The sequence below is a fragment of the Chiroxiphia lanceolata genome, chromosome 14 (assembly GCF_009829145.1).
Source record: "Chiroxiphia lanceolata isolate bChiLan1 chromosome 14, bChiLan1.pri, whole genome shotgun sequence".
Classification (NCBI taxonomy): domain Eukaryota; kingdom Metazoa; phylum Chordata; class Aves; order Passeriformes; family Pipridae; genus Chiroxiphia; species Chiroxiphia lanceolata.
In genome coordinates, this window is record NC_045650.1 from 17756763 (window position 1) to 18000555 (window position 243793).

The following is a 243793-nucleotide window of genomic DNA, read 5'->3' on the forward strand; positions in this document are numbered from 1 at the left end:
TCCGTTTCTACCTACTGTTCTGTTCACAAACTCTGCAATTGTGGTGCATCATTTTTATTCCTTGTTATCCCACTAACAGTTTCAACCAGATACGCACAAAGTTATTTTGCACAACAGCTAGATAATTACCCTGTTAGACTCCCACTGCTGCTTATTAATTATTTTCTGCTGTTCTCATTGAGAAAGCTGGAGTTGTTGGAATGTACCAAAATATACTGTAGATTTCAAACTGTGATTTTTTTCTTCAGCACAAAATTTGGTACAAACGCGCTTCTATTAGAAAAATGTTAGCCACCTTTGAAAACAAAAATTAGATTAAAAAAATGAAAGTTCAAATCCTTGGCAGTGTATAGAAATCCTGGCAAAACATTTTTAAGTGTTCTTAGCACAGGTTGTGTACCTGCCAAGAGAGGAGTGGGTAAGCCCAAATACCTTCAGGAGTGAAACAACATTCCTTTAACATGAACCATCTTTGCTGACACTGCCACAGCAAGAGAAGCAAAAGCCACAAACAGCAAATATGTACATTTTTATCCAGTGAAATAGTAAATACCTCATTCCTGTGCAGCTGGCCAGACCCTGGGAGCCTGGGGCCCTTTGGAAGTATCTGAAAACAAACAAACAAAAAATCTATTGTGAGGAAAGCAAAACACCTTCAGGTAGAACCAGCATGTTGTTATATAAGATGTCTGACCCTCCAGATGCCACTCCTGGGGTCACATTTCTACCACCCCAGACTGTCACCGATTTCATTTATCAGTGTTATCCCTATTCCCTCTGTTTGACTGAATAGGTTTCATGATGGTGGTCTGGCTGTGAAAGGGATGAGGCGCAAGAATATACATATGTCGATTATTTTTTTTTTTTTAAACAGTAGCAGCTTCTAGTCTTGAAGACAGATCATTGCAATCAGAGAACCTGCATGTTTGCAGACAGCAAAACCAGCTCACTAATAAAGTAGTATCTGCAGCTCTTAAATATTTTAAAAGCAGTTTTAAGAGCAATTAAAAGCCGAGATGCAATTGAGACATAAAACCCAGGTACTTCACGGCACACATGCCCTTGAAGGACAGGTACAACTTCATGTCATTACTAATTATGTGGAATTAAGTCACTGAATCAAAAATAAGGATATAAGTAGATTAAAGACATGACGAAGTTTGTCAATAACAAATAAATAATTCATATCCTAAAATCAGCATGGCCAAAAGCAGCTGGAAGATGTTCTCTAAGACCATGCAGCACATTCAGCGTAGCCACATTCTTGGTATCCACTCTGTGCAGAAGTCACTGCTTGGACCATAGGAATGCTTTTTAGCTTTTTTAATCAATTATATTTCTTCCCACCATAAAACCCCCACTTTTTAATTAGGCACCTAACCTAGCCAAAGTCTTTGTATTTGTTTTTTTGTCACAGAGCAAGGAAGAAGTGCATTAAGCACCAACACCTCCTAGATATCCTCTGCTGAATAATCATAGTCCTGTGCTGCACACCACAGCAACCTTCCAGTACTGCTGCCTTCCTGCCAGCACACCTACAGACTAAACTGAACTCAAGCACAGCAAGTCGCTTCAGGAGGAAGCTGCAGCAAACACACTTGGCCAATTCCCCACATTCCCCTTCATCCACGCAGCCCCCGCGGTGCCGCTGTCAGACGCTCAGAGAGCACGTGTGAGCCTGGGGAGCATCTCACAACCCATTTGCCTTCTGCCAAAACTTTGCAAAGGGACATCACACAACAAGACTTACTGTTTCCAAAGCAACTCTTCAGCTGGTTTCAGCTGTGCTTAAAGGGAGAGGAATTATGCAGTCTCAAGCTGTATTATTCTGCACTGGTATTTCAAGAAATTGCTGGGAATGGGACAGATATCAGCATCTCCCACAGTTGCTGTTGCCAGATGTGGCTGACAATCTTTTACTGCCTATATTAATAGTAACCAAATCATTTGCAAGACACTTAAATTTTGACATTTTTCTCCCAGGTCCCACTGAAGAGTTTAGTTCAGTTCTGATTCCAAGATCAAGAGGGAGCATTTTAGCTCTCAGATCTCCAACAGATACTGGCTGTCACAGTAAAGAGCTGCAGAATTTCCCAGACCCTGAGAATCAGCCCCCACTAGTTCAGGCATCATATCATACCCTCCTTTTCATGAACTATTCAAATACCATCTCAAAGGCAGTTAACATTTTTGTCCCCACTGCTTTTAGTAGAAGTCTTCTTGGGATAATCTATTTTTAGGCTGATTATTAACAGGTCTAATTACACGCTATTTACTTGTACCCACCTGTGCTTATGGAAATACTGTCTTCCAATGAACTGGGTTTTTTTTTTTTCCTCTCTGGAACTTAACTCCAAGGAAAGCAATTATACTACTCTTTTTTTTGGCAAGTTTTACAGGCCAAGCTTTTCCAGTTATTTATGAAATAGGCAATCCATTCCCTTGATCATCTTTCTCTGTACCTGTTAGAGCTCATTACCCTTGTGTACAGCACAGAGGAAATACCTCACTTGAAGGACTGCAGCTGCTTCCTCACACAGCCACTTAGCATGAAGTAAAGAAACCTTGTTCTTGATAAATTCACCCAGACCTCACTATCCTGCTCAGGACATCACTTGGAGAATTCCCACAGGTGTAAGGAGCAGTTAAGCAGCCTGTGCTCTCTGCTTTTGAAATGTCTCCATCATATGGAGCATATCATCATTTAGCACGCATCATGCTAAATAAAAATGGAGTTATGCACATGTTCAAATGCTTTGAGGAATAATCAATTCCCCTAATTTTACAACAGGTTTCAAGGAAGCAAAAGATCTGCCCATGAGCATCTCACTGAGAGGTCCCAGCCAATATGGTTGCTACTATTAACTTAAACACCAAGTAAGTATGTTTTAATTAAAAATGGACACCAGCTCTGCCCTTGACTGCAACCTGATATGTTTGATGAATGTTTAACCAGCAAGTTTTCCAGCTGCAATGTTGCTCTGCTGTATTTGCTGTTGCAGTGAGTCTCAGGGGTTTTACCAATTTTACAAGTATCCAGGTAGAATGCAGGGTTTGTTCACTGTGCTGGGCAGGGGGGCATGCTTTAAATAGGAAAGGTATAAAAGAAGATCAAAGGGACACTAACTGAGTACTAAAGTGCTACAATGAAGAAGGAACTGCAAGGTAACACTGAGAAACTTCCTGCCTATGCAGAGCCAGCCCCCTCCTACCATTCTCACAAATACAGATGGATGTTGATTACTGGCACCTTAACATCCTTCAAGTTGCATTCAACCTCAGAGCACACAAACTCAGCTGAGACACTCATTAGCAGCTGGCCCACTGGATCATTTTCCCTAGAGATTGATGTTGGTCATTTGTACTTTTCATTTCTTGATAGAGCTCTGCATTGTTTTTCTCTTGCTTGTATGATTTACAAGCTTCGCACGAAAAACTGTAAAATAATTCATTTTTCAGGTGATATGCAGTACAAAAATTTTCAGAGAGAACTTGGTCCCCAAAGAAAAGTGTGTTCCAAGCTGGAAAAACTGCTTATTGTACAAGATAGATATAGTACTTTTTGTGAGAGATGTCTCGTGCTGAAACACACATTAGCCTTATCCACAGAAAGAGATCATTTTTCTCCACTGAAACTACCTGGAATGATACCCAAATCATAAGTTGTCCCTTAACCTCCCACTGGCACCACAGATTAGCTCACTGCTTTCCTTCCTGGCCTTAGCCTTTTTTTCAGACCCCTGTTAGTGTGGGCTAGAAATAACTTGTGAACAGATTAATCAACAAAAAGCTGTCATCACCATGTAGACAAAAGACTCAACTTTTCTCACTTTTCCCCCAGGTGTTACATAACAGGGCACCTAAACAGGCTCATGGACATGGCACTGCTTCTTTCACTCCAGCAACATAAATGCCTCCCAGGATAACCCATTACAGCCATTACAAGGACCACACTCCAGCCTGATTAATATGATGTTCCTCAGCTCCTCACTCCACTCAGGGTTCCCAGGTGTGGAGAGAGGCTCAGGGACACACAGAGGTGCTGGTAGAGAACCTGCCCTTCTCTGTAAGGCAGCAATGCAGAGGTGCAAGGCACCAGCCAGGTCCCACCCTACTCCAGCAGCCAAGAGGATAAAACAGAACAGTAAAGAAATGTCACAAGGGCTGGCTACAGACCAATTTCTGTTGAGCAATGACAACTGCTCCACTGTGACATGAGGGCACTTACCCCTCAAAGGACAGAGGATTTTTGTTGCTCATTGGTGTTTAGTTATTTTTTCCCCCTTTTGTTTTTGGAAGGAGAATTTCTATAGCCTGGGTACAGAACTTGCTGCCTTAGGTTAGGAGGGGAGAAAGATACTGTGCACCAAATAAAGCAACTGAAAGAGGATCTCAGTCTCAAAAAGTTTTCAGGACTAAGGCTTTGCTCAAAGCTTGAAAGTCACCTTTTTCAACGCTCTGAAGACTCTGAAAATTATTTGTTTACAGACACTTCTTAGAGAAATAGGTGTCTGCTTCGTTTCTCTGGGTAGGGATACAGCAAGAAGCCACTACTTCTCACAAGACAAGATCCTCCAAGACACAAAATTTCTGATGAGTTCACATCCAGATGGAGCTGTAAGCCAGAGGCAGGATATTGCCTAACAGTTAATTGCTGGTATTATACCTTGTAAGAAGCAGAGCTTGTTCAGAAGTGCCTCCAAGGTTTTCAGGAGGAGCAACTCTAGCCTATAGTATGAATATCTACACAGTATGACTACCCAACATAACATGGCACACAGATCTCAGGTGTCCTGGTGCAGCCCAGGAATCTGAAGTTCTGCTCACAGGTTAGAGCAAAGCAGCTGAAAGCAGCAGAGCAGAGGCTGATTGCTTACAGAAGTTGCTATACAGGCCACAACTGTCCTTGCTTTGACCTCCTTCTACAGCTACTCTTCTCTCCAGTTTTGTCATTAAGTATAATTTATACAATTTAAAAAGCCAGAATAAACAAGGGTAAGAACGTCCATCTCCCCTGCATTCTCCAGGAAGTGTCATGTGAGCAGCTACTCACTCAGCCATTCCCTCCAGAATCCATGTGCCTGTGGCACAAGAACATGCTATATCATACTCCACTGTCACCATTCTAGACACTCACTGAAGAACCTCCATCTTTTTCATGTGACAGTGAGCTTGGAAAAAGTTTTCATTAACAAGAATTTACTTAGAGGGGAAAAAAAAAAAAAAAGGAAAATATTAATATGACAAAATTTGTTTATCCTGAGGAGTATCCTGAACTTCCAGAAGATGCCTCCTGGTAACAAACTCTGAAAAGCAACACTTCAAATACAAATGAGTCACACTTGAAATCCCTCCTTATCCAGTGTAATGACATATAATAGTATCTCTTTCAGGGTATGTACATCCTCTATCATCTGCTCTCAGGGTAGCTACTCCAAGTTATATATTTCCCTGGGACTAAAACAAAAACCTACACAACTTTCCAAGGTTACTTGGCAAGAAACTGTTAATTTTACATGCTATTCACTTTTGGAAGAGTTTGAAATAAAAACAACAGCTGGCCTGATACTCAAAACTGTCATACAGCTCAATACCATGGGGGACCACCCAGTCAGCGATAAAATGTTTTATTATATCAGCTAGAGCTGAGAAATGTAAAAGCCATTCTGTAAATTTAATCACTGGTTGCTGGAAGAGCTGAAGAAAACGTCTCCATTTGTTTTCAAGAGGAAAAAAGAAGTCTGGCTTATAAATGACAGGTTACAAACACTGTGCAACTAGTTCAGTAAATTCAGCATCTTTCATCAAATTTGCATTTTAATTTCATGACTCAGAGCCACTCACCATCTCAGGTGGGATTAGTTCAGTACCTAATGCAATGACTCTTCTAGCAAAAAATAGTACATTATTTTTTACTTACTTTGGGACTTTGAATTAGCGCAGCACGGTGCAGTACAAACATACAATAAAGTACAAACAAGTAAATGCTCCCAAATCTCTTGCTAAGGCTAATAAAAATATCAAAGTAGCACACAGTTGTATTGTTTTATTCAGTAGTCCAGCAGCACAGTGTAAGAACGCAATTTATTGAACAACTTACTCAAGGGACTCCTGTAAAAACAATATATTCAGAAACTCCCAAGACAGTCTCACCACTGGTGTTTGAAGATTGTCTATGTACGATATTTTACAATGTCTTCATAGAACAAAGGTTAAAATGCCTGGGTGTATCTTCCCTGCCTTGCAAAGAGGGAAAAACATACCAATACTGCCCCGAATCTGGTTCCCCACTGCAAGCCAGAGAGCAACCTGCTGTGCTGAAAAGCAAAGAAACAACACAGGGGTTTAAATGAAAGATTTCAACATAACAAAACGTCTTGCATTAGGGGTAAATTGAACAGCAGCTTAGCAACTGTGCATAATAGCAGGTGTAATGTGCAAGGTTAGGAGGTCAATCAACTAAAAGACAACAGAATGGGAAAAAAAAAAACAAAACAGTGGGGGATCTCAGATGAGCCTGATGTTTTCTGGCAAAACAGTAAGTTCCAGCTCTGGTGCTTCATCACAAACCTGACAGCAAATTCAAGGAGAGGAACAAGTAGGGCCTGCTCCTCTTACTGTTTACTACCTTTCCTCTGCTGCCTCTTTATGTGCTCTGGTACATTGCAGATACTTTCAGTACTATCATCACATTAATAGTGTATTTCACCACTATGTCCTGACCCTGGTGTAACACAGTACCTGTTGCCCTGGCATCATGGCTCAGCTAGTTTCAAAGTAACTTATATCTTTAATAATTTGCTTATGCCATTCTATGAACAACAGGGAGACCACTTGCTCCAGGAATGGGGGCTTGTGTGCAGGAAAACATGTATAGGTAGTGTGTCTAATAGGTACACTGAAGGAGTAGGGATATACAGAGAACTTAAAGAGATGAGAGGTGTTCTTACCCTCAACACTGCCATACTTATACAGAAAACAATGCTAGTTGGTGTATAATATATACATGTATAAGAAAGGTGTACTTTTAGTATGAAAGCCACTACATAGTGCTGGCAGTTATTTCTACTCCAGTGGAAGATAATCCTTATCTTAAGGATCTTTACTTATCCAGAGGGAAAAAACACAGGTACAGAGGCTGTTCCAAGGGATGTGCTTCTAGGACTATGCTACCTACAGGAACCAGGAAAATGGAGTAGACAGCTAAGGAGAAAAACAGGGCAAAACAGGAAAAAAACAAACAAACTAACTAACTACTGCTGCAATGCTGGTTAGACCGGCACTAGTGCAACATTCAGCTGACACCTCATTCTGGATTTCCATGCTCGTGGTGGGGGAAAAAAAAAAAAGAATGACAGCCCCTGACAAGGAGAACAGTATCAAGAAGCACCACTTTGTCTCAAAGTGTGATCATAGGAAATGAATGCAGTACTGTGTGACAAGCACAGCCCCCTGGCTAGACAGAGACACCAAAAGGTACTGGTCTCATTGGTTTCAGTGACTAAGAAATTCATACTGTTCTTAAGCACATTTTCTCTGATCTTTAGGCATTTAAACAGATTTAAAGATCAGATGCTTGGTCATTTGCTGGCTCATAAATCCCAGATAATGCCTGCATCCCCAATGGTTACCATGAGTGTTGAAGTGAATCACCACCATCTGCCCACAGCAGCAGGACACTTGGCTGCACCTGCTAGTAGCATTCTTCCCAAAAAGCCACCCTCTGACACTGCAGTTCCCATATGGACATACTACCAGCAGTAGCTTGTACTCCCAGGCAGGTCTCTACAGTCCCTTGAGATTGCCTGCACACTTGTTTGATTAAATGTGCCTGAGGTTTAGCTCACTTGAAGTCTTTATCATAGAACGGCTTGGGTTGGAAGAGACCTTGATTATCTTGCTCCAACTGTAACAACCACACACTGAATTGGTGTTAAGACATCAGACTCCAGAACAGACAAATTGCCCAGTAAAGGTCTTCAACACAGTAGCTTCCCACCATGAAATATATTACCAGTTCAGGAATCCTTCCATTAAAATTATTCAGAGTCGTGAGGTGCCGTGACTATTTTCATAAATTATGAGAGTTAGGTCCCCAATGTGATGATGTTCCACAAATCAGAGATTTTATCCCACAAAGTTGCTAACAGGTGCTCAGACTACACAGGAGTACATGATCAGCTAGAGGTGGACTGCACAAGAATCCATCTGAGCCTGCAGCAAGTGCTCTCCTGTGTTCTGAGTTTGGCTCAGAGATCCTGCCTCTCCAGCCCCGGGGTGTCAGCCAAACTCTCTCATTCTCACACTTTTCCCCAGGAGCCCACTCTCTCTTGCATGGAGGCCACTCCAGTGTTTTGGAGAACAGTGTCAATCTTGCTCAGCTTTCCAGCAGCATCAGCTGGGATACACATGTAACTCTGTACAGCACTGCTTTCCACCAGGCCCAGCCCGCTAATTCCAATGGCACAACACATCCATGCACGGGGATGGGGCAGGAAGGTGAGGAAAGATTTTAACTTGCATGAGAAAACTACCAAATACCTCTGCAATTACTCATACATATTCCTTTCCAAAAAAGCTACACCAGCCTATCACATACTGGGTGGGGGAAAAAAAATTAACTTTACCTAGGATTATTTTTAATATAAAATACTTTATTCCTTAACAGATTAATAACTGATCTGAGCAAGTATCCTCCATAATATATATAATTTTAAGTGGTTTCAAGCTGGTTATTTCCAGGCAAGTGCAATCAAGTGATAATGCAAGAATAATGCACGCTGCTCTTTGAAGTACAGAACCTTTGGATAACAAAAAAATTTCATTTCATCATTAAAAGCAAATGCTTTCTCAAAGTCAGAAGAACCAATATAATCTGCCTTTTGATGTAGACATCTAGGGAATAAGTATCTCAGTCTGTTAGATCTTTAATTTAAGAACTTGGAAGCTCTCCAAGATTACTTATACTTCTTTCTAGTTATGTATGTCCAAAATTTTCTATCCATGCTTGTTTAGAGGGCTTCTATTCAGGTAGAGTGGACTAAGGTTACAACTTCTGTCAAATGAGGGCTTGAGTTATTGATTTTATCATCTAATGATGAATTGAAAAATTAAATAACCAAGAACAGAAGTTTTTTCAGTACTTGAGATGTTGGCACCTCCCTCTGGTAGTGATAGATTAGCCTGGAATCCATTATTTGTTTATGAATATTCTATTACTGTAAAGGAATGCATTGTAAGTATTTCTGCTTGTTGTTGACTTCAACTGCAAAAAGTGTTATTTATTTTGCTAGAATCTATGAGAGTTTGTCTTGTGCCATCTGGCAACCTCATTTGCATGTATCAGATTGTATACAGAAGCACCATTAACTATCTAAGTTTCCTCAACACAGCACTTTATTTTTAATATCAGAAACTGTTTTCATTCTGATCACTGGCCATAAATCCGTTTATTTCCCAGCTAAACATTATTTCATGTTCCATTTAATCTCAGGTGAGTTTCTTCCTATAATACGATCAAACAGAATACAACTGATTTTTAGGGCCCTGGCCTTTAAGCACACACACAGCTTCAGAGGTGAAAAACTATCTAAGATATTTGAGGTGCCTGGTGAACAAGCAGGATCTATACTTCAAGAGGTAGCAGGGGAATTTTAATGCATTCATTGCCAACAGGTTGCCAAAACACACCCCTTGACTTGAAACACCAGGAATGGCCTGTGTTCTTGTACAAAAAAAACCCACCTCTTTTCTCAACAATCCCATTTGCACTCCTCACAGGATTCCCAATGGTCTGTAAAAGGGATAAGCAGGCACTTAACTAAAGGGAACAGGAAAGGAGAACTCTGGTACTTCATTAACACAAGACACTGGGGTAGGAAATGAACCAAGAGCCAGAAACAACCATCTGGGTTTCCAGTCCCCTGCCATTTAGGAGGCTACTCCAAATGCTTCATCCCTCTGTGACTGAATGCAACCATGTTCTTGAAATGACAAAAATCACCTGAAGCAGCATTTGCAGTCAGGCTGTTACCTGCCACCTCTGCATATGTCACAACAGACTCTGAGCAAGTTTTGGTTTTCTGTGTGTGTGTTTTGGCATTTGGTGGGGGTGTTTGTTTGATCGTGTTTACATATGTTTCATAGAAAAACACAACACTTATCTAGGCTTCACACAAAGGAAAACACCTTCAAAAAAAGGTAATTTGAATATTTCACAGAATTAAAGGTCACTTTAACTCGCTCTGTTAACCAAGTGACTAACACCCAGGAAGGCTCATTCAGAATTTAACACAATATAAAGCACATACTACCTAATGCACACAAAGTAGCTAAACATACACTATTACTTAAGTAACTCCCTCCAAACTGCTAGATACATGTTAATTAGCCAAGAGCCTTGACCTGAGAAGGTAAAGCATTCTTGGCAAACACCCTCAAAATGCCAGTGTCACACCCAACTCCACCTGGACACAAGGCCCCAGCAACATCCATCTACATTTTGCAGTTTTATTCCTAACATCTGATCACACAACTAGGACTCTCAGCTAACCTCCAGTCACTGCTGCATCCCTATTTTAGGCTTGTTCCATTCACATTTATCCTGAATACATTCTCCTGTATTCTCACCACTTTTGTTTTGCCAACAAGCATGTTTTATTTTCTCCCATGCCAGACTTCACATGTGGGGACTGTCTCAAATCCGTGCAGTACTTGTTCTGCTTCTGTACAATTCTGCAGAACCCAGAAATAAAGACTGACAGTGACAAAACAGCCCAAGTGCCAAGACAAGTGCCCTTCATGCTGAGCTAGGCATATTTTCAGCTCCTCATAGCCATCTGTCAGTAACTGTATCTGACAAGGCAAGCAAGTGCAAGTACCTGAGGCAACAATCACCTTCCTCCTATAGCTGTATGTATCCTATAGCTCTAATGAAGTCAGGGACAAGTTGTGATGGCAGCTACAACGACAGCTGCAAACTTATGAGTGCCATTTTTCATCTCAATATCCATTTCAACCATTGAAGGTCCTCTCAGGATTTGCTCTTTGAAACTTTTTTCCAGGTGTGCTTCTTTCTCTCCCAGCTCTGGAACTAAGGACTTCATGCAACAAACCCTCCCCTACCAGCATCACCCTGCAGTGATCAAGAAGGCAGATTACCCTCTTCATCAACATCAGAAATTCTAAACTCACCATGCACTTGTAAGTCACGGACCAGCCCAGTTCTGCCAAACAAGAACAGAACCTCTGCTGAGCACTCAAGCACCTTCTTCAGATAAAGGTAAGTTCTAGAAATAGACATTAAGTCTCTGTGTAATTGTCTTATCTAGTAAACACTCCACAGAGATGCCTACAAATTCTTAGTGAGTGTTAGTGCATGTCTGCTGCAACACAGGAGACTAGAACCACAAATCTGTTTTTATTTCCAGATACAAAATATGTTCTGTTCTAGACACAGGATCAAATATTTAATTTATCAGCAAAACCCAAGACTAACTTAGAAAAAGGCATAAAAGGGAATTTTATCATAAGCTACATTGTGAGGGGGAAGCAATTGGCACATCCTTTAAGTGGACAAGCTGTAACTGCACGAGCTTTGCATTTGAGCAAAATATAAGCAAGCTGGGGGGGAAAAGGACCAAAGTAACAACTGTCATTCAGGAGGTACAAGTGCAGAACAATGAGAACAATGACTTTGGACAGCACCCAGTTCTTCAAATCCATGCCTAGATGCAAACTGATCCATGATAAGCCATCAATTAGCACTAACAAAAGAAAGCAAACCCAAATAGGCAAATGACCACCTAATAAGCAGACAGCTAGCCAATGCACAACTCAAAGCTGGTAACACTTCAGAAAGCTCAAAGAGCACCTTGAAGAGACATTCAAATAGTACATTCATTGCTTATAATACTCCAATCTGTTGAAATAGATAAGCAAAAAAATTAAGCATAAAGTTCATTACAAGTAGGCATTAGTGTCATATTCCTGCCTGTATGTCCCACCCACCTGAATCCACTGAGCCACAAAGATATACACCTGGTTTAAGTGTCACTACCTCTAAAGTTACTATTTATCTAGTCTTGGTAACACCTGAATCTGTAGAGCTTTTGCTGGCTCAAAAGCAGAACCACCTAGAAGTAGGATTTGTTTGTTCTCCCATTATTTCCAATCATCAATTAAGACTTAGTAGGAACAAGCTAGTGGGCTTCAAGATAAGCTAATAAACTTAAAAGAAAAAGTATCACATACATGTTTACTTCAAAATCATTTCCCAAGCAGACAAGAATGCACCTCCAACAGAAACAGGACACACACAGATTCAAGACACCACAGTACAAGTTATTTAAGCTGCTAATACACTCCCACAGCAGAGTCACTTTGCTCATTGGAAGGGGTATTTAGTTATTCTAAAGGTTCAAGCAGGTGTAGCCACTTCAAGCTGACAGCAGAGAAACACCAAGTCTGAGTAATACTTACTTGCACAAGCTCCATGATCAACCCCTACTTTTCCAGAACCAGTCCTTTGCAGCCAGTCCTCAGGTGGGAAGGGGCTTTAGGAGCCCAAGGGTTTTACATTGTGAAGTTCTGCCTTACAGCTGAGCCTCTCCACCACCACAGGACACTCAGTCTTCCATCACTGGAAAATTTAAAAAAAAACCCACAATTTTCTACTGTGCTTTCTAGAGGTAACTCTTCATCACAGCAGCTCAGGTACAACATCAAGCCATGCTCTCAACCACTCTACCTGAAAAAGTAGTGAGTGTCTCTTACAGGCCAGGTTCCAGAGAAGCTCTCACAGGATACAAGCCAAAAGAGAGACAACTTGCACTTTCCCCAGTTCAATGCAAGAAAAAAAAAGTACCCTTCCCCCCCCCCCAGCCAACATGTGATATCAAGAAAATGTTATTCTCACAACTGCATGAACACCTCTGAGTGTCTGAGGCAGGCACCTTTGCCCTCAAACATAAGTATTTTGTCCATAAATACTGAATATTGGAAACCACAAGCAGCTAGAAACTAAAGCCCCGGAGATACTGATTACACAGTAGCTCTGAGAAAATACAGAAGAAAGTAATGAGTGCAGACCACTAGCTAGAACTCCCACACAGCCATTTGTACTAGTTAAAGGGTCAGAAGCAAACTCCCATAGTAGTAACTAAAACAGAGCCCTTATAAATACTCACAGTTAGCTATCTGTAGCAGTTAAGTAAGAAAATAGATGCTAGACACTACTAAAGCCTTTTTTCTTTAACCTCTGTAATATTTTTCCTATATTAAATAATTCAGAAGAGCCTGCAGCCAAAGATATTTACAGCTAAAAAAGGCCATAAGTAGGTACAAGAAAATAAGTCATAAATGAAAAGAGCTAGGAAATTACACTTCCACTGGACAAATAAAGTTAAACTAACTATTCTAGACCCAAAGCATTATCTTTATAAATAAAAGCTACTTAACAACACTACATACTGGCTTCATTGTAATGCAGCTACACCACCAGCCACTGAAGGGCATACCAACATCACAACCCCACCACATTACTGAGCACTCCCTAGCAAGGGCCCTTTATATAAACCCACCCTTAGCACAGCCCTGGAGGCTGGTCCTATAAATTTGGCAATGGCAAACAGCTGCTGCTTATATAAACTAGGGTGTTTGAAACAAGAAGTTGTTTGTGCCTGGTAAGAGTGCTAATTTGGGGCTTTTTCTTGGTTTGGGGGTGCATGGTTTTTTTGGTGGTTGTTGGTTGGTTTGCTTTTGGTTTTGTAGGGGTTTTTTCAGGTTTAATGTTCAATCTACTAGTTAATAATAACTATAAAATGTGGAATGTAGCTACACATGCGGGAAAGTTGCTTTCGTAGGAGTATCTAATGTAATTATCTCTCTTAAGGCTGTAGGATAGGCCATAATAGTTTTGTAAAGCTGTCTTATAACTAATTTTAGGTATTAAGAGGCAAAATATAGCAGAACTACAAGTACAGTAGGAATACTATTGGCTGCAGCACATTGCGACACAGAACTGTAACTTGTCCTCCAATAAGCTCTCGGGGAATAAGAAAGTGATAGTAAAAGAGGCATGCAAGAGGACTGTGTTCTCTCTGCCTAGGTTTAGAGAGAGGATAGAATCCTATGAATGGTGAGACATGTAGGGGACCAGAAGGGGCACTCCTTGAGCAAGGACTGACCTGCACCACTGGCTGTGTCCATACCTGAATACAAAGCAGGCACTTACAGGTAAGGTGCTTTGGAGCTTGGGCTGTGTCCTAATGGGTCCTTGTTACAGTTTGAGAGTTGAGCTTCTCTTTGTCAAGTGCTTAAGCTCATTTTTGACATGAATGCTGATGCAGGGTTTTATCCTATCCAGGCAGCTGTTAGCTCCTCAGTAATGCTGTAACAGAGTGTGGGGCTTAACAGTAATATCAGTGAGTGGTAATGACTTCGTGGGAGGCTTCTCAAACAATGAGGAAAATTCAGCTTAAGCAACAAATAAATCTCGTGTTCCACAGCACACCTTAACACAGCGATCTTGCACCTGCTTTTATATCCTGAAAGGGGAGGGGGGGAATGCTGTTTTACAGTAACTACCTCTGAATAGAAGTTAGAGATGTGGCAGGAGCAAACACTCCACAGTAAAGGCTTATCCCAGTGCAAAAATAATTGTCTGTCTTAAAGGTTAGTAAATTACAATAAAAAAGGCTAAATACAAAAGTTTCTGTAGTAGAACAATGGAAGTAAGTAGCAGGTAAGATGTTTTATTGCCAAGGCAAATGTTATATTTTTTTTCTGGGGAAAAAAAAAATATTGGTCTGAAAATAGCACAGACCACTGGTCAAGAGCTTTTCAATGCAGAGCAAGTGGAACCAGATCTACACAACATCAGTGTTGCCAGATTCAGTAAGTTATGCCTACAACTTAACTTCCAGTAAAGTTAACTATCCCTATAAAAGAAATGAACTAATTAGAAAAACAGTTGTGCCATAATTAAATTAGTTGACTTCCTTTGTACAGATGACACAAAACACAAAAATATGTAGTTTAAGATGCAAAATTGCCTGTGAGTATACTCTGTGAGTATCCCTTTTGCTGCTTCTTAAATGTAATACTTAAGATTTGCCTTCAGTTTGTTATTGTGTGATTTCAGAAGATTTGTCTTCAGTTTGTTATTGTGTGACTTCAGTTAAGTATGCAACAAGGCTATTAGGAAATGACAAATGATAAACATTTTCAAATTCTAAACTAGTTCAAGTTCCAAACAGAAAAGAGCTACATCTGAACAAACCCAAATATTTCAGTCCTTGAAAACATGAATGAAGTATAGCATGGTAAGTCTTACAGGCCAGGTCTCAGACATAAATATCAGAATCTGATTTACTAATTTATTTAATTTTTTTTTAATGAAAGGAAGACTTGCCTGCTTGAATTTTTTTTTTCTCAACTTTGGATATGACATGACACTGTGCCTAAAAAATAATTTCCTAACTGAATGTATGTAGTATAAAACCTACTGAACATATTATTTTTTGCTTATCCTGCCATGAAGGACATGAGGTTGCTGGTGGATGAGAGGCTGGACATGAGCTGGTAATGTGCAGTCACAGCCCAGAGAGCCAACTGTACCCTGAGCTGTATCACAAGCAGTGTGGGTAGCAGGTGAGGGAGGGGATTCTACCCCTCTGCTCAGCTCTGGTGAGGCCCCACCTGCAGAGCTGCCTCCAGCTCTGGGGTCCCCAGCACAGGGAGGACGTGAATCTGTTGGAGTGAGTCCAGAGGAGGGCCATGAAGATGATCAGAGGATGGAGCACCTCTGCTATGAGGAAAGGCTGAGACAGTTGGGATTGATCAGCCTGGAGAAGAGAAGGCTTTGGGGTGATTTTACTGTGATCTTTCAGTACCTAAAAGAAAGGATGTGTCCTACAAGAGAGTTGGAGAGAGACTTTTTACAAGAGCATGGAGTGACAGGACAAGGGGGAATGGCTTCAGACTGAGAGTAGGTTTAGATTAGAAGTTAAGGTGAAATCCTTAACTTCTAATGGGGTGGTGAGGCCCTGGCACAGGTTGCCCAGAAAAGCTGTGGTTGCCCCATCCCTGGAAGTGTCCAAAGCCAGGTTGGACAGGGCTTGGAGCAACCTGGTCTAGTGGAAGGTGTCTCTGCCCATGGGAGGGGATTGGAATAAGGTTTAAGGTCCCTTCCAACCCAGGCCATCCTATGATCTGCCATGCTCTTGTAAAAGTCTGTGTTCTCTGCACCTTAATAAATGTATCTCCATAAACCCTTGAGGGGTGTTGAATTCCTATGAAAACAGTGGGGCTAAACACTGCACTGCTAAGGTGCCCAACCTGAGATCTGTTGTTACTGTGCAGCTTGAACTCAACATTCTTTAGCATTTGATCCTCAGGGCTCCTATCACTGATCTCAATTACAACAGTTAATGATTAGCACTTCTGAAAATCCACCCCATGCTGTTTTCAAGTGCTCAGGAAATGAAAACTATAAGGACCACCCATGAAAAGTTTAGGTCAAGTGATTTGCCTTGTATCATACAAACTCAGTGATGAGAGCTGAAATAAATAGTCATCCACAGAGGTTTCTCTCATTATGAATAAAACTCTCACAATCTTCATTCATGATCTCCTTAACTAGTCCACTTCTGGAAGAGGAAGAATCTGATTCAAAGCTTGTTCTCACACACTTTAATTCCCTATATGCTTTTGGCCTTTAGGAAAAACTAAACCTAATTATTGAGTGCCATGGCTGTACACCCTCCCTTAAGTAAGCAGTTTACCTTCTGATTAGTTCTTTCAGACAACTTAATTTGTTAATATGCCTATGCAAGACAGCTTCAAAATGCAGCAAATTCTATATTACTGTAGATTAACAGCAAGTAGGGATTTTTAGATTCATGATGGAGAGAGCTTTGCCTTGGTCTATCAGTTTATGCAGGTCAGCTGTTAGTTGGGGTGGAAGGACAGTCTGTGCCACTGGCTTTTAAAGTGTTGACAGCAGAGAAATGGTGAGATTCTGAATTTTTGCTGTCTATTACAAACTGAAAGAGTGTGAAATAATGTTTACAGAAACCTGTATTGCCTTCTTTTTTTCCTGGTCTTGAGTCCTATGGGAGAGGATATGAAGGGAAAACATTCCCTAAAACAGCCAAACTTAAAAGCAGTATTTCTTGTAGATTACATGCAGTATAGTGAAAAACAGAAGTAACTGAAACAGTGGCTTACATTTTTTTTCTGAAGAGACTAGTTTGTGATGTCAGTTCAGCTGACCAACAAAAACCTAACACAAAGCCATTAAGTCACTTCCACGTGTTCAAAATACCTCCTCGATTCCCCAGGTTACAAGTCTAGGGAGGTAACTTCAGCTGAACTGTAATACACCAACATAACACTGCCTGCTCACTCAGACCATTCCTCTCCGTGTTTGTTTTTATAGCTCTACTATAATTTAAAAGAACACTCACAGATGAGACTTCACAAGTGAAGGCAGGGCACAAACCACACTTAGAGCAACGCAACACTTGATGATGGGCATGAGCTCATTCAACTGCATGAGCTCACTCAACTGTGCCGACAGGAACTCTATTTTGTCTTCTTCCCCACTAACTCTGGCACTCCTGACTCTGTGGTAGAGCCAAGCCAGCTTGATGATGTGCTCTGGTTGCCAGCTTTAACTGCTCACCTGTGACTTGGCTCCCGGAGATCAGACAAGCGTCTGAGTGGGCAGGGCAGTGCATGCCTGGGATGTCCCTGTTTATGGCAGGATGAGGGGCTGGGTGTCACCTCCCTAAGCTCGACTCCATCCTTCAGTCTCACCCCTAAACTCCACTCCATCCTTCAGTCTCACCCCTAAGCTCGACTCCATCCTTCAGTCTCACCCCTAAGCTCGACTCCATCCTTCAGTCTCTCCCCTAAACTCGACTCCATCCTTCAGTCTCACCCCTAAACTCGACTCCATCCTTCAGTCTCTCCCCTAAGCTCGGTTCTGACCGAGGAGCGCGGGCCGAGGGCGCCCCCTGGCGGCCCCACCCCGGCACTGCCGCGCCCTCTCCCGCCGTGCCCGTTCCCGTTCCCAGACAGCGCTGCCTCCTGCCCTCACGGGCCGGGGGTAAAACACGGAATAGCGGCCCTGCCGCCGCTCCCCTTCTCTGTTCAACCCCTGCCGGACCGCACCGCCCGGCCCTGAGCCCGCAGCCGCAGCGCTGTCCCACCCTGGTGGGCAGAGGTGGGCGCTGCAGCCCCCGGCGATGGGGCTCCCCCCGCAGCGCCCGGCTGGAACAGAGAGGGAAGGGGGCTCCTGCCCGGCTCGGTCAGACGGTGACCAGTACCCGGGGAGATCCCCGCCAGTCCCGCTGCTCCATGCGTGACTGAGCGGTGCCTCCCCCGTCAGCTTTGCCTCGCACCCCTAAAATCCACAGCTTTTTGGAGCTCTGTTGCAACCTCCCCTTCTCCGGTATCCCCGTGGTCTCTTTATTCATGCCTGGGTTTCCCTTCTCCACCGCCTAAGCTGTTTCTTGGCTTAAGGGGTCCTTCATCCCCCCTCAGTGCTCACTTCTTCATCTCCTTTTTAACCTGCAACCCAATCCCTGACAGTGGATCTTCAATCCCATGAAATGGCCTCTCTGCATCCCGGAGCACAGGTCCACTGGGAACATTCATGCCCACAGGTTTGCTCTGCTGTGTAGCTGGTCCTCGTCAGAGCTGGCACAGCACGTGGATGCAGGACGTGAACCTCAGTGCTACCTGCTCACAGCTCACAAACTCTGGGGTCAGGGCTGCTTGCTTGTCTGAGGGGTGTTCCTGGCAATTGCAATGCTTTCAGCTTACTCCTTTGGGTGCAGAGCAATGGGTGTTACAGCACAACTCCTCCTGCAGTTCTCCAGACCTCCACTGGTAAGACCTTAATCAGCACATTTCCTAGAGCTGTTCAATCAGCTGTGCCAAAGCTGTTAATAGTAGTGTGGAACAGGATCAGCTGGGGGCTGAGCACTGAGGGTTCTGCCCAAATTGGCAGTTTCTATGTCACTGCAGGATGCCATCACCTCCCTGTAAATCAGCTTTCTCAGCTCCTTTGCAAGTGGCAAATCATAGGGGTCCCCTGAGATCCCAGGCAAGGATAGATCAAGTCACTGATACAGAAAGGTCTGAGTGCCTGTCGTCGACTCTGGCTCACCAGGGGCTCTGCTTCTGCCGCGACCTGGAGAGGAGGGCGAGGGGCACACAGCTGTGCTGTGCCACAGGGAGGGAGTGGGGAGATGGAAGGCATCAGCCCATCCGTCTGCAGGTGGCATCAGGTTCGATTTGGAGCCTCCTGTCAGTCCGCCGCTTTAGCAAAGTTTGGATGCGTTGGTTCTGAAGCGTTTCTCTTGGCTTAAGGCAAGAAACCACTTTTACTTCTGTCTTCAAAGCATGCCCTGTTGAATGTCAACTGTGGTGGCCCGGGATGCGTCTGTCCCCGGCTTCCTCTGCAAGGAAGGGAAAAGCCCCCCTTTGACAGAGGAGCTCCCACAGCCCCTCGCTCGAAAGCGCGGCGATGCACGAAGCTCTGCCTCCATCTGCATCTCCCGGGAGCTCTCCCCGGAGCCTCCGTCTGCCTGGACGTGGGCTGCCTGCAAACTCCTCTGCGCCGCGACGCGTGACGCCCCCCGGGCCCCTTCCCCCTCTCTCCTCTGGGCCGGCGGGGCCCGCCCTGACCCCAGCCCGGCCCCCCGCTCGGCTCCGCTCGCAGTCTGCCCGCCTCTGCCGGCCTGTGCGGACCTGCCGCGGCCGCCCCGCCGGGCCACGGGCACACCCAGGAGGGTGTGAGCTCAGCGGGAGCGGGGCGCTGCCACGCATGGGCCCCGGTAGAGCCCGGCCCCGGCAGAGCCCAGCCCCGCGCTCACCTGGCCCGCCGGAGGCCCAGCGGTGGGAGCCCGACGTCGGCGGGGAGCAGGTATTTCGCCCCGGGGTGGCAGCCCCGGCCGTGGGGATGATGCTGTCCCGCACTGCTGCGGGAGAGCTGGCAGAGCGCCACGTGGGGTGATCGTCCTGCCCCTGCGTGAATCTGAGCGGGGGAAGGAAAGGGGCTGCCCGTGCTGTTCCCACACCGGAGAGCAGGAACGGGGAGCCCAGGGCTGACTGCCCGGGCATGAGTGGGGAGTGGGGTCTCTGGGCCAGGCTGTGCTGCTCTTGCTGTTTTGGGGTCATCCTGTTCCTCATGCTGAGCCCATGCTCTGCCTTCCCTCCTGTGAGGAAAGGGAGCAGCGAGGCTAGGCATCAGCTCCTGCTGACTTGCCTGGTGGCACACAGCCTGGGCTGGCTCGGCTGCACCAGGGCAAGGGGATCTTGCCCTGCACATGGCCAGCTGGTTGTCGTGTGTCAGCATCCCTGGGGCACTGAGGTCCTTGCAGGGCTGCAGGCACATGCTGCCGTGTCGATGACTGTAGCAATGAGTTTGTCACCCCTTCAAATCCCCTGTGCTTCTCACAGGCTGTGGGTGTGCTGTGGGTGTTGTTTGGTGGGAGCTAAAGGAGGGGTCCTTCCAGCACTGGACCCTAGCTCCCAATCTGCTGTTCTCCCATAGGAGCTGGAGCAGAAGCTGAACAGGGTCTGCTGAGTGCCTAGCCCAGCTCTGTCTGGGACCTGTGCTCTGTACGGAGGTATCACACCATAACTACTGATGCCACTGCTGCAATCCCACTTTGAGCTGTGGAACAGGGTGGCATTTTCCCTCCAAACAGCACCGCTGGGGTGGATTTGTGGCCAGTCCTGTGCCACTGCTCTGCCAGGCTCCAGTCCTGGCAGTGACAGTCCCTTGGAGCAGCTGAGCACTGAAATACAGCTGGTGCTCACAACCACTCCTACTGTACTTTGTACCCTGCGTGGGAGCCAGGCAGCAGCTGCTGGCACTGGTACTTTGCCTGTGTGACCCGTGACAGGGGACAGGGTGAGTCCCAGCAGAGGCTGGCTGAGCCCACTGCTCCCTGATGGAAGTGGGGGCTCTGCTTCTGGTGACAGCAGGGGTACGAGCCTTCAGCCAGAGCCCCTGGGTATCAAGAAGGGAAATATCTGGTCTCAAGGCTTCCTGCAGTTGTGTTAAGGTTGGCTCCTTCAGTGCCATCACTGAGCAGGTCACAGCTGCTGATCTGGTCCTTAGAAGGTAGAGGGGCAGCAGATGTGGGGCACTGCTGTGCTGCTGTGCATCCTCTGTGCTTTGGCTGGCTGGACCTGCTAATGGCAGCCCCCCGACCTCCCCCTGCCTGCAGAAGCTGACTGGGCAGGTTGGGGATCCTGCTCTCGGGTTGGTACCTGCCTGTGTGTGCCCCAGCAGCCACTGGTCTGGGTGGTCCTGAGGAAGACTCTGCACCCCAGCCCTGGAGATGCACGTAGTGGTGGTATTTGGGAGCAATGTGACAGCCTGGGGTGCTGCCCTGTTAGAGGGAGAGACCAGGGCATGGCAGAGCCACTCTGGTCTGGCTGGCTGGGCCTGGGAGGACCTGGGCTAGCTATGCTCTCTCTCTCCACAGTCCAGACTGGAATGGGACATGGCTGTACTAGGCACACCATTGCCCCCACCGTTGGAGAGGATGTGGCTTGGGAGGATGTGGTCAGCTGGCTGTCATGCCTGGCTCAGTAGTCACAGTGAAATGAGAGTCTGGTTTAATCCACAGGGTGATAGTGTTGTGTAGGGTGCCTGGCCTGCTGGGGAGGTTGAGATGAGGAGGAGGAGCAGCTCCACAGCAGGGCAAGCAATAGTAGACATGGGGTTTCTCAGAGTGGATACAGGGAGACCTCGTTTGGGGCTAGGCACCAGGAATCTGGGGATCACAGCAAAGCATCCTGGCCCTCTCCCCTTCCCAGTGCTTTGAGGACTCAGTAGTGGCGCCACACTCATTCTGGGTCTCTGTGACTGTAGAAATGGGTTCCCCCCATAACTGATGCTCACCCACATCATCCCCCATAGTGCTTGGACCAACAACCAACTGGTGCCTGCTCAGCTGCAGCTCCTCCAGCCCCACTGGGGTCTTCTTGCTGTGCAAGCTGAGCTAGAGGGCTGCCAGGATGGTGCTGCATCAGCAAGGACCTGGGCTTAAGGAGCAGAACAGGAACTTCCAGGCTGTTGCACGTCCCCCCAGCTGCACGGCAGAAGCCCCAGGCTGTGTGGGGTCCAGCCTTGCAGTCCTTGCAGCTGGGGGGCCTGGGTGCAAAGTTCTGTCCAGCTGGCAAGGCTGCCTGCCCCTGGAGCCTGCACAGTGATCCTGGCTCCCAGGAGGAGTTCTGAACCCTGGGCTAGGGAGCAGGCTCTGCTCCCTGCCAGCTCCATGCTTGCTTCAACTTGTTGAGTGAAGGGTCCCAGAGCAGCCTGCTGAACTGGTTGGGCTGCACCCTGTGCTTCTTCTTTCCGTGGCACCATGCCTTGCTGGGAACACAGCCAGCAGCCCCACTATGTCCCAGGACTCTGGACCACTTGCCAGGGTACCTGGACCCAGAATGCTTCAGTGCCCCATCCCCATGGGGGTGTGTGTTTGGAGGTCAGCACCAACACCCTGTGTGTATCCCCCCACAGGACACCTGACCTCTGCTGTGGGACAGTCTGATGCTATGGCAGACCCCCCTGCCTGCTGTGCTGCCTGTGCCACCTGCCTGCTCTGCCCCTACAGCTGCCAGTGCATCACTGCCAAGAAGGAGAAGAGGAAGGGCCTGAGAACCACCAAGGTGATGCTGAGCTGGGATTAGTCAGCCCATGTGTGGGAGGCTCAGAGCAGTGGCTGGGGTGTGGAAGTGCTCTGGCTGGGATGCTCAGCCCAGACACTGACCTGCTGACCTCTTGCCACTGTTCCTGCTTCCCAGGGCTGAGCCTGAGAGAGCTGGGGTGCTGACTAGCACCCTCTCTGTCCAGGGACTGCCCTAGCCTGGAGCAGTGAGAAGGCAAGAGGGTGAGCTGTCTGTTCCCACTGGGTGACAAGAAGGGCGGAGCAGCACAGGTGTGCACCTGTGGCAGGGCTCACACATGCCTGGAGCAGAGCAGAGCCCTAGGGCTGAGCATGGCAGCAGGTCCTGGGGCACCTGGCCAGGCACGTGGGAGACACAGTTCCTGGGCTAGGTGTGGCCCTCACCAGGAGGGTGTCCTCACCAATTTGTAACCTGGGAGTGGTGAGGCCCTGGGATTCTCTGAGGTCTCCGACTCCCATGGGAGTGGCTGTGCTGCTGCTTGTCCTGTCTTGCCTGGAATGTACAAACAAGTCTGGGCTGTTAGGTGTCCCTCTCAGCACCTGTGGCTCCCCTCACTTCCCTGCACACGTGGGGCTAGGGGCTGGGCACCACGTAGCTGGATCTGGCTTCAGCTGGGCTGGCAGGAGCAGTCTGCAAGTTCCCCACTGCAACGGCAGCTCTAAGGCACTGCACCCCTCCCTGCCCAGCCCACAGATCACCCAGCTAGAAGGGAATCCCTGTCCCTTCCCATATCCAGAGTCCCAGCCTGCTCTCAGGGAATGCTGCATGGGAAAGGAGGCAGTCTTGCTGCAGGAGCCATCCTCCTCAGCATGGCATAGGCAGCTTTTTAGCTTGTTGTAGGAGATGCTGGTCCATATTCCTTTAGCATGGGTCCAGCCAAAAGAGCTCTCCTGGGTAACTGTGGTCCCTGTCCATGAGGCAGCTCAGTGCCTGGCTCCCTGGGCCAGTACCTGCTGTGACCCCCTGTGCTCCCTGCTGCTGGCTGGGTGCTCCCCAGGGGTCTCAGCAGCCTGACCAGGGCCAGGTGCCCTGCAGGTGTGTGTATAGCTGTCATCTCCGGCTTTCAGTGCGACTGCAGCTGGTTCCTTTTCCTCTTCTGCGTCTTCCTCTTCACACTGGTGTGGCTCTACTTCGCTATCATCATCCTCAATGATTTCCACAACTTCAACGAGTGAGTAGGACCCCACATCCAGCCTTGTTCCCCGTGTCACCCCTGCCGCTCTGATTGTCCCCTTTCCTGGCAGGTTCATCTTCAAGCAGAGGAAGTTGTGGCTCGACTGGTCCCTGGTCCTACTCATAGCTACGGCTGTGCTGATCACCTACTCGTCTGTGCTGCTGGTGAGCCCTGCTGGTCTCACCTGCACTGGTGGGGGTGTGGATGTGTGCTGAGCACAGGCTGGATGCCGTGCCCTGTGTGGGGCCAGGAGGAGCCCACAGCATCTGGAGCTGGGTCAGCCTGAGCACAGCCAGGCTGAGTCCTGTGCCCTTAGAGGGCTGAGGTGTGGGGTACAGCCCAGCTCTGACAGCTCTTGTTCTCGCAGGTCCTTGCTTTGTGCTTGCAGCTCTGTGGCCAGCCCTTGAAGCTACACTGGCTGCACAAGGTGAGAGACTGGAGGAGCAGGGAGATGTGCCTACCCTGACTGCCCTTGCACCTTCAGAAGCTGTGACGAGCCTGCTGAGGCTGTGGTATGGCTGCTGTGACCCCACTGAGTGGCTGTATGTCCCCACTGAGCTGGGCTGCAGCTGTTAGTTCCTCAGCCACGTCTCTGGGATGGGAATATTCCCACTGCTCAAAGCATGGAGTACAGAGCTCAGTTGCAAACCCAGATGGGGGAAGTGGGGTCTCAGGACTTGGGGCTCATGAAGAAGGGATGAGGAGGGCTCTGCCTGCCCTGCAGGATGCTTGTGCTCTCCTAACTGCCCTGTGCACTGCCCCACAGATCCTGCTGATCCTAACTGCCCTGGTGGTGGCCGCAGCCTTCACAGGGCTGGGAATAAAGTGGGCAGAGGAGTGGAGAAGTGCACGTATCTCCCTGCAGGTGAGTCACCTCGATACCAGAGACTCCCCCACTGTACCAAGTGCGTGGCCTTAGGGGACGAGCTGAAGGGTGGCTACTGAACACCCCAGCGTGGCTCTGTGCCATGGGGGTTAACTTTCTGCCCTTGAGTTCTACTGCCTGGCCAGGCAAGGTGCTCCTCCTGCTCTTGCAGTCCTGTCTGGAGCAGCTGCCACCAGGATGATGAATGGTGGCTGGACCAGAGCAGGGAGTCTATGCAGTCCATCCAGGAGCCTGTCCTTCCATCCCTGGCACTTCCAGCAGTATTGGCCACAGTGGCAGATCCCTGGCCTTGGAGCATGTGTATTTTGGGGACAGGGGCTGGTCTGGTCCTGGCTGACGCTCTGCCTTTGTCTCCCCAGGCAACAGGTCCCTTCCTGCACATTGGAGTCGTAGGGGGAATGACGCTCCTTGCCTGGCCCCTGGCCAGCTTTGTGTACCGCACCCGCAACACAGGTAACCCCTTCCAGGTTCTGCACATTCCCCCTCCGCTGGTGCCCTGCTTCCTAACACCCAACTGAGCAGCACTGTTGGCAGAGTGATGCTCACAGAGCTTCGGTGCAGTGGGATCAGGCCTCCAGTTCTCAGTCTGGTAGTAATAGCTGCTGTTGGTTGCTTCTTCTCATGCCCAGCCCTTGGTGCAGCTTCAGCCCTCACTGCTTGACAGCTGGAGGAGGGCTGCGGGTGGCAGACCCAGAAGTGCTGGGCTGGGATACAAGGACATGTAGTGGGCCAAGAATAAACCTACAGTGGTCCTGAGGCTGGGGATACGGTGCTGGACCTAGGGCAACCACAGGTTAATGCCAGGTGAAGCAGCCTTGGATTATTCCTAACGGCCTGCAAAAGACTTCCTCTGTACCTCACCCCTCTCTCTATCTTCTGCCTCTGCCTGCAGGTCTCAAGGTGTTTCTGCTGCTTGTGTACTGCGCAGTGATGATTGCACTGTATCTGGCTCCTCTGGGAATTACTTCCCCTTGCCTCATGGAAGAGAACCAGCTGCCCCCCAAGCCAGCCCTGGTTGGCCATCGAGGAGCACCCATGGTGAGTGACCAGCACCACCAGCACCCTGGCAGTGGTCAGGGTGGATGGGACAGGATGGATGGGACAGTGAAAGCCTGGCCGTGGGGCACCAGATCCTTGCTGTCACAGGCCTGGATGAGCTCAGCCCAGCAGAGCAGGGTCCCCACAGCAGCCAGGGCAGCTCAGGCTTGGAGGATGGGTGAGCTCAGGGTGAGGGGGGGGGTTTTGCTTCCTGAGCACTACTGGACCAGGAGATACAACTCTCAGCAGAAAGCCTGACTGCGTAGTGTGGGCTGGGAAGCAGAGACAAGGCAGGCTCTGGCTGTCTGTCCCCACTCCTTTTACATCCCCCATTGTGCCAGGATCACCCCAGTCTCATTGTGGTTGCCCTAGAGCCCAGCCAAGTTGCTGGATGCAGCCAGGCAGGGTGAGTGCCTGCCTTCTGCCCCGTCCTGCCCATGCCCTCTGCATTAACACTGTTCCTTTTTCCAGCTGGCCCCTGAAAACACCCTCATGTCACTGCACAAGGCAGTGGACTGTGATGTGCAAGTCTTTGAGACAGACGTCATGGTGAGGTAAAGGGGCTCAGAGGGAGGAAGGGATCTGTGTATCCTGGGATGGATATGCCCACATGGGCATTCTGGAACACACCTGGAGGACTGATACAGCCTGCATTTGGAGGGAGTCCTGTTCAAAGGGTTCTGCCACTCCCACTCCCCCAGTATGGGACTGGCTCCAACTTGGTGTCCCAATGATCTGGGAGAGGTACTGGGTTTCTGTCCTGATGCAGACAGATTGCCTTCCAGGGAGGGAGGCTCCATCACAGGAGGGGTACTGCTTGGAAAACAGAGCCTGGTTCTAGTTCATCTCATGTAATCCTGCTGTCATGGAGACAGCTGTTGCAGAGAGCAGGGAACTACTTGGTTCCTGGCTTGGTCTCTAGGTGCACTGTACCTTCTGGACACTCACATTTTTGTGTAAAGGACAAGAAGAATAATGCTGGGGGCTACCCTAGCAGGTGGCTGGGAGGGGGCAGAAATGCCAGGGCAGGGATAGGAGACAAACAGCTTACAACAAAAAAACAGCTTCCCTCTCTGCTCCTTTGCCAGTGCTGATGGGGTCCCATTCCTCATGCATGACGAGGAACTCACCAGGACCACCAATGTGCAGGTTGTGTTCCCTGAGAGGGCTGCCCTGAACAGCACTGCCTTCAACTGGACGGACCTCCAGCAGTTGGATGCTGGCAGCTGGTTTCTGGAGGTCAGGATGCCCTAAGGGTGGCTGGTCAGGGATGGGTGCATTTGTGGGCAAAGCATTAGCCCTGCCCTGGGGCTCCAGAACCTTCCTTCTGGAGCGCTGGTCCTGGCAGACACCTGGACAGGGTGCAGAAGCCTGCACAAATCCCTTGGGTGCGGTTATGCCCCAAGCTGGGGTTTGTTCTGGCTCCTCAGCTGAGTCACAGAGGAGGCTGGTTTGAGGGGAGATGTCTTGTGTTTGCTCTGAGCTGCACAGCCTGCCTGGGCTTGAAGGTAGCTGTGGCAAGGCTCTTCCCAAAAGGTGACTAACTTAACTGCTGCTGAGCTGCTTTGAATGCCCACAGGTGCTGGGGCTGCTTGAACTGTGCTATTAGAGGGGAGAAGGGTAGAGGTACCACATGGGTGTGTATAGGAAGGATCCCTGTGCCTGTCTGCACTGTGGAGAGGCCATTGTAGGAGACTGAGCGCCATAGATGGGCACCAGTCTGGGAGGTGGAAGCTTACAGAGACCCTGCCTATGCTGACTAACCCTCTCTCACCCTTGCAGCGGAGGCCGTTTCCCACCGTGCAGAGTCTTTCTGCTGGTGATCGCCACGAGGCAACTCAGCAGAGGATCCCCTCCCTGGGACAGGCCCTCGAGGCAGCCAAGCAGAGCAATATCTCCATCATGTTCGACCTCCGGCCTGAGAACCACAGTGACTACCAGAGCTTTGTCAATGCCACCCTGGCAGCGATCTTACAGTCGGGCATCCCGCTACAGCAGGTGAGCTGGTCACCGCCCCACCACTGCCAGGCCCTGCTGTCACACCCCTGCCGTGGTGGGAGGTGCCCTGCCAGCCTCGCTGAGCATCCCTGACACCCCATACACCACATCCCCATAGGTGATCCCTGCTGGGCAACCCTGTCCAGGTGTGGGGTTCTCTAGCTGGGAGAAGTTGCCAGTAATTAGGGTTTAATGCCTACAGCTTCAGACCCCTCCAAATACTTTTGTTTCTCAGCACTGGCCACCTTGGTGTGTAAACAATGACTCAGTCTAGGGAGGGGACCAACACTGCCAGCATGAGCAGGAGTACAATGCTGAGGCTTCCACCTCCCCCCAGTGCACCACACCTCTCCCTGCAGCTCTTGGACTTCTGCTGCAACCTTCTGTGTTCCCTTTATGTTTCGTCCAACCTCTGCAGCACAGAATATATGCTGCCCTTAGGGGATGAATTAGCACTCAAATTGCCTCCCTTCCTTGGCTTTTTGGGTATGTAGGGCAGGAGGGGACATAGCAAAGACTTCTGCTATAGTGCTGATTCAAGGTGCATTCTTGATGCAGTGTTGGGGCTAAAAGGGATGCACTGTTTGATCCATTCAGGGACCCAGAAAGGACATAACTGCTGCAGCTTTCTTAGGCTGGAACTGCTTTCTCACCTCAGTGGGGTCTGTTGTGCTTACTTCTTGGCTGGGGCAAGCTCATAGGAGGCTGTCCTGGCTGAGATCCTCAGGGAGGAGCTGAGCATGGAGTTGGGGTCAGGGAGCAGCTGTCTAAGCAGGCCATGTGTGCCTGACGCTGGAAGGAAATACTGGAAGAGAGCAAACTCCTTGGAGCACCTCTCCTCTGCATGTGCCCTCTGGCTCTTGCCTAGGTCCTCTGGCTTCCAGATGGGTTCAGGGAACAGGTCAAACAGCAAGCCCCGGGTGTTCAGCAAGTCTATGGCCGGAAGAGACTCCAAAATGAGAAGGAGCCACTACTGCATGTCAACCTGCCCTACCAGGACATGAGCTCTGAGGAGATCAGGTGAGACCCCTTTGCCCAAGTGCCTGGGAGCTGTGGGGGTCTGGGCACTGTCCCAGCTCTGTCACAGCAGAGGTGAGGGCCAGCTGAGGCTGAGTGCTGGTGTGCTGCTGGGAAGGGCTGGGTGAGTGCTTTGTGGACAAGCGTGCCTTGTCAAGGCTGGGCTGGTGCAGGGGATGGAGCTGGCTGCAGTCCTCTGCCTTGCCAGCAAATCTGCACTGGGTCTGGATCTCCAGACAGTCACTCCACATGGCTGAAAATGCTGGATCATATCCCAGATGTGCACTCCTCTCTGGCTGTACATGGAGTGTGATGGCACCCTGCTGTCTGCTCCTCTGACCACGGCTGTCCCCATGCAGGCAGTACCGCCAGGACAACATCTCTGTCAACTTGTATGTGGTGAACCAGCCCTGGCTCTTCTCAGTGCTCTGGTGCTCTGGGGTGAGCTCTGTCACCACCAATGCCTGCCAGGTGCTGAAGGAAATGAAACACCCCATCTGGCTGCTTGTAAGTAACCCCCCCATCCTTCACTCTGCCCCACAGCCTTGTGTCCTGGGCACTTGTGGGTCCCTTTCTGCAGCAGCCCTGTGCAGCCAGCTTCCTGGAGGGTGTCTTCTGCTCAGTGCTGTACTGGCATGGGAGCAGGTGACACTGTAGAAGGGACTGGTGGCACAGCAGGCTGGCTGTGCCACCAGTACACCGCCTCTAGCTGGTGGTCAGTGGGTTGTCTCATTGCCTTGCAGCCCAGCAGCACCTATCTCATGATCTGGATCGTTGTAGACTGCGTTTCCTTCCTTACCATCCTCTGGGCCTTCCTCTTGCTGAAGTAGGTTTGATCTCTTTCCCCCTCCCAAGGCAGGTGTGTTGGGGGACGTCACAGTGTGCCCTGGGTGGTTGGTACATATCCAAACCTGGTCGTATCTGCTGCCACCCCTCTCTGGACTCAGATTCTGGGGTGGTCCCCTCCAGTCTGGCTAAAACAGCACAGTGTGTGGAGGCAGCTTTTATCCCCAGGCTGCAGCTAAAAATCTGCCCTGACCCTGCGTCAAGCTGCTGAATGCCTTAGTTCACACTTCCTAACTCACTCTGTACCCCAGGGTTTGGTGGGCTGGGGCTGGGGGACTCTGGTCCTTTTTACCAGTGCTGCATACACTGAGAGCAGATCCCTTGAGGAACTGTGGGGCCCCACAGCCTTCAGCTGGCAGCTTAGGGGAGGGAAGCGGGAGGCCAGACTTGCATGCTAACATCAGTCCTATTCCATCTCCTAGGAAATGCTCCCACAGAAGGCGGCCAGCGGGTGAGTGCGCACGGGATGAGAGCTCCCCTCCCTCGGAGCCAGGCTGCTTTCTCCAGCCAAACGTGACAGAGCGGTTTGGGATGGCTGGGGGAGGGAAGGGAATCCCAGCCCAGGGAGTTCCTGCCTTGCCCTTAACAAACAGCCCTGTGGGACAACACCGGGGAATCCCACATTCCCCAAGTCTCCTCAAACCTGCTTTTCAGGCCACTCCGCCTGTTGCTAGGGGATGCTGGCTGCCCACGATGACTATTTTTTCTCTCTCTCCTCAGAGTCTGAGACGGATGTGCTGCTCACAAAGATCAACAGCTTGATGCAAGAGTGACCCCTCTTGCCTGCGTCAGCCGTGGGGAGGGGCAGCCACAGCCCTGCACAGCTCAAGCGGGGAGTGCTCCTCAGGCCAGCTTCAAGGCTCCTTTCCTTCGCAGGCTCCTTCCTGAGCCTTCCTTCTCCCGTAGCCTTCCTGGCTCTTTTCATGGTGCACAGCTGCCCTCAGCTGAAAAGACTTGGAACTGGGTTCCCATTTCCCACTGGCAGCGAGGAACTAAAGCTTTGCAGGGATTGCCTAGGGTGGAATACTTATCTAGCAGAGTTGGAGCTGAGACCTCTGCCTTGCGGTTTGGACACTAGTGGGTTTTGGGTCACTGTTTGGTGCAGGGGAAGGGCAGTCTCTACCTGTCGTCACTGCAGTGGCTCTGCAGCCACTGAAGGACACCTGGTTTATGTGTTGTTCGTCTGGCTTGAGGAGCAGAAAGTGGGGTATGGGGTGGCTTTTCACAAGATGAAGGGGGAGCTGAGCTCTTCGCACCCCCGTGCTGGACACAAATCCTGCCCCTGCTGCTGCTGGCTTCATGCTTCAGGGACAGGGTCCTGGCACTCCATGCAGCAGTTAATGCCTGTTGTTCTAGGGGGAAAAGGAGCAGGGCTAGGGGTGGGGGGTGTCTGGGGCTGGCGGGATTACAGTCACTCTGCTGCTGCCGCTCCAAGGCTGCGGAGGGAGCGATGGGACTCGGCATCAGACACGTTGCAGCAGGGCCTTGAACATGGAAAGGGGACGGAGGGGGGGATGGGGTATCATGTCAATTTTTCATGTCAGTTTTACTTGTTGCTACCTATTTATGTCAATAAAGCAGAGGAGCGGCAGACAGACCCCGCAGGGCTGCGGTGGGCACGGCTGCATCCTCCCTTTCCCCGCGGGTCGCGGCTGCGGGAGGCGCTGCCGGCGCGGGGCAGGGGCAGGCGCAGCCCGGACGGTGCCGGCCCGGGGCGGGCGCGTTCCGCGGCGCCTCCGTGCCACCTAGTGACCGCACCGGGAACCGGGGCCGGCGGGCCGGGCCCTCCGCAGCGGGCAGGGACGGGAGGCCGAGCCGGGCGGGGCTCCGGCCGAGCCGCCCCGCAGCCCGGCGGGCTCCGAGGCGGGGCAGAGCGGCGGGCGCGGGGCGCTCCCGCAGCGGGGGCGCTCCCGGAGGCGGTGCCGGCGGGCGGGGGGCGGCTCCCGGCCGGTCCCTGCGGGGCGGGGCGGGGCGGGCGGCGGCTCGGCCGCTCTCGGGCTGGCACCGAGCGGAGCGGCTGTCGGCCACGGCGGAGCGATGATCCGCCGGGAAGGTAAGGAGGGCACTGACCGGCCCTGCCCTGCCCTGCCCTGCCCTGCCCGCCGCGCCGGGCACCGCGCCCCCCGCGCTCAACAAGTGTCCGCCCCGCCGGTGCCGGCGCTGGGACCGCGCCCGGTGCTCCGCGCCCCTGCCGGGCACCTCCCGCCCTCGCTCCCCGCTGCGGGCGGCCGTGCAAGCCAGGGGTTAAGAGCCGAGGACGGGGCGCCCTCGCTTCACGCCCTCCTCGGGCTGTGGACGTGTCCTCGTGGCTCGGAGCGGGTGGCCGTGGGATGCTGTGCTCGCACAGCCCTTGGGTGCTGTGGGGAGGAGGGCGGGCGTGGGGGTGTGGGTCCTGCGAGGAGGGATCTTCTGTAAGTTGGATGCACCTTGAGGCATGGTGAGATGGGCCCTGGACAACACGTGCTCTTTCTTGGGTGCTGTAAGAAGGGTCCTTCGGTCTCACCCCATGCCAGGTGCACAAGCACTTCCCCAGATCCAGTGCTCCCCTGCTCCAGCCGGCTGTCACCCAGTGCTGGTGGCCAGCAGCACAGAAGTCAGCGCAGGGTGCATGCTGCTCCTTCTGCACAGCCTGGACTGGGGTGGGAAGTTCACACCAGGTTCGCAGTCTTTGTGTCCTGGTGTGGTGGCCCCAGTTCTTCATCTGTTTCTTTAGCTTTTGCAAATAAGGTCAGGAATGACCAGGCAAAGATGTCTCAATCCTGCTCATGGGATGCTGGGCAGTGTCTGAAGCCACTGTCTTGCAGAAAAGGAAGCTCTTAGTGATAGCACAGGGCTAGGGTCCCCATAAAGCTTAGGGAAGTCCCTGCTTTTCATAGAGCCCAGCTCTGAGTCGGAGCTATTCACACTTCCCCAGACTCCTTTCCTTGTTCTGCTCCCACGATGAGTCACTGTGGGCTGGGGACACAGGCAGGAGGACCCCCTTTCCCTTTCAGCCGAGGAGGAGCTGGGAGTCTGGGCGAGCTGGGATACCAGGTGGCACACACCCTAGCAGACACAGGCCCCCTTGTCTGATGACCTGAATTCTCTGCCAAGAGCCCTGTGATGAGCAGGGTCATCCTTTCTGCATGAGTTCCTGGCTTAAAAGATGAGTCTCCAGCAGTGGCGGGACAGCTTCTCTGCCTCCTCACACAGACGCTCTTTGTCTGCAGGCTGCCTGGGTGACAAAGGGAAATATCCACTGATAGGGCTGGGACGGTCTCAAGGTCCACAGGAGCTCCCCACCTGCCTGAGATGTGGGTCACATCTGACGTTTGGGCTGCACTGGCAGCTCTGGCTGTCTGCCCAGAGAAGCATGGAGGTGTCCAGGCACAGAGATCACAGCTCCACTATTTCAGGTCCAGGGTTTTCACGTAGCTATGTGAGCCCAGTCTTTAACCAAAGCGTTGCTTCATGGCAGCCTCCAACTCCCCTCCTGGCCAGCATCTCCTTTGACCCCAAGGCATCGTGTTCCTTTCCCACTTGTCTCCTGCTGACCCACAGCTGCTTGCCTCATTGAGGAATTCTTACACTTCACCCTGTAAAAACCCAAGTTTCGTCACTCATGGAGCTGAGCTGTTTGCCCTGTGGGAATGGGCCTACACTCAGTGTTGCTGCAGCCATCTGGCCCCATGTGGGAGACTGCAGGTCCTGCAGTAGTATTCACATTCACCTGTGCAACCGGGATGTGTCCAGCTCCTGAATGGCTTCTCTGCCTGGGAGGTGGCAGAGGTGTTCAGGCTGCCCAGTGCCACAGGGTTCAGAGGTGAACTGACCTGATTTTAGCCCCTGATTTTCAGGGTTTTTGGCAGAACCACCTCCCCTCCAGCCCCTGCCCAGTTCTCCACTATGGGCCCTCTGCACTTCTCAGCAGGGTTAGCTCATCCAGGTGTGAGTGAGGAGACTGCTTTTGTGGCTGTCTGATTCTTAAAAATCCAAGCTGGAAGGCATCTGGAGGCATTATTCAAGCCTGCACTTGAGCCTTCCCTTAACATTCTTCAGTGTTAATGCCTTGTTATTCCTGTGTCATCTCTGCAGACACTGAACGGGCAGTGGAAATTCTGACCAGATACCAAAGCACCCTGCGGTCCCCGGAGGAGCAGGAGCTAAAAGCCTCCATTGGAAAAGTCTCTCACATCTTCCAAAGTGAACTCTTCCAGGCTCTGCTGGGTAAGCTCCTGCCTCGCAGTCCCTGTGGCTTTGTGGTTAGTGGGGCCTCCCAGGGGCCTGATCCTGCACAGGTGCCTCGCACTGACCAGACAGGGCACATCCTGTGCAAACACATGGCACGTAATTCCAGGGAGCTGGGCTGTCTTTTCCCTCCAGGACTTGGGCAGGAGATACCAGGGGTCAGGGCTGCGATCGCTGGGTGTTTGTGATGAGATTCCTCAGTCGGGTGATTAAAGACAAAGGGTAAAGCCTTCTTCATCTGGTCATGCCAGATCTATCCAACACCTGCTAAAGGATCCTGCCATGCTGTGAGCACCCTCTGTGCAGTGCAGCCACCGCTGGATTTACAGTTCTGCTGCCACACAAGGACACCCCACCCCAGCCTCATCACAACCTGCTGCTTTCCACTCCTGCTGCCAAATTGAAGGGAAATTAAATTTTTCTATCTTTAAGAGAGAATCCACATGTATCCAAGCTCCTTTGGGGTATTCTGGCCTTTTTTGCACTTAGACCTACGAGCACTTGTGAGTAACACACTGTTCCAGCAGCTCCATTTCACACAAGAAATAGATTTAACAGCAAGGCTCATCTTGGGGCTGGACACCAGAAAATGTCATTTTTAGCACTGTATAAAGTTGTCCATGTGGATTTAGACAAATACAGCTAGAGTCTTGCTGGACTTTGCAGCTTCTCTGTGCAAGACACAGGGCTATCTTGCTGATAAGGGCATTTGAAAATGTCCTTTCTTTGCAAAGTGTTTTTTTAGGAAAAACAAAATTCAATGGGTTTGGACTCTGAAGCTGCTTGACTCCATTCCACGCTAAATCAGACCAAATCCTGGCTGTGACGGTTGACTTAGAGCACTAATTTCAGAGTTAATCCCAGAGAACCATTTGCAGAAGCTGCAGTGTGTGGAGAGGGACAGGAACTCCCACTCAGATCCTCTCCTTAAGTTCTATTCGCTGTGGGCCTTGGGAAACACATGCAGCCCTGGTGGTTTCCTTTCCTGGGTCTACTGGAAGAGAAGCTTGGTTTTCCTGGTGGGAAGGAAGGGAAAGCACCCCAAAGGCTCTGCACTCTTAGAGGGAGTCCCGGGCCCCAGGGTGCAGAGGTGCACATGTGGTGTGTGGCTCATTCTCAGTGCATTTTGACCCAAGGCTGTCACAACCCTGGTGCTCCCCCTCACCGCCTGTCTTGTCTCTTGGCAGCTCTCACCTTTTCTTCACACCTCTGCAGCCAGAGACCCACTTCTGTGCCTGCAGAGATGTGAGTTGCCAGCAGCTCCTCTGTGCTTCAGGTTTTCCATTGAAGATGAAATTGAGTGGTGTGTCTTGAGCTATTTTATTCTCTCCTTTCTTCTTTCTTGCTGTTGGAGCATCACCTCGAGGCTTTCAGTCCCAGCGTGTCCTTTTGAAGGTCTTGTGCTGGAATGTCTGTGCCAGCAAGGACACGTGGCTAGGGAGGCCTTCCCGGGGCAGGTGGGCCCCCACGCTGAAGGGACCCGTGTGCATCTCCTTTCTTGTCTCTTAATCTATACAACCTGTTCTCTAAATGGTCCCCAGCCCACGGTTTGCCCCACCCTGGAGGCTGTGATCGCCTCGGCAAACCTGACACGAACCCAACACCCCTGGCTGCTTTTGTGCGCTCTGCCAGTCCTCCCTGGGGCTGTGTGAAGGCACTGAAGCAGCTTTCCCAAGGCCCAGGGCTGTTGATATTAGTGCAGAAGTGTTGTGGAGAGAGTGTAGCTGCAGAGAACACGTCTGCACACGCGCCGAGCCGGCTGCAGCTGCACGCTGGCAGGCGGATGCTGCACAGAGCTCCCAGCTCCCTGCTCTCAGCCCTCTGTCTTGGTGCCCTGTCAGCGCTGGCACGGGGGAGTGTCGGGAGTGTCGCTTGATTGCTGGTGACCTTTTCAACTGGTTTAACAGGATATTAATTCCCCCGTGCCAGAGCGAGCTTTCTCTGGATGTGTTTACCTAAACTAGGAATTTGCATTAATTACTTCCGCCCCCTCCCCCCTGCTTCCCTTGGAGTAGGTTTGTGAATTCCTCTGTCCCAGCATGGACATTGTGTCTGGCTGCCTGCTTGCTGTGACCACACACAGCTGGCACGCACTGGGTTGCCTCGTGTCCACGGTCCAGACCCACTGGAGCACAGTGACAGCTCTGGAAGGGTGATGGGACATTTCTATTTTATTTGCTTTTCACCCCTCCTTTTCTCAGTGGGCTGCTGTGTCTCTGACTGAAGTTTCTCCGAGTCACAGCGCTGGTTCAGTGTTTATCTGAGGGAGGAGGATTTGCAGAAGAGCCACAGATACACCTCTCAGTGCAGAGGCTCTCATCTCACTGCCCCACACCATGCCAGATGCTTCTGGCTCTGGAGAGGCCTTAGCCTCCTCTTGCAGCCTTTCAGCAACAAGGCCCTGCTTTTTTTCAACCCCAGGGGATGATGAATATGTGAGCATGGTCTGTCCCTGTCCTCAGGTCATCTGCTCCTGCAGGTAATGCTTTCCTAAGGCATGCATTGGCTGGCTGGAGTTTGAGCATCAAAATGCATTAGAGCTACCAGAAGTGAAAAATATCACGGAGTTTGCCAAGTTGGTCCATAGGAAAAATGCCAGGGATATGACTTTCCATATAATTTTTTTTCAAGAATAATCTGTTCTGGGGACTCCAGAAATCCCAGTTTGTCCATCTCCAGGGGAGGATCTGCTGGGATGTTCAGATAAAGTCTGTGTTGTGTCCAGGATGCATCTGTGTAGTGCTGGATGTGTCTGTTACTGTGATCGTGCCCAGTGTTGCTCTGCACATGCACCGTGTTCTGCCAGAGCACAGGACAGCCCCTTAAATCCTTGTGACCACCTCCCTGTCCCTGGAGCTGCCCATGCCTGGGGCACGCTGACTCTGCCAGGACTGCTCCTGTCCCGGCGGGTGCCGCGGCTGGCTCGGCACGGCACAGCGATGCGGGAGCTGCTCTGCGCTGGAATGTGCCAAACCCTGCTCCGCACAAAAGAAATTCCTTGGCTGCTCGGAGGGAAAACAGGCTGTGCTGGCTCCCTTCTCCTGGCCCCTCTCTCCCCGTGTCTGAGGCTGTGGAGCCAAGTGCGTGACTTGCAGGGAAACAGCCCAGCAAAAGGGCGATCGAGGAGCCTGGACTGGGGTGACGGTGGCCCTGCTTTCCCTTTGCTACTGGGAGCCCCTCAGGGACATGCTCGGTCTTCCCTCCTGGAGAGGAGGATGGGTCTCGCACACAAGAGCAGCTCCCTGACCTTTCCTTCCCAGAGCCGGGGCTGAAAGGGGCCGTTGTGCCCTTTGCAGCGGGAGAAGCTGGTGGACAGGCAGGGTTTGTCTACATCTGGCCACCCCAGCTGCCAGCAGCCCAAGGGGCCGTGCTCCTCCCAAAAGCCCTCTGGGATTCAGCTCGTCTCCTGTGCCTGAGCAGTGGCTGGTGCAGACCTCAGTGTGGCTCTGTGGGCTGCTTGGACCCCCAGTCCTCCCCTGCAGCTCCTTTTACCCCAGAAAAGGTTCATCTCAGAGCTGTGGTGAAGGCAGGAGGGGCAGTGCTTCCCTGGGTGCAAAACTCCAGCTGGGAGTTCAGCTTGCCAGCAGTGCTCCTGGGGATGGTGGTTGTGGCTTCCCTGGGTGGCTGCAGGAGCCAGGGTGGAAAACTGGAGGAATCTGGAGGATTCCCATCGCTGAGGACTCCTCATCTTTTAAGTTTGCCCATAGCAAGAATAGAAACTTGTAGCTTTCTTGAAAGATCTGCTGTGGCAGCCATGCGTGTGAATCCTCCCTGTGGCAGTGGGGACATGGCTGAGGGTCTGGTGTGAGGCTGAGGTTTCAAGTCTGTGGTGATGCAGCTGGTGCCAGAGCACATACTGGGGAAGAAATGTCATTTTTTGGAAGTGCATGTGCTGGCACAAGGACATTGCATTAGCCCTCAGATGCTGGTGCTATAGAAATATTTAATGACATTTATTTGACGAGCTAACCCCAGGAGGAAATTGTTGGAAAAATTCTAATGTCTGTAAATCTTGAGTTACTTCTCCTTGTTAGATCCAGAACGGATTTACACTGTCATCACACAGAAACTGGGCTGTAAGGCAGAACATGCAGCACCATCTTTTGCTTATGGAGCATCCTCTTATGGAGGCTTTTCAGGTAGTGCTGCTCTTAAAGAGCACAGGTGAGGCAGATTTGTGTGCAACTTGTGGTGCTCATAAGAAATGAGGGAAACTGGCATATATTTAAATTATCTTTAATGCCACATGCATGTCTTCTAAAATGCACTTCTGTCATGGCCACGTCCTTTGCTGCCTGAACCCTGCCCACCAATCCTGAAACTCCTCTAAAACCTGGTGCCAGCAGCAATTCCCTCTTCTGGCAAGCACCTAAACTGGGCTGAGGGGTTTGGAGGTGGAGAGTGGCTGCTTCAGGGGACAAGTTTTCTGCTCTGCAGGCACCTTGCCAGCTCGGCTGCCCCAGGCTGTGTTCCTGCAGCAGATGGGTGACAAACAGGGATGCCAGCAGCACTGCACCCCCACAGTGGGGCTGTTCAAATCCTGTTTTCATTCTTGCAGGGGTTTGTGTGTTCCAAATGCAATCCATGCAGCCAGGAGCCGCTGCTATCCTGTTATGCAATTATTATTTTTATAACCAGAGGGAAAGATGTTTTAGCACAAAAACAAAGTCCAGTTTGTCTGGCTGTGCAGTGACCGCTTGCTGTGACCTCATGTCTGATTTGGGAAGGCTTCAGGGGCTGCCAGCAGCGTGTTCTGCAGCTGGGGGGTTGTGGAGGGGTACCCCAGGTGCAGTGGGTAGATCTGGGGACTCCCACTGCTCCCATCATTGCCAGCTGCCCCATGTCTCCCAGGGCACAGGACAGCAGAGCCTGGCTGGGCTCCCCGTGGGCACCCAGCTGGTCTGCCAGCAGCCGAGATTTATAGCTGCTTCTTCCCTGCAGCTGGGAGGTCACCAGACCAGGCAGCCCCAGGGAGCTGGAAGATGGGGGTTGATGCTGCTCTCATCCCATCTGCAACATGGATGTGCTGCTGTGGTGATTGGGCATGTGGTTAAGCACAGGGAGAGAGGATGGGCACTTGGGTCTGGGAGTACAGTCCTGCTTTGTGAAAGCATCCCTGGTGTTGTGGGCAGAGTGGGAGCTTCAGACAAAGTTTACTGGAGAAGCCCTACTTTTGAGTCATGAGGAGCTGAAAGGACCCCCTTGCTTTCTAAACTTCTCAGAGAGGAGCCTGGGTGCAGCTGGATCCAGTCTTAGCCCCAGACTTTGTCACTGATTTATGTCTAAAAGATTATACAGGTGTAATTGAACCTTTATACAACTTTGTCCCACAGGATTAAGGATGGCCTAATACATTTATATAAATATATTAAATTATTTATTTATGTTGATTAGTGATGATTAGAAAAAGAAGGGCTTAATCAGAATTTATTTACTACACAGTATGAATAGCTATAACTACTGGTGTAGTGCACTGCTTTTGAAGCAATATTAGAGCAATTCTATTAAAGCTAGGTAAACATTATTAAGTAGAGATTGATGTTACTCACCCATACCAATGACTGTGGGTAAATCTCTTTCACTCGGCCGTGAGGAATAACCTTGAGGGATGTCCCCACTCAAGGGAAGGATCTTCACAGACTTAGGTATGATAGAAGTCCTCACTGTGCAAAAGTAGGACTGGCCTTTTATAGTATAAAGTGATTGACTGTCAGTCATTTGCATTTTTCAGATTATGTGTTATGAGGTTTAATCAGCAAAACATGCTTTGTGCTGGAAAAGGTGTGAGCAGCTCTTTTAGTTTCTTCTTCTCACCACTCCTGACTCTCACTTCCATATCAGAGCTTGCACATTTTTGCTGCTCCCAGATTCAGTCAGGGAGCACTTGTCTTGCATATCCTTCTCATGGGGTTTGAGAGTTTGACCAAGCTGGTCTCAGCATTCCTCAGCACTCAGAACAGCAGACCCTCCTCACTTGATCTTATCATTGGTCAGCAGACCCTCCTTGCTTAGGCCTTCACTGATAAATTGTAAGACAAATTTTGAGCTGCCATATCCACGCTTAGGCAGAGCATCCTGCTACACCTGGGAAAGAGCCTCAGGCAGTGGTCAGCATGTCCCTGCTCACGCTGCCAAATGCTCACCAGACTTCCTTTGGAAATCTGTATAACATGGGCATTTAAAAACCCGTGGTGCCTTGGTGTGGCACAGCTGCAGGTGAGAAATCACAGACTGAAGGGCTGGTGCAGCCCCTTCACCCATGGGCTCCCAGGGAGTGCCATGGGAATGGCCACGTCCCCCTCAAGCTGGGCCCCACTGCTTGCCCTTCGGGTCACTCGCAGGAGAGGAGCTCTCCAGCTTCCTCCACAGCAGACGCAGGTACAGAAAATGAACTCAGGTTCCTGCTGTGGCTTTTCCTGCTCCGAGTGCTTATTTATGCTGCCGTGACTTTTTGGCCCTGCTGACTCTGCCAGGCTTCCTGTTTCCCAGGTGCTTGAAGGGATTTATTACTTTTTTATGGCTTTTGCAAGGTGTTTACCAAACTCTTTTGGCCGACCTTTTGGAGCTTTACCTCTAACCTGGCAGCATTTACCATCCTTTCTGGTTTTCTCATTTAAATGCAGCTTCAACCGTTTAGATGAATGTCTTCTCACTTTCAATAGCATCCCTTCCCCTGAGGTCAAGCCTTGCTTTCCTTCCTTTTGCCTTTACAGTATCCTTCAGCCAGGCACTGCACGTCTGCTCTGATGTCCCAGTGAGTCTCTCTGAATAGGCTCAGAGCCTCCCACAAATTTTTGTTACCCCTTTCAGTTTCTTCATATAAAAGTTTCTCACTTTTGATATAGTTCCCCTTCTGAAATTAAACACTTCTGCAATGGACATATTGATTTTTGTTGCTCCCATGGAGGTGCTGGCCCTGGAGATGAACTGGGGGCTGCCTGAGTGTGCAGCAGTGGGGGCTTCCTTAGGGAGGAGCAAAGCCCACTGCATCCCTGCTGCTCCCTGGAATCCTCTGTGTGTGACCAGGAGAGGGTAAAATCCTCCTGGAGGGGGTCTGGGCTCCCACAGCCCCTCTGGAGCCACTATGGTTTACAGCAGCAGACTCAGGTCCTTGGAGCCCAGAATGAGGATACCTGACATCTGCTTGTGGCAGTGCACAGGTAAATCATGCCAAGAGGGAAGACAGAATTTATCAGGAAAGGAGCTGGAGATAACACAGCTGTAGTCATCAGCTCTTTAGAGCTGGTACACTGTGAGCCTGCCCTCCTGGTGCCCTGTGCCCTCTGCCTGTACTCCTGGGAGAGGAGCCCTTCCAAAAGCCAGGGCTGCTGGGGAGCAGTGATGGGGAGGGAAATGCCCATCCATGTCAGGGCAGAGAGGCAGGCAGAGGCTGCCTGGTGCAGGAGGGTTTTTGGAGCAAAAAGGTCCTGGCACCACACCTGAGGCTGGCACAGCCTGGCGAGCAGGATGGGGTGAGTTTCAGATTGATGTTGCTGAGCATGGTTTGCTCTTAGACCCTGTGGACTGCACAGTCATTGCTCCTTGGATATGCCTGTGCCTTCCAGAGCCATGGGGCACTGCCCACTGAGCCAGGCACCCCTCTACACCTTCTGCCTTCAGAAGGGGTGTAGTGGGCAATGCAGCAAGTGTGGGGAGCCAGCAGAGCCCTCTTCCAGGGTGCCAGCCTCTCACAGAGGGCTCAGACCTATGATGTTCTGGAGGCAGAGTGGGAGGGCACGGTTGCTGCACCACACACAGGAGCTGGCCTCAGCCTGCCTCCCAGGTCCTGTGGATGTTTCTCGTGCTGTTTTGCAGATATCCACGAATTCTATGATTTCACACTGCGCTCTGCACCCCTGCAGTCTCCGAGCCTGGATGCACATCATGGCACAGCCAGGCAGCAGCATGGGGCCAGCGAGCCCAGCTCTGCAGTGACCCCCAGAGAGCCCCAAAACCTGCCTGAGGTAAGAGCCAAACTCATAATGTTGCAGGGTCAGACTCTGCACACTCCTGCACTGAGAGGAGGCAAGGAGCACAGGAGGCTGCTGGCCACCACAGCCTGCCCAGCTCTCATCCAGACTGTTTCCACACCTTTTCTGTCATAGCTTGTCTCATTAATGAGGCAACTTCTCTGGTTCACAAGTGTTAATTGAATTACTCCTAATGTGAACAGCTGCAGTTCCAGCTCTGGTTCCTGCTCTGCTGTTGCAGCTGGATTAGTTGCTCCTGTCTGACACTGTCTCCTATGGAGGCATTTCAGCTCTCTGATCCAGCCACCTCGCAGGCTGCTTTTGATAAGTGAAGTAGGTTGAGTCCTTTAAGATTCCCTTTTCAGGATTTTTTCCCAGCTCTCAGATAACTTCTGTCTCTCTTATTTGCATTCTCTTTAATTTTCAACAGCCTTTTAAAGGCTGTTCTGGTTAGAGGCTTTTGAAAGATAGAGCACCAGGTGGGGAGGCAGGAATTGAGCAGTAGGGTCTCACTTATCTCAGACACCAAGGTAAATAAAATTGCCTCATGCCTTTGCAGGCCATCTTCCCATCCCCCTCTCACTGCCTCATGCCCTGCCAAGGGATGCTGTGGGATCCCCCTGATCTGGGGATACAGGAACATTTCTGCAGAAATGCAAAAATTCAGGGAAATAATCCTATCAGATAAACACCATTTTCTGCCTCACAGACTGAACTGTGACTTTCCATCATATATCTGGGGGGACACCAAATTTGAGCGTCACACAAGGAAGATGGAACTGAATGATATTATCTAAGAAATAATGCTTTAAAGGAGTTTGGGGATCAAGAATAAGGGCAACAAAAGTGCCCACAATCAGTGCAAGAGATATGTCTCTCTGACTCAGGAACCATTTTAGTCCCATTTTTTCTTGACCCCCCTAACACTGCCAGTCCCTCTAGTTAAAGGCAAACCTGCAAATCTAGTATGTGTTTATGGATGAATTTTTAGTGATATTATACCATAGGCAGTGGGATCCTGCTTTGGTTTTTCGGGTGTCCTGTAGCCTAGATCCATCCACCTGTGGTGGCAACAGCCACCAGTGCCTGCAGCCAGGCCAGTCTATGAGTCCCCAAGGAAATGTGACAATAAAGAATTTTGAAAATCCATAAAGAATTTTAAAAATCAATGATGTGGAAACAAGCAGGGAAGCAGCCATGGGCCCGGTACAGCTGGTGTGAAGGGTGTCCCTGCTCCCCTCACCATGCCCTGTCTGCAGTGGGGAGGAGCAAAGCAGCCAGTCTTGGGGCTTCCTTGCACTGAACACAGCCCAAGCCATTGACACCATCAAATCCCTCCTCCTTTCTCCAAAAAATGTGTTTGAGGCATCTTGTGTTGCTGAAACGTGAAGTGGGACAGCCAGAAAGAAAGCCTGCAGTGACCTCGCTGCCCCTGGGGCCAGGGCCAGGCAGGCTGACACCAGCAGTGGGATACTCACTGTGAGCCCCTCGCATGGGGGAAAGCTCCTTTTGGCCCTTCCAGAAGCAGTGGGGGTCTTAAGGCAGCTGGCCTGCCCTACCCGCACGTACCCCCTGTCTCGTTTCAGGATTCCTCCTGGGACCGTGAGCGGAGGCTTCCCACGGGGACCGGGGACAGCGCGCCGGGGACGCCGCCACGGCTGGTGAGGGTGACAGCACGGAGGACAGAGGCACCAGCCAGTGTCTGCAGCCTGGTGCTCAGCTCTCACAGCACCCTGCCCCAGGTGAGCCTCCGTGGGCCCCACGCCACATCCCACCCTGCCAGCGGCTGGCACTGAGGGACAGCCCAGGGGCCACGTGCTGGGAGCGCTGCAGGGATGGTGCTGTGGAGGCACTTCCCTCCCCTGGGGCTGGCAGTGTTTCCTCACGGCCGTTCTGGTGATGCTCACACTAAAAAAAAATCGAGCAGTCACCTGTGCCAGGGGCTGGACGACCCCGACATCATCCCCTTGCCTTGTTGTTTACCACGGCCCAGTGTCAGCCCTCAGGGCTCGGAGGGCAGGTGGGTATGGCGCAGGAATAAAGAGGCTGCGTGGAGCTGGAAATCCTCCCAGCCCTGTCCCTCTCCCCCCCTGGCGCTGGCACGCTCCCACGTTGCAGATTTCCGTATTTTTTTTTTTTCTCTGAGCTCTTAAATGGCAGGTCCGTTCCTCAGCTTACCGGGAGCTTTTCTCTGCTGTCTTGTTTACTTGGAAACACCATTTATTTGGATGTGCATCGTAAATCTCAGCTCCCTCCTGGTGCGAGTGCATCGTTTGGGCTACGCATTTGAGGGGAGTTTTAGGGATGAGTAAAGGGCAAAATGCGCTTCTGGGAGGGATGAAGTGGCCAGGATGAATGGAGCTCACCACAGATTTAAAATTATATGAAAATGTTGTTTCCCTTGGCATAGTCTGAAATAATGTTTGTTTGCTAAGTCTAAGTCTTCTTCCAAAGTATTTTAAATACAAAAATTGCACTGCCTCTTTTCTGTCCTTTTTTTAAATGTTTTCCTTCTTATTCTGGACTGCAATAAAATGGGTAACACCCCATTTTTTTTCCCTTACTGTTTAATTTCTCCTTTTCCTCTTGCTTCTCTCTACATTTTCCAACATTCACCACATCTTTACCAGTTTTGGAAGGGTGGGACAGTGGTTTTCTGAACATGACAGGCGGATGAGCTTGGCTGCTTGTTTCCATTCGCCAGTGGGTGGGAACCACCACCACAGGGGAGTCACAGGGCAAAACCCATGAGGAGTGAGAGCCTAAGCAGTTGAAAACAGTCAGATTTTAAGGGATTTTCTTCCTTATTGTCCCAGGCCGTGGAGTGCTCTTGCATCTAGCCCCAAATGTTTGGCTGAGTTGCAATGTCTCCTTTAGCAGCAGACACCTCTAGGTTTAATTTTAAGGCTTTGTGCAATGGGGAATCTGCTCTGTCCCTGGCCTGGCTGGCCTGATGGTTATTTATCCTTCACATTAAAAATCTGTGCTTTACTGTTAGCCTGGATTTCTCTTGCCTTAGCTCCCAGCATCAGGAAATTTTGCTGCCTTTGTTTGCTAGGATAAAGGACCTTGGCAATCAGAAATGTTCCCAACATGTAGGTATTTATAGATGCGTCTAAGTTCCCTCTTAACTTTCCCTTAGATAAACTAAACAGATTGGCTTCTTCACTCGCTCACTGTGAGGCAGGTTGTTCCAGACCTGAAATAATTCCTGTCATTCTTTTCTGGAGGTTTTTTTTATTTTCGGCCTCCTTCTTTCCCAGCCTGTGTTGATACGGGGCCGGTCCTCGGTGCCAGGCGCTGGCACTTTTGGGGTCACCCATTTGCAGAACTGCAGCTGCCAGCCCCGAGCAGGGGGTTACTGCCCTGAGAGGGAGGAAGCAGAGGGGACCTGGGTGGGCTCCATGGGGCTCTGGGAGGACTGTGCTCTGGCAGGGCTCTCATCTGCAGCCTTTTTCATCCCAGAGGATGGTCACTTCACAGGGTGGCTGCAGGCAGAGTAGGGCCCTGGAGGTGAAAAGCTGTCAGGATGGTAGTGTTCAGTGCCAGGCTTAGCCATGCCTGTAGTCCTACCTGAAACTCAGCTTTCTGTGAAGACTCAGAAGCTTTCCTGAAAACTGGAACTAAGCAGTGCTGGAGAGCTGCTGGTGCGAGCATTGCTCCTCTGCAGCAACCCCTGGGCTGGAATATGGGGTCCTTTAACATCCTGGTGAGTCTTTCCTCAAGATGTCATCTTCATTGCTGAATCAGGCCTTGCCCTGGTTGAAGGGCATTTCCAGCAGTGCCAGCAGGTTGGACCATGCCACAGGAGTGGCCATGCCTGGAGTCAGGCTGTGCTGATCCACTGCAGCACAGGCCCTGTTTCTCACCCCTCACTCCTACACGAAGGCACTGAGGACACCTCAGCCCCTGCCAGCATCACCTCCCATGTCGGTTCTCAACAGCCCCAGCATGCAGGACAGCGTCAGGGCTGGATAACACCTACACACCTAGTGTCTGTCAAGCTCCATGGGGACTTGTTGCTTTCCAGCCTTCGATGCTTGCTTTTTGCCACTGGCATTTCCAAAGTGGGTTTCAGAGAAACACCTGAGATAAGGCAAATGGCACTTGGAAGAACCAGAGAAGCTTTGATAATAGGCAATATTTAATGCTAGAGCAGGGGAGCACCAGCTGCAGGGCAGAGCAGCTGCCTCCCTGGTGCTATCAGCCCAGGAACAAGAGCTCCAGTGGACACCCTGCCACTGATAAAAGGCAAGATGATGAACTGGCTTGTCCTGCCTGAAGTAAGTGCAATGCTCTTATTGCATCCGTTGATGTAAATAAGTTTTATGCTGTCCTGGCTTTTTCCTCTCCCCTGCCCTCAGGTCTCCCCTGCAGTGTTAGCAGAGTAAAAGCCACCTTAACGTGCTTTAGCCAGGAAGATGCACGACAAATAAATTGCCTCTCTGCACAAATGCTTCCAGGAACAGGAAATTTCTGCCTGCTGGCGAGGATATGGGTGTGCTCTGAGTAGCCCTGCAGTGTGCAAATGGCTGCTACAGAGGAAGTGGTGCCGGTAAATACAGCAACAACATGTGCTTCCTGTCGAGGCTTAGTGGGCTGAAACCATCCCTCCAAGGGCAAGTGGATGTTCAGCCCTCAACAGGGCAGGAGCAAAGGGACTTTGCCAGCTAAAATGCCCTGTTAAGGCACACACAGGCACAATCCTACCTGAGCTCTGGGGCTTGTGGGGTTTTATTTGCTGAATCCTTCATTTCAACCTTTCCCCGAGCCCTGTGGTTGCCTTAGCAGGGCTGCTCGAGGCTTATGTGTGTCTGCAGCGGGAAGACTCAGGAGGATGCTCCTGGGGCCGATGCCACTCGCCTGTGCTCGCAGGCTGGCAAGGCTGCAGCTCTCCGAGAGAGCAGAGCAGCCAGCAGAGAGCAGCCAGCTCTCTGTGCAGAGAGCAGCCAGCTGGAAAGATAAATGAAAAGGGAACAATGCCGCTGATGAGTAGAGCTGTGCGCCTGCGAGGAAGCGCCGCTCTTCTTCCCTGCCACCCTCTCCTGCTTCCCAGCACGGCTCTGCAGCCACTCTGACTTCATCCCTGTCATCGCGCCAGAGCGGTGCCGCCCCTCCCGCCTTCTCCTGCCCGTGCATCCCCTCCCACCTGCCGAAGGATTTGTCGCTTTGCTGGCCGACACCAACGCCAGAGCTCTGTCCTTGCTCAGCCCTGCAGCTGACACTGAGCAACAGCAGGTCAACGTGATGGAGAGTACGAGCGAGACTCCTTCAGAGGACAGACACTGCGTGTGTGCTCTGAGATCACTGGTGAACAGGAAACCTTGCTGGCAGGGGCCACTGCTGCTCCCACAGGCTGTGGGTGTGTGGGGATGCTGTGAGCATGAGAGGTGCACTCTGTGCTTTAGCCCTGCTGGGCCGAGGCCAAAAATGTCCCTGTGTCCCAAGGAGGACACAGCCCTGGAAGAAATGCCCTGGGCAGTGTGTTAGGAGCCCTCCCTGCTGCACGTGCTGCTGAAGAAGAGGCATCAGTCTACCCTATAACCCACAGTTCAAGAGCCGAACAGGTCCGTGGAGCTCCCTGGGGAATGTGCAGAGAAAGGCAAGCTGTGCCGCCGGCGTGGCGACCGGCTGTCTGCTTCCGCCGTCCTTCTCTCGAGTGCTTTTTCCTCTTTCCCGGTATGCCTTTGGCCGAAGAGAAGGGCGTTCCCATGCTCTGCACCTTTGCCTGGCAGGAGCAGCGGGTCAGGATGAGCCCAGCGTGCGGCAGATGCTGCAGCTGCAGAGATGCCTGAGCTCTGAGCTCCCCGCTCCCCTGCCCCGGCTGCAACCCCACCACTCTCCGTTTTCTCTGCGAGGTGTGTGAGAGGGGGAGCACCAAGGAGCTGTTTGTTATTGCATGGAGCATCAGGGAAATTAAGCAGATCCCTGTTGTGGTGAATGTCTGACACTGAATGCAGCCCCACTAAGAAGCCCCCCATTAGGTTGCTTGGTTGCACGTGCCCTGCTGTCCTCACCACCCCGTGTCCTCTCTGTGGGCTGACTGGGCAGGCAGCTGAAGCCATTGCTGCAGGCCAGACTGACCACTGCTTTGTCTCAGTCTGAACCCAGCAGCATCAGCCCTCCAGCCCCACAGTCTTGGGAAGTGGCTAATGCTCAAGCAATGGGAACACAGAAGTAACCAGCTCCCAGGGAAACTCCCCCCTCCCCGTTGCATCCCCATGCAAGTCTGAGAGCATGTTTATTTTAGGAGAAGCAGAGAAGAAAAGCAGCAACCCACAGCCCAGAGGCCCCGGCTGCTGTCCCAGAGTCACTTGAGCCACTTTGTGCCTGGAGGTCGCCCCAGGGCATTCAGATGCTCTCCAGCAATTTTGTGTTTTGACATTGTAGACATAGGCTCCAAAGTGCTGAACCCAAGAGGGTGTCTGTCTGCAGTAACACACACAGATTGAACACACATCAGCCCTGCACAGCACGGGCACCCAGCTGGGCAGCTGGCTGCCTGTGTCCCACTGATGCTGCTGCTCAAAGGGGGGGTCAGCAAGGGCTGTGTCAGTAAGAGCTGTCACTTTGGTGGACATTTTGGGGTTGAACGGCCTCAGCTTTACTAGAGGCTCTTGCTATTCCTGCTGCAGAGATGAACATGCTTAGACTTCAGTTCTCCCACTTCAGTATACAGCTTCAGCAAAGTATGAAGAAGTCAGTAGAGCCACCAGGCTGTCAAACCAAAATCTCATGCATGGCCACCTATTGCTACTCTACTTGAGTGCTTTTTGTCTAAAACCAGCAGCAAAAGGAAGATCCTTGGCAGACACAAAGGTGTTTCTGGCTGCATAGGAAAGCCTTGCTGGACATGGGACTGTTGGTCTCTCCGTTCATCAAAGTCATTGTCCCTGTTTTGAAGTTATTTTGATGGCGTGAGTGAATGCAGCACTCCCCATGCAGTGGCAGAAAGGGAACAGTGAGGAAGAGGCTCTGGGAAGCCACAGACAGCCATGCTCCAGAGAAAATGGAGTCCATTCATCCTCTCTCCAGATTAATGCTTCAGCTCTGTTTGCCTTCATCTCCTACCTGTGCCTGCCTATCTGCACGGGAGCACAGCTGCAGGAGCAACTTCCATGCCGAGATTCACACTGATGGGTTTCATGCATAACTCTAAAAACAAGAACCAAGACCATTCACAGGCATCTCCAGCAAGATGGGCTCTGACCAGGGCCCAGCTCCATCAGTGCCTTGGCCAGGAGCTCCATGAGCCACTGCACTGTCCCTGCTGGCTCTCTGTCTGCTTTGTTTACCGAGTTTCCAAGATGAGCCGGTGCAGGGTCTGCACAGCACCTCCCATGTTCCTCCTTTCCTGCTTTGCCTTGTCAGGTGACTGACCATATTCCTGCAGCAACCGAAGTGAAGCCCTGGAGACCGTCTCCCGTAGCACAAACCCACCAAGGGCTCCCAGGTGCAGAACCTCCACACACCCACAGCCTGGGATGTGCCACCCTGTCCTCTACCCATCCACACTCCACTCCCCCTCTTAACCACCCCAGCACTTCAGAAGGGTGGGGACAATTCGCTCAGGGTGCATTTCTGCAAAGCAAACAGGCTCTCCTCGCCATTTTTTAAAGAAACAAACCAAGCTTGAAGGCAGAGCCTGGCAGGCCAGCTGCTTTCTATCTGGAGTGCTGGAGCTGGGGGAATGTCACTGCATCTTAATGGCATGAGGCTGGACAGAGATCAGGATTCTGGTGGCAGAGGCAGTGCTAGCACTGTTATAAATAGAGCAGCCATGATAACTGCTCATGAAGGTTTATAGTCTTTAGGATTTGGAGGATCAGTATCAAGCTACGCTGAGAGATGCATTATCCTCGGCATTGGTAGGAGCTGGGGGAGGACAGTAACTGAGTGTGGGTTTGGAAATCATCCCTCTTGTGAATCCAAGGGTGAGTCCTTGGGAAGGTGCTCTCTGCTGTGTGCTGGCTCCTCTGGCTTTGCCCTGCCTGCTCTGGGGCTTCAGGCTGTGCATGGCTGCATCAGTGCCAGCATTTGGAGCCAATCTCATGCCCTGTTGCAGGAAGAGAGGGTTTGCCCCAGGGCAGCACCTGCCTGAGCCCTGCAGCCTGCAGGTACAAAGCACCTTGCAGGAGTCTCGCTGGCATTGTACCTAAAAATTATTCCAAGTGTTCAGCCTCAGGCAAAGGCCTCCTGCAGTCTGTGGCCTGGATAGCTCTTGGGGCTGGCACTGCTCAGGTACACCAGGGCCTGTGCCCAAAGCCCTGGCACAGAGACCATCCTGCCTGGCTGACATTACTTGCCCAGCCTCACAACCAGCTTCCCACCTGCACGTGTCCAGGAAACATGGCAATGTCCTGCCAGGCTCTTCCCCCCCTTTCAAAGGGTATTTTTAGATCCGATCATTTCACAGCCTGGGCTACAGCAGACTGCAGGAGGAGCTGAGGCAGAGCAAGGAGGGGGGACTGCACTGCAGTGCAAGGGGAGACCAGGCTGGACCTGGAGCTGGGTTTATTGCTGAAGCCAGGGGCAAGCTCTGCACGCAGCTTCACGTGTGTATTGCAGTCCCGTTGCTGCGCTGTTCGTCCCCTCTCCCTTGGCAGGTACCACATAGCTATTCCCCTCTATGCAGGGGTAGATTTTGCACAGCTGAATCTCACAGGGTGTTTTTGCAGGGAGGTTTCGTAAGCTTTGGGGTTCTGGGGCTGTGGGAGCTCTCCCACATTCTTCATCTGTTCCAAAACAAGAGCAGGGTGATGAAACCACTCTCCCAGCTGCCTGCTCTCCCTGCACCATGGCTTGGCAGCTCTTGGCCTTTGGGGAAAACTCAGCCCAGCTGTGTGCTTTGGCCAGCGTGGATGTCCAGTCCCTGGGACCTGACCATCCCATGTCCAAGCCAAGCCCTGAAGCCAGGGTGAGGGAAACGGCACCTCATCCGTCATCATCCATCCGCCGGGGCTTGTGTTGCTAGTGTGTCACTCTTAAGGAACGGATGGGTGTGGCTGTGCCTCAGGAACTCCTCACCCGGCGGCTGGGAGCCGCTTTGAAGGTCACCTCGGGGCTTCCGAAGCGGTGCTGTCTCGTGTCGTGGCGGGGGCGGGCGGGTGGGGACGGTGCGCCTTTAAGAGAGACCCGTGCTCCGGCTGCGGCCCCGCGGCGCGCGCGCTGATTGGTCGAGCGGGGCGGGGGCGGGGCCACCCATTCACAAATTTCCGAGCAGCGCTTTCTCCCTTAAAGGGGCTGGGCCGCGCCGGCCAGACCCACCTCCCCTTCACCGCGGGTGCCCCAAAGACACCAGCGTTCGTTGTGCTCCCCGCGACTGGGGGCTTTCCGTGCCAGAAAGCGTGTTCTGGGGCAGCACTGCGCGGATGAGGCACCGGTATCCCCACGGCTGCGGGTGGTGGGAGCTGCTGAATGGGCTTTGCTCTGTCAGGAAGGGGCAGATTGGAGCAGGGCTGGCCAGGCAAGAGCTGCCCTTCTCGTCCCCCATGCAGGTGGGAATAATTGAGGAAAGCTAACCCTTCCTGAGCCCTGGATGTGGGGAAAGGTCCCTCTGGGCAGGTCTGTGTTGCCCAGGGCATCCCCAGTTCTGGGCAGGGTGGTGCTGACCCCTTGCCTTTCAGAGCCACATGTTGACCCACTCTGAGGATGGTACTGGTTCCTTCGGGGATGGCTCCTGATGAAGAGCCCCAAAGAGTCAACTTGTGGGACTTTGTGGCCCCAAGGTCACATTGGCTTATGCAGAGCCAGCCAGGAGATCTGTGACAGCCTTGTAGAGCCCAAGTGGGGTGTGTTTGGCTCCCACTAGGTGTAAGCGTGTGTAAGCACACCCAGGGACAGCTTGGGACTAGTGAAAGATGCAGGGGAAAAGGATGTCTGGTGGGGTCACACTGGGCACAACCAGCTGGAGATCAAGGTACAGGACAGAAAAAACAGCAACTGATTCTCTTAAAGACATGAGATGCAAATGCTCTGACTCTGGCTTGGAGTGGTGAAATTGTGCCATGGTCACATTGTCAAACCTTTCCTGTGCTCCATCAGGCTGGAGATGTGCTTCAGTCTAAAGGAAGTGAGGCACACACAAGGAGTGGGCACCCACAGACCACAAGACACGTCAGTGCTGTAATTGCTGTGCCCAAGCAGCAGCAAGGCTCTCCCCTTGCACAGAGAGAGGGGCACAAAGGCAGCCCACAGACAGCCCTTGCTTCCAGAACAAGGCAGGAGCATCTCTGCCAGGTGATGGGGAGAGCAACTGTGGGCATTGTGAGGTTGTCAGGAATTCTGCTGCAGTTGATTGCTATTAAATAGAGCCTCCAGGCTCTCCTTTGCAGGGAGGGAGCCTGGGCTCTGCTGAAGGGACCTGCTTCAGGTCTCCCTCACCCCTCTACCCCACCAGCACAGCCATGGAAGACATTTAGTTGGCCATGATATCCGTTGCAGAAACTGGCCGATGGTGTTTATTGAAGATCCTTGTACCATCCTGCTACAAGTGAGGATACAGGAACTGGGCAATGTATCAGGGATCATTAATAGAATGAAAATAGGTTTGCCCTGGAGGAGAATAATTTGTTGGGCATGTGCCCTGAAAGTGCTGAGAGCTATTGGTCCCTTGGTATGCCTGGTTATTATTATCCCAGCTGCGCATTTCTCAGCGTGAATCGCTGCTGGTGGCAGGAAGGAACAGCCACAGAGTGAGATGTTTGTTAACCTGCCCCTTCCCAGTCACCTGTGACTGTGCAAAGCCTCCAATGCTCACTGGATCCTCCAGCCCTGTTTGCTCAGGAGCTGTGCAGCCTCTACAGAGCGACTCTTCCAAGTTCTGTTTGACAAGCCCCAGACACAGCAAATTGCAAATCCCTGCAGGATGAGGTCTGTGGTAGTGCTGAGGAACTGACTGACAGACTGAGCCAAGTTCAGCTGGTTCCTCTCTTTGCTGCTCACCTCCCCACTGCCTGCCCTCCCAGATACATTTCCCTGCCGCTGCTCCCTGCTCCCTGTTCTCAGCTGGGTGGCTGCAGATCCTGGTGCCTCCCTGTGCTGTATGTCTTGGGCAGCTTTTTGCAGGTGCTTATGGTTGGAAAACATACCTTCCCCATGCAAAACTGTCCTACACTTCCTTCCTCCAGCATTATAAAGATTCCCTATCTGCACCCAGGCTCAGAGCTAACGCATGGCTTTGGTTCCCCTGGCAGGACCCAACCTCTCTTGGGCGAAAGTCAGGGAGCAGAGTGACAGCGCTCGCGTGACTGTTGTTTCTGCAAGGAGCTGGCTGCCTTCAGCCTGCCCTATCTTCTGCTCCTAGAGAGGCTGTGGGTGCAACAAACCCCCAGCTCCTGGTCCCTCACACTTGCCTTCCTCTTCCCGCAGGACTTCATGCGAGAGGAAGGAAGCGACAACAGGGGCTGAAATGCCGGCGACACCGGATAAAACCTAGCTCTGTGCCGCCCTCGTGCCTTGTAAATAGCATCATCTCCGGGGATTTCTTGACACTTTGCCGAAATTAGCTCCTGTAAAAAGAGCATCTGCCAAAGCTGAATTTAAATAAGACGGGGAGAGTTCTGGTAGGAAGAGGGTAGAGGATGGGAGAGCTCTTGGTTTCTTCAAATGACTTCCCTCCGTGAAGGCACCTGCCTGGAAATAAGCTCCCAGCTCCTTTAGCTCTACTCAGTGCCCATATCACTGCAGTGAGATGCCTACAGATACTTGACCGTGCTGGGCAATGTGCTTGCCCAGCCAGACCCAGGTCTGGGCACCCCAGTGTAGGTGCCCACACCTCTTGGTCTCTGGAAGAACCACTCCCTGTAGCCAAAATGCCACTACTCGCTAAATCAAGCTGGAGAAGTACAGGATACAGATGCCCCTGCCCAGCCAGCCCTGGCCTCCTCTTGAGTTTGATAAGGTGTTCCCAACCCTGTGCAGCATTAGGGAATGTTGCAAGCAGGTGGCAGCAACCAGGAATTGTTTTTTTCCTTTAAACTGAGGCTAGCAGTCAGCACATGCAGTTCATTACAAAGGAATAGGAATTAATTCCTGTGGCAGCTAAAATGGGACATGTGGGGTTTTGGGAGGGGACATGCAAGAGGTAGGGAAGGGCTCTGTCAGAGCTGCAGCAGCTGGGGCTCAAGGCCCCTCTGTTTGCAGGTAGAGATGAGGCACTAAAAGATAGGAGAGCAGGGGAAAGCAGCAGAATGTTTTAGATCATGGAGCTGTCCCTGAGTTTCCAAGCTGGCAAGTGGAGTGGGGTGGAGGCAGTGATACTGGCAACCCAGGGCTGGTAGGGAGGGTGTTTCCCATGTGGGGCTGCCCATGGCAGTCCCTCAGAGGGGCTGCTGGAGACCGAGCATGGAGGAGACCAGATATTTTCCTTTTGGAGGATGCACACAAAAAAAATTGAGAGGGAAAAAAATCAAATGCTTCTCTTTATTGTTCACTCGGCTCCTTATTAAAGCATTTTTCCCTAACTGCTCTTGTCCTTTGCTTTTGCACTTCCCCCTGAGTGAATGGCCATGTCCTTGCCTGCCTCCACCACAGGACAGAGTGAAAAGAGATGTATCTGGAGCAGGGCAGGTGAGAGCAGTTGGGGTTACACACTCTGCATGTGCCCTTCCCTGGTGCTTTCCTCCCACCCAAGTCAGCCTCATCCAGATATGGGTCTCCTGACTGGCCTTGGCCCAAAGATGGCTTTGGAGAAGGCTCATGGTAGTGGAGGGGGCCTCACTGGGTGGCCACTGCATGATTCCTGCAAGCTAGCCATACCATCCCAGGATGGGAACCATGAAGGGAAGGAGGTTTGCAGCTGGGATGGAGCAGTAATTAATTATGGCTATACTACTGGTACCTCTTATTGATGAAGTGACTCAGATCTCAGAGTGGGAGATGGTGGGTAGCCAAGATGGAATTCCTGTCCTTTTGCTCTCATGCAGGAGACAGTGACCACCTACCTATTTCTAAAAGGCTTTTTGCTCTGCTTTGGTGCAGCAAACCCCTATCTCAGCCCCAGTCCCTCCTATCATTCCCACCTCTGCCCTCCCTGCTGCAGGATGCCCTCTCCACATGGGTAACATGCCCTACCCCCCTGGTCCACACGGGCTGTCAAGGAAGTGCAGCATCTCCCAGAGCACAGGGCTTGCCAGCCCAGCATCCTCCTGCAAGGCCAGCACCATGTGCTCTGGGAGATGGCACAAGTAGAAGATGTGGAGATGACTCTAATTCCTTAAAACCTGAAGCGTAAAGCTCTCTGATAGTTCCAACACTGTGTGTTTTCCTGCCGTGCACACACGGACAGGTTTTCATGGATTTACCTCTGAACAAGCTTGCAGGCATCCCATCCTTCCTCGCCCTAGTGAGCTCCTGGGGTCTGCAGTGTCCTGTAGCACTGAGCTCTGCCAGGTAGAAACACTTTCTTGCATGCTTGGGAGCAAACACTGCAGGAGCACCTCTGTCTGCAGAGGTGAAGTGCAGAAGTAATTTTGTATTGCAGTTTAAGGAGCTAAAGAAATAAGGAGTGGGCAGGGGCATTTGTCTGGCCATCCATCGTGTGCTTCCTCCTCCCGCAGCCCTGCTCGTGCCCAGGACCATATTGCACCAGCTGCAGGAGGCCAGTAGGAGCCTTGCAGACCTTGCAACCTGAACTGGGGTGTTGCACTACCATGTCTTGTGGCTGAATTTGTGGCTCCCTCCTGCTTCTGTCTTTTACCCATACCCTGCAGGAGCCCTCTTGTGCACATTTCGTTGCTCTTCTACGTATTTATGTACCTTGCTTTGAATAGTTTTTCACCCACCTCGTGTTTATTACAACTGTTAAGCATTAGGAAGCTGGGTTCAGGTGGTCAGGTGTTGCTTTTTGTAGTGGATTTTTTTCCTCCCCTTCAATTTTTCTGTGTGACTCTCTTCTGAACTTCTTCCAGTCCTGCACTTCTGTGTAAGAGGTGAAGGACTGCCTGAGCTGCACTGGGAGCAGCATCCTTGCCCTGCTGCACCAGCAGGCATTTCTGCTCTGCTTTTACCATCCCCTGATGACAGTATGTGGAAGGTCCAGCAAAGGCCCTCAGTGTTTCTACATCCCCAATACACCTGTGGCTCCAGGGGCAATACCAGCATCCCCAGGGTGCTGGTAACATTCCCAGCAAAGCAGGGTGAGAACTCACATGGAGACACAACGAGAGATGCTGCTACCAGCCTAGCGACCAGTTCAGGACTGGAAAAATGATTTCATACTCCAGTGCAGACCACATCTGAGGCGAACTGAACCCCTTTTGGGTGTCAACCACCAAGCTGGCAGGGCTGCCAGGCTGCAGGAAGAACGGCGAGGGCTGCCCGGTGCGGCGGGGACGGGCTGCGGGGCAGGCGCAAGGTGATGCCCGAGGCAGCGCAGCGGAGCATCTCTGTCCGTCCTGGATGGCGCGGGGGCGGCGCGGGGACTGCCCGGTGCGCGGGGCGAGCGCGGGGAGCGGCTCCCCCGCCGGGGCGGGGCGCGGAGGTTCCGCCCGCGCGGATTGGCCGTTGCGGGGGCGGGGGGGCGAGGGATGCTCCGCGCCGCCGCAGGTGCCGCGCTCCCGCACCGAGCCGAGCCGGGCCGGGCCGGGCCGAGCCGGACCGCGCTGAGCCGCCCGATGCAGCGCAGCGGGTCGGAGCTGCTGCCCCGCGGCTGAGCGGCGTTGCGGACGATGCCGCGGCGCGACCCCGCGGAGATCGCCGCGCTGTAACACCATCCCCCTCCCTTCCTCCTCCTCCTCCTCCTCCTCCTCCTCCTCCTCCTCCTTCTCCTCCCGCGGGGCCGGGGGCGCCGAGCGGGCGAAGAGGCGGCAGGCGCGCCTTGCGCGGGGCGGGGGCCGCTGCCGCCCCCTGAGCATCCCTCCCTCCCTCCCTACCTCCCTCCGCCCCTCCGCGCCGCCTCCCTCCCTCCCTCCCTCCCAGCCGGCTCTATGGTGTGAGGGCAGCGATGCACAAGCACCACCACTGCTGCAAGTGCCCCGAGTGCTACGAGGTAACGCGGATGGCGGCCCTGCGGCGCATGGAGCCCCCCTCGTACGGCGAGTGGCAGCACGAGCAATACGGCTACGGCGGGTACGGCTCGCAGACCCTGCCCGCGCCCGGGGGGGCCGCGCCCGCCGCCCGCGGCAAGGCCAAGCTGGGGCCCCCCGCCCGCGACCCCTCCGCGCTGAAGCCGCCGCCGCCGCCGCCGGGGAAGAGCGCGACCAAGGTGAACGGGAGCGGCCCGGGCTGGTGGCCCGAGTGCACGTGTTCGAGCCGCGACTGGTACGAGCAGGTACGGGCCAGCCCCGGGCAGCGGCTCCCCGGTGAGGGACGGGACGGGGCGAGCGGCTGTCGGGGTAACCCGGGGTCCGTGGCGGGTTCGCGGCAGGGCGCAGCATCATCGCCGGGGCGTCGCGGGCGGATGCTGGCACTGCCGGGGCTGGATGCTGGCACTGCCGGGGCTGGATGCTGGCACTGCCGAGGCTGGGTGCCGGCGTTGTTGCGGTTGACCGTCGTTTCTCGGGCTGGCGTCGGAGTCGGTTGGGTTGGTGTTGCCGCTGCTCGGGCTGGCTGCCGCGGTCCTGCCCGGCATAGGAGCTCAGCGCTGGAGCAGCCTCCCCAGGGTCGAGCTGGGCCAGATGGATCTTGCTTGGCGAAAGGTGGGCGTCGGGCATGATGTATTTTGGACGCCCCACCTGAGGTCCGTGCTGCTTGCGGTGCCGTTGCCTGAAGCCCTGGCAGCATGAAGGGCATCCCGTCATACTGTGTTTAGCAGGCATGGTGCGTGCTGCCCGCTGGGCAGCCTCGTGGGTTCGCAGCGTTGCTTGCCAGCGCTCCCAAACTGTCACCCACTCTCCACTGAGTTGTGGTTTCCTCACTCTGCTGCTACGTCCCTGCTCCCCGAGATTATTACGTAACCCTGCTCTGGTCGCTGGCGTGCTGTGTGCATTCTACCCCATTTCACTGCCTCCATTTCTTCCCACACACATTCGTTTTATTAGTGTTCTCCAGGACCCATTCTCAGGCTATGTCTCTCTTTCTCCCCTAAATGGAGAGACCAGTCTTGTTCTGAACCCACAAGCCAGCTTAGAAAATGGTTGGATCTGTTTGATAAGCATTAAAATGGAGGCTAGACCCTGCCTGAAAAACAATTTACCCTGCTTGAGAGAAAGGCATTTCAGTTTGCTTCTTCTGCCTCTTTCATTCATTATCTTCAAACCTCACATGATTTCTTATTGATCCTTCTAATTATTATTTCAAGATGCTGTAGCAGGCAGACACACGGGAATCAATGGGAATTCTCTCCTCCTCTCTCCTCGGCAAACACAACCCTCTTCTTCCCTTCCTCTGCTTTTTCTTCATTACTGTCTCAGTCTGTAGCTCTGGTTGAAATAATTAGATTAAAAGCTGATAGCTCAGATGATATTTACAGAAGGCACCCAAAAACCCAGCCACCTTCCTATCAGCCTGGTCCTACTTTCTGTCCCTTTCTCTGCCACTCTTTGCATCAAAATCAGCCTCAGCTCTCTCTCGCCTGCTGATTCCTGGCAAGCATTCTTCCATCTTTCCTTCGCTGTCTCTTTCCTTCCCTCCATCCAGAGCAGCAAGCTCGGGGAGCTGGGTAGGAGGAGAGAATTGAAGCAGGTTTGCTCTCTCCTTTCTACTCCTGCTTGCATGAAAGGTCCGGCCCAGGATTCCTGGTAAGGTGATTGCAAGCAGTGTGAGAAGGAAGTGATGCCAGCTGCATTGCTGCCGTGGCAGCCTGGGCAGGGGAGCCTTTCATGTTTTAGCAATGGTGGAAGAGAAATCATTGTCTCTTTGTGGTGCTGCCGTGGAGCTTGGGCTGCTCGGGAAGTCCGCGTTGGGATTCTCTGCTCTGCCTTAGCCTTTCTGAACACGAAAAAAAAAAAAATTAAAAAAAAATCAAAAGCTCCTCACAGTATCACAAGCAACAGAGGATGCCAGTGTTTGAGGCTATGTGAGCATAGCAGGGTCTGCATGTAGAATATGACGTGTGAGGTATGTGCAGTGCCTGTATCAGAGCAGGCAGCGTTGCTCCCTGGTGTGGAGCAAATGTATGCAGTGAGTAAAGCTTTGCAGCAAATACCTCAGCAACACTGTGCTTCTGATCCAAGGGTGCAAAGTGCCTGAGCCATGAGGAATCCATGTTCTTCCCAGTCCAGTGGTGGGCAGAGGGACAAAAGGTGGTGACACAGAAACATCTAGGCATGTCTTGTGCCCAGGCAAGTGGGTTTGTCTCTGGGAGGCCGGGAGATGTTGATCTCTGGGTTGATTTGGCTGGATGTTGCGGATGCAAAGCGATCTCTCCACAGGCAGCCTCTGTGTCCAGGAGAACCTCAGCTAGAGGCAGGGCTGCCATTTTTCAGGGCTGCCCCTTTAAATGAGCTCCCTGTCCCTGGAAGCACTTCCAGCAGCCAAGGTGGGAAGGGGTGCACGGGCCAGGAGGCTTTCCCGGGAAAGAGGGATCTGTTCACCTCCTGAGGAGCTTCCCCACCAGTCATTTAAGCCTTTTTTTCTCCCCTTTCTTCACACGATCAGAGGAGAGGCGCATGCTGGTGCTCCAACATAGAAGCGTGCTCTCAGTTGCATATGGTGGTGTATGTTCTCTGGCATCATGGCACACTCACAAACCCTCTGTCAGCTCCACGGCACATAAGATGAGCCCACACGTGCTGCCCAACACACGGCGTGGTCACAACGTCAACCTGCACCTCCTCCCACTTCCAGTGCCCCTTCTGTTCTCTCCTCCTGCCTCTCCCCTTCTCTAGGACACAAATTAGCTTGCTTAGGCAATGCCAGTAACTGAGAACACCTAATCCCCACCAGAGGGAGGGGGCAAATCTCTGAGCTCTATGTTTCTCATTTTTTTTGCTTTGCTTTTCTTCTCCCCTCTGAGATCTCTTCCATTTCTTCTCCCTTATCTATCCATGTTCCTTGTTCATTAGTTCCCAGTCCCTGCACTTGATGTCATTGCTGTCCTCCATTGCTTCCATCACCATCCCTCTCGTTGGCCCTGTGCCCTCCTTGTCCCCCCTTGCTTGCTGGTGGGGGACTCAATTCCTCCCCTGCCAGACTAGGGTGACAGGAGGACTCCTGGCTTTGGGGGAGGAATGGCAGCATGATCCAGGGAAGCATCCCTGATGCACAGCACTAGAGGAGCAGACTGCTCAAACCACTCCTCTCACACAGCAAACACCCACAGCCTCTCAGGAGAGGGGTGCTCAGCTGCCTGGCCATGCCCAAGCCCCTTCTCTGGCACTGCTCTGTCTGCTGAGGGCCTGGAAGTGACCAATGCTTTTCCCTTCCTCGGGGAATGTCCAGCTCTATGTCTTAGTTCACTCCAAGGTCCCTGGTGCCGGACATAGTGACCAGAATGAGGCCCCCCATGAGAATCCCAAGGGTCTCACCAATGTATTCACATGCATTTGGGGTGTCTGGGGAAGGGGCCAAGGGCAGTGCAGTTCCCTGGCATGTGGCTGGGAAGTGCCCTCTGCCCCCAGGGCTGCCCCAGGTTTGCTGGCTCTTCTTGGTCAGAAATGTAAAGTCCTGCTGCCCCCTCTCTCTGTGGTTCCTTTCTCTCTCTTGGGGGGTCAGGAGGATGCAGAGGGGAGTTAGAGCAGCATTACAATAACTCCCTTACCACCTCCAAGTGCCCAGAGCATGCCAGGCTTGTGTGGCCCACACCCCTGGCAGAGGCACTCCAGGGCCAGGCAGGTGGAGGAGTGGGACAGGTCTTCCCTGTCTGTCTTTGGCAGCGAGTATTTCACTGATGTTCACTGGTGGGTTTCGATGCACAAATATTGCTTGTTACGTTCCTCCCATGCCCTGGGAGATTACCTGCACTAGGTGGGCACAGGGCAGCACATCTTGGCAGGAGTGCCAGCCCTCCCTGAGCCCTTGGGTGCTGTTGGATTTGGGTGCCGTCTCTTGGGACCTGGGTGGCAGAGGGGAAAGAGCCTTGGAGAAGCCATGGGGGTTCAGACTGGGATTCTGAGTGACGAACAGGTATGGCTGGAAGGAAGGAGGGAGAGCACCAAGAGGGCAGGTGGGAAGCCAAATGCAGGTTGTTTTGTGGGAAATGGCTGAAGCCCCAGATGTTCCCTGGGGAGGTGCGAGGGAGGGTGAGAGGAACAGGGTGCTGGGGACACGGAGGCAGTGGAGGTGGTGAGGTTGGCAGGGTGATGTTGCTATGGCTACTCCCGTGCTATTCATAGAAGAAATTAGCTAAATCTTTGCACTGAAACGTGGAGGAGGAGAGAGGAGGAAGGCGTTCTCCGTGTTTGGAGGGAAGGAGAGAAGCCAAAACAGGAAGGGGGTGAAGTTTTCCTTCTTTGCTCTGTGCCTGCACCGTGGAGGGGCATTTCAGGGGAGCACCGCTGCCTGAGCTGCCCTGCACTGGCAGGACACGGGAGGATGCAGGAGAAGAAGAGCTGTCCCACGGGAAAGCCACCCCGCAGAGCTTCCACACAGAGCCCCGCATGGCAGGAGGAGTTCTGTATCGTGCCAGGAGCACAGGAGACATCCTTTTAATTAAAGACAGCCAATCTGTGAAAGGTATTTTTGGCAACCTAAATGTAGATGCAACTGTAGTGAAACTTGCCCTTCGTCTGGCTCCGTTGCTGAACACAGTGCTCGTCTGATCCCAACCCCATCCACCTCCTCAGCCTCTGCTCTGTGGTCACTGGTGGTCCCCCTGTCCTCCTTCCACCTCCAGAATCTCTTCTAGCACATCCTCCCGCCAGCCGGAGTCCCAGAGAGTCTTCCCTCTCCGACACTCCTCATCACACTCCACTCCCTCGTGACAGTTTGATTCCCCTTCTGAAGACCTGTTTGTCACCTCCTCACTGACGATGTGTAAATCTGCGTGTCTGTTCCTAATATATCCCCCTCCATCTGATTTCACCTCTCAGCTTGTTTCTTGGGCATCTCCATCTGGTGATCCTGCCGTCATCACCCAGTTGAGTTGCTATAACCAGGTACTGAGCTGCTCTCCTTCCCCCAAACCCAGCCTTGCGCCCACCCTCGGCCCCTTGCCCCACGGACCTGGGAAGCAGCTGATGTTTGTGATGGACTCGATGTTTCTGTCCTGCCCCTCAGCTGGAATCAAGGCCTGGATAATTCTTTATAAGGTCATTCCCCCTTCCCTGTGCCTTTCCTGGGGAAACTTATGCTTTAACACACAGATGATGAGTGAGCCAGTTCCCCTCACCCATCCTGGAGCATCCCATGTCCTGCTGCCGCCCTGGACTGAGCTGAGGAAGGTCAGATGTTCTCAGTGCTCCTTCACAAAACATATCGAGTTCATTTAGGAGTGGACAGCTGAGGACATTTGTCTCCTTAGTTTATTTATTCACCTGTAAGATTTTTCCACCTTTCTTTGAGCATGTGAATCCCTTGGACAGGGGCTGTGCACTTGTTCTTGTTGACTATCCCGTTAATACAGCGAGGGATAACACTGGAATTAGAGAAGTGAGTTGAAGGACTGCGCTTTGCTCCTCTCCAGCTGGGTTACCAACTGCTGCCCGCCAGCCAGCCCAGATGCACAGACCACAGCCCTAGGGCTGCACCCTGCTGCTGGTTTTGGGGTGTTGAGCTGCTGGAGGGACCCCCAGAACATCAAAGGGAGAGGTGTTGGGGCTGGTGTTTGAACTGGCTGTAGTAGAGATGTAGCTGCTGCTGCTGCAAAGGCAGCATCTGAAGTCACATAGGTGGGAGATACCCCATCAATGCAACATGTGGAAGAAGAGGAAGGTACTTGCCAAAAATGGGAGGATGTGGCCCTGCCACACTGCTGGAGAAGGAGGAGGAGGAAAAGGTGGGGAGTAGATTGGTGAGGCATCCAGGGCCGAGCACGGGCGGGTTTCAGCAGGGATGTGTGCGACGTGGAGGAAGTTCTCCTCATGAAGAACCTGGGGGTGTCTGGAAGGCCTTCAGCTTCCACCATAGTAGCATCTGCTGTCATCGCTGCTGGAGGGATGTCCTGTGCCCCCATGGCTACACTTTCTACCTGGCTCTTCCACTATGATTTTGGGCATTACACGACTGGGACCTGCCTGAGTCCAGTCCTGGCCAGTGGCAGGGATTGAACTGGGATCTGCTGGCCATCCTCAGGGTGTACTCCAGGGTGGAGGGTCCTATGGGGGGCTGTATGAGAGGGAAACCCAGGAGATGGCCATAACAGAGGTCCAGTCCGAGTACCCTGGGTATGGAGGAGGGTGAGAGGTGGAAGTGAAGCAAAAGCTGCCACTGTCCCTGGAGGGTTGCCGTTTTCGGGTAAGCCCCTCAGCACATCGTGTGCTATTATGGGAGGAGAGAAGCTTCCGCTCCTTCCATAGCTGTGAATGCTCATTTAGAGGGAGGAAGTCATTAAGACTAATCAGGCCGTAATCAGGGCTGTGGCTGTGTGCCGGGCACCCGCTGCGCACAGCTCCGTGCAGGATGCTCTCCAAGGGGACCCTGGTCTCTGGATCCCAGGGGACAACAGGTCCTGCACTGGTCTGTGCTGGGGCACGAGGAACCTCCATGTGGTTGGGGTGTGGGGGGCTCTGCCTGCCGCCCCAAACCCCGGGTGATGGCAGGAGGGACAGCACGCCTGTGGCCCAGCACTGCAGTTGTGATTCAGGAATGGGTGTAGCCCTTGCTGTGAGGTTGTGCCAGCGCTGTGGGTGCAGTGGGCTGTGTTAATGCTCACAGCTGGTTTTAGCACATGCAAAGATGGGATGATGTAGGGAGCCCTCAAGGGCCCTCGTTGCAAATCCAGCAATATGCTATGAGCGTGTATCAGGGACTTGGAGATGAAAACTTTTAATACAGCGTTTAACAAGTTTAGAATACCTGAATCTGAAATGAACTTCACAGTTTAGTCTGCAGAGCTCACTTGGATGGGGCTTGCTGAAGAACTGCTCAGAGGGTGTAATTATTTTTGGGAATATGTGGTGCTTCAGAGCACACCAGACCAGGCCCTAGATACCTTCTTGTCACCTTTGTATTAACTGGAATTTAGATTGAAGCTCTGCTAGTGGATCTTGGTTTGTTTTTTCCCACAGAAGCATGTTTCTTAATACTTGTTAACTAGGTGTGTGCTGGAACTTACTGAAGAGAACAGGATATTTGAATTCCAGGAACCAAAGAAATCTTTATATAATCACTGTCCCTTATTCACTCTTTTTTCCCCCTATACATATATATTTTGCTGAGAGGAAGATAAAAGCATTTGGCTCTTTCAGAGAATAACAACTCTTCCTGTGAAAAAAGGAATCAAGTCAATTTTACTTGGTACCGCCAGGTCAGAGGGAAGCTACTGAAGCCCAGCACCTCTGCAAATTGGGTCACTTATTTTAGAGGGCTGAGCCTGGAACAGGATGTCTAACTTTCAAGTATGAACACACTGGCCTTAATGGTTTCTAAATGGAAACTGAGACTCCACAGAGCTTCTGTTTGGGAAGCTTTCTTCCTTCCCTGCTGAGTGAAGGCTTTTTCCAGTCCCTATTTAAGCTTACTCTTTTTTTTAAAAAAAAAAAAAAAGGCACTAAAACAAAGATTAAACCCTCAGTAGCTGCTTGTGTTCACATTACACTTTGGGCATTTCAGTGGCTTTGCCAAAGATCCTTGTGACCAGGGACCTTTCAAGTCCCCCATTCCCGGTTTCCGGATGGCTGGGATGCTTTGAGCCCATGCCAAGGTGCAGCCATGGGGCAGGGGTTCTGCTGCCACAGCCCCAGAGCTTGCTCGTGCCACCAAAAATGTCCCAGCTCAGATGTCTCCCAGAGGCAGCCTGGAGAGGAGGGCTGATCTTGCTTGCAGGCCCATGCTGGCTGGGAGCCGAGCACAGGGGCATGGGCAGCAGCCGGTGCCTCGGTAGACGGGAGTGACACAGAGGGTTCTGGGCACCCACAAGCTCCACAGTCAGCCCCATCATCATTTCTTACATGGCTGATGCCACATTTTGAGCTGTGCAGAAGGAGGGCAGGGCCAGGCTCAGCTTGTTGCTCCCCTTTGTGCAGGCACACTGTCAGGTCATGTGTGCTTGCCCCTGCCCAAGCCATGTCAGCCAGCAAATTGCTCTTGCTGGGGGTGAGAAAAAGTGCAGAGAGACTTACTTTATCCAGCCCAGTTAAAGCGAAGGGAGACTCATCTCTGGCCAAGAAATTCTTCAGCCTCCAGAAGTTTCTAGTTTTCTTTTGCTCCCTTTCCCTGTCCCAGCTTCCGGGAACCCTGAGGGGTCAGCTCTCCTTCAGGGCTCTGCAGCCCCCTGAATCTCCTAAGCACCCTCAGCTCTGGCCACCATGTAAAGCCCAGGAAAGCAAAGAGAGATGAGCACAGGGATGTGTGAGAATGGGACCAGCCCTGGCAGCAGTGTGGTACCTCTCCTCTTGAGAAGGGAAGGGATAGAAAGGTCAAAGCACAGATTTGGTATCAATATGTAGGAAAAGCCCTACATCTCAGGGGCCAACTGGAAGCCAGGCTTCAGTCTGGGAAGGGATGTGCCATGCATCAGTTTTTGACAGAAGGTCTGCGAGGTGACTTCCCTGGGCACAGCCAGGTGAAAGCCAAGGGGGTCTTTGAGGGTCCAAGAGCAGCCTGGAGAGATGGTGCCAGCACCTCTCTACTCCATGCACCTGCCCTCTGGCAGGAGCAGAGCTGGGACTCATCCCCTCCCTTGCCTCAGGCACAGGGAGCCTCAGGGTGGGTTTCTGTCCAGCATTGACCTCAGACATACCCACAGGCTGCTCAGGTGCATTGGGAGCTCTGTGTGGGGCTCTGGGTTGGTGCAGGAGGTGACCCCAGCATTGGGAAAACCAGCGTGTGTGCGAAGGGCAGGGAAGGCTGGCACGAAGCAGATGAGCGTGTCAATGCTCATCAGGGTGAGCGGCACCGAGCAGGAGCTCCCTGTGTGTGCTGTGCTGGCAGGACCTGAGCTTGTTCCTGTGAAATTAATTCATTATCTTGGTGCAAACCTGCTCTCCACAGCAGCAGGAGCCTGTTGGTGCCCAGGCATCCTGCAGCCGACCCTGCTGCTGCAGCAGCATCACACCACTCCTTGGCATCCCAGAGCTGGTACCTGCACGTTCACAGCTAGCACCCAGCACGGTGGGGTCCTGAGACACAGCAGCTGCTTCCAGAGCTGTAAATACACAGCTTTCTCTGTGGTTTAACACTCTTAAAAAAGAAATCGAAGCAGATGGAGCTGTAGTACAAGCAGCTCAGTGTCCACCCTGATTAGATACTTCTGTTGGGCATCTCCCCACTTGTGGCCTTTGCCCCTGAGAGCTTTTAAAAGGATGTAAAGACTGAATTTCACTTATCTCCAGAGCCATTTCCTTCTGAGTGCTACTGTTATACCTCAGACAGTATGAAACAAAGCGCATTAAAAGACAGATTGACTTTTCAGTTTGATCCAATCTGGGGAATTTGCAGAAATAAAGGAGTTAAGTTAGTACTTTGCTTCTCATGCACTAGCCCAGTGTAACAGTCACTCTGTCCTGCACATTCCTTCCTACATAACACCTTGGGCACACCAGCCTCCAGCAGAGACCAGCTCTGTGTGTTAGGCATGGTATTTGTCAGCTGTGGTGGCTCCTGTTTGAGTCCTGTTGCTGGTTAAGGTGGAAATGGGTTTATATGTGGGCACAATCCAGTTGTTGTTGGCCTGGGACATCTGTAGCACATGTATTTTGCCTGGAGGAGACACGTAATTCCTGACCTCTGTGGGCTGGCCCCCCATACTGGCTCTGTGGAGGATGTGAAGCTGTGGCAAAGCTTTGGAATTTCAGTTCTGGAGAGATTATCTTGAAATTTCGGTTCAGAGTCTCGCTGCTCAGCTCCTGTGTGCCAGCTCTGAGAGCAGTCCCTGGGGAAATGCCACAGGGCAGGACTCAGTCCTCAGCAGCAGCCCAATGGACCTCCTCCATTTGCATGTAATTGCAGCTTTCCTTTGGCTTGAAAGTTTTCGAAAATCGTCATGTTTTGCAATTCCTACCTTTGTCCCAGCAGACAGCAGCAACAGAAACAGAGGTGAAGGGTGATACCTGTTGACATTTGGGGCTTGGCTGACCCCAGGTGACTGTGCTAGTGTCCCTAAGCTGCCAAGACCAGTCACCCATTGGAAATACAGCCCACAGGGCAGCAGCCCCTCTCAGATGACTACCCAGAGGGGATAACTAAAGGTGTTTCTGAAAGGCTGCAGTGGTATTGCTCAAGCCTGTGGGGCGGGAGACATCCCTTCTGCCCTGCATGCAGACCCACAGCCTCCTCCTGGCTTTAACCATGGAGGCAGCTGCCCCAAACAGGCTCAAGGCTCTCCCAGGGCCTCTGCAGGGAGCCAGCCCCTTGCTGGGGACTGCATGGAGCAGGTTGCTGCTCCCTCCATCAGCACCTGGGCTCTGACTGCCACCAGGACTGTTGTGTAGAGCTCGGTGAATGCAAGGCTCTGCTTCTGTCAGCGCCTGTGAGACCAGAAAGCTCTTGAATCCTGACCTTCAAACTTCATCCCCCTTCACCCCTGTTCCCCTTGACTCCTGTTGCTGCCCAGATTTTCCCAACAGCTGTCCTCTGCCTCGCTGGCTTTGTGCCTAGATCAATCTCTCTGCCCTGCATGTGCATCTGTGCAGTGACCCCACTCATTCCCCAAGGTCCTCGAGTTCCCGCAGCCTCCATCCCCTGAGACCCAGGATCTGTGCAGCCCCTTGTGCCTCTGTCTGATGGAGGGAGTTCTGGGCACCTCCAGCTCCGCTGGTTTTGGTGATCCTGCTGCCATGGAGTGAGCACTGCAGGGTTTGGACCTCTTCTCTTTCCATTTGTAAACCCCCCAGGCACAAAGAGGGCTTGGTAAATAACAGTGTGATGAAGGGGTTTAGATGGAAGAGATCTGACAGCCCCCACTGAACGTGATCTGAACGCACAGCCCTGTTCCCTCTCCTCGCTGCATGCAGCAGCCCCCTGCTCCTTAGGGCATAAATTACTTACCATTCCCTATAGAACTGAGGGCATGGTTAATTCACCAGCACGTTCCTGCTGCCCAGCAAAAAATTATGAGGCTCTCTCTCCTCCCCTGGCTAGCAGAGCTGCTCGGTACATCTGCCTGCCTGGTGGAGGGAGGCAGAAGCTTTCTATTGTCAGGTCCTCTGCTTATTTCTTAGCCTTAGGTCTTGTCTGACTCTTCAGTGGAACTGACAAGGTGCAAATGTTGGAATGTTTGCAAGTGGAAGTCAGAACTAATGTCCGAACACCTTTCTTGTAGTAGCTGGAATAGCCGACCACAGGAGGCAAATGGAGATTTCCTGGTCTGAGCTCTTCCTGACCACGTGTGACTTTGTTTTAGAGCAGCCACTCACATTCGGTATCTCCTGGGTCCCATCTGGAGCCTGAGTGGGAAATTATGCTCCTAGCAGTATTTTGAGATGTAAAAAATCACTAGTGTGGAATGGCTGCGAAGGATGCTCAGTGCGCAGGGAGCAGGCTAAACAAAATATGTCCTCAGGGCTCACCACTGTGTGAGCGAGGCAATGTGATGTGTGATTTTTGGGCTATTATTAATTCAACAAAGAGAGCAGTGGGGCTCAGTGGAGGACTTGGGCTGGACCTGCAAAAGCCTCTGTAACAATATGATACACAGCACTTCTCCCTGGGAGGCATCCAAAGCCTCATTTGTGGAGCTGAATTCTTGTTATAAATCATGGGGCACGTGACAGGCTACATTCATTTAGGCTACCTCTTCTGCATCCTTCCTGGAAGCTCATCTAATAAGAGCTGGCCTCTGGATGCTCGAACCCTGATGTGCCACCGTTTGTTAATTGCTGGCAGTAGAAGAGCTGCTTTTTGCCTTAAAATGTGGAATCCCTTCCTAGAATTGCACTTGGGACTAATAAAAGCCTGTGCCAGGTTTAATATATTCCATCTCACAAATTATCTGGATTAAATACAAGGGCTGTATACTGCCAGAGAGGGGATATTCCCAGTTTAACATTGCTTCTGGGCCTTGGAGATCCCAAGACACTGAACCTGAAAATTGTGATTCTCTTATGTGTGGAGGAGAGGTTTGGCAGTAGTGCTTGGAAGTGGTCATGTTTGGCTGAGTTAGAGATTTAATTGCCATAAAAACTATGATTTTGTAACCAATAGTTACAGCTGCAGGAAAGATCAGAAAGCATCTGAATAAATCAAATTAACTACCTCCTGCTCCATCTGTATAAGAGCAGAACCTTTCAGGGCAGGATTTAAAACACAGTCTGGTTGACCCTTAACTCTCCCACCTACGGATTGAGGAGAGTGAATAGTCTAGAAATATGATCAACTAAAACAGGAGATAGAAGGGACTGCTGTGCTGGGTAATGTGAGGAGGCTGGTCTCAGTCAGGGATGGGGATGGGTAAATGCAGAGGAGGGCAATAAGGAGGTAGCCAGCTCCTGTGAAAATATCCCGGACTCACAGAGGCCTTTGGGCTGTGCAGTCCAACACCCCCGTTAATGGGCAGACAGTGGGTCCTGTTAATTGCTGCACTAGCCCACACCTTGACTCGCTGGCTTCTGACTCTGATGTTCCTGATGCCCTAAGGCAGACGGTTCACTTCACCTCCCCTTGTAGCTCGTATCTCTTTGCGTGTCTCACTCTGGCTGTTGTTCTCCTCACGAGCCTTGGGATGATGTGGCGAGTCCCGACTCACGCCTGAGCTTCCAGATTTCCCACCACTCTCCGTTGCGTGCCGGCGAGGAACGTCAGCTTTGGGAGATTTTGAGTTTCTCGCTTTTGGCTGCTCCTCCCTCACGCTCCCTGTCAAGAGACAAACGCCTCCCCAGCTGCCTCGCCTCTCGCTCCTGGGCAGGGGCTGCGGCTCCGCGGAGCCCCGCGCCTTCAGCAGCCGGCGGCGCTGGACAGCTCCGGCGGGCGGGACCCCGCGGGCGGCGAGCGGGACCCGGCCGCCCCCTCCAGCCGCCCCCCTCCCTCCGGCCCACCAGCCTGGCCCTACAATCGCCCCCCCGTCCCGTCCCTCTGGTCACTCCTGTCCCTCCTCCGGCTGCCCTCGTCCCTGATCTCCGGCCGTTCTGTCTCTCCTTCAGCCCTCCATCCGAACCCTCCAGTCACCTCCCTCCTCCAGCCACCGGGGCTCTCCAGCCGCGCCCTCCTCCGTGCCGTCCCGTCTCGTCCCTCCGGCCACCCTTGGTCCTCCTCCGGCCGCCCCCGTCCCGGATCTCGGCCGTCCCGTCCTGTCCCTCCGGCCACTTTGGCCATCTCGTCCCGTCCCTCCTCCGGCCACCATGTCCCCGATCTCCGGCCGTCCTCTCCAGTCCCTCCTCTGGCCGCCCCCGTCCCTGATCTCCGGCCATCCCATCCCCTCCCGTCCCGTCCCTCCTCCGGCCACCACGTCCCCGATCTCCGGCCGTCCTCTCCTGTCCCTCCTCTGACTGCCCCCATCCCTCCGGCCGCCGGCGCTGCAGCTTCCCCAGTCCCCTTTCTCCCGGGAGACCCTCCCTGCCGCCCTGCCCTCTCCTACCCGAGCTGCCCTCTGTGAGCGTTTGTTCTGCGATGTGCAGTGAGCCGAGGGGCAGAGGGCAGCCCAGGAGGAGGGGTCTGGAGAGAAGTTCATAGGGAGCCCTACAAGAGAGGGGGATGTGTGTGGTGCTGTGGGGGATGAGCTGAGGCTGCCAAGCAGAGGTTTTCCCCAGGACTGAGGAGGATGAAGGACCAAATGCTGTCACCTCTCCCAGGACAATGGTGTCCCTGTGCTTTGAAGTGGGCAGCAGCTGTTGGAAGGTGCTTGAAGGTCTGACCTGCTGGCAATATATCCCTCTCTCAGAAGGACTATTTTCCCTACTCCTCCTGCTTCCTATGCCCTTGGTAGTGTGAATTTCAAGTAAATTTTGGTTCTGGTGGGATTCTGGCACAAGGCTGGGAGAGTTTCCAGTCTCCACTGTCTCCCTCCCAGCAGCCAAGGCCATGGGGTCTTTGGGACACACCAGGCCTGAGGAGGGGACCAATGCCCAGAGCCGTGCTATGACCCTGCTCCTGCCCCAGGGCTCCCAGGCACCTAAGGAGGGCTGAGGAGAGCCCTTCCTCTCTGCTACCTGGCCTGGATTGCCTGTGCTGGCATGGCCAGGGGAGAGGCAGAGCACCACGAAGGGCTGGGTTCATCGCTCAGCTTGGTGACATCCCACTTTTGTCTCCTCACAGGCCAACCCCGCTCCCATTATCGTGAACACAGACTCGCTGGAACAAGGGCTCTCTGTAAGTCTCCCGGTTTCGTTTTGCTTCCTTTGATCAAGTGGTTCATTTTCCCTGCTCAGCAATGCAGGAAAGACTTTTCCAGCCCAAGGAGGCCTTGGTGAGGCGGCAGAGGAGCCTGATACCTGCACCACATCCTCACAGCAGATCCCACCCCCAAACCTCGCTGGGTGACACTGTGCAGAACCAGGGCTGGCAGCAAGCGATGCTGGAGGCTCCAAGAACACTGGGGGTACAAGGCAGAAGGCCTTGGCAGAGGAACTGCTGGGCTGGGTGCATTCAGGGTTAATCATACAGTCATTTCCTCCACCTTCCATGCAGGTTGGCTGGGAGGCTCTGCTGGGGCATCCCTTACCTTCCTGCACTGCCTCAGCCTCCTTCGGCAGCTCCAGCCCCTCAGGAGGGGCACAGGGCTCTCTGGGTGCTTTCTGGCATCGCACTCACCAGTCCTCAGGGCAGCAACACCCATCAGATGCTGCTCCTCTCCCAGTGAAGGCTGCCAGCAGCTAGGCAGTGCTTGGTGCCTGTGTTTGCAGCCACAGTGCATTTGGCACTCTTGGCATAGTGTAAAGATAATCTTTCTCAGTTTGTTGCAGGGTTTGCACACTGTTGCATCCCTTCCCAGAACATTTGGAAATCATTCATGCTGGGGGGATGGAGGAAGGAGGGTGGCCAGGAGGGTGGCCAGCAGGGGTTTCTGGCCAGCAGCACTGGCTCCACACTTGTGGGGTGCTCCCCTTTTCATTTGCCCAAAGGGAGCCCAGTTAACAGCTTTCACAGGGCTGGGTGCTTTGCATCTGGTTTTCTTCTGGTACCTGAAACTTCAGCTGCCTTCCACGTTAGTGAAGAGGCACCAGGACTCAGAGCTGGGGTGGGTTTGTCTTTGGAGTCATGGTAGAGAGCTGCAGGTGACTTCTGGGGATTGAATCTTCCTTGTAGAGAACTGCAGATCTCAGCCCACAGCCTGTGATGGGGTCAGCACACATTAGAACTGTGCTGGGCTGGTTGGGCAGGGCTACAGAAAGGAAGGGAGGCCTGGCTGAGACCTCTACAACCCTGGCTGTGTGGTTTAATTATGCCTGAATTGAAGCCACCAGGCACTGGGAAGGAAGGCAATGGTGCATCTCTCAGCATGGAGGCCCTGGGTCCCACAGCCTTGTATGAATATGGCAGAAGAGATTTGTTGTCCCCAAGTACCAGTCCCTCCTCCTCCTTGCCTGTGTGCCCAAGGGCAGTGACAGGTGAGCCCAAGGGCCGAGGACAGGCTCTGTCACCCCAGGCAGGTTCCCAAGCCCTGCAGAAGCCAGCAGCAGGGTGCCCACCTGTGGGGCAGCAGACACCTCCTTCCACAGTAGTGGACTCCGCTTTCCTGCCCTCCTGGCTTCCTCCCTCTACTCCAGCTCATTAACTTCATATCCTTCCCTCTCCCTCCACCTCCATATCCCTGTCCATGCCTTCTTCCTGCTGCAGCTCTTTCTTGCTGTGCTGGATGGGAGCTCCCTTCCTGCAGCCCCTGGGGTGGGTTTGGCCGTGTTTCAGGGGGTGCTCTGCAGCCCTGACAGGCACCAGCATCACCCTGGGGATGGCAGTCACTGATCCCATCCATCCAGCCTCAGCAGCACATGCCAGGAGGGACTGTCCTGCAGGGGCCAAAAGGCCAGCAGATTGTGGCTGTCATTTTCTGGGCAGAGTGGGGACCACCAGCTCCATACCCAGCTGTGTGTCTGGGGTGCCTGGAGGAGCCTGTGCCCAGGGCAGGGGAGACACCTCACTTTGATTCCTTTCAGTCTCCAGCCTGGAAACCCTCTTGCCTCCTACTTCATGTTATACCAGGAGAGAAACAAGCCCTGCTCCATCTTTTCCTTCTCTGGAGTGCTGGATTCCTCAGGCTCCAGAGAAAACACCCCCTCAAAACCTCAGCAGTTTACAAGGTCAGCAAAGGTGCCACACCAGGAGCTTGCTGCAAAATCCAAAATGCCAAATCAGTGAGCGTGTTTTTTCACAAACCCAAAAGCTGAAGCCTGTTGGTACAGGGTGTATTTGGAAGGGTTAAAGTCACATCTTCCAGTCTTTAATTACTTAACTATTCAATGCTTTCTGTAATGATAAACAGATGGATGTAGTCTAGTTCCTTCCTGTTCTAGCTCCATTGATTACATTGGACTAGCTGCTGGGCTGGATTTGGCCTCGACTGTTTATCAAGAAGTCTGTTCTGCATTTCAATGTCCCTGTCCACCCACTTCCATCCCCAAGAGCACCAGCAGCACCGTAGCACTGGAGTGGCTGGGGCTCAGCTCTGTTGCCTGTGGCTTGTACAAAACCCAGCACCCCCACAGTGTAAAAACACAAATAAACCATTATAAAATGCCTGCAGTATTAAAAGCATCCTTTGAAGGATAAGGATGGGTGCCTGGGGAGATCACCCACGCCAGCCCCAAGGTCACTGCTCACAGTTTCCACCCTGTATTTTGGCCAGCAGGTCCATAGCAGGGAGATGGAGAATCGGAAACAGAGTTCCTATGGCAAATGGGGTCTCTGCATTTCAGAGCAGCCTGTCTAAAGCTGAAACAACTTCTTGCTTCCAGGCAGTCCCAAAGTGAGCAGAGAAGGTCACTCCAAAGCCCTTGAGGAGTTGATGGTTTCAGAGTCTGGGTCCTTGGAGCCAAGCAATGAGGTGCCATCACCTCCTCAGTTTCTAAAAAACAGGTGTGAGGAAGCAAAGTGCTTCCCAGGCCTGATCCCAGCCCATGAGCACCACAGGAGCCCAAGGCTCTGCCACCAATTAACACAGAGGCAGCCTTCTTGCGCGGGGAGTCAGCAGTGCTGACTCTGCTGTTGGGGTCCCCAGTCATGGTCTCTGCAGAGTGGGAGACAGCAGAGATGGCCATTAAGCAGGGCAAACTTGCTTGTAAGCCTGAAAAAAAACAGAAAAAAATCAAAACTAAACTGCCACCCTCATGCTTTGGTCCCAAGTGCTGGCAGTGGCACATCCCACTGCCAGTTCCTGCAGACAGTGTGGCTGCACAGTCCTCCCAGCTGTTGATGGGGCTGCCACACTGCAAACCCCTTCCCTCTGCCCAGGCTCAGCAGGTTGGTCCTCATGGCCTTCTGGCAAAAGACTGACCAGAAGTAGGGCATTTATATACTTTGTGCACAAGGCCAACACCGTGGGCAGTGCACACCAGGGGTTGAAGCCAGGGGTTAGCTGGAAGCAAGTCAGTAGGTCTCGGTGCTGCGGCAGGACATGTGGATGCAGGGAGGTGAAGGGAGGGAGCTCTTGACCTATTTTCCCTGGGCCCCCTGCCATGTGCAGGCAGGGAGAGCTCTCCCTCGCCAGCAGTGTCAGTGCCCGCACCAGCAGGGACATGCCCATTGCTCCTGCTGCTCCCCTTTCCTCTTTCTGGAGCGGGCGTGGGGCACTGCCTGGTGCCCTCCACCCCCAGGTCTGCCTGGCACCACCAAGGGCTGGCTCTCCAGCCTTTGGACCCTCTTCATTATGTTGATACACATCTACTCCAGCAGCAGGTCCCACTGCCCATCCCCATTGCATCCTAATCACAGGATATGGGTTAGATCCTGCTCTGAAAGGGGCTGTGGGCAGTGTCACCCTTCCTGCAGGTTATTTTCTCCTGCAGCCTGGTGGGCTGTTCGGGTTGCATTTGAGGAACCCCATCTTAGTCTTCTGAATTTGGCCTTCTTTTTTATTCAAAAAACAAGTGAACACCACCACTCCACCCCCCCCAAAAAAAAAAAAAAGCCAAGAGAAAAGAACCAGAAAACCCACCCCCAAATCCTGACTCTCTAGCAAATTGCAGAGCGTGTTCCACGTGCGCTGTTGCGGTGTTGGCCGGCGGAGCCTGCAGACAGCTTGCAGTAGCTCTGGAAGGTGTGTGCTCTTCTGTTTATCAAATGAGTGTTAACTCTGCAGCCTTCTGTTGATGATCTAAATGCCGTCATCGGTAACTATTTCCCTGCTGCTCAAAACATGACGGGGAAGTGAAGGTCAGCAAAGGCGCCTCTTCCTGAGCCCTCAGGTGGGCTTGTTGCATGGGAAGGGCTTGGAAAAAAATACCATTACTCTTTTCCATGAGGAATCAGGTGATTCTTAGGATCAGAATAGACAGGGAACAGCTGGTTACCTGTTCAGCCCCTGACACCCCTGTCAGCTCTGCAGGTGCTACATGAGGAGAGGAGAGCAGGGTGGAGTGTGCTGTCCCTGCCTGTGGGTGATGGAGCCAGGCATCTTCCCACCAAACGCTTAGTCGGCCCCAAACAGGAGCTGGGGAGGAGCACAGGGCACTGGCAAAAGACAGGAGGAACAGCCTGTGGCAGAGCCAGGCCATGGCAGCTCCAGTGGGTGTCGTGGGGAGGTTTTTGCCGTCAGCAAGTGACTGGTATTTGATTTTCCGACACTGGAACGTTTGCTTTGTTGGCTCGTTCCCTTGGTTACGTGGTATATATTAAGTTCTTCATTTGGCTTCCTTATACAATTAACTGACATTGCGTTGCGTGGATTTTGGAAACACAATCAGAGCTGAAACTTCGTGGTCAGGCCTGGCTGACCCCAGCGTGCCTGGCCAGAGCAGGCTGCTCCCAGCAGACACCACTTCGAGCGAGCGCCAACACTGCTGGCTGTCAGGGAGCAGTGCAAAACACTGCTCAGCATTGGCAGCCCTGAGGTTTGGGGACTGGGGATGCCCCCGGCCCCCCTGCCTGGCAGCGGGGTGCCTGACAGGGTTGAGTGCTGGGGTGTCTGTGCACCCCGGGCGCCTGCCAGCTCGCGCGCTGCTGGCTCTCGCCACGACTCACAGATTGTCAGAGTTTTCTGCAGATCCCCATCCTGTAGGGATGTGTACACTGTTCCTCCGAGGCCGTGGGTGTGCATATGGCTGGCTGTGTGGCAACTGTGTTGAATGCCAAAGCAGAGAGGACAATGTGTGTAGTAGCAAAGGGTGCCAGGAATCTGAGTCGCTGGAAAGCTGGAGAGAGGCGACGGCGCGCCCCACGCACCGGGATACCAACTGCAGGGATGAGCTGAGCCCGAGGGCTGCGCTGAGAGAGGCTGTGAGGGCGGCACGGGCCAGTGAGCCGGCTGCACTTAGGATTAGTCAGTATGGCAGGATGAGAGGAGGGAAAGGCAACTCATGCAGGAGGGAGAACCTGTGGCGAGGGAGGCGATGCCCCTCTACCCTCAGGAGCACAGCCCAGGGCAGCACTGTGGCAGAAGGTGGCACTGGCCATGTGTCCCTGTCCCTCTGAGGCTGTCAGGGATCCTGCTCTGGTTTAATCCCACCACTTCCAATGCTTTTCTGCCTCGGGATCCTTCTTTAAGAGGACCAAAGCCTTTCCCAATGTGCTGGGAGGATCTGAGCATTCTGTTGTTGGGGCATCTGAATGTCCCAGCTCTGAACTCTGCCCTGAAATCTTCCCATGGCTGAGAGGCACCAGGCACAGAGCACATTCAAGAAGGGACAATGCTCTCAGCCTGTGTTCCCTGGACCCTCCATCCCATCTCTCTGCTCTGGGCTCTCCCCAGCCTCATCCTTGAAGTGCAGTACCCACAACAGGGTGTGGGATTTCTTTGCCCTCCCAGGATAGGGGATGAGGGTGAGCGTGTCACAGGTGGCACAGCCTCATCCCAGATCCTGGCCTGCAGAACTGCTCCTCCACCTGGACCCCTGACTATTGCCAGCTAGAAAAACTCCTGCCTGCTGAGTCTGGGGTACCATCGCCTCTGCCTGGTCAATCAGAACTGACTGTGCCCTGTCACCTGTTCCCCAGAGTGACTCAAATTATCAGAGTGAGTTCAGTCCCCTCCAAAAAAGCTGAGTCAGCAGCGTGCCCTGGCAGCCAAAAAGCACCATGTCCTGGGGTGCTTCAGGCCCAGCATCACCGGCCTGGTGAGGGAGGGGATTGTCCTGCTCTGCTCTGCACTGGGACAGCCTCACCTCGAGTGCTGGGGGCAGTTTTGGGCACCACAATGTAAGAAGGATATAAAGCTATTAGAGGGCATCCAGAGGAGTGCTACAAAGATGGTGAAGGGTCTAGAGGGGAAGCCATATGAGGAAAGGATGAGGTCACCTGGCTTGTTCAGCCAGAGGAGGAGACTAAGGACAGACCTCATCGGGACCTGTGGGTTCCTCACGAGGGGAAGCCGAGGGGCAGCACTGATCTCTGCTCTCTGCTGACCAGTGACAGGACCCAAGCCTGAGGCTGCGTCAGAGGAGGTTTAGGTTGGATCTCAGGAAAAGGTTCTTCCCCTAGAGGGTGGTCAGGCACTGAACAGGCTCCCCAGGGCAGTGGTCACAGTCCCAACATGACCAGAGCTCAAGAAGCATTTGGACAACACTCTCAGGCCCATGGTGGGATTCTTGGGGTTGTTCTGTGCAGGGCCAGGAGTTGGATTCGATGACCCTTGTGGTTCCCTTCCAACTCAGGATATTCTATGAAAACTGTTGCTGTTGAGTGTAACAGCTCTGGATGCTCCAATAGCCAATTGCTTTGCAAATCGTGTTAAATTTTGGACGTTAGCAGCTGTTTATGGTCTGATCCTGATGACGTGGAGTGAACCTGCTGCCTCGTTTTCCTGTGTATGGCTGGTTATGAGAAAAATGGATTTTTTTTTTGACTGTACATTTACCATTTTAGAGCCTACAGTTGCATCCCTTTTGTTTGTATCCGTTATGTTTCCGAGAGCTCTGCTTTAACACTCTGAGTATGGGAGATCAGTATGGGGATCAGTATGGTGTACAGCACTGAGACAGGCTACACCATTTTTGTATATAAGGGCAGCACGATGTTTTCACCTCTCGCTGTGCCCCACTCTCACACCTTGTTTCCTTTGCACCCAACTAATTTCATAGAATGAATTATTCCGAATTTTCCGTTAATACAATCACGCTACTAAAAGATTTTAAAAATATAAGCTGCTAAAGGTGTTTATTATGTTATTATGTACAGACATTTTTTTTCTTTTAAATGGACCGACCCCCTCTCTTCCTTTCCTCCAGCAGTGAATTCCTGAGGTTAATTATATGCTGCGTAACAAAGGTGTTATTTCCTTTTGTGCCTTCAGTTGAGTTCCTTTTCACAGCTGAAGAAATGAGCTGGGAGAATAAAGGCTTTGCACTGAAGTGCATTAAAGTCAGTGGGCTTTGGCTCATACCCAGGAAGAAAAGTAGCACATGGTTTAATTCCAGGGCAGGCTCAAGCAGTTGCATTTAAGGTTTTTTCAGCGGTGATGGTGCAGCTTTTTGGTTGGATTCTTCATATTCAGCTGTCAGAGGGGAAAAAATGAATTCCCCAAGGACCAGCACATAGTCGTAACACGCTGTCTCCCTCTCTCCAGATGAATGGCAGTGATGGGATGTTCAAATATGAGGAGATCGTCTTGGAAAGGGTAAGTACTCTTTACTCACCCGCCAGCAGTCTTTGCTGCCTCTTCCCACTCACCCACCCACCAGCACAGCCAGCCCCCCAGGCATCCCTGCACCAGCTGATGGGGAGGGGTTGGTCGCTGCTCCCTGCTCTCTCTGGAGGTTTTTGCAGGTGTCGCACTTGCTTTGCCTACCTGGCCCTGCAGCAGGGGAGAGGTGGGCTTGCTGCTCCCCTCTCCCCCTGCAGACCCCTCCAGAAGGCAGGGAGGAGGGCTTCTCCCTTGCCTCCCTCTCTCACACCCCCACCCACACAAACAATCAGTGCAGTGGGGGAGGCTCTTTGTCATTGCCTTTGCCACAAAACGGAGGTGCAGGGAGCTCTGCTTGTGCTGGCACTCAGGTAGGTGCACCCCACAGCTGGGCAGAGGGGACAGATGCCACCCCGCCACCAGACTGCCCAATGCTCTGGGGTACACAGCCTAAGCTGCAAGAACGGGTTTTTTAGTAAAACAAGCCACAATGGGAGAAGTTTCTGCTGAAGCCTTTTCTTTGTTGGCAACACAGAGGTGATGGCATCCGCTGCTGAACTCAGCTCCCCCCACATATGGGGTTTATCCAGGGGCAAGCCAACACCACAGAGGGCAGGGAGGGCTTTCCCTTGGTGCCCAGGAAGTGAGTGGGATGGAGGGATGGAGAGGGAGTGGGAAAAGCAGGCCCAAGGTTTACTCCAAGAGACGGGCACAGCCCTGCTGACGGGATGGCTGGGGTGGGAGGCTGCCCACGGAGCTCCACGGCACACCTTGCCTCCTCCTCAGAGCCGTGCCAGCCTCGCCGCGTGGCCAGCATTGCAGGGGGAGACGCATCGCTCATTATTCTGTTCCTCTCTGCCTTTAGTCATCTCCCTCCTTCCCTTGGCTCTGCATCACGGAGGTGGGTGGACGGAAGGTTATCTGGGGCTGCCGCCTCACCCACCGCTTCCCCGGCATGCCTGACGAAACCAGCCCAGGGGATCCTTCCTTTTTGGGCTAAGCAATTCTTGCTTCAGGACCAAGGTAGAGGCAAAAGCCTCATTTTCAGGGATTCTTCAGAGCATCCTCTGTCCCCAGGGCTGAGGGAACATGGGGAGAGCTGGCAGGACCACACAGAGAGGCCCCCATTGATGCCCCACACTCATTGATGCCCTCGTTTTAAAGCCCCGGGCAGCAATTCCCTCTCCAACAGCATGAGAAAATTTCAGTGATTAGCAGCCAGGGTCAGCATGGACCATACTCAGGTCCTTTCCCTTCAGCTTGTCCCCAGTGGGATCTAACAACCCTTTATTAATGCAAGAGAAGCACCCTGGTGCCTGCAGGTGATGCTGTCCCCTTGCTGGGAAGTTTGGCTTCCAGAGTTGACCTCAGTGTACCCCAAAATTGCTGGTCTGTGACTGTTATTAATCCTTATCTTTGTTGTAAATACAAGGGTAAATGCAGCAGCATTTTGGGGGCAATAATTGAGGAAACACCATCTGCACAGGGACATGGCTTTGGGTTTACCCACCATACATGTGTCCTCAGCAGGAACTACCCCTGTGTCTGCATCAACCCTGATGCCAGCTAAGAAATCCCTTGAACTGCATTTTGAGGTTTATCAAAATAAAAATGAACACCTCCCAGATGATTTCCAGGTGTTGTAGCTAACAAAGGACAGGCACAACAAATGAGATCATTTTGCAGTCTCACCTGCCTTGCTGTGTCCAGGCTGGGTCTCCGTGACAATAGGGAGCTTTTTTGAGTTGCACACAGGGTAACCAGAATCCATTTTAGAGAAAAGAGAGCAGCCCCAGACCCTTTACTGTTGAGTGCCTCCTTGTCACATGCCAGCCAAATTCCAGCTGGCGGGAAAGTATCCAGGAGCGTTGCACAGTGAGAGGCATTGGTGGCTCCTGGTGCCATGTCATGAGTGTCATATTGTGAGAGCAGAGACTTCTGCATCACTGCAGGAGCTGATGCTGGGACCAGATTGCTGGGGAGAAGTGCAAGCCCCAGCTGGCTGTTGGTGCTAAGTGATCCCAGGGAGCCTGAGCTCCTGTGTGGCCCTCCTGGCCACAGCTCCCCTGGAAGGGCAGAGCACCCCATCGTCTAACACCAAGCACTGAGGCTGTGGGCAGCCAGGGGCGTGCTTGACCTGAGCCCACTTGTGTATGAGAAGCAGGCATGATAGTATGTGACTAAGTGTCAGCTCTTACGCATGAGAAAACAAGACTAGGAGCCATCTGATTTTCAAGGCAGAGGAAAAAAAGCAGGAATTGTCCACTTGCATCAAGCATGGATCTGGAAGCAACGCCTGTGAGTGTGTCACTAATGAGGATCCTGCAAGTGGGAGAGGCGGCAAAGGGCCACAGCCACTCAGTCCTGAGATGTTGCGGGAATGGGTTGGAGATGAGCTGTGGCCTCTGCATTCCCTCCAGGCATACTTCAGCAGGAGAAGCTCAAGTGATGCTCCAAGCATGTGTGTGAGGAAGAGGAGGCGTAGCTGGAGACCCCACTCCATCCTGATAGCCACCTCCACCCAATCCTGCAAATTTTGGCACCAGCATCAGTGGTCCCCCAGCTTGGCTCTGTGCCAGGGCTACATCCCAGGGGTGTAGGGAGGCAGGGGTGGGATGCTGGTGACTGGCACAATCCCCGCTGGTCTGTACGGCTGCGGCGTCGGTGTCTCCTCCTGGGGAGCAGCCAGCGAGGGGAGGTTTTCTCCGCCAAGGACCACCTCCTCTTCCCCCAGCTCCCCGCCTGCCTCAGAGTCTCTCCGTGGAGACGCGGTGGTGAGGGAGGTCCTCGGCGGCTCCCACTCTCCCACTCCATCTGTTCAGCGCTCCACGCTGCGCCGAGCGCTCGGCTGATGAACGCTGGCCTCTCCTCCAGCCGCGCATCCCTCTGCCCCCTGGGCCAGCCACCCTGGGGTGGGACAGATGCTCTCGGGGCTCCCACGCCCCAGACAGTCCCGCAGCTGAGGGGAACCATTCCGGGAGGGCCGGCAGCGAGTGGTTGCCCATGGGGGCAAGACACGGCGTTTGATTTCCCACAGGGTAACTCCGGGCTCGGCTTCAGCATAGCGGGAGGAATCGACAACCCCCATGTTCCGGATGACCCGGGTATCTTCATCACCAAGATCATCCCCGGGGGAGCGGCAGCCATGGATGGCCGTCTAGGGTGAGTACATGGCTGGGGGAGCAGCTCCATCTGGGTGTCACCCAGGATCTCAGCCCAGACCCTCTAGTCCCCTTCCTTGCCATGGGCCCTGGCCCCCCCATCTCTTCCCCACAGCTAGATCCTCCCAGTACAGGGATGCTCCTCGGTCCTGGCCACCAGCCTCCTGTCTGTAGCCACCCCTCCTCCCCTCCCTGTGTGAGGTTCCTGCTCCCATCCTTCCAGCCACAGCCCAGGGCAGGATCCAGTCTTTCTTCTCATATCCCACCTCCACCAGGGTTGCACCATGAGGACCAGCCCCACTGGCTCCTGCTTTGGGAGGGACCATGCTCTCACCCCAGCAGGGCAGGATCTGGCCAGCTTGAGCAGCTTTCCTTTGTGTATCTGGAGGAGGGTGGCAGATGTAACCAGAGGAGGGTGGTACAGCCTGGTGGTTCCCCAGGAGAGCTCAGGGCCACGCTGTGCCCACAGGGTGAACGACTGCGTGCTGCGGGTGAATGACGTGGACGTCTCCGAGGTTGTGCACAGCAAAGCTGTGGAGGCCCTGAAGGAAGCGGGCCCCGTGGTGCGGCTCGTGGTGCGGCGCCGGCAGCCCCCGCCAGAGACCATCATGGAGGTTAACCTGATGAAGGGCCCCAAAGGTGAGCCCCTCACTCTGCTCGCTTGACTGGGGTGCCTCCCAGGAGGGTATGGGGTGACCCCTCGGTGTGAGATGCCAGGAGATGCGGGGCAGCATCGTGGGGCATGTGGGATGCAAGGTGGCACTGCCGCAGTGCAGGATGCTGTGGGGTGGCCCAGCAAGGTGGGATGCTGTGGGGCACAGGGTATGGGAAAGACCCACAGTGCAGTGAGTGGTGGCTGGGCTGGCTCCAGGCAGCTGCAGGGTGGCCCATTGCCTGCTGGGTTTGGGACAGGGTGAGAATTCCAGTGAGGCAGAGGGGCCGTGTGCCAGCCTGGGATTCTGTCCATCTGTGTGTCCCTCACCTACCTTCTAACTCCTCCTCAGGCCTGGGGTTCAGCATTGCAGGGGGCATTGGGAACCAGCACATCCCTGGCGACAACAGCATCTACATCACCAAGATCATCGAGGGAGGTGCTGCCCAAAAGGATGGGCGCCTGCAGATCGGGGACCGGCTGCTTGCGGTAAGCCCTGTGGCCACAGCCAGCCGTGAGGTGAAGCTGGGCAGGCTCCACCATGCTGCAGTGCTGATCCTGAGCTCCAACACCCCTCCTGTCAGCAGCCTCATGTCCCTTCCTTGGGGTCCCCGCTGGGATGGTGCAGTGGGAGAGGCAGGAGCAATACTGGCTGCAGGCAGGAGGGCCAAACCCAAGGAGATGGGACCCTGCCTTTGGAGATACTGCAGCACCTACCCTACGGAAAACTGCTCCCCTCCCGCAGGACTGCATTGGTCCCTGCCCTCCCACTCATCCATCTCACCCAGCCCTTTCCCTCTGGCAGGTGAATAACACAAACCTGCAGGACGTGCGGCACGAGGAGGCAGTGGCTGCCCTGAAGAACACCTCTGACATGGTGTACCTGAAAGTGGCCAAGCCCGGCAACATCCACCTCAACGACATGTACGCGCCCCCCGACTACGCCAGCAGTACGTACGCACTGGGCTGGGCACAGGGGCTGGGGGGCACGGAGTGTGCCGGGGGGCAAGAAATGCTGGGCTGGTCTGCATGTCCTCGTTGTATGTGGATTTCTGCTCCTGATGACCTTCTCCTCCCCTGCAGCCTTCTCAGCCTTGGCTGACAACCACATAAGCCATAACTCCAGTCTGGGCTACCTGGGCAGCGTTGAGAGCAAGCCTGCCTATCCCATCCCCACCCAGGTGACTCCGTCCCGATACTCACCTATTCCTCGGCACATGATTGGAGACGATGACTTCACTAGGTGAGTACTAGGCATGAGCATCCCCTAATCCCTGATGCTTCTCCTTTTCTCTCTTTCCCTCTGTGGTAGCTTGACCTCATCCCCACTGCCAGTGCAGAGCCTCAGCCAGAAGCCTGTAGGTGCATGGTGCAAAGCTTTAGGCCACCATAATGTGCTCTGTGCTCACCCGCCTGCTGTGTCAATCCCTGGCTCACTGCATCCGCTCCCTCTCCGTTTCCCCTCCTGCTCTTTCACAAACTTTACCCATCTGCATTTCTGTTTGGTTCTTCTGCTTGTTTTACAATACCTGGAATACAAGGTGTCCCCTGCCCTTACAGTGCCAGCAGTGTCACAGGCTCCCAGGATGTCCCTAAGTGGAGCTGTGCTGGGGATGAAGGGCTGGGGGGAGCATAGCCTTGCAAACAAGTGGGGCTCCTCCTCCCACACTCCTTGAGACTGACATCCCAAGCCACCTGCACCCAGGTACCATTTCAACAGCTGCCAGCCCCAGGCTTGCCAGCCCTGCCACAGCCCCTTTGCCCCACTAGAATCATTTATGCAGGTTTGTTTCCAGAAACCAGGAAATAAAGAGGAGCACAAAGAAGACATTGCTCTGAGCCTAAATGTGGTATAAAATTTCTTCAAAGCCTCAAGCTGAGAATGAGAGAGCTAGATCTGGCAGGTCCTGCTCTGCTTGCCCAGGCTTACAGCTTTTGCTCTGCTTGCCACAGCCTCGGGGCCAGTGTTGAGCCTGCTCTGGATTTGGTATCCCCAGGGCCACGACTGTAGGCTTAGGCTGTATTCTAAGGACCAACACTCAAGTTAGGCTTAGGGTTGGCTCTGCATCTGGAACAAGGTCTCAGGCTGGTTTTGGGGTTGTGTTCACAGTGGAAGATAGCTTCGTCTGGGATTCTCCCATTCTGTACGTCAGTGGTGGATGCTGGAGTGGGAGACCATGACTTTCTGTTTGCTGTCAGGTCTGCTGTCCTCCTGGAGGGTGGCTGCACTCATCTTTGTCACAGGAATTTCTCTTTTCTTGGTGCTCAGCCACGGCTGGGTGCCTTTGCACATCATGACCTGTGCAGCACTGGCTTCCACACCCCATCCACACACCATCTCTCCCACATGGTCTTGGCACCAATGATACCAGTTCTACAGCCTGTTTCTGGTGCTGCATCCTCACCAGGTGTAACAACTCCTGTGCTGTCAGGGCACTAGGGGATGATGCCACAGGCAGGAGCAGTGCTTTCTGCCATTACATTGCACTACAGAAGCACTGAGTCCCAGCACTCAGAAAACACACCAGGGACACTGATCCCATCAGGATGTCCCTTCTTACATGTGCCAGCATTCTTATTTGTAGGTTAGAGAGTGGAGAGAACAGCCCAGCTTGGGCTGGACACAGCCAGTGGCAATGGCACAGTGATGTCTATGCAGTGGCTCAGCAGTGGCTTGGCAGTGACAATGGCACAGTGATGGTTTGGCAGTGGCACAGTGGTGGCTCCCTGTGGCTTGGCAGTGGCAATGGCACAGTGATGGCTCGGCAGTGGCCCCGGTGCAGCACGTGCCGGTGGCCACTAGAGGATGGTGCTGCCTTGTGGAGAGCCACACTGCAGATGGGCTGGCACCACTGGGCCACCGTGCCCAGCCACAGCCCCCTGCTCCCCAGTAGATTCACAACCTGTGGTGGGCTCAGCACCTTCCTCATCCACCCCTGGACAGTGCTGAAAGCCTCTTGTGCATCACCGACCCCGCAGGACACCTTCATCACTGAGGGTTTGTTGGCTGTGAGGTACCTGTCTGAGGCTTCATTTCCTCTGTTCATTCCTGTAATATCTCTCTACCTTCCATCAAAGTGTCTAGTCCTCATGGGTGTTGGACATGCTTCCCCTCAGACTGAATTTGGGTGGTGGTTCCTGCACATTGCTTGGGCAGCAGCAAAACCCAATGGGCAGAGCAGGTTCATCTCCTGGTTGGAAGCAGGGTTTGCAGACCCAGAAATCTGACCTAGTTCTTCCCCTGGAAGAACTCTATCCCTAGGGACAGCTTTGCTGCAGAGGGACAGATAGCTGCAGCCCTCCCTGACCCCTTGCAACTGACCCTGAGCCAAGCATTGTTAGCTTTTTGAGGATGTGGTGTTGAGCATCTTTTGACCCCAATGGCATCTCCATGGTGTTTCCCTGGTCTCCTCCTGGTCCTGGTGCATCCCAGGCCCTTACTATGGTCCAGCTGAGTCCTGAGCCCTGCTTGGCTCAGACCTCAAATGCATCCAAAGGCCATAAAGATAAAGCGAGTATTTTCTGAAAGTCGCAAGGCAGATTCAGCCTCTGTCCCATCCAAAATGCACGGCTGGAGTTAGGACTCTGCCGTGCCTCTGCATTTGAAGGCAAGGGGCTGCAGTGATGCTGTACACGTGGAGCTGCAGGCATGGGGAGCCTGGTCCTCCCCCGAGTGACTGCGCTGCCAACGCCTGCAGGGGCAGGAAGGAGTTAAACCTGCAGGGACTAGTAGAGCAAAGGCTTTGTCCTTTCAACACTTCCAGAAAAAACCCTGTGTATGGGTGGGGAAGCCACTGGCCCAGCAGCTGTTGGGAGGCAGAGACAGGCATTGTGGGGCAGTCACTCCACAGAGCATTCTGAACGTTCCTGCCCCTCATGCTTCCCGGCAGTGCTGCCAGCAGAGCCTGCCACACCTCAGGGTTCATTATCAATGCCTCATCATCCGTGTCCTACAGGGGACAGCCAGCTCTGTCCCCCTCCAGGCAGCAGCGAGGCCACAGGAGCAAGTGTGACCAGAGACAGGGGACTGGGATGCTGTGCCTGGTGGGAGGCACAGGGACAGAGAGGAGCAGCTTGGGGAGTTGGGAGAGTTGGGCTATGCTCACTCTAGGGTCTGGGCAGGGCAGGAGCTCACCAATACCTCACAAGGCATCCTGCATTTCTGTCTATCCATTTCCTGCTCCTCTTGCTCCTTATGAGATGATTGCCTGGAGCTAAGTGATAATTCAGCCCATCAGGACTCCCCCACAGGGAAGGATGGTGGGAGACTTTTCCTGGGGTGCTGGCACATGTTCCTGGAGGTAAATCCTGACACCTGCATCCATTAAAGCACCAAAACCTTCCTCCATCTGCCCAAGTGATGGCAGTGATGCTTCAGCCTGGCCCGAGGGGCTGAAGAAGACTCCAGCCCCACCCATGTGCTGGGAAGCCCGGACATAGACAAGCCTGTCACCAGCTTTGCTGCTCCTCACCCTGATGTCTCCCTGTCCCTTATCTGTCCTTTCAGGGAGCCCCGGAAAATCATCCTGCACAAAGGCTCCACTGGCCTGGGCTTCAACATTGTTGGAGGGGAAGACGGTGAGGGGATCTTTGTGTCCTTCATCCTGGCTGGAGGCCCTGCTGACCTCAGCGGGGAGCTGCGGAGGGGAGACCGCATCCTCTCGGTGAGTAGGTGGGGCACCCACTGCCCCTCCATGGCCTCCCCCAGCCCCGGGAGGACACCTGTCCCCTGCCGCCCCAGCCAGACACAGCTCGGTGGGATGCACCCCCAGTGCGGGTGTGGACATGGCTGCGGTGGGAGGCAGCCCCGATGGGCGGGAGGGCCGGGGGCAGGTACCGGGGATGTCGGTACTAGAGATGCCGGTACTGGAAGTGCCAGTAGTGGGGCACGGTGGCAGGGTGATGAGGCACTGAGAGTGTGGGTACCATGGCTATCGGTACAGGAGCGGGGCAGCGAGACACAGGGCACACCCCGTCGGTCCGGTCCCGTCCAGCGGAGCCGCTCTGTTCCCCGCAGGTGAACGGCGTGAACCTCCGCAACGCCACCCACGAGCAGGCGGCGGCGGCGCTGAAGCGGGCGGGGCAGACGGTGACCATCATCGCGCAGTACCGGCCCGAAGGTACCGCCACGGGGAAACCGAGAACCGGGAACCGGGAACCGAGACGGGAGCGGGGCGGGGCGGGCGGAGTGTCCCGGTGAAGGGGCGGGGCATGCAGATCAGGGGGCGTGGCGGTCGCCGGCGCGCGGGCCGGGGGGCCGGGGCGGGGGGCGAGGGGCGAGGCGCCGATTGTCGCGGGGCGGGGCCCGAGGGCGGGGCGGGCGCCCATTGGCCGGCGCGGCGGGAGGGGGCGTGGCCACGGCGTCCCGCCGGCCGTGCCTGCGCGGCTTTGTGTGAGGGCCGGGCGGGAGCGGGGCCGCGGCCGCCGCCCCCCGCCGGCAGGTGAGCGACCCCGCGGCACCCGGGCCGGGCCGCCCCCCGGCACCGCCGCCGCCACCGGGCTCGGCGGGACGGGCTTCTCTGCGGGGGAGGAGGGAGAGCTCTGCGTGCCCGAGGGCGTCGCCGCGAGGCCCGGCGCAGTGGGGTCCCGCGGGCCTGGCTGGGGCACACCGCGGTCGGGGGGGTGCCCCGGGGGTCCCCCGTGCTGGGGGCGACCCGCCGTGCGGGCGGGGCTGGGTCGGGGTTCGCCCCCACCTCCGAGCATCGCACCTGCGAGCCTGCGGTGAGCGCCGGGCTCTGGTTCCAGCGGCGGCGGCGCGGGGCGGGTGGTCCCGCGGGGGGCAGCGGGAAGGGAGGAGCTGGCAGCTGCCTGCCCGAACCCTCCCTGGACGGCAACGCTGGAGGGTGGCCCACGGGCTGGGAGGGGGAGCGCTGGGAGGATCCTCCCCCAGCCAGCGAGGGGCCAGGGGATGCTCCTGGGGCTGTGCCGTGTCCCGACCGGCACCGTGCACGTGCCGGGATGCAGCCATTCCCGTCCCTTGGAAACGGTGTCTCTCCTGAGCCTCACCGGCTTCCTCCGCCAGCGGTTCTGGTCCTCTCCAAGGAGGCCAGTGTGCCACCCCTTTGTCTTGTGCCTCCTCAGAGGCATCGCTGGGCAATGTCCTGCTGATCCCTGTCCCTGCTGTTCCTCCTCTGTCCTGTGGCCGAGGCCACTGGGGCGTGGAGTCATTAGTGCTGCTCAGGGCTGTGCTGTGGGTGTGGGGTTTGTTTGTTTTGGCTCTTTTTTTTCTTTCCTTCTTTCTTTCTTTCTTTCCAGGAAGCACTTAATGTTCTTGTATTTCTGGCTCCCTTTGCCACTTGAGATTTGGCAAAGACACCAACCAAGAGTGGTTTTTAAATGTCAAACAGGACAAAATGTTTTCAAACCCCTTTAGACCGAGGAGGAAATGTCAGTGCTGTGTAGATGGTGGCTTTCTGGGTCCAGGATGGCTCCTGGCATGTGTGGGCAGCAGCACCCAGCACACAGGCTGCAGCCATCCCAGAAGGCAGCGTTGGTGCTGTAGAATACAGGCTGTTGTATTTTGGAAGTTGCTCTCGGTGCTCCAGAGGCTTGAAGGCTTGGGAGCCATGGAGAAAGGTCTCCTGGGTGTGCGTGAGGCTGAGCCTCCTCAAGGGGACGTGTGGTCCCAAATGTTTGCCTTTTCCGTGTTCGTCACAGCTGTGGGAAGAGCAGGAGGGCTGGATTGTGGGATGTCCAAAGGAGAAGATGCTGGTGGAAAGGAGATTTGAGAAGTTTCTCCCTGTTAGCAGGGGCAGAGGATGTCACCAGTCTCCTATACCTGAGCATGGGTAGAGCTTCCCTTGGGCTGCTGGATGAGAGCACGTGTGCTTTGTGTCTGACCTTGTGCAGGTCTCAGGGGGCAAGGGGCCCTCCCTGTGGTGTCCTGCCAGGCACTAGTAGGGAAAAGAAGCAAAGACCAAACCAAGGAAGGCTAGAAGGAGGAGCTGCTGTCCTGCCTTTCTCCTGTGCACCTGGTGCAGTGCCTTTGACCCCTGCTGCATGCCATCGAGGAGGAGGAGTGATGGTTCTTCTGAGTTTTTGTGAGGTCCCTTCCCTCTGAGCACTTCTGCTGACCTTTGCCTGCTGCTATTGCCAGCACTTGGGTTTGGCAATTCCTCTTCCTGCAACAAAGCCTTGATATTCCTCACCTGGAAATACTAAAACTCACGTGATGGCGTTTCTCTGAGCTGGCTGCTCAAAGGGAAGTGCCAGGGCTGTGCAATGACTTCTGAAAGCTTCCAGGCTTTTCCCAGAAGGGCTGTGCTCCCTTCTGCTCGCCTGGGCCTGCGGAGGGAGGTGTCTGTACTTTAACCCAGCACTAAAATGCCAGACTGAAGCTGTGGGTAATTTTTGCAGGTGGCTGGGCTGAAGCCTGTGGCTGAGCATCTCTGGGCTCTGCTGATTGCCCAGCAGAGCCTGCCCAGGCCTGGGTAAGAGGGTTTGGATACTAGAGAGAGCAGGGCACATGTGTATGCAGGGCTCTGTGCACGCTCAGGCGTTTCTTTCCAACGCAGCTCCCCTCTCTACCAGCACCTTCTCCTTTGTGCTGTCTCCTGGTGCCCAGAAATCAGCTGCAGCCCCACTGCTTTGTTGACTGTGCTGGGCACGTTTGCAGGTGTGTCACACACCTGTGCTGGTTCTGGGGGTCCTTGGGGCAGGCGGGTGATCCCTGATAAAGGTCTGCAGTCTGCACTCGGGGGTGCAGGGTTGTATTCTGCTCCCAGCACCAAGCTCACCCCATGGGACAGAATCAGTCCCAGCTCCAGGGGCACCCACACCCTGGGAAGAGTAGAGCAGTGGGAGGGTAGAGCAGTGTTTTTATCGAGCTGCTGAGTGAGGAGAGCAAACATCCCGGCGCAGCGTGGACATGGCACTCACTGCGGCAGGAGGTGCCGGGTCCCCTGTTACATACTTTTGAGTCTTGATAAGCGTGTCCTGAACCTGTTGAACACCCAATCCCATGGGGATCAGCCATGGCTTGCCTCCCTGCTGAGCCATGGGCAAGCTTCCTGGGAGGGTTTCAGCTGCACAGAAGATCTTCCAGCATGCAGAGGTGAAGTGGCTCAAAGCTGGGGAGCAAAGGCAGGAGCAGTGCTGGCTGGGGGTGATCTGCTGGCAGTTGTCTCAGAGACTGTTCTAGCATGCCATGAAGAGGGTGCTGGTGGTCGCTGGGAGCATCCTATGTCCTATCCTGGGGTAACCTTGCCTCCTGTGCTCTGGGAGGGAGGTGGTGGGTTTGCTTTGGGGCTGCTGCTCCTCCATTCTGTGCCCTCCCACAGTCGGGGTAAGTGTGGGTTGGTGTCTCCTTGGGAGACCCTTCCTAGGGCAGGACTGTATTCACTTACCAGAGGATAAAGCCAGAGCAGCCCCCGTGTCCTTCTTCAGTTTGCCACAACCAGCCTGGTTCGTGCTTCTTGTCATGCCAATGGGCTTTTCCCACCCAAGGAGCATGGCCATTCCAGCAAAATTTTGAAAGTTCCTTTCCATGTAATGCCCCAGCCAAGGTGGGGGTGTTTGAGAGCTCTGCCCTTAGGCTGCATGCAGGGGGTGCATATGCAGTAGCTGGCAGGGCAATTACATCCCAAGGGTGCCCTCCTGACACCCCCACTCTGATGCTGGTGCCTCCTTTTGCCCTGTGTTTTCTGCCCAATCCTGCATCTTCTACACCAGGCTTCCCATGGAAAAGAGTGCCACAGGAGGGATGTGAGACTGTGTAGTGGGAGCAGTGGTCCCTTAGATGTGGAATGTGCAGAAAATCGGTGTCCCCAGCAGGATCTGGGATGACTCAGCTGGGAGCAGGGGTTGTAGTGACGCTTTCTGGGGGAAATAGCCTTTCTGTACCAAAGAGGCTTTATGAAGCAGCTGTACCCGCTTCTGACGGATGCTCCTCTGGGATATAGGAGCTTTTGAGCATCCTGGGGCAGAAGGAGCTGTGCAGGGTGAGAAGTGTGGAGTGAGATGAAGCTCACTTCCCTCTGCTGGGAGCTCCATAAAACCCTGGTGCTGCTTTGGTGTCAGAATTCAATTTTCTTATCAAATAAGCCTTACCCATGCCTTGTTGCTTCTGTGTTTTCCTCTGCTGGCAGGAAGGCAGGTGGGGCAGTGGGTGCCCTTTGGTGTGGGACAGCTGAGGGTCTGGTGATCTCCACATTAAGCAGCTGTCCCTGCCTGGTGTTGCAGCGCCTTTGGATGTTGCATAGCAGGGGAAGGGGCTTCACAGGGAGTTTCTGTGTGCCACGTGGCAGGTTTTGTGTGTCTTGCCTTTCTTTTTTTTTTTTCCAGTCTTTAAGTAAAAAGGCATCTTTGGCAATTGGGTGCAGGATAGGGATGCCCAGGCGTGTCCAACTGGAGAGTCAGGAAATGCCAAACTGCAGCTGCATCATCCCATAACCCCAACCCTACATTTGTCTGCACCAAGAGTCCACGGGAGAGGGGCTGGTTCCCAAACACAGCCCATGGAGCATTTCTTAGCAGTGTTGCTGCTCCCCCCGTGTGATGCAGCTTGGCCGGTGCTCTGCTCTGCAGCGAGCACTTGCCTCCACAGCTGAGCTGCTGTGTTCCCCTCCACAAAATTAAAACCCAAACCACCTCTAAACTGCTGGGTTGTGGTCTTTGAGGCTTTCTAGGCAAGTTTTACAGCAGAGATAAGGCTTGTCCTCTCTCACCTATAACTGCAGGTTATGCCCAGGGGACAAAATCAAGGGTATGAGGGGACATCTGATGGGGTGAGCTGTGGCATTGCCAGCAACTTGCCTGGTGTTTTTCACCTGGCAAATTTTTCTGGTCTGGCCCTGGATAGGGAGGCTGGTGCCTCCACCCTCTGTGTGTCTGCCCGACCTTTACACCCGGCTGAAGGTCGGGCTGGCGTGGGGCGGGTGCTGGGGTGGTGGCTGCTGCTGCCCAGCCTCCTGGCAGGGCGGTGCCAGCAGCTTCTGGAGGGTCCCCCAGCTCTTCCTGCAAGTCTCTGCCGTGGAGATGTAGGAGCAAAAGGTGAATTCCTCCTCCCTGCTCCCCTTCCAAGGGCAGTGGCTGTGTTTTGCCTCCCCTGCCTGCTGGGGAGAGGGGCTCTGCTGCCAAAAGAGCAGTAGGTGGGGACCCCCCCAGTTTCTGCAGTCGTGCTTTGCTGCTCCAGCCGGTGGGTGATGGTCACCTGGAGGGGCTCTCGCTCTCTCTGCATGTTTTGAACTGCTCTGTAGGTCATCAGCTTGCTGAGCCCTGCCGAGCCATTCCCTCATGGAGCGTGGAGGTCTGGCAGCCCTTGCCCGAGCTGCCTGTCTGGGGTGGGTTGGGAGCAGCTGGTACCCTGCCTGTTCCAGAATCCCTGCTTGGATGCCTGCAGAGTGCTGTAACCTTTTTAGCTTTGCCCTCCCTCATGTGCAGGGACAGACAGGCTCATGGGCAAGATGCCTCATGGACAGGCCTCTCTTGGCACTCGGGGTGGGGGCAGCTCTGCCTGCACTGACCAGCCCTTTCCCCACAGAGTACAGCCGCTTCGAGTCCAAGATCCACGACCTGAGGGAGCAGATGATGAACAGCAGCATGAGCTCCGGCTCTGGCTCTCTCCGGACAAGTGAGAAGAGATCCCTCTATGTCAGGTAAGGCTCAGCACCCTCCGTTCCCTTGCTCCCCGCAGTGGGAGGCAGATGGGATGGTATATCCCCACAGGATGGGGTGCAGGGAGGGATGGCTCAGCACTCTGGGCTGTGCAGCACCTCTGAGGACAGTGTTTCAGAGGCCAGGGGAGTGAGTCCTGTAGAAGCACCACGAAATCTGGAAGGTGCAGCAGGGAGAGCAGTGCTTTTGCACTGGGTTGCCAAGGCTCTGCACTTGAGTGTCTCTTCCAAGGGCTGCTCCATTTTGGAAAGCACTGGTGTCTCTATGAAGCCCGGGGTGGCTGCTGGCCTTGCCAACCCGCTGAGGACCACTGGAGAGCAGGGAAATAATGGGCACCCAGCCTTGCTTCTGCCCCAGGCAGCTCGTGGCAGCTTTCAGGGCGCTCTGCTCGAACCACTCTCAGCTAACAGGCTTCTCCATGTCTCCTTCTGCCGTTCCTGTGGCAGGATCTGGCTGGATGGGAGATGAGCTTTTAGGAGGATTATTGCTCTGAACCCTCAGTGCGCTTTTGGTCTGGAGCCAGGCGTGGGGCAGGCAAGGGTTAAACAGCCATGCAGCAATAACTGCTGTGAGTCCTGTGCAGCCAGGACAGCCCCTGCTTGCTGCCTGCCTCCTGGCACCTCATGCCCGCCACAGTGCCAGTGGGGTGACAGCTAATGAGTAATTTTAACTTGGTAATTAAAATAATCCTGTAAATCCTCACCCTGCACAGCCTGTTGCAGGTGGGGCTGGCAGGAGCAGGGCACGCTTCTTCCCTGTGAGAAGGATGGCAAGGGCTGAGGCTGCACGAGCCTCAGCCTGCATCTCCCACTGCACAGCTGCTCCGTGGAGGGGTCTTCAGGCATAGTGGATGTGATGCAAACCTGGCCTGGCAGGAGGGGAGAGCTGCAGCTCTGGGTTCCTGCAATTCACACCTTCCCACAAGTCTGTGCAGGCAGGTTGCTTGATTTAGTATCTCCGGGCTTCCTGGGGGTGTGTGACAAGTGGGCACTATGTTGAATAAACATCATCTTGCTAGTCCTGCCCTTATTTCCCTGCTGTCCTGTGGACACCCTCATGTGTGGAGGGGGTTTAGGCCGGTCCAGCTTGAGTTGAGCTTGTTCCCTGCCTGGAAAGGTGCTGTATGTATCAGAGTATTCCTGTGAACCAGAGAGCTCTCTGTTGCTTCCATGCTGCTCATAGCATCTCTTATCTCTTAGTGCATCTCTCTGTGTGGCTTTGGAGGCCTCCACAGCGCTGTGTCCCCTCACACATGCCCAGTGGAGCGGGGCAGTGCCTTGCTGAGAGGGTATCCCAGGGGAGAGCTTTCCTCCAGTGTGGCCCTTCACAACATGCTCCAGCTCTGGTCGACACACACCCTGCAAATGTGCTTGCAAGAACTGCTGGGTGCCCAGGCTGCCCCAGCCCTTCTGGGCGGGGTAGTTTCAAGCGCAGTTTACCCGAAACCAGCTGAGCTGCTGTGCTGTGGACAGGACATCAATTACAGGACTTGCTACCCAACTGCTTGAGTCAGCCCCATGCAGCTGCACTGCATCCCAAGTGCTGTCAACAGGCTGGAGCTGGGCACCCGAGTGCCTGCTGGAGCCGATTCAGGGGTGCTGGAGCTGCAGCCGTGCAGCATGGGCAGGGACAAGGCAGGTTCACATTCTGCCTGTCACCTGCCTGCACTGCTGCAGGGCAAAGTCTGCCAGCACTGGGGCAGTGCCGGGTAGGGATGGAGGTCAGGCAGGCATTGTGCCTGGGTACCGGGAGGAAGCCATGGGAGTCCTTGGCACTGCTTCCCTCCCCTCCAGCCAAACCATCTGCTCTCCTGGCTGTTTGTGCTGTGAGCTGGCCTGGGGGCAGAGCAGAGTGACCGTGCTGCCGTCTGGCCGCTGCGCCCTGGGGAGCACCCAGACATGGTGGGTCCTGGGTGCCAGCACAGCCAGGGGCTGGTCTGCAGGAGCATCATGCCTTGGGGAGGCAAATGCCTCGTGTGCTGGCTTTGCAGGTGTCCAGCCCTTGCACAGGTCCTGCTGTGCCTGTCCTGGGATGTCGGTGGCTGCTGCGGGAGGAGCCACGGGCCCAGCGCTGCTCTGCAGGGCAGGGTGCACGAGTGGGCAGGGCTTCCCTGGGTTTGGGAACCGGCCTGACCAGTTCCCTGGGGCCTTGGCCAGCGGCACAGGCCTCACAGCAGCCTGCCAGCTGCATGCAGCCTTATCTTTTGGCCAGGAGCTGCCTGCAAGGCTTATTTACCTCCAGCCAAAGCACCCGTTGGTGCTTTGCTGCCGGCTCCAGTGTGCTGAGGGACGAAGTACGAGACCTGCCCCAGCCCTGAGCAAGCTGGGAAAGGTGAACTGACCCAGTGGCTGAATGTATCTGGATGCATAGGAGACACTGGGTCTTGTCCCAAAGAGCCCTCCCCAAGCCACAAGGCAGCCCCTCTTCTCATCCTCATTTGAGACCCAGTCCCAAGTGACCCAAAAGGTTTCATAGCCCAGCACTCCCATGGCAGAAGTGCCATCCCAGCTCTACTGCTCCATGGGGATGTGCCACATGGTCCCTTAGCCCTTCCATTTACTGTGTGCTTTTAGACCCCTTTCAGTCTCCCCAGTAATTTATGGTAATGAGCAGAGCAGAGGATGTCTCTCCTGCTTGAGGAAGGCTTGTTAGTGCCAGGATTAAACCAGCAGTAAGCCAGCTTTTGCAGTGCCTGGGCTCACGGTGGGCTGAGGGGGCGAGTAGGGCCAGTGTCCAGGAGCAAACACAGGTTGTGCTGCCAGCAGTGGCAATTTTTAGTGACTCTTCCCTCGGTTTGGTTTGTTGCATAGTTGATGTGTCAAAGCAGACGTGGTTTGAGATCTGACATAGTAAAATGAGTTGCACATGCAGCCACTGAGAGCAGCTTATGGGTATGGGCTGCAATGCTGTGTGCGAGTAGTGTGTGCAGGAAGAGTAGTGCTCTTCTAGTGAAAAAAAAATCCTTTCTATAGCTGGTTAGTTTAATATTGAAGATAATTTTAAACTAAATAAACTATTCTCAGGGGAAGTATTTAGGATACTGAAGAGAATCAGCTGTGGAAGCAGATATATATACCCTCAGATGCATTCCTAATTCACAGGCTCTGGACTAACATACCCCTGTGCATAAAACGTGTGCTCAAAGCCATCGTGGTCTGATAGTTTCTGCCTGTGCAACCACCAGCAGTGGGGTCTGATGTTCCCCATCCTGCTCCTTGACACCACAGCCACGGAGGGATGGTGGGGAGCAGCCCTCCTGCAGGCTGCTGCTGTGAGCCTCACCTGCTCTCTAACCACAGGCGCCTGCAGTGCATCTGTGGTTCGTGTGCCTCCTGCAGCTGAGGCCATGAGCGAGCTGTTTTGGCCCAGCACTGTTGTCCCCGCACTGCACACTTCAGGGAGGTGTGCTGAGCCTGCCAGCAGAGGGGTGTGCTGGTGGCTGGCAGCGCTGCTCACCTTGGTGGATGGAGTTTTGGTTTAAATCCTCTGAGGTGTGAAGGTGGCAGTGCCTCAGGAGGTTGGCAGTGCTGCTGCCTCGCTGTGCTCAGAGAAGGCATCGCTCCTCTCTGCTCCCCCACAGAGCCCTGTTTGACTATGACCGGACCCGGGACAGTTGCCTGCCCAGCCAGGGGCTCAGCTTCTCCTACGGGGACATCCTGCACGTCATCAACGCCTCCGATGACGAGTGGTGGCAAGCCAGGCTCGTCACACCCCACGGGGAGAGCGAGCAGATCGGGGTCATCCCCAGCAAGAAGAGGTGAGTGTCTGTCAGCAGGAGCTGTCACACGTGGTGCCTCCTGGAGCCCCCCAACCTCTGTGAGCCCTGCAGCCCTGAGGGCTCTGCTCAGGCTGGGGTCTGCAGTGCACTGCCCTCCGTGGCTGTGCAGCGTGCAGGGCACCTCAACTGCAAGCTGGGGCTTTGTGTGGGTCTCCCTAGGGAGGTGTTTTCCAAAGCTGAGTGAGATTCCAGGTGAGGAGGGGAGTGTTCAGCCCCCTCTGTGGTCATTGTGGGGATGGAGAGTTGGTGTTAGCCAGCCTGGGGTTCCAAGTGAGAGCAGAGTCACAGCAGCATGGAGGGCACATGCATGGGACTAACAGCTCTTTCTCCCCTTTAACTTCTGATCAGGGTGGAAAAGAAGGAGAGAGCACGATTGAAAACAGTGAAGTTCCACGCCAGGACTGGCATGATTGAGTCCAACAGGGTAAGTGCCAATCTGGGGCTCAGCGGGGCACCTGGAGCTGGTAACTAGCAAGGGCAGGATGAGTCTCAGCAACCAAAGCTCCCAGTGGGGCAGCTGGAACAATCCCAAAGCAAAGAGCAATGTCACTGGACCTGCCCCAGGCCCACATCTGCTTGGCACAAACCCCCAATGACTGTGTAGGAATTGAGCAGGAGGGTCCAGGATGGTGCAGAAGTATTGAGGAAGGACTCCTGGTTGGAGTGGTGGGGTAGCAGAGCCTGTGTCCGGGAGCTGCCTACAAACAGCTCATGAAGGTAGCTGCCCTCACGCCTCATGAGCAGTGCTTAACATGCCAACAAGGAAGGGAGAACGGCCTGGCTACCCCTGCAGAGCTGCTGATCGCCCCGTCAGCTTCCCAGCATCCCTTCCACATGTTTTTCTCCATGCTTAATTTTTTTCCTGCATTACAGTTCTCATGTAATCTCCATGATTTCATTTGAGGGTAACTGCCCTGACACAGCTCCTCATTGTCTCTTCATTTTAATTTTCCCCACATGCGTTAAACACCATTGTTTTTTCTGTCCTCCCTTCCATCTCCACGTTCTTCAGTCGATCAAAACGAAACGTAAAAAGAGTTTTCGCCTCTCTCGAAAGTTTCCATTTTACAAGAGCAAAGAGAACCTGGCCCAGGAGAGCAGCGGACAGGAACGTAAGTAGCCGCTGGCCAGAGAGGGCAACCCTCAGGTGCCCTGCCCTGAGGGGAGAGATTCAGCACATTTCCATAGCCAGAGGTCCCGGCATCTGCCTGGATTTCAGGACTGTGCTCCACAGTCGTGCCAGCAGCTAGAGAGAGACCGGAGCTTGAAACAACAGCAATGGCTGCAGGCTGGCACTCCCTTCCTTTCTCTCATATTCAGTGTCTTCATCTTTTCATCCGACTTTACACCCACCTGACTCCCTGCTCTGCCTCCCCCTGCTCTCCACCCTTTGCTGTGGGCTCTGCTCCCTCCCTCCGCCTGCCAAGGGCTGCTTCCCTCCGAGCGAGGGGCTGGCTACCTCCTGCCGAGCTTCTCCTGTTCCTGTCAGGGCTGAGGGCCTAGGAAGGTTCCAGCTCCATCTCCCCTAGAAGTGACTTGCAGCTCTGTATTCCCACTGGAGAGCCCTTCCCTGTGTGTGCGGGGGAGCCGTGACCCTGCTGGTGGAGGAACTGCCCACCTGTGACTGAGGCACATCTTTGGTAGCTGGTTGCAGACGTTGGGGGGGTCCCCAGCTCTTGTCTGGCAGCACCCTGGGACTCTTAGCAAAGGCAGGACATTCAGCTTGTTGCCCCAAGCCCTGATGTGGGCAGCACTGGAGGTGCTCACCAAACCCAGCCCCTCCTCCTAGATGGTAAACTGCATCCAATCCTTCAGCAAGCCCTCACACCTCTGGAGAAGGCAGAGCAGTGTCTCTGCCCCAGTACCAGCACAGCAAGCACATCCCCTCCCCTCTGGGGCTGCCTTGGGTGTCATACAGAGCCAGGAGTTGCTGCTGGGCTACTCTGGGTGCTGCCTGCATCCCTCTGGTGTCCATGCCAGGCTGGTGCCAGCTTCCAGTGATCTTAGCAGCCAGCACAAGCCTCTGGCCTGTGCTGAAGGTTATGTCTGTGTGTCTGGGTATCTCTAGTAGTGCCTCCACGTGGCTGGGCTCCAGTCAGCTCCATGCCGAAGCTGGGGGCTCACTGAGGCCCTGCTCTTGGCCAGCCCTGCACTGAGGTGACCTAAGCACAGGGATGAGGCAGGCCACATTCTTTCAGCTTGTGTCACAGACCCACAGCCAGCTCCCTCCCTGTGCTCTGCCACTGTCCATCCCAACTTGCAAGGGGGCCCCCTGCAAGCCTGTTCAAGCACTGGGGTGTGGGGCAGCTGACACCTGCAGGTGGGGAAAAGCATGTCCCCTTGCACATGTTCTGGGACTGGTTTGCTGTGCCTGGCCCCAGAGTGGCCAGGCTGTGCCAGGGGAGCACAGAGCCACTGTGCCCTGCCATTGTGCTCCGCAAGGAGAAACACTTTGGCCCCCCCTGTCCTGTGCCAGCAGCTCAGGGCTGCAACTGCTCAGTGCCAGCAGATGCTGCTGGGGCTGCCCTGCCCTTCCCAGATCCAGAGTGGCCCTTGGGGGCTCTGTGGCAGAGAGGGTGAGCTTGGTGGGGGGTCCAGCTGCACAAGGCAAGACATTGGCAGTGGGCTGATAGTGTCAGCTCTGAAAACACTTAACCTCACTTGCAGTTGCAGCTCTGGGCCATTCTGCACTCCTGTCACTAATGCTGGTCTGGCTCTGTCTCCCCCATCCCTCTGACTCCCCTTTCCTGCGCTCTCTTCTCTCCCCCTCTCTCCCTTCTTGCTGTCTGTGAAATCAGGACTTCCCTGGGTTAAGTGACGATTATTATGGAGCAAAGAACCTGAGTAAGTTGAATTCCAATGCACATTGTTCCTTTTCCATTGCTGGTGGTGCCTGGGGAATGGCCTGGCTGTGGCTGGGGCAGCTGTGCTTCTCTGGGTGTGGGGCAGGAGGAGGCCCCTGAGTGCTGCTCCACTGATGGGGACCCCACGTCTGCTGGCAGAGGCTACAAGGCTTGAGGTGCCAGTGCTGCATGTGGGACAGGATGGGGGAGCTTGTTTGGGGGTGTTGGCCATGCCCTAATTATGCTCAGCTGAGGGCTGCCTGCTGCACCCAGGGTGAGCTGTACCTCCTCATCCTCTTCTTTATCCTGCTCCTGGCTGGGCTGGTTGTTGCTTTAGCACTCAGAGCCACTACCAGTGTGGGTGGAAGGAGGCCATGACCATGACAGGCCTGCTCTGAGTGGGGTTGGTGACAGCATTTTGAGGTGTTCCCACCTTCCTCTGGGTTAGCACTACCCAGAGCTTCAAATCAACACTGGCGGGAGCCCCATGGCCCTCCCAGCGAGTCCCCACCAAGCTCGTCACCCCCCAACCAGTGCAGAGCCTGACAGGGGCAGGCAGTGGCCAGCAAGCCTCTGTGGGGTGGTCGCAGCACTAGGATCAGCCTGTGCAAGCAAAGCCCCAAACTCTGTCCCATCCTGTCACTGTCTTGTCTCTGTGCGTCCCAGCCCCATCCCCAGAGGTAGGCTCCCCTCTCCCTGTGCCGGAATGGAACCGTGCCCCCCCTGCCTGCTGTGTGCATGCTGCACCTGCTCCCCCTGCCAGCACCCTCCTCCCTGTGCACTACACCTTCCCTCTGTCTGGGAAGCCCAGTGCAACCACCACGTCTGCCCACACCTGCCAGGCAGCCCTCCTGGCATTCCTGCCTTCTCCCAGAGTAGCCAAGCATCCCCCTGCATGTCCCCCATTCCCCAGCAAAGGGTAAAAGATGCCGCCCTTGCCCATGTGGCACAGACTTATCCCAGTGGGTGCTGGGGCACAGGTTTTTTGGGAGGCCAGTGCTGTCCTGCCCTGGATCAGTAGTGCTGGGTGACAGCCAGGGTGCCCCTGTGCCTCCCACCCATGCTCCTTCTGAAGGGGATCTCTCTGGTTGCTTTGCAGAGGGCGTGACATCAAACACCAGTGACAGCGAGAGCAGTTCCAGTAAGTGTCTCACCTGCTCTCCCAGCCCGTGTACGTGTGTGTGTGTCCCTGTATGAGTGTGCACGTTCTGGCACTTCCATCTTGTCTTGTCCCAGTGGTGGTTCTGTTCGGAGGCTGGTCCTTCCTGCTGGTGACACAGATGCTGCGGCCAGCTCCCTCCTGGGAGCCAGGGAGAGCAGGGGCTGGGGAGCAGGAACAAACCTCCCTGCTCCACTGCTCACTCCTGGATGCAGGGCTCTGCTCCAAGCTTGGGTGGTGGGTTCCCAGTCCATGGTGGTCACCCATCCTTGGTGCCTGCTGCAGGAAGCGACGGCCAGAGGCCAGGTCTGTAAGCATGGGTGACTCCTGGAGCCCAAGCCTGTACAAGAACATGGGATCCAGCTGCAGCAGATGCTCCCTTTGTCCCCAGCAGGTCCTCTAAATACCTGCAGCACACCTGCCATCCACCCTGCAGGGAGGATGGTACATTCCAATGGGCCCAGAGCCTGCAGTGGTGGGGAGGGAAAGAGGAGGCTTGAACTAGAGCTGGGACGTGAATAATTGAAGTGGCTCAAGGGCTGGTAACTGCATGCCTGTCATGCTCCACATCGATGGGTGGAATGATGTGAGCAGCCTGGAGTGTCCCCAGAGCTGCAGGAGGCTAGAGGGACAGGAGTCAGCTTCTCATGGGTGCAGAGGGGCTGGAGAGCTGCTGTGAGCGCTCACCTGCCTCTCCCTGGCTCTGTTGCAGAAGGACAAGAGGACACCATCCTGTCGTACGAGCCCGTGACACGGCAAGAAAGTAAGTCCTGGTGCTGAGCTGCCCCACTCCTGGTCCAGCGTGGCCACCTGTGTCCCCAGCACAGGCAGGGTGGCCAAGGTGCCCTCCTCCTCTCCTGCCATCCCAGCACCACGCTGGGTGAACACAAGTGGAGTCTCATGTGTTGTGTGCAGCAGGAGAGCCAAGAGTGCAGCTGCCTCGCTGGGTTCTGCCTGGCCTCGACTGCCCCTTTTCAATCAGCAGTAAAGACCTGTGACGTGGTCTGCAAGACCAAGGGAGAGATCCAGAGCTAAAACTGAGCTGGGCTTTAGTCCCCAGTTGAGGACAGGATTATCCTTTCCTGCCTCAGACCAGGTCCCTTCTGCAGAGCAACCCTCCTCCCCTGGCCCTCAGCCTGTAACCCTGCTTGATGCTCAATCCCTGCAGACCCTTTTGCAGGCTGAATATTCCCAGCCTCGGTGGTCTCTCCTTACCAGAAGCTGGATCTGACTTTTAGGCTCCCATCACTCCCCCAGCTCTGTGGCATCCTCACCCAGCTGTCCTGGTTGCCTGGCTCTGCCCCGAGCAAGGGAGCAGCTTTGCTGATCCATGACCCTGGAGACCTGCAGCACCTTCCCTGGGGCCACACAGATGGTTTGGGTCAGATGGGAAGGAGATGTTGACCGTGACCAGGAGGAGATAAACTCGCACGGAGGAGGCACCTTTGGGTGCCCATGTGAGCAAGAGCACCCACTGCCAGGAGGGAGAGGGCAGGTCGATGCCAAAGGTGGCAGTAGGGTCAGCTGCCCGCAGCACAGGTGGGGCCTCAGGTTGTGGCTCTTGTTCACAGTTCACTATGCCAGGCCGGTGATCATCCTGGGACCAACAAAGGACCGAATTAACGATGACCTCATCTCGGAATTCCCACACAAGTTTGGTTCCTGCGTGCCCCGTAAGTCCCAGCTGGCACTCAGTGCTCTTGCTGGAGGGAGGGGAGGGTGGGGGCTCTGCTGCTTGTGGGATCTCACCCACAGCATGGGGAGGGGGCCGGGAGCACTGGTGGGTTTTCCCCCTCCCGGTTTGCCGTGTGTCACTCGGGTTCACTCTTGGTGCCCACTCTCCTCCAGACACTACCAGGCCTCGGCGGGAGAACGAGGTGGACGGACAGGACTACCACTTCGTTGTATCCAGGGAACAGATGGAGAAAGACATCCAGGACAACAAGTTCATAGAGGCTGGGCAGTTCAATGACAATCTCTATGGGACCAGCATTCAGTCAGTGCGAGCAGTGGCAGAGAGGGTGAGTGTCAGGTGGCATTCCTGGGACTGGGACACATCCAGCCTGAACCCGTACACATTCAGCAGTTCCCCTCCTTTCCCTGTGTTTTTAGTGAAGGGCTGTAACCACATTAAGTGAGTGTGGCACGAGCCTCTCCTCCCTTGAGTCCTGCCAAGCCATGTGGCTGCTTTTCTCAGCCGTGTTACTCTACTTCACTGTCATACCTTTGTCATCCAAACTCCGCCCGAAAGCCCAGCACTGGTGGCACCAGCCTTGTGCTTAGGAGCTCACAGGACAAAGGTACCTGACTACCCTCAAAGCAGCAGCGTTCCTCTGCAGGAGTGCTGGAGTTACCAAGGGCTTGTAAATCGTTTCAGATGTCCAGGCAAAAATTCAGTCCCTTTGCATTGGTACTGTCCTGCCCTGAGCAGGCAGGAATGTGATGCCACTGGGAGCTGGCTTATGTCTGAGGACTGGGGTTTCATCACTGTGGCTCCTCTCCTTTGTAAGCACATCTGTATGAGCAAGCTGTTTTCTGCACAGAGTAGACTGTGTGGGCAGGTCTGATCCCAACTGTCTCCTTTCCAGGGGAAACACTGCATCCTGGATGTGTCTGGCAATGCTATCAAGAGGTTGCGACAAGCACAACTGTATCCCATTGCCATTTTCATCAAACCAAAATCCATTGAAGCTCTCATGTAAGTGCAGCACCGTGTTCTGTGCCACTCCAGGGCAAGGAGCTCTGGCACGTTGGGGGGCTGTGTCTGCTGCCTTTGCTTTTTAGAAAGCAGCAGAGGTTGCTTTTGGTGCTGAACTTGTCCCTAGTTAAGTAGGAGCTGGGCCCATTGCTGTCTGTGTGATGTCCCTGCACATCTAATGCCATAGTGCATCCAGGCTTCGTGGATTTCTCTGGCTTAAAGCCCTTCATTCGTTCCAAAGAGGATCATCCATGGGAAATGTAAAAATGCTCCTAAATGTGCCTGGTGTAAACTGCTCACCTGGGCCCAGAAGAGCTGTTGAGAGCCTGTAGTGCTGGATCACAGCTGGGTGGTGGCTGAGCCTGGACAGCCCTGGGGAACAGAGAGGAGATGCTTCCTATGTTCCTAAGGGGGACCTTCTGCCTGTCCTGTTGTTCTGGCCCTGGATAGTGCAGGCTGGAAAGGATGTAAGAGCTGAGGTTTCAACTCTTCTGAGCAGCAGAGAACAATATCTGTGAGGAGGTTCAACAGCTTGAGACTGACTCTGAGATCAGAAGAGACTCTGCTGGGATAACCCCTTCTCAAGCCAGAAGGGGTCAATTTGCTTATTTGGGTGTTTTATGAAGATGAGGAAACCTAGGCAAGGAGCATGGTGACAGGCTCTGGAAAAGCAGGGAGACTTCTGCAGTGGTCTTGCAAATTCAGGGAATTGTCTGGGTTTGAGTTCACTCCTGTGCTATGGTGAAGGGGAGGTGGTGGCAATGGGAAGAACTGTTGGAAGTTGAGATGAAGTGCTAAGGCAGCCTGGAGCATGTGGGGAAGGGCCCTGCCTTTGAGAGCTGGGTCCTGCACAGCTTCCATTCCTATGAGCACAGGATTCCCAAGCACCCTGGCTCTGTGGGCTATTTTTGCTTCTGTTCATTGCTGAGAAAAAGAACTACAAGTTTCTGGTTTTTTGTGCATGGCAGGGAGATGAACCGGAGACAGACGTATGAACAGGCCAACAAGGTCTTTGATAAAGCCATGAAACTTGAGCAAGAGTTTGGAGAATATTTTACAGGTGAGTGTCCTGAGCAGGCTTGTATCTGATTTATTTCATTTTTCCATCTGACAGCTGTGACCTCTCTACCAGCACTGTCTCACTGCGGGGTCATGGGAAAACGTCCAGCTTCATCAAAGCAAAAAAGAAATGGCAGTTTGCCAGGAGGGCTCTGCAAGGGGACTGCTCCAAGATCAGTGGATAAGAGCAAACCAGTTGTAGAGAAGGAGACGAGTTGTCAGGCAGGATTTTCTGAGTTTGTGAAAGCTTATTGCCAACTTTAGTACTACTAAAGGGGAAGCAGAGCAGAGATTCAGGGTGCTGCAAGTCTCCAGGAAATAAACTCCCTGCGTGGGGAAAAGGGGAGCATTTTCAAAAAGAGAGAAGTGTCGTTTTTAAAGAGGAAAGATAAAAAATTAGTGACCTAAATAGTGGAGACTGTCCTGAGTTATTACAAAACATCTCCCAAAAAAGACTGGAAGTTTGGCTGACTTCCTAAGTAGTCTTTGCTGAAGAGCCAGGCTGGGGCTGCTGGCACTTTGTGCCTGTAGAGATGAGCTGCTCATGACACAGGCATCCTTGTGCATTAAGGAACTAATGTTTGTAACATGATTAATTGTGGAAAATCATGGACAGGCAAAGACGCAGAGAAACTGGTCTTCCATCTTTTCTTCGGAGCAGTAACTGTTTATTCTAAAGCTGAGGAGTCACAATCCTGCCAAACCCTATATTACCCACCTAACAGCTACTGGGAAGAATCCCAAGCAGAACCTTTTTCAAAAATTGATCTCGTATGAACAAATGTCTGTGTAGAAACAGGGTAAGAGTTTTCCCCAGACCTGTCCTGGGCAGCAGCTTCAGAGCTGCTGGCTGTTATTCCAGGGGGCTGTGCTGCAGTTTTGCAGACCCTCAGCACGCCACTGTGCACTTGGAGGGTGAGTTTGAGGGTGACCTGGGGAAGGAACACCCTTGGCTGAAATGTCTTGTTGAAAGAACTGGGTAATGGGCAGAAAGATGGTTCTTGTCGCAAGTTCTGTGCCAGCAACTTAAAATGAGGGAACAGAGATGCTGGAGAGTACAGAGGCAGGCTGGATTACCAGGAAGCTTTGGCCCCCATGTGCATGTTCCTGTGATGCAGGAAGCACAGTGAAGGGTCTGTGCTGGATGGTGAGACCGTCGCTGCTCTGTGAGCGAGAGTTGCTGGGAGCAGCCGTGCCGTGACCTTTCCCAGCCTGACAGCACACGATCCCCAGCCTGCAGCAGGGGAAGCAGCAAACAGAAGGAGCCCTCAGCAGCCGACCAGAGGGTACAGACCAACCCAGCCCCTCGGGGCAGACTGATGTGCCCCAGCCTTGCCTCCCCTCGCTCGGGTTCACCGCGGCGCAGCAGTGGCGGCGGCAGTGCCAGGCCCACCCGCAGCCTCGGTGCCTGACACAGTTTGCAAAGCTGATTAGCAGCCTGGTGTGGAGAGCCCAGCCAGCCCTGCACACATGAGGAGCTCTGCCAGCCGGGATCAGTGCTGGCTAATCCCCGGGGAGGTGCTGGTTTAACCCTCTCTGTCGCAGTGGGGCTGTTGCAGCTCCTCTGACACGGTTCAGTCTCTGCTGGCTGTGCCCTCCGGCCCCTTGGGACAGAGGGAATGCCCTCCCACAGCTCATGGCATGGAAGGGACAGTGCTGCCTGGTGCTCAAGGTCTTGCTTGTTCTCTCCTCTTCCAGCCATCGTACAAGGAGACTCTCTTGAAGAGATTTACAGCAAAATCAAACAGATCATTGAGGACCAGTCCGGGCACTACATCTGGGTCCCGTCCCCAGAGAAGCTCTGAAGATGTCCCCCACCTGCTTCCTTGTGAGCAGAAGATCTCTGAAGTCCCACCCATCCAAGCCCTCTGCCCTGAGGGGGAGGGATATGAAAACTATTCCTGCCCCCTTTTTTAGATCGTCGCAAAATTGAGTTTTCTAGTCCTGTTTCTTTTGTTGGGATGAACTCATATCATTCATCACGTGACTGTTCCCACCATTCCTGCATGGACCTTCCCACTGCTCCATTAGAGACAGATGAGAACCCATTCAAGGTCGTTTTTTATTATTATTATTATTATTATATTATTATTATTATTATTAACTAAACAAAGAATCAAGATGGGAGGAGGCGGATAAGGACTAATGTAAGAAACAAGTGAAACAATGGACTCTGAACACGAGCTGGTATCAGAGCTCCAGGGGCATTTTTCCAAGTGTGACTGTCTAGCAGCTCTGAACAGCGCGACACACGGGCAGCAGAAAGCATTTTATTTATCTGTATATGTAATTTATATATAATATATAGAGAGATATTATATATATATTATATATATATATGTATGTGGACTAGGAAACCTGAGGGACCTCTCTGGAAAGGTATTGTGTTATTGCAAGGTTCTTTCAGTTCCTCTGTCCCAACCACTGGGCGTAGGGAGTCCACTTGGGCAGGAAGAGCTCAAAACGGTACCAGGTGCTTTGGAAGCATCTCCCATCCAGGCCAGTTCCCTGCAGCCACCCTGGGTCTGAGGCAGAGCAGAGACTGGTACTGCCTGTGCAGGAGGGACCAGAGCAAGGAGCAGCAACTGGTCTGAGAGAGGCTGGGAGACAGAGACTGAGCAGGAGGCTGCGGAGCAAGAGAATGGATGATACTACATATTAAATTGCACATTGTTTTACATACCACCTTATGTGTTTGCATGAGAGGTTTCCTTTTGGTTCTATTTTTTTAAGCTGATTTTAAACCAAAACCATATTGTGTTGTTGTGTTGGCTTTTTTTTTATTATTATTATTATTATTATTCCATTTTTCTCTTGTTAATAATGAACTGAATGGGTATAAAATCCAGTTTTTTAACTTATTTTTTAAGCTGGCTCTATTGTAAATAGAATCTAGATCTGTGGTGTTTAGTTAAGAAATACTCTACTGGCCACATGGAACAAATGTACTCACTGTCCTGTGTTGCTGTGGAAAACCTGGGATGTTGGACTGGCCCTGTACCTGTGGGTGCAGGTGAAATGACCCATTCTAGCTCGTGGCAGCACACTGACATTCCCTTCTGCATTAGCCACTGGCAGGAAAAGCCCCCAGCTGTGCCTTGGATGGACACTCACATTTTCCAAATCAGTAACAGAACTGAAAAAACTTCCTCTCTTCCCTGCTCCATGCCAAATTCCTGGCTCTGCTGCGTGCAGGTGCCAGTGGTGGCTTTCCCAGTGGGAGGCCCATCCTTCCAGCACGGCAGGACCTCGCCTGCTGGGAGCTGGGGCTTGGTGGGTGACTGCGTGGCCGCCTTGCCTGGTTCTGTCTCTGACACCTCTGCACGAATCCTGTTTCCGAAACTGGGCTCTGCTCCCCCTCTCAGGGTGCCCCCAGAAGCCCGAGGTGGTGCCGAGTGCTGGCAGGGCTGAGGGCAGGGGGTGCAGAGCTGCCCCTCCTGCTGGGCACTGGGATTTTTCAAGTGAGACAACTGTGAGCACCCAGACCGTCGGCCCTGAGCTGAGACATGTCTGTCCTTGAGGACACCTTGGTTTCCATACTTGAGTGGGGGCTCCAGTGTGAGAATAGACCCTGGTGTGAAGCTGGGGCGACACTTGTGTGGCCTTTGAGAAGGAGCTGTGCTGCTGGGCACCTGTGTGCAGGTACGAGCGCTCCCACCTTGCACAGAGCTGGCCGAGCACCAGGGCCGAGGTCACTGCACAAGCACGAACAGGTAAGTGTTCTCCTCCTGTTTGGCAGGGATAGGTGAGGGCACGGGGTGCTGGTCCCCTCTCCCAGAGGCGATGGTACCGGTGTGTCAGTCGGTGCCTGGCACACACAGGCCGTGGTTGTCAGTGTGAGCAGGAACTGTAGGACTGTCCCTGTGCTGTCTGGGGAGAAGCCCCTCTTTGCCCCTCCTGCATCCCAAGGAGCCCTGCAGGGACTGAGCAGCTTCTGGGGACAGGAGGCGGGACACAGACACAGCCGTGAGCACGGTGGAGCGCAGGAAGGATTCTGCTGTTCGGGGGGGAACAACCCTAAAGGAGCACATGGAACTTTGGCAATGGATCCCTGCTCAGCATCCACCCCCTGCCCCGCTGCTCCTGCTCCGGCTGCTATAAATGTCGGTCCCTGGAGAAGTGGAGTAAGTGAAACAAAAATCCTTAAGGTGCTAGTCACACCATTCCTGTATTTTTTTTTTCCTTTTTCTTTTTTTTTTCCTAATAGCCTGTCTCCCTCTGTCGAGTCACGTGGAGAAAAAGATGATGTACTCCATGGCATAGCTGACAGTATCGAATCGATCATGACAACAGTAGTTGGTTAACAGTGTTTCTTCCAAGGAGACATATATTTTTAATAAACAGAGAGTTGCAAAGAACTCTGTCTTTGAGACCTTCTTGTAGAGTCCTTCATTGCATGCCAGATCTGGTTTGTTGGTGATCTTAGCACCTATTGATATGGTCTCTCCATGGCAAACTGAAGTGTTGACAGGGGTTTTTTAAAAAAAAAAAAAATTGCTTTTTTTTTAGTACAAAAGGTGGTCACTGAGAACTTGCCTAATGCAAAAAAGGAAATTAAAAAAAATAAAAGAAAAAAAAAGAGAAAATAAAAGAAAGGAAGTGGCTGGGCCTGTAACTAGGCCACTGAAAAGCTCTTTCATGGTTGGGTTGTTGTAACACAGGTTGAGTCTGGCCTGATGATGTGACACCATAAGTGTATTTTGGGTCATAGTTTGAATTGTGGGGAGGTTGCTTTGCAAATAATAGGGTTTACATGTTGCTACATAGTTGTTCCTGTATTGAATATGAAGACAGCAAAGTAAATACATAGTCCAGCCAATACAGAGCTTCTTTTTACAGTTTAACATGCTGTTCAGCTATCAGAGAGGAGAAAGAAGCTGTAAAGACAACTAGTATAGTTTTAAATACCTTGAAGTGCAGACAAAAGGAGTGTTCACTGGAAGACAAATGGGGTGAGTAGGGTGTCACTGCATTCTTGCCTGAATCCGCTTTGTCATTTAACTGAGCTAATGGAAAGGTGAGAGGGGTTTGGTTTTTAAATATTATATTTCCTTTTTTCTTGTCAAACTGCACACAAGAGAAGCAAATTGAGATTTCAGGAGAACAGGAGCATTGACTGAGCACATGGGCATATAGTTTGCAGTTTATGAAGCCCACTGGACAAATTAAACACCGTTTAGAAACTCCTTTAGCTGATCAGATCAACCGTCTGGTGGTGGTGGTTGTCCACAAAACCCCAGCAGATCAAGCAGGTGCTAAGCAGATCTGATGTCAGCAGTACCACTCTCAAAAATCCAACCGTTTGCTTGCCTAATGACAGACTTGGAATGATGAAGCATCACAGAAGCATTGCCTGTTGCTGGCTGCCACAGGGGCTGCCAGGCTGCTCTGTCCAGTCCCGGTAACCCTGGGCTGCCGCTCATGGATCTGCAGCCACTCCTCCCTGGGCAAACCGGGATGTGTCCTGAGCTGATGTGTCATCTCGATCTGCTGTGACAGGAAACATTCAGGTTCCAGTGGGGAGAGGATCACGGGGTTATGTTCTCAAATAAACCCTGTCACTCCTGTAAGGTGGAGACAACCACTGGCAGGGAAACCGGCATGGGAAGAGAATGAGCATGGTGTGAAGGAAGAACGTGCTCTGTTAAAGCTTTTTATTATTAGCACCATGCTCTAACCAACTGAGCTAATCTTAGGGTTTTAACAACCTATTTTTCTGGCTAAGGACAAATAGCTCTGCCTACCAGGACCTTAGCAAAGTCCTGGACCCAGCAGCTGCAGAGCACTGTCCTGTTAATGGTCCTGTCTTGTGAAGTGTAGGGGGATGGTTCTCTCTGCCAAGATGTCCTGCTCCAGCTGCCTGGAACAGGCATGAAACTAATCTGTCCTAAGACACCTCTAGAAAATTAGACCATAAGCTGCTTGTGCTGCAGAGAAACATGTCTGTGCTTCTCTCTGCAGCTCTGGATAATTAACTGTCTTGGCCTTGGTTAAGCAGAGGAGCACAGGATCTGTGAGCCTACTGGAAGAGGGGCTTTAAAGGAATTTTATTAGAGTTTTCTGAAAAATTGTCTTCCCTTGGATGCCTGAGATGGGGGAACCTGGATAGCCCTTTGTTGCTAATGATGCTTGGCAGCACAACCTTCAAGGACTGCTGTTCTCTGCTCTCCTCAGGATGTCACAGCAGGATCCATGGCTGTGCAGCAGGTAAAGTTATCATTGTGTCAAAGGTGTCTCTTTCCTTGAATTATCCTCAGGTTCCCCTTGACTTATAGTATTTATTTATATCTCTTGCCTCCAAAATGAGGGTTATGTTTAACTTTAGGGTTTTTTAACCCTAAGGAAAAACATTTCATTGTTGGGGTCAGTCGGTGCAGCAGCATCTCTTAGTGGAATGAGCACACAGGAGCTCTTGTGAGACTTGCAATCCCTTGTTGGGGCCACACTTGGCTCAGCACAGGTTTGACCGTGGTGTTTCCTCCCTTAGTTCATGCACTGCTTGACAAAAGCTTCTGCCCAATCCCCTAATGAGCTTCAGCCCTCTGCCAATTACCTTGATTACTGTGACCACTTCAATTCTAGGTGTTGGTGGCCAGGCTGGCCCCTCTTCCTTCCTGCCCCTCCAGAACACTCAACAGCTCAATCAGCCACAACAGCAAAGCTCTTCCCAGACTGTGTGGGGGGAGGTGGCCCATCCCCAATGGAAAGCTGCTGGAGAGCCACCTCCTCTGGCTGACAGGGGGTAGAAGGGGCTCCTCTCCAAATAGTTATGAAATTATCAGATTGGAGGGGGGAAAAAAAAAGACAGGGCACAAAATACAGAAAGGGGGGAAATTTGTGACCTCCTGCCCTAGAGGATCCATTTGTGTTCTCAGCAGCAAGTTCCAGAACCGGTATCCAGCACACCCTGCAGCTTCCACAGTGATGTGTAAATCGGAAACAGTGCAATGCCACCCCCTGGAGCCATCTGTGCACACCCAGGGATGAGCACCCGGGCTCTCTCAGCTGAAAGAAAACAGGGATCAACGAAAAGAGAAGACTGGGGGAGGAAAGAGCAGCACTGTTTGTTTTTTTTTCTTCCAAGTCAGCTGTTGTTGGCTTAAAAAGATTTATTAACCCACAGTCACTCTGGATGGGCTACTGAACTATAAAGCAACGTTTAGCCTAGAAAAATAACCTGGACCAGCCTGCACCTACACCAGCAAACACCTGCAAAGCAGAGTGATTGCACACAAGCTGCCTACTGGGAAAGGCCACTGCAAATGCAGCTAATTAAGTCTGATTCAGCTAGGAGAGGAATTCTTGCCCTACTTAAACCCTGTGTAAATACTCAGCCTGGAATAAAATGTGCCATGTGAAAATCTGGAGAGAAGAGGTGAGTACTATCAGCAGAGCCTGTGGCTGATCTGATCTGGCCTCCTTAGGGAAATCTGTAGCATAAAAGAAATCAAACTGAGTACCTCCAAGGAAAATATTCAAACAATTCCGGCTGTAGGCAAAACCACATCTAATGCTTCCTTCTGTGGCTGTATGTAATTACCTGCTGACACTTCCTGGGTAAACATGACCTTTGTCACCTGGTCCAGGGTGACACCTTTACCTGTTCATGTGTGTGTGCAAGTCAGAACTGAGAACAACAATTAAGGGCTGCCTGGGACGCACTCAGTGAGCTCCAAGGGAGGGTGGAGCCCTCACAGCAGCCCAGAACCAGTGCCAGTGAAAGCCTCGGCTTTTTCCTTGAGCTCACAGTCTGTCCTAACTGACTGTGAAAGCAGCAACCAGCTCTGAATTCTTGTCCACGCTGAAATGGGCTGGAAGCTAAAGTGACCTGATAAATATTTATGCAGCAAGGCAGCTATGACATCCAGAGGAGATGGAATACTTCTGGAATACTTTTATCATTCTCACCGCCACTTTCTACTAAAATCAGATGTTTAAACCAGCCTGTTACACAACAGCAGACGCATCTCCTGAAAAAGTTAAATATTTATTTCTAACTGTTAAATATTTATTTCTAACTGTTAAATATTTATTTCTAACTGTTAAATAGCTCAGGAGAATGAAAATTATTCCCTAGAGAGAAACAATTACATTTATTGAATAAACACTCCCTAAAAAGTACATAACTTCTTTGCCAACAAGAAGGAGATCCTGGTTTCTTTTCCACTGCTCCCATGACCTCATGCCTTTGCAGAGCTAACGGTTGTTTTATTCAGCAGAACATTTCCAAGAGAGACTGCTGTCCTTTTTTTGCAGTTGTGCCTCTCATTATTCTTCATTTGGAATAAATCCTTTTGCTCTGTCCAGTTTGTCCAGAACCTCACTATAAAGACCAATCATCTGGAGAATATAAGCACCACAGTTGTCAGCAAGGATGGATAAAGCTGTATCATTCAACTAGATATAACAAAGTGACAGGGAACAGAAGCAAGGGAATAAGTGGGAGCTTCTAAACCTGAAATATCAGGTTGATGTAAAGATTTTGGCTCAGGTTTAAATACAATAGCTTATTAAAAACCAGTTAAATCAGTGCAACCTAATAAAGGTGTCATAAAGCATAGCTTACATCCGAGTCTTACATCAGTGAATAAACCTATTCACCAAATCACAGAACTTGGGGTTGATGTTGAGGTTGGAAGGGAGTGATCTCAACTCCTACTGTCTTAACTGACATATTTAAAATGGTCTTAGAGTTACAGCCAGCCCTTGATTGCCCAGATTGTGCATAAGAGAATGAAAGGTGACACCAATCAGGCTGTGCAGTGTTGCAATCTAGACAGGAGCACCAGCCAAAAACTGTAGAAAGAAGCTTACTTGTGAAAGACTGAAAAAAAAGTGTCATTGCAAAGTGTCATCTACAAAGGTACTGGCTCTGAAATTTCTCCCTCACAGAAGTGGCTAAGCTACACCTGAAAAGATGAGCTTTAAGGATTTCACTCACATCAGCTTAAACCCTATTTATAAAACACTAGATTATACTAGAAACCAAGCTTCAAAGTATTCATACAACAGCTGACTTAAGTAAGCTGGTACAGCAACTTGACTTTAGTTAAAGCAGGCAAAGGTACAAGGGTTCTCCTATGGCACAAACAGAAGTTTATAAAAGGACATTACATTACTCTTTCTATTGTCTATCAAAACCTTTCTGGCCTCTCTTTGAAAAAATCTTCTAGCATCAGGTTCCCCCAAAATATTTAGGTACCATGCTTCTCCTGAAACTCTTCAGATATCATCACTACTGGTTTCTTCACCCAGATCCACGTCTCAAATTCAGGCCAGACATCCAATCCCACATCCCCAGATCCCCCTGTGTACACTTACATGGCCCTCATAGCTCTTCTTCAGAGATCCTAAATGATTGAGGAAACGCATTCCCAATCCACACCACTGCTCAGCTTCCTTGTATTTACCAACAGTGTACTGAAATATCCCTGTATTCCAGGCTCTTGTCATCAACCAAAGGATCTCCATCTCTGGGTAAGCATTCTGGGGTGGCAAACCAGAAACAGCAGCTCATCAGAAAATAGAAACTTCACTTTAAAACTGACAAGTCAAGAGTGTGTTAGAGTTCAGTTTTAGAGTGGGAAAACAGTCGGGTTTTTTCCTCCTAAGCCAAGGGCAATTCCTTGGGTAAGAAATGCTTTTCGAAAGAAAGATTTTACTCTCCATACACCTGTCCTCACAGAAAACAAGGCAAGAGGTACCACAGGGACTGACAGCACAGCAATCCAGTTCTAGGTAACCCAGAAAAAACAGTAACATAGTAAGTTCCCAAAAACATTTAACAAAAAAGAGATTAGAAAAAAAAGCAAGACTGGTATCCAAATTTTAGATGGTTTAAACTGATCTGAAAAAGTAATCTGCATTTAAAACACATACTCAGCATAAGAACGTAGAAAGCAAGAGGAGTAAAGATAGATCTTCTAGCTCAAGATGTTTCTAAACTAGCCACTGAAAATTTGGCCTTAAATATCTCCAAAAAAACCCTTACAAAATCCAGGGAAATTTGTAATGCAGTCATAAATATCCAAGAGACATTTTTTTTTAGGTAATTTTGGTGTATCTTTTACTGAAGAAGTCTTAGCAGCTCCACATGTAACAGTATATAATGTTCAGTTTACTAATTATTCTCAGTCTAATGAGAATTTTTTCCCAGTGTGCTCAGGATCATCTCCCATCTCTTGGCTTCCTGTTCAACTTACTGTGCTGCTGACTACACTCAGAGCATCTTCAAAGTAGTCCCACACCTCCTGCAGGACACAGGTCTCCAAGTCTGTTAATCCAGTCGGCAAAGAAATATTAATCAAGCTATGTAAGCATTTGCTGAGAATTGAAAGAAAGTAAGAGAGGAAACATTCAATACCATGTGCACAAAACAGCTACTTTTTAGTATGAGCAGTATTGTGATTGTCAGACAGACATGTCTACCTTGGTGCTTACTACACTCACATTTTTGTTGCAGAAACATCCATTTTCCTGTATCAGATCTCACTCAAACAAACTATGCAAAAACAGAGCCAAGAGAGGCAAGCAGTACTTAATTATTTTCATTGCTGGTCTCTAACACAGAAGGAAACCCTCAGAAAATCAAAAACAAACACATGGCTTCTGAAAACAGGTCTGTCTTCCTCAGTGTGAAGTGAGAAAGGCAGTATTAACAGTTGCCTTTGCCCAGGGGTTACTGCAAAGAACCTGGAAAGGAGGAAAAAAATCCTTTGTGGGACACAAGTGAGAAAGAACATACACCAGGTTGTCTTTCAGGTTGCATAAGGAGCAGCTGACAGAGTACCCAGCAAAATAAATCACAAATGTACTATGGCATTGTATCACTAACTTTCAACTCAGGGCTTTCTTAACCCTTCATTTCTCTTCATTGTCTTTGAAATACCTAGCTCACTACTGCAGAGTAACATTTGAAATGAACACCTTCCTTACAAGAAACAACCTCTTCTAGATCCAATTTTCATTTTTCTTCCTCAGTAGATTTATTTCTTGGAAATAAGACTGTGCCAGAGAATATGCTAAGCAAGCAAACTGCAGTTAACACATCTGTGAGACAGTCGTCCTTGGCCAGCAAGAAGTAGAACCTTGCACATAAACTACAGTCCACCTTTTTCAAATTGCAGGCTTAATTCCCTGTCAGCATTTCCAGTCACAGGCTCATGGCAAAGCTGTGTGATAACACTAACCTAAATTTCACAGCATCAATGACAGTCTGCTTTCTGTGAAGGTTTAGTGCACTCTTGAGAGCTTTCTTACACAGTACAGGATACCGAGCTGGAGATTCCATTGCTAAAGCTTAAAAGTACAAGAAAATAGAGAAGAATAAAAAAAGGAATTACTGAAGTCAGACTTTAATCTCATAAGGAACTAAAATAAATTACAGCACATTGCCAGATCCCTTGTGATAAACAACTGAGAAGAGATTTGCTTAATACCTGGGCTGGTCACAAACCAGTGCTTCTCTACTTCTTTCTTACCATGCTCATCATCAAAGAGGACAAGGCAGAAGCACAGCAGGTTTCATAATTTACAAGTACTCTCACTGCTGTTTACCTGCAGTGCAGTAATCCAAAAATATTGGGGTGGGGGAACTGCCCAAAGTAAAGAATTTTGTTTGCCTCCTTGAACATGAAAATCTGGATGGAAAAATTAGGCAGGAGCAGGATATCAGTTTGGTGTCTCCAAGGCTACTCCCTTAGGACAAGGGAGATCAGAAGGTGTTTATGCAACCCTACAGAACACCCTCCAAAGATCTGCCATGGTAGTTCTAAATGTTACTCATCTTTCTTGGATCCTACTCTAGATTCTCAAGGAGGTTTTCATTACCTTGTGATGAAAGTACAGAGAAGTGCTATTTACAAACTGACTACACTAATTTCAAATTGAAACTTCAAGCTATCTTAATAGCTTAAATATGCTTAAATATACTTAAAGTATCTACCAAAAGTCCACATCCTAAAACCTCTTACTGGGGCATGAATCAGCTGGGGTCATTCTCTGGCCTTTGCCAGTTTGGAGCTTGTCAAAGTTTACCTGAATAACCTTTTCTAGACTCACAATCTACATGAATGTTTCAGGGTCTAGAAAGGAAGATTGTCATAAATTTCTGGTTCCTCATCCATGTGATATGGTATTCAAAATACAGATTTCCTAATGTTGTTGAGATCCTAAGCATCTTTGCTTCAGGACAGAATATATATCATTAGACCCATTTTCTGCATGTTGGGCAATACATGATAATACTGGTCACCCCAAATTGATAGGAAAGAGAAACAAAAGCTTTTTCCTGTGACTTGAAGACCTATGAAAGCACAAATGCAGTCCTTACATGCAATGATTTCTAGTGTCTTGACCTCTATTTGTGGTTGCTCCCAAACTGACTCCATAAAGTTGTGAAGTGATGGATCATTCAGTTTGGATCTTGCTTCAAATTCATAAAGCAGCAACAATGTGTCTGTTGGGTCTTTAGCAAAATCCCCTGCAAAAGAGACAGAACAGCCTGTATGTAATGATGAATTTCCCCAAAGCCTTGTGGTGTACTATAAGGTATAAATTTTGCTCCCAAGAGGCAGGAAAACCACTAAGATTTAACAACAGAGCAACTTTTGTTTTAAAACAGAGCAACGACAGGAACTCTGAAGCACTCTTGGACAAAAACTTAGATGTCCAAAGCATAAGCCCCCCAACCACAATGCCTTCCCTCCCCCACCAAATAATCTGAATTGTCTGTAATTGGCTAAATTAATACAACCCTCCTAGGCAAGGTAATAGGTACTAGAGAAGCCATTTTCACAGGCAGGTAAGAGAGAGAACAGAAGGCCACCAGCTCAGGTCAGCTTACAGAAGAAGTCACCATCTGCTGCAAATTCTTCTACAGGACTTGACCCCTTTCTGGTAGAAAAGCCCTCAGGAAATCCTTAAACATGGCAGAAGGGTGGGAGAACAGCAGAACTGTATCAGGTAAACCTGATACAAACACCAGGGTCTAGTGAAGAGGAGAAGGAAGCACCAGGCTGCCACCTCACAGACGTCTGTGGGAGAAATTCCACTGTGTTCCTGTTCCTGAGACAATCGACCCTTTGGAATTTCAGGATGGCAGATTAAAAGGGAAGAAGTTTACTACCAAAACAAAAAAAGTGAAGCATGCCTCTGCTAGGCTAACTTGGCATGTCAGCTGAAAGCACGTCAGTCTCCAGTAATATCTAATTTAAACTGACATGGAATAGTCAGGGAACAGAGGATGGATTTTGGCACTTCAAAGTGTGGTCCAGGATCATCTGCATTCTGAAATGCCTTATGTGGGAAAAGGGTAAAACCATTAGAACAGGGCAAGAGTGACTCCACTCTAGAGCAAAAAGCTTGGAATTTCTTAACATCTAAGCCAGAACCATCAACCCAACCTCACTCTGAAAGATTGTTCCACACTTCACAGCACCTCTACAATAAAAAGCCTGCAATGACAAACAAAAAACAGTCGTTGGCTTTGCCAATTCTTTTATCATATTGTCATCTATCTGCTTCCACACCCTTCAGCTGAGACAGCAGCTCCCTACACCCTGTACTTTTCATGAATATAGTGACTAATTCTAAGAGTCACATGTGCTGAACAGCCACACTTCGTAGCTTACCTGTTAATTTCAGAACCTTCCAGATCTCCTTGCATGTCTGAAGATGTTGAAGGGCCTGGCTAAAAAGCTCCATCTATTTTACAGAATTTAAGAAGACATTTTTTTGTCACAGTTTTAAAAGGGAAAGGAATGATTATGTCACAACCAACAACACCTTTATATCTCATTATAAAAAAAATTAATAATCAGCCTAGTTAGTAAATCACCTGTACCAGTTGCTGTTTTGGGGGGGGGGGTGTTTCTCTTTTTCAAAGACCTCCACATCTCAGACAAACACAATGTTCCATTGGTCCAGAAAGAACCATACATGTTCCTATGGGGCCTATTTTTTTTTTTATCTCCCAAGCATAAAACAGTGCTAGTGAGACTGTGCATCGCTCTCCACAGGAGTAAGTTTTATAATCACTCCACAGCAGACTTCAGTACTTCCTTCACAACCACTGGGCATTTTCCTTAATCTTCCTACCACAGGGAGCACAATGCCCTCCCCTCACCAAAACACATATGCATAAAACCAAAAATAAACTGTGAGCTTTATCACAACCATACTGGCTTCTAGCAACAGCAGTAATTGTCTGACCAGCCCACGTTTAGCAGCAGATTCCTCACATAATATACACAGTAAACTGAAATTCATGTAAGAGAAGGTAGTGCCATGACCCTTTGCTGATATAAATCTTTTCAAATCCACTGAAGTCAACAGAACTGATTTACAGAAATCCAGCATTTACAATTGTCTGGAAAGGTGCATTGATTCTAATTAACTATGAAATGTTCCCTTGCTTACATTCATGATATCCCATTCTGAACGAAATAACAGACTCCAAAACCAAAAGAAAAAAAATGCTACACCAGCACAGAGAGAAATATTTAACAGAACTTGCCCTACCTGTTCTGAAGGTGTTACTTGCTGTCTCCCCATTTCCAGATCAACTGCAGCTGCCATTAACAGGCATGTCTTCTGAGCAATCAGAACAGCTTTGTCAGAGGGACAAAACTGGGACAACTGACACCAAAAATAGGAAAAGGTAATGAGAATTTTACCCTTATAAAGCAATTTGCTCGTGAACAGATGACTGCTGACTCTCCTCTGTGACACTGTCTGGAGTTAGTCACGAGTTGTATATAGTTATATTGCAATTTTACTTGTGCAATTACACAAAAAGATTATTTAAATATAAAGTGTAAAGCAGAGTTGGAGTTCCCTCTCTACAAACACATGCAAAACTGACAGTGTTGGTAAGAAGTTCTGCACGGAGATTAGGACTCAAGCACTTAACATTTTGTATTAATGATACAGTTCCCAAACATCAGAATCCATTTATTTCAGAAAATTCTCACTGAAGTCTAAGTTTCCTATTACATTTTTGAGCAACAGAATGTAAGATTATGACAATAATGCACACATTTTGTATTACAAGTCAATCTCCTTCAGAGCACACAAGCACATCTCCATGGAGATACCCAAAACATGAATGTGACTTCTAAAAGAATCAGACAGATGAAAATATTCCTCAATTAGAGACACTATCAGCAAAAGTACCTTGAAAGACAGTACAAAAAACTCCCTCATCTTTTCAGGGCTGTCCTTGAACTGTACAGCTAAGTTCCAAGCTAACAAAGACATAAAAAAATAGAGACTAGAATAAAAATCTTCACTGTTACATGTGTGCCCATCAAATTCTAGTAATAAGCAGTTCACATTCTACAATTCTATTTCTTAATCAAAATGTCATCAACAGCTCATTTAACAACAGTAAGAAATACTGTTATTAGTGATTTGCTAAAATAGCTTGTTCATGCTTTCAAATTTTGTCTTGATAATTTCATCACAACCAAGTATCCCACCTACCACACACCCTGCTCACAAGAGCAAGAACTGGAAGAAGCATTTTCTTAAATTAGTAAACTAAGCTAGCATATCAATGAATGCAAGTGTTAAACAATATTCCCAAGACAAATGAAAAAATGAAAAAAAACCCACATCTTGAAACATTTTTCATTTTATCCCAGCAAGGTCAAATACAGGGCAATTAAGCACACAGCTCTGAGTAGTAAATGGATGAGAATCTAAAGACAATCAAATGATTTATGTATGAGAACCCGACCCAATTAAATGCTCAGATTCTACAGTAACTCTCACATTAATTTATCCACTAGGACATGGTTTTGTAGTCTCCAGTTTGTTTATTCTGTGAGTAAGAATGCTGTCTTGGAAAGGTCATGGTCACCACAGATTCCATTCATGCTCATGGTCAATGTATTTGACCTCTGCTGCTTCTCTCCCCACTTTGCTCCTCTTTATTGGAGCATGGTTACATTGTGAGGATGTGTGCAAAAGCAGGTGTCTTCTGTTATTGATTTCAGCTGTTTTCTCTCCTGTATGTTCTGATAGAAGAAAGACTCTGAGAAATTGGTTTTATTTATAGACAGCAAGCACACTGATTCTTTACCAAAGCACTGTAACAAAGATTGCAAAATGAGGATCCAGAGACAACACTTTTGATAAGCTTAGTGTAGCTCCATGGGAGCTGCATTTTCCACTAGAAAACACTTCATGTGTGATAATATGTGCTGTTTAGGTTTCAGACACTGTACTGCAGTTCAAGGCTAACTCCAGGACTGCTGATTTAAAGGACAAATGAAGACAGTCTGTATGAGTGGCAGAGATAAACTCAGCCCACACCAACCACACCAATACACTCATCTGAACTCCATAATTCTTATTTTGCCTACATGAGAATATGCATAGTCAGGATCAGCAGTAAGGGTTGTTGGGTTTTTTTTATTGCTCTTGGCAGCATTTATTTTCAGACATTTAAGAAAAATGTTATTCTTTCTATTTTCCTGATTTTAAATTTTACCTCTGTAACAGAGTCTTGGTAGAGAAGGTGTAACTAAGAGAAAAGTGGTAAACTGTGAAGAGTGGTACCATGGACATATACAACAATTCCTGTGGTGAAAGGAATAATGCATCAGCTACCCCTTCAGGCAAACACACCTTGTGTGAGTATTTGTCTTGATAACTGACTTAAAACACAAATCATGTCAGACAGTTTCAGAAAACAGAAAATGCAGCAGGAGAACTTTTAAGACCAGTTAAGGCAGTGACTGCCAAAGGTGACAAGTTTTATAAATCTACTACCTCTCTAAACACTTCTTTATTCCTTAAGGTCTGGTTAAGAGGAGGTAGAGGAGATTCAGTTTAGATTTTGAGAGTGCAACCTACCAACTTTTCTAAACCAGTGAGCCTCAAGGATCCTCATGTCCCCCGCAAATTTCTCTTCCGTGAAAGACTCAGCAAGTCTCTTGTGAGCTGCAGAAAATGTATTGTTCACATTTGTATGTTCAGAAACATTTCCAAGCCTAATCATTACACTGCAAAACAGAGGTTTCCAAAACTCCCATGTAATTCCTGATGAAGACTTACTCTCACAATTTAAATCTCATATTTTTCACCTGTAAGCCTTATAAAAAGAAACATCAAAAGGTGCCTCAAACATCATTTTATAGAAGATGCCGACAAGTACAGCCTCTTCAAAGTTTACTGACACTGAAGTCTTATGCAGAGAAGTTTTACTTAATTTCACAAGAATTTGAGGGCTTTTAAATTTAATAACAGGTTTGAGGCCTTTCCTCTAGGAACCTTTAATTAATTTAATTCTACTCTTCATTCTCTTCTACTTGCAGTAGTACTGCAAGTTTTCGATAGCAAAACCCTGTAGCACTGAGATCCAACTTCACAACACTGTTGAATGTCCAGTTTTAGCTTCCACTGATTTCAGTGGGAAGTTGGGAACTGGGACTGACAAAAGGAGTCCAAACATTTTGTTGGTAGGGACCTAATCATATCATAAAATGTTCACATATGGAAGAACTCCAGAAAATGTAAATTAAACAAAAGCATACCCAAGTTCAAGTAAGTCAGTATTGAATTGATATCTTCATCTCTAGAATGGAGGAAAAATTAAGTTTCAGAAAATTGATTAGCTTTCTCACAACAGAACACATTATTTATGTTGGAATACAACTCCATAATTATGGATGTATTCATTCTTCTCACCCAGAACTTCTGAAAGATATCACACAAGTGTGTCAAACTTACAGAGATTGCTTAGCTCACATCCTCCATTAGAAATACCTGACAGTCTGATGCATTCATTAGAGAGGAAGGCAAAGAGCAAATATTTAAAGGAAAGGTTATACAACTAGAAAATATGTTCCTATGTGATGTCATTAGGTCAAGCTGGGAAGTCAGCTAGGTGAACTTTTTACTAGCATAAAAAATGATCTCTTGATTAGTCTGCAGGAAAAGAAGCCCAGCAAGAAAACATTGCATCATCTGTACAACAAGAAAATGTTTTTGCAAATGGACTCACCTTTTCTCCTCCTTTTCTGCCATGACTTTTGATAACATCAGACGAACCAAACATCTGAGAAAAAAAGGCAATGAAGAAACAAGATTTTTTTTTCAACAGTGTACTCTGTCCTAATTTTCCAGAAGGGATCCCACTTTTCTTCCTTATGCTATCAGCCCATGGAACTCACAGAAGAATTCAAAATGTCAAACTGAGAATAAGATTGTGCTATTTCCCACTCCATTGCCTTGTTTTGTATATCACTTTGTTAAATCATGTATTAGTAAGCAAGCATGTAATGGTAAGTAAATAATGTACTTTAAAATAAATGTACTTTAACAAAGGCTTTAAGTAAATATTGGAATAAATACATCTGTCTCACAATATTTGTTTTTATAAACAAGATGGAATATTTCAAGAAGATGCCACTTTATCAGAGGACACAAGCTAACTGGTATTTTCACCAAAAATATTATTGCAATTCCATTAAAATCACTGTTGGTCACATGTTCACACCATAGTGTAATCATAACATTCAGAGCAACTAATAATTTGCTTGGGAGAGACTTGCAACATCTGTAGATATCAGGAGTTGAGGCTTGAGGTACATCTGCAGCACTAAAAAGACTGCTAAATAATATTTCATCTAAGCACTTTTCCTTGTTATAATGTTTTTCAAAAAGAAACCAGAAAAATTTCTACTTCCTTGTAAATATGTTGAATTCTTACTTTAAGGCTGCAAATAATTGCTGGTAGTCTTGTAAATGTTCAGACAAATACTCCAAAGCTTTGATAGCCACAATTTGCTGGTCATTCTGAAAAGAAATTAAAACATGTTTTGTATATACTGCACTACCTCAGTCACTACAAAAAAAGTAACCAAACCAAAACAACAACAACAACAACAAAAAAAAAAAATAAAAAACCAAACCAACCCCAAAGCAACAACATATTCCAGAGGTCTGTGCAGTCTACGAGCAGGAAAAAGAACAAAGGATTCTGCACAGAATTGCCTCAGAGTGCAGAGAAAACTCTAAGGAGGGATCACACGACCCCATGCACAGAGAGCCCATGGCAAGAACAGGACTAGCACAGGTTGGTAAGGCTTTCATGCCTTACAGGGCTGTGAACAAAGCCCTAATAGCTTAAAACACAATCAACCAGTTCAGACATCACTCAAGTCACCAACCAAGAGGCAAACAGGAGGGACAAAGGACTTTTCATTCTTTCATTGTTGGCTTATGTGTGTTTTGTGCACAGGTTCCCCCTCTCACGTCAAAGATCAAACCCCGGAGGCAGAAGAAGATGTAACATTTTGCTAAGGAAAATCTTACAGAAATACACCATGTCATTTCCAGTTGCCAACATTTATAACTCAGAATCCTTTCTTCTTCTGCAGAAATTTTAAAAGATACCATTTCTTTCTACGTGAAATGAATTTCCATTTTGCATTACACAACACAGTGGAGTGAGACCTTTGTCGCAGAAGCATGAAATACTTAGAAATTCATGAAATACAGAGAAATATTAAAAGTAGGCCAGGTTAAAGAGGTTACAGCTGTCCTACTTATATCAACAAAGCAAAGTAAAGGCAACATTATCTGCTTTACCTCTAATGCAATTTGGGCAGCCAAACTCAGGAGGTTAGTGCCTGTATTTTTATCCACTCCCAGCTTGTCTTCATTTTGCAATGTCTTTTCTGCCAGCTTCCCCATCTCAACTACTGCTTCCACAGCTGAAAGATACATAGGGAAGAAATAACATTTTTTATGGAAGCAATTGGAAGGTGAAAAGTTCTACTGTTTTAATGACTTCTGGAAGGCTGTAATCTTTTGTTTATTTTTAATGAAAAACCAAGACAAGAAAACCTGATCATACCAGCACTTCTCCACAAATCTGCATTTCTTCCTAAGGAGGTGCCAAAAAGCTTTCCAAGCTACTAATCTATGGAAATAAGGATGCCATACAAACGATACTCATCTCACATCTTAATTTTTGTTCTGCTAAATAACTGTTTGTCACCAAAGACAGAAGACTTTCTCTAATACGCTGTCTGGGCGTCATTCCAAGCTCCCACATCTTGGCTCATGCTAAGGGTGCCACTGCTTTTATGTTCACACTGTGCTGTGGTTCCCACTCTATATTATGTGAACAAATTATGCTCTCATTAAAAGATGTATGGAGAAGAATTAATTGGCAGAGAACTCACTGGAAAATAAGATCTGCGTGTTATTCTGTATTCTAAGTAAGCAGAGACTGTGCTTCTCAATTTTCATGTGTTTCTCAATTTTCATTACTTGAGCTCAGATTCTCGTTAAAATATGAAATAGCAGAACTCATTATAAAACAGAAAGAGGCTACAGAGATATGTCATTCTGCAAGTCATCTCAGTAATTCATGGTTTTTTTGGTAATTCCAGGCTTTACTTGTCCAGAGGAATTAAGAGTAGTCATAATGGTTCCTTTAAGGTTCATTTAGCTCAGTATCCTTTTTTATATTGTATATGGATAGGAAAATATATGAAAAGCAGTGAGCATACAGTGCTTCTCACCCTGGATTGCTACTACAACTTCTGCCCATGGGAAGATTAAGACTTCCTAGCCAGAGGCTCCATCCAGACAATATCAAATACAGCAATGGACTCTACATCTCACAAGCTCTGTGCAAAAAACAACCCACTCTGAAAATTTAAATCTGCAGCCTGACAGTTTCAATGACTTCAGAGACCCTCTTCTAGCAACCCTCTATGGTGTCTTTCTCAAGATGAACAGTCCAAATCTGTTTAGTATTTTCTAACATATTTAGCAGTTCTTCTCCTTATAGTGAACCCTTTATCTTTCAAGTTTTACCTTTATCAGTGTCATTCTCCATCACTGCAATCTTATAGACACTAAATTTAGTAAAGATGCTGTTTGGATCACACCTCTCTGCTTCTCTAACTGCCTCTTTAGCCTATTCACAGAAAAAATTAAAGGAAATCAGTACAAAAACATCTTGAAACTAGTAGTACACAATTTGCAACAGAAAAGGGCTAAAAAGATATGCAAAATGTTATGGTTACATTGTTGATATTTATATAATTACTCAACAAGTTTGGTTTGGCAACATCCTCTCTTGAAAGAAAAGTGATGAGACCAGAAGATGGCACTGAAGGCTGACAATGACCAGAAAGGAAAGAGCCAATTCCTCAAAATCAGAGCTATAGATTCAGAAAGCAAGAGAAGCCCTGAGAATGCTGAAATATTAAACTCCCTTCTGTCACTTTGAACTGTGAGGTTTAACACCCCCAAACCAAGAAAGCCTGGGCGGGTAAAGCAGGTGCACTTCTCTACAGATGTAAATTTAGTCCCAATGACATAGCTACAAAATAAAAACAATGCAAATAAATACATAAATATGTCTACACATGTACTAAATATACCTTGTCAATTTGTTTCAGATGAAAATAGCAAGAAGCCATGTTCCTCTGCAGCTTGGCCAAGTTCTGATCTATCTGCCTAGGTGTGTAGAAGCTGACAGAATAATTGTACCAGTGAAGGGCTTCAGAATAGTTTTTCTCCTAGGAAATATAAAACCAGAACAAAAAAAAAAAAAAAAACCCAAACAAACACAAACTTATTTGGGTGATTAAACTGCCTATGTCCTCCCAATCTTTATTTAAAAAAACTTCATACAAAATGAAAGATTGAGAGAGTCAGGTGTATTCTAGTGTAACTTTTCCCCCAGAACAGCCATGTTTTGCCTGATGCCCCCCCAGGACAAGGTTGCCCCTCCTGGCTGCCAGGGCACTGCTGACTCATGTTCAACTTGCCATCAACCAGGACCCCAAGGTCCCTCTCCATGGCACTGCTTTCCAGCTTCTCATTCCCCAGTCTGTCTGTACATCCAGGTTGCTCCAGGTGCAGAATCTGGCACTTGCCTTTGTTACATTTCATACAGTTTGTAAGTGCCCAGTCCTCTAATTTGTCCAGATACTGTGAGAGACAGTATCCAAAGCTCTACTGAAATCCAAAGAGATTACATCAGCTGGCTTCCCAGATCAACTGGGTGGATGACCTTGTCCTAAAAGGAAATTAAGTTTGACAAGTAGGACTTCCCCCTCCTGAACTAGTGCTGGCTGTGACCAATGACTGTATTGTCCTTCAGGTGTTTTTCAATAACTCCCAGAATAATCTACATAATTTTACCAGGCACTGAAGTGAGACTGACAGGCCTGTAGTTTCCAGGGTCGTCCTTCTTGCCCTTCTTGAAAATTGGGATAACATTTGCCAGCCTGCAGTCAACTGGGATCTCTCCAGATCTCCAAGACCATCCAAAAATCATTGAGAGAGGCCTCACAATGACACCAGCCAGCTCTTTGAGTACCCTTGCATGAATCCCACCAGGCCCCACAGACACACAGGGGTCCAGCTGGAGAAGGAATTCTAGCCATAACTTCCCATGCACAAACCTTGAGATGAGGCTACCTGAAACTTGATTTTGTAACAGAAAACAGCAACCAGATGGATGAAAATAAAACTAGTGCCAGCTGGAACAAGGATCTTAGTAACAGTTTGCACTTTAACCAAAAATAGACATATCAAAGAGGTCAGAAAGAGATTTTCATTTTCACTGATATAAATAAGAACACTACTGTTTGGTCCCAAACCTCGTAATGTTTGGCAGCTCTGTCCCACAAGATGATGTGCAGCTGATTCAAGGTTTCAGGCAACAGCTGTTTCCCAGTATAATGACCTGAAAAGATACTGCAAATCATCACTTTACAAGAACTTTACCAAGCACACTGAGAAGCATCTAAGAACTATCTGAGAAAGACTGTCCCATAGCCTACCACAAAAAAACACAGCATAGCACACAGCAATAGTTTCAGTCAAGACCCAGTGCTTCATTTTTGTTCCATCAAACAACAACATCCATCAAATAAAAAACCCCTACCCACCCAAACAAAACTCCAAAAAAAAACCCCACAGGTAAGAGAAAAATATTTTCAAGCTTGAAAAATGTAAATGTGGCTCTTGCTCCTAGCTTGATGCTGTGTGAGACAGGATCTGTTTTACAGCAGATCTGACAGTCCAAAAATATTACAGTGCTACAGGTGCCACAGACATGAAAAATAAACTGCTATTCAGCTGCTCAAACAAGGACATGCAACCTGTTTTAATACTGAAAAACAAAAATATATTGGGCTGGATGGACAAAGTATTAACATTACACAGAATTTCTGGTAAATGTTTCTAATCCCACATGTGTCAGTCACACAGGCTACACTAAGAAGAAGGAATTGCTGTAGCAAATGAATTTAACCCTGAGCTTTATCATGATTGTCATTCATTATGAAGTTGAGAGCTGCCATGTAAAAGAAACATAAGGGAAAACAGACACAAAGAGAAAGAAAGATGAGAATAAGCAAAAAAAGTGAAAATTAAAATTCAAGACCTTAGCCAACCACATCCAGCTTTCAGTAAACAGCAGCAAAAGACGGATACAGACCTATAATAATTTCTTCAATCTTCTGCTTAGCAAGCAGCTCCCTCTTATTCTGCAACAGGAACTCGATGTGGAGCAGGGTAATTTTTCCAAGGTCAGGTGAAGATTCAAATCGTTCAGGAACAGATTTCAGAAAATCAAGACCAACTGATTCCCTATTCAAACAGATGCATTTTTAAGAGGCTGCACCAGAAGAGCTGTTAATTTTCCATTCTAGACATTCACATATTCATGCCGTGCAGAATGTTTCTCATTCAATCACACTGACAGAATGAAGCAAGGTATGAATTTATTACAGTTCATCTATTCAGTGGCAGCTTCCTATTAGCACTTACTTGTTCCACCGTATTCACAAGGGAGTTTACTCCTCCCATTTGCTTCAAGACAGAAGCATATACATAGGTAATTATGAGGGAGCATTCAACAGGGGGAAATTTAGTGCCTCTATTTATTTTGCTGTAACTTGTTCATCCTTCTACTGCCTTTCACAAGAATGATTCTAGGACCCCAAACTCATTCTGAGGGTTGCTTAGAAGGAAGATTTCAGTCTGATAATTCCAGACATATATTAAAACTACATAGGGAATCTTAATCATTCCAAAGTAAGGCTACAGCACTGCAGACTGCCACTAAACTTATTTTACTCCCTGTTTTGTTGCTGTCATAATCAGTATCACCTGCTATAGAAATGACAGGCTCCCTCTCAAAACTGTTTACCTTACCTCAGTGAGCTTTTATTTAAAATAAAGCATCACTGTAAAATATGATGTTCTTTGCTTACAAAGGAACACCTACAAACTCCAAACATTGTGTTTAGCCCACTTAATGATGCTTTCCTACCTTCCATGCTCCAGCAGCAGTTTGGCAGTATTCAAACAGAAGTCTAAAGACATCTCCAAGTGCAGGAATTCTGCGAGAGCTAGACAGAACACAAAACACTTGAGATTATTTAATCAACTTTGACACTTAACTACTCAAACTAACATTTAGCTCTTAGAGCTTCTTTCAAAGACAGAAACAAAATGGAAAAAAAAACAACAACAATATAATAGATCTAAAACAAAAGGAAGAATAAAACATGTCTATTGTGTTTTGACTTTCCCAGTACAGCTAATGTAGTACTACAGAAAGGTGACAGACTGACAGCTCTGGAATTCTAGTCCTCCTTCTTTAAACAGGAACAGCATTGGCTGCATTAGTAGCACAATCTTTTGCCTCCTGCTGCCTTCCATCAAAATATCCCACCCTTATCCAGGAGGAATGACTTGAGACTGAGGTTAGTGCTCAGGCTGCATGCAGGATCATATTGCAAACTGAAATCAGCATCTGGATAACTCCTTTGTGAACACTGACCACTATGTCTCACACTCCAAAACCAGCACGACATTTAACTAATGAAGATTCCACCAAAGCACACAAGAAAGGATTATTTTTCCTGTGTACAACACAGTCTTCTTGGATATGGAGTAACAGGATCTTAGTATGAAACCTAAACAAAGGTGTGATACCTGCATTGATATCTTCATCTGATGCTCCACTTTTAAGAAGAATTTTAACTTTCAAAAAAAACCCTGCTGGATGAGTATCCTCCTGCACAGTGAAAAACAACACATTACTTGGACAGCTCTTTGTAGAACACAGATCCTGTGAGAGTACAGCACATTCATAACACAGACAAATATTAAGAAATCACATGCTCCCCACTGTACTCTTCAGTTCCATTTTAATGACTGAAGCAAGACGTAGGCAACTTACGTAATATTTTCTTCCTAATTGCAATGTGCATCTTTATTATTTATTCTTATACTGCCAAAGGCCATGAGAACAACTAAACAAGAGATGTATGATTTTCATTTTGCTGTGGCCTGGTTTTGATACTTTTAAATAGAAGCTGAACGATACCCAATGATAGAAATATTTCCTTCTTTCCTATGTGTGAATTGGCTGGATTACTTTAGAATTAATATGAGCAGAATTCAAAGTTGCTTAGAAGAAGAAGAAATTTAGGAGGAAACAACAATGGAAGCAACTGGAAATAATGAAGACTGTATACTACAGCTCTTCCTAAAACTGCACATTTCAGGCTCTAGAATAAACATTTTCTTCTAGTTTTCCACACCCTCATATAATATTAAAATGTACACTTATCAAAAATTATGATAAAAACACTTTCCATCTCAAAAAGTTTTGTGATAATAAATACAACAGAAAAAGACAAAGGGCTTCTATACTGTAGTAGCATGTTAATTGAATAACTAAAATACACTGACTTTTATCCTGATCTCATGAGCTCATGCATCATGATCTGTCTGAAAGTTCTAACAGCATGTGGAAAAATGAATTTGAGCTTTCATTTAAAACAAAATTTTATACTGAAAACTTGTTTTTTATGAAACAGACAATGAAAATTTTTAAACTGCCAACCAAAGGCAAATAGGAATGTTTCAAATTTTATTTACTCTACACTAACCTGAACAGAGAGAAGCACGAAATTAATTAAAGTCCTTATATGGGAAACAGAATTTGTACAAGGTCAAGATCCCTCACTGTAATGACTGCTTAGACATATAAGATATATTCCTTCAGGGTAGCTGGTATGCTTATGCACCTCATTTTTCAGGTTCCAGAAGAAATACAGTCGTGTTAGTAAACTGCAATAGCTAAACCAATTGTTTGAAATAAGACTGACGTAGCTTTCAAAACAGAACTCTAGTGCTTGCTCAAATATTTGTACAGATGGGACCTCAAAAAGCAGTATGGACTTATCCATTATAACCCAACGCAAGAAAAGAGGGGCAGAAAAACTGGTATAAATCTGAGGTGGCCCACGCTGCAGTTCCTCTGTTTGTATAGTTGTCATGAATACAGGTGTTGGGAGGAAGGGGTCACAAAGCAGAAGGCTGGTGACTGTAAATGGCTCCAGTGACCTTGCAGGTGATAAGCCCTGATAAGCCCGTGTGAACCGCCTGTGATCCTCTGGCATGGCCCCAAGTTAAATTTGCCTTTCTGTCCTCCCATGTGCCTCTGCCTGGGTGTGGCTTTGGGGATCCCCCAGTTAAGGAGGTAACAGAAATGAATTTACTCTTTGTGTGTCAGCTGTGGGTTCCTGGCTGTCTCAGCCGCCTCTCTGTGTCGACTCACACAGCACGTCAGAGAAATCTTAGTCATGTCATCACCAAAGGGCCTCACTGTTAATACACAGGAGGCAGTAAGGCAGCTCTACACCTACATGCAAAGAAGTATTCCTCTACAAAAAGAGCTGGGAGCACAAAAATGTACTTAGGAGTATGAAAAAGTAAGGAAGACTACACCTCCATCTGTTGTCAAGTGTTTAATGTTGCCCATATTATGTTAATAAATGCCTGAGTTTCATCTATTGCAATCCATAAAAAGAGGAACACATTATACCTGATTTGCCAAGTTTATGGCTTTCAGTGCCTTGTCAAGGTGTAGAGTGCAATCCCACTCGAAATAGGTTGTGGCTAACAAACGTAGCATTTTAGCCTGGAAAGGAAAGAAATAGCCACATATGAACGTACATATGAATAGAAAACACTTAAATTCTAAGGTCATGAAAAATAAAAGCTCTTTGAGTCAAAAAATTGCCTGCCTGGTATCAGGCATATAAGGGGATGGCTCAGTTCTGAAACATAGCCAGTCTTAAAGCACTGCAGTACACACAGGACATGAATCAAACAGAGTTCAGAGGAGAACAGAAGGGTAGCAAGGAAAATCAGAGACCTGGAAAAAGCAGAGTGAAAGAAGAAACTGAAAGAACAGGAGGGACACACTTCACTGAGAGAAAAACAAACAAAGAAACAAACAAAACCAAACAAGATAAAGACATACATTATAATGGCTTTCAAATACATAAATTACTTATATAAAGAGGAAGAGATTAAAATTTCCATATCTGCTGTGGGGAGTAAAAGGATTAATAAACTTCTCAGTGAGGCAGACAAACATCTATCAGAAATGACACAGCTGTAACTGATGATGTATTGAAAGAAAGGGAAGAGAAGAAGAGATGGTCTTTCAGGGTCTAGATTCAAATGTGATTTAAGGGCACTCATCAGTGATTGAGCTCTCAGACTGATGCTCATAGCAACTGAACTTGCAACTCTGCCAAACTTCATAGCAAACTCTAAAAAGGAGGCCAAGAAATCACTGGTCAGGTTTGGCACATAAGAGGCGGATGATACACTGGAGTCAGCTTAACAAAATCCTCCTGTTTGAAAGCAGATATTTCTCTATTTCCTACCTGCATTTCTTTGCCAACAGAATATTTCATGTCCATCTTCCCAATGTCATAACTCTGGCTGTCAATAATAAGTGAAAGTTAGAAACAAATGGGATAAGAGAGATAAATTCAGTCAGTCTTCTGACAGGTAAAATATTCCTATTCTTAACCGGTTAGAAACCACATCAATTGCACAAATTAAGTATTCACACATCTCAGTTCTCACTTTTACCAGAGAACAGGAAATTTTGTTTCCTTTCTACCTTTACATCAAAAATTGTACTCAATTTCTTCAACCTGTTGCAGCACCTTCTGTAACATCTTCTACATTTCAGTAGGCTTTATCAGTTTTAACCACAGAGATTTTGTAGAAGCAAGTGTTCTCATTCTCACCTGACACAAAAGCTATTCATGACTGGTCTCAAGATCACAGCAGATCAATAGCAGAGACAGAACCTGGGAGTCACGATTCCCCATTCACCCTCTAAATGTTTAAAAGGACCACTCAGGAGAAAACTCTGGGGTGATTCCACAAAACCAGATTCTAAATAAAGAACTATTAAAAAGAAAAACAATAACTGGGCATTTGTTTCCTGATCTAATATATTCTCAGATCAGAGAAATCTTAACCCACTAGATGGAGCCACATCTCTTTCGCCAGATCATTATTTTCACTTTATTTCCTCCTCAAATTCTGTCATCAGGATTTGGTATTTCATTTTCCACAAGAATAAAACATAAAATTATCTTCGAAGCACTATCTGTAATTAATTCTAAGCATTTCTACAAATCCTCTGTGACAACATATGTGACCACAATTATTTTGGATTTTATACGCTGCCACTGATTTTCTTCTGACCATTTAAAAGAAAAAGAACAAGAAGACATAAACCCAAATTTTCTGTGCTGAGGCTGTGACCATTGCACGAGGATACTCTTCCTGACAGCCTACCTTTTCTCACCCTTAGTAGTACCACAATAGTTATTTGGATCCTACCCAGCCCATCTCTAACATTTCCTTTTTCACCTTGATGTTTGTGTTTTTCATCAGTCATGGATTTGCTCTCAGTGAAGCACCTCTTCATGAGAAATTCAAATACTGTTTAAAACAGATCAATTTGAAACTGGTCAGAAGAATTCATCTACTCTCTTCCAAAGTTTTCAAATCCCTTCACTGTCATTTATGAATGGCACAAGAACTAGGAACAGCCTCTTCAGGAAAATAATCTTTTCTGAAGAAGCCTTAGGGAGAGAATTGATGAGAACCATGGAAAGATTTCATTCTAATGACCTGGAAATCAATGTGGGAAGCAGACATAAATTTTAGGCAACAGAGTATGATCACCACAAAGTATCTGCTCAGCTAATTTGGTTCAGCTAAAATCTTTTACTCTCATATTTTTAATTAGGCCTCTACTTTCCCTTGCTCTCCCCTTTCCTTCACATATATTTTTACATCTCAAAAGCAGGATTTTATTTTGTTTGTCCCTGCACATTACCTGAGCCAGAAGGAGCTCTCTTCATACCTCTTGGATTCATAGGTTTCCACTCCAAAATTGTAACAGAGGATTGACAGGTAACAGGTCTGCAATAAAAGACTCCTGCTTCTATAACGTTCTTGTAAAACATCATTAGATCTGTGGAACTCCAGTCTCATGTTCTTTAAAATGCATTTTATTTCAAAGAAATAACCACAGTTATCACTTCTGGCCTTTTACAAGGGGATATTGAACATGACTAAAATGGAACTATAATTGTGTGGGAAAGGGAAGCATCATTAACCAGTCCAGGACACACAAAACAGCAGGATCTTGAAACACACGAGGAACATAAAGTTCCTCAATAAATCACACTGAAAGCACTGGAACTGTGTAAAGTAAACAACAAAAATTAAAACTTGAGAGGAAAAACTGGAATATTACAACCTCATTTTTAAAAATTACAAAAAAAGTTTAATATATTTAAGTGAAGAGGACTCTATCTCTTCCATGATAGGCTTCTTCCCAGCATGTCTCTTTGGGGTTAAAAACAATCATCTGCATCAAAAGTTTTAGGAGAAAACCATTTTTGAATGCTTGCTTATTCAGAGCACTGTTGCTTTCTGCTTTACCAATCAGCCCTGGCAACATCTGTTCATAACAACTTGTCTTTCCTTTGAAATTATTTGCAGCTGTCACATGTCACCCAAAGAAGAGACAGAAAAATCATTTTATATGCTAGCAGGCTGCCAATATTTACATCCATTTTGTCTCTGCAGTAACTTTTTTTTTCCCAAGTATAAATGATGTTTCTTGCAAGTGACTCAGGCAAAAATGAGAAAGGTAGCACAACATCTTGCTTCAAATTTATTATTTCTTTGCAAAAGCACAGACTCAGTAAGCACAAACACAAAAAAAGATCACTCTCAGATGTGAACCCCTTATTTTTCGTAAGTTCACTTGTGAATGTTTTCTTTCCAGAACAAAAAGCTGACTGTACTGAGTACTGGTTCACAGACTACTGGTGATCCACAAGCTGTAAATCCTCTCCAGTTGGTCTGGGGTGCCACACATCACTGTGGAAACACAATGGTTTCCTTGGGATACTCTCCAGGTGCTCCCTGGTGCAGTGGGACTCTGGCAGAGTTAAGGACTGACAGCTACCCAGCAATCCAAAAGTTTCACTCAGCAATCATTAGCTCTTTCCCTTTTCTTATTTCTCTCTTTAAACCAGAAGTAAGTTTTATCTCTCATGATCAGAAACCTTTCCCTTGTCTGCATCAGTGCTCCTGGTTTGTGAAGAGAATTTATCATGAGAAGTTTAATACTGTTTAATGAAGGAGATCAAGCGGAAAGGATTAAATTCAGTTAAAAGTAAATGAGAGCAGGAATGCAAAGACCCCAGTGAGCATTTTCAAGAATTCACAGTAAGAAGCTCTGCTCTTATGATTCAAATCAAAGCCAGACCCCTGCAACTGACTTAGTTACTCAGATGCACTTGAACAAGGCCTGCAAATCACAAAACCCAATTTAAAATCAGTTAAGAGTTTAACTGATTAAAAACCCAAATAATCTTCTAGGGTATTTCCCATACTTCCCTTTCAGAATTTGCATCTGCCTCTTTGAATTCTACTGCCTACAGAGACAGGAACAAAGTGTTTCCTAAGTACTGGGAAAACATGTAAGCAAAAGAAAATAAATGTGGGAAAGTTTATTCTGATATAAACATATTAGACTTTTATCTTTGCCAACAAAGAATTAGCCTGCTTATGATAGTTTGTTTTATCTGTGTCACAAGAAATACAAAAACCACGGTCTAGTGCAATGGGAAGCCTCTACAGTTTCATGAAAATTAAGATTAGTACTGAGGGTAGTAATAGACTTGCATATCAAAAACTTAGTAACAGCTCTTCTCTTGTCCCATCTGACCCCAGACAAAAGTTCACATGGGTACAAACAAAGATACAAGATCAAGATGTAAAATGCAGCTGGTTCTGTAGAAGAGCAAGTGGCATATTCAATTCAGAAATCTTTTTGCCTTGCTTGTAGATTTGTCTTCTCATTGTTTAGGAAGAGTTTATCATTCTATTTCAAATTCTCAACCATGAGAAGCAAGAATAAAAAATTCACTTTGAAAAAAAAAAGCCTGCTGTTTTCAAGCAAAATTTTTAGTAAGAAAATCTCAGAGGCAACCAACCACAAGAGACACACAGTTCAGAGTACTTTTCAAAATTTTATATGGTACATGTCATTCCTTAACATGTAGAGAGGAAAGTAGGTTCTTGAAGTTTGGAATGATAAAGGAATGATTTCACTTACTTCTTTTGGCAATTTCATCAAAATATCTTTGCAGCGCTGCACACACCTCATTGCTTTCTGAAAATCCCCTTGAGCAACCGCCTAAGAAAGCAGCAGAGCAAGCCAACAAGCTGTTAGTGTGCCACTGGTCTTTAAAATTCATTACAAGACTGATTCTTTAAAATAGGACTTGGTTTGGGTTTTTCACACGCAGTAAAGCAAGGTTGGGGATTAGATATCTGTCCTTACAGTGCTGTAATAATTCTGTGTATTTCCATATATATATATATATAAAGTCATCCAGAAAATCACTGCAGTCCTTAGGCAGTGTGCAAAGGCCAAATGCATGGGACAAGATCATTCAGATGTTAAGATGATACAGCATTTCAGAAAATCTTACACCACCTCTCCTTTTTGTCTCCATGACCAAATTAAAAATTCTGGGCACTGCTTTGGCCTGTTTAGGGCAGCTCCTGAGAATGTTGGAGATACCACTCCCCTTCTAGATACTGGGGTCAGCAGTGTGATCAACAAAAGCAGGAAACTACATTTTCTTGTATTAACACTCCTATGTCTCTCATACTCTACAGCATTGATAAAGGACTCAGACACTTCAGTCAGGCACAGCAATTCCTCACAAAGCTTAGAATTTCTAAATTACATACTTGGAATTACTGTAATTTGTCTTGTTTATGCCCTAGAAAACCTTTAGCACTTTTTCATACCTCTCTCATATTGCGCCAGGCTTGTTTTTTTAAAAACTATCACCATGACTCTTACCTTGCTGTACGATGCCAGAGGTTAAGACTTTAAACAAAATATCAAACACCATAGAAATCGCTATTTCCAGATCTTGTAATTTTGTACTGATTTTCCCACTGCTTAAAGCCTTCATACGTGGAAAGTAGCATGTATGAGGTCATGGAAGAGAGGGTATTCATGGACAGCAGGATCTCTGATGGCATATAATATTAACAGCTTTGAGGATGTTCATGAGTTTCCAGAGTCATGAAAGTTGTAAGTTGCAGAAGACTTTGTACAAGTGCAAATACTTGTTAGATATGGACCTTGGCTATGTGCTGCCAGGAATACCACCTTCATATACCTCCATCAGCCTAATTGCAAATATAAATACAGTATGATGAGTGTTCTGAGTGACCACACAGCAAAAGTGTACATGTGACATGAACTCAGCTTGGGGGAGCCAGGCTCCACATCAGTCCTACCCCTCTTCTTCAGCCAAGCACAGGACACTGTTGGAACTGACACATTTATGATTCATACAGGCAGCTGTTTATTTTACAAACAGCCTTGCCAGCCAAATCATAGAGCAACAAATCTGAACTGGAAGATATAAACACCACAGCAAAAATGACTGCCATAAATCAGGGGAAATTAAAAATCATTAAAAGATTGCAACACTGAATGCAAGCACGAGATCTGCTATCTTACATCTAAGTGAAGGAAACATATCCCTCAGCAGGTCTTCAATGGCAAGCATTCAGGTATCTAATAACTGGGTCAGAGTTTCCCTCTATACCTCTCGTGACTTATAAGGAAAACTGTGAAGAACACATACTGATTCAGCTTGATAAGAGAGTACTTTGAAAAGGTTATTCTCCACATCAGCTCTGTGCTCATGAATATCTGCTTCACCATCGCTCCCCTTACGTAACTTTGCATACAGCTTCTCTATGTTCTGGAAAACAAAGCACAGGCATCACCCAAGGAACTTACAAAGAGGTGTGTATGTAAGAAATTAAAACTGGAAATTAAAACTTACACTCACGGCATTCTCTAGAAATCCATCAGCAAGATCAGCTCTTCCAACATCTATCCATCCTTTCCCAGTTTTCATAGACATCTGATGGAGAAAATGGTAAGTCCTTTGTGAAAATACAGTCACTTTCAAGAAAGGCAAGGTAAGATCTCATCTTGTTGAAGTGTATATAACACAGCACAAGGGTATTTCAGCTCTGCAATTTCCGACCAGCAACTCTCACTTCTGAATGAAGTCCTGAACACTTCGATGCAGTATAAGAATTATGGTGCCCTCCTCAACAATATTATAACGTACTGAAATAAATGAATGTGTTGCTCATAACACATTTTGTCCTGTGAAAAGATGTGATGCTAACCAGACATTCCTAAGTCCACTGTCTCAGCAAGGTAAAATACAGGTCCCACTTCAGCCTGTACTTTGTACTCTTAAAAGGGAAAAAACGGGATCATCAATCTTATCTTTCCTCAAGTGATGAGAAGAGAGAGTCAGCAATACTCCTGCCAAAACACCAACTACCCTTCCAGAACTACACGTATGTCTCACTCCCTCTCCAAAACAAGCATCATGAGATTTGAAGACTTCCCTGGGGGATCAACTGTACCTCATTGCTCACCCACAATTAGCCTTACCAAAATCTGCCTTCGGATGGTTCCCTCCGGAGGATCTGGGCCCTCACAAAGGCGGATCAGTCTGCAGGCAGCAAACCGCACTGCAAGGAAACAGTGTAGCCATTCATCAGCTTCCTCTGCACTTTCTCTTTGGGTTTTGTTGGTTTGTTTGTTGGGGTTTTTTTTACAGAAAGTCAGGCCCTGCCATATCTGAAAGGCTGTTTGGCAGTTGAAATTAAAAGAGAGAACAATTTGAAAGCTTCGGGAGTCAAAGCAAATCTGAATTTTAGCCAAGATGATTAAAACTGCTATTCAGGCAGTAAGGAATAAAAAAATGTTCTCATTAAAATACCTATTAAACAATTTTGAGAGAGTTTAAGGTAAATACATGGTATTCAAAGACTTAATTACATTGTAGGTGCTCACAGTAACATGTCTTGAGAGCCTCAAAATAGCCTTGAGCAAAATAAGGAAATTAAGTTTAATAATCTTTACAAAGAAAAAAGCAAAAATATTTCCAGGCCTTCTTTATACATCAGGGATGGAAAAGACACCACTTAATGTATTTAAAACAGCCTCTCCCTGGCCCTTCAGCTGTGATCTGAGAGCATTACACTCTATTTTGTGTAAACTTACCCTTTTCCCTTTACCTGATACAATTTCTATGATGCAGATTATACATAATTTTGACTATAATCCCTCAAGACAAGAATGTAGGCCTGATACTACAATCCCACAGAACCACAGAAAGAACACATTGAGGGAAAAGATGAAAAAGCTCACTTCTCCTTTCCCCCAGCCCTGCTCCAGGCTACCAAGAGAACCCACCATCTGTGTACCCAGCTAAAGCAGGTCAGTAAAAAGAGGATTTGGTTTTTCTGTATATAAACATTGATGAGATAATTAAAGAAATAATTTCATTGATACAAACTAAGTGACCAACAGCCTAAATTTTACATCTGTTTTATTTTCATATATTTTGAGATTAGAACCATGGCATCAGAAGGTAAATTGCAGCTTCCTTGTGCTCTGGCACAAAAATGAGGAGTGATAAAAATGCCTGCACTGATTGTGAGCCACAAGAAGGTACCTATTACACCTCCCTGAACAGTTTATACAAGCCCAACTGTACATTCTCCTCTCTCTCCACCCTATCTGCAAAGCCCCAAACAAATCTACAGCACTACATATGTGCCTGTCAGCAGAGAGCTGTTCACTTCCATGCTGCAGCACGGGGAACACATTCAGGAAGGTGCAGAACATACGTACGTTTGGCTTTTTGCTCGTCATTGACAACAGCACCCGTGTGTTTGGCCACAGCCCAGTTCCACAGGCTGACTGCACCCTCTTCAACCTGGATGGGAGAATTCCATGAGGTTTAATTTTGTCCTGCACGTGAGTCCCGTTGAAATTTACCACTGGAAAAAGAACCATCTTTCACGTGTACCACAGTAACGACCGGGTTTGTGCAACTCCCTCTGGCGTTGCAGTCAAAGGTGTGAGTTTTCCATAAAACTGTCACATGATCCCACAGGGACATCTTGAACAATGACCTGAAAACAGGCGTGCTGAGTGGACCACACAGCATTTCTTCACCTGTAAGTATGGGTCATTCAAGTATACCCAGCTGGCAGGAAGCACATACTCTTGTCACAAGCACATTTCATAAGACATAGTCTGACAAAGGCTATTTCACACCTGAAAGCACGAGAGCACTTCTAAGATGAAGCAAGGTAAGACAGAACATGACTATGTAAATCCAAACTAAACTAATTAAATCATATGGCAAGCAGCACATATATGTCACATCATCCATCAGTGCCTTTGGCTTCAATTAGAAATTCTACATAAAAGGGAATTCTGTAAGGAAAGTGCTGGAATTAAGATGCATTCGAATATGTTCCTAAACAAATGCCATTAATTGAAATGTCCTAACCTACACTTCAACCAAGTTTAGACTTAGCAAAACAGGACCTCACTCACCCCATCCATCTGGGATGCAAATTTCTTAGAAACACTCAGACAGAAAAAAAAATTGTGAAATTTCACATCACCATGTCCAAAATACAGCTGATTCCCTGGCAGCCTTCAGAATATATTATGTACACTGTAAACAGATTTAAGATCTGAAGGGACTGGAAAAGAATTGTAAGAATCTTATCAGGTTTGAGAAATATCTGTAGTAAGGCTTCATCTCTTTTACATATCAAAAAGAAAACTGAGTAGCTAATTATTTTAAATACCTACATTGGGAACCTTTTGCTATTAGCACCTGATAAACTTATAAATATAGAAACTGAGTGCTTCCCACTCTAATATTATGTACTGGGTTTACCAGGCAGTTAAAATGGCATGCTTGCTAGTTCTCTTCTTCCTCAAGTGTCTGCTGTCATACAGGATGAAAAGGACCTCTCCTCTGATCAAGTACCAAAATGTTAATGCATCAGTGCTCTCTGCTTGCATTTTCACTTGAAATGACAGTTAGATACCAGTAGAAATTTGAAATAATAAAAACCGCAACATCACCAGCAACCAGTAACTTTTCCCATTATCATCATAGAACAGTTGGGGTGGGAAGGGACCTTAAAGACCATCTTGTTCCAACCCCCCTGCCCTGGGCAGGGACACCTGCCACTAGACCAGGTTGCTCCAAGCCCTGTCCAATCTGGCCTCGGACACTTCCAGGGATGGGACAGCCACAGCTTCTCTGGGCACCCTGTGCCAGGGCCTCACCACCCTCACAGGGGAGAACTTCTTCCTAACATCTAATCTAAATATACCCTTTCAGTTTGAAGCCATTCCCCCTTGTCCTATGCCCAAAGTCCCTCTACAGCTCATTGGGTGCCCCTTTAGGTACAGGAAGGGGCTTTAAGTTCTCCCCAGAGCCTTCTCATCTCCGGGCCGAATACCCCGAACTCTCAGCCTGTCCTAGGAAGGGTGTTCCAGCTCTCTGATCATCTCAGTGGCCTCGCTCCAACAGATCCGTCCTTCCTGTGCTGGGGATTCCCGAGCTGGACGCAGCATCCAGGTGGGGTCATTGCAACACACTTTTACATTTAGGATCGACATTTCCCATTGATTTTTAAAATGTAGCATTTCCCACTTTATTTTGGGCTACTACGACTCAAAAATGAACTGTTTTGTGTAGTGCCAGACACCGATCTTCGCCGCCGGGCGGAGGCGATGGGCGGCGGCAGCAGCGGGTGTTCGCAAGAGCTGCGGCACCAACCTGGGCGAGGCCCGCGGGGTGCGAGGCACAGGGACCTCCCGGTCCCTCAGGCGGGCCGGGAGCGGGGGACTCTCCCTGCGCCGCCCCCCCGGCCTCCTCAGGGAGGCTCCCCGCCGCCTGGAACAGCTCCTCGGTGAGCGCCGCGATTCGCGACGGCGCCTCCTCCCTCAGCAGCTCCCTCACCAGCCCTGCAACACAGGAGGAGAGCGGGGCGTGACACACAGCCGGGCGGCGTTTGTCGGGGACGGAGACCCCGCGCCCCGCGGCACCTTCCAGGGCGGCCACGCGCGACACCTCCATGGCCGGGGCGGCCCCTCAGGGGCGGCTCCGTGAGGGGGCGCGAGGCGGTGGGAACGGCGCCGCCGCACTGCGCGTGTGCCGGCCCAGGCCCAGCGCTCCCGGCGGACCTACCGCGCCACCGATTGGCTGTTCGGCTCCTCCGCCCCGCCTCCCCACCCCGAGCGACAGCTCTCTCAGCCAATCGCGCGGCGCAGCGCGACGGCTCCTCCCCCTGCGAGCCACCCGCGCGTTCCGGTGCGCGCGGTGCTTCCGGAAGGGTCCCGGGAGCGGGGCCGGGATCGAGGCCCGGGAGTGGGGCCCGGAGCGGGGCCCGGGCGGGCGGGAGGGCGCGATGTCGGGGCTGCTGCACACCACGCTGAGCGGGCTCAACAGCGACTCGTACTGCGAGATCAGCCAGTACCGCGACCAGCACTTCAGGGTGCGCCCGACGGGGGCGGGGAGGGCCGTGTCCGGGGCAGGGCCGGGATGGAGCGGGAGGGAGCGGGTCAGTGGGAGCGCTGACCCTGCCGCGTGCGCCTCTGTGCGCCTCTGTGCCCGCAGGGCAGCAGGCAGCTGCAGGAGAAGTCCCTGAAGATCTCCTCCACGCTGTACGTCGGCAACCTGTCCTTCTACACCACCGAGGAGCAGATCCAGGAGCTCTTCTCCAAGTGCGGGGATGTCAAGAGGATTGTCATGGGTCTGGACAAGATCAAGAAGACCCCCTGTGGCTTCTGCTTTGTCGAGTATCCTTTCTCTTCCCCTTCTGTCAGCCCATGTGTGGTTACCACCTTTAGTTCCGAGCACAGCTGTGCTGCTGCTACTGGAAGGGAGACACAGCCAAGTGCTTTCTGCCAGGCACATCCTTTCCAACCTTGCACCTTGCTCTCCCCCACCTTAACTGTGAGACAGACTGTGCAGTGGTGCCACACATCACAAGTGCCACCACTGCTATTCTTTCTGGAGGTGACAGAGAGCTACTTTATTAATCTCTTTCATGGTTTTAGGGCCAAAAGGAGAACTGAGTCCTCAGTCTGAGGTCTTCTGTGGCCAGAGTACATGTTGGCTTTCTCACCTCGGCTTTACACCTGAAGGAAGTAGCAGCATAAGCCACGGGGGCATTCCCAGGCATAGGGTACACGCTCATACAGGTCATGCCACGAGCTGTCTGTGCAGAACTCCCCCTTTGTTCTGTTTCAGTCAAGTTTCACATAACATAAAGAGGCATATTACCTATTTCTTGCCCTCAGCAAGGCTTTAATGTCTTTGTTTCATCTTCTTGTCTCTGCAGGTCCTGACATTAAAGTACAGAATCCTCTCAGAGCTTTGACCGGTTTTAGCGCAGTTTTTGATCCTGTAGGGAAGAAAAAGGCTGGAGGGCAGGGGTGGGGGCTTTTTTGTCTGTTTCTAACATACAATAGTTCTCTTTTTTATTTTCCCTCTACCCAACAAAAAAAGAAAAAAAACCAACCAGGCTTAGATCTCCTTATAGAGTGCCTCAGATACTACACGAGGGCAGATGCCGAGCACGCCATGCGGTTCATCAACGGCACGCGGCTGGACGACCGCATCATCCGGACCGACTGGGATGCTGGGTTCAAGGAGGGGAGGCAGTATGGGAGAGGAAAGACTGGAGGACAGGTAAAGGCAATACCAGTTCACCCCCTGAATCTGATCCCCCCGAAAGGCTCTGTACTTCTTCGCTTGTTTTGTCTCACGCAGACTCTAAGGACCTGACGGCGAAGTTTAGTCGCTCCCGGGTTGTTTTGGTAACTGATGCTTGGTGTTAAAAGCTGGGAACAACTTAAGGCCATTTCCATCTAGGACTCCAAACTTCCTGTAATGCAAGCAGGATGCTCCCAAATCCAAGCCAGTACTCTTAAAATGATGCAGAATTTGTGTGGAGGGGGACAGTGTAGCTGCCAGGCCAATCTCAGGACACAGCAGTTTGCCCCAGGGCAAAGGTGTGAGGTTCCTTTGCAGATTTCCAGGGTGGAGGGAGTAAAATGTTCTGGGGACCAAGCTTGGCAATTCAGAAAATTGGGCTGCAAAGCTGAATGAAAATATTTTGAGGTCTTCGTTGCTTATATGAAAACACCTCAGCCATCAGATATATCATTATTTCTCATCTTCACCACCTTTTTGGTGGATTATTTGAGGAGATCTCAAATGAGTTGAAGTGCTTCTAACCTGAACTTCAGTTGCCCACCAAGTGAACAAGGAGTGGGTGATGAAGTCCAGGAGGAGACAGGAGTGCAGGTTACTGACATGTGTGTTGTTGCTGTGCCCCAGGTGCGAGATGAGTACCGGACAGACTACGATGTGGGAAGAGGTGGCTTTGGCAAGATCATTCAGATGCAGAAGGCAAATCACCAGCCTGCAATCTATTAACTGCTATGTGGTTCCTAGGTCATAGAGGGCTCTGTCCTTCCAGAGCTAGCCCTGTTGTCGCATTTGGGATCGGGGTATGGAGTGAGATCCAAGTTCCAGCAAAAGGTGGCCCTCCTTAGACTGTGGATATACATGTATTCATTCTCCCTTCCTTCTGAGCTAGAGAGGATGTTCTGTGCTGATACAGGGCAACAAGGGGAAAAAAGAAAAGGACAGCTCTGCAGGATTCTGGGCAAGAAGAAATGCAGCATGTCACACACACCTTATGCTATGACATCCTCTTCATGTTGCAGCTAAAGCAGGTGGCTTCCTCCAAGCTGCAAGTGCAGCCGTGGTTGCTTTCACATGGGACATTTTTAAGAGCTTACCACCATCTGAGCCCTCCAGGTACCTCGTGGAGATGCACAAGAGATTCAGGTTTCTGATTTACAACCTCACCTGCTTAAAAAGCAGTATCACTGTTTGGATGAGAGACGTGGAACAAGTCTTACTATCCACTTGGAGGTGCTTGTCTGCACATCTAGCCCTTGGATTGGTCAGGGCCTGCAGAGAATTTCTCCTTGTGATGCCCCAGCGCTGCCTGGCTTTTCAGATCCTTGCTGTTCAGTGTGATTTTGTTAAAAAGTTTCTGTTAATTTTTTAAATAAACAGTTGTATTGGCTCTGGCTGAGGTGAAAGTAATTTTACCCCTAGCAGCCCTCATGGACCTGTGCTTTGTATTGGTAGCTAGAAAGGTGTTGATAACACACCAGTGTTTTGTCTACTGCTGAGCAGTGTTCCCACAGCATCAAGGCTGTCTCTAACATTCACCCCTCACCAGCAGGCTGGGAGGGGGGTCAAGATCTTGGGAGGGGCAGAGCCAGCACAGCTGACCCAACCTGAGCAATGGGATATTCTGCTCAGCAATAAAAGCTAAGAGAAAGGAGAAGGGGGACGTTCCTTGTGAAAACATCTTTCTTCTGGAGCAGCTGCTGTGTGTACTGAAGCCCTGCTTCCCAGGAAGTGGCTGGACATCTCCTGCTGGTGGGAAATTGAGAATAAATATTTAGTTTTCCTTTGCTTCCACATGCGACCTTGCTTTTGCTTGATTAAACTGCCTTTATCTTGACCCACAAGTTCCTGTTTCCATCTCACTTTCTCCCTGCCCCGTCCTGCTGAGGAGGGGAGTGACAGAGCAGCCTGATGGGTACCTGGAGTCCAGCCAGGGTCAGCCCCCCACAGTCCTGTTGGTTCCCAGCGTGGGGCCTGAGACTGTGGCAGTTTTGTGTCAGTGTGCTATAGCTGTAGTATTTACTAATCAGGCAGCTCCCGTCAGGTCACAGTTTGTTGGCTGCACTGCTTATCTCTTTGCTTTGCTGGGCTTGGGAACATGTTAGTACAAACCACTGCTCTGTGCTTTGCCCTGCACACCCATGGCCTTGCTCTGCTGGGGGAGCTGTCTCGTGGAGTGGATCAGGGAATACATCTCCCTCTCCCTAGCCAGGACTGGTGTGGGTGGCTTTATTGTGCAGGCTCCTGAGGTCTCTGCTCACCCTTACATGAGCTGTTTAATACTACTAATTAACACTGCTGGCATATCATGGGGTCTGTGTAATCTGGCATCATCCTGGTGTAAGAGAAGGCAACTTTTGGGTGAGTCAGTACTAAAATGTGCCCTGAGGCGGCTGGGCCGTGGGTGGCAGAATGTGTGGAAGGATTTGGGCAGGTGCCTGGGGCAGTTATCACCTCCCATAGCCCAGGACTTCACACCTGAACAGGCAAGTAACGCTGGCAAACTCACATGCCTCCTGACAGAAGGGGCCCCCAGTGAAAACCAGCAGCTTCTGGCACTGTGCTGGGCCTTGGCATGGGCCTGCTGAGCCACAGTTCAGGGCTATCAGAGGGCTGTGGTTAAGTCAGGGACCCAAGACACCTCTGGGAATATCTTGACAGAGGCTGGGGTACAAACTACATCTGAGGTCATGATAGTAGAGATACAAGAACACAATTGCCCCAGTCGTGAAAAACAAACAGTGGACATGGAGTTCAATTATTAAGGGAGGAGGAGAAAGAAGGGTTTAATCAAGAAGCTGGCTCTTCAGCAAAACGAGGGAATTCAGACAAGAAGTGGAAACTACCCAGTCTGACTTCACCAGAACTTTGAGACCTGCAGAAAGACTACAGACACCAGGCAGGTATGTGGGTTCCTGGCATCCAGCCAAGGTCAGCCCACCCCAGCAGTGAGTCCTGTACCTGTTGCAGTTTGTGTGTCAAAGCCACTTCCTCTGTGACACAAACTGGGGCGGGGGGACACGTTTCTTGTTGGTGTCTTAAAGCTGCTGCCACTTGTAAACATATAGATAAACACTGAAAAGGATGCACGAGTCTCCCTGTGTTTCTCTGCGCTTCTGTCTTGGTGCTGGCTTTTCCTCTTCTGTTGTGCAGTAGCTGATGGCTGATGTCAGAAGCAAGTTGCTTGTGAAGTATATTGTCTGCTCTGAGTCAGATCAGTACTTATATTTCACATCAGCAGCTTCTGGGAGAACTTTCCCTGTCCTGTCACCTGTTCCACAACTGGAGTAGCCTGTGAAGCATAACAAATGTTCAGTGAGCACTTCAGAGAGGAAGGAACCAAGAACTCCCTTCCCTGTGTTTCTTCCTATTTTAAGAAGGCCATGGCTGGCACTCTCTAGCCTGTTCTTATGTCCAAACAAGGGACCAGAGGAGATGTAAACCCTTTTTGGTCTTGGCTAGGGCAGGTAATTCCACTGAACAAGTTAAATTCTGTCTGTAAATTTTGGTTTTATTGTGTAAATAATAGCAGCTGCTCCCTGCCCAGTAATGTGTCATCATGATTTTTCATGCATTATCTCGTCTGGGGTGATAGAAACTGTTGCACACCCATCTGCAGACCAGGCATGTAAGTTAAATTAGTTTAACACTCACATGAAGTCTTGGTAACTGAGCTAGAGGAGGTGTTACATTTAATTTGTTGAAATGTCTCCTACATGTTTGTTTTGCAAGTCAGGTTGCTGTGCCCGTACAACTGTCACAGGTCTTGAAGGAACTGCATGTTTATTCTTCATCAGGTTTAAGCAGTGACAGCACTGAGTGGCCTGTGATGAAGGCTGCCCCTGAGATGCAGTGAAAAGGAACAGGACGTTGACTTAAGAGTGAAAAATACAAGCAGTCATCTGTCCAGCCTTGCAAAGCACCACCAGCGTGAGATCCCTTGTGGAGAATATGAATTATAGAGGGAATAATTGCCTGGGTAAACACAGCAGGAAAATAGGAAAACTTCAGGAAGATGGAGAAGGGTAACAGCCATAAAATCTAGGATTAGCAAAAAATCTCATGTGTATGAGGTAGGGAAACATAAGGCAAGCTTTATACAGTGTCATATAGGGTCTCACACTTTGCACACACACCCCAGAGCCAGATGCACCAGGGCTGCCATCACAGTAGGTGAGAAGGACCACCTCGTCCTCCCTCCACACAAGAGGCAGACACTTCACCCAGCAGGTCACTGTCAAACCCTGAGAAATCACTCCTCTTCCCAGCCATCTTCTCTGCTGCCAGAGCTGCCATCAGCTTCATGTGCAGGCACCAGCATGGCCTGTGCAGCCTCAAAAGGGTGTAGTCATAGCCCACACTGACCAAGGATGGGCCCACGTGCATCACCAGCCTCCCCATCCCATTGCCAGCACCCTGCGCCAGCATCAGGAAACTCACTTGGATCTTCTTGACCCCCTTCACGTAGACTTTGCCATGGTGAAGGCAGTAGGCAGTGGTGAGGATGTGTCTTCAAACACCAGCACACCCATGCAGCCTGTGGGGATCCTGATGGTGGCAGAGAAGCGAGAGCTCATCAGGAAGTGGCCCCACTGATGGAAAACCGCCTGTCTGCACCATAAATCTGCTGCTTGCACTGCATATGCTGCCTCCACCCCCTCCTCCCTACACCACTCACTCAAGGGCTCACTTCCACCACAGTGAGGGTACGGGTGCTGTTGGGATACACTGTCTCATAATAGGGGTACTCCTGGAAGCTCTGAGGGATCACGATGAGGTCCTGCCAGGGGCAGGTGTGGTCACAGCATGTCATGAGCTCCAGGACGGACTGTGACAGGAACCACCCTTTGGCTGGTTGCAGTGTGGAGCAGGGAACACGAGTGGGAACCAGGTCACCAGCTGCAGCACTAGAAGAAAGGAGAGTAAAAGAAGAGTGACCATCTGGCAGCAAGCCATCATGCCAGGCCTGCAAAGGCAAAGCAAGGCAAGCATTAAGCCTGCATGATTAGAGAGCTCAGGGCCAGGAGGATTATCGGATGCACACAGCCTCCTGCCAGCTACTAGGTCATGCGTGCTTAATCTTACCACAGAAAGCAGAAGGGTTGGGACCTGTCTGGAGCCAGGTGGGTGAGGAGTGATAGGAATCTTGCCGGCTTTGATCTCCTGGAGCTCTTCCGGACAGCGAGGCCCATACAGCACAACCCGGGGCTGTTGCAGAAATGTCAGGAGCTGAACAGTTTGCTCTGTCATGCCGGTGACCCCATCTGCCTGGAGTCAATTCCCTGGATTCCAGGACTCATGTCCTGCTGATGGATTTGTCCCACTCAGCAGCCACCGCTCCGCCAGCTGATCACCTGCAGGGAAGGGAATCTGACAGTGTCCACTCGCTCACTGGTTTTACAGGGAAGAAGGTGGCACATTAACTCCTCAGGTTGAAGCATTTGGTGTCACAGAGTAGAACAGACTTGCCAGCCTATTTTAACTCCTAACCAGATTATTGTACCCAATTTAAAATTTAATCTACTGCTTCATCTCCGCGTGCCAGGCCCCCCCCCTTTCTGGTAGGGGAGCAGTGCAGGGGCAGCCTCTGCAGTGACAGCTCTTCCTCCAAGGACTCAGTGTCACAGTTCCCCATCCCCATACTGCCTCCAGCCTGTGTGGCCACACGGGCTCCTCTCAGCAGCCCCCCGGAGGGTGGCAAGCAGCTGGTGTGCAGGAGAGCTGCTCCGATGGCTCCACCAGGAAGCTCTGTGTCCCCACAGGCAGCTGGATACGAAATTAAGAATGCCACGGGATTAGGGTGGAGCCAGATGGGGAGGGAGGCTGAGAGTCACCCATTCTCTGCACCCCTGGCACCCTGACCCACCAGCACTGCACCCCTGGCATGGCCTGTGGCCAAGGCACACTGTTATCAGCCGACGACCACAGCCAGACCTCCACTGCAATGCTGCCCCAAACTCTTGCCTCCTCACCACTGCTCACAAACCAAGCCCTGGCTGTATCTCCCAGGGGGGTCTGTCTGAGTGTCCCCCTCGGCACTACAGCCAGCAAGGCAGCGCTGAGCCAGGAGCCAGCCCTGCTGCCCCTGCCCACGCTGGTGCCCGTGCAGTGGCAGAGGCACCAACGGGAGGGCTTCAGGTGTGTTTGGTGCTTTGCCAGCCCTGGAGCTGCCCTGGGGAAGGCCCATGGCTGGGCAGCAGGCAGGAACACAGCCTGTGCTGCCAGCCTGGGTGGAAGTGCCTGGGCTGTCAGGGCAAACCACAGGCAGCTGTGTGTGGGGCTGGGCACTTCCTTCCCCTAAAGGGTGGGTTGTCACAGGCCCCTCAGCAGCAAGGCCAGGCTCTGCTTTTTTGATGAGTTTTCTCAAACCAGAAAATGGCCCCTCCCTGACCGGCACAGGAGGGGAAAGCCTTGGGTAACAGCCCTGAAACCAGGGACACGAGTGCCAGGGGGTCTGCAGGCTCAGGGCTCAGCAGGGCCCATGTGCTGCCCCCGGCCAGAAGATACCCATAAGGTGGGTGGTGAAACAGTGTGGCACACCAAGGCACCAGCTTGACTAGGAGGGCTGGAAGCAGCCGTGAGGAGCCAGTGCCAGGAGCCGGCTGTCCCTGGGGGCTGGAGCCTGAGGCTCTGGCAGGGCACCCCAAGCCAGGGCACCGGGGCAGTGAGTGCCTGGCCTGGGGTCAGAGTAGGTGCTGCAGCCCCTTTTACTCCAGGCACAGCCCTGGGCAGGGCTCACAGCTCCAGCCTAGGGGCCAAGCAGAGCTGATGGTGCGGGGTGCCTCGCTGCTGACCGTGCAGTGACCCTGTGCCATTGCCAATAAACAGGGAGAGATGCCAAAACCAAGCACAATCCATCTGCCCTAAATTAGTTCATCTTGAATAATAATGTCAGGTCTGATTTAGACCAGACCAGAATCTGGAAAATCATCATCTCACATGGATGCAGCCCAGCTCCTGGCCATGCTTCTTCTGCAATCACTGCTGGCATCCCCAGGAGATATTTTCAAGGTCTTTACTGCATCCACTACTCTGGGACCTGGTGACACAATCCCTCACAGCACAGGGCGTGCAAGGCAGGACCATGACAGGATGCTGTCCTGCCCCTAGGTACCAGCAGCACTGGTTTTGAGCTGGCCTGGAGGCACTGCTCCACAGCTCCTGGCTCACAAGCTCACTGTCCCCCTCCCAGGGGAGAGTGCAAGGGCGGGTGGTTCCAGCTGGCAGATTTCAGGCAGGGAGCTCACCCAGCACAGCCTAGCTGGAACCAGGCATTGTTCTGCACTGGCACCAGCCTGATACCCACCCCGGTAGCATGTAGGGACCTGCTCAGGGGCCCATGACCACAGGGCATTAACATAGATGCAGCAAGATCAACAGAGACAAGCACTTAAAAAATATTATGAGGTATAAAAACTGACATTAAAACGCAAACTGTACAAACACATGTGAGGTTGGAGAGCAGTACAGCTACACTGGGGACATCTTCACGGACACTGGAGCTAAGCAACGCGGCCAGGGCAGCACAAGGCTCAAGTAGAGGATGCAAATTATAGGCCGGCTCAGTTCTGTGCTGGCAGGGAGTACCGGTCTGCTGGCAGTACCGTGAGGATCAGAACAATTCATAGCAAGCCCCTCTGCCCAGCTACAGCCATGGATGCCATGTATACAGCTGGCACTTGGAAACCCCAGAGAGGAGGTGGTAAACACAGCAACGTGACGGAACAAGTACCACTGCACCACTGTATCATCATGTAGGGCCTCCAGTGCACAGGGAAAGCAGTTTTTGTGGTAGGAGGGGCCATACCATTGTTGTTTGCTCCTCAGCAGGACAGAGACCAGGCCTGGCCCACCAGCACTCCCACCCAGCCTGGAGACTTGTCTCCACAACCTCTGCTCTGCAAGGGGAAAGGGCAGCACATGACCAAGCTCCGCAGTCCTGACTCTGGGACTCCCTATAGGAGAGGGGATGGATGCACTGTGGCGGATCACGATCTTGTCCCCAAGCGGGAACACTGGCAGGGGTCCATGGAGTGTTTGTGCCTAGTGCTTCAGACTGCAGCAGCCCCCAGGGCTGAGGTCCAGTCCAGGATGGTGAAGAGGCTTTTCTTCTGCATTTTTCCCTTCCACACTGTTCCGAATCCCATAGCCAAAGTAAATCCCAAAACCTGCAGGACAGTTTTCATAATGAAATGCACAATGGTGGGCTGCCAGCATTAACATCCCCCCAGGAGAGACCTGCAGGTATCGTGCTCCCTGCCATAGGACACCTACCCAAAACCATCCAGATGGCAAACCGTATCCAGGTGCCGGGACTCAGCTGTACCATCAGCAGGATGTAACAAAGATGCTGAAGATCGGCAGCAATGGGAGGAAAGGTACCTGCAAGGGACAAGTTGTGCTGTGTCAACTGTGCCTTGAGGGACCAGGCCAGATTTGAGGATGCTGGTGGCCACAGAGGGACCCCATCCCCACCACACCCAGAGGATACCCGGGCACTTCCACACTGGGGACTGCACCTCAGAGAGGTCTGAGGGTTCTGGGCCTTCTTGGTAACTGCCTGGCAGCAAGCCCTGGCAGACCCTGCAATGCCCAGATCCTGTTGGAGTCCATGGGGGTGCAGATGCCAAGCTGCAGGGGGCTGCACTCACTTTGAAGTTTAATCGTGCGTTGCTCTGTGGCTGCCTCCAAATGATGATGGTGGGAATGAGCAAAGCCACGAGGAGCAGCACCAGGACCACGATGCAGCCCACATTGGTGTCCTTCATAGCAGCCACACTGAAGGTCAGGAACACGCAGAGACCTGTGACCACCGTGGCTGCAAGAGAGGGGTTAGTCAGGGGGCTGCATTGCCTGTGGCCTCCTTGGGACCCTGAGCCTCACCAACAGCTGGGCTGAGGCACCCATTCCTCTTGGTCAGGTAAGGGGCCAGCACCTGCTGTCTCCAACATCCACCCCAAAGCCTCAGGAAAGCGCTTTGCTGGAGGTGCTTGCCAACCCAGCAAGCTGCAGGGAACCTGCACTCAGCTGGGCTCAGACCCAGCTCTGACACTTACCCAGACCTGGCTGAGCCACCCCATTCTGGCTGCACAATGGAACCATTGAGGGACAAGCCAAAGCAGACCAAGCCAAAGCACTCTCAAGGAGTTGGGGACCACCTTCACTGGTGGCCAGCATGGGCCAGGCTCATCACAGGGATCTCCCGTGACCACCCACACATGCTTGGCTTAGCACCATGTCCACCAACAACCCCCGTGCACCCCAAAAACCACAGCTGTACCCTGCACTTGGCACCCTGCTCAGGGCAGGTGGGTTCAGCACCCGCTGGCACTGCCAACAGCAGCTGGCAGCCTGCGCTGCCTGGCTTCTCTCCTCCACCTGGCCCCTCTCCATCCCTTCCCAGCTCTGCAGAGACACGCCAAAACCACTCCAGCCCCTGGCAGGAGGGGACATCAGCTGCCAGCTCCCACTCACTCACCAATGACCGAGACACAGACATAGACGATGCGCCCCGAGAGCGCAGTGGGGGTGTCCGAAGGTGGGTTAAAGAGTGTTGAACAGGACAGTGTCTCCTTCTGCTGGTCACTGGCAGCAGTGATGGTTGGATTCATGATCACCCTCTCTTCCTCATTCCCATTCAGCTCCAGCATTTCCATGGCCTTCGGGGAGTTCAGCTGCCCAGACTGGTACCTGAGCAGGTAGGACAAGATTGCAGCAGAGCCCACAGAACTTCATAGCCCAGGGGGACAGTGGGCAGCACCCTCATATTCCTACTGCTCCAGCAGTGGCCCCAGGACAGCCACTACAAGGATATGCCCAGAGACACCTCACAGGCTCTCGTGAGCAGCCTCCACCTTGGGGGCTGGACACTTCCCCAGGCTGCATGCCCCCAGGAAAAAGCTGTGGCTAAAATCCCCCGGGAACATCCACCCTGGCACCACCACACAGAAGGAGTCACCCCCGGAGGATGAGCACACACACTGCCACCAAGGAGTAGGCCAGCAACGTGCCGATCGACATGAGGTCCACCAGGTCCTTCAGGTCAAGCAGGAAGGCCAACACCGCTGCAATGAGGACACGCAGCATGAGCACAGCTCCAGACCACTGCGGGGCCAAGTGTGAGGCGGTGGCCAGGAGCCTTACCTGAGAAGAGCCCCGAGGTGATGGTAGCTAACAGAGGGGTCTTTGTGCGATCGTTGATGTTGGAGAGGGCTTGAAGAGCAGCCCGTCCTCTGCCATGGCATGGATCACTCGGGGCATGGGAAACATGGAGCCCAGCAGCTGCCGTGGGGAGAGATGGCTTAGGGCCTGCCAGGCAAGCTGTTCACACCCACCACCCAGACAGGGATGGGACCGGCTGTGTCCCAGGAGCAGGGCAGAAGCTGGGCAGAGCAAGTCCCCAGCCCAGCCTGGAAGCATGATGCTGGTCCCTGCACTGGGCCAGGCAGTGCCAGGAATAGGGCCGGTCCTACCTGGTGGAGAGGGCACAGAGTAGCCAACGGCACAGCGTAGCGGGCAGCTCCCAGCCAACTGCCTTGAAAAGCCTCGGGCAGAGGGCTGTTCTTGTTCACGAGGAAGTAGGGCACCATGAGAGTCAGGGACCAGAGACCCCGAAATAAGCCACAAAGCAGATGAAGAGGGACACAATGATGCCAATGGGGATCGAGCGCTGTGGGTTCCTGGCTTCCTCCCCTGTACAGAGAGAAGAGAGAGCGTGTGTCCCCACTCCATGGCACAGCATGGGCGCTAGCCTCAAGGAATGGCAGCATGGGACTGGGCAGCAGCAGGCAGGGCTGTTGGAGAGGAGGGGTCCCCAGCCATGCTGCTGCGCTGGCAGAAGTTTGGCCCTGCTGAGAGCAGAGGCTGTGGCTGCAGCTCTGGCTTCCAGGGATGTAGCAGCCTGGCAGCCCCCCTGACCATGCCAGCTCTTTACCCCCACCCCTCCCCGTCCCTACAGAGCCTGCTGAATAGAGGTTCTCCATCACCTCAGCTTTGCAAAGATGTGCTGTGCCACACTCCCAGCAAGGGGCTCGGCAGTGGTGTAGGAGGAAAGGAGGCAGCTGCTGGGCAGCCCCTGGGGGCAGGGAAGCACAGGGAGGTCAGGCAGAACAGCCTGTACCAGCCACCCACTAAGTAGATTTCTGGAGGAATGAGAGGAAATTAAGAGGGCTCCCTGTGTTCCAGGAAGCAGTGGTTCTGCACGAACCCAGTCATTTAGAAAAAGGTTGCTTGAGGCTGGGAAATTACTAGGAGGCACTAACAATTCCCAGGACTGTTGCAGCTTCGGCTCAGCAGTCAAAAGGCTCCCTGCTGCTCCAGGAGCTGCCTGCACAGGCAGGGTGCAGCCCTGCTACCACCATGTGGTGTAATGAACCCCTTTTCCTGCAGCAGGCCAGACTGTGAGCCCTTTCGCCTGGCCCAGCTGGAGATACTCCGCAGGGAAACCTCCCAGGGGTGGTGGGACCAGCTGTTTCCCACACCATGGAGCATCCTCCCCAGCAGATCCCAGACAGCTGCTGGCTGTGTAGGGGAAATGCCCACACCACCCTCACCCAAGGCAGTACCTGTAGTGGCAATGCAGTCAAAGCCCACGAAGGCATAGAAACAGGTGGCAGCACCGGTCAGGATCCCTTCCAGTCCAAAGGGGACAAACCCACCGGAGCCAAAGGCTGTTTTCCTGGAAAGCAGGGAGGAGAGCAGCTGCCGTGGGGTCCATGGACAGCGGGGCCTACGCCTGCCCTGTGCCAGACCCTGGCCTAGCACAGTTGCTCTCCTTACATGCCATCATGTGGGTCCGGGTGCGTGAGGTTGGCATAGTCCTCCTCCGAGAGCTGCCAGTTCTTGATGTCCCCCTTGACAAAGCCAGCGATGATGACGAAGCTCAGCACTAACAGGTTCACCGCCGTGAAGATTTTGTTCACAAGGGCGGATTCACTGACACCGAAGGCCAGCAGTGCTGTGGGGACAGAAGAGGTGAGTGGGGACCCACTGGGCTCCCAAGCCCCACCCACGGTGCCACGGAGCGCTCCTATGCACACTCACCAGTAAGCAGCGCAATCAGATTAATGCAAAGAAGTCCGGGCGCTCGGCCAGCACCCCTGGCAGGTGCAGTGCAGTCTTGTTGGCGAAGAAGGTGGAGATGTGGTTGCCGATGATGTTGTCAAACGCCGCACTCCAAGCTCGAGCCACACTGGCCGTACCTTGTCGATGGCAAATCCGTGCATCAGTCCGAGCCCAGGGCAGAGTGGCATCGCCCACTCCCACCTCAGCACCCACCTCCCTGCTGATCCCACCCCACAGCACCACATGCCACCCCTAGAAACACCCCCCATGCTGACAGCACAGTGCTGAAAAGACCCCAGGCACACATGCCAGCACGCTGCCTGGCCTCATACCTATCACATAGGAGAGAATGAGGTTCCAGCCGGTTGTAAAAGCCCAGATCTCACCAACGGTGACGTAGCTGTAGAGGTAGGCAGAGCCGGCCTTGGGGACACGGGCCCCAAACTCTGCATAGCAGAGTCCAGCGAGTACCGATGAGAAAGCAGCCACCAGGAAGCAGAGAACTATGGAGGGACCGGCCATCTCCTTGGCTACCTCCCCAGCCAGCACATACACGCCGGCCCCCAGCGTGCTGCCCACCCCCAGGGCTATGAGGTCCAGTGTGGAGAGGCAGCGGGCAAAACGCGTGTCATCGGAGCTCAGATCCACCACGCGCCGGCGGATCAGCTTCTTCCCAATACTGGTCATTTTTTCCCTGAACATCTTGTCCTCTCCTGGGCGGTGCTCAGCTGCTCAAAAGCCCTGCAAGAGAAGGGACCATAGGAATGTGAAGCTCAGTGTCCCTCGGGCAGCAAGACCAATGCTGCAGGGAGCAGGGCAGGCAGCGATGCCCAGAGGACCCTGCTCCCAGCTGACCCATCAGCACCAAGCCCCTGCCATGCTGGTAGGGCAGAGACTCTGGTGGCTCCCTCCAAGGCGCTGTGGGGCTGCACATACCCCACCTGCACAGCTCCTGCACCAGAACAGTGAGCCAGAGATGGACCCACCGAGTTCATGGCAGGAAACAGGCTCTTTGCTCAAGCACTGTGTGGTCCCAACCACAGGGCCCCTAGGCACATCCCAGAGCTTGCCCACTGTTTTCCAGCAAGTCCCCATTGATTTGGCAGCCTGTAGATCCTTCAGCCCAAACTTGACTGCGGGTGCATCCCTCCGGCCTGGCGTGTGGGTGTGCACATCAGCAGTGGTGGGGAGACAAAGCATTCCTCCAGCAGAGGATTTGGCAGGCTGGGCTGACTCACTGGGATGCAGCCATTCCTTTTTCACTTTCAGCTTCTGCACCACACCCTTGACAGGGATGTGTAACCAGACACAGCACAGGCCCCCAGCACAAATCCCTTGCCTGCAGACAGTGCTTGCCAAGCTGCCTGCAAGCTCTGCAGGCTGTAATCACCCTGAACGTGTGAGCAACAGCATCCTCTGGCTCACAGGAGCCACCCATCCCTGAAAGGCTCTTAAAATGAGCACCTTGTGAAGCAGGCATCCAGCACAGGGTGAGAGGAGCCGCATGGAAAGTGACTCCCAATGCCCACGGCCATGGCTGGCACCTGTGCCCATCACTGAACCAGTTGCTCACCAGCATCTTCTCCCTGCTGGCTTCTCCTTTCATTGGGAAAGGAAACACACCCCAGTTGGGTGACCAGTGCACCAATGCTGTGCTGCATGGATCAGTGTAACTACAAGAGGATAACTTTGTGATTCTTTTCCATAGAGGGGGGTTATCAGTTAGGGTCACAGGGGCAGCCACCAGTGGCTGCTTCCTCATAACTAGCAAACCTGCCAGTTTCCAGAGAAACCTCCTCCCGAGCTCACACTTCCATAGAACCATTCTGAAGAAACCTCCTCCCGAGCTGGTACGTGTCACATTCAGCCTTGGCCCAAGGAGTTGTCCCAGCCTGCTAAGCCTCTGGGCTAGGTTTCAAGGGAATAAGTGCCCCAGCACCGGCACCCTCCCCAGTCACTACCTGGAGAGCTCTGGCTGCCTTCCTCAGGTCTACTCGACTGTTCCAAGGATTTCTGACACCAGAGCGAGCTCAAGAGTTGCAAGGAAGGGGCTGGTAGCAGAAACGTGTTCCGCCTTATTGCGAGAGCATGGCCGAGGAAAAAAGGCGCGAGTGGCACCGAGGAAGATGGGGGGCAGCCTCCCCTTCTCCCGCCGTGCCCGATGTCGGGAACGCGCTGAGCATCCGGACGAGCACCAGTCCCTGTCAAAGCCGACCGAGGGACAGCGCTCGGCGGGCACCGGGGGAGCCGCGGCCCACGGCCGGAGCAGGCTCGCTGAAAGCCACCTTCTCACCCGACACGGAGAGCGCGCAGCGAGCTACGGGTGGGCAGAGGAGCAGAGAAGCAACGTGTTGGGCGACAACAGGAGCCTCCTGCTGCATCCCAGTGCCCACCGCATCCCAGTGCCCACCGCACCCCGCCGCGACTCGGCGCAGGTGCCGGGGGCCGCCAGCCCTTGCTCGGGGCCATTCCCCCAGCCCCCGCGGGGGCATCTCCGGTCCCGAGGAGTGCCAGTCAGGCTCGGTCCCACCGGGGTGTCTGGAGCAGCCCCGGGGATGGAAAAGCCGGAACGGGGCGCGGCGGCGGGTCCGCCACGTGCGAGCGGCAGCTGATGCAAGCGCGGCACCGGTTCCGCCAAGGCCCCTCCCGGCGCGGCGGCGGCGCCCGCCGACACTCACCGGCGGCGCGGCTCGGCACGGTTCGGTACGGCTCGGCACGGTACAGCTCAGCTCGCTCCGGTGCGATCCCGTTCAGATCAGATCAGCTCTGCTTCGCTTATTCTGGGAACAAGCCGCCGGGCGCCGGAGCTGAAATGAAGGGCGGGACGGCTCCGCCCGTCTGATGACGGCGCGCACCAAAAGGAGTCATTAGAAATGAGACCCCTGGCAGCCGCCCCTGCTTCTGGCAGAGCCGCCGCGGGGCAAGCAGCGGGTGAGCGGGAACAGCTGCGCGCCCTTTGCCGAGAAGTCCGTGCCCTCCCAGCCCCACGGGTGCCCGGTTGCCCACCACCGGCCAGCCGGCCGCCCCTATCGTCAGAGTTTTTAAAAAATAAAAATTCAAGTAATAAGTGGTAGCGGGGTGAGGACCAGGCACGGCTCCGGTCGGCCGCCGGGAGTGTGGCTGCTGCGGGCGGCAGGTCCGAGACCTGGGCAAGACACCGTGCGGTCGGTGGCGTCAGCCGTATTCCCTCAGCAAAGGCCACGGAGGGGGCGGCTGAGGGTCCCCCGGGACCAAATGTGCCATGACGGCAGAGCCCGCCCCGGCCTTGCCCTGTCGGGGCTGGGAGCGAGGCGAGGAGGCGAGGCCAGCCCTCCTATGGGAGCTGCGAGCGGAGCTCAGTCTAAGGCATGGAGAGGGACTGTGCTACGATCCCTGTATGCTCCGCAGGGAGAGGGGCCCGGACAGCGTTCCGCTACAGCCTCCTCAACTCTGGGAGCAACAAGCATCCCTAAGAGATGCCGGGAGAACCGCTCCGCTGCCGGGCCGGCAGCCCTGAGAGAGGCGGAGCCAGCACCCTCCTCGCCAGCACGCAGGCCGGTACCCGCCGCTCAGCAGCCCGACCTGATGCAATCCAGTGCTCGCATGTCGTGAGCACCCATTCAAACTGGTAGCGATGCCGGGAGGGTGAACCAGCCCCTCCCTGGCATCACAGGCAAGGCTCTGCTCTGACGCCACTGTCGAGGCAACAGGTCCAGCCGCTTCTTTCCTCCGAAGACGACCTCAGGATGACGGAAATATCACCGCCGCAGCTGCGATGACCTCACGGCGATGAAACACCAACGCACTCTGCGAACGCCACTTCCAGGCAGGCTGTGCCCCCGCGTGTCATCAAGGTCCCTTCCCTTTCCGGCCCCATGACCCCCACTGGGAACTAAGTGAGCTCAAGATCAAGTTGCAGAATTCCGTTTCCTTGGGCTGTTAGAGCTCAGATGCTTCCCGCTCCTTCTTGAAGGCGAGGACCCAGCTGGGCAGCACCATCACCGAGGGTGCTCCCGGGCAGGGCTGGCAGCACCACGGGCACAGCAGGACTCCAAGGGGGGGGGGGGGGGTGTCACCCTGGCCCAGGCAGACAGACACTGGGTGGGTACCCAGAGCAGTAGGGGGTGGATGACACCAAAATCATCCTGTTCCCAGAAACCCTGTTGCATTAGCACGTGCTGGGAGATAGTTTCAGTTTCACGGTGGGAGCAGCACTTGGCACTGAACATGTCTTCAGTTCCCAGACCTCACAGGCAGCTCCACATCTGTCTTCCCAGTACCCCATTCTCACCTCCCAGTCTTACCGTTCTCCACCCCTGTCATTCAGGGCCCTGAGCCAGAAGCACAGGCCAACGGCTGGGAGCAGGCAGAGGCATGGAGCGACCTAAGGGCACGTCCCAACAGGAGCAGCAGGAAGGCAAACAGTGGCAGGACATATGTTGCCAGCATAAAGGAGGGTAAGAGATGGCTCTAGCCCAGAAAGGGGGGCCAAAAGCCCTGCAGAAGCAGATCCCTTGGATACCCTCATTACCTTCCACAACCAAAGCATAGGATATCTCAGGTTGGTAGGGACCCATAAGAACTATCAAGTCCAGCTTTACAAACTCTCCAGCTTTGCTTCTCTCCCACCTGGAAGCACCAGGTTTGTCCAGAAAGGCTTCCCCAGAGCCCTGCTGTGCCTCCATCCGCCAGAACCCAAGCTCCTCCTTGCAGCAGACCTCAAGTCTCTGGCTGAGCAAAACCAGCCACAGTTGGGCACAGACCTGCCCTGTCTGCCCAGCATTTGGGGACCAGTGGGCAGCACTGGGCACTGCCCCTACCCCAGCAGACAGCAAGCACCACTGGAAAAGACACCTTTATTTTATTTCTTTTAAATACAAGCAGTTAAAAAAATTCACTTATTCAACAGTTCTACATGTATCACTCAGAGGCTCAGGCAGATGGACATGTGCCCATGTGCCAGCTGTCATCTCTCCCCAAGTCACCACCCTTGAACACTGCTGCATCTTCCACACAGACTCCTGGGAAGCAACAGCAGTGTCAACCTGACCCATGGGAAAGGCCACAAGCTGTGTCCCTTCCACCTGGCAGCCCTCGGTTACAGCGGCAAGGGATCATCAGAGCATCCCTGCAGCCTGCCCAGAGGTGAGGGCTCACTGCAGTGAGGGCACATACCTGCTGCTCTGAGCTGAGCCTGCAAGGAGCAGATTGTCTGGTGATAGGCTTCACACTGGGCAGTCTTGTCAGCTGCAGGCAGGAGGCAAGAAGGGCTGTGCTCAGCCCACCCTGAACACCTCAGCCCCAGACCCTCTAGGGCAGCAGCTGAGATCCTGCTCTACCCCCTAAACAAGAAGCCAGCCCCATCCCCACGGAGCTGCAGGCTGGGGGCTCCAGGGAGGAGCACAGGGGGTGTCACCTGGACTGTGGGTGTCCTGCAGCCCTCAGAACAGCCAGACCCACATACCAAGCTCCCCCTTCACTCGTTCCAGCTCTTTTTTCACACGCTCCAGCTCCTGGGACAGCTGATCACCTGCAGACTGGCAAGGGCAGGATGTAAGTGTGATGCAGGGAGTGGTCACCCCCACGCAGCGACCAGCAGCTCAGCCACAGCACAGCCCATCCACCGGAGGAGCACTGCAGCCCACCCAACACCCCAAGCCCAGCACCCTGGGGATCACTTCCACAGGGTGTCCATCACAACAGCAGTGCCTGCTGAAGGAGCCATGTTCACTTAGCAGTGAGCACCTGCCAGCACCTGTGTGTAACAAGAATGCCTTTGGCAGGTCACAGCCACAGAGTGAAGAGCCCTAAAACTGCTGGCAAATGCACAAACATATTTTTCAGGTAGGAGAATTCACAGCTTGGGAGCTTCACCTTGCTGCAAGCTCTGCTCACTCCATCCTGAGTACATCTCCAACATGTTAGGTGGTATAAAAGCAACAACAGAAGCCATAGGAGGTTTGCATGTTTCAAAAGGCCCTTAAAAATTTAACTGGAAAGAAGCCTGCAATCCCCTGAGCACCAGAGAGGTGGTAAAGCCATGCAGTAAATGAACATGGTTTTGTGTAAACCCTAGGGAAAGGCTAAATCAGTTCATGTGCCATCCAGGAAATTGGCAGCCCCAGGTCCCATCATCTTCCACCTCTGGCATAGCTGGCCCAGCAACAGTGTTGAACAGTGCTCTGTGCTGCCAGGACATAGCTGGCTCTTACCTGCTCAGCAGGGACTGCATCTTCACACCTTGAAAGCTCCTGTGTAGTTGATCCTGAAGGGAGGCCCAGGAAATGAAAGCAAAGAGCATCAACTCCTGCTCAGACAGTGCCCTGACTGACCAGGGCTGCTCCCTGTCCTATGGATGAGCTCAAGCACCAGAGCAAACTCAGTCTCTTTGCTGGGTGCCTCTCCAGGGAAAGGGACTTCACCTAGCCTTGCTGCTTCACATTTCACCTCCCCTCCTCTGAGCCCAAGTACACGAGATCCCCTCCAGTCCTTTCCCCAGAAACAGCTTTGACCCTGTAACTGAGATCTGAATGTTCTTCCCACGGCAGCAGCTCCCCCTCCCGCCACAACTCCGCCACCTCTGACGTTTCTGCCAAGACTCACCCATACTGATCCAAGAGCGCTGGGATGAAGCAGCTCTTCCCAGAGGCCGCAGTGAGGAGCGGGAAGCCAGGACAGGAATTGCTGTCGGTAGTCTTGATGAGGGCTGTTTGTGACCCCCAGCCTTGACAGCAGCTGTAGTGAACAAACATTAGGCACAGAGGCTGCTGCTCCGAAGCAGCCACACCGCACCACTCCTCAGGCAGCATGGGGCTTAGCCAGGCTGCCTGTCCTAGGCCCACGGGCACGACCACCACAAGACCATGGGGTGAGGGCTCCAAAGCCAAAGGGCTGCTAGCCCACATTGGCGGAAGGCCAATGTTAACATCACTTGGGGCATGAGCACATTACCTAAGCTTCTTCCTGCGCCGCTCCCAAGGACTCCTCGCTCCTCCTTCTCTGTCCTTGGCCGTGCTGCAGCCCAGGCCAACCCCCTTCTCCCTTCCTGCCGCATCAGCCCCCCCATGCTTCCCCGCTTCGCATGAGGCCAGCTGACAGGGGCGGAATTACTTTTCATCTGTGTGTCCCGGGGGGCGGGTTCGGGAAGGGCAGAAGGCTGTGCCTTTTTCAAAGCCCCGCCGGGATGCTGAACCCTGGACGTGGCAGGCGGCATCCCCTTCAGCCTGGTATCTGGGGGAGAGAGGGAGGGTTCAGCAGCGCCGGGCAGGCAGCGGCCGTGCCGGGGCTCCCGGCGGCGACCCCGCTTACCTGCGGGCTGGAGGAGCCGCTTTGGGCAGGCCGGGCCCGCCGTGCCGGCCGAGGGGAGCTGCAGCCCCTGCGAGGCCCGTGTGCAGGTCGGAGCGAGCCTGGCGCGGCCGCGGCCCGGGGAGCGGACGGCGGGGCCGGGGCGGCCGCCCGAGGGCTGCGCGGCACCGCGCCGGGCCCGGGAGAGCGGGCGGGCCCCGGGGCCAGCGCCGACCGCGGGCTGCGGGAGACACACGGGCTCCGCTCGGGCCGGGCCCGGGACCGCAGCGGCCTCGCAGGTGCTTGTGCCCGAGTCCGGGGCGCGCCCGTCGCTCGGGGCGGGCAGCGGCGTGGAGGTGACGGGCCCGGCGGGCTCGGCCCACGACTCGTCGGCCTCCCACGGGTCCGGCGTGGGCGCGGCGGCCTCGGCGAGGCGCAGGCGGTCGGCAATGAGGCGGCACTCATCCTCGAAGAAGCTGAGAAAGAGGGGGGAGCCCTGCGAGTGCAGCGCCTGGGCGTGTTGCAGCAGGTCCGGGCAGCCCGGCAAGCCGGGGCTGGCCCCCGGGCCTGCCCACGGGTCCGGCCGCCACATCGCGCTCGGGCACCGCCGCCCGCCCCCTCCCTGCGCCCGCCCCGTCCCACCCCGCCGGTTCCCCCGCCCCGCCAGCCCCCGGGACCAGGCAGAGGCTCGGCTTCACGGTCCTTCTGTTTACTCATGAGAAATCTAGCAGGGCACCTTATCTAGTCGACGCCCGTACTGTCTGCACCAAGAAGTTATGTGCACCGTGCACGGACACCGTGGCAGAGCGCTCTGCTGCAGATCGTGCTGGCACTGGAGCTGCCCCAACGACCCAGTGCCCAGTAGGGGTGGAACACAGCTGACAGAGCTTCCCTGGGCAGCCACCCCTGCGCACACCCCAGGGCAGCTGCCCCGGGAAGGGGTGGGGGCTGCCTGTGCCACTCCGGGGCAGCCAGGAACACCAGCCAGAGGTAACAGGGGAGCAGGAGCAGGCCAGCCTTCCCAGCCCAACCTCGGGGCACTGCCAGCTCCAGACAACGGGACTCTCCAGGCCTTCACTCAGACACACGAAGCAGTGCAACAAGGTGCCTGCATCAGCCTACCATACAGAGAAGGCAGCAGGGCAGGGCTTCCAGTGCAAGGAGGCACTGAGTCCCAAGTGCTGCTTCCCCAACACCTGCCCCCAGTCACTGATAACAAAACAGCCCCCAGGACCAGGCAGAGACTTGGCTTCACAGTGGTTTAATGCGAACGGCACCGGGACGTTACACTGGACAGGGTGCAGACAGCTGGGTGGATGGCAGCCCCACGCAGGGCAGGGGAAGGGGCCGCCCCAAGCACGACCGGCGGCATCGGGAAGGCGGGGACCGAGCCCCTCTGCGGGCACGGCCGCCTCCACCGGCACCGGGCTCCAGCTGCCCCATGGCCCTTTTGGGAGCGGCTCCCTCTCGCTTTCCGCGACTTCTTCCCGTGAGCCACCTCTTGATCAACAGTGCCAGTTCCTCACCAGGAAACGAAGGAGACATTGGGAAGGCCTCAGGGAACGTGCCTGGCAGGAAAGGGAGGGCAGCCACTGCAGGTCTGTGCTCCAACAGAGGCTCAACTGTGTCACCACGAAGTGACCAAGCGCTTATAAACCAGCCAGCCCTGACATGAGGAGGCCCCAAGCTGAGGCTCAACCTCACTCATCACAGCTGTGACAGCTGGGGGAGCCTCCAAAGGACAGTTCTGCTGCACCAAGTCATAGCCTCGTGGTCCCCTCAAGCTCTGAATGCTTCCCTGATCAGTCGTGTGTTCTTGCTTCCACACAAGTGACTGCCTAGCTCACTGCAGAACAGGGGAGAACACACCGAGAGCCATTGTCACTTCTGCTTTGTAAGCAAATGTCTAACCTGGGACTGGCTGACCAGTTTTCTACCATCCTTTTCTGGAGAGCTGGCCTCACCCCAGGCCCCACTGCTGAGCTCTTCCTGTGGCAGCCATTCATGGATGCACCCTATAACTGCTTCCACCAGCCTTCTCTTGCTCCTCCTCAGCCAGACCCGCCTGCTCCTCCCTGCAGCTGGGGTGCAGGATAAGGGCACCAGGTTCAGCCCAGCAGGGTGCTGCAGGCAACACCAGCACAGCAGCCCATGGCACTGTGGCATTTCTGAAACCCTGGGCCAAGGCATCACAGCACACATGGCTACAGCCCAGACTATCCCATCTTCCACGTGCCAAACGGCCCACACAGAGCATCATGAGAGCACACAGCATGGAAACCCCTCAAGCTGCCAGCAGCACGTTAGAAAGGAGGGGGCACAAACACACCAAACAGGTCTGTAATGCAGGAGGCTGAGTGCGGGGTTCGAGTAGGTGTTGGGTCTCAGCACTTCCAGACAGTGAAGAATGGGGGTTTCATGCAGGGTGAATGGGGTTGGATGAGAGACCGACACACCCAGGCACCTACTCACTGGTTTGGATAAACCTTACTAAAACGCTAATACCTGATGCGATCACTGACCAACATGACAACTGCTATTCTTCAAAGTCTCCTGCAGAGATGCTTGGGGCTGCACAGACAAGGGAGCGAAGGTCATCTCATACCTTCCTGTTTAGGGAAAGAGGCAGCTCCTACACCAGAACGCCATAAGCAAGTTCCTGATCCACACCTATCCACATCTGCCCCTAGACACGGGACAACACGCTCACTTGCATAAATCTTCACACCTTTAGGCCAAGACCACAGCCCAGTAGAACAAACTGCTGCCAGTTACAAAAGAGGAAAATACTGAACAAACTGGGAGGTTCAAGAGAGGAAAAGCTGGTTCAGAGAAGACAGATTTAGTGTAAAAATAAATGTCATTTTTGCAGGAGGGAGGGTGGAATGGAGGAAGACAGTGCCAGGTGCTCCTACTGGCGCACTTTCCCTGGGACGTAATTCCTATCAATAGTCTCCTCTTGCAGGAACATATGTAAGCAGCGCTCGTTCTGTGCCAGTGGGTGTCCAGCAATTCTGGAAGAAAATCAGATGTGGAGGTTAGCACAGCTGCCACCAAGACCCCCACACCTCTGTTCCCTGCAGCAGGGAGTCAGGCAGCTGGCTCAGCACATCCACACCGTGCTCAGCCCAAGGTCACTTGTTGGTACAACAGGACCAGTAAGAGATGCCTGAGCACAGGGTGTTCCCTCCCATGCTGTGTCCTGATCCAACACTACGGTGCTGGTGGGTCTCTGCAGCACATCTGTTCTGCTAATGTTCATTGCACTCCCAGGAGAGAGCGTGGAACACAACCCACACTCGAGGCAGGACTTGTTCCACTACCACAGTTTCGTTACCCAGCTGCAGGCACCACCCTTCAGCATTGGCACCTGCCAGCAGCAGGTCAAGACTTCCTCATGGTCAACCCACAGCCCCCTTCCATCAGCAGCAGCCCGAGGCAGAACACAGCAAACCCAGGACGTCAAGCTTACTTGTTAATAAACTGTTCTAGTCCCTGTCTCCGCTCCTCGATGAAAGACTCCTCAAAGATGCCCTCATCTCCTCGGAAGGGGAGCTGTCGTTTCAAAGCTTTTCCAGGCAGTGGTGGCACTACAATCTAAAAGCACAGAACCACCCTGTCAGCAGAACAGCCACCTGCAATCAGATATCCTTTGCTGTTTGATGCTCATCTCCAGCCCCATTATGTGGACAGAGCCACAAAAAGCACCCACCACCACAGCCTCTCCTCTGGGCAGCTCAAGATTACGGCTGTAACTGTTCCCTCATGTCCCAGTTTCAGGAATAGGCAGGTCTGAGCCAGGCCTCACCTTACTGTCTCGTTCCAGCTCATTCTTCAGCCATTCAAAGTCGCTGTATCGTCTCCTCACACACGACTCCTTCAATTTGAAGATTGGGAGGTTTGTCTGTAACGAAGCGAAGCAGTTAATTTGCAGGTCGCTCTGGAAGCCACAGAGCACTTCAACATGCAACTGTAACCTGAAGCTACAATGAGAAAACCAAGCCCCCTGAGAATAAGGCATCACAGGAACACTCAGCTTCCTTATTCAGGGCAGAGAACACCAAAACCCTTCAGATTCAAGCAAGCAAGGCTACTCAGTGCCAGCCATTCCCTCCCCCTCAAGTGACTATTTCAGGAACACCCCCCTTCCCAGGGGCACACACTGGAATCAGTGCTGACAATACAGAGAAGGCTGGTTTTTTTCCCTGAGTTCAGTCCATTTTGAAGTGATTTACAAGAGGGCTTCACAGCAGCAGAGCATAAGAACATCCAACCCGACGCTGGCATCTCCACAGAAGAACTACAGGAGGAAATCTTTTCCCAGCAACTGTTCAAGGCCAGACCTCATGCAACAATCTTCTTCCAGAACAGACCACCTACCCTAACAGGTGTTTTCACATCCATCATGTGTCACTGCATAAATGCAAAGCAATACCCCACCCTTCTCCCCCTGCCCACTGGAGCCCAGCAACTGACAGCTTCACCTTTAAACTTCAACCTTCAACTTCACCTTTATCCCATCGACACAGCCTGAAACATTCCAGGAAATGAGGCAGCAAAACCTTCTGATGGGCAGCACTCGGATGAACACGGGTATTAGTGCAACACGATTAACTGTATTCTTAAGAAGGCAGCGAGGTAAACCCAGCTGCACCTCCGCTGGTTTCAGTGGACTGAGGTTCCCATTGCCACCTGCAGGCTGACGGGAGCCAAGCGCCGGAGCAGGAAAAAACCAAACACCAATTCTTCTTAAAAGGAAGGGGAGGCTCAGCAGCTGAATAACGCCACGATCAGAAACCTAAGCCAGCACCACATCACACACCAAAGGGAGCTTGTTCCAGGGGAAGCTCAATGTTATTTTCTCCAGCTATCAGATGCAGAGCTGTGAAAGGGTCCCCAGTTCAGTGTGGTTAAGGCTCAGTGAACACTGTGAGCGCTCAGCCCGCTGCACACACTCCTGGGTCACAGGCCCTTGATAAAGCAGCCCAGAAGGGCAGCCCGCCTGCAGTGCGAGCAGCTCCCGAGACACTGCTACCCAGTTTTCCTCCTCTGCCTGAGATAACCAGCTCTGTACAGCCATGCCCTGCTCAGCAGCCACCCAGCGGGGCAGTAGCGAGAGGCCGGGCGCAGGACCCTGCTGAGGCAGCACCTCCCTGTCCCTGCGTGCACCAGCCCCGCTGGACGCCGAGCGGCCCCGGCGAACCCCCCAGCGCTGACCTTGAGCCCCGGAGCGCCCCAGCCCGGCGCTGCCAAGCAGTGACACCACCCCGGGCCCCCCCAGCCCCGCGTCCCCGCGTCCCGAGCGCCGCCGCCCCTCCCCGGGCCGCACCCCCGCACGCCGGGGCGGCCCGGCCCCGCAGGCCCGGCGCGGGGGCCGCACCCGCATGCGGAGCTCGTAGCTGGTGTATCTGGCGCGGCCCATGCCCACGGTCTGCGGGTTGAAGATGTCGATCTCGAGGAAGTTGCTGGGCGGCCCGTACGCGTCCGTGAGGTCCTGCGGCTTCGCGTTGAGGCGCCGGGTGTCCGCCACCGCCGCCTCCGACATGGTGGTGCCGCCGCCGCCCCGCCCGGCCCGGCCCGGCCCGCCCCGCCCGCTGCCGCAGCCCGCCCCGCCTCGCGCATCGCCGCGCGGCGCCCGCCCGCCGCCTGCATAAGCCGACACCTATCCAGAGTCCGGGGCCTCTCAGATGCTGCCCTGCGCGCGCACCGACGCGCGGCGCCCGCCCATCGCCTGCATAAGCTGGCGCCTATCCAGGGTTCGGGGTCGCCCTCAGCCACCGCCCTGCCAGCGCCGCCGCGCGGCAGCCGCCTGCATAAGCGCGGCGGGTATTCAGCCCGCGGGGCGCGCCCGGCGCGCCCCGGAATCTGCATGGCAGGTGCACTGCTGGCGTGGGTCCCCCCGCCTGGGCCGCCTCCGCCGGGTCCCCGCGGGCCGGGGCACAGCCTGAGGCTTTGGGGGCCGCGCTGCGCGCTTGGGACGGGAACCGGGGCGAGGGGTCTAGAAACGCACACAGGAACTGCACCATACAGCGTCCGGGGAGCAGTCGGCCCCGAGCGCTCTTCGGTGCGGGGGACGCGGGGCCCGGAAACTCTTTGCGGCGGTTCTGACAGGCAGACCGGGACGAGGACCCATCAGGCCTTGCGCGAGGGTGTGTCCCGGAAATGGGGGCCGGTCCGTGACGGAACGGCGGAGGGAGCGGTGCCCCTAGCCTAGCCTGCGGTGCCGCGGAGCGCTCTGAGGCGGGCGAAGGAGTGGTGAGCGCCGCGGGCCCGCCAGGCCCCACAGGGCCATCACGGGGGCCCCAGGACTCCCCCGGCCCCGTGGGTTATGTAAGCGCGGCCGCCGCGATGCCTGCTGGTAACTGTAGTCGCGCCAGCGCGCCGCCTGCCACGCGCACCTACCGGGGGCGCGCCCCGCCCTCCGCCGCGGGGCACGCTGGCTATTGTGGTCCACCTCGCCGTCTGCCACCGCCCACCACCGCCCCGGCGGGACTACAGCTCCCGGCGAGCCCCGCGCGCGCAGGCGCGTGGTGCGGCGCTGCTCGCTGGTAAACAGAGCGGCGCGGCGGCGGCGGGCCCGGGGCGCACAAAGGGGCGGCGGGCCCGGCGCTCCCGGCGCGGCGCGGGCGGCTCCCATGGCGGAGCCGGGCGGGGCCGCGGCGCCGCCGGACATCGACCCCGACTTCGAGCCGCAGAGCCGCCCGCGCTCCTGCACCTGGCCGCTGCCGCGGCCCGAGGCGGAGGCGGGCGGCGCGGCGGGCGCGGCGGAGGAGGGCGCGGGCGGCGCGGCGGCGGGGCCCGGGCGGGCCGAGGGGGCGCGGGCGGGCGGCGCGGCGGCGGCGCGGAAGGGCGGCTCCCGGCGCAACGCCTGGGGCAACCAGTCCTACGCCGAGCTCATCAGCCAGGCCATCGAGAGCGCCCCCGAGAAGCGGCTCACGCTGGCGCAGATCTACGAGTGGATGGTGCGCTCCGTGCCCTATTTCAAGGACAAGGGCGACAGCAACAGCTCCGCCGGCTGGAAGGTGCGAGGGGCCGGGGCGGGAGGGACAGGCCCAGTGTGGCGGGGCCGGGCCGGGCGAGCAGCGGCCGCGGAAGCGCCTCCCCGGGGCCCGGCCCGCCCCGCGCTCACCTGTTGCTGCTGCCCGGCCGCGGCTCAGCCCTGCCCAAACCCTCATCGTCAGACCCAGCCCGGCCTCCGGCTCTGTGCAGCTGCAGCAGCTGCTGGGGGTGGTTGTGGTGTTGCCTTGAGAGGCTGTTCCCTGTCCTCGTTGCGGGCAGGAACTTTTCCAGGAGAGGAGCGAGGGGCGGCTCGCAGGCTGTGTCCGAGTTCCTGTGCAGGGTGAAGCATCGGCTGTAAGGGAATTTTTTAATCGCAAGGCCGCAGTTCTCCGTCACGTGATGGTGCAAAAGCTCGGTATAAATAACTGTCGTGGCAGGCGTGCTCGGCGTTCGAGAGGCTCCCTTTGAAAAGGGGGCTGTGTCCCGCAGCCCTGCAGGGGCCGTGGGCAAACTCTGCTAGAGTCTGGAAAAGGAAAAGCAATATTCTGCTCCAAAGGCTCAGCATTGCCTTCTCCTCTCGTTCTGGAAATAGGCATGTGCTGAGTTCTGTTTAAAGGACTAAAGGCCTTTTCAGTGCTCTGCAGGTGCAGAGGTGTCCCCATTCCAGTGTTCCCATTCTCTTTAGTCAAACTAACTCTAACAAAGAGAAAGGGAAATGTGAGAGCTGGCTTGCCCGATGTACCGAGGTGGATGCCATGGTGACTGGAGTCTAAACAGCGTGATCTGTTGCTCTCCTGCATACTGGAATTACTCTTGTTTGCAGTATTAGCGGTTCATCCACGCTGCAGTTCTGTGGCAGCTTGAGCCAGGGTGGCTTGGGGCTTCTGTGGCCCCAGCCACATGTTCCTCTCCTTGTGTGACTGAGCAGTAAGTCAGCACAGAGAGTTAATTTCAAATAAAAATAGAAGAAAATTAGAAAAAGGCTGTTTCTGCTAACATGGCTTTCAGCTGGCTCAGCTCTCCAAAGTGGTTCACCACGTGTTTGCCTGAGTGCAAATGTTTGCTCCAGAGGGTGGAAAGGTGGTGAGAGGGGTGCAGCTGTTGCACCTTAGACTGGCACAGGTCCATACAGAGCTTTTCACCTGTGCCATTTGTCTGGCTTGCTGACAGTTCCTGGAGAGTGCATGTAGTTTGACTAAAATGGGTTATTTTCTTTTTCTCCTATGTGCAAGTTAAATACTCCTTATTTAGTTCTAATTTGGGACAGTACTTGGGTGCATTTCCTTACTCTACATATGTTTTGGTGTTCTTGCCTTCTCAGGCTGGGGGTAGTGTCCTGGTCCTGCTGCTCCTGTGTGCAGTGGCATTTTGACAGTGCATGGAACTGGTGCATTTTCTTGTCAGGAGTGTGGCTGTATCTGTTTGGCAGTAGTGCCTGACAGTTCACTGCAGCTTCTGAAATGCTCCCCAGATACTGTGGTGGAGGTGGAATATAGTGAAGTGTCCTGCTGGACTAGCTGCTGGAATAGGTAGACTTCTGGCTCGATTCAGCGTGGCTTTTCTTTTGTTGTATTCAATGTGTGTAACGGGTCCATCAGTCTTTGGTTTTATTCTGTGTTTTAATCATGTATCACTCTTGGGACACGGACAGGTAGATTTAAATTGCAGAAGTTCTCTATGAGAATTTGTGCAGACATGAGAGTGAGGGCCCTGCTCAGATGCTGTTGTAGCTGTTCTGTGATGGATTTTTCAGTGTGAAATATGTTTGTGGTTTTTCAGCCTAGAATAGACTAACTGGCTTTAGAAGGGGAAAAGAAAGAAGTTTCTTGCCAGGAAAGATGAGGGAGGGCAGAATGTCAGCAACTGTGGTGGGAATAGGCCTGTCTTATGATTAGGGCAGTTAAAAGCCCTTCACTTTAACCAGCAAACAGAAAACCATGATAGAAATACAGTTGGAACTGTTGAAATGCCAGGGGGAAATTCTTGTAAAAAACTTGTTTTAGTTTTTAACCAATATTGTCAAACTTTGAGTTGGTCTGTAGAGGGTATGTGGTTAATCTTGTGTGCCCAGGAGAGACAGAGGGGGCTGTGGTGTGTTCTTCCCTCTGATCCATTTTCTTCCCTGTTCACTCTCCAAATCCTGTTGGCAGAGCTTGGCAGGATGTGTGCCCCATCACGTGTGACACAGAACTGACTTCTAGTCCTCCTTTGTGTTAACACACAGTTATATAGATATGCAAGAGGCTTTGTTTGTTTTGCTACTTCACTGTTTGCATCAAGATGCCTTAGACAAAGGCAGGTCAGGCATTTACGGTTTTATAGATATGGAGTCAATCAAATCAGTTCAAGTTGAATTTTGTGGACTTAGAGTAAAATTAATAGGTGCATATTTAAGACTGAGTAAACAAAAGATGTCTCTTCAGCTGAGGAATGAACCTGTCTGGCTTTTCAGTTTTACTCTTCCTTGTTATTTTTAGAGCTGTGAAGCTCTGCTTGCATTTTTTATTATTAATTATATTTTTTTTTTGTAATCTGTAAAATAAGAGAAAATCTTCTTGAGTTGTCTTAACTTCAGTGTTTTCTCAGTTTTGAACTGAATGAGTTTGGATGGAGGACATTAATGTGGAGCTGCTGGTAAAGGCTGATGTAGCATTTTGATGCCTGTTAAGGTGGTGGTACAGCTCTACAGTTCTGGCATTTCTGTCGTGTTTGGGCAGAGCCATACTGATAATATGTCCCATTTGTATGCAGCACAGCTCTAATTGAGATTTTTGAATGAGTAATTAAAAGAAATATGTCTTTAAAAACTTTTAATCTGCTTTAGTTAATATGAAACCCGTAAGCTCATTGTTGCTTCATAATTACTTAACAGCTGTCCTACTCCACTATGCAATGGGGGGAAATACAGCTGTTACAGACTGCCAGGGTGTAAGCTCCACGAATTCCGGAAGAATCCGTGTTGTCGAGGAAGGTGTTGTTTGCTGTTCTTGAAGTGCTTCAAGCACCTTGTAAAGGGCAGATTTGCTGTATGTGCAGCCTGTCCTTTCCCTGCAGTAATTCGTCTGAGGTTAAGAATTACCCAGCCTGCAAGGCATAAGTGCCCTTGCAGGGGTGTGTGTGGGGCTTCTCTGTAATCCTCCCCTCGGTGCTCTGCAGGCTACTCTGTGGATAAGAGGATAATTCCTTCTGGTTTTGAGATTACTCGGAAGAGGAAGGTGTTGAGGGTTTGGGATAAAGCAGAAGTGCATAAACCCTGCAGAAGCAGTTTGCACTGGTTGTCACATCCACAAGTATGAGCAAGTTTGGCACAGTGAGGAACAATATTAAGGACCTGTCTCTTTTAGTGAAACAAACTGTGTATTCTCCCAAAGCTCTTGCCTTTTCCTTTGTAGGAACAGAATGAACTTTAAAACCAACCTTTTCACCTCCCCAAAAGTACTTCACTGAAACAAAAATCAGATGTTTCCTGTGTGTGCAACACAAAGGGAAGAACAAATGATTCTGCACTGCTACATTAGTTATGGGAGGCTGGAGTCACACCTCTGCATCCTCGTACTTCCCACTCACTTGAATTCAAATGTGTGCATGTATGTACACATATGCACGTGCAACATATGCATCTTTATACACGTCTGCAGCAGCTCAAGTAGTTGTGTTACAAATTAAAAATTACCGAGTGTTTGTCTGAAATAGAGGGTGCCATCCATGTGGAAACTTGTCTAGCTCTTAACCTTTATTGGAGTGGGCAGCATTTTCCTGAAAAACCTTCCTTCCATTCCAGGCTTGTGTTACGTGCACACTGCACGTAGCTGATAGTAACTGGTGACCAGATGGATCAGGAGACCTGGCTGAGGGCTCAGTCACAGAGTCACTTGGCTGGCTTTCAGTGCCACAGTGCTGGCTCTGAAGGTCCCCAGCCTCTCCCAGAGCTGAGGATATCTGATCTCCAGGCAGAGCATGTGCAGAGCTCCCTCAGGTTGGAGCAGCTGCTCATCCTGTGGCCCTCTGAATCTCCTCTATGAAGGAGAATAGCCAACAGACAAAAGCAAGCCTGTCCATCTTCTGTATGGTTTCTGCTGTACTACAGCTGATAGGTTCTGCCAGGCTATCTTTATGTACGTAAATTGTGTGAATACTTGTTTTGGTAAAGTTGAAAAGTTTATTGTTTATTGGTGTGTTGACTAGCACTCGGGCAGCTTTTGGGTTTTTTTCTGTAGTCAGATCTGCAAATGAGCAATGATCACTTCCTAAAATAGTCACATTAGTTGTTTCCTTATATCTGCTGGAGTGTTCCCATATCCTTTAAGACTTTTCTTGGCTCAGATTTGCCAGAACCTTAACTTCTTAACTTGAACAGGTAAGGGCCTAAATCACTATCAGGAGAGCTTTCTTTAATTTCACTAAGAAACCCTTTACCTGAGCAGGAACATCTGGTGGGAACACTGGGTTTGCTTTGACATTTGGTAATGATAATTTCAAGATCACAGCATCACAGAATGGTTTGGGTTGGAAGGGACCTTAAAGATCATCTCATTCCACCCCCCCTGCCATGGGGAGGGACACCTTCCACTAGACAAAGCTCCATCTAGCTTAGCCTTGAACACTTCCATAAACCAAAAGGAAACCTAAAACTTAAGCTCAGCATCTTGGCTCTGAGCAAAGTGTAATTCTGCACAACCTTCAGCCTCGTGCAGGTTTGTGCATAGGGGAGGCTCAGTCTGGGGTTGTCTCTGCTGCACAGAGCCATCGACCTCGGTCTGTGAATAAAGCAGGCAACTTTTTGTGACTGTGCTGAGAAAGCCCAGTGTTTATTCCTAAGTTCACGTGCCTGGAAGGATACAATTCCACACTAAACCTTCTGACACGAAAAATGGAGAATGATGTGTTCTAACTTGAATGGGAATAGTGATGTCATTGCTGTCATCACTGGTACTTAATTTAAGTTCAGTTACTCTTTAATGGTGTTGTAGGTGCTGCTTCCTATTAAGTTTGGTTTGTTTTGGTTTCTTGGAAGTTGCTGCCCTGCAAAGGGCAGGGAGGGTCTGTCTGTTTGAATCCGGGGGGGCTGGGGGTGGGTAGCAGCTGCTGGACTCTTGCCACTACCTCACATGGCCCCAGATGCATTGATGTGGTGGCAGTGATGGGCTTAGCCCTGGCAGCAGGGAGATGTTTTCTGTCCCAGCTGCTGACAGCCTGGCTGGGATTCCTTAAAGTGGGGGGGGATAACAAACAGAGGCCGAATGATGGTTGTTCAGGTACTGTACTGAGGAGTCCAGCAAGGAAACCTGAGGAGCACTGTTGACATTAAGAGGGCCTTCTTGTAAGCCCTGAAAGAGTATGAAGCACGAGATTTGGGTTTCTTTTTTTGTTTGAAGCCTTGTTGGGTGTAGCTGTCCCCCTCAAAAGTAGGGAAAAGCTTGTCTTTTATTAAAAATCCATCTACCTCGTGCAGTGCCAGTCAAATTACTTTAAGATTTTGTTACTACTCTTTCCTGCTCCCTGCCAGCTTGTTCTGGAAAGCTGCTTTGCTGAAAGATTATTCCCTGCAGCACAGCTGAATTTTCCAGGCAGTTCTCAGAGATGGCTGCTCCTGGGCTGCTGGTATTACTTGTTCCAACAGGTTTCTTCTGCTCTACCTAATCCTGAACAGCTTTTTTAGTATATGGCTGCCTGTCTTGTAAACTTGTAAATCGCCTCGGTCTTTGGTTTTTAGAGAGCTGTGATCATCTGCTGGCCTCCCACTGAAAGATTGCAGAAAGGAAAATGTTCTTCCTAAGATAGAGATCCCAGTCTGCTGAGCTTGACGTCTGTGCTCATGTGCGCCTTCTGGAAGGGGATTGCTGGGAAGTGCTTTGACTCCCTGGCTCTGGAGGAGTTGTTTACTTGCTGGTGCAAAATCTCTACAAGGAAGACTTTTTCCTGAAGCCCTTGGAGCCAAGTGGCCGGGTGAGTGCTGAGACAGGCACTGACAAATACAGCAGGCGGAGCGTCCTCCCCTCGCAGCCTCCCAAGAATGCCGTGGCAAAGGATAATTCAGCACAATTACAGGCCTGGCTGTGGAACATGGCCCTGCTCTGGGATGAGACCATGTTCTTTGTGTGCCTCCAAGGCAGTGAGAGTTTATTACAGGCAGCTGCAGTGATTGCATATCTTTCCTTTTTTTTTTTTTTTTCCTAAATTATTTCCATCACTCATTCCTGAGGGAGACTTTTTGCGAAGAAATCTGGTGCCTCTGTGGTTTGTAGGATAAACTTGACTGCTCCTGGGAGAATGGCCAGGAAAGGATGGAAGCCACTGTGTCTCCTGGAAGGATAGCTATTCTGTCTTGTGTCTTTCTCAGCATAGCTTGTGCTTGGCCTCGAGTGCTCTGGTAGCACAGGCATTGCATTGCTCTGCCAGGCAGGGCACAGGAGCCTCCTTCTGCTCCTACCACATCAGTGTCTGGAACCAAAGTATGTCACAGGAGGGTGACATCTTTAGTGCAAGGAACCTTAAAGTCTGAGCAAACCATCCTGAATGTTCTGACCCACTCTGAGTTAAACTTCAGTTTTATGGTAGATAACATCATCTTCACCTGCTAAGCTGTGTAGTCCCCTGGAAAGGCTGTCACTGGCCTTCAGTCTTCTCTAGTCACTTCCCCTGAGCATTTTCTGTGGTATCCTGGTGTCCATGGCAGTTGTCCAGAAGGCTGACTGGGCAGGAGAGTTGCTTGCTTGTGCTACCAGCTCCTGTGGCTAATTCTCTGTCCTGTTCAGTGCTGTTCAGGATCCACAGCAGCACTGATGGTGTAGGGGCAGGCCTAAGTATGATGCTGAGAAGTCTTTCTGTCCTTTAAATGCAACTAGGAGTTTTTATCAAGACGATTCAATGTTGTGGTAACTGAGATTTAGAGAACAGTTTGTGTATGCTGCTAGGCACACTTCTGTGCCTGGTCCATGTATCCTAGTTTGTACACACAGGGGTTGGGACCTGGTGAATGGTCCACCCTACAGGGTACAATAAATATCTCTAGCCAAACTTTGGGGGTTTTTTGCATACTATCTGCCCTTAATTTCAGACTGGTTTTGTCTGAATGTCATTTACAGGAATCATCTTTGATCTGTAATGCATTTAGAGACACAGGCTGGCATTTTTTTCATGGCAATACTTTAACATACAGCCATAAGTGCCACTGTAAGATACCTCAATAAATAGCAGTAACCCACCCCTAAGTAGTGGTTGAAGAAGTTCCTTAGGATTTGAAGGATTCCTGCTTGTGCCTCTTCAGGTCATGCTTCCTTATGATCAAAGAGTTGCAGAGTGAAGGCTTTGTGTGTTTTGCAGGTGCTCAGACCAGCTGGGATCCTCCCACACTGCTGAAGTTGAGCATCAAAAAGTTCATGCCATCTGTATGTTTCTGGTTTGAGTTGCTTAATATCAAGAAAGGAAATATGCCAGGGTTGCCTGGGTGACTGATCTCTGTCATTTCCTCTCCTGTCAGGTTTGACTTGCTGTTCTGTGATTATTTTAGCATAATTGATTTGCCCCTGGCTTTCTCAATGAGATTTAAAGGGTGCCCTCCATATGGGAGGTGTATTAAATCATTCAGCAGGAATGATTGTGCCGTCTCACAGCACCCAGGCTGGTAGGTGAGTTGATTCTGTTGTGTTTTGGGACACTCTGGGCTCGAGTCTGCAGTTTTCTCTGCCTCCAACCACACATTCTGTTCCCTTCCTTAGTTTTCTGTGCTTGAACCCCACAGTGAGGCAGTTCAAAAAACAGGCATAAATAAAACAAGCAGGAAAAGTAGTTGTCAAGGAAGGACAGGGCTGCTTTTCGGTTGGGTTTGCTCTCTGAACTAGCTCACAGGGTCACAGATGCTTGTGTTATGGAAGGAGGAGAGTTTGAAGATGAGGAAGGAAGGAACAGTAGAGCAATTATCTTTTTGTACAGCTCTGAGCCATTATGGTAGTTTTGCAGTAACATGTAAAAGCACTGAGACTGTTTCATAAAGGGTACTGTGTTTCACATTTCTTTGTTCATGTTAATCCTAGTCTTATTCCAGTATGTCTTAATTCAAGCTGCTTTTCAGCCAAAACCCCCCAGGAAATTAGTTACTAAAACTGTCCCTTATGATACCCAAAGAGGTGCTAATTTTCTTGAGGTCTCTGTTACTGAGTTGGTTGCACCAGTGCAGTGTGTTTCTGCTGACACAGCAGTTAAAAGCCTGGCTATAGACATGTATGAGAAGGAAACAGAAATCAGTTGTGAAAGTTTAAAATCCTGAACCTACTGATTTAAAGTTCCAACTAAAAACCAGGTGGTTATGAGACTTCAAATGTGTCCTGTGTGTGCAGGCTCTTGGATCGTTCCTGACAGAATGTGATGAGTTCACAGGTTACTTTCAGAATAAATGAAGAATTGGTGACAACCTATTGATTCTTATTGCTGCAGCAGTGGGCATTCAAAGTTATGCACATTTACCTGGGAAAGGGAGTGGGATTCTTTGGAAATGAAAGCAGCAGCCTTCCTGGAGATGGGATACCAGCCTGAGTTACTTCTTTCAAGGCTTGAAGGGAAGGAAAGCTGTGTTTAGAGAAGATGGCAAAATAATAAAACTGTGTAAGAGCATTGACTGACACATGTGCCATCAGGCCCTGGCTCTGCAGTCACTCTCCAAATAAGAACACATGTATTCTTTGATACTGGTTGCAACAAGCAGCCAGTCTTCTCCAAAAGCTCAACAGCCAAAGGAAGCTAAACCAGGATGACTCTCACATCTCCTTCCCTCTCCATGAAAACTTTCCACTTTGCCTGGATTGTTTATCTACATCTGCGTTGTTCTAGGATAGTACTTATGGTGAGGTAGCCAAAATTAGCCTAGTGAGGAGTTTTCCGAGAGGAAAAGGGTGGGGAGAGGGAAAGCAGCAGACAGGAAAGAACTGTGTTGAGAGTTGGTGGAAAAGGATGATAAAAGCACAGTTAATTTGTTCAGAATTAAGAGAGTATGCTTGAAAGCTGAAGGCTGTTATGTATCTTTTAGTTTATAAGAAAAAGATGTTGCTCTTGGAGCTCTTTGATCACTGTTGTGCTACCAGTGCAGCACCTTTTAATGATCTGTAATTTGACCATCTGAACAGATTTGGTGCAGATATCAAACAAATGCACGACACAGGCCTCGGGGGGAGTTTATGGAGGATCTGTTGAGCCAATGAAACTGTTGCTGGGGAGTTTTAGGATTGTAGGATGAAAATTCAGATTTATGATGGCGTACAGATATGTTAGCTTGCAGTTTTCAGCTAAACCAGAAGAAAGGAGCTGGGAGAGGCAAGGAATGTGTGTCTTGCCAAGCGGAAAGATGGGAGAGGTTAAAACTGGCATGTACTGTGTGGGAGTGCAGTATCCACTGAACATCTCACCCTGACAGAAACACACACCGAGGGAAGTGCACTGCCTCTCTGCAGAGGGAGGCTGCCAGTCTCCAGGATTACTAGGGCACTTGTTCCTCAAAGTTCCAGTCTTGTTTCTCTGGTTTTGGGGTGGAGATGATAATGGGTCTACTGAATTAGAAGTGTTTTGCCATTTCTCTTCACCCAGTCTGTTTGATTCACTGCTGTGCTGGGCTTGAATCTGACTAAAAACTGGCCACATAAACATTAAAAACTTCAGCCAGGCTTCTGCTGGGTAAAGGGGCTGTCATAAGGGTAGGAGCAGCATTAGCTGAAATTCAGTTAGGCTCATGTTGAAATTGCAAGCTGTATTTGAGAATTTGCTTACTTGCTCTGTGATGTGCTTGCTTTTTGCAGATTCTGTATGACCTTTAAAGATCCCTTGTGTTAGTATTTTGCCGGTTGAAAGCTGCTAGTTGTCATGGTAGTTTCACCCTTGGCATTGCAGTGAGACATGGCACTGCTTGCTGCTGCTGCCAAGCATGTTCAGACAGAAATACCAGGTTATTATGGGTAGACCTTTGTTATAACTTTCTTCTCTGGATGCTGTCTGAATGTGTTTGTGCTTGTGAGATTTCTAGGTGGGAGGTGTGTCAACTGTGAGGTCCTCACTACCTGTGGTTTTTATATTTGGTTTTTTTCAGAACTCCATTCGACATAACCTGTCCCTGCACAGCAAGTTTATTAAAGTCCATAATGAAGCCACAGGGAAGAGCTCCTGGTGGATGCTCAATCCTGAGGGTGGTAAAAGTGGAAAAGCACCAAGAAGAAGAGCTGCCTCCATGGACAACAGCAGCAAACTCGCAAAAGTCAGAGGTAAAGCGTCCAGGAAGAAGCCTCCTCTCCAGTCTGCACCGGAATCCTCTGCTGACAGTCCTGGCTCCCAATTTCCTAAGTGGCCTGGGAGCCCGTCCTCAAGAAGCAATGAGGACTCTGACGTGTGGAACACCTTCCGGCCTCGAACCAGTTCCAATGCAAGCACCATCAGTGCCAGGCTTTCTCCTATCCTGACAGAGCAGGATGACCTCCATGATGAAGAGCTGCTTCCTTCTCTGGTGTACTCCAGTGCATCCAGCAACGTTCCACCAACTGTGACCGAGGAGCTTGAGCTCATTGATGGGTTAAATTTGATGTCTCCCAGCTCATCTGTTCTGTCTACCCAGCAATCTGCCTCCAGTGGTCAGATCCAGAGAGATTCCAGCTTTTCCTTGCAGAGCCCAAATGCATCTGGTCAGACTTTTGGCAATTCCCTGTTTAACCCTGTTGATATTTCACTGCAAAGTTCTGTCAGCCATTTCTCTGCCCCTCAGACCTTGGAAGCTCTCCTGACACCCAGCTCTCCGCCTCCGAGGGATGTTATGATGACTCAGGTGGATCCAGTTCTCCCACAGACTGGTAACAGGATGAGCAGCCGAACTCTTCTGCTTCTGGGTGGACAAGCTGCCCAGAGTAAGATGAGCTCAGGCAATCCACGAGGAAAGCCTGCAGAGCAGCAGGCAGAACCAGTCGGTGCCAGTGTTTTACCATCAACGCTTCCCATAGTCACATCTCCTCAAAACACTGCCAGCATCACCAGTTTGAAGGCTCCAGTTTCTGCCCAGCCAGTCCAACTGGGCAGTCCAGTGCTTCTTTCATCTGCTAGCCCTGCTCCCTTGGGATTGAACCAGGACAGGCTGCCCACTGACCTGGACATTGACATGTACATGGAGAACCTTGAATGTGATATGGATTACATAATCAACAGTGAACTCATGGATGGAGAAGGACTGGACTTTAATTTTGAACCCATTCTGCCTACTCCTAGCTATCCCAGCACCTCACAGGCCTCCAACCATACCTGGGTACCAAGTTAACTTCAGGAGCACAAAAAGGTAGGTGCAGCTGTGTAAAATGCTACAGCTCTATAGCCCTGTCTGGGATGGTTCCTGTGCCCAACTCTGCAGCAGTTAAAGGTACCTCTCTGGAAGTGCAGATAAAAGCTTTTGGTAAAGAGCCACATTTCCTTTTAAAAGGAGCAAAAGCTGTGTGAAGGTAGGTGGATTTAACTTCCCAGGTAATCGTCTCCTTTATGAAATAGAACAGCAACCTGAATGAAACTCCTGTTGTCTCCTGTCCCCTAGGATGACTGCAGCACAGGACATCGGTCAGCCAGGCAGTGCCTACAGCTCTGCAGTTAACATGGGAGCATGGGCTGATTCCATAAATAAAGACATGGTCCTATATGTATAGAACAGTTGAACTGAGCCAAGCGCAAGCTGTGTTTCTATCCAGGTTATTATTATCCTTGCAAAATTTCCTAGTATGTGCAGTAGCAAAGCATGTGTGTGTCATGATTGCCTGCTTTGCTCTGTGTGTAGCAGGACACAGTCCCTCTGTTATCACACCTTCTGCCCTGCCCTTACCTGGGATAGTGTCTGTAAGGTCTGGTAAGCTGCTTCAGCAGCATTAACTGCTGAATTGCTTGTGTACCCATTATTGGAATGGGAAACAGGAGTCTCTGGTGTGGATGGAGATGGAAGGAGGGATGTGTTAGTGCTGTCCCATTCACAGCAAAGCAGCCTCTTCAGCAATTTGTCCTATTTGCACAAATAGAGTCAGTTTTGCAAATAGTGTGTATGAGAACCAGAGTTAAAAATACATTATTTTCTGAGGGTATGACACCCTGATTTGAAGCATTTTAACCACAGGGGCAACAGAAGAATTAGGAAACGGGAGGTGAAGGCGTACTTCACACTTGGATCTTGGTTAGCTAACAGAAAATGGACAGACTGGACCATAGGCTGGGTACTGGTTGGAAAGTGGAAGCCTTGCCAAGAATATTTCCTTTCTAGGAGGCAGATGCGGTATTTGTTAGTGTTGTAAATTCAACCCCTAGCACTGTCCTTCATCTCTGTTAGGACTGTTTGCAAGTTAGTGACAGAGGCTGTGGCCTTTTGAAGTGTTTCCACTGGATATTGTTCTGAGCTTTTGTGTTGTGGGGGTTTTTTGTTTGTTTGGTAGGGTTCAGTGTTTTGTTTGGTTTTATGCCATGCTAGGGCAGGCCATTATACTTGGGGAATACATTGACTTTTCAGGGACAAAATGTTTTTCACAGGAGTGTTTTTAAAACACATATAAGCTGTCCTGCACTCCTGGGCTGGGTACACAAGACCTCTGCCTACAGAATGAATACCAGGTGTAGATTATTTTTTTAGGAGTGTAAAGCAGAGAAGCTGAGGGACAACTTATCAAAGGATAGGTTCTAGAACTGTTGAAGACATGGATATAATCAAATGCTTAAGAGGGAGAACACAAGCTCATAACAACATGGTGATGTTCCATATTATTACTCTGTGTGAATTGCTTAATCAAAACAGAGGAGCTATGAGATGTTAAAACCCCCGGATTTGCTTTGTTCTACACATGAAATTGAAGTGATACTTTCTGGGAAATATGCTGGACATGTGCTCACTAAAGGAGTGAGATCTGGAACAGGTTCTGAAGCACTATTGTGTTTGAGCAGAGAGCGTAGCTCCCACGTGCCCCTCGGTGCTCTGCTCACAGCACCAGGAGGAGAGGTGACACCCTGCCTCAAGCCTTTTATTCTCTCCTTAGATTATGTTTTGCCTTTTCTGAGCACTGCAAAGCTTTTCCACTTTGCCTGCATGCTGGAATCCATGGAGTGGGATGAAGAGGAGCTTCTTCCTCAAAGGAGGGCAAGGATTGTGCAGAACACTGACAAGACAGAGGGGTGGATCAGGCTTCTAACAAAGGGGGAACAGGGCACATGTGGAGAGAAATAGGAGTGTTCCTGGGAAAAGAAGGCAGAATGTTTTCTCAAATTAATGAGTTCCAAAACCAAGTTTTGGAGCTGCAGACATCAGTGTCTGTGAGGAGATCAAGACTGTCATTTCTCCCTTACTGCAGTGAGTTCCTAGGGTCCCTGTTTGGAAATCACTGTTCAGGGAAAGCATGACTGCCACTGTATATTGTTCTAGTGTGACAGGCTTTTTTTCCTTTCGTATCCTTACTATAAATGTGTTTTTTCCATGTTAAATTCACATTGGCAAAAGGTACTCTACGTGATCACTAACCTGAAGTTGTCCTGAGTAGTTCCTGTGGGCTTAACTTGTTGCCTTTTGGGTCATTTTTGGGTATAATGCTGAGTGAAAACTGTTCATCAATAAATGACAGTGGTCCCACTGATTTGAACAGCTGGAATGAAACTGAACTGGGGAAATACTTCTCTTTGTAGGCAAGGGAAAATCTTTAGGAATAAACACTTAGTCTCTCTGCAGCACTGGGGAGGACATGAACTAGTTGGTGTTACCCTTGGTGCTCAAAGCTACCATGACTTTATCGCCTTCTTGCAAGTTAAATGCCAAAAGAGCTTGTCCACAGCTTCTCCAGGAGTATCTTTGAACTCTGCCTGTGTACTTGGAGATTAGAGATCAAACATTGAAACTTTGCCTCTGCCCAGCAGCAACACAACACCCACAAACCGAGCTGTTTGCTGCAGAGGGAGAAAGTCAGCACGTGAACACTTTCCTTGAGTAGGAAAATATGAATTCTGCAATTTCTGTTGTCTGGTAGCTGCAGCTCAGTTGTAAACCTGTCATTCACTGGTTAAGGGACTAGATGTGCAAAGCCAGAGTGACTTATGGGAGCCTTAGTGAGCAAGGTCATGGGAAAAGAGTAGCTACAGCTGGAATTAGACCATGGCATGCAGGTGCTCAGTCACTGGCAACCACTCATGCCTTCAGCACTTAATGTTAAGTGCCCTCCATTCCAGTCATGTGAAGTGTGGGTGGCCACCCGAATGTCTCTGAACAGCTCAGGGACTTTGGGCTTTTCTTGCTGTGCTCTATCTAATTCCCTTTGGTCCACACACTGGATTTTTATCAGCCAGAACATTATTAAATCAATAAAACCCTCACCACCTTGTAATTTCCTAAAGTAGCTGTTGCTCTGGCTTCTGAGTTACTGTCTTTTCTTCATCAGGGCTGATTCCCTCTTGTAGTTTTTTTCCCTTTTTACAAGTTTTTCATGCTCACTGTCACTGAATCCAGCTGAGGGGATGCCCTACATTTATCTCGCTACTCTGCCTTCCAAAGTGGATCACAGACCTACTGTGGAGGTTTTATGTCAGTGTCTTAAGTCTGCTTAGACATATTCCAAGGCTTGTTTGAACGAGTTGTGACAGTTTTATTGAGGTGAGACAGAACACCTGAGAAGGAATCTTTAGACTTTTGGGGGATTGAGATATCTAAAAATGTTTAATTACTTGCAGTTAGATACAGGATTTCTTTAAATGGGTGAGCATAAACAGTTTTAGTGTGTGATCTCTAAAAATCTCTTTTTTAGTCTTTTCCCTACCAAATGATATTTGTGTTTAAGGTGAAGAGTAATTTTATTCTTCCTTGCTTCTTTCCTGCAATGCGCCTCTGGTGTTAGCCAGGTCCTTCTTTAAGCTTCCTTATCTTGCAGAGTTTTGTTGGTGCTGTCACCTTACAGGAGGAGTGCTTACTTTTACCTTTGTGATTTGGTTTTATCCTTGTCTCAGTTACACTCTGAAGCTTGGAGCTGAGCAGTTGGATCCTCCACTTGACTCTCTGTTGGTCAAGGTCTCTTGTTTGTTCTGTAGGGGCAGATTGGTAGTAATTAACTCCTTATCTGTGCATCTAGGATTCCCACTGAAGCCGAGATCTAACTGGTCACTGTATTTTTCTTCTTCCTAGTGTCCTTCAGGTTTTGAACATTGGGTTCTGACTTCACTCCCCACCCCAGCAGAGAAGAGAATGGAGCACGTTGGATTCAGTTTCCCTGCACATCATGCCTTGGGCAGAAGGGGCTGCCCATCTGGGAAGAAGGGGCAACCTGCATCTGGCTGCAACAGGAAGAGTTTAAAAATAATAATCCTGTTATGTGCCATGGCTCTTCCTACAAACCTGACCCTGCCTTGGACCATCTGGAGAAGCCCATGTCCAAAGAGGAGCCCTGGTAAAAACCTCAGCCAGAAGACTCTGTGCCAGGCAATAGTGTTTTCCTGTGTGATGAGTTGGGTTTGCTGGAGGAATCCCTCACTGGCTGTCCTCTCTCTGCTATGGCAGAAAGTCTCCCAGTGCCTCGGACTGGTGAAGGGCTGGCTCTGCTCTCGCTTGGCTTGCCCATGGGGCAAAGTAGTTGGACTTCTTGATTGAGCCACCAGATGTGCACTTGGTATCCCACAGGTTCACAGAGAAATCAGAGGGAGCTTGTTGGTGGAAGCCCTGTGGGAGAAGGGTGTGCTGTTCCAGGGGTTGGCTTCAGTGTGCCCATCACGGGAGCATCCATCGTCGTTCTGCAGGGAGGGGTGGTTGTGGTATAGAAGGCTTCCTGTTGTCCACCTGGGTGGAACAGGAGGACACTGAGTTTTTCACTGTGCCAACTGAGCCCCATTGAATCAGAAGCGTGTTTTGAGAAGTCCCTATGCTGTTCTCAGCACTTTCCTGATACACCAGGCTGCTGTAAAATAAGCACAGGTGCTAGTAGCTGTTTCTGGGACATAAAAACATCATTTTGGGTTTGTTTTTTGATCTGTCTTGCTACAGCAGCGAAATGGAAAGCCTGGGTGTGGCCTTAACAGAGCCCTGGTTGCTTTTCAGAAGGGCATTTTCTATAGATGAAATATTTTTTTACTAATCTGGGAACTTTCTACAGCGAATATGAAGCCAATGTAATGTGTGTCCCTATTATGCATCTCTCCGTCTGAGAAGGCAACAGAGACAGACTTCTTTTTCAGGGCTGTATTAGGAACAAACACATTTGATGTTTGATAATGTAAATGATTGAGGGAAAAGAATTGGCAGGTCCCCGTGGTTTCAAACCACCTTGGGGAAGAGTTGTACATTATTGTAATCTATATGTAAAAGTAGGTGCAAATTACATCGAAGCTTTTCTAAACCTTTTTGAATATATATTATATATTTTAATTGAAAAATGAGATTATTGGATAAAAAAGAAACAAAACACATTTGCTGCACCTGTCCCCTTGATACCAGATAACACTACAGTATGGGAGGGGGCAGGCCTAAGGCATTTTGGGCCAAGAAGCTGAAAATGTTATTGGAAAGGTGGGAAGGGCACTGCAGTGTGACTGGGGAATGGCTGCTCTCCCCAGAACAGGCGGAGGGAAGGTGCCTGGCATGGCATTCAGCCACAGCTACCCAGTGTTTGCCTCACTGGGCACTCCTGCCAAGCCAAGGGCAGGACGTGAGGGAATGCTAATCATTAACAGCTCGTTCTCAGCTAATCCCTTAAGTAGCTGACCTGCAGCTGATACATAGCACAGATTCCCTAGTCTGCTAAGGAGATGGTGTGGACTGGATCATGCTAGATCTGCTGATACTCAGTATAGCCCTTCTGGAGGGTGTGATCAGTTGTATTTGGTAGCTCACTTGTTGGTTTCTGAGGGTTTTTGTTTTCTTGCTGAAGTTTCTGCTACTGCTGGGGAGCTTGAAGCCTGTAGGCTCACCCTCAGGGGTGTGCCTGGGATCTTGGCTCTGTGTTCTTGCAGAACAGAAGCTGGGGGTCAAAAGATTACTTCAGAGCATTAGCTGACATTTTCCTGTCACTGCTTTGGTGTTTGCAGTGGCAGGATCTGTGGGAAACATGGTGCTTTCATGATGTTCTGATAGGCGTAGCCTGGCAGAAAGACTCTCTAGTCCTTTCTGAAGGTGGCTTCAGTTCAGAAAGTTTGTATCATGCAGTGCAGTGAGCCCATACTGTTTTACCAGCTTGTCTGCTCTGTTTTCATGGGCTTCATTTTCATTTGAGTGGAGATTGGAATAGGAGTGGTTGCCTGGTTACCTGCAGCAAGGAGTCTTCAGAAGTCTTATCTTCAGCATGCTCTGCCGTCAGAGCCTTTGAATAGTTTGATAACCTTTGCTTTGAAGGCTTCCTCCATGGCAGACCTCCCAGTGATGTTTCAAATTTACCCACAATCTACATGTCTGGCCACACCTCATTGTAACAAACAAACAAAAAGGCAGTTCCTAAGCTGGGATTCCAGGTCTTGCAGACTTGAGTGGTGGATGCACATTCTCACTGGAGTTAGTTCATTACACAAATGGATAGAAACCCTTTCCACAAACACCTGATGGCATGTGCTACACATAAGAATCAGCCATTCTGAGCTGCACCTAATAGAGCTGGAAGGATTTATGTCACTTGGCACATAATATGCTGCCTTGTCAGCTTGGGTCCTGGGGGAAGTTGATCCCATGAGCTACAGAGCAAGTGGAATAGCTTCACAGCCATGTATCAAAGGACAGGACACTGCTGTGTGTGGTCATGTTAAATGTGAAACTCTGGCTCGTTTCCCATGAAAATGGAACCCAAAATGATAGGAAGGACAAAATTAGTAGCCAGTGCTTCAGACCTGCAAATTCATGGCGAGCCCCTTCTGGCTGGCTTGGTCTGTGGGCAAGAAGGGCTGTCTGCAGGCTGTTCCATAGTGTCCCTTGACTGTGACAGCACCAGGAGCTGGCCTGGTCTCTCTCTGCAGAGAGCCTGGCCCTGAGCTCTCAGGTAGCACCCCAGGGAGATCTGACATGATCCCAGCTATTACATGTCCTCGGCCTGTTCCAGCTGAAGGAGATGCAAGACCAAGGCTCATCATGGTTGGTGCCCTACAGTGTGAGTTAACAAGAGATCCTGTACTTTGATTAAGGAATAGAGCACTATCTTATTTTTTTCCCATACTCCCAAGCCAGACTTCTGGAAAATCACCTGTCCCTGGGGACAGCACTGGAGACAGGAGCACCTCTGGCTGGAGTCCTGCTGTACCAGGGTGCTGACAGTGATGTTTCTGCCTTGCAGAAAGTCCATGCAGGTGCTTTTTATCTCCTCAACACAGCAGAAGCTGTCAGTGGTTGAAGAAGCCTGAGAGTGCACTAGTGCTGAGGTTTGTGTTCAGAAGACTCATGGAGTGCTCAGTAAACAATGAATGTAATGTTGCAGGGTCAAGCAGGCAACTTACCTTCTCTTTTATGTTTTTAGCAGGATAGCTTGTATTGTGGGCACAGAGGGCAGGGAAGAAGAGAATTCAGGAGTTCTACAAACACTTCTTAACTAAGTTCATTTTCATAAACCTCGAGCTTTTCTAGCCTGGGGTATTTCCTCATAGGACACAGGAGACTTTAAAGTTCCTAAACTGCTGCTTGCTGAAAGGCTATACCTGGCAGGGGGTTGCCCAATATTTGTCCTTTTTTTTTTTTTCGTATTCTTGCTCAAAAGTGTTTGCTACTGGCTGCTGCTGGAGGTGGGATAATGTCTTGGTGGCTCTTCATTCTGCATTAGCACTGCAGGCACCACGCTGGGGAGTTAGTTTTTGCTCCAAGGAAGGATTGGACTGGGATTTTGAGAGCAGCTGTGAGCTGAGTGGATCGGGGAAGGGGCCAGTGACATGGGAGTGATGCTTCTGCAGAGGTACCTGAGCGGAGTGGGCAGGGAACCCTTGGCATGAAGCTTTACTTTGTGCTGTGTTCCTTGTCCCCACTGAGCTCAGGTAACAAGTTTCTCCATCTTCAGAGGATCAAATGCCATCTTTCACAGTGTGAAGCCACCATGCAGCTCAGGGCCACGAAGGATTTGGGTAACTAAACCCATGGAGCTTAGTAGGAGGCAGACTTGTTGCTTTTATTTACACCTGGGTTTAGCAAATTGCTTGAGCTTTCTTTATAATTTAAGGATATTTTACTATGCTCCCAGCTTCACGTGAGAGCTTGGAATATTGAAAGTTTCTTGGAGCCCTTAATTTTCCTTGTTGATGTGTCTAAAAACATGTCATCCTTACCCTGTGCTGCTTTAAAAAGAAGCAGTCAAGTCATCCTGGTGAAAGGAATGAAGCATTCCAGAGCCTGGGTGTATTCATAAACAAGAGTCATAATAGAAGCAAAGTAGCACTAATCAGCTTTTCCAAAGGAAATGCCTAGAAAGCTTTTATGTAGATCATAATTTGTTAATTTTCTTACTTAGTTGCTTATTTATAGCCACACTCAAATGCTTCAGGGCTAGCCTTGCTCCAGGATTGAGGAACCTGTGTCTGGTGCCATGGGTAGGAGTGCCTTGGAAGTGGTGTCCTGGAGTGTCACCAAAATGTGAAAGCTTGGACCCATTATAAAAAAACCCCACCCAAATCAATCAACTCTGGGACATGAGCATGAACAGGGATAGCTTAGGGTTTGCCTCAGTGACATGTCTAATGAAAAACATGTTCTAATTAATGTGGGGAAAAGCAAGCAAGAGGTGACTTCTGAAGCCTGAAATATCTGTCCATGTGAAAGCTTGGTAGTGTGTGGTAACCCATCACCACAGCACTCGGCCTTCAGGAAAGGGATCTCCTCTCTTCACCAGCCTTTCTGTCTTTCCCTGCACCCTGACATGTCTGTAGCTGATGGAAAACGATCTCTGGTCGATCAAAACCACAGCTAATGCTGTGGTGTAAAGCAGGGAGAAGAGGCAGCAGAAGCTGAAGGTGAAAGAGCTGCTGCTGTTGCATTTCTGGCCCTCTGGCTAAGGCAGCGTTACGGCGCGTGGTAGAACAGGATGTCCACAGCTGGTGGTGTGGGGCTCCCCAAGGTGTCTTGAGAGGTTTGGCTACATAGAAGATAGGTCACTTGTCCTGAAAGGAGCCTTCTTCATAAGGCAATGGGGGTGGTTCTGTGAAATGATGCTTCCAGCACAGTGGAGTCTTCACCTGGTGCGACCCCAGGAAGGGTTTCTGCATTGCTAGCACAGATGTCTGCTGCGTACAGGGCAGGCACCACTAGCTGACATAGTTTCCACCCCATCCCCTCTGCACTCTTTCACCCATTTCTCACAATAAATTTTTTTAGAAAATAAACCTCTGCTTTTGTTTGCTCTCTGTAGCAGTGTAACTTCTGAACCATTACAGGCTCTTTGTTACCATCTGTGCTAGCAAGACTGTAGAATGTGCTAGACTAGGGGGGAATGTTTGAAAAATAAAAACCTGTAATCCTCTGCTCTGTGTCTCATCCAGTTTGTTCTGTTTCCCTGGCAAGGACCAGCTATTTTTCCTTGACATTGTCTTCTTTCCACTGCCCTTCTCACCTCTTAGGGCAACCCCTCAGTGAAATGCCCCTTTAGGTGGCCAGAAGTGGAAGGGCTGCAATGTGACAGCCCACGAAGGCTCTACTGTGCTCTGCAGTGTGTAGAGCCCCTTGCTACAACTTACTGGCAGTGGGTAGGATCCATGGGGTACCAAGCCCTAAAACTGACCCTGGGGAGTTTTAACCCCTTCATTCTTTGCCTTTCTAGACCTGAGTGCAGAAGGTGACTCCATTTTATACAGCCACATTCAGATATCTTTGTGTGTCAGCAGCTCTACCTGTTATCTCTGGGAACAGAGAGATGGATTTGCTGCTACTCTCTTCTTTCAGCCACCCAATTCACAAGTAGATGCTGACACATAATTAGGACAGATAAGCACGTGAGTGAGCTTTTATCTTTGCTTACATACTCCAAATCCTCCATCAAAAAAGGAAGGTTACTACAGCTGTGGAGCTTTTTTTTCTGTATTGGAAGATAATGGCTCAGAGCTGACCATTAAAGGGGATATGAATGTCAGAGTGTAAGCCAGGAGCTGGTCATTCCCTGAGACTGCTCAGAGGCCTCTTGGGCAGAAGGCTTCACCTGGGAATGTCAGAGGGGTCCTTCCTTGACATAAGACAAGTAGTAATGGAGATACAGTCTGAGCCAGTGAAGCAGCTTATGAGGAATGTGCTGAAGCCCTTGAATCAAAACAGCATGTCATTGCAGCAGGTCTTCCTTCTTGCAGCTGGGATAAAGCTGGAAAATGTGCTGTTCCCTCTGCCCTGTGGGTGCTTTGTGCACCACAGCTCAGGAGAGGTCTTGCAGAAGAGGAGACCAGTTCAGAGCTTCGGTCATGTTGCTGTGGAGTGGTGGCAGGTAAGGAGATCAGAGGGAAATGAGGGAAGGAATGTAGAGCATGGATTCCACTGGCCTGGTTAGACACACAGAGAGCAAGTCAGGAATATTCTAAAACTGCTGAGGGTAAAGTCTGGTTCATGAAATTGCACAGTATATGTACGGCTAGAAAGCTTGCATTCAAAGCCTTGGATACTCAATATCTGATAACACTCTTATTTTTCAGTGGTATTCTTTATAACAGTTAATGCAAATAACTCTCGAGGGGTCTTAAGGCTGCTGCTTCAAGATTTAAGCCAATCTCCAAAAATGGGGGATGAGGAGGAGATCCTTAGGGGAACTGTCTGCCCCTCATCTGTTCCTTGGATACTTCTTAGGGCTTCCTGCAAGCACATAAGGGTAGGTGCTGTTGGAGAAACCAAGTGCTGAGGGTTTGCAGTTGTTGATTGGATTAAAGTGTGCAAAACTTGACATAGGGCAGAAGACCATGCATTCCCACAGTAGCATTAACACTTTTTATGCCTATTTGAACGTTGGGGCTGTGACATTAAAGTGTTGCCAAGGAGAACAAAAAGCAGAGTAGATGCCAGGCTAGGACCTGGATGCCTTGGCTCAGGGTTGCTTTTGGTGTGTGTGACACTATCTTCAGTAGTCACCAAGAGCCCTGCTGTGTCCTAACAGTTCTGTGGGTTCAGTGCACCATGTTTGCACCTTTATTACAGTCTTGGAGACCTCACAGCTCTCCCGAGTCATCACCATAAGCATTTTGACCTGTGGAGGAGTTGCCTGCAGACCAGCAGTGCATGGAGCTAGTGCAAAAAACTTTTAATGGTTTTTCTGCTCGGTTTGGTTTCTAGCCAGAATCCTGCTCTGCCCCAAATGCCTGCTGGTTGATGGACACCTCTGTGCCACCAGGGATGGGACGTGTGAAAGCACAGCAGGGAACTCTGCTGCCCTTCATCATGTGTCCTTTGTGGTGGAGGAGCTGGGGTGGGAGGAAGGCAGGCTGGGGAATGGGGATGTGATGGGTGCACACTGCCTGCTCCAGAGCCATCCTCAGCTCGTATGTGGTATTGTTTTCCCCTTTCCAGCTGAGGTAAGAGCAGCAGCTGTGGGCCTGATTTGTCATGGGTGGGTTGTACCATTGCTGCAGTGTGACTTGGTGTTCTCTGTGGGCTAGGACACACCATTCCTCTCACTGTGCAGCTTGGGAATGGCTCAGCTCTTACAAAAGCAGTCCTGGCTGCACCTGCCAGCACTTTCTTTCTGCTACAGGCTTTGCAAGAAACTTGGTGACTGCTTTGGACATGTGCCTGCAACCTCCCCTCAGTAATTCCAGGTACAGTTGCAGTGGCCTGGCTCCGACATGGGTGTGCAGGACATCCTGGAGGGTTCCTGCAGAGGTGATGTACCTCATGTTCTACTCCTTCCAGCCACAGAGCCATAGAGAGGGAGTATCCCAGTCAAAGAGCACAGGGGGCACCAGGAGAAGGGCCCAAGCGTTGAAGTTGCCAGACTCGTGGCGTGCCATGTGTGACTGCCTGAGGCTGGCAGCCTTCCCTGGCCTTGCCAGCAGCTCTACTCATTTCTGGTCAGGGTTGACAGCCCAAGGAGCCCTTCATCTTGTTGGTGTGACTGGTGCTTGTCTGCAAGCCAGAGCGAGCTGCAGCTGCCCCAGCTCCTGCATGGCCAACCCTTTGTGCAAGTGTAGGGGGATGGGGCAAAAGGGAGCCAGTTCCACACTGGCTGGGACAGGCAGCTCTGCACCCCCAGCCAGCACTGTGTTGTCACTGCCTTGTGAGAGGCCATCTCAGGGCTGCGTTCAGCCAGGCACTGCTGTCCTGCCTTCAGAGCAGCCATGCAAGGTTGAATCCCCTTCCCAACATCTGGCAGAAATAAAGCAGGCATCCATGTCAAACATAATATATTTATAGCAAAAATAGGCTTTTTCTGTAGCTTCCATACACAAGGTTTTCTCCCCGTACATTTACGCAGTAAACAGGCCGACTGAAGCAGCGTGCGCTGGCTGACTCGACAGCTGCCCTTGCTTCAGGCTCCCACTTACAACGGGTGGCTTCATCCCCCTTTTGTGGCTGCTCTCCAGAGCCTGCACTGGATCCCTCATACTTCCTCAGCCAGGGGCTGTGGCATACCAGGGAGCAGCCCAGGGACACAAGGGGAGTGATGGTGCAGCTTCTGCCCCCCAGGCAGAGGGCAGGGCTGGTGGACAGGCTGCCTCTGCTCAAATGGGGGCAGCCCAGGGAGTCCCTCCCAGCCCAGGATCAAGGAGAGGCTTCCTGTAGCTTACCTGTGCTGACCACAGGCTCCTCCACCATGCTCTTAAGCAGCAAGTGACTGGGCACAGGACCTCAGCCCTCTCATGGTGTTAAGATACAAACCTCATTAACTCAGGAAGCCTTCCTTGTTCCTGCCTCAGTGCTGATGGGAGGCAGAGGAGGGGCTTAGGACTGCCCAAAATCCCCTGCAGAAACCCCCAGTGCCTGAACACTGTCAGAGACCTTCTCACCCTGCTGTTGGAGAAGGCAAAGCATTAGGACACTGCCAGTGAGAGCTTCACAGTTTGGAGTTTGCCTTGGGTCATCTCTTGTCCATCCCAGAGGGGTTTGGCACATGGACCTAAAGGATATTACATGCAGGCAGCAAGTGCATCCCATTGCTGTCCTGGGCTGGAGAGGGGCCCTTGCTGGGAGCCAGCATTTCTTGCTGCCTAACCACAGAACTCAGGACATTGCAACACACCTGCACGCTGCCCATGCTGTTCCCAAGTGAGAGACATCACCCCAGTGAGGACAAGTGCCCAAGGGTGGCTTTGCAAGCAGGGCAGCCACTGCAGCACAGGGAAGGAAGCCAGCTTTCCCCTCTGCCCTCCCTGTGGCACCCAGGCTCCCACAGCACCCAGGCAAGGAGCTTCTGCTCGTGGGAGAGCATCCCTCTAATTTGGCCCCAGTCCCCTATCGCTTCCCTCTCCCCCCATGTTTTTGGCAGTCCTCCTTGGACATGTTCAAGTCTCCAGCATCTCAGCAGCACGGACTTGCCTCACAGTTTGGTAATTGCACGTAACGGGGCCACTCAGTGAGCCCCACAAGGCAGGGGGGGAAAACCAACAAAAAGGAACAAAGACAGTCAAGTAAACTAAATTGAGAAATCCCTCCCCGTTGGTCCCAGCATGACGGGTCCCGCAGGAGTTCAGGGAGCGAGGACGCTGCCTGGCCCTGCCGCAGCGCAGCCCCCGCTGTCTAGGAGATCATGTACTGGGTGATGGCCTGCAATGCATACAGCAGCTCTGCCTGCATCCGGGCCTCCAGGATGAGCAGGTTCACGTGGACCTACGGGAGAAACAGGAGAGGCTCGGGCAGCTGCAGTGTGCTGTGGGCAGCGGTGCGAGCAACCGCTCACCTGGGCGAGCGAGTCTTTTGGCATGGCACAAAATGCCACCCATTTTTCCAGCTCAGGCAGCTCCCCTTTCCCCCCTCCTCCCCGTCCTGCAGGCTGTGGCTGCTTCCCACAGCAACATGCCAGGGAGTCCCCTGCATACTTGGCAGCAGCATGGCAGGCTGGCACCAGCACAGTCCCCAACAGCCACAGCAGCCGCTCCTGTGAGTTACAGCTCAAAGGAGGGCTTGCCTGGAGGCACCCACTGATGGGCTACTGACCTTGGAGATTAGAGCACCACCCTGTGCTGCTGATGGCCCCTGTGCTTGACACACTGCGCAGCCCCATGCCATGCTAAGCCCATCTCCTCACAAACAGCCAATTTTCACTCCCTCCCCACCTGCCTCAGACTGGTTTGGTGGCTCAAAGATCTCCCAAACACCCCCCAAAGTACCCCAGTCTGCAGCCCCTACCCGCTCCCAGCCCCACCGCAGCCACTCAGAGCCAGGGGCCAGCCATCCCACCTTTTCACTGTGCTTGAACTGCTTCCAGAACCTGTCAAACATTTCTGAGTTTGTCTTCTCTGGGTAGCAGGTTACAGTTTTAATGTAAACTTTGAGCATTCGCTCCAGGAGCTGATTCACTTCTGCATAGTCATAATCATCGTACCTGCGGGGAGCACAGGGGCGAGTCACAGCCAGCACCTCGCCTGTGGTCTGCCTGGGGCACAGCCATGGGGCAGGGGGACACATGGCAATGGCCACCAGGCACTGAAACCCTGTCCCCAAAGCTCCCAGCCCTGGCCAGAGAAGCTGAGCATCTCTTCCCTGCCTGTCCCAACATCCAGGCAGGCCATTCACCTCTGTCCCTTTTCCCCGCTCATCTGCAAGACAGCCCGAGTCCCCTACCCTCCTCCCACCTGGGTCAGCTCAGTTTCCTCCCCTGGACCATGAGGTTGGTTTCCCTACCTAATGCCAAACATGCAGTGGATGTAGTTCCAGATGCCCCGCTTGAAAACAGAGGGCTCACAGCCCTGCCGCTTGGCCATGGCACTGCTTTGCAGACCATCCACCATCCTGAACTTCTCATCCAGGAGATGCCCAATGTCAGAGTAGAGCCGGTTGACCAGTGAGAAGCCATGGTCTTCCCAGGAATAATCCTGTTGAGCACAGCAAGAGGCTTTTGCAACTGCAAAAAGGAGCTTGGAGCATGTTTCCAAGAACAAGGGCTGGAGACCTCAGGCTGCAGCAGAATTCAGTAAGTTTGCTTGGGGGGCACCTCTGCCACAAACCATAACATCCCTTATCAGGCAGCTTTTGAATGATTTTGACCCTTGCCACTGTGAGGGCCGTGCAAAGAAATCAGCCCTTGGGGACAGAACTCATGGGTCACCTCCCTCTTCCCAACGCCAATGGGGCAGGTCCCTTCTCAGAGCTGGGCTTTCCCACTCAGGCATTTTGCAAAAGCAGCTGTGCCAGATCCAGGCTGCATGGGCACCCCTGCCACCATTTACTGCCATGAGGAGCAGAGAGGCAGCAGCTTGGGCTGCTGCCGAGCGAGAGAGCAGGAGCCTTACCTGAACTCTGAATACCTGCGTCTGATCCTCATCGCGCCGGGCAAAGTCCTGGTATCCAAAGTCAGGGTCCTGCATGTAGCATGCGAGGTTGGTGGCACCAGTGACTTCTCCATCAGGATCTGCAAGAAGGGAGAGCCCTGCAAACGGGTCAGAGCAGTGCTCAGCTGCCCTGTTCCCAGCCACAGCAGGCATCAAAAGCCAGCCCTTGCTGCGCCCCATGTGCATCCCGTGAGCCCCTCTACGAACCATACATCATGGAAAATGTAAGGCATGAGGGAGCAACACCCAGGTGTGCCATACAAACTCCCACCCTGCACACCCACCTCCGCTCCCTGCCCCTCACCTTCCTCTCGCTCCAGCTGCAGCAGCCTCATTTCCTCCCTCCCCTCAGTCTCCACATGGATCCGCTGCATGCGCTCCCGGAGGGAATCCAGCTCCATGCAGGAGTCCAGGGACTGCACAGACACAGGCTGGGGGTGAGGGCAGCAGTCGTGGCTGCACCCCCCCTCCCCAGCACACCCACCCTCGGGGGCTCACCCGCTTGCGGTTGATGCGCAGCAGCTCCTGGCTGCAGCCGTTGCCGGCGGTGGCTTCGCAGAAGCACTGGTTCCCGAGTGACAGAGGCTTCAGGGAGCCTCGGCCCCCCAGCCCCTCGTCCTGCTCACAGCCACAGCCGAAGACAAAGCTGGCGAGCGCATGGCAGTGTGCCAGGAGGACGACGGCGTGCACCAGCTCCGCCAGCGACCAGCTCCACTCGCTGATCTTCAGCAGCTTCTGCAGAACACAGACCAGCAGTGTGCCACAGGCAGGGCAGGGTGCTGGCAGCCTCTGGGGACACTGCTGTCCCCCACTGCTGCCCTGGTCCCTGGCTGACAGCCCTCCCCCAGTACCTCAATGTGTCCCTTGGTGATGAGCCAGGGCCGGTGTGCCAGGATCTTGTTGATCTCGTTGAGGTTGCGGAGTTTGGGGGGGATGAACTCGAGGCCGCGCAGCCACTGGGGGTCACCCCCTGCCCGCAGGAACTGCAGCACGTGCAGGTTCACCAGGTACCGGCACTGGTGCCGGGCAGCCGCCTGCAAGGGCAGCACATCAGCATCCCTGCACCACACAGGCACCCCGGCACCCCATGCCCACCTCTCACCCAACCTCCAGGACACCACGATTTTGGCCTCTGATGAGAAGCCTGTGACACAGGCTGTCTGCTGGAGGGAGAGGAGAGCCCCACAGGGCTGAGCAGAGACCCCATCCCCTCCGGCAGCTCCCAGTGGGGCTCACCATGATGGCAATGTAGTGCCGGCAGTCAAAGGGCAGGGGGCCATCCATGTGCATCAGGTAGTGCTGCATCTTGAGGAAGCTGTCCAGGTACTGTGGGTGGTAGCCCATCTGCTGGGTCACTGCCTCCAGCCGCCCCCGGCTCGCCAGCACCTTCACGAAGAGGAACTGGGGGCACTCAGGGTCGCTGCTGGACATCTTCACTACCTGCAGGAAACATGCTCTGCTTGGCCCTCCTCAGAGCAGCCCCTGCTGCAGCAGCCCACCCCAGCCAAGCCCAGGCTTTGCAGGGGGCAGAAGTCCCCTCTCCTGGCTCAGTGTTCCCAGAAGGACACTCCTGGAGCCAGGCAGAGCGCTGCTCAGCACAGGCACTGCTAGCAGGAGGACAAGACACACAGGTTGGCCTCTGCCTGGGAGAAGGCACTGCATGGTGAGCTGAAGCAAAGGACCAACTAGGAATGATGTTTCCTTGCAGTGGTGCAGGGCTGGAGCAGGGGAAACATGACATGGAAAGACATTCCGGAATGGAGCAGCCTGTCAGCCTTACCACCAGGACCCTGCACTGCCAGCACTGAGCCCTCCTGCCCAGCAGCAAGATGGGGAAGAGCTGTGGAGACAGCAGAGGGGCTCTGAGGCTCCTGCCCCGGAAAGCCAACAGGCAAGTGATGTCCTGGCACCTTCCATGTGGTCGGGAGCACACAGAGTAGCTCCCCAGGTGTTGCCCAAGGAGACAGTGTGGGAGTGGTCCCGCAGGACACAGTGCAACTGTTACCAAGTGTGCCCACTGGTGAGAACACAAATGGGCCACTCGGCATGGTGGGCCCAGACAGCCCCAGCAGTGCCCACCCCAGTCCCTCCCAAGAGGGTGGTGAGAGCTGAGGGCAGGGATGCTGAAAAGGTGTCTGGGCGGCTGCTGTGCCCCAACGACTGTGTTGCCACATTTCCCACCCGACAGCGGGGTCTGCACCTGCAGCCTGCCCACCCCGAGCTGTGGGTGCAGCAGGTGCTAACCCCTGTCACACAGAAAGTCACGGCTCCTGCTCATCCGGGGGAGCCCAGGCAGCACCCTGGGATGCAGAGGATGCGTCTCCTCTCCCAGGCTTGAACTGAAATCTCCCCTGGGAAATTCTGGCCCTGCTGATCCCATCTTCATGTTCCTCCCACCTGCCTCTCCGGCGCAGTCCCCCAAAGGATGGTGACTGGGGCACGGCAACCACGGTGGCATAGCAGAAAACCAGGAGCACTTCTGCAAACCACCAAAGCCATGGGGTGTGTGGCAGAGCACCCAGGGGTGAGGGGGAGACAGAGCAGTGATGAGCTGTGTGGCAGCACAGAGCAGTTGCACCCACAGAGGCAGTGCAGGAAGCAGCTCTGGCTATTTTCCGCCATCCTGCACTTCTGATGAACATACCATTGCTCAGATGTCAAGAGATTAACTCGATGACATTTGGAACATCAACTTCCTCTGGCCAAAGAGGTCCAAAAAACCCCAAAACTCAAATTAAAATGGAAAGAGTTGAGGAGCACCAGCTTCTCTGTTCCACAGGGGAAGGTGCAAGCCAGAAGTGACATGTGAAAGCCCCCTGAAAAGTCCCTCTGCCTGGGGAAATGAGCTGCCATGAGGACAACCATGGGGTTACAGCCACTGGTCTTCTCCTCCTCATGGGCAGAGGAGCTGGGGGCCCTTCCACTCCCCCTGGGGAAAGGTGATCCACAGCAAGGAGCCATGCAACCAGCCCATGGCTCAGCCTTTGGTGCTGCCAGCTCTCCTCACTCTGCTTGTCCAGGTGATGGTGGAGAGAGCAACTAGGCAGACACGGCTTGGAAGGAGAGGATGAAGGAAGGTGCAGGGCAGCCCCCGACCTCGGTCCCTGTCCTGCCCACTCCCAAAGGTACCAGCTCAGCCCAGGGTGTCTCCTACTGGGACCACCTGCCACATTCCCGCATTCCTGCCTCCCCAGCCTCTCGCATTGCTCCCAGTGCCTCCTTGCTCACCTTCCTCGGCCATAATCCTCCTCCTCCTCCTCCCCTGCACCCACTCGCACCCCTGGGCGGTGGGAGCATCGCCTCCCTCCCCGGGGGGGCTTTCCTGTGTCCAAGCCCCCTGAACCCCAACAGGCACCTCGACCCCGTACCCACCACCAACCTCGCCCCCTCCCCACCCGGCGGTGCTGCCGGGGGAGCGGTGCCCCGGTGCTCCCGCTCGGCAGCCGTGAGCACAAAAAGGCGGTAGGAGTCTGGAGGAGCCCGGCCGGCCGGGAGCGAGCCCGGGCAGCACCGGGATGCGCGGAGAGGGGCATCCCCGCCGGGGCTCCATCCCTCTGCCAGGAGAGACCGTGGCTCCGCCGGTACCGGTGGCCCCGCCGGTGGCATTCTCTGGAGATGCTGCCGCGGCGGCACCTCTCGCCCAGCCCCTCCGGCCCGGGTTTCGAGGGGACGGGTGAAGTGCCCGCGGCAGGGGCTCCCCCGGCGGTGCCCGGGGCCGGTACCCGGGGCCCATTGTGCGGGCGGCGGCGGCGGCAGCGCCCCCGGCGGGCGGCGCGGGCAGTGCAGGCGGAGAGAGAAAAACAAGTTTGATTGGCAGTGATGGAGCCACGGCGCCTCCCGCATCCCGCACAAAGGGGACGGGGACGGAGCCGCCGCACCGGCACCGGCACCGCGACCGGCACCGGCACCGGCACCAACCCGCCGGCCGCGGCACCGTGAGAGCGCAGCCTCACCCCACCGGCCCCGCGCACCGCCAGCGGGCAGCGGGAATGCCCCGGCCTGCCGGTGCCGCAGCCGTGCCGGGCCGGTGGCGGCCAGCAGGGCGAAGCCCGGTGCCCCGGTACGGGCTGCCGGTGGCGGTGGCGCGGCGGGGCGGGTCCTACCTGCCCCGGCAGCCGCTGGCATCGGCTTCCTCGGGGGTGCTCCACGCTCTGGGGACACACGATCATGGTGAGCCCGTGCCGTGCCCGCGGTGCCGGTGCCGGTGCCGGTGGCAGTGCCGGGGCAGCGCCGGCTCCGCGGCGGGCACGGGGGGCGGGCCCGCCTGCGCCAATCGCCGCCGCCAGGGGGCGGCCTCCGCCGCGCCGGTGGGCGGGGCCGGGCAGTGCCGCTGTCAGCGCCGGACACGCCCCCAGCGGGCCGGGATCGGGATCGGGATCGGGAACGGCGCTGGGATCGGGAACGGCGCTGGGGACCAGCGCTGCTGAGCAGAGCCTGAGGTGGGGCCGGCCTGGAGAGCTCATCGCTCTCTACAACTCCCTGACAGGAGGTTGTAGCCAGGTGCGGTGTCGGGCTCTTCTCCCGGGCAACCAGATACAGAACGACTGGACATAAGTCTTAAGCTGCACCACGGGAGGTTTAGGTTGGACATTAGGAGGAAATTCTTCACAGAAAGGGTGGTCAGGCATTGAAATGAGCTGCCCAGGGAGGTGGTGGAGTCACCATCCCTGGAGGTGTTTAAAAAAAGGCTGGAGATGGATGTCTTACTTGCACTTGGTGCCACAGTCTTGGTTGATGTGGTGGTGGTCAGTCATAGGTTGGACTCAATGATCTCAGAGGTCTTTTCCGACCCGATTGATTCTGTGATTCTGTAAGAGCAGCTGCAGGACACTGCAGCCGGTGTTGGCCAGAAAACTCTGGTCTCCTGCAGGGACAGCAGCCGTGGCTGAGGGCAGCAGGTGGCCCTGGCAGTGGCTGCAGAGCCCAGAGCCGAGCCCACTGCACAGGGAGGCCACAGCACATCACCCGGTGTGGGACAGCCAGGAGGGGACTCATCTGCATGCTTGATGATGATTGATGCCAGCCTGGGACAGTGGGGCTGGGATGGTGGGGCTGGCTCGACGTGTGCAAGGCCAGAGGTGTTCAGGAGGTGGGGCTCCACTGGTGCTTCCCCCAGACCCTGTGTGACAAGCCTGGACAAGCCCCTGGTGGCCAGAGCTTTATTGCCACGGAAAAACGGGGGAGCAGGCAAGGAGCAGCGAGGCCTTGGGGGAAACTGCCAGGCTTGCCCAGGGCCCCAGGGTAACACAGTGGCCTGCGGTCTGAGCTGGTAGAGGCAGGACACAGGAACAACCACAAAACCACGGATGAAAGGCAAAGAGGAAATTTATTTTCATTATCTTGAGGACTGGAGGATCCCCCAAGCAGCACCTGGGCAGAGGCAGACAAGCAGGGATGCAGGTACTGTGGAGCTTGGCCTGTGCTGGAGAATCACTGAACCTGCTGTTTTTGCCTGTTCATCAAGGATTTGTGCAGTCCTGGTTTACCACTGTGATTTGATCTTTCCCATAGCAGGGCAGGAATCTCAAGCATCTTAAATAAGGTGCCACTAAGTCTATCACAGGCCTGTGTTATCTAAACACAGAAGTTCTACTTGCCAAACACGCAAGGCTAAACAACTAAGAGTATGGTATATATGTTTTTCCACACCCAGCTGCAAGTCACCTGAACATGTTTACAATCCTCTTCAGGTGTCTTCCATTATTTTTCCACTCGTGGTCTCCCTGGCACTCCTCATCCCCCATGTCCCCATCAGTTTGCCAGTGGCCCATGCCTGCTTGCCAGGACACATCCCTGAGTGTGCTTGTGGGCACCAGTGCACCACCAGTGTCCCCAGTGCAGCCCCCAGGGCACCCCGCACACCGTGCTCCCCCAGCACCTGCACTGCAGTGCAGCCCCTGTGTCATGGGGGGCTGAGTGTGGCCATGGCAGGAAGCAAAACCAGGGGCAGCTGGGGGAGGCATGGCAGGAGCAGGGAGCAGGGCCTGCAGAGCAGTGAGGTTTTGGCAGCAAAGCTGTGGAGCGTGGGGGGTGCAGGGGTGCAGGAGTGTGTCACACTCTCCCATAGCTGTTCTTGTAGGGGCTGTGCTCACTGGGGGCAGGTGAGGCCGAAGGCATCACAGATGGTGGGGGGTTGCTGCTCTCCCAGAGGGGCTCGTAGCTGTCCTTGGGTGGCAGCTCACTCACATAGCAGATGTTCTCGCTGTAGTTGGGCTTGAAGCTCTCCACAACGTCCTTGGGGACTCCCGCCCATTCCTGCAGGGAGCAGAGCAGGGTGAGAGGAGCCACCACCCAGCCCAGCCCCAACCCCGTGGTGCAGGGCGAGCCCAGGGCAGGGCCGTCTGCATCCACCTTACCTGGAAGTTGCCGTTGTGGGTGATGAAGAGCTCATCGAAATTCTTGCTGGGGTTGGGAATTCGGGGCATTAGGATGACCCATACTCTGTGTGGGAGAGGTTTGTCAGAGGGGAAGAGCCCCAGTGCTGCTGCCCCTCCATCAGTGGGAGAGGTTTGTCAGAGGGGAAGAGCCCCAGTGCTGCTGCCCCTCCATCAGCTCCCCACACTCACCTTTCCATGCGCACCAGCAGGATGACAAGGACCAGCAAGATCAGGCAGGAGGCAATGGGGATCAAGACCGTGTGGATCCAGGACCAGTGGACTGTGCCTGGAAAGAACCAAGGTGACACTGATGCCCAGACAGTACATCACCACAGCAGTGGGTGGCCATGGCATTGTTCTGGGAGCAGAGGATGGAGAAGGGGCCCATCTCCAAGCCCTGCCACGCTACCACCACAACTGGTTGGTGACCCTGTCCTGGCCCAGCAGTGCCAGGGCAGCCCTCCAGTGCTAAGAAACCCCTGGCAAAAGTCAGCAGGTCCCACTGCTGGGGTGTGTTTGGCTTCCAGAAGTACAAAGCAGCAGGGGCTGATGTTGCTACCTGCACTCCAGGTGCCCAGATGGGTCTTGCCCCTACAGCTGCCACCTCAGGCCAGCTCTCTACTTGCTTGGCCATCCCTCACCTGCTGAGCCCTGCCATGCTCCAGTCCATCCCATCCCACTACCTCCCCCAGGACCTACTCTTGCTGGTGGAGTTGCTGCCCCAGACCACGGGAACGCTCCACTCGCTCCAGAGCTGGGTCCTGCCACAGTATTTGTTGACCTTGCTGCGCACATAGAAGGTGTAGAACTTCTTGTAGTCCACGCTGGGTAAGGAGAAGACATCTCCATTCACCGAGATCTCCTGCAGAGACATGAGCCATGGCTGTGGGCTGGGACTGCCATGGAGGCTGGTGCACAGCTCCTCCCTAGGCACAGCCACAAGGTGCTGTGCCCAGGGGCTCTCACCATCCAGTCGGTGTCCTTGTTGCTCTTGTACTTCACGGCATGCTCCAGGCACTTGGCTTTGGGGTATGTGGTGGCCCAGGTCAGCTGCAGCTGGTTGTTGCTCATGTTGTGGATGGTCAGGTTGACGGGCGCGTCTGGTTTCACTGCAGGTGAATGCCTGGTGAGTGCTGGCCCCATGTCCCCATGGCCCTGCTGCCAGCTGGGACCTGATGGGCCAGCCCTGGGGGACCAATCTGTACCCAGGTCCTGCAGCTCCATGCGCTTGCTGATCTCCAGGGTGCTGCCGCCCATGCTGGTTTTGAGAAGGACGTGGAAAGGCTGGAACTGGATGATCTCGTTCTGTTTGAAGTGGCAGCCGACTCTGATGTCCTGGTCCTGCAGGTAATGCTTGCACTCCACCTTGTTGGATGTGTTCCTGTACCTGTGCCACAGGGAGTTACCGGGGCTCCCCAAGGCCTCACATGCCCCAGCCCTCCTGGGGCCCCCTCTCCCCAGCACATCCCATCCTGCTTGCCCTGGAGACAGAGCCTGCCCCACCCTGGGCTTGGGGAGGAGGAGCAGCCTGATGAGACCAGCGATGCTGGCAGTAGCCCCCCTGCAGGGGGACCCACCGCTGGACACCAGGCTGCGGAGCAGGGACACCTACCAGTAGTAGAGGGAGTAGTTGGCCTTGAGTGTCTCTCTGCTCCCCCACGTGCAGTTCATGTACTTCTCGTTGAAGACGACACACTTCACCTCTGCAAACGACAGACACTGCTGGGCATCGTGGTGGTGGGAGGCTGTGCCAGGGCCCAGGGGTGCACCAGGGAGACACAGCACATGCCAAGGTCCCTGCATATCCCTATGAGCCTTTCTCCATCTGAGCCAAACAAGCCCATCTCTTTCCGGCATAGCTGTGTTGGTGATGCCTGGGCTGCCAGCAGCCCCACATCTTCCTCTAAAGGACTGCTGTCTCTCCCACATCTGTGTTGTTGGCTTTTCATGCTGTGGATGTGGTGTTTCACCCTGAGTCCTCCATCTACTCCCCTTAGGCACCCCACAGCTGCTGTTTGCAGCTCCTCAGTGTGGGGCAGGATACAAATCCCTTTCTGCCAACCCATTTTGTTTGTCCCATGAGAAAATCAGGGGTTTTTTTTCAGTATTTGTGCCTAGTGTCTCCACCCTGGCTAAACTCATCTCACTGTTACCCTTTTGGGTGCTTGCAGGTGCTCATGTGTCTCTGTGTCTGGGTGATCAAGGCTGTGCTGGGCTGCTTCCCACCACAGCCCCTCCACCACAGGCTGAGCCCCTGAGGCTCCATCTCTGCAGGAAACTCATGCTGGCTCCTCTGCCCCCTCCTTCTGCTGCACTGTGCCAGGCCTGGTTCTTACCCATGTAGCCACATCCTGGGCTGGCAGGAGGCTGCAGGGCCACAGCAGCAGTGCTGGTCCCATCAGTTATGACACCACAGTCTGCTCTGGTGCTCAGAGGCACATCTCGCTGTGGGATGAGCTGCTCTGATGGACTGAGACACCTCACAGAGCTCTCTCAAGTGCCAGCCCAGCTGCTGGCAGCTGAGAGCTGTCCTGCAGACTCACAGAAAATGAGAGGTTTTCCCCCTAAAAACCAGACAATGGGACATCTGGTCCCACTCAAGGTCCAAACTCATCAGCCAGAACTGCAGGAGCAGGAAAAAGCCAGAGCCAGGCTTTTCTGAGCTGTAGTGTAACACAATGCAGCAAACAGGCTGCACTCTGGCTGTTTCCACACGTGAAGATGAAGGACACCTTCCCAGCAGCCCAGGAGGTCCAGGGATACAGAGGGGCTGTGTTTCCACAGAAAGCTGTTGTTTTGCTGACAGCCAGCCAAGAGGTGGATTTTTTTCCCAGAAAACAATGGCTGCGATGAGGGTGCCAGGTGGAAAGAGAAGCTGCTGTCTCCCTTCCTGTGCATCTCCTTCCTGTGCATCTCCTTCCTGTGCACAGCACTGCTGACGTGACCAGGATGGAAAGGGCAGATCCACCAGGCCGCCAGCCTGGCTAGCACCCATGAATAGCATGGGCCTGCCAGTAGAGTAATGGGGCCAAGAGCACTGCAGGACTAGTAGCCATGGGGCTGGTGGTGTCAGCAACGCTCCATCGCTGGGGTGAGAGCAAGGACACCCAACAGGGCTCCCTGGCACAGCCTGTCTCTCCTGGCAGCCCCTTTGCAAGGGGCCATGTAGGTGCCGGGGGTCCTGGGGCACACTGGGGGGTCGTAGGGTCTCTGGTGCACCCCGAACAGCGCGCCAGCCCACACAGCCCCACATCCTGCCCTCCTCACCCCATCACTGACTCCATCCCCACCCACAGCGGGGATCTGCGGCCTCCCACGTCCCCATGGGCCCATGTGCCCCCTTACCTGGCTGGCTGTGGGCAGCAGCAGGGCAGGGGTCCGGCCCACAGAGGAGGAGGAGGAGGAGGACAGGTACCAGGAAGGTGGCAAGAGCTGCCATGGTGGGGTGGGGCTGGCCATGGGGCGCATGCGAACAGCCCCGCGCAGGGCTGTGGCTTCCGCCCTCGCTTCCTGCCCCACACGCCGCCTGCACCGGGGGGCCCATCCCATGTGCTGCTCCAGGGCCACTCTGATGGGGACCACAGCTCACCCCAGGGGGGGCCCATGGCTCATCCCACTTGGACCCCACGGCTCATACCACTGGGAACCCACGGCTCACCCCAGTGGGACCCCGCAGTTCATCCCTCTGGGAGCCCATGGCTCACCCCAGTGGGATCCCACAGATCCCACTGCAACCCCACAGCTCATCCCTTTGGGACCCCATGGCTCACCCCAGTGGGATCCCACAGATCCCACTGGAACCAGACGGCCCATCCCTCTGGGATTCCCGTTTCCTCCTGCCATGTCCCCGTGGCTCGCTCTGCCTTGCCGCAGGGATCACCCCACGGGGCTGTCCCCAGGAGCGGGACAGCTGTGGGGACCCCAGTCTGCAGCCCAGCCGGCTCACTGGGAACCGGGCCCGGGGCAGTCCCGGCGGGGCTGTGTGTGTGTGACAGCACCGCCGGTGTCCGGGGAGCCGGGGACGATGCAGCGGTGGCCGCAGGGGGGGTGTCGGTGGCCAGGGGTTGCCCTGGTGTCGGGGCCGCCGTGGAAGGTGTGGGGCCGCTGCTGGTCACAGGCCCTTCGGGCCGCCACGTCCCTCTTCGGCACTTTCCGGAGCCGCTCGGGACTCTCCGTCCACCCCGAGTCCGGCTTCGGGACTCTCCGGCAGCGCTCGGAATCTCCGTCCTCTCTCGGCCTCACTTCGGGTCTCTCCGTCTGCGCTCGGACCTTTTCGTCTTTACTCGGCCCGGCCTCGGCGACACTCGGGTCTCTCCGGTGACGCTCGGGACTGTCCGTCCTCTCTCGGCCCAGCTTCGGGTCTCTCCGGCGTCACTCGGGTCTCTCCGGCAGCACTCGTGCCTCTCCGTCCGCGCTCGGGACTGCCCGTCCTCTCTCGGCGCGGCTTCGGCGGCTCTCGGGCCGTGCCGCCGGTCCCCGCCGGTCCCCGCCGTGCCCGGCGCAGCGCGCAGCGCGCAGGCGCGGGCGGCCCCGGCGGCCCTTGTTGTGGCCCGGCCGCCCCCGCCCGGCCATGGCGGCCTTCGGTGTCCTCAGCTACGAGCACCGCCCGCTCAAGCGCCCGCGCCTCGGCCCGCCCGACGTGTACCCGCAGGACCCCAAGCAGAAGGAGGTGAGGGAGCCTTGGGGGGGACGCGGGGTGCGGGACTGCCGCGCCGCGACCGGACCTGGGGAGGCGGCGGGGCGGCAGGGCGGGGGTCGGGAGCGGGGCCCGTCCCGCCGGGCCCGCGGGTTGGGGGGCGCTGGGCGGGCTGGGGAGGCCGCTGTCCCGGTGTCCCGCACTGCCCTGGGAGGGGCGGGGCAGGGCGGCGGGGGCCGGGGGAGCAGCCGAGCCCCTGGCCTCGCTCGGCCCCCGCTCTGGGGACGGGGGCGGTGTTCGCGGAGGGGCCGCGCCGGGCCCCGCTGACCGTCCTTCCCCCCCGCAGGATGAGCTGACTGCGCTGAATGTCAAGCAAGGCTTCAATAACCAGCCGGCGGTCTCCGGGGACGAGCACGGCAGTGCCAAAAATGTCAATTTCAACCCGGCGAAGGTGAGACGGGGCCTTTAGCAGGGTGGGCTGTGGGATCCTGGACAACCCTGGGTCTTATTTCCTTCTCTGTGCCGAGAGCCAGGAGACCTTTTCCTTTAGAATGAGTGGTTTTAGGACCTGACCCTCTCTTTCTTTGCAGTCCAAGTTCTGCGTTCTTTTAGAACTGTGTCCCACCTCTTCAAGAGAGTTCCTGCCTTGCTCTATACATCTTAGGGGCAGGTCTGTATCTGCAGTCTCAGTAAAATCAGCATCTGGGACTCCCCATACTCTACAGTTAAAGCAGAAGGCTGCGATCCCAGGAGAGGGAAAGTTCTTACTGGTTTGGTTACATCATGTTCATGGTAAAAGAGAAGTAAGATTTCTTGAAACATCTGGCAGTTTAAACAGAGGAGTTACATAACGGGCTTCAGCTCCATTTTTCCAGTCTCTGAAATCAAGATGTTGACTTCCTGGCCTCCCCAACAGAAGGACTAGTAATGACCTGGGTTGGAAGGCAATCAATGAGCACAGGATATTTGTTTTTCTTGGCTGACTTCTGTCTGAGAAGCGCCTTCTGTCTGGTTTGATAGGTATTTATGAAGTGCTGTGTCCATCTCCAGTCCCTGCTTGGTTATTGTATGAGTTCTCTGGAAACATTCATCTCTGCAAGCATAACAAAGGAAATTACTGGCTGGTTTTTTTGTGTTTAAAAAGTCGATACTCCTGGTAGGAGTGATAAATAAGACTTTAAGCACGCAGAAAACGGATCTTTGAATCGTGAAATGTAATTAATCCTTTTTTTCTCTTCCAGATCAGCTCGAATTTCAGCAGTATTATTGCAGAAAAGCTGCGGTGCAACACACTGCCTGACACGGGGAGGCGGAAACCCCAGGTGAACCAGAAGGATAACTTCTGGCTGGTGACAGCACGTTCTCAGAGTGCCATAAACAACTGGTTCACAGACCTGGCTGGAACTAAGCCCCTCACTCATCTTGCTAAGAAGGTATGCTACAGGAGAGGTGTCCTGGCAGGGCAGAGAATTTAATCCGGGCTTGTTTCTGAAGTGTTTCTGAAGGTTTTTACTGTTTGGAGAAGTTTCTTATCTGTACATCTCGTGCAGTTTTCGGTTTGAAGAGTGGATCCAGGATTTGTAGAGCCCTGGATGACTGTAGTCATCCCCACTCAGAGAACTGGTCCCTTGTCTGTTGTTTGGAGGTGTGTCCAGCTTTGCCTTTTGGCTTGTAGGATACAGCTGATTTATTTTAAGGTTTAGATGTTTTTCAGAAGAGCTGCCACTGTTGTCTTTGGTCTGTTGTTTAGATTAGGACATTTCTGTTGTGGAGGATTTCTCAGGTTGTCAAAAGCCATAGTGAGAACTACTGAAAATAATCAGCTAAGTGACTTCCCAGACTTCTGTTGCAGTGATTTGTTTCTGGTTTTAAGCTGAGGAGAGTATATGTGCTATCACTTGGTCTCAACCAGGGTACAGTATTTCTGTGCCCTGGGCTCTAGGGGTAGATATTTCCCTTGTAGCCTTGAATTCTGTAGACTATGAAAAAAGGGTCTCCCTGCATTTTATCAGACCCGACAGCAAGGGGAGGGAGCTCTCTCTCAGGGGAGGCCTATAAACAAGGAACTTGGGAATCTAGTACACCTTGTGGAAAAACAGAACTCCCAGTTGTGCAATGGTAGTGGAGCACATAGTTTAGAAGATGGAATTTGTCTGTTCCTTGGGGTCCTGAGTCATTCTTGAGAGGAAATAAAGTAATCAGACTTTCCCACAATCTGTCTCTTTATAAACTTAGTCCTTGTGTCTTTCTTTGGCTGTTTGCTGCCAGATTCCTGAGGTCATTGTGAAAGCTTGAACCTTTCAAGGCTTTCCCCAGTTTTCCTGCAATGGGCTCCATCAGTTACTGTGGATTTAGATGGGAAGGCAGTGACTGTCAGTAGCCAAGTAGTCTGTGCCTTTATGTCTTGGAGGAATCAGAGTAATTGGGAAGAACGTGGGAAGCATAGCAGGTAAATAATTGAATTGTCAGTAGTTCAGGGACTTAAAGGTATCTACCAAATGGTTCTATTCTTTGTGAATTTGTTTCATTCCTTATATATGCTCTCCAGAGTATTGTGTGGAAATGAGCCCCACAGCTGTACTTTTTCCTGTGATGTGTTGTTGCTTCCTGGTTTATAGATCTGCTCTCTGATGATTTCACTGGTATCCTCCTGTGTTGGATCTTGAATTTTGAATCTTGGATTAATGAATTCCTTCCTACTGTGTTACTCAATTCTCTGTTTCTCACAGTCTCCTGTGGGGTATTCATGATATTACAAAACTTTTGTAACCACTGTGCTTTGTTTACAAAGTGAAGAGTCCTGTCTTCAGTCTGTACAGCAGATACTTTGTTTCTGATCAGTCCTTAGTCTGTATCTTCTGTAGTTGTTTAGATGCTGTCTGGAGGATGGCCTCCAAGATGTTTGCAGCATTCAGGGCATGGATTTACAGTGACATAATTATGTTTTCTCTCTTCTTTCAATTTGTTTTGTTTCTGTTTATACTGAAATGCAGCTCTGGTACTGGTGCCTTCTGACCAGAGGTGAATTTTTGCAGTAGGCTTTTTGAGATGCAGAGCAACACAGTAGTCTCTTACCTTTTTACCTTTTTCACAGCTTGCAGCACCTGCAGCAGATGTAGCTGCTTTGGAATAGTTCCCATCCAAGTCCTTGGCTCATTTCTCCCTCTCAATCCTGTTATAGGTGCCCATCTTTAGCAAGAAGGAAGAAGTCTTTGGTTATTTGGCAAAATACACTGTTCCAGTAATGAGAGCAGCATGGCTTATCAAAATGACTTGTGCCTATTATGCTGCCATCACAGAAACCAAGGTGAAAAAGCGTCATGTCATTGATCCCTTCATTGGTAAGCACTTCGTGTGAAGCACTGATTTTGTCCATCACAGGTGTTTCCTTCTCAGCCTGCTCTTGATTAGGAAGAGGTAGCCTGAAAATCCGTATAAACTTGTTTCCTGCTGATAAGTCCTTATGTGCTTATGTGCATAACTGAAACAGGCCCACCTGTGAGGGTACACTGTTGAAAAATAAGTCTTAGCAGCCACAAACACTTCCTGAGAGCCTGCCTCTGCTTTCCCCCAGTTAAATTCTGAGCTCCTTTGCAGTATAACCTGGGGGTTTTTTACCTTACAAAGACTGTAAATGTTACAATTCAGAGACGACTGATTAGCTACTTTCCAAGCGAGTATGTTTCCCAGAGAATTTTGGTCTGTTACTCCCTGTCTGTGTTTCCAATTTCATTAAGCATTACTGGATCCAGCATCCTTTACATCCTGGCCTGCTCCAGATTGCTGCAGTCTAGGAGATCTCCCCTGGCTGTCCTCTGGTTTGTATGGCTGGGACTACAGGAGCTGATCACACACCTTATTTATCTGTGGTATAAAAATTACACAGGCTTATTAACTCTGTGTCTGGAGGTTGGTTGATTTGTTACATATATTTATTCCATTTGCTTTCCTGTTCCTTTGGGTTATGGCCCTACTGCTGACACTCTTAAGTGTTGTTTGTTTCATGTTCTTCAATTTGCATTGTCCCAGAGGAGTGTAATCATGCTTTCACTTTGACTTTGTCTCTTACACACTTAAGTTTTGGTAAAAACAATTCTTTTTTAAAAATTATTGATTGTGGCTTTACACTGATAGCTGGAAGAGATTAAGAACAAGTTCAGACTTGAAGTGCTTCCAGTGTTTCTGCTGTCTGTCAGATTATTGAGGATGCTGAACTAGACTGGCCTAACACTGCTCTCTGCTAGAAAGTCTTTTCTCTCTGCCTGCTGATTCTCAACAACTGCAGTTGAGGAATCTTTCTTCCCAACTTTTCCAGTACAAAGTAACCCTGCCCCACAGACTCAGAAGTTCTCTATTTCTGTGGATGTCTCTTCCTCCCTCACACCTCCATGGCACAAGCAAAGCTAATATTGTGGCCCTCATTTTTCTTTCTTTGTCTTTCTGTCCGTTTCAAACAACAGGAACATTTTTGGGTTTCCACCTGTGCACCAGACTGGTTCTTTCCTGCTCCTGTTTACCACGGTGCTCACTGGTAACCTGTTTGTTTCCTCTTCAGAATGGACACAGATCATCACCAAATACCTGTCAGAGCAGCTGCAGAAGATTGCAGAGTTCTACAGGCAGCTCCCAGGGCAAGGCTGTGGTTCACCATCAGGACCAATGCCCCAAGAGGTGGAACAGGCTTTGAAGCAGTGGGACTACAATGAGAAACTGGCTATGTTCATGTTCCAGGTGAGGGACCTGGAGGGCTGCTGGGTGGGTGTGTAGCAGGGGAGGGCTCGGGAATGGATGTCAGGTGATTTATTTCTGCAGAATATTCTCTTTCTGTGAATAGACCATTAGGACTAAATGCAGTTTTGAGCTCAGTATTAGATCAGAGGTACTACAGAACTGTGTGAACTTGCAGAGCTTTTTCCACTGTTGGAAAGCAAGCTGCTGCTGTTCTGCCTTACCTTATTGAATGTTACTTCAGCTTGTGTTCATGTGCTCTGCTTTTATCCGTGTGCAGGATGGAATGCTGGACCGGCATGAATTCCTGACGTGGGTCCTTGAATGTTTTGAGAAGATACGGTCAGGAGAGGATGAATTTCTGAAAATGCTCCTACCTTTGCTGCTGAGGGTGAGAAATATGAGCCCAGCTTGCTTTAGAAGAGTGCTGACTTCTGCTGTTGTCAATCCCCTTCTGTTTGCAAAAGGGGATGATGAGCTATTTTGCACCAAGAACACCAGGGAGTGTCCCTGTGAGCATCCTTCTTAGCTCATGCAAGGATATCTTTTTAGTCCTGTTGTCTTCTGTTTTTTCTCTCCTTTACCCTGTTTCTCTGCACTGGATTTGGTAATCCCTGCCCCCATGTCACAGCTGTGATAGTTGTACTCATGCACCAGTACATGGAAGGTGCTTTTCTTTATTTCTTTGGCAACATTCTGGGCAAACCTTTGAAGCCCTGGGAAGGCTGGGTGTGGGTACATTTTTATACATGAAGTCACTGCCATAGAGCATTTCAAGGTTTTTTTGATGCTTAGTAGCCAGTGGGTGATCCATGATGCTAAGGAGCTCTGTAAAAATGCACTGCCTCTTCAAGGCAGCGCCCACACGGTGCAGTACTTTGGGAATGTCAAGGGTTTCACCTGTACTGCTTGTGACAAGGCTGTTTTCCCCTCTCCCTGTGTTCCCTGCAGTACTCGGGGGAGTTTGTGCAGTCTGCCTACCTGTCCAGACGTCTGGCCTACTTCTGCACCCGCAGGCTGGCTATGCAGCTGGATGGTGCTGGTGGGCACCCACCACACATCCTGTCTGCCCAGACAGGGAATGCGCTTCCTGCAACTCCCACCCCTCAGCCAGCTGCAGGGAATCCTCCTCCCAGCCCTTTCAGCGACCTGCTGCTGTGCCCCCAGCACCGGCCAGTGGTGTATGGGCTCAGCTGCATCCTCCAGGTAGGTTTAAGTAATGGTGATTGTGGGGTCAACAGGGACAATTTACATTGTGTGCCATCACAGAAAAATCATTACAGTCTGAGTCAGCAGCTTCCTGAGTACAGAAATATCAAACCATGATTGTCGTGGCTGATGTGTTTAAAGAGCTGTTGTGCCAGACATCAGTGCTGTAGCAGTGCCCTTGACTGACTTGCATAAGAAAAATGGGTTGGAATAGAGCCTTTTGCTCTACTCACAGGTGCCTCTCATGGCTGGAAGGCTTTACAAAAGAAGGGATGAGAAAGAGGCTTATTTCATCTTGAGTATGTCAATAGCAGGTTGTCATTTAGGAAAGGAAATGATGCCAGAAATGAAAGTGCTTTGTAATTTTGTCAGCTCTTAAAAGCAAACATCCCCACGTCAGAAGAAAAGTTCCCACAGAACAAAAAAAAACCCCACAACCAAACAATCAGCACACACAAAAAAAAAACCCCTCCCACTTTATGGAAGAATTTAATGGTTTAGGAGTAGCAGCAGGCTGTGAAAAGGAACTACTCTCAATTCATAATCTTTTATACTTGGGATCGATTAAACCTTACATTGCAATGAAAGGGCAAGGTTGCCAAAGCCTTATTGGTAGGTTTTTGAAGGGCGGATGCTTTCGTGACACTGTGGGATTCAGTCCTTACTGTCCTTGTGTCAGAAAGAGATAGATGAGTTCTGTTCAGTGTGTGTATTCATTCATGACTGTGTTTTTCTCCTTCAAGAGGAGAGTGACTAGGTCAGGTGGGTCCATGCAGAAGGAGTGGAGTTGGTTTCTTCCAGGGGAGAAAAGAAGCTCGTTAAAGCAGAGGAGGTCCCAGAGAGTGCAGGATGGAGCAGGAGTTGGAGAGGAAGAGAGCACAAAGCTTGGGAACCTGCTGCTCAAGAGAGAAACTTGAGATGAAGGAGCCCTGACAGGATCAAGAAGCAGCCAGTCAGCTCTCAAACAGGGTAGAAAGAAAATTCCTATAGTACGGTTGGCTAGAAGTAAGGATTTTTCTGCAAGGATTAGAGAGCAGTGTGGGTTTATAAATAACCCCTTTGCATTCCTTTTAAGTCTGTCTGGGTCACTTTCTGTTAAAGAAGTTGAGAGGGTTCTTTTTTCTGTTTTCTATGTGATAAAACATGTCTTTTTAATATAAAAATCCTCTATTTGGGGAGCTTACTTTAGGGGAATATCTGAGCATATATACCTCAAAAGTTTGGCTGATTTGACTTTGAACACAACCTGCTTAAAAATTGACATTGGTTAATGATGATCTGATCTTCAGTAAGTGTCAGAAGAGCTCTTGTGATAGATCTACAGATATTCTGATCCACTGATGATAGATAAGGCTAAGGCAGAATAAGATCCAATGGTTGGAAGTTTGAGCTGGGTGAAGTCAGGCTGGAAAGAGATGCATTTCTAACACTGTGCATAATTGACCTTTGCTCAGATCATCTCAAGATATGGCAGATTCTTTGGTTTGAGTGTTTAAAACAGCCTTGGTTGTCTGTCTTTAATGTCTGTCTCCTTGTGAGCCAGAAGCTGTAGGGGAGTATTGTAGGAATGGTTCAGTGAAGTTTTGTCTGTATTTATGTAAGTGTATGAGATCATAAAAGAATGAGAATGCATATAACATGGTATTGTTATTTTAATAATCCCTATAATCACACTTGTGATTATTAAACAGTATGGTATAATTAGTTTGGGTCTGTTACCTCATATTTCTTCTCATTCTTTACTCTTTTTGAGGGCTGTAAGTCCCTCATGTAAATGCTGCTCCTGGACCATGAGGGTTGGATTGTGCATTGACTGTGTGAGTTGTAGAAAATAAGTTCTGTTTGGAAGCAGTGGAGAGCTCTGAAGCATGTTGCTGCTTTTGGATAACGTGGAACTCTGGTCTTGGCTTCCTAAGCATCCCTAGGGCAAGAAACTCAGTGCAGCAAAAAATTCTAGTTTACTCCTCTCTACTCTAGTATAGTCCAAAGACTCTTTCAGAGCTCAGAACAAAAAAACCCCACCCAAACAGTAAATATTTTGTATACAGGATGATGAGTGCCTGGGCAATAGGGTAAAGTAGTGGTTAGTTCTGTAGAAAGTTGTGTAACTTAATTGTTTTGACCTTGATTTGCTCAATGATACTTACCTTTCTATCTGTTGCAGAGTATAATTCTGTGTTGCCCGAGTGCCCTTGTGTGGCATTACTCCTTGACTGATAGCAGGATAAAAACTGGCTCTCCACTGGACCACTTGCCTATAGCCCCATCCAACTTGCCCATGCCAGGAGGGAATTCAGCCTTTACACAGCAGGTGAGCAGCCTTCAGCAAAGGGAGCTCTTGTGGTCTGAGATAATAGCTGTGTCTTAGCTCTTTCAGAATTTTCTTTTCATGTTGTGTGATAAGCAGAGCTGGAGGTGCTGTCTCACTCCCCAGGAATTAACTGCTCCCATTGTGCTATAAGCAACAGCGATGTCCTTGGAAGATGGGCAAAATCTAACCTTAAGTAGAGTTACTGTCATGCTCTCTGTTTTCTGATAATTTTGTTCACAGGACTTCTAAGGCATCCTTATGTTTGTTTACACAAGTCCGTTGCTTTTAGGTTCGGGCAAAGCTGCGTGAGATCGAGCAGCAGATAAAGGAACGTGGCCAGGCTGTGGAGGTTCGCTGGTCGTTTGACAAGTGCCAGGAAACCACAGCAGGTAACTTGCTGTAGGATAAAGTTTCTCTTCCCCTGCTCCATGTGTTACCCTGACAAACTTCCAGTCTGGCTGTTCTCTTTGATTTTTCTTATTTGCTACTGTTCGTGTTTACTGCTGGGGGGGGGAAAGAAATGGCTCTTTTTTTTTTCCAGGGCAAAATCTTACATGGGTCTGTTTCTTCAGGTATAGGGGGAATTTATGTTACTGGAAGCTAGAAATGTGTACCAGAGAACTGTACTCTTGTACACATGCTATACCCCAATGTTTTCCCCTAAAATCTGCAGTTGACTGCAGTGAGTCAGGATGCTAAAATAGGTGAACCCTTGCCTGGCTGGTTCAACTTTCCTTGGGCAATGAGCTCACAGAAACTTCTGATAGAACTATAGAATGGCCTGGGTTAGAAAAGACCTTAAAGATCATCTAGTCCCAACCCCACTGCTATGGACAGGGACACCTTCCACCAGACCAGGTTGCTCAGGACCCCAACCTGCCTTGACCACTTCCAGGGATGGGGCATCCAGGATTCCTCTGAGCAACCTGTACCAGCGTTTCACCACCCTCACAGTAAAGAATTTCTTCCTAATGTCTAGTCTGAATCTGTCCTCTTTCAGTTTAAAGCCATTCCCCCATATCCTCTCACTACATGCCCTTATAAAAAGTCTCTTTGCAGCTCTCTTGTAGGACCCTCTCAGTGGGTACTGAAAGGCCATGATAAGGTCACCCCAGAGCCTTCTCTTCTCCAGGCTGATCAGTCCCAACTGTCTCAGCCTTTCCTCATAGCAGAGGTGCTCCATCCCTCTAAACATCTTCATGGCCTCCTCTGGACTCGCTCCAACAGGTCCATGTCCTTCCTTTGCTGGGGACCCCAGAGCTGGAGGTGGGGCCTCACCAGAGTGGAGGAGGCACAGAGTCACCTCTCTAGACCTGCTGGTCATGCTTCTTTTTGGGCAGCCCGGAGTACAGTTGGTTCCCTGGGCTGTGAGCTCATGTTGCCAGCTCACGTCCAGCCTCTCATCCACCAGCACCCCCAAATTCTTCTTGGCAGGGCTGCTCTTGATCTGTTCATCCCCCATCCTGTACTGACACTGGAGTTGCCCCGACCCAGGTGCAGCACCTTGAACTTGGCCTTGTTGAACCTCATGAGATTCCCATGGGCCTACTTCCCAAGCTTGTCCAGGTCCCTCTGGATGGCATCCCATCCTTCAGGAGCGTCAACCAAACCACTCAGCTCAGTGTCATCTGCAAACCTGCTGAGGGTGCACTTGATCTTTGTCTCCATTACCACTTGTCACTGGTGTCCATTGGGACTCTCAGCTTTTGACCACTACACTCTGGATGTGACTGTCCAACCAATTCCTCATGCACTGAACAGTCCAGCATACTTGGTGCTGTGTAGGCCATCCCATTGCCAAAAAGACCAGCATTTTGGTGGTGACACAAGCCACAGAGCCATGTGTTAATAGACTGGGCCCATCTGTTTCTTCCAGTGTCATTGCCTGCAACTGGAAGAGTAGAAGAGAAAATAACCTGTGTTCCAGAATGTCTTATTAATGGTCCCAAGGCCCTGAAGTCCCTTTTGATCACCTTTGGATTACACACTGCGACTTTATCTCTCCCTGTGTGGGAGACCAGTAATGGATATTAGTCTGAGGGATATACCAGGCTAGGAAGTTTCATGATATGATGTCCCCAACCTGGGCCCCAGGGAGTCAGCAGTCTTCCCTTAGAGAAAGGTCCATCTGCCTTTTGGCTGAAGGGTCCAAACTTTCTGTTCCCCTTTGAAGAGAGTTACCTGTAACTACAACTCATCTTTTCTTCCTCATGGAACTGGTCTTGATACGAGGCGTAGGACTTTCTGACCTTGGAAACACATCTAGTATTGCTCTACAGTCTGTTGTACCAGGTGCCAAATATGCATTTCTCTTCTCTGTTCTCTTCTAGGTTTCACTATTGGCCGTGTCTTGCACACTTTAGAAGTTCTGGACAGTCACAGCTTTGAAAGATCTGACTTCAGCAACTCTTTGGATTCCTTGTATAACAGGATATTTGGGCTGGGTCCAACTAAAGACAGTCATGAGGTGCCCTGGGACTTTGCTGCTGGGCCCTGGTCTTGGACGTGGCTATGTTCTTGTTTATATCCCACTGTTACTGTCCTGTGTCTGCAGAGAGCTGACTAGGTAGTGGCCTTTGGCCAAGAGATGTGATCTCCATTGAAAAGGATTTCATGCAGCCTTGTTAGGGAGGTACTAAAGTGAGAGGGGGGGGTCTGTGCTCTAGAAAGTCTACACTAACAAATACGTGTAAGCTTGGGAGAATTCACACAGCTGAGAAGAGTCTCCTGATGAAAGACATCAGATTGATGATAAGGACTTGTTATGTGTCTGAGAGGAGTAAACTTGTCAAACTCTGGGCTGGCTGCTGCTTCCTGGAAGTCTGGGAGCTCACAGTTCAGGTTCCTCTTAGCCTGGGAGGTGACGTATTTATGATGTGTAGGACCATAGTGCAACCAGTACTGTATTGGTTCCTGGAAGTGGGCCGCAGCACTGGCTGTTTGCACACTTTGTATAATGCTGTCAAGAAGCTGTGTTTCACTCAGTGCTGTGATTAGCACTTCATAGATGTGCTGCTGGAAGAGAGATGATTCCTGAAGCAGAGTCAGTCTGGAGATTTTTAGGGGCTATGGTTCACCTCATGTTGCAAAATGGAGTCAGGGGAGGAGGGCTCTAGTTTGACATCCATCCTTTCTGTTAGGAAGAGGGGAATGCAGCAATCTTTAGGCTGTACTTTATTAGAAGTAGACTCCCTGTTCTATCTGCTCCCCCCTCCTGTTTGACTCAGGTTCTCACTGCAGTGCTTATATGTCAACAGATCTCCCCGGACGACGATGCAGTGGTGGCCTTGCTGTGCGAGTGGGCTGTCAGCTACAAACGCTCTGGACGCCACAGGGCCATGGTGGTGGCCAAACTCCTGGAGAAGCGTCAGGCAGAGATAGAGGCTGAAGTAGGTCCTTACTCCTGGAAGACTCTCAGCTGTAGGGGAGAGCAGAGGTTACCTAACTATGGTTACACGGAAAGGCAAAGGTTGATCAGTACAGTGCCTCTTGTCACTGGTGCTGTTAGTGATGGCATTTGCTCCATCTAACCCAGTGTAGGTCATAAATGAGCCTGTGGGATGGTGCATATCACATTTCTTGGATACATGTGAGGACAGCTGATTGCAGTGCAGAAGCACTGGCATACTTGGAGACTCTGAAGTAGCTGACAGAAACCTGTGTGGTGGCTTGCCTATAAGTGCAAGATAAAAAAATTCTATTTTTTTTTTGGAGTTTATGGATAGGAAGTTTCTCCACTGTGTCAGCAGCTGGTACTTTTTTCTGTTTCTGCAGAGATGTGGGGACTCCGAAGTTGTGGATGAGAAGGGCTCCATCTCCTCAGGCTCCCTCTCAGCAGCCAGTGCTCCTGTCTTTCAGGATGTCCTTATGCAGTTCCTTGACACTCAAGCTCCTATGCTAAGTATGTAATAAGAACTTGTGATCTCCCAGTTTCTAGCTTTCCCTCTCCTGCAAACTTTGAATTTGTGCGCTGTTTGCTTGTGTGTAGGTCTTGGGTGTATCTAAATTCTCTCTCTGGCTTCCTTGCAATCCAGAGCTTACCTTGGAAAGAGAGGAAAAGCAAATTGCAGGACCAGATGACAGAAAGATAATGCAGAAGCACTTCTATTAACAGAGCATTGGCCAAGGATAGATGAGTATAGCTTAGTCAGGAATTACTTCAGGCTGAGAACTAGAGGGTGGTTTTTAAGCAGTGACAAAGATCTGGAATAGCCTTTCAGGGGAAGTACTGCAAACAGATTAAGGGGAATAGGATGCAGCTCAGAATGATGCAGGCAACTGTTTGTACACCCAGGAATAGCACTTTTGAGGTTAAAGTCCTGTGCCTCTGGGCTGTGACACTGGAGAGCGTTTGACTTAATTGCTAATTTTTGAAACTGGGTTTTCTGATTTTAGTCCCTGCTGTAACCTCAGAATTGTGTACCAGTCACTGTGTTGAGATATCGGGAAACGCTTTCCCACACCTTAGATTAGGTTACTGGTGTTGCTCAGTGTTGCAGAAGAGCTCTGATAGCCCTGGCTGTCTGTGTTGTCTTTTTCAGCTGATCCTGGGAAGGAAAATGAGAAGGTGGAGTTCTTTAACCTGGTGCTGCTGTTCTGTGAGCTAATCCGACACGATGTCTTCTCTCACAACATCTACATGTGCACACTCATCTCCCGGGGTGATCTTGCCATGGATTCTCACGGGCCTCGCCCGCCCTCACCCTTCGATGACCCTGCTGAGGAGCATGACAGGAAGGAGGGGGAGGGGAACAGTGGCATCAAGCTGGAGGTGAGAGCACCATGGCCCTCCTGTACACATCTCTGTGTTTTGCTTGCCCATTTTTACCAGCTTTGCAGCCTCCTTGCTATTACGTGCTGGAGGACGTACCAGTGACTCCTGCTCCTCCTTCCCCCAACCTTAGCATTTCAGTTTAAGTGGCTGGAAAGAACCTCAGATTGTAAAGGGGTAGATAGGAAGATCTTGCATGGTTTGAAACAGAACAGGATGTCGTGAGGTGCTGTGTGAGGCCTGTCCATGATGATTGCAGTGTATTAGGCTCCAACTTGCCAGGCACCATCGACCTGTTGGCATATTGCTGTCACTGTCCAACATGGGCATCAAGTGCTGTAGTCAACAAATACTGTCTTGTTCCCTGATGCATCACTGAGAATTAAAGCTGCTCTTTCTGTTCCCAGGACACAGGTCTTTCAGAACCCATGGACATTGACCACAACCCCAGCATGCTCTTTGATGACATGGAAAAGACAGACTTTTCGGTATGTTCCTGCCTTTTCTACCTGCTCAGTTAATAGGTCGGTGTGTAGCATGTGCCTTGCATTTGCAGATCTCTCCTGTAGAGCCAGTGTGCTGGGAGTGGCTGGATTGTATGACAGTTGACACTGTAAAAGGTTCATATAACCTGTTTATGCAGAGTTCATCACAGTAGAGTGAATCCCAGTCATTCCTGAGGTCTCTTAACGCTCAGGCCACTGCCAGCCCAATGTTTGGGCAGGGTAGGAAGTGGGCTGTTTGGAAGTGGATGGGAAATGGATGACCACGATAGCACCAGGAGATTGGGAGTGACCAGTTACTGTTGCAGGGATTTTCTTGATCCTGGGACAAGATACTCTTCTGCTGTCACCATACTGTGTGGCCTTCAGTACTTCTTCAGGTTTACAGTTCTTCATAGTACTTGTGGGCATAGTTCATGGCAGCAGAACACTTTGAAGCACTTAGTAATAAAAATAACTTGTGGTGGTTGAGAAGTCCCATAGTCCCTACATTTATCCACCCATTTTGTGGAAGTGGTTGTTCCCAAAATTTTAAGCCCTAGTTATTTATTTCCTATAGTTTTTAACTCAATGTACAACATGGACCAGGAGCACAAATGGGAATAGTCTCTTAGCACATTGCCTTGGTCACTGCCCTAAGAACTGGATGTTTCTCCAACCCTCCCTCCCTCTTCTCACTCCTTTCTAGGCCTCAGCAGAGGTACCTTCCTTCAGCAATCTTTACTGCTGCATGACCTTTTCTTATGTCTCCCTAGATGTTTTCTCCACCAATGCATTGTGAATCTAAAGCCAGCCCTTCCCCTGAAAAACCAGATCCTGAAAAGGAAGCAAAGCCTCTGCTGAAGGATAAGTCTGTGGAAGGAATGCTTGCATCCCTGTATGACCAGCCTCGGCACATCCAGTACGCAACACACTTTCCTATTCCTCAGGTATGAGACCTTCCTGTAAGTGCTCCCCTTGTGCTCTTGTGAGGCTGTGGTTCCCTGCTTTGAGTGGGTAAGGAGCAGTCGTGCTTTTCTGGATATCTTCTTGCTTACTCACAGAGAAGCTACTGAGATAAAGCTTTTCTTTTCCTTAGAGAGATCCAGATGTGAAAGAAGATTCAGGCATTTGGACTCGTAGTTGCTAATGCAGTCGTCTCTTTTGGTTCCCCAGGAGGAGTCGTGCAGTCACGAGTGTAACCAAAGGCTGGTAGTTCTTTTTGGAGTTGGAAAACAACGGGATGATGCTCGGCACACCATCAAGAAAATAACCAAAGACATTCTAAAAGTCTTAAACAGGAAGAGTACTGCAGAGACAGGTTAGTAGAGAGACACTCCTTTCTGAAGTAGGAGCATCTTTCCACTTGGCTGGCTCCCTTGTCTGGAGTCTGACAGTGAAAGGATTTTATGTAATCTGCAGTGTGTGGTAAGAGGTATTAGCAAATGAGAGTCTGAAACGGTGCTCTGTTTTCAAACATAGACTAGCAAGTCAGACAGTCTGTTTCCTGCTGACAATATCTGTTTAATTGAACTTTTCTTCAGAAGAGAATTGAGTCATGCAAGGTTCAGAACAAGACCCTGGCCAAAACTTTGACTTCTCAGATTTTTTTCTATATTTTCTTGCATTTAGATCCTTGCACAAGAAGCAAAAAATACTTTGCCTATGGATATTTGACAAAGACTTGGTTAAATGTGTCACGCCATTATGCTTCAGGCACATACTAGATCCACAGGACAGGAAATTTGAATATCTGTGTCAAAACCAGTAGAAAGCCTCTGATGTCCATCAACTGAGAATCTGGCTACAATTTTTCTTTCCTAGTCTGATGCCTGAAAGGCAATGTGAAATGTGGTAGAAAGATAATACTTTAAAAGGTGGAGTTCTCTGACAAACTTTGAGGCTGAACATCTCCAGTCCAGAATGCCTGTTCTCATCAGGGAATAGGTATACCTCTAAATCAAAACAGAAGGGTACTCCAAGGAGTACCTTGATTTGGAATAGCCCTACTGTCATTCTGGAGGTTAGGAATTCCTTCCTCAGCAGTTTGTTTTGAACTCAGGTTGGTCCTTGTCAAGGTCAGAGACTCAGCCTTTTGGCTATACTGCATGAAAGGAGCTGGTCTTGCTGAGGGACTGGCAGGAGACAATGGCTGATGTCTAGTCCTCTGGTGAGGAAGGTAGCCTAATACTGTTTTTTAATCCTCCCAACTTTGGTAGGTGGAGAGGAAGGCCAGAAGAGGAAAAAGAGCAAGCCAGAAGCATTCCCAACAGCTGAAGATATCTTTGCAAAGTTCCAGCACCTTTCTCACTTTGATCAGCACCAGGTCACATCTCAGGTATGAAAATCTCAGGACTGCTGTCTTTCTTGGGCCCTTTGTGTTACTGAGAGCAGCTTCCTGGAGGGGAAAAGGGAGGTGGGTCCACTGAGGGACTTCTGCAAGGGGACATAGTACTGAGTGTTGTCTTGCACTTGCAGGTATCTCGGAATGTCTTGGAACAGATCACCAGCTTTGCTTTGGGAATGTCGTACCACCTGCCTCTGGTGCAACACGTGCAGTTCATATTTGACTTGATGGAGTATTCACTCAATATCAGTGGTCTTATCGACTTTGCCATCCAGGTAAGGGCAGTGTGCTCAGGTGCTTCCTGGGGAGGGATTCATCTCCCTGAAAGGCAACAGATCTGTGCTGTGATAGTTGACCTGCTCTGGGGGTCATTGGTGACCCTCTGACCTGTGTCATGAAGGTGGTCAGATTAGGTGGCCATTGTGATGCTTCTGGGCTGCAGCTGTTAGGAAGAGGTTGTTTGTGGCAGATAGTCTTACATGTTCTATTCTGAGGATTATTTTTCCAGAGACTTTGGGCTTTTCTCCAAAGGACTTGCATTTAGTCTCTGTCTTTGGTTGCAGCAGGGCCTTGTTCTGAGTGAGAAGGGGATTGTCTGTTTTTGGCACCTTGCCTACCTTACTCCCCTGGAAAGATTCTTAGCACATGGCAGCTCAAACTGCCTTCTGGATTCTGCTAAAATCCTGTTGCTGTTTCTGCAGCCTGTACCAGGTGTCTCTTGAAGCCTTGCTGATGGAATTGGGGCTGTTAGGCTGAAAAGGATAGCCAAGTGAGATTTATGCAGGATAGAACTACCAAACAAGCTGCTTGATACTACCTGCGGCCATATCCCAATCACCCTCTGACACCCAAGCCCTGACAGCCCTTTATACTGCCTGAGGCATTGTTCCTAAGTGTGGGGTTACCAACTGTTCTCTAAGCAGAAAGTGCCTGGCATCCCTTTCCTGGCAGGTCCTACAGGCTGTGGGTTTGGTGTGCCTCCTCCCTTTCTGACCATACCTTACCCCTGTGGCTGTTGAAGGGTTTTTCTGTCATTGGGTGCAGTTGCTGAATGAACTGAGCGTGGTGGAGGCAGAACTGCTGTTGAAATCCTCCGACCTTGTTGGCAGCTATACCACCAGCCTGTGCCTGTGCATCGTGGCTGTGCTGAGGCACTACCACTCCTGCCTTATCTTGAACCAGGACCAGATGGCTCAGGTCTTCGAAGGGTAAGGGTGTCTTCCCCTTGCTGTGTGTAAGGAAGCAGTGTATATTCTGGGGCTTTGTAAGGGGCAGGTACCTACCTGTGTCATTACTAAGAGGTGGCAACTTTTTGTGCCTGAGGATTCAGCTCACTTCTTTTTTTGCCTCTGTACAGTCTGTGTGGGGTGGTGAAACACGGCATGAACCGCTCGGATGGCTCCTCAGCAGAGCGCTGTATCCTGGCCTATCTCTACGACCTGTATACCTCCTGCAGTCACCTCAAAAGTAAATTTGGGGAGCTCTTTAGGTGAGTCTGAAGCAGCTGAGATGCAAGGGGTCCTGCCCAGTATAGTACCTTGGCTTAACCTTTCATTGTGATTTTGTTTGATGGGATTGTCCCTGAGATACTCCTTATGGTGAACTAAGGTCTTGTGAGTAGTGGCCTGTTTGACAGGCAGTAATGACTTAGTGGGTGATCTTGACTCTTAGATCATCAAGTTTGTTTTGGTAAATTGCCTTCAGTAGTCCTCTGCACCGCCACAGGTCTCTACTTACCCCACCCCTAGAGGGTGGACGGAGAGAGTTCTGTTCCTACCAAGCTGATGACATCCTAAAGGTTGTTCTCTGCTTCTTAGTAATCCTACCATTTGGATAAAGGACCTTTGAGCTGTAACAGATAATTCAAAATGTCATTATAGTGTACAGTAACAATCAGCAAATTAAATGCTATGTATTCTTTGGAAAGGAGTGGAGAACAGACCAGAGAGCACCATTAGGGCCACCATTTAAGTCATGATACAACTATGCCTTGTGGTTTGAGGCAACAAATTTCAAAAAGCATGTAGTGGACTTAGGCCCAAAGGAGAGTGAGTGGATAGATTATCAGACATTTGGAATTACTTACTTATGAGGAAGTGAATCTCCTCTCCACAGAAGAGGAGTACGGAGAGGGAATGATAGAAACTCTGTAAAGTTCTGGTTGATATGGAAAATAAACTGAACGTTCAGTATGTCCTGCAATACAAGCACAAAAGAGGAATGAACAGAAAATAACAAACCGGACAGTCTTTGTTGGTACACAGAGATTGTGAATTTCAACATGTTCTTGCCCAGGGAGGGTTTGTCTTTGCTTACCAGAGTTCAGTGGCAGCAGTTTTTTGTGTTCCTAATCTCTTTTCTGTCCTGGTTAGTGACTTCTGCTCCAAGGTGAAGAACACAATCTATTGCAATGTTGAGCCATCTGACTCCAACATGCTGTGGGAACCAGAGTTCATGATTGACACTATTGAAAATCCGTCTGCACATAACTTTACCTACACCAACCTGGGCAAGAGCCTCAATGAAAACCCAGCCAACCGCTACAGTTTCGTCTGCAATGCACTTATGCACGTGTGTGTGGGACACCACGACCCAGACAGGTGAGAGGCAGAACTTTCGAGGTTCTACTGAGATAGTAAAATCTTTAGGTGAGAGTAAGAAAGCCAGTAGCCATTTCTTGGCTGTCTTGGGCTGTGAAGGAGGATGAAGACTGGGGTCCCTTAAAGAATGGCTGACCTGATGGCATGCATGAGTAGCAAAGCTGACCCTCTGCTTTTTTCATTATTTATTTAACAGGGTGAACGACATTGCTATCCTGTGTGCTGAGCTAACTGGCTACTGCAAGTCTCTAAGTGCCGAGTGGCTGGGTGTGCTCAAAGCTTTGTGCTGTTCCTCCAATAATGGGACCTGTGGCTTCAATGATCTCCTCTGCAATGTTGATGCAAGTGCAAACATTCAAAAGGGGAAAAGGAATTGAAGCAGGAGTGGAGGGATCCCTTGGGAGAAGGCAAAAATAAACAAGGGATGGAGGCTTTGTCTTCTGAGGGCAGGGAAAAGGCTTTGAATACCGGGGGCTGCCTTTGGTGTTTGTTGCAGCCTGGGCTGATCCTGGACACTGACCAGGGGTTATGGGCCCTTCTGCCCCCCAGCTCCTAGGCAAGCTGAGGAATTGCTGACAGAGGGAATGAGGTAGAGGCTGTTGTGATCACTGGCTGATCTCCTCTCTTCTAGGTCAGTGACTTGTCTTTCCATGATTCCTTGGCCACCTTTGTTGCCATTCTCATAGCCCGGCAGTGCTTGCTGCTGGAGGACCTGATCCGCTGTGCTGCTATCCCCTCCCTCCTCAATGCTGGTAAGTGCATCCCTGCACAAAGCTGGGCTTAGTCTCAGTTCTGGCCCACAGGCCAATCCTTAATGGATACTCAGTGAACCCCATAGTTGTGAAACATGCCTCCAAGTTGTAAAGCATACTTCTTTTGTACTTCAGAATTGAATGTGATGCTATAGAGAGTTTCTGGCCTTTTTATTTCAATCAAAAACTGGTTGTGCTGAGGTTTTTCGGGGCCTTGCTCTCTAGAGTTTGTGTGGAAGCTGAAATAAGCATGGGGAGGTGTTACCAGCTGCACTGTGTGACTGGTATACTCAACTCTGAACTCCAGCAGTACACCTCCCAGTGATGGTACAGTTCAGCCTAGCATTTTGGCTAGAGCAACCAGCTGACCAGTTGGGCCTACAGCACCTGGGTCACTGCCTTTGCTTTGCCACCAGCCTGCCCAACTTTACTCTGGGGATTGCAGCATCCAGACTCTTGATAGGGTGAAGTTGGAGCAAGCAGAATGCAGTGCATGTCACTGGGGATAATACTGATGGATTTGCTCACTTCCATGTTAATTGCTACACATGCTCCATATTTGTAAATACAATAAGGCTGCTGGAGCTTCTCAACTGGCTGCTCCAGGGCAGTGCACTGTGAATAGCTTTTGGACTGAGAGTCAGCTGTCCTGGTGCTTAAAAAATCTCAGTTGGCTGTTTTCTTTACATAGCCTGCAGTGAACAGGACTCAGAACCAGGAGCACGTCTGACCTGCCGGATTTTACTCCATCTGTTTAAGACTCCGCAGCTGAACCCATGCCAGCAAGACGGCAGTAAGTGAATGAACATGGAGCCTTTATTGTGAAAGTACTGAGGCTCTCGCACCCCAAGAAGAGGGATACTAGACCTTATGATTAGAGATCATAACCTTCTTGCTTTGAATAAAGCAGGCAAAGCCTGATACGCTGCTTTTTGCAGAGGACAAAGAACAGTATCCTTCCATTTATGTCATGCCATGGTAGCCAGGCACATTGGGGAGAAGGCTCTTGGAGGCAGGAAACCAGCCAGTAGAGGTGGCCTTGCTGTCACTAAACCATTAGAGTAATGATCACTTCTTTTTTTATGTCTTGAACTTTGTATAGCCTCTTAACTTGGTGCCAGAAGCTGCTGTTTTACAGCACTCCCTTTTTGTCTGATGATGGAAGCAGTCCAGGAAACTCTGTTCTTGGCTCTTCATCAGTATCCTGATAGCTCAGATTTCTAAATCCAGCCTGTATTCTAGGTTTTAGGGTACTGTTGGAGCTTGGAGTTCACGACACAGGCACTGCACCCCATTTGGATTTCATGGTTCAGTTGTCACAGTGTGATTGGCACTATGCTTCACGAAACTTAATTAAATGGACCTCATGTTACAGTTAGGAAAGGGACTGGCCTCAGGATTCACTGAGCTGGATTTTATGGTACTTGCTGGCACATAACTCAGGCAGCTCTGGAGCCCGTGCCCTTCTCTCCTGCTGAGTATTGCCTTTCCCCTTTGTCCTCTTTGCAGACAAACCCACGGTGGGAATCCGCTCTTCCTGTGACCGTCACTTACTGGCAGCTTCCCAGAACCGTATTGTGGATGGAGCAGTCTTTGCAGTGCTGAAGGCTGTCTTTGTTCTGGGTGTGTACCTGTGTTAGCCTGAACCTGTAAGAATGTTTGTGAGGGGAGTGGGAGAAAGGCACTGTACTGTATGTGTTTGCTGTACTGAAGGCCAGAGGAGATCTGTTCTGGTTAATGTGGCTTGTCTGTAGCCCTTTGGTTGGGCTCTGAACAGGCTTTGAATCCCTTGGCTGCAGAGAGATCACTGATCCCAGAGTTCACAAAAGCTCAGGGTGTTTTTTGAGTCAGGCTTTGTGGTTAGCATTGTTGATTAAATGATATTTGTGTTTTTCTTTTAGGAGATGCAGAACTGAAAGGCTCTGGCTTTTCCCACCCTGGAGGTGTCGATGATCTCATGGATGATGAGCTGGGCACCAGGAAGGCTGGCAGTCGAGTAGTAACTGTAGAAACAGCCAGCTTAGATATTTATGCCAAGTATGTACTAAGGAGTATATGTCAACAGGTGAGTCTGTCCCATCCCAGGTTTGTCCTTATCCCTTCTGCAGGTGGATATATCCCATGTGCCTTTCTGCAGGTTGAGTTTGGCAGGTTGAAAGATCAGTGAAGGACCTGTGGTGTTTCTATCAGCTATGAGGATTGCTCACCTTTGTTAGCAGAATACAGAGAGACAAGCAATGGTCAAGAATTGCACTGTGCAGTGCCTGCACATCCCCTTTGCTTTGGCAACAGCACAGGCCTCATGTCCAAGGAGGGGAGTGCTGGGAGGTGGATGCTGAAGTGTGTGCTGGAGGCAAAGATCAGCAGAGAAAGACAATTTGTTGAAGTGATAAATGGTATCTTTCAGAATGCATCTTAAATGTGCTTGCAACTAGGCTGTTAATGTATCCCTGGGCTTTGCATTGCCCTGTTTAGTTTATTAAAGAACAGCAACAAAAGCCTTTTGCTTAGCCTAATCTGACAGCACCAGGATTTCTGTTCCTTTGTGGAAGACTGACAGTTGAGGAGCTGAAACCTGGCTAATAAGGAGTGCAGAGTGGAGTGGATGTTACTATGGTGTATGAAAATGGATGTTGAAGGGTTTCCTTAGCCTTCGTTGGTAGTTTATTCTATCAACAGGAAAGATGCAGTGTTACAATTTGAAACCTGTATTTTGTATTATTAATGTGCAAACCCAACACATTGGTGCTGCGTGTTGTCCTCATGCTATTGTTTATTAACTGGCTCCTTACATAGCAATGTTACCATTCTACCAAAGGAGATTTGGAGCCACCTATTTGCAATCATAAATTCAACATACTTGTTGTTACTGAAACCTGACTGTAGCATTTACAAGAGATATTCCCTTGCTGGTCGCAGTCTACATAGATAAAAGTGTGTGTATGTACAACAGGGAGTAGCAGTGTCAGGTATCACTACTCATACCATTTGTTGGCTGCAATGGTTATGTAGGAGTGAGCATTCCAACAGACACCCATGAGTTACCACCAAATTGTGCCAGAGCTCCTACAGGGTTCCTGCAGCTGTAAAGGGCTGGTAAAATGATGTGTTAAATATTAGCATTTCCAGTGTGAGCAGTGGATACTGCAGAACTCTCACTATCAATTCTGAAATGTCTGTGGAATGCCTTAAATTATAGGTTGTGATTTCCCAATCTCAGATTCAGGTATATATTTTATAATAGACTTCTTTGTGAGGTGATTGGGAAAAGGAGCAGATTATAATTAATTTAAACGTTTCTTCATAGATTCATAGATGGGTTTGAATTGGAAGAGACCTTAAAGGTCATCTAGTTCCAACCCCCTGCCATGAGCAGGGACACCTTCCACTAGACCAGGTTGCTCCAAGCCCATCTAACATGGCTTTGAGTGAAGTAGAGGGGCAGAATCCCTTCCTTTGACCTGCTGCCCACACTGCTTTTGATGCAGCCCAGGATACAATTGGCTTTCTGGGCTGCCAGCTCACATACTGGCTCATGTCAAGCTTCTTGTTGACCAACACTCCCGAGTCCTTCTCAGGGCTGCTCTCAATCCATTCTCTGCCCAACCTGTATTTGTTCTTGGGCTTGCCCTGACCCGAGTGTGGGACCTTGCACTTGACTGCCTTGAACTTCACTGAAGGGGAGAAATGCAACAGGCACTGGAGGGGTCACCAAACTACATGTACTGGCAAAGTGGAAACTTCATCTGGGATGAAGCTGAAGATCTAAGCTGAAGATCTTGGTTCCACAAGGATTTCAGAGATTTAACCTTTCCAGTCTTTGTGCTTTAATGGTTAGAGTGCTGTCCACTGCTGAGAGGGACTTTCCAGCTTTCTAGGCTTAGAATCAGCACTTGTACGTGGTGAACTGGATCCTTATCTCTTCTCCTCCAGTTGTCACTTTGCAGTGGAATAATTCTCTGATCAGGCTTGCTCTGCAGCTGCAGAAGTGCTTATGTAGCAGTCCTCTGTTGATTTTAATTTAATGAATTTGCCTAATTTTAAATATGAAAAAATTCTGCACTAACAAATGTTGCAAGTTAACTATAAATTGTGTGAGGAAGTACCTACCTCATGTTTGTTTTGGAAACTGCTGCCCTTATTACATACATTCAGGGAGCATCAACTGAAATTGAGTGGCTGACAGTAATAGTTTTCTGTCTCCCTTCTCATGATATGTGACTTTGTAAATGGCTTGCATCCAGTCAGTAGTTTTCCTTTCCAGACTTTGAGAAGTAAAGTAACTGGCGTTTGCAAAGTATGGCAGTGTGTTTTCCATCATTATTTGAGAATTGAGGGGTGTGCTTTTCCTTAAGACGTGTTCTGGTTTAGCCTTTGCCGCAACCATGAATTACCTAATTTAGGACAGCTCCAGAGCTTTGCTGTGCAGCAAATAGACCAAACAATTTTAAGTGATCCCTTCTGATCTTTTGAGTCCAAGTGGCAGTGTTGGTGGAGCCTGGACATGGCAGTGGCTGTGTGCTGTTAAATCACACCAATATTTTATCAAAAGAAAGAGCAACTACTGTGTTTCACTACTGCTGACTTGTCAGAGTTGATGTTTCCTCTGTTCCGATTGCTGTGCTGTGCGTGACGCCTGCTGAATCAGGATAGTGCAGTTCATGAAGAGAAATGATTATCAGGCATAACTGCATACTAATAAGGCTTTTGTGATTTTGATGTGTTCCATGCATCTCTCTGAGACTGAAAGCAGGGGCGTTGGTTTGGAATCAGACATCAGTTTGACTGTGCTGACTCTGCCTTTGTCTTGCAGGAGTGGGTAGGAGAACGATGTCTCAAGTCCCTCTGTGAAGACAGCAATGACTTGCAGGATCCTGTCCTGAGCAGCACTCAGGCCCAGAGGCTGATGCAGCTGATTTGTTATCCACACCGACTGCTGGACAATGAGGAAGGAGAAAATCCTCAGCGGCAGAGGATTAAACGCATCTTACAGGTGCGGGCTCCTGACAGAATCTAAGAGTGTCCCAGTAATTGCCTGCTGTGGTGTTAGAGTGGGGTTGTCCAAAATGCAGCCCTCTGAGAGGGCACTCATTATGATGGGAGCTGAGAGTGTGGGTTGTCGTAGTCTGAACTGAGATAAGGAATCACATGAAGTGTGTGTGTTTGTGTTGCAGAATTTGGACCAGTGGACCATGAGGCAGTCCTCGCTGGAGCTGCAGCTCATGATTAAACAGACAGCAAACAATGTGAGTTTCTACTCAGAGGGGACCATACAGGGATGTGTGAAGTGGATACTTGAGAATTGGTGGGGAGGTGGCCTGGCAGAAGTGGGAACTGAGAAAAAGTACACAATGAGGGAATCAGGCCTGTGAAAGCCAAGCTTGAGAGGGAAGCAATGAGACTGAGACCTGAAGAGCAGCAGCCATGGGGAAGTTGGCAAACTGGGTTTGTAGTGAGTTGTGTTGAAATGTGCAAGCCCTGTCAGTGGGTGCTCTCAGAGGAGGACTTGGCTGTCTTTTCTTCCCTATCTCCAGGAGATGAACTCCTTGTTAGAAAATATAGCCAAGGCCACCATTGAGGTATTCCAGCAGTCAGCAGAGACCAGCTCTGCTAGCTGTGCTGGTAATGGAGTCAACAGTATCAGTAGCTCAACAAGTGCTACACCTGCCAGCAACAAATCCAAACCCATCCTCAGGTAGGTGTAGAGCCAACGTGCAGCTCCCTTGTAGATGAGTCTGAATTATAAGTTGGATTGCAAACTGCTTTTCTCTCCTGTGTTGTCACAGCTCCCTGGAGAGATCAGGAGTGTGGCTGGTGGCCCCTCTGATTGCCAAGCTTCCAACATCAGTGCAGGGCCATGTGCTGAAAGCTGCTGGAGAAGAACTAGAGAAAGGACAGCATTTGGGGTCATCGTCCCGCAAGGAGCGGGACCGCCAGAAGCAGAAGAGGTGAGTCCAGGGAAAAGGGCAGGCAGTGTTTGCTGTGCTGATCCCCCAGCCTGGCAGTATACCTCCTTCTCTGTTCCCTCTGCAGTATGTCCCTCCTGAGCCAGCAGCCCTTTCTGTCACTGGTGCTGACGTGCTTGAAAGGACAGGATGAGCAGCGGGAAGGCCTCCTCACCTCTCTGTACAGTCAGGTCCAGCAGGTGGGTGTCTTTTGTCCCCTCACTTTCCTCAGGGGCTTGCCCCTCCAGCAGGCAGGCTATTGGACATGCCCTCAGGATGTTGTCTCTCTTGGAATAGGGAGCTTGAGCTGACCATTTCTGAGGCACTAGGCAGTGAACAGTACAAGCTGCTCTCCATAAGCTCCAGCATACAGCTTGTAAGATCTGTCCTCTCCTGTATTTCTTAGATTGTTACCAATTGGCGGGAAGATCAGTACCAAGACGACTGCAAAGCCAAGCAGCTGATGCACGAAGCCCTGAAACTGCGGCTGAATTTGGTGAGCAGTTGCACAAAAAGAGCTTAACCATATGGGGTGAAGAGTTGTCTGCCTTTATCTTTTTTTTTTTTTCTTGGAACATACACACATTGGAGGGGCTATATATGTCCTGATGCAAGGAAGTAGGAGAGACACTTGTGCTGCTTCTAGGTCTTGAGCCCTGAGTGTGACAGGGTGCATGGATAAACTCCCTTGCTCTGTTTAATCAGGTTGAAATCCAAAGACTTGGTCTCTCTTTTGTAGATGTGCCTTCCCATTTCAATGCTTTTTCAGTCTACAGCACTACCACTTGTATCTGAGGTTTGTCCTGCTGACAGCAGTCTTCTTCAGCTCTCAGTAGGATTTAAGCTCCTTTAAGCTCTGGTTTAAGTTAAGATCCTTTCTCACTTTTAAATCTCAGTAGTTTTTTGGGGCCCTGTGACTAAACTCCCTTTCTTTGCCAGGTGGGGGGAATGTTTGACACAGTCCAACGCAGTACACAACAGACAACTGAATGGGCTGTGCTTCTCCTGGACATCATCAGCAGTGGCACCGTGGACATGCAGTCAAACAAGTAACTTTCTGGCTGACTTCTCATCCATACACTTCCCAAAGGAGGCAGTTGTTAGCATGGCCCCATTTCCCATGTGAGCTAGCTATCTCTCTCTATGATCTGTCAGAAGTACTGTGATGGCTGAAAGAGACTTTGAAGTAATAACAGGCCACGACTTGGGTCCTAATATCCAAGTGCCATATCCAGAGCAAACTGGGCTTTCCAGATGCTGAGAGATGTGCAGGGGAGAGCTGAGTCTGGACCTGCTTTTTAGAGGTGCTGAATGGATAGAAAGGAGTCTTTATCTGTGATACTGCACTTAACTCAAGTGGGAAAGCCCTGTGGTGTATAAGCAAAAGGAGGATTGGTGTGGGAGGTTAGTCGGAAGACTGACACTTCTGACTGTAGGCAGTACTCTTGACAATCTGATATAATGTTTGGTGTTGCTATGATGGCAGAGCTTCTCAGGTGACCTTGACCTTTCTGCTCTGACCAACAGCGAGCTCTTCACCACTGTGCTGGATATGCTGAGTGTTCTCATCAATGGCACCCTGGCTGCTGACATGTCCAGCATTTCTCAGGGCAGCATGGAGGAGAACAAGCGGGCATACATGAATCTTGTCAAGAAACTCAGGGTGAGGGACACCAGGCCCTGTGTGGGGAGCAGAGTGTGCTGTGTTGTGGTTGTCCTGCCATACAGATTTGCATTTGTCATGAATGGTACCTGTCCTGTTGGCTGCTGTTCAGATGAAGTGGTGAGGGTGGCCCCTATGGCTGAAGGGTGTGAAAGTGAGAGGTGTAATGCAGGGGTGGAGGCTGAAACTGGAGTGGCATAGGTGGGCTTTGGATGGTTTTCCCTGAGCAATTCTTCAAGTCTTATCTATTCCACTTGTGCAGAAGGAGCTGGGGGACCGGCAGTCGGACAGCCTGGAGAAGGTGAGACAGCTACTGCCACTTCCCAAGCAGACCCGAGATGTCATCACCTGTGAACCTCAGGGATCTCTCATTGACACTAAAGGCAATAAAATAGCTGGCTTTGATTCCATCTTCAAGAAGGAGGTAAATGAAGCGTTTTTGTCTGTATCACAGCTCCTGAGTGCAGGTGTCACCTTGTCCTCTGATGCCTTAAGACTGCACAGCTTGAGAGGCATCTATGTGCGATGCCTTGTTCCCTGACAGCCTTGAAGTGGCTGGCTGCACACAGACAGCTCATACCCATGTCCAAAAAGGGCAAAGCTGGGTGTTAATGCTTGGTGATACATGCTGCTGTGGCCTGAGATGTTAATCAAACTTTGATTTTGTACTTACGGTTATATAAAGCATAAAGAGATGCACATAATCCGTATCACATAAGTTACTGGGCAGTGCCAGGAGACTGCAGAGGTGGGATGAAGGAGACTGGCAGTTGTTGATGAAGGCCTTTAGAAAGGACTGCTTTGCCACCTGGAAGAGACAGGACCTTTAGGGTGAGGGCTCAGGCTGTTTACTGAGAGATCTGGAGCAGAGCCCGAAGAAAGCATGGTTTCCTTTAGCCTCATAGGAATAACAACAGGGACTTGGAGGTTCTTATCTCTTTTGCTTTAAAGGGTTTGCAAGTCTCTACAAAGCAGAAGATTTCCCCTTGGGATCTCTTTGAGGGCTTGAAGCACTCAGCCCCCCTCTCCTGGGGATGGTTTGGGACAGTCCGGGTGGATCGCAAGGTGTCCAGGTTTGAGGAGCAGCAGAGGCTTCTTCTGTATCACACACACCTGAAACCCAAGCCCCGCAGTTACTACCTGGAGCCGTTGCCACTGCCCCCTGAAGAGGAAGAGCCTCCAACACCTGTGGCTTTAGAGCCAGAGAAGAAAGCTGCAGAACCAGCCAAGGCTGACAAATCAAGCTCCAATCCTGCCGCCTCTACTGAAGAACGCAAGAAGAAACAGAGCAAAACCAAGAAACGCAACCAATCTGCCAACAAAACTGAGGTAATGGAGTGCCCAGCAGCTGTGGACCTCATGTGTCCACCATTCCTAGTCACAAAACACTCTCTAGAGTCTTCCTGAGGAGCCTGAGAGTGGTGTAATGGTGAAGATGTGATATGTTTCCTCTCAGCTGGGAGTGCTGGAGCTCTATGCTGCTCTCTCTAGCCTGAGGCAGGGCAGACATTTTCTTAATCCCTGATGGAAGGGAAGGAGGCTGCCCAGGTCAGATAGCCTTCCAGGTTTTCTCCTGTGGCCTTTGCAACCCCTTCATACTCTTCATCCATTCAGGTATTCCCAGTGCATACTGATATTTCTTATTCCTTTGTCTTTGCAGGACTTTGTGTTGGGCCCTAGCCGAGGGGTTTCCTACGGAGTGGGTATGCCTACAGATCTCTTGCATCACCAGTCAGGAAGCACGATGTCAAGGCTGGCTTATGGGCCCTCACCAGTGGGTCTCTATGCCCAGAATCAGCCTCTTCCAGCAGGTAGGTGCAAAGGAGAGCTGAGCATAATGCACCTCTTTGGGAACCTCCTGTAAGAGCCCCTTCTGTGAGATGGCCCTATGCAGGGCCCTCCACTTTGTCCTTTTGCCTGTCACTTCTAAATACAGTGATGAACAGTCATTCTGGAGCTATGAGGTGCACCAATAGCCTGTGACTAGGCAGTCTGCTTCTCTTGTAGGTGGCCCTCGCCTGGATACGTCCTACAGACCTGTGCGCATGCCACTGGGAAAACTGGTTCAGAGTCGTCCTCCGTATAGTGGTGTGCTGCCTCCAGGGATGGGCAGCATGATGGGCATTGACCCCTCCTACAAGCCAGCAGTGTACAGGCAGCAGCCTCCAGTATCCCAGGGACAGATCCTGAGGCAGCAGCTTCAAGCAAAGTTGGTAAGTCAGAGCTGTGGTCTTGCTGACTCCACAGTATAGCAAGCCCAGGCTGTTTGGTGCTGTCCCTTCTAGCCAGAACTGCCCAACCCTGTCTCTGTGTCTTCTGTGGAAAGGTGTTGTCTCATGTCTGTTCTTCTGGTGCCACCTGCTTTGTGGGAACATGTCACTAGCAGCTGGGGGGAGGCTGTCCCTGAAGGGCTCTGGGGCATCTGTGGCTGCTGGGTGATTAGAGGGGCATGTCCTGGCTGTGGGGTGGCATGTTTTTTAGTGGCCTGTTTGTCCCAGGTCAGGGTGAGGCAGAAGTCAGGGTGAGGCTGTGCAACAACCTTGTAGGCTAAGCAGTGAAGGTACTTGTCTGGTTTGGTGGGAGCTGCTGAGGAGAGAGCAGCAGTGTTCCTGCCCTTTGGAGAGGTTGGGAAAAGTGTTTCTCTGTTGCCTTCCAGCAGGGCCAGGGCATAATGAGCCAGCAGCCTGTGCGCCAGATGGCTCCGACCCCGTCCTATGGAGCACTGCAGCCCTCCCAGGTAGGTGGCAGTTCACAGGTGGGGCTGGAATCTGGCTCCAGCACAGGGCAGCAGCGTTATTCTTGCTGCTAAATCCTGCAAACGTTTGGCTTTTCTCCCTCCTCAATGAGCTTCCTTGTGACAGTATTCACAGGAGGCTGATGTCCTGTGTTCCAGATTCTCTTTTCGACCTTACCCTGTGACTGAAAAAAGCTTTTTGTTTCATTTCAGGGTTACACTCCTTACGTCTCCCACATAGGCCTTCAGCAGCACCCTTCCCAGTCAGGCACGATGGTACCTCCTACCTATTCTAGCCAGCCCTATCAGAATTCCCACCCCAGCTCTAATCCTGCTCTAGTGGATCCTGTTAGACAGATGCAGCAGAGACCAAGTGGCTACGTGCACCAGCAGGCCCCTGGCTATGGGCACACCTTGAGCAACACACAGAGGTATCTCCTGCCCTACGGGGTGTTAATAAACTGTATTTCATCAAGGGCTTCCCCGCTCTGCTCAGACAACCCTAACAGCAGTCTGTGAAAACCCTGTTTTCCATGCTGTGTTATGCAGCATCCGTGTCATTTGCACCCTCAGAGGAATATCTTTATCCAGCTTTCAGTCCTGAGAAGAAACAGAGAGACGGAATGAAATTTGGAAATGTTAGTTGCAGGCAGGAAACAGTGTTACCATTCAGAGAAAAATGGTATAGAGAAGTATGAGAAAAAATATCTGGTAAAATCATAGTTTTGGTTTTAAATCCAACCAGCAGATCACCATCAAAGGGCTAGATCTGGGATTTCTATTGCTCCTGACCACACATAAATCCAGCAGGGAAACCATGCAGAACAGTGGGATGAGGACTGTTACTTAGGGCTTTTAGAAAAAGAGGTTGGATTAAACCCTTGAGAGGCCCTGGTGCCCCTCACCTTTCTACAGAGAGACAGCATGGATTACAGGGGGCTGTTTGGGCTGTCTTATTGATGGCAGAAGTTGTGTTTGGATTAAAGAAGATGGCTGCCTTTTAATGTTTTCCTCCATGAGCTTGTCCTCTTCTCTTGCAGGTTTCCTCACCAGTCAATACAGCAGACCCCCATGATGAGTGGGATGAACCATTTGGGTCCACAGGGAGTCCCCTCAGGAATTCGACCCAGCCAGATACTTCCTGACCAGCAGCAGCAGCAGTACCTGAGGCAGCAGCAGCAACAGCAGATGCTGAGGGTGAGTGGTTGGTGGTTGCTGACAGGAGTAAGGCTGCTGGAGCTGGAGGAGGCTTGTCCAGAGCTGCTTTCCTCTGCCCCTCTGTGTCAGGAAGGATGTCAGCTCTGTTGGGGCTGTCTGTAGTAATTTGCTACAGACAGCAGTTCTCCCTTCCTTAGAGCTGCCCACTCCTGATGGAGACATTGCACTGCCTTGTGCCAGTCACCCAGCACGAGCTAAAAGGAAGTTAGTAGCAGTAAAGATCTGTTCAGGCCTCTGTGGCTTCTATCCCACCTTTCCCTGCTCCAGCTGAGTCAATAAACTGTGCAGAAAGTTAGTTGTAGGAGTGTGCAGGAGCCAGAAACAAGGGGAAAATCCTCTCTGCCCACACAAGAGCAGGTAAAGTAGTTCAAGATCATTTTTAGGGGCATATCTGCATTTCTCAAGATCAAAATAAGTGTTGTTTGCAGTTTCCAGTGGCAGAAAATCTGGTATGGATTAGTCCATATACTCCATTTCTAACAGTGTTTGGTGAAAAACTGATCCAAAGTCACCTGTTAGACCCAACTCCTAAGTTCAAAGAAGTTCACAGGCATGTGTCAACAAATATGAGTATTCCATGGATTTGCATTATGGTCTTATGAATATTAAATACTTATATGTAGTACAGATACATCTCTTGGAGTTATAGAAATGTACTGAATTGACAGAGAAACAGAAATAGTTTAATTGGTGAATCTGATACCTTATGACAAGGCCTAGCAAACCTGTGGAATATGGAGAGACTTCACATGGCACAGAGTGCTGAGTCTTTGTGTTCAGAGAGTGGCCTGAGTGAGACAGTGGTTGCTGCAGAGCTGCAGTCAGCAGTATTTGAGAATTGCTGCCTTGCACTGGACAAGAGAACTGCCTCTAGCATGGTCAGCAGCTTTTAGCCCTTTTGATGAGTAGCACCCCCTGACTATTCACTTGATTCCTTTTAGTGTTCTCCATCACTCATATTTAGAAGAACATGCCTCAGACAAATTGCTAACACTCCTCCTAGCTCAGTAACTTCATGTATACCTTCAGCTTTTAGCTGACTTTGCTTGGTTGCTTAAAAAAACCACAAAGGTGGAGCGCCCAAGATCTCCCCTGTTACTGTGTTACCAGAGCCATGCCAGATGTGGAACAGACTCCTGGTGCTAGAGCTGACTTTCATGGTGCAGTGGCTTGTAGAAAAGGATGGGTTGCTTTTTGGTGTGTCTTGCATGGGTTGGTAGGCAGGTGTTGAAAGCAGGTAGGACGTGAAATTGGGAGGTGTGTCCTGGCTCATTTAGTCAGACATCTGCTTTCTTGTGTACCCAAGTCATAGCATCCGTTCCAAGAACCAAAGTGACCAAACTGGTTTAAGGTGGAGGTTGGAAGGCTGCTGTAGAAACTCACTCCCTTTGTCTTGACTCCTTGATCCAAGCCTCAATGTGTTTGTGACTGGTCCTTGTATGAATTTTATTGTCCACTGTGTCCTGCTGTTTACTGGCTGTTCTTTCTTTCTCTGTGGTGTTTACCCAGTGTATTCCTGGGGAGGACTTGCAGGTTCCATAGGTCAGGTTTTTCTAGCCTTCTGTCATAAGGTACTGTCTATTCTCCTGGTTGTATTTTTGTCTGTTTTCAGAGTCCGTTCAAGGTTTGAACCTTGCCCCTTTGAGCCAGTGATGGGAACTGTACATGCCATCACCACATTGGGTTGTTATGATAATATTAGTAGTGTTCTGTTTTTGCTAGAAATTCTTCTTTTGATCTAGAGAGTTAAAACCTACATTGGCAGATGGGAGAGTTGTCTGAAAATTGGGAGAAATAAAAAAAAAAACCCCATGAGATTTCTGGGTATATTCTGACTGTAACACACTGAACATTCTTCTCACCATAACTAGGTCTGTAAAGATCTGGGTTTGAGCACTGCATCCAGTTTTATCTGCATCCTTTTATTGAAGTGGAACACCAGCTGGCATGACTGGCAGGAAAGGGCAGCACGATGGATCAAAGAGTTGGGGGATAGGACTGAGAAGGAAAGTCTGAAATAGCTGGGCATCACATTAGAGAGGCAAAGACAAGAGGAGAGATAACTCTCCAAATTTTTTATCTTGAAAAAAAAAAGAAAGCCAAACCCCCCTTTATCTCTTCTTATCCCTTGGCTGTAGGAAAAAAAATGACCTTAAAACATAACATATGAGATTCAGGGTAGAGATTAGGGAAAACTCCAATAGTAGGAGTAACTGTGACCTGGAGTGGATTGTGTAGGGAGGTTATAGGAGCTTTGTTGCTACCTCTGGAAAGAATTTGAGAGCAATTCAGGCAAATACTCAATGAAGTCAGTATTGATCTTAACTAGCAGGCAAGAGATGAACCAGCCAACCTCTTGAGTTTTTAGTTGCTTTCTATTCTTGTACCTCGTTTGCTCCTAGTAATTGCTTGGTAATGACCAGGTTATGACAGGGAGTCCTCTTCCTGCTATCTGTCAGCATTCATCTTGCAGAATACTTTGTTGCTGTCCCTATATTTCTTGCTATTTCTCAGCCTGGGGCAGAGTCCTGGTGAAACTTGGGTAATTTAGGAACCTGTAAGGAAAATGGTTTAAGAGTGTATGTTACTGCATGGAACACCCTTCCTCCTTAAGCCCTTCCTGTGCCCTGTTGCTGCGTACATTGCCCTGACAGTTCCCTGATGGTCCCTTCTCTTTTGTCTTCACAGCAGCAGCAGCAACAGCAGCAACAACAACAGCAGCAGCAGCAACAGCAGCAGCAGCAGCCCCAGCCACCACAGCCCCAGCCCCAGCAGCAGCCCCAGGTGTCCACAGTGCCTCAGCCACAGGCGCAGGGCCAGCCCCCGGGGCTGGGGATGCAGGCTCTTCCCCCCCAGCAGCCCATTGTGAGTGTTCCCTCAGAGCCAGAGGGATGTGATAATCAGCACAAACCCAACTGTTTCACCTGCTTTCTCCTTCCCTGAGCTTCCCAGGGCTTGTGTGAATGCTGAGGCTGCCAGCCAGGTGGTGTGGCTCTGACTGTGTTTCTCTCTTTGCAGTTCCAGCGCCAGGGCCTTCAGCAGACACAGCAGCAGCAGCAAACAGCTGCTCTGGTTCGACAGCTTCAGCAGCAGCTTTCCAGTAAGCCTGAGTGTTCTTGATCCTGTTGCTAGTGTCCTCCCTGCTGTTTTCTATTGCAGGTACTCTGATGTAGCAAGGCTGAGCCAGACCGTCTGTCTGAGGCCATAAATGATGCTGGCAGGGAGGTGGCATCAGGAATTAGAGCTACCAGCCCAAGGGGCACAGCAGCAGGGTGGGCAGTGCTTGCCAGCTTGTGAGCAACCTTCCAGACCTTCCTCCTGCTGCCTGCAGAGGGATGAGGGAGCTGAGCCTTTGTAGGGACTGCCACATAGCTTTCCTGAAAGGATCCAGTGTGCTGCTGCAGGTGACCTCTGAGGGGCACAGGAAGGGTATAATCCTGGAGCACTCACTTGGTGGATGACCCAGGGATACTGTGGCTGTGCTGTGAGCAGGACAAGACTTCTTGGAGGCAGGAAGGGTACTCTGGGAAGTGTAGCTGCACACTTGCTTTGTTCGTGGTGGTCTGTGGGCTTTCGTGGCTGCTGCCATGACAGGGTAATGGCATAGATGGTGTTCAATCTGTCACTGTATTCCTATAATCTATATTGAATTACTGGCTGGAGGATCAAGAAACAGAATCCAGTGTCTCTGCTGTTCCATTCTGAATGGCCTGCTGTCACTGTCTACTGTCACCTCACGGGCATTTCTGCCATAAAAATGGCAGAAATGCTGTGGAAATGCCCAGAAATGGACCACACGGTTGGGTATTTTTTTGCAGTGAGCGTGAGACTGTGCTGGATGTGGTGATGTGTGGAGTGGGAGACTTGGAAATTGTGCTTATACTTGTTCCCTGATGGGAAATCCTTAGTCCTTGTGACCAAAAAGAACTCCCCAAACCAGAAGTATTAATGAGTTTTAATATGCTACGTTTCCCACTAGCGTGATTCACAAACCACAAGTCTGTGCCAAAAGATCCCAGCAGGACACTCAAGTGTAGGAAGGCCTCATAGAAGAATCTGAATATAGCAGAATAGCCATATTTTTGTATCCTGTCTCTTCAGCAAACGGAGCTGTTGTAAATGGAGCAGATGTGTGGGTCCAGTGCAGCCATGCTGCTTCCTTGGGTTTGCATCAACTCCCTCTGGAAGCATCTGGAGTTCTTATTTGTAGTATCTGGGATGGAGTGGAAAACAGGAGGTGTAAACCAAGAGCAGCCTGTAGGAGGGGACAAGGGTACTTTGGGCCCAGGATAGGCTGCATGAGGAGGCTCCAGGGAATACCTGAACATCCAGCAGAGTTGAGAAGGTGTCGGGCCAGCCAGGTACACTCATCTCCTTTTACTTAGTCTGATTTAATGTCAAAACATGTTGATGTGGTTTTGGGAAAAAAACCCAAACTGGTGCTCAAGTATACTGTGAGCACTGTAAATCACAGAACATCAGTCCCAGCAGTTCAGAAGTTCATGAAGTTCTTGAATGTAACTTTACTTTTTTTCCTGCCTTTTTTTTGTGCCATCTGGAAGTCCTTTGGGGCTGTACTTCATTTGTACTGAGATACTGACAGGGAGCCAGGATAATTGTCTCTGAAGCCTAACTCTGGTTCCTGTGTGCCTTAGGATGAGTGGCACTAGCTGGCTGAGCAGCTTTGTATGGCTGCAGGAGTTGTGCAGTCTTATAGGGCTGATTTTCTTTTAAAACCAGAAATAATTAATCCATAAACTCATCCTCCCAGCTAGCTGCCACCTTTCAGGGCTGTGTTATGGTCCTCCAATTCTACCGTGAGAGACAGAGAGATCTTTGGAGAAGCATCAGGATCAGGACTGGCACATATCTGTGTCTTCCTCAAAGAATGTGGGATCCTGGCTGTGCTGCTGCCCAAAGGCTCAGACAAATGTGCAGAGCAGAGTTATATTTTTTCTTCTCATGGGCTGTGACACACTCCTCATTCAGCTTTGGTGGGGAGGGGGATGTCTTGTGTGAACTAAACTTGTGACTTGTCTAACTCTGACCTCAACAGATACACAGACACAGCAGAACAACAACCCATTTGGACGCTACTGATCTGTGGCACCTTCAGCCTGATCCAGGAGGGAGACATCACTGTGGATGGATGGATACAGCCTCTTCAGCCTGACTCACAACCCCTGGGGCAGTCCCAACCTCTGTCCTTGGGCCTGTGCCCCCAGTGCTGCTGCTGTCTGTTCTCACAGGGAGATGCCAGGAGGAGGGTTTTATTGTACAGAGAAAGTGTTTTTACTATCCGATTTCTACAAATGTTTATGGAGATCCCTTGTGGCTGATAGTCTCCCTTCCCACTTTGGTTTCAGTTTTTACTCAGTTTTTAGTATTTTTGTTAAAATAATGATTAAGACATTGTAAAATTTTGTACTTTATTTATACCAGATGAACTCCATACTGCAGACATTCTCGGATGAATACAGAGAGCTTACTTTGCAAACTGAGTGTGTATTCAGAGCCTGCCTTTCCTCCTCAGCACTCCTCCCAGTACAGCCCAGCAGCACTTCCACACATGGTCTTTATCTCTTTCTCAATAGAACTTATGTCTGCATTTTCAGCGTTTGTGAAGGCTAAACAATTTGGTTTGGGAAGGAAAGCCCTTCTTCCCTGTTTGTTTCATAAGCTGCTGTTCACATACTTGCAAGGGTTTGTGCAAGGTTTGTAGGATTTATATGTTGATTGAGAGCTTTACTAGCAGTCTGTGGCGTGTTCCACCAGGACAGAGGTATAAAGCAAAGAGGAAGTTCTGTTGCAGGGTAATTCTGA

General features: G+C 51.0%; 13 protein-coding genes across 33 annotated transcripts; 6 read left to right on the forward strand and 7 right to left on the reverse strand.

Annotated features, from left to right (window-relative positions):
* Nucleotides 1–10855: 10855 nt before the first annotated feature.
* Nucleotides 10856–31058, forward strand: GDPD2 (glycerophosphodiester phosphodiesterase domain containing 2). 2 transcript variants are annotated; one of them, XM_032701936.1, is made up of 17 exons: nucleotides 10856–10911; nucleotides 11064–11281; nucleotides 22550–22698; nucleotides 23784–23887; nucleotides 23961–24054; nucleotides 24258–24317; nucleotides 24657–24755; nucleotides 25136–25229; nucleotides 25669–25814; nucleotides 26286–26368; nucleotides 26903–27053; nucleotides 27597–27812; nucleotides 28681–28832; nucleotides 29189–29336; nucleotides 29573–29655; nucleotides 30098–30126; nucleotides 30396–31058. In XM_032701936.1, the coding sequence occupies exons 3-17, from the start codon at nucleotides 22585–22587 to the stop codon at nucleotides 30446–30448; spliced, it is 1626 nt and encodes a 541-aa protein (XP_032557827.1). In that variant the 5' UTR covers nucleotides 10856–10911; nucleotides 11064–11281; nucleotides 22550–22584; the 3' UTR covers nucleotides 30449–31058. The 2 variants fall into 2 exon arrangements, with proteins under 2 accessions (XP_032557827.1, XP_032557828.1); XM_032701937.1 differs by lacking the exons at nucleotides 10856–10911; nucleotides 11064–11281 and adding an exon at nucleotides 19865–19936.
* Nucleotides 31059–31653: 595 nt separating this feature from the next.
* Nucleotides 31654–54317, forward strand: LOC116793760 (disks large homolog 1-like). Of its 2 annotated transcripts, XM_032701839.1 has the most exons (5): nucleotides 31654–31728; nucleotides 33750–33881; nucleotides 41718–41866; nucleotides 43459–43614; nucleotides 53243–54317. In XM_032701839.1, the coding sequence occupies exons 1-5, from the start codon at nucleotides 31713–31715 to the stop codon at nucleotides 53279–53281; spliced, it is 492 nt and encodes a 163-aa protein (XP_032557730.1). In that variant the 5' UTR covers nucleotides 31654–31712; the 3' UTR covers nucleotides 53282–54317. The 2 variants fall into 2 exon arrangements, with proteins under 2 accessions (XP_032557730.1, XP_032557729.1); XM_032701838.1 differs by lacking the exon at nucleotides 53243–54317 and having other exon boundaries at nucleotides 43459–44421.
* A 2185-nt stretch (nucleotides 54318–56502) lies between these two features.
* DLG3 (discs large MAGUK scaffold protein 3) lies at nucleotides 56503–108816 on the forward strand. 8 transcript variants are annotated; one of them, XM_032701830.1, is made up of 22 exons: nucleotides 56503–57143; nucleotides 71039–71092; nucleotides 78438–78488; nucleotides 81532–81656; nucleotides 82125–82294; nucleotides 82660–82796; nucleotides 83113–83257; nucleotides 83391–83550; nucleotides 86815–86971; nucleotides 87325–87427; nucleotides 92788–92902; nucleotides 96502–96678; nucleotides 97048–97123; nucleotides 97712–97811; nucleotides 100642–100683; nucleotides 101414–101464; nucleotides 102273–102374; nucleotides 102550–102722; nucleotides 103290–103399; nucleotides 104368–104459; nucleotides 106157–106286; nucleotides 106376–108816. In XM_032701830.1, exons 1-21 carry the CDS (start codon nucleotides 56817–56819, stop codon nucleotides 106261–106263), a joined length of 2574 nt encoding a protein of 857 aa, XP_032557721.1. In that variant the 5' UTR covers nucleotides 56503–56816; the 3' UTR covers nucleotides 106264–106286; nucleotides 106376–108816. The 8 variants fall into 8 exon arrangements, with proteins under 8 accessions (XP_032557721.1, XP_032557723.1, XP_032557724.1 ...); XM_032701832.1 differs by lacking the exon at nucleotides 97712–97811 and adding an exon at nucleotides 99498–99543 and having other exon boundaries at nucleotides 106157–108816; XM_032701829.1 differs by having other exon boundaries at nucleotides 56504–57143; nucleotides 106157–108816.
* A 3681-nt stretch (nucleotides 108817–112497) lies between these two features.
* On the reverse strand, nucleotides 112498–141948 carry TEX11 (testis expressed 11). Of its 3 annotated transcripts, XM_032702299.1 has the most exons (29): nucleotides 141840–141948; nucleotides 141571–141758; nucleotides 139611–139695; nucleotides 138363–138442; nucleotides 137734–137814; nucleotides 137530–137649; nucleotides 135972–136052; nucleotides 133674–133759; nucleotides 132196–132253; nucleotides 131343–131438; nucleotides 129443–129524; nucleotides 128775–128853; nucleotides 127938–128089; nucleotides 127096–127181; nucleotides 125869–126006; nucleotides 125297–125399; nucleotides 124058–124182; nucleotides 123177–123262; nucleotides 122469–122522; nucleotides 121999–122039; nucleotides 121319–121405; nucleotides 119633–119703; nucleotides 118979–119095; nucleotides 118090–118162; nucleotides 116790–116939; nucleotides 115648–115756; nucleotides 114661–114781; nucleotides 113780–113944; nucleotides 112498–112798 (listed from the first exon to the last, which is right to left on the reverse strand). In XM_032702299.1, exons 1-29 carry the CDS (start codon nucleotides 141868–141870, stop codon nucleotides 112727–112729), a joined length of 2817 nt encoding a protein of 938 aa, XP_032558190.1. In that variant the 5' UTR covers nucleotides 141871–141948; the 3' UTR covers nucleotides 112498–112726. The 3 variants fall into 3 exon arrangements, with proteins under 3 accessions (XP_032558190.1, XP_032558189.1, XP_032558191.1); XM_032702298.1 differs by having other exon boundaries at nucleotides 141571–141920; XM_032702300.1 differs by lacking the exons at nucleotides 112498–112798; nucleotides 114661–114781; nucleotides 115648–115756 and having other exon boundaries at nucleotides 113854–113944; nucleotides 141571–141921.
* Nucleotides 141949–142103: 155 nt separating this feature from the next.
* Nucleotides 142104–144902, forward strand: LOC116794012 (nuclear cap-binding protein subunit 2). Its single transcript, XM_032702322.1, has 4 exons — nucleotides 142104–142288; nucleotides 142411–142592; nucleotides 143349–143487; nucleotides 144139–144902. Exons 1-4 carry the CDS (start codon nucleotides 142202–142204, stop codon nucleotides 144235–144237), a joined length of 507 nt encoding a protein of 168 aa, XP_032558213.1. The 5' UTR covers nucleotides 142104–142201; the 3' UTR covers nucleotides 144238–144902.
* Nucleotides 144903–147672: 2770 nt separating this feature from the next.
* Nucleotides 147673–149040, reverse strand: LOC116794046 (serine protease 23-like). Its single transcript, XM_032702363.1, is given in 5 exon segments — nucleotides 147673–148019; nucleotides 148022–148096; nucleotides 148099–148181; nucleotides 148236–148415; nucleotides 149033–149040. Coding segments are annotated over 5 exon segments (693 nt in total).
* Nucleotides 149041–150881: 1841 nt separating this feature from the next.
* Nucleotides 150882–158470, reverse strand: SLC7A3 (solute carrier family 7 member 3). The gene is given in 15 exon segments (XM_032701657.1): nucleotides 150882–151676; nucleotides 151783–151848; nucleotides 151851–151890; nucleotides 152160–152326; nucleotides 152987–153198; nucleotides 153470–153572; nucleotides 153652–153720; nucleotides 153723–153789; nucleotides 153981–154111; nucleotides 154114–154200; nucleotides 155073–155185; nucleotides 155287–155464; nucleotides 155547–155708; nucleotides 155904–156312; nucleotides 158250–158470. Coding segments are annotated over 14 exon segments (1890 nt in total). The 5' UTR covers nucleotides 156274–156312; nucleotides 158250–158470; the 3' UTR covers nucleotides 150882–151551.
* A 1922-nt stretch (nucleotides 158471–160392) lies between these two features.
* LOC116794047 (skin secretory protein xP2-like) lies at nucleotides 160393–163426 on the reverse strand. The gene is made up of 7 exons (XM_032702364.1): nucleotides 162859–163426; nucleotides 162502–162780; nucleotides 162154–162285; nucleotides 161763–161815; nucleotides 161015–161087; nucleotides 160726–160797; nucleotides 160393–160571 (listed from the first exon to the last, which is right to left on the reverse strand). The coding sequence occupies exons 1-7, from the start codon at nucleotides 163424–163426 to the stop codon at nucleotides 160483–160485; spliced, it is 1266 nt and encodes a 421-aa protein (XP_032558255.1). The 3' UTR covers nucleotides 160393–160482.
* A 653-nt stretch (nucleotides 163427–164079) lies between these two features.
* On the reverse strand, nucleotides 164080–168982 carry SNX12 (sorting nexin 12). 2 transcript variants are annotated; one of them, XM_032701656.1, is made up of 4 exons: nucleotides 168845–168982; nucleotides 166643–166738; nucleotides 166307–166431; nucleotides 164080–165848 (listed from the first exon to the last, which is right to left on the reverse strand). In XM_032701656.1, exons 1-4 carry the CDS (start codon nucleotides 168965–168967, stop codon nucleotides 165746–165748), a joined length of 447 nt encoding a protein of 148 aa, XP_032557547.1. In that variant the 5' UTR covers nucleotides 168968–168982; the 3' UTR covers nucleotides 164080–165745. The 2 variants fall into 2 exon arrangements, with proteins under 2 accessions (XP_032557547.1, XP_032557546.1); XM_032701655.1 differs by lacking the exon at nucleotides 168845–168982 and adding an exon at nucleotides 168215–168448.
* A 448-nt stretch (nucleotides 168983–169430) lies between these two features.
* Nucleotides 169431–190263, forward strand: FOXO4 (forkhead box O4). Its single transcript, XM_032701654.1, has 3 exons — nucleotides 169431–169856; nucleotides 179906–181132; nucleotides 184979–190263. The coding sequence occupies exons 1-2, from the start codon at nucleotides 169470–169472 to the stop codon at nucleotides 181112–181114; spliced, it is 1596 nt and encodes a 531-aa protein (XP_032557545.1). The 5' UTR covers nucleotides 169431–169469; the 3' UTR covers nucleotides 181115–181132; nucleotides 184979–190263.
* A 2833-nt stretch (nucleotides 190264–193096) lies between these two features.
* Nucleotides 193097–200434, reverse strand: LOC116794008 (sestrin-3-like). Of its 2 annotated transcripts, none has more exons than XM_032702306.1 (9): nucleotides 200301–200434; nucleotides 197434–197637; nucleotides 197049–197231; nucleotides 196696–196932; nucleotides 196502–196613; nucleotides 196159–196277; nucleotides 195551–195741; nucleotides 195107–195251; nucleotides 193097–194536 (listed from the first exon to the last, which is right to left on the reverse strand). In XM_032702306.1, exons 1-9 carry the CDS (start codon nucleotides 200364–200366, stop codon nucleotides 194447–194449), a joined length of 1347 nt encoding a protein of 448 aa, XP_032558197.1. In that variant the 5' UTR covers nucleotides 200367–200434; the 3' UTR covers nucleotides 193097–194446. The 2 variants fall into 2 exon arrangements, with proteins under 2 accessions (XP_032558197.1, XP_032558196.1); XM_032702305.1 differs by having other exon boundaries at nucleotides 196159–196295.
* A 1070-nt stretch (nucleotides 200435–201504) lies between these two features.
* On the reverse strand, nucleotides 201505–206754 carry IL2RG (interleukin 2 receptor subunit gamma). Of its 3 annotated transcripts, none has more exons than XM_032702409.1 (8): nucleotides 205920–206754; nucleotides 204187–204277; nucleotides 203780–203961; nucleotides 203541–203683; nucleotides 203274–203436; nucleotides 202764–202860; nucleotides 202554–202638; nucleotides 201505–202452 (listed from the first exon to the last, which is right to left on the reverse strand). In XM_032702409.1, exons 1-8 carry the CDS (start codon nucleotides 206116–206118, stop codon nucleotides 202249–202251), a joined length of 1164 nt encoding a protein of 387 aa, XP_032558300.1. In that variant the 5' UTR covers nucleotides 206119–206754; the 3' UTR covers nucleotides 201505–202248. The 3 variants fall into 3 exon arrangements, with proteins under 3 accessions (XP_032558300.1, XP_032558301.1, XP_032558302.1); XM_032702410.1 differs by lacking the exon at nucleotides 205920–206754 and adding an exon at nucleotides 204911–205895; XM_032702411.1 differs by lacking the exon at nucleotides 205920–206754 and adding an exon at nucleotides 204728–204899.
* A 365-nt stretch (nucleotides 206755–207119) lies between these two features.
* MED12 (mediator complex subunit 12) lies at nucleotides 207120–243578 on the forward strand. 6 transcript variants are annotated; one of them, XM_032702483.1, is made up of 44 exons: nucleotides 207120–207243; nucleotides 207557–207661; nucleotides 208452–208643; nucleotides 210392–210551; nucleotides 211766–211941; nucleotides 212219–212329; nucleotides 212890–213144; nucleotides 215312–215458; nucleotides 215748–215847; nucleotides 217789–217925; nucleotides 218716–218847; nucleotides 219233–219359; nucleotides 220000–220229; nucleotides 220637–220717; nucleotides 221488–221661; nucleotides 221888–222032; nucleotides 222931–223049; nucleotides 223190–223333; nucleotides 224103–224266; nucleotides 224416–224547; nucleotides 225431–225658; nucleotides 225855–225999; nucleotides 226290–226410; nucleotides 227102–227203; nucleotides 227920–228033; nucleotides 228312–228475; nucleotides 231224–231403; nucleotides 231585–231656; nucleotides 231945–232105; nucleotides 232197–232358; nucleotides 232444–232555; nucleotides 232762–232851; nucleotides 233295–233404; nucleotides 233883–234018; nucleotides 234281–234442; nucleotides 234970–235347; nucleotides 235679–235829; nucleotides 236026–236231; nucleotides 236675–236755; nucleotides 236966–237183; nucleotides 237793–237949; nucleotides 240659–240835; nucleotides 240989–241070; nucleotides 243027–243578. In XM_032702483.1, exons 1-44 carry the CDS (start codon nucleotides 207145–207147, stop codon nucleotides 243068–243070), a joined length of 6483 nt encoding a protein of 2160 aa, XP_032558374.1. In that variant the 5' UTR covers nucleotides 207120–207144; the 3' UTR covers nucleotides 243071–243578. The 6 variants fall into 6 exon arrangements, with proteins under 6 accessions (XP_032558374.1, XP_032558376.1, XP_032558377.1 ...); XM_032702485.1 differs by having other exon boundaries at nucleotides 240662–240835; XM_032702486.1 differs by having other exon boundaries at nucleotides 236678–236755.
* The last annotated feature ends 215 nt before the right edge of the window (nucleotides 243579–243793 follow it).

Bases quoted from the DNA above. Each gene is read 5' to 3' on its own strand.
- GDPD2 (XM_032701936.1), top strand. From the start codon at position 22,585: ATGGCAGACCCCCCTGCCTGCTGTGCTGCCTGTGCCACCTGCCTGCTC. The intron at 28,833-29,188 runs GTGAGACCCCTT...GTCCCCATGCAG, and splicing joins ATGAGCTCTGAGGAGATCAG to GCAGTACCGCCAGGACAACA. The intron at 30,127-30,395 runs GTGAGTGCGCAC...CTCTCTCCTCAG, and splicing joins CCACAGAAGGCGGCCAGCGG to AGTCTGAGACGGATGTGCTG.
- LOC116793760 (XM_032701838.1), top strand. The intron at 33,882-41,717 runs GTAAGCTCCTGC...GCTGTTTTGCAG, and splicing joins ACTCTTCCAGGCTCTGCTGG to ATATCCACGAATTCTATGAT. The intron at 41,867-43,458 runs GTAAGAGCCAAA...GTCTCGTTTCAG, and splicing joins AGCCCCAAAACCTGCCTGAG to GATTCCTCCTGGGACCGTGA.
- DLG3 (XM_032701830.1), top strand. From the start codon at position 56,817: ATGCACAAGCACCACCACTGCTGCAAGTGCCCCGAGTGCTACGAGGTA. The intron at 97,812-100,641 runs GTAAGTAGCCGC...GTTGCTTTGCAG, and splicing joins GGAGAGCAGCGGACAGGAAC to AGGGCGTGACATCAAACACC. The intron at 101,465-102,272 runs GTAAGTCCTGGT...TCTTGTTCACAG, and splicing joins GCCCGTGACACGGCAAGAAA to TTCACTATGCCAGGCCGGTG.
- TEX11 (XM_032702298.1), bottom strand. From the start codon at position 141,870: ATGGAGGTGTCGCGCGTGGCCGCCCTGGAAGGTGCCGCGGGGCGCGGG. The intron at 122,040-122,468 runs GTGAGTCCATTT...CCTCCATTCTAG, and splicing joins GCAGAAAAGGAGGAGAAAAG to AGATGAAGATATCAATTCAA. The intron at 116,940-118,089 runs GTAAGCTACGAA...TCTCTTTTGCAG, and splicing joins GAAGGTTCTGAAATTAACAG to GGGATTTTGCTAAAGACCCA.
- LOC116794012 (XM_032702322.1), top strand. From the start codon at position 142,202: ATGTCGGGGCTGCTGCACACCACGCTGAGCGGGCTCAACAGCGACTCG. The intron at 142,289-142,410 runs GTGCGCCCGACG...CTGTGCCCGCAG, and splicing joins ACCGCGACCAGCACTTCAGG to GGCAGCAGGCAGCTGCAGGA. The intron at 142,593-143,348 runs GTATCCTTTCTC...AGAGTGCCTCAG, and splicing joins TGTGGCTTCTGCTTTGTCGA to ATACTACACGAGGGCAGATG.
- LOC116794047 (XM_032702364.1), bottom strand. From the start codon at position 163,426: ATGTGGCGGCCGGACCCGTGGGCAGGCCCGGGGGCCAGCCCCGGCTTG. The intron at 162,781-162,858 runs GTAAGCGGGGTC...TCTCTCCCCCAG, and splicing joins GCGGCTCCTCCAGCCCGCAG to ATACCAGGCTGAAGGGGATG. The intron at 160,572-160,725 runs GTATGTGCCCTC...GTTGCTTCCCAG, and splicing joins GGCTCAGCTCAGAGCAGCAG to GAGTCTGTGTGGAAGATGCA.
- SNX12 (XM_032701655.1), bottom strand. From the start codon at position 168,379: ATGTCGGAGGCGGCGGTGGCGGACACCCGGCGCCTCAACGCGAAGCCG. The intron at 166,739-168,214 runs GTGCGGCCCCCG...GCTTCGTTACAG, and splicing joins GCTACGAGCTCCGCATGCGG to ACAAACCTCCCAATCTTCAA. The intron at 166,432-166,642 runs GTGAGGCCTGGC...CTGTGCTTTTAG, and splicing joins AGCTGGAACGAGACAGTAAG to ATTGTAGTGCCACCACTGCC.
- FOXO4 (XM_032701654.1), top strand. From the start codon at position 169,470: ATGGCGGAGCCGGGCGGGGCCGCGGCGCCGCCGGACATCGACCCCGAC. The intron at 169,857-179,905 runs GTGCGAGGGGCC...GGTTTTTTTCAG, and splicing joins ACAGCTCCGCCGGCTGGAAG to AACTCCATTCGACATAACCT.
- LOC116794008 (XM_032702305.1), bottom strand. From the start codon at position 200,366: ATGATCGTGTGTCCCCAGAGCGTGGAGCACCCCCGAGGAAGCCGATGC. The intron at 197,638-200,300 runs GTAGGACCCGCC...TGTTTCCTGCAG, and splicing joins GCCAGCGGCTGCCGGGGCAG to GTAGTGAAGATGTCCAGCAG. The intron at 195,742-196,158 runs GTAAGGCTCCTG...TGTGCTCAACAG, and splicing joins CGCAGGTATTCAGAGTTCAG to GATTATTCCTGGGAAGACCA.
- IL2RG (XM_032702409.1), bottom strand. From the start codon at position 206,118: ATGGGCCCCCCGGTGCAGGCGGCGTGTGGGGCAGGAAGCGAGGGCGGA. The intron at 203,684-203,779 runs GTACAGATTGGT...ATTCACCTGCAG, and splicing joins CATGGAGCTGCAGGACCTGG to TGAAACCAGACGCGCCCGTC. The intron at 202,639-202,763 runs GTGAGTGTGGGG...TCTCCCACACAG, and splicing joins CTGCTGGTGCGCATGGAAAG to AGTATGGGTCATCCTAATGC.
- MED12 (XM_032702483.1), top strand. From the start codon at position 207,145: ATGGCGGCCTTCGGTGTCCTCAGCTACGAGCACCGCCCGCTCAAGCGC. The intron at 232,852-233,294 runs GTGAGCAGTTGC...TTTCTTTGCCAG, and splicing joins TGAAACTGCGGCTGAATTTG to GTGGGGGGAATGTTTGACAC. The intron at 237,950-240,658 runs GTGAGTGGTTGG...TTGTCTTCACAG, and splicing joins AGCAACAGCAGATGCTGAGG to CAGCAGCAGCAACAGCAGCA.